This window comes from Ceratotherium simum, chromosome 21 (assembly GCF_057802395.1).
Source record: "Ceratotherium simum simum isolate JZ-2026a chromosome 21, ASM5780239v1, whole genome shotgun sequence".
Lineage (NCBI taxonomy): Eukaryota > Metazoa > Chordata > Mammalia > Perissodactyla > Rhinocerotidae > Ceratotherium > Ceratotherium simum.
In genome coordinates this window covers 44,782,233-45,070,590 of record NC_141920.1, presented here as the reverse complement: position 1 = coordinate 45,070,590, position 288,358 = coordinate 44,782,233, and the positions used below count along the sequence as shown (strand labels likewise).

The 288,358-nt window shown below is 44.2% G+C and overlaps 3 protein-coding genes and 1 long non-coding RNA gene across 4 annotated transcripts; all 4 read right to left on the bottom strand.

The window, feature by feature from the left end:
• Positions 1 to 48,220: 48,220 nt before the first annotated feature.
• SCP2D1 (SCP2 sterol binding domain containing 1) lies at positions 48,221 to 48,691 on the bottom strand. The gene has a single exon (XM_004433711.2). It carries the CDS (start codon positions 48,689 to 48,691, stop codon positions 48,221 to 48,223), a length of 471 nt encoding a protein of 156 aa, XP_004433768.1.
• Positions 48,692 to 57,855: 9,164 nt separating this feature from the next.
• Positions 57,856 to 63,203, bottom strand: LOC147914303 (uncharacterized). Its single transcript, XR_015555528.1, has 3 exons — positions 63,073 to 63,203; positions 61,804 to 61,885; positions 57,856 to 57,918 (listed from the first exon to the last, which is right to left on the bottom strand). It is a non-coding gene; the product is annotated as an uncharacterized LOC147914303 (long non-coding RNA).
• A 28,019-nt stretch (positions 63,204 to 91,222) lies between these two features.
• DTD1 (D-aminoacyl-tRNA deacylase 1) lies at positions 91,223 to 267,057 on the bottom strand. The gene is made up of 6 exons (XM_004433712.3): positions 266,914 to 267,057; positions 261,460 to 261,550; positions 259,279 to 259,514; positions 230,337 to 230,443; positions 104,375 to 104,547; positions 91,223 to 91,800 (listed from the first exon to the last, which is right to left on the bottom strand). The coding sequence occupies exons 1-5, from the start codon at positions 266,954 to 266,956 to the stop codon at positions 104,395 to 104,397; spliced, it is 630 nt and encodes a 209-aa protein (XP_004433769.1). The 5' UTR covers positions 266,957 to 267,057; the 3' UTR covers positions 91,223 to 91,800; positions 104,375 to 104,394.
• Positions 267,058 to 283,191: 16,134 nt separating this feature from the next.
• On the bottom strand, positions 283,192 to 284,809 carry SMIM26 (small integral membrane protein 26). Its single transcript, XM_087445666.1, has 2 exons — positions 284,623 to 284,809; positions 283,192 to 283,519 (listed from the first exon to the last, which is right to left on the bottom strand). Exons 1-2 carry the CDS (start codon positions 284,738 to 284,740, stop codon positions 283,353 to 283,355), a joined length of 285 nt encoding a protein of 94 aa, XP_087301792.1. The 5' UTR covers positions 284,741 to 284,809; the 3' UTR covers positions 283,192 to 283,352.
• Positions 284,810 to 288,358: the final 3,549 nt, after the last annotated feature.

Below are 288,358 nucleotides of genomic sequence, written 5' to 3'. Positions count from 1 at the left end.
ACCAGATAAGACAGGAAGCGAAGCCAGAGAAATGGTTCTTAAGCTTTAGCGTGCATCGGAATCACCTGGAAAGCTCATTGAAACATACTTTGTTGGGCCCCATCCCCAGAGTTTCTGATTCCATAGGTCTGAGGTTCTAGGGTTTCTAGATTTGCAAATAAAAATACACAACTCCCAGTTAGATTTGAATTTCAGCTGAACAAGAAATAATTTTTTTTAGTACTTAGTCCCAAATATTGCATGAGACGTACTTATACTAAGGAGATCATTGTTGTCTATCTCAAGTTCTAATTTAACTGAGCATTCTACATTTTATCTGGGGTGGGTCCTGAACGTTTGCATGTCTAACAAGTTCCCAGGTGATGCTGTCCTGTGGTCTGGGAACCACACTTTGAGAACTGCTGGACAGACACCCCTTAAGAAATTTCCAATTCAACCCTGAGTACTAAAGGTTGGAGCTTCCCATCCTGGAGGCAAATACACAGATACCTTCACGTGGTTCTTGAGGGCCAGGTAAAGTAAGGGCTTTCAGCAGCTCTTGACTGTCTTGGTGAATGAGAGGTAGGTCTCACAAACTCACTGTTTAACCTGAGTGATTATAATAATTTCAACAAAAGAACTAATCCTCTTGGGACTGTGGAAATCTGAGTTTTCTTGGCGAAGTTTGTGCAGATTACCGTGGAAATTGGTACTGCTGGCTTTAAGAGGAGATACTGACTTCCTGAGAAGAGGAGCTGTTCTTTTGCATTTAGAGATCAATCCTCACCTTGGTTTCCTGTTGCAGTGCCTTTCTGATTGCTCTGCAGCTTCCCCTCCCTCCCTTTGCTCAAGATCACAGGTGCTGAGAGATGCACGTGTGCCTGGTAGGTAATTCTGTATTTCTGCTGGCCAAGTGGTTGTTCGCTTTTTATAATCAAGCCCAGGCTGGTGAGTACGAGTTGCAGCTTGCTGTGGGGATAGTTCTTGTCATTTATCTTCCAAATGAGCGATTGTTTTTTCCCCGTTGGTTGTGTTTTTTGTATGTATGTGTTTTTTGTATGTATGTATGGTTTGTATGCACAAACCATAGATAAAGAGAAAGAGAGAAAAACACTGAATAGAAAGAACCCAAAAGAACACATTCAAGTGAAACCAACAACAACTTATTGAGTGACAGCTGTACATACAGGCTGTGTTCCCGCTGTAATCGCCTTGTCTTCTCTCCTAGTATTTCTATCAGTGACAGTCAGCAAGTCAGCACTGACTGTAGAGTGGGACCACCTGAGGACCTTTAAGACCACTGCCCCTGGGTCCCCTGCCAGACATGCTAATTTAATTGGTCTAGGCGTGGCCTGACCAAGAGGAATTTTAAAAGCGCCCCATGTGGTACAATCACTTTAGCAAACTGTTGGACAGTATTTATTAAAGTTCAATATACAGTCAATTCTCATTATTCATGGTAATTGTGTTCTATAAAGTCATGACAAACACTGAATTAGTGAATACTGAACCGCTGCTCCCGGGGGTAAATAGAGGGTGAGTGTCCCACAAGGCTCTGGTCACATTTTTGTCAGCTGATCAATACATAACCTTGTTTTATGTGTGCTTCTGCTTAAGACACCTTATTTTATTTATATAGTTGATTCATTAGCATTGAACTCATGGCCAACAGCACTGTCACTCATGCCTAAATGAAACTTACCTACACACATTTTTTCCATAAGGCACATTGCAGCCTCTTGAGCTTAGGAACACAGACAGCACTACAGCATTAGGCTTGGGACCATTTTAAACATTGAAATCACCAACAAAAAGCACAAAAATGCAAACACATGACACTAAATGTATAGTGAAAAGGACAGTTGTTTACAGCATGAGAGCTTGTCTGACCTCAGCTGGGAAGGGCAACTCAAATTTTCTGCCACTCTGCATATGCCCACAAGTGACTGTGAAAGTGCATAAATATTGACTTTTGGGGCTACAAATATATTTTAGCAAATAGGTAAATTCGCAACACAGAATCTACGAATAATGAGGATTGACTGTACATCCACCCTCAGACCCAACAATTCACTCCACTCCCAGAGAAATGAGAGCAGGTGTCCACCAAGAGGTAAGTACAGAATGCTCAGAGCAGCTTTCCTCATAATAGCGCAAACCTAGAAAAAACTCAAACATCCATCAACAGGAGACCTGGCTAATGTGTGATATATTCATACAATGGAATGCTCATCGGCAACATCAAGTGCATCAGAATGAGCTACCAACACACTCAACAACGTGGATGAATCTCAAAAATTGGGATGAGCAAAAGAAGCCAGACACAAAACACTATACACTTTATATAAAATTCAAGATCAGGCGAAATTAATCTGTGGTGATAGAAAACAGAAGAGTGGTTACCTCTGGCGTATTAATGGGAAGAGACATGAGGTCTCCTTCTGGGGTGCTATAAAGGTTCTGTCTTGATTAGGATTGTGGTTACACAGATATATATGTATGTGTCAAGCTCCACGCCTAAGATGTGAGCACATTATTGTATTATGATACACCTCTACCTCAATTAAAAAAAAAAAAAAGCTGCCAAGGTGATTCTAATGTGGAGCCACACCTGGGACCCTCTGCTTTAAAGAAATTTCTGAGCCTCATCAATGCCCTGGACATCCCAAGTTATGCTGCCAGTTCCACCTTCAGGAGCTTGCAGGCTCTCCCAACTTTTTAAAACCGGAGAACAAAGAACAGTAGAGCTGGAAGGGAGCTCAGAAACCATCTGGTGCCACGATGCCTAATCGCTTTCATCCTCAGTTCTAATTATAGTTGACTTGTAATGGCTGCCCGGCATTCTGGTTTCACAGAGATTCTGAGACTGCATCCAAACCCAGTGGGTGAGAAGTTGCGCAATCAATTAGCAGTGTCTGGCTTGTGCCTGGGTGAGGAGAGATGCATATACTTGCCTTGTATTTGCCACCAGCCCAGTCCAACTCTCTCTTTTTTCATATGCAGATATTGAAACCCAGAGAAATGACTTACCCAATTGCACATTAGTAGTCAGTGGCAGAGGCAAGATAAACTTAACTGTTTTCTGGGCAGCCAGTTAGGATGTAGGTTTACCACTCCATCAGATGCTGCAGGGTGGATGCTGGAAAGGATGGGCATTAAGAGTGAGGAACCCAGGCACGATCCTAACTGGACTAGCGACGCAGGCGGTCCATGGGCAAAGACCATGAGCTTCTCCTCCTGAATATTCAGGAAGTTTGAAAGGATGCTGGTACAAACATCCAAATTCTGTTTCAAAACTATGTGTTCATTCACTTATTCATCACTCTTCAACAAGTACTTTAATAAAAAGAGAATGGATATGAATATTCTTTGCAAACCATAAGATGCTTTACAAATGTTGGCCGTTTTTGATAAAATGATTTTTAATAATCACAATAAATATCCACCATACGCCCAGTCTTGTACTAGAAGTTGTGGAAAACATCACAAAAGTTGGAGACACAAGTAGCTGAGTAACAAGTTGTAGTGATAGGACTGAGATTTAGGCACGATGCCACTCAGCAACTAATGATGTTGAACTATTCACCACCACCTGAGTCTGCTTTTCCGGTTGCTAAGTGGGCTTTACATGAGTCCCTACCTCATGGGATCATGGGAGGGATTGGATGAAATGTGAAATTACTCTGTGCAGCAGAGCCATGCTTTTATAGACAGAAGATTCCAAAGTCAAGCATAAGGTCAAAGTCATGTAGGGTCAAAACTAGCTAAAGGCTGATAACTGTCAGTTACGGATTTGCAATGCCCTTAAAGGGGTCACCTCACTCCTCTACCATGCTGGTCCCCTGGTGAACCAGACAGTTGGTCGCAGAAAGACCAGAGGGAGCTCCAAGTCCTTGTGGGGTGGATTGCCTCCAGGTCCCCCAGAGCCTTAAAATCCTGGCTTGGAGAAAAATCCAGTTTACAGCAGTGGTCTCGATCTTGATCACTGGGACAGCTTTACAAAGACTCATGTCTGGATTCCACCCAGGGTTTTCATTTGTTTTTGTTTTTATATTTTTTTCCATTTTGACATCTGTGTTTTTGTTTTTTTTTATTGCAGTGACATTCGTTTAAAACATTATATAAATTTCAGGTGTCCAACATTATAATTCCTCTTCTGTATATACTATAGCATGCTCACCACCAAACCTCTAGTTTCCATCCGTCACTGTAAAATTGACCCCTTTCACCCCTTTCTCCCTCCCCCACACTCTTCCCCTCTGGTAACCACCAATTTGTCCTCTGTATCTATGTGTTTGTTTTTGTTTTGTTTTGTCTGTTCATTTGTTTTCATTTGTTTGTTTTATAGTCCACATATGACTGAGATTATATGATACTTGTCTTTCTGCCTCCTTATTTCGTCCAGTGTTTTTAAAGTTCCCCAGGTAATATTCAACTTGCAGCCAAGGCTGAGAACAACTGACACAAGGATCTGTAAGAAATTGTGAAGAAGCTTAACAGTATCAGTTACACAGATGAACTGGGGCTCTGCTCCACCCCAGGGTCAGCAGAATGAGTGGGACAGTTTCAGAGGCGGAGATCTGCGGGCCCAAGGCCCCAGTGGTCTAGCAGCCACGCACTGGGGAATGAGCCTGCAGAGGCAGGATGCCACAGCAGGCAGGTAGCCAGCTACCAAGGGGTCAGGGACCACCAAAGGCATCCCAAGGGTCATTTTGGGGCCAAACTTAGGGAGAATTAGGGCTCAGGGAAGGGACAAGACAGGATTTTCAGTTTTGCTGTGGGGCCTTAGAACCAACAATCATTTCCAGCCCAGTTGGGATAATGTAGCCCCAGCCCCTCCTCATGGATGTACAGCCCAGGCTGATATAGAAGAGGGAATGCTGGGGTCCACTCACATTTACATAATCCCTCACTGGATAAATGGCTTTTACACACAGTAGCTCACTCCATCTTTCCAGCAGTCCCATATGGTAGCCAGGGAAGATTTGAATAGCCTCAGTTTACAGACAAGGAAATCAAGGCTCAGAGGTTAGGAAACTTGCCAAGATGGGTCACAAAGCCAGGAAGAGGTTGAGTTGGGATTCAAATCCAGATTCCCTAACTCCCAGTGCAGGCTTCCTTTTAGTTATTATCATTAGCAATATAGAGAGTATGGAGTATTTATGTGTTCCAGGTGCTTGCTGCAACTTATATCAATAATATCATCTTATCCTCATATTACACTAGAACGTATGTATTAAGATTACCATTTTGCAGATGAAGAAACTGTGAAATCTCAAGGTTTAAGTAACTTGTCCAAACACATGATATTCTGCTAAAGTGGTTGCATCCAACACTGCATTAGAAAACAACAAACTAAGTGACACGGCAGCTGAAATGCCTAGTCTGTAGTCAAAGAAGCTAAAACCTACATGGAGAGGCATGGATCTCACCAGACTTGTAAGCCTGATATGGCTAGACCAGAGCTGGGTGGAACAGACTATGCCTGAGGGACATAGCATTACTGTCTCTACCCCGTCTCCTCATTCCCCTGCTTCCTCTGAGTCCAAGAGGCTGGGGAGGAGAGCAGAATTCTCATCCTACACAATTCCTGAGGATACGGACAGGGTACCTACAGAGTCCACTAGAGCGACACAACCTAACTCCTGCCCTCCATGCAGAGCATCCTCCATCCGGCCATCCAACACCCAAAGGGCTGTCAGGTAACAGAACCCACAAAACACGCATAAGCATGACATTGAATTGATATCCATGTTCTGCTGGAAAACAAAGATGCAGGTGCTGTGGAGTGAAGAACTGAAGAGCCCTGGAGGAACACAGAGGAAGTATTTTCAGTGTGGACTTTCCCAGGCACGGTTTGGGACTTTCCACGTAGGGTAATTGGAGTAAAGGTGTTCCAACTGGAACAAAGGTGTTCTGAAACAAGATACCAGGTCCACTGCTTGAGCCAGGAGCTGGGGTAGGGCTTCCAGGCAGGCCGCCCAAAAGAAAGTAGCCTACTGATGCCTGGAATTATAGCTTTTAGGGCTGACTCCAGCTTGATTCCAGGAGCTGAATCAAGCCACCTGCTCCCTTAAAAGTAGACAGTTCACTAAAGAGTATATACAGATAAAAGCACATGTTGAAAAGCACATGATGAAATATGCTCAGCATCATTAGCCATCAGGGAAATGTAAATCAAAACCACAATGAGATACCACCGCAAACCTATAAGAATGGCTAAAATAAAAAAACAGTGACAACACTAAATGTTGGCAATGATGGTGAGAAATTGGATCACTCATACATTGCTGGTGGGAATGTGAAATGATACATCCATTCTGGAAAACAGTTTGATAGCTTCTTGTAAAATTAAATGTGCAATTACCATACAGTCCAGAAAATGTGCTCTTGGGCATTTATTCCAGAGAAATGAAAATTTATGTTCATACAAAAATCTGTACATAAATGTTCATAGCAGCTTTATTCATGATAGCCAAAAGCTGGAACTAGCCCAGAAGACCTTCAACAGGTGAACAGTTAAACTATGGTCCAACCATACCATGGAATGTACTTGCAATAAAGAAGAATGAACTATTGATACACACATCAACTCGGACAAATCTCCAGGAATTATACTGAGTAAAAAAGTCAGTCCCAAAGGTTACATACTGTTTGATTCCATTATAGAAATGGAGAACAGACAAGTGTTTGCCAAGAGTTAAGTTTGGGGTGGGAGTGGGGGGTGGGCAGGAGGGAGGAATAGGGGGAAAATGAGTATTGCTGTTAAAGGGCACCACAGGGGATCTTTGTGGTGATGGAAGTGCTCTGTATCACAACTGTGGTGGTGAATACACAAATCTACACATGTGTAGAACTAATACACACAAACACACACGAGTACAAGTAAAACCAAGAAAATCTAAACAAGGTGGTGGGGGGGGTCGTATCAATGCCAGTATCCTGATTGTAATATTGCACCATAATTTTGGAAGGCGTTATCACTGAGGGAAACTGGATAAAGGGTACACAGGATCTCTCTGTGTTATTTCTTACAACTGCATACAAATCTACAATTACCTCAAAATTAAAATTTTATTTAAAAAGATATGAAAAAAGAACAGATGCATATAAAAAGACTGATTCAATGTCTTGGAAATAAAAAAATACAGCCATGGAAAAGCACAATGGATGGGACAAACTCTACTGGACAGTCAAGGAAATAAGCAACTTGGAACTGGCAGGGACCGGGAAGATGAGCTGGTCCACGCTGGGCAGACTCAGATGTCCGCAGGAGGAAGTCTCATAAGGGAGAGAAGTGGGATGACCAAGGACTAAAGTGAATGAGAGAGGACACATCCTTTCTACAGAGGCCTCCACTACTCCCCTCCAAGACATTTTTGCCAAGCAAGAAAGCAGGCCCAGTGTTACCAGATTTTCCGGTGTTTCTAGAAAAGGTAAAATCTGAATTTTAATAAGAAATCTTCCCTTTTTTTTTTTTTTAGGAAGATTGGCCCTGCACTAACATCTGTTGCCAATCTTCCTCTTTTTCTTTTTTCTCCCCAAAGCCCCAGTACGTAGTTGTGTATCAGTTGTAGAGCTGTAGCTCTTCTATGTGAGATGCCGCCTCAGCATGGATTGATGAGCAGTGAATAGGTCCACACCCAGGATCCGAACCAGCAAACCCCGGGCCGCCAAAGCAGAATGCGTGAACTTAACTGCTATGCCACTGGATCGGCCTGGAAATCTTCCCATTTTTAAATGTTGGTAACTAATTTAAAAATTCCAAAATGCTGTGCAGGTCAAATAAAATATAACTATGAATCATATTCAAACTTCAAGCAACTGGTTTTTTGTTTTTTGGGGGGTTTTTTGGTTTCTTTTTTCCCCTTTTTCTCGCCAAAGCCCCAGTAGATAATTGTATGTCATAGTTGTACATCCTTCTAGTTGTTGTATGTGGGACGCTGCCTCAGCATGGCTGGACAAGCGGTGCGTCGGTGCACGCCCGGGATCCTAACCCGGGCCACCAGTAGCAGAGCGCATGCACGTAACCGCTAAGACACGGGGCCGGCCCCCAAGCAACTGGTTTTTGATCATTAGTCTGGTCCAGCTCCCCTTCCTTCTACTTCATCTGACTAAGTTCTACTCATCATCCAGACTTTGTAAAGCTTATCTCTTCCTTGACCCTTCTCTGAGTCTCAAACGGGGCTAAGTGCCTTTCTCTGAGCGTATATAGCCCATTTCCCCCTCCTCGCCATTACCTGTTCACACAACTGAACTGAAATTTCTGATTGCCTGCGAGCTCCGCACAGCTATGTATGACCACAATAATGCCACATAACAAAGAGGTCAGCTAGGAAGGGGCTGATCTGGGCTGAGGGGCTCGGCTGCTCTTGGCTTGGCTAACTTAACGTGTCTGTGAGTTAACGGGGCGTCAGCTGATCTAGGTTAGCATCAGCTGGCATGGCTCTGCTCCATGTGTCTCTCCTCATCCTCCTCCCGGAACTAGTGGGCTAGCCTGGGCATGTACTTTTCATGGCAATAGCAGAAGGCAAGAAAGAAACATGCCAAGGCCTTTTAAGGCCTAGGCTCAGAATTGGAACACTGTTATTTCCACCACATTCTGTGATCCCAAGCGAGTCACACGTTCTAGCCCAAAGTCAAGAGTTGGGGAAATAGAATCCACCTCTTTAGTGGCAGGGGCTACAAAATCAAATACAAAGGGGATAAATTAGATACAGAGTGGGACGAAGAACTGAGGCATTAATGCAATCTACCCAAGCTCCTGTGGTGAGAAGCCCTGTCTTATTCATTTTGTATCCCCAGAGTTATCATTGTGCCAGGTACATAGTAAGTGCCTACTAGTTGTTTTTGGGTTCAGGAGAGAAAGAACGAATGAGTAAATAAATAACCCTTTCTTTTGTAGATAAAGAAACACTTCCAGGGAGGTAGAATGACTTGCCCAAAATCACATAGTTCATGGCAGATTCACAAATAGAACCCACATCTTCTGTCTCTTTCCACCATCACTAGATACTTGGTGATGAAACCGTCATGGTGTGGCACTCAGCCCTCTGCATGCTGGGTCTGCCAAGGCTGGTGTCTGGGATGGACACCTACAGAACAGCTTACAGTCCTTACACTGCAGGGTCCTGTGGGTGCAGCTGCCGCGATGTGAATCCGTCCAAGTTGTGGCTCTGGCTAGCCTCCTGCTAACCTCTCGCATAAAATGGGAAGAAGAGACACTTGCTCTGCCAACAGATAGAACACAGAGCCAGATGTCTCCCAAGTCATTGTCATCTTTCCTCCTTACACACTAATCTCCCCAACAGGCGGTTGGAGGAGGCTGCTATTTCTGGGCCGTTTCCTGCAGTTTCTAATCGCTATTGCCACTTGCTAGCAGCCCCTTTGGTGTATTAACAGTTTAATCCGTGTGAATTTCATGCATGCTTGCATACTGAGGCTGCTTAAAGTGAAAGGTGCGATTTTATCTGCCTGGAAAAAACTGAAGTCCCCTTTCTCCCTTCAGAGGATCTAGCAGTAATTGCTTCATCAGTGGAGGGCAAAGTGGGAATCTAAAACTTTACAAAACTCCCCTGGGCAAAGCAGAGGGTGCTCAGCCAAATCTCTCACTGCCCCTACTTGAGCAACAAAGAGGAATGACCGGGGTCCCAGTTTCGTAAAATTTCATTTTTCTTTTCTTTTCTTTTCTTTCTTTTTTTTTTTTTTTTTGGTGAGGAAGATTAGCCCTGAGCTAACATCTGTTGCCAATCCTCCTCTTTTTGTTGAGGAAGATTGGCCCTGAGCTAACATCCATGCCCATCTTCCTCTACTTTATAAGTGAGACGCCTGCCACAGCATGGTTTGATAAGTGGTACGTATGTCTGTGCCTGGGATCCGAACCTGGGAACCCCGGGCCGCCAAAACAGAGTGCACGAACTTAGCTACTACGCCACCAGGCCAGCCCCTAAAATTTCATTTTTCTTGGCTGCCAGTTAAGAAAATAAGATTCTGGTAATTGGCTGTTTCACTAGATAGCTATGTGACCTTAGAAAAGCTACTTGACTTCTCTGCCTAACAAAGCGGGTAATGAGATGTATGCTTCTCAAGAACAGGCTCAAATCCCCCAGCGGCACATCTCAGAGCACCTGGCTGCGGGGAGGAGGAGGAGGGGGCTCTGAGCCTTGGGATAAACTTGTAGCATCTCTAATGGAGCTTCAATACTTTCAACTCTTTTTCTTCTAATTACAGATACACCATGGAGTAGAACTCAAGTTTCCATGAACCTCTAAGATTAACCACAAGACTCACCAGCACTTGGTTGGCTGCTTCAAGCCACACTCTCCTTTCCCACAGCATGATTTTCTCTTCTAGCATTTGAGGTACTCAGTAGAAAAGTGTAACAGACTCCAAGATCACCACCTGTTCTAGTGTTGACAGAGTCTATGAATCAGGGGATAATCAAATGGCCAAACTCTCTCCCTGAGAGATGTAAATAAATACAATCAACGTGGAAAACTGTTCAGCAGTTTCTTATAAAGTTAACCATGCATTTACCTAAGACTCACCAATTTCACTCCTTGTTACCCAAAGAAATGAAAATGCATGTCCACACAAACACTTGTACATGAATGTTTATAATAGGCAAAAGCTAGAAACAACTCAAATGTCCATCAACAGGAAAATAGATAAACTGTAGTACATTCCAACAACAGAATACTCCTCAGCAATAAATATATTTATTTATTTATAAATAAATACTAATAATTTATGCAAAAATATATTATGGAACTAATAATATGTGCAACAACTTGGATGTGTGAACTGAATGTTTGTGTCCTCTAAAAAATCATATGTTGATGTGTTGGAGAGGATGTGGAGAGAAGGGAACTCTCATACACTGCTGGTGGGAGTGCAAACTGGTGCAGCCACTATGGAAAACAGTATGGAGATTCCTCAAAAAATCAAGGATAGAACTACCATATGTTCCAGCTATTCCACTGCTGGGTATTTATCCAAAGAACTTGAAAACACCAATGCATAAAGATACATGCACCCCTGTGTTCATTGCAGCGTTGTTCACAATAGCCAAGACTTGGAAGCAACCCAAGTGCCCATCAAGGGACGAATGGATAAAGAAGATGTGGTATATATACACAATGGAATACTACTCAGCCATAAGAAACGATGAAATCCAGCCATTTGTGACAAGATGGATGGACATTGAGGGTATTATGCAAAGTGAAATAAGTCAGAGGGAGAAGGTCAAATACCGTATGATTTCCTCCATTAAGTAGTAGATAACAACAACAATAAACAAACACATAGAGACAGAGATTGGATTGGTGGTTACCAGAGGGGAAGGGGGGAGGGAGGAGGGCAAAAGGGATAATTCGGGCACGTGTGTGTGGTGATGGGTTGTAATTAGTATTTGGGTGGTGAACATGATGTAATCTATGCAGAAATAGAAGTATAATGATGTACACCTGAAATTTATACAATGTTATAAACCAATGTTACTGCAATAAACAAAAAATTTAAAAAAAGAAAAAAATTCATATGTTGAAATCCTAATCCCCAATATGATGGTATTTGGAGATGGGACATTTGGGAGGTAATTAGGTCATGAGGTGGAGCCCTCATGAATGAGATTAGTGCTCTTATTAGAAGAGACTTGAGAGAGATTGCTTTCTCTCTTGCTCTCTCTCTCTCTGTCTATCTCCATATCGTGTGAGGACACAGCAAGATGATGGCCATCTACAAGCCAGGAAAAGTGCTCTCACCAGAACCCAACCATTCTGGCACCCTGATCTCAGGCTTCCAGCCTTGAGAACTGTGAGAAATAAATTTCTGTTGTTTAAGCTACTCAGCCTATGGTATTTTTATATAGCAGCCTGAACTGACTGAGACATTGGATGAATCTCAAAATCATTATGCTAAGTGAAAGAAACCAGATACAAAAGAGTACCTACCATATGATTCCATTTATGTGAAATCCTAGAAGGGGCCATACAAAGCTGTGGTGATAGAAATCAGAATAGGGGTTGCCCCTGGAGGGAGTGGTGAAGGTATTGACTGGGAAAAAGGCGCAAGGAAAATTTGGGGGAATGAAGGAGATGTTTTCAATCATGATGGGGGTGTTGGTTACATAGGCATAAACATTTGTCAAAACTCACTAAACTGTGTGTTTAAAATCTGTGCATTTTACCGTATATAAGTTATACTTCAATTTAAAAGGAAACAAAAACACTCACCCTGGTCACAGAGCAGAGATGTCACTGGGAAGTGTGAACTGGCACGCTCCCTGAAAACTTAAGAAGAACAGCAGCGTTCTAAACATCGGAGGCTTCTTGGAACTGCCACTAACGAAGGGCTGTTGAACAGAAAACATTGAGCGTAGGACAAACCCAATTCATCAAGACACAACTGAGAGCCTACTCAGCCAAGGGTTGTTATTAACACATAAGGTCATGGATAATGTCACTGCTAATAGGTTGGTTTTCCCAGAAAGCAGACTCTGGGATGAAGATTAGCTTGCAAGAGGCTTTTTAGGGAGAGCTCTTGGGATCAATGCTTGTGGAAGGGAAGGGAAGGAAGCAGGACCGGGCGGAGGGGAAGCTGAGCTGTAATGCAGTCTCAACAGAGGCCTCAGAGGACCCCATGGGAGCTCTGGTGCTCAAGTGGCCTTCAGAGCTGACTCCTGCAGGCTGAAGTGCTGGACCTTCATACCTCACATTGACCAGTCATTGGGTATAGGTGACCCTAGAAGGAGGTCTGACCTTGAACCAGCCAATCCCCAAGTGGGCTGACAGCTGAGGGCTATCTGCCAGCAGCACTCAGAAGCTGGGAGAATTAGGCTTTCATAAAGTAGATCTGGACAGCTCATCACAGAACCCACCAAAGTCTCCAAAATTAATTTATAACAAAAACTCTCTCATTTCTTTAGCATGAACCCACCCCTACTCTCCCGACCTATATCCTTATTATGAATAGTAGTATTCACCCTGGCACTTACTCTGACACTCAAGTGAATGATCAACATATACACACAGTTGAAAAAAAAAATTAAGCCAGTGCAATCATCAGAGACACAAATCAAAACCACAACAAGATATCACCACACACCTCTTAGAATGGCTGTCATCAAAAAGACAAGAGGTAACAAGCATTAGCAAGGATGTGGAGAACAGGAAACCCTTGTGCACTGTGGGTGGGAATGTAAATTGGTGCCGTCGCTATGGAAAACAGCACGGAGGTTCATCAGAAAATTAACTATAGAACTACCATATGATCCAGCAATTCCATTTCTGGGAACATACCCAAAGGAAATGAAATCACTATCTTGAAGAGCTATATGCACCCTCGTGTTCATTGCAGCATTATTCACAATAGCCAAGCCATGGAAATAACCTGGGTCCATTGATGGATGAATGGATGAAGAAAATGTGGTATATACCACATACAATGGAATATTATTGGAATGGAATATTAATGGAATATACATACTGGAATATTATTCAGCCATAAAAAAGAAGGAAATCCTGCCATTAGCAACAACATGAATGGACTTTGAGGACATTATGCTGAGTGAAATAAGACAGAGAAAGACAAATACCGTATGATCTCACTTATATGTGGAATCTAAAGAAGCCGAACTCATAGAAACAGAGAACAGATTGGTTGTTGCCAGAGGTGAGGGGTGGGGGGCAGGGGAAATGGGTGAAGGGGGTCAAAAGGTACAAACTTCTAGTTATAAGTTCTGGGGATGTAACGTACAGCATGGTGACTATAGTTAACAATACTGTATCGTATATTTGAATGTTGCTAAGAGAGTAGATCTTAAAAGTTCTCATCACAAGAAAAAAGAATTTATATGTGAGGTGATATATATTAACTAAACTTATTGTGGTAATCATTTTGTGCTATATACATATAGCAAATCATTATGTTACACATCTTAAACTAACACAATGCCATATGTCAATTATTTCCCAACAAAATGCCAAGGCAGCCCTAACTTTAACAGCTCTTTGGAAATTTCCCTCCTTCATTCAGCATATTAGGTATAGAAGTCACATAAGTGATACCACCAACTCAGGGTCTTTACTGGAAAGGACCCCCGTCAATTTCTATTCTCTGGAGAGAATGTTCTTCTCCCATTACGTAAAGGGGATAGTCAACACATTAGCAATAAAGCCTCAGTCCAAGGTTGTCCCCATGGTCTCAAGGATGACTGGCCATGAGAATGAGGGTCTCTGACTGATCCCTCTTGTAGCCAAAGCACATGATGGCTTCATTTCTCCCGGCAATGGGTGTTGGTTATTTATTAATCAAAAATTTCTTCTCTCAGTTTCTTCCTCCACAAATTTGAGAAACTATCACTTATGTTGTGAATAGCATCAGCTTCTTCCTTCTCTAGCCGTGCTCAGCCAGAGGCACCAATTCCTGATTTAGTCCTGAACAAGGGCATGTATTCAGAGCCAGAGATGAGGACTTAGGTGCAGGCTGCTTATTTGGGAGGACATCCTAGGAAGCCACGGTGAGGGATGGAGAGAGTGGGATGGGCAAGAAGGGAAAACCCATAAAATGCTTTTTATCCAGCTGATTGTCACTGCAGCGATTGAGGCTCCGTCTCGCTGGGACCCCTCTTAGGAGCCATGTAGAACACACCTCAGAATTGTCCCTCTGCTTGTTCAGGGCAGCCCCCAGTGGCGTTAATAGCCCCATACTTGTAGGTGGCACCCAGGAACAGGTTGAGCTACCTCCTGCAACTCCACAGAAAGTCCTGATCTGAGCAAAGTGAGGGTGCACTGCTCAGGTCCCCTTTAAGACAGGACACGCCACGCAGGTGCAAGCAGTATGGCCCGCTAGAGCCAGGGCTGGCTTCAGGGACATGTGGCCCATGCAGTCACACAGGGCCCCAGAATTAGAAAGGCCCCACACTTGGCTTAACGCTCTGCTGTCGCCGTCTTGACATTCTTAGTAACTTTTGAACAAGAGGCCCCCATTTTCATTTTGCACTAGACTCTGCAAGCTACGTCGCTGGTCCTGCTGACAGCCTCCAGCTTTACCTCCTCAGGGTCCACCTTGACTATCAAGCCAAGTTCATGTTCTTCTTGGGGCAGTGCCGGCCAATGACTGAACAAGGCAATGGTAACAATTAAGGGCCTAGACGTTTCCATCCAACGCAACACTCCTCTAATGGGCAGTCTTGGCCGCTACAGACTTTGCCAGGTCTGCATCGGAGTCTGATGACTCCCACTCCTCCCACTCCCGATCCCGCTTCCTCCCTCTTCCTTTCTCAGCTGTTACTTCCCAGCATACCTCTTGCACTCCTAACTCTGACTCAACCTCTGCTTCTTGGAGAACAGAATCTGCCACTGCAGCCGCAGCCAGAAGTGGAGCAAGAGGATGTGATGTGAGGCAACAGGAACACAGCACAGGTCACTTCCAATGCCACTCAGCCTTGTGAAACCCCCACCCCACCACCCAGCATGAGGGGCAGCAATTTGTCATGGAATTGTAAACCTGGGATGTGTCAAAGCAGGAGAGCCCCCCAACATCTCAATGTCCACCAACCTTCACCTAATCTTTACCGCATGGCTTGGATCAGACATCTGGGTGTTTGCTTCAGTTTCCCATTTGGCACTTCAGTTCTGTTGAGACAAGAGCTGTGCCGTGCATGGCAGGTCTCTGGGTTAATGTAACCCCACTCCCTCATCTGAGCTGGGACCCTGCCTAATTCTTGCCAACCTCCCTCCCTGTGCTACAGAGGGAGAATCGATGAAAACCATTAATTGCACAGTCCAGCAGACTTGGACATTTGAAAAAGCCTCAGTCCAACACTTTTGTGACATGCAACACTCCAAATACCTCACAGAGGACACGATTGCCCATCATTTCTCATATAATATTTCTCTTGTTCAGCTGAGAACTTTTATCTTCTCTCCACCTACATGACCAACACTAGCTAATGACTTTTTCTTGAGCCATTTTTCACAGAAAAATAAAATTTATGTCTCTCCACACAAGTTACAGCATGGGTGACAAGGCAAAATCATGTTATTACACACCACGTGACCGGTAAATCCATGCATGTACAAACTCTACACTGATTTAAATAAGCAAGGAGTATAAATATCCCCTCCACATCTAACTAAGCCCTAACCATAAATCTAATGAATATATGTATGCACACACTATATGCACCTGTATTTGCAAATATGTATAGATGCTACTGAATTCTCAGTATGTGTAGCAGACTCTCCTGCTGTCCTGCCCCAGAGCCCCTCAGCTAACCTCTTGAGTTTACCTGCAGCTGTGGTGGAGAGTTCCTGTGCACACTAGTAGCATCCCACCTGAAGCACCTGTGTCTTTCAGCTTCTCTGCCCGAGATCTTTCTCTAGCACCAGGGGACCTTGCTCAGACAGTGCTCAGGGCAACCCAGAGTGTTAAGGGATCCAGAGTGCTAAGGGATCCAGAGTGCTAAGGGATACCAAGCAACTTCAACCAATAAGAGAAGACGGTGGATCATCGCTCCAGCTTCCCCATCCCTCAACCTCTCAATGGGTCAACTCTGTGGTATAATCTATACACTAGTGGTTCCCAAACTTCAGTGAGCATCAGAATCACCTGGAAGACTTCAATAACATGGATTGCTGAGTCCCACCACCAGAGCTTGGGCTCAGTAGGTATGGGGTGGATACTTGAGGATTTGCATTTCTAACAAGCTCCCAGGCAATGCCCGTGCTGTTGGTTCAGAGGTCATTCCTTGAGAAGCAGTTCTTCAGGGGATCTCCAGTAGAAAGGAGCCCCTGTTGCCCACAGAGGCAGCCCTGCTCTGTAGCACACACTTTATTGGCTTCTCTCTCTTTCCAGTCGCATTCCCCACTCCCTCATCTGGGCTCCTTGAAATCACCTCCCAGATAAACTCCCAGAGCTCAAGTCCTTGTCTCCGAGTGTCTGCTTTTGGTGGAACACAAGTAGAACACCATGATTTTACATAGTCTTTCAACTGAAAAGTACAACTACTAGTGTGGGATTCCTGAAGGAGGTCCTGACACCCAAAAATATTGAAGACCACTGATTTAGATAAAGTTTCCATTTTACACATAGTCCATAAACGTTTATGGTCTTAATAACGGAGATTCCGACCAGGATCCAGAACTCCTAGACTTTCACTCTCTCACACTGCCTCCTTAGAAAGTAATGTCTTCCTGATGCCATTTGTCGAATCACGGCCACCTGCATGATCAAAGGATCGTGTGTGTGTGTGTGTGTGTGTGTGTGTGAGAGAGAGAGAGAGAGATTCTGGTGGGGGCACAGAACAAGATAGAGGGAGAGAACACTCATTCAGTCATCCTTTGTCAGTTTTCCCAGGATTTCCTTCTTTTATACCCCAAATGGAGCCTTGATTTTCAAGGTCCTGGGGCCTTATTTTCTGCCTAAACCACATTTCCTTTTGCTTTCTATTGAGGTATAATTGACATATAACATTATATTAGTTTCAGGTGCACAACAAAATAATTTGATATGTGTGTATATTGCAAAATGATCACTACATTAAGTCTGGTTAATATCTGTCATCATACATAGTTACAAAAATTTATTTTTCTTGTGATTACTTTTAAGATCTACTCTTTTAGCAACTTTTAAATATGCAATACAGTATTATTAACTATATTCACCATGCTGTACATTACATCCCCATGACATTTATTTTATAACTGGAAGTTTGTACTTTTTGACCCCCTTCACCCATTTCACTCACCCCCCTACTCCCACCTGTGGTAATCACCAATCTGTTCTCTCTATTTATGAGTTTGGTTTTTTTCTTTTTTAATTCCGCATATAAGTGAGATCATACAGTATTTGTCTTTCTCTGTGTGACTTGTTTTGCTTAGCATAATGTCTCTAGGGTTCATCCATGTTGCATATATCGTAGTTTCAGTCCTTTTTGTGGCTGACTAGTATTCCATTGTATGTGTATATATATATATATACAGACACACACACACGACATTTTCTTTATCTATACATCAGTCAATGAACACTTAGGTAGTTTCCATGTCTTGGCTATCATGCATAATGCTGCTGTGAACAGGGGGGTGCAGATATCTTTTCAAGACAGTAATTTCATTTCCTTCAGATATATACCTAGAAGTGGAATTGCTGGATCATATGGTAGTTCTATTTTTAATTTTTTGAGGAACTTCCATACTGCTTTCCATAGCGGCTGCACATTTCCCATTTTCATTTTTCTGGGTGGCACCTGGATTCTCTCTGTCTCACCCTGAAATAGCAGGTACTCCGGGTCCTCCCCATCAAGGAAGCGGATCCATGCTGTCCCTCCTTGGCACTAAGCCTATTTCTGTGCATCTGAATGCATCAGTGGGGTAGAAGGACGCAGTCGTGCTGTCCTCCTCCAGTCTGCTGGCTGTAGACTAAGTAAAGACAGCTGTGAAATTCCCTCTGACGCGGCTTACACAGAACCTCCTACACATTTGCAGACAGCGGAGCAAGTAGTAGAATGCAAGAAGAAACAACTTACAAAGGAAGAAATACAAATATCATGTCTAGTTGCTGTAAAGCTGGGAGTGAAAACTGACCAGCCAGGACCTCTGAAATCCCCACCAGCTGCGTTCCGGGCAAAGCAGCGAGTCTCCCCAGTAGCTCTGAGGGCCTCCATCTGGCTGCTTCCCTTGGGCTACCTCTAGGACACTGTGCCCTGTTTTCCACTGCTCTCTCCATGATCTGTAACTCATCTGACATTTGAGAGTTTGTTTTTTGTAAGCGTTCTTCTGGACATGTTATCCTGTGCTGCCATCTGCTTGTGTCCATGGCCTCCACCTCCATCAATATGTCCACTGGCTTTTAAAGTGCTCGTCCTTTTAGGAGCTGCCAAGGAACATTGTTTTGGGGCCTTGCTGCCTCCAATTTTCCCCTCATAAATTAAGAAATATATTGTCAAGTTCAAAGACATCACCATTGTCCCACGAGAAATGGTCTATTTGGAGCCACTGACCTTGACCGAACGTAGAATTTGTTTCCCAGCAGGCCACCCAAGTGACCCTGAGATAGACTGGATAATGACCCCCCAATATGACCACACCCACATCTCTGGAACCTGTGAATGTTACCTTACATGGCAAAAGGTACTTAGCAGATATGATTAGGTTAAGGGCCTTGAAATGGGGAGATTATCCCAGACTATCCACGTGGACCCAGATGTAATCATAATGATCCTTCTAAGAGAGGCAGGAGAGTCAGTCAGAGAAGATGACATGATGACAGAAGCAGAGATAGCAGTGATGCCCTTTGAAAATGGAAGGAGGGGCCACAAGCCAAGAAACACAGGTGGCATCTAGAAGCAGAAAAAGTAAGGAAACAGATTCTTCTCTCAGAGCCTCCAGGAGGAACCAGCACTGCTGACACCTTGACTTGAGCCTGATGAGACTGATTTCAGACTTCTGACGTCCAGAACTATCAGAGAATAAATTTGTGTTGTTTTAAGCCACTATGGTTGTGATGATTTGTCACAGCAGCAATAGGAAACTAATAAAAACCTCTGTAATACCTCTTCATAGGATGCTTACTTTCCAATTATATGCTTGGAAGAAATAAGTAAACTCTGAATAGTGTATCTTGGGGCAGCAGTACTAACTGCTATATGCACTTCCCCTGTCTACTCGAATGACATAAAAAACCTTGTCCTACTCATTCTGATTCAATCAGAAAGGTGTTTTGTTTGTTTGTTTTGTTTTGTTTTGTTTTGTTTTTGTGAGGAAGATCAGCCCTGAGCCAACATCCGTGCTAATCCTCCTCTTTTTGCTGAGGAAGACCGGCCCTGAGCTAACATCTATTGCCAATCTTCCTTTTTTTTTCCCCAAAGCCCCAGTAGATAGTTGTATGTCATAGCTGCACATCCTTCTAGTTGCTGTATGTGGGACGCGGCCTCAGCATGGCCTGAGAAGCGGTGCGTCGGTGCGCGCCCGGGATCTGAACCCGGGCTGCCAGTAGCGGAGCACACGCACTTAACTGCTAAGCCACGGGGCCGACCCAGAAAGGTGTTTTTTAATTGCCCCCTGATGAAGCAGTTGACTTTCAAAGCAGGGACCTGTTCCCAGGGCATGTTTCTGTTTTCATTTATACCCCAATCATGGTGATAAATCATTGCCAACCGCTTCTTCTCCCAATAAAATGAAGCAGCAGAGACACAATGACATACATACGGAGCGATCAGCAGCAACATTTCTGCAGAAAAACCCAAACAGGCATGTTGCCCCTCAAGCCTGCAGAAGCCTATGTATGATATCGTTCAGATTTCCCTCAATAGCCAATCCCATCTCTGCACAAGTGGTCGCTGTGCTCTGGGGCTAAAAAGGGAGAAACTAGAGGCAGGGAAATCTTCATGGCTATCGCCTCTTTTTCAAAAAACAATCAGACCATCCTTTTCCTGAAAAATGAGGCCATTCTTGTCCTAGGAAATTAATGACCATAGTCAGTACCAGCAGGGATCCATAGGTGTGCTAATTGGTTCATCAAAATGCCCATTGATCTCCCACATAACTAACCCCTGGCCAGCATCCCTTCCAAAGGTGATGTCTTCAAGCCTCCTTTCCCACAGGAATAATGTACATCCTACTGAACATATGTTGATTCTTCTCCATTTCTTTCCTACTCCTACTTCCTCTCTGGAAAGAGAGATACTTATTTGTCAGAGTCTGGCCAGTCAACTTTTGCTCACCCAGAAGCTGGGCACCAGTAACATGAGCTGCCAAGATGCCACTGTCACTGCACGGAGAAGACATCAATCCTTGATTGTCAAAGGAGGGGGAGTCAGTACCTGTAGTTAGGGTGACAAAACACTTCAGTTTGCCTGGGAGAATCAGAGTTTGTGCCTGTAGTCCTTGCATAATTACTAATGGTGCCCCCGTCTTTAACTCTCAAAAGTGCTCTGGGTGGATGATAAATTTATGATCATCCTGACTAGAGCTGTTCTCTGAGGTCTTGGTCTGGTGGAATGGTCCAGAAAGGCAACATGCTGTCAATCAATAGCTGAATATTCACCTGGCCCCCACTCCCAGAGGATGCCCTGACTCAGTGCAGCACAGACTTTAATTTGATTCAGCCTCTCAAGATGCCAACAGTGCTTGTGGGCAACTTTTTCCAGATGCCTGCCCAGGAGGTTTGGATTTATGACCCCATCGAAGCATCTAAACACCATTTCCTAAAAACAAAGTGATATCCCTACCTTATAGCAGATTCCCAAATAAATTTCAGAAGAGTTAAATGTAGGAGATAAAACTATAATAGAATTAGTAGAGATCCATATAATTTTGGGTAGAGAAGTTTTATCTATGTACCAAAAGATGAAACTATGAAAGAAAAGATAAATCTGATTACATCAAAGTTAAGTTTTTCTGAATGGTCAAAACACACCCATAAACACAAAGCTAAAAGTCAAATTCAATCCAGGAAAAAAAAGATGAGCAACATAGAGGAGAGACAATTGGTTGATATTTAAAGATAATTCAACTAACAAGATTTTCCTATTAATTGGCACTGCCAATTAGGTGTAGCCTATGTAGGGGAGGAAGAACTATTCCTCTATCCTCTAGGTACTTCTGGCTGGTCTACAAATTAAATTGACATGAGACAGAATAACAAGAGAAAATCAAACAAAGCTTAATAACATGTACACGTGGGAGAAATCCAGGAAAACTGTGTAACTTGCCAAAATAGCTGAAACCGTCACCTTAAATACCATCTTCAGCTAAAGACAAAGGAGGATGTTGGGGGTAGTGGTGTGGGACTTCAAAGAGGAGGAAGGCAATTTACACAGAGATGGAAAAGCAAATGTTTGATAAACAAGTGTTTGCTGGGCCATCTATAGACAATGTGACCCGAGAAACAAAACTTGGATAAAAATGGGTTTAGCAAGGAACCTCTCAGTCTACCAATACCCAGAGTTATCTATGGTGAGGGCCTGTCCTGGGACAAGCCTTCTATCTTAAATTCTTTTAGGCAGTTAGGGGTAAGGTCAAAGTTTATTTTAGAGACTTTTGTTCTTAAAAATAATCAAGTCAAAGAGACACATTTTGGGGTGGCCAATTCTGATCCCCCACACCTATGGTATAAAAATAATAGCTAACACATATTTAGCCTTTAAAAATCAATATTTTTCTGCAGGAGATATTGAATAATGTCTAAATTTTGAAAACTTGCTTGTATAATGGAGAATTACAACTTTGTAGACATTTTGAAATAAAAATTGATCGATGTTTCAAAAAAAAATCAAGTTTTAAAACCCAAAAAGGAAAAAAGGGCAAATAAATAAACAACTTACAAAGGAAGAAATACAAATATCAAATTGAGCATATCCTGTCTCTGGTAATCAAAGAATGCAAACCAATATGACACACCATTTTCCATCTGTCATTTTCACGATGATTCCTAGTGCTGATGAAGAGCTGGGTGAACAAGCTCTCTCTCACACACACTCAGAAGGACCAGATGTTGAGTCAACCTTTCTGGAGAGCAGTATGAGTATATCTCAAAGCCTCGTGTCCTTGCACACCCATTGATTTCTCATTTGAGCCGTTTGTGCATAGTCACATGGTCACCCCAGTGCAAGTCAGGCAGATCTCCAAAAAGCCAGGCCTCACCCCAAAATTACTATGAGCAAACGAACAGTTGCCTCTTGAGGAGTCCAGTTCTAACTTTGAAAAGTCATCAAGTTCAGGACTTCCCAAATACAGAAACTCGCTTAGAAGATAACCCCTCACTGCCTGCCTCCAATGCCACTTCTTTCTGTGGTAACCATGGTTGCAGACTGCCTCATTTCCCCCCTCCCTCCCTCTTGGGGTTGAGGTTAAAAACAAGTTTGCTAGTTCACCAAGCTGACAGACAGTAAAGCACACCAACCTAAGTCATTCCCCTGCTTTGAATTCACACTACAGATATCCTGTAGACACAGGATGTGGGTTCCAGGAGCAGCCACATCATCTGGGAAAGGAGATGTGGGCCAGTGGGGAGTCAGCCCAGATTTGCACCATCCTGGCCTGGGCAGCCCAGAGCTCAGGAGGACTGATGCCCCTGTGAGTTCGCCCAGCCCTGTGGCTGGGAGCAAGGTGCAAGGAAGGCAGAGGCAAGTATTTGATAAACAAATCAGCTTGAAAGCCTGAAGGAGAGGAATCTGTGGGGGAAGGAACAGCGAGCCTGGGCTCTGGGTGCCGCCCAGGGAGTTCTCATTTCCCTCCATTCATCCCCTGCCATTGTTGCTGATTACGGTTTTTGCTCCCGTCCATCTCACATCCTTACGTTAATCCTTCCAATTTGGGGCAATTTTATCATATTGTGTTTGCTAATTTCCCATTTAGAGCAACACGCAGGCAGGTTCCCACTGCTTCCTGGATGGCTCAGAAGCCAGCTGAACAGTCAAGACGTGGGAATTCTTTGCTTCTTCAGTCTGCATTTTGTGAAACCACTATTAGCTTTGAAATATAGACATTCCAGAAGCAGGAGAGCAGCTGCTTCCATAGAAAATGCAACAAAGGAGTCAGGACAGAGGAAGCAGTGTTGAGAGAGGAGTGGTACCAGATAAACTACTAATTTTGGCTCTCAGCTGAGAGATAGACATGAGGGCAGAAGCAACTGTTTTGCTACTTTCTTCTTTCCCTTATTAAGCTCAATAACAAACAAGTCTTTCCTTGTCCCCTCCTACCAAGAAATGAGGTTAGTGATGGGGGCCATGCAGAGCCTGATGTGACCCAAATAGTCACCCACCCACCATGCCCTTGGAAGACATTGCTGGGCTGCCAAAGGTCAGTGTATCGGTTACAAATTTCTCTAAAACAATAACAACTTATTTAGTTCACAATTCTGTAGGTCAGAAACGTAGTCTGGGCCCAGCTGGGCGGTGCTTCTGATCTCAACTGGATGCCCTCATGTGTCTGCAGCCAGTTGCAAGTGGCTTTGCTGATCTCATCTGGGCTCTCTCCTGGGACAACTTGGCTTGGATGCATTAGGTCCCCCATACCCCAGGAGGTCAGCCCTGGCTTATTTATAGGGGGGAGGCAGGGGTCTGAAGAAAGCAAGTAGAAGCATGCATGGCCTCTTGAGGCACGGGCCCAGATCTGGCCCACCATCTGCTCCACTTCACTCTGTTGGTTAAGCAAGTCAAACAGATTCAAGGGGTATGGAAATAGACTCCCCTCTCGATGAGAGGAGCTGTGAAGTCACATTGCAAGAGACATGGATACAGCAAGGAATGAATGAGAGTGGCTCTTTTTACAGTCTTGGCAACCTTCCATAGCTTGCCACAGGGATCCTTTTCCTGGTCCTCATATAGTCCAGTAGCTATGAAAATGGACTTAAGATATCTTTCATAAGGCAGTTTTTGTCAAAGAACACCCCAGGACTGGCCCCTCCACATGGGCTTAAATTCAAGGTGCTCCTCCATCATAATACCCATGGGACAGCTTTTCAATCTCAACACCATCAACTGGGGAAGCAGCAATTTTGCAAGACCCAAGTCTGGGCAGAGAAGGGTCCTAAGGGTCCAGCAAAAATAGGGGACAGAAACTAACTTTGAGTAGTTTAAGAAAGGAGTTTACTAAAGTGGGAAGGATTAAAGGAATAAAGATAGGGCCTGTTGAAGCACCCAGAGACTAGCAGTGGCAGGAAGTCATCGCCACCCTAGGCCTAAACTGGAGCCCTGTAGGAGGGGCCACTGGACAGGAACCACAGCCATGGAAAGACACAGCCGCTTCCAAAAAGTTGGCCCCAGGCAGGCACAAAGGAGGGAAGAAGTACTTGGACCTCTGTCTTCTCTTTTCCTTCTGGTGCCGCCCAGCGACCAAACCCAACTGGAAGCCTGAAGGCAAGAGAGTCCAGTGATGTGGTCCAGCCTCTCAGGAGACTCATCAGGACAGAGAAGGATGAAGAATGGTTGGAGGGTGGCGGGGAATGAATAACACAGCGCCACTGCTGCTGACCACCACTGGACAGTGACATGAGCCAGGGTGGACACTGCTGTTGGAACCACCATCACTGTGGCTTCAGGGAATGGGGTAGCTCTCATCACTGCTGCCTCCACCCTTCCAGGATGGACTCCGCCCAGCTTCTTCTTCTCTCCAGCACTAGCTCCCAGGCCAAGGTCTGAAAACGGAGGTGGTGACTCCGAGCTGGCAGGGTCTAAGGCACACGCCTGCACGCTGGCTGCAAAGAGGGTAGAAACCCTAGCACCGAACATTCTTAGTGACAACATTTGGGGGTTAGGTTCTATATTCTGCCAAGACAAACAAGGTGGAATAGCCTTCAAACCCAGAAAGGAGATGGCGCTAATGCTGAACAGCCAAGGGAATGACCTCTACACGAGCCCCTTGGGCGGCTGGCTGTGCATCTGCTATCTGCTGCAGGCCAGTCGCACACGCTCCCTCCACCCCAGCCTTGAGATTGCACAGGGACAGTGGAGCCTGTGATGGTGGCTTCTCAGTCATAACCCGTCTGCAGATGCCCAGGTCCTTTTGTTGCAGCAGGAGTCTCTTTCATGCCTCCTCACCACCTGGAGGTCCCTCAGGGTTCACTGGTGGGAATGGGGCTGTAGGTGCACCAGGAGGGAGCAGCCGCCCTTCAAAGGAAATGTAAATGGTCTTTTGATAGGAGACCTAAGAAAATAAAAGTAATTATGCAACGCTCTGCTAGAGTGGCACAGCCCCTGGGAAACCAGAACACATTCATCTTTTGCCTGATGAAGAGCTTCCGGAAGCTGTGCCTTCTGTCGACCAAATCCTAACATGGGCACTTGCCTCCCGCTGCCTGCCAACTGCATTCAGTGCTCATTGCAACTTCCCCAAGACAAGCCACATGTCCCCTGTCTCACCCTGACACATCACATCGGCAATGAGGGCTGACTTCGCGGGGTAGGGAGGATTTAGAGTCTGCATTCCATCCCTTTTGTGGACCTGGAATAAATGGTTTTTGGCATTCACCTAACCAGAGTTCCCTAGGAATTTGACCCTGACCTACCCTTCCACTGCAAATGTAATAGCTGGTAAGTATTGAGCGCTAACTCTGTACCCAGACCTGTTTAAGTTTTTACCTACCTAACCATATTTAGCTTTTACAACAACTCTTTTTAATGGACACTACAATTACTTTTCTTTTACAGATGAGAAACTGAGGCTCAGAGGGGTTACGGAACTCCCCAGGGTCACACAGCTGGTAAGTGGCAGAGCCATTATACGAACCCAGCCAGAGCATGAGCTTCTGACCGATAGGTACTACTGCCCATGGCAGATGGTGATCCCAACACTGCCCTGGGGCTCTGCAGGACTCCAGAGTGTCCCCTATGTCACCATATTTGCTTCAATTACATTTACCTGGTGAGAGTCTATTTTGAAAAATGATCATTGGTATGTGGTAGTATGAAAATTTTAGCCAGAATATTTTCCAGAGGAAAATGTTTGTTATTTGTTTTTCAGAGGAGGATTTGTTATTTACTATCTAGATGACTATCTGTGTAGAACTATAACATTAATTAAGCATTTACCACTGCCCCCCATGTGCTGAGGTGAGGACCTTACAGTTATCATCTCAACGAATCCCATGATAACACAAGGAGGTAAAAGATAATAATAATAATCCATTTTATAGATGAGGAAACTGAGGCTCACAAGCACCCTTCAAGTTCATTATTTTGTGCCATACACCAAAGTACATGGGAGCAGCCGCTGAGGCCCACGGAGGCCTTGACCAATCTTTATCAGATGTAGCTTTCTCTCCTCGTTCACGTCTTCCTTCCTGCTCTGCTGGTTTCTCATTGGTTCTCTCTTCTCAGTCTCTCTCTCCATCTTGCTCTCCAGTCCTGCTCTCTCCTTTGTCCCCATCTCAGGCCTCTCAGCAGCTTCCCCCAGGAAGCCTGATGTCCAGGCTCAAATGTCGAAGACCTCATTCCCAAGGGTACAGTCCCTGCTAGGAGCACCCCAAATCTCCTGTGGTGATAAGGAACAAGGAATGCTTCTTCTTGTTACCTTTCAGGAAAATGGCCATCCTGACAATATGACAAATTCAGACATAGAGACACTGAGAAGGTCTGATACTTGTTCCAAGTTATTAATAGAATCAGAAATCATACTTAAGTTAATCTTTAATTATCTAAGCTGATCAAGGTAAAAATCAATATGTACAATAGGTAAGTTACCCTCCTGGATAGGGGCTGTGGCTGGGAGTGATATTCAAAGTGCTATGTTGTATGGATTCTAACAGACACATTTTTTTCACATTTCGTCACCCCTGAAATCAAGGCTATCGTCAGTGGCATCCTCACAATTGCCGTTGGCCAGGCAGCAATGGTGACAAGCCCTTGCCTGGGCTTGTGTGATCTTGGTCATGGTTCCTCACATTGTGATCACTTCCATTGTGCATTGTGGGTTCTATGTTTGGTGGGTTCTATGTTTGGTGGGTTAAGTTTTCCTTTAAAATGTAAACTAAGAGTCACATAATATTGTGCTGTCGAGTTGATTCTGACTCCTAGCGACCCTGTGTACAGCAGAGTGGAACCCTGCCCAGCCTTTTTGTACCAGCCCTGCTGGCCTACTGGTTAAGATTTGGCACTCTCACCACTGTGGCCCGGGTTCATTTCCCAGTCAGGGAACCACATCATCCATCTACTGGTTGTCATGCTGTGGTGGCTGTGTTGCTGGGATGCTGAAAGCTATGCCACTGGTATTTCAAACACCAGCAGGGTCACCCATGGTGGACAGGTTTCACTGGAGCTTCCAGAGTAAGACCGACTAGGAAAAAGGAAGTGGCCACCCACTTCCAAAAAATTGGCCATTAAAACCCTATGAATAGCAGTAGAGCATTGCCTGATACAGCACCAGAAGGTGAGAGGATGGAGCAAAAAGACTGGGCAGGGTTCCGCTCTGCTGTCCACAGGGGCGCTAGGAGTCGGAATCCACCCTATGGCACCAACAACGAGAGGTATCTAAAAGAGCAATTCAGCCTTTTCCTACTTTTCGTTCGGATCTTTCTGGACTAATCTGATTTAGAGGGTGGAGCCTGTAGTGTGCGGTCCAGGAATCTTCTTAATGTGAAACACTTACAAGAAACCTCCTTGGACTGTGGCAATGATAGTTTCCACAGATGAGGCCAAATTTTGACTTTTATGTGTCTTCCTAGAGCTGTTAAAGGGAAAGCAGAAGAAGGAATATCAGAAGGGGCCACTCCATGGTCATGTTACACCATGAGGCCCCCATTCTGCAAGTCGATGCCATTACAGTTTATGTTCCTTGCAAGCGTGCTGCTGGGTCCTGGGGTTACAGAGCAAATAAATCCAACAGTCCTAACCTAGAGTCTTTTCTGGAGACGACTAGGACACCTCTGATCTGATCTCCCTCCTACACTGGACCAAACTTCAGGCAGTCAGTCCATAAACAAGCCCAGGAAGTTGCTTTTAATATTTTGTTCAACAAGAATATTAGCAAACTTTTTGGCAGTAACTACTAAAGCAGAGAATAGACATACTCTATGACACAGCAATTCCAACTCTGGGTGCACACCCAACAGGAGTACATACTCATGTTTACCAAAAGACAGGGGCTAGAATGTTTGGCTGCCCAAAACTAGAAAGAACTAATGCCTGTCAACAGGACAATGAATACATAGATTGTACTGTATCCACACGATCACCTACTATAAAGCAATAAAAACGAATAGTCTGCAACCACATGCAACGACATAGAAGAGTCTCACAGATGTGCGTTGAATGTGAGTGAAGTATTCACACTGAATGATGCCATTTGTATAAGTTATGTTCTAGTTATCTCTTGCTGTGTAACAAATGACCCCCAAAGTTAGTGGCTTTAAAAACAACAGTGTTGGTTTTGCTCATGAATCTGGGGCTTGGTAGGGGACAGCTCATCTCTGCCCCACTCCGAGGCAGTTGGGAGGTCTGGAAAGATGGAGGCTGCATCATCTGAAGCCTCTCGGCTCACATGTGAAATGGTTGATGCTGGCTGTCAGCCGGGACCTCAGCTGGGGCTGTTGTTGGAACACATACACACAGCCTGTGTGTGGCTGGGTTCCAAGGGTGAGCATCCCAAAAGGATCTGGGGGCAGTCAGATTGCCTTTTATAACAGCCCCAGAAGCCACATGGTGTCACTTCCACCATAGTCAGAGGTCCACACATATTCAAAGGGAGGGAACAGAGAGCCCCTCTCAATGGAAGAATGTCAGCATCACATTTTCAGAAGAGGTGGGGTGGGATATATTAGTGCAGTCGTCTTTGGAAAATACACCTGCCACAAAGTACAAAACAGGAAAAACTAATCTGTGGTCTTAGAAGGGGAGGCAGCGGTCACCCTTAGGAAGGGAGTAGTGACTAGAGGGAACGTGAGAAGGGTTTCTGGGGTGCTCATAATGTTCTATTTTTCTGATCCAGAGTGGTTCACTTTGTGAAAAGCCATCAGACTGTACTGATTTGTGGACTTGATGGACGTGTGCTCTAATCCAGTAAAAGATTTTTTTAAGAATGTTAGCAATGATATTTTGCCAAAGCTTGGTGAATTCAATGGGTGCAATCCGAAATCTCCTCGACAATAGTCCCCATCACTTCCCCTGGGATGTGATCGAGAGATGAATAAATGCGCTCTGGTTGGATGCTAGCCCTCTTATTGGGAACTCACAACTCACCAACGTGGGGCAAATGGGGTTCTTTCTCTCAGGGCCAGAGAAAGATTAAAACCTATTGTGATCGTTAACTTTTCACATCAACTTGGCTGGGCCACGGCGGCCAGATATGGGGTCAAACATCCATTATTCTGGACGTTTCTGTGAGTGCTTTTGAATGAGGTTAACATTTAAACATGTGGACTGCAAGCACAGCAGATTACTCTCCATAATGTGGGTGGGCCTCATCTGATCAGTTGAAGGCCTGAATAAAACTAAAGATTGACTCCCCTGAGCAAGAGGAAATTTTGCCAGCAGATTGCTTTTGGACTTGAACTGCAACACTGGCTCTTCCCTGAGTCTCCAGCCTGATGTCCCATCCTGCAGATTTTGGACTTACCAGCCTCCATAATTGCATGAGCCAATTCCTTAAAATAAATCTCTTATTTATACACACACACACACAAATCCTATTGGTTTTACTTCTCTGGAGCACCCTGACTAATATGCTCATATTTGTGGTGCCTGGCTTGTGTCCTTTGTTAATTAAACTGGTGTTAGCTGGGTCATCTGTGCCTCTCAGGGAGCTGGGTTAAACTTTGCCCAGCCCCAGTTTCTATGCCCTTGGGAGGTTCCAAAGCTCTCCTTATGGCCTCTCTTCATCTACCAGCTTTCTTCCAAATGCTTCTTTCTCCCTCAATACTCCCTTGTAATTCAGTCATAAGCGCAACCCCTCACAGGTTTCCATTTTTAAAAATCATTTATCTCAAGCATTTCATGAATTTATTGACTTAGTAAAAGTTTGAGAAGGTTAAAAAAAAAAAAGCATTTCTGTATTAGTCAGCTATTGCCACAATGTGCTGTGTAACAAACAATCCCAAATACAGTAAGATATAACAATAAGAATTTATTCCCTGGTCACGTATCAGTGGATTGGCTGGGATTTGGCTGACCTAATGTAGATTTGGATGGGCTTGGCACAAGCTGTGGGTTGGATCCAGGTCTGCTCCAATGTATTCCTGCACCCTTCGTCCTGCAAATACCCAAGGCACGTTTTTACCATGGTGAAAGTCAGGAGAGCAACAGAGCGAAACCCTTGCCCAAGAGCATTTCAAGCCTCTACCTAAGTCATAGCTGCTAACATCCCACTGGCCAAATCAAGTTAAATGGGCAAACCTAAGCTCAAGAAGTAGGGGTGAACACAGCCACCCCTGGCCCCATCCACGAGGCCCTGGCAAGGGTGTGGGTGCACAATACTAGAGCGGAGGGAAGAAATTACATCAATTATTCAAACTCCCACAGTGGGTCTCCTGCATCCCCCAGCCTCACGCCACCTCCTTCTCCTTCCCTCCTCCACTTCATCTCTCTCCAGAGCTTCAGGAAAAGCCTTCCCTTCATCTCGGCAGAACAGTTTCTCTTTCTTCAGACATGAAGCATTGTTTTCTTCTCCGAAGTTCCAAGCATCTCCTCAATGAAAGTGGATCTCTCCTCACACATCCCCAGGGAGCTTGCTAAGAAACTAAATTTGTCCCAAACCTATATGTAGAGGGAGCAGAGCTCGTCCGTCTGTGGCTCTGATGTGCCGACCCATCCACCACAAGACACTAAAAAGAAAAAGGAGCCATCACCTCTCTACCCTCCAACACTTTCCCAGGCAAGCGCTGAAGCCAGGGAGATGAGTATTGGATCTCCAGCTCCCAAGCCATTAAAAATAAAGAGGACAGTTCCCCTGGGGAATTGCCTGAGCCTTTTTCTGAATGCACCTCTGTCCAAAAAACAAACTTTTTTTATGGGGGTCCCAGGGGCAGTTCTTTAATGGAGCAGCAATGAAGAACAAAGCATCCGTCTGCCAGTGCTAGAGGTTATCCCTGGGCGAACCGGGGACAGTCGAGCAGAAAATGAAGCCTTTGCTCTGTCTCTTCTCCGGGCTCGATTCCCGTTAGGCCAGACCCGGGGCTCACCCTACTGAGAGGGTAGGCGTGACGAAGGCTAGGAGGGGGAGTGGGAGGCAGCCCAGCCCCCGACCCTCCCCAGGGCTGCTTTGATGCTGAATCATTTCATGATAAGGAACACAGCCACAGCTCTCCTGGGTCTGAAGCCTGATATTACTTTTTCATTTTGCTGCAGAAAAATCACTGACTTGTGTTACTAAGTTTACTTTGGAGGCGTGTGGAGAGCAGAGTGATGCAATCAGTTTATGTACAATATTTTCAGAAAGATGAAGAAAAATCAAGTATTCAGACACAGGCTACAGTCCATGACAAGGCAGCAGACTTCCGGAAGGTCATGGTTCGGGGGGACAGCAGAGCCAACCTGCGGACAGCTGTGGGTCATGGTATTGCACTGATTCTAAGACATCAATTAGGATTGTTTTCCCATCCTAACAGCTCTGAAGTTGGGATGCACCCTATTATCAAAGGTTCCTTACCACCACTTCCTCTAGGAAGCAGTCACGCAGGAGCCGTGGCCTGTGTGTGCTCAAATATTAAAAGCACCAGCATCAAAGCTTACAGAGCTGCTGTAGCCAACAGTGGAGCACTGGTTGCAGGGGGGCAAACTATGTGCTCACAGCTCTCCCAAAGCGGGGATCGGAAGCAGGCTGCCTTTCCATAATTGCAAAACCAGCTTAAGAGCCCAGAGCCAATGGCTTTAGTTCTTGTACGGATTAAATTAATAATCGCTACATCAACAAGTCTCTTGATGGCGCTGAGGATGATACCGTTGGGGGAGAGGGGAGGCCACGGGAATCAACAACTTGGAGTCAAAAGTGAATCAGAAAAATAGGACTCCGAATGTTAAGAAATTTAGAACACATTCACCAATTTGTTTTGCTTGTATTTTTTTATGTTCACTCAAGGGGAATATATGATAAAATCTTCATGTAATTAAGTCTAAAAGAGCTCTTTCAATAAGTTGAAGATACATTCTAAATGGCAAGAAAGCAGCCTGCCACAGGTTTAATTGCAATGTGTTTTCTTCCTTAGTGAGACGTCATGTAAAGGAGTGCTTCAGGATGAGGTGGGTTCAAGACAGCGGCCTGTCCGGGGCTTCCACAGCCCGGATCTACTCTCTCACTCCAGCCGCAGTGCCCAAAATGGGCCAGAGACAGGCGGAATCGTCAGCCACACTGAGTTCTTAGTCAAAGTCCCACCCTCGCTTTCAGGCACTTTCCCTCTTCCTTCCTTCTTAAACGAAAAACCTCTTCCCTCAGATATCAAGTGCCACTGGGTCCCTGGTCCAGATCAGTTTCCAGAAAAAGTCTCTCCTTTCTTCTCTTCGGGGGACAAATGAGGTAGAGGCTCAAGAGAACTGCCTTCCAGCTTACTTGTACTTTACCAGTGGGAAAGGCAAGAGCCTCTGTGGGGGGGACTCAGGCGTTGGCAGCCAGAGGGGAGGCTGAGGGGGTGAGGGAACAAGTTCTCACCCAGCACCCTGAAATCTGGCCAAGGGAGGGAGAGGCCGGAATGGCCGACACAGACGCACCGGGCAGTGTGGGCAACCAGAGGGGAATGGATTTGAATTGACTAAAGAAACTTCCTTCTTGACCTCAGGTTCCACGTACATGTTCTAGGTGTTTCAGACAACGTCAAATAATCTAGGGACACAGGTAGATGGGAAGCAAATCTGGAAACTACCCACCAACAGTAGAATGGATAAATAAATGGCAGTATATTCATAAAATGAAATATGGTGCAGCAAAGAGGATGAAGGAGCCGGTGCATGTACAAGAAACTCATGAATCGCACAGTTAGCATGTTGAGCCAAAGAATGCAGACACAATAGCGTGCAGAGTGTATGATTCTGTTTACATAAAAAGCAAAAACAGGGGAAACAACATTGTTTCAAGCTGGGATTGTGGTTTCCCTGGTGAGAACACTGGCTAGGGACTGGGAGGGGGCATGAGGGGCATCCAGGATGCTGGGAGCAGTCTGCTTCAGGATCTGCGTGTTGGTTATACAGGTGTGTTCAGTTATGAAAATTCATGGAGCTGTACATTAGATGTGTACACCTTCTGCATGTATGTGTGCTGTTTGTTGATAGAAAGTTCTTTAAAAAGGAAGATCCCTTTGGCTGCTGAGATTGGAGAGACCCCAAACAGGTTGGCTACACTGATTTATTAGCCTCCACTTTCATCAGCCTGCCTAAACACATCCCCCCAAACAAATTACGTATTGTGTGTCGCTACACCTTAATAAAGTAAAGCTTGCAAACAACAAGGAGTTCCCTTGTGAACCCCAGGAAACAGATTTCACACACATCAATCAAGGCTTCCAAAGTTGTCAGCTTCCTTTTTTTCTCCCAGTGTTATTGAGATATAATTGACATATGATTGTCTAAAGTGTACAACATAATGACTTGACATATGCATATATCATGAAATGATTACTGCAATGAGTTTAGTTAACATCCATCATCTCACATAGTTACAACAATTTTTTTCTTGTGATGAGAACTTTTAAGATCTACTCTCTTATCAGCTTCCTTTTTAAAGGAAGATTTGAAGCACGCACACACACACACAATGCACTCAACCACCTCTGAAAGCCTTGGCTAAACCACAGCTGCGTTGCAGGCCCTCCGTTTGCCCATTGTGTGGCCCCCGGTGTCTCGATCAGCACTGACTGAGCACCTGCCAGCACCCAGGCCTGTGCTGCGTGTTTGATGTAATTTGACAGCAACCGTATGAGGCCGAGATAGAGATCACTTTACAGATGCAGAAGCTGAGGCGCAGGGGGTCACGGGCTCATCGGAGGTCACAGACTGGGCGGCAAAGGGTGGAGCTGGGATTGCCCCCGAGTTCCACCCCTTGTTAGAAATTGTAACCTTGATTGTCCAGTTATCTAATACCACACAATGAGCCACTCCAAAACGACGGCTTCACACAGGAACACTCACTCACTTGGCTCAGAGTCTGGGGTTAACTGGGCTTGGCTGGGCAGTCCTCGCTCGGAGAGATGCAGGGTCTGCGTCCATCTCCAAGGACTGGGAATCTGGGGTCCCACGTGGCGTCTCCCACATGACCTCAGGGTGGCAGGACTCCTCACACAGGGCTGAGTGTGTGTCTACGAGACACAGGCAGAAGCCTAGGAAGCCACGCAGCGTCACTTCTGCCACGTTACATTCATGGAGGCAGTGACAAGGGCCTGCCCGGGTTCCAAGGGAGGGGACCTAGATGCCACCTCTTGATGAGAGGGGTGTCAAAAGACTTGGAGGCAAGTTTTAAAACCACCACACCCCGTAAATTACAACAGTGGATATCGGCAACGACTGTTGTCCCAGCATGTCACCCTCTTCCCTCACTTCTAGCTGTGGAATACACTTCTCTACCTTCTGATTCTGGGTTTGGCCCCGCGACTGGCTCTGGCCAGTGGGATGTTAGCCCAGCTTGGAAGAGGGTGTGCAACCAGGCTGCTCTCCTTGCCATGGCTGTGGGAAAAACACACCCGGCCGGACCAGCTGGCTGGCCTGAGAGGAGGAAGCAGGGATGAGAGACAGAAGGAGCAGAGCCGTCTCCCCCACCACGCCCGGCCTAGATCAGCAGACCCACTGTCAACCTGCAGGTCCACGAGAATCAACCAGCATTGCGTGAAGCTGCCGAGTGTTGAGATAGCTTGTGACGCAGTGTTTTTGTGGCTGTAAGTAAATGGTACGCTGCCACGCAAAAAAGACATTGGACCCAATTTCAGAAAGAATATTTGGGAGATGTGAGAAAACCGTATGACTAATCGCATGTGAGAGAGCTGCTCAAGATGAAGAAAATGCAAATAGGAGGCAAATTAACATGTCAGCCAAGCTGGTCAATGACATTTGAGAGGGTCTTCCAAGGTCCTGTGCCCAGGAACCCCACAGAGTGGATTTCTCCAGACTCCCATTAAAGCCACTGCCTGGGTCCCGCGAAGGACTGGCCACCCTGAACCAGCTCCTGCTGCCAGCTAGCTGTGATGCAGAGTCCTAGGGGGTGTGCAGTGCATAGGCACGTGCAAGTGTGTGTTGTGTTCTGTGTGCTGTGCGGATATGAATATGGGGGGGCATCTCTGAATGCGTCTTTGTAATGAAGAACAACTAAAATTCATCAATTCCTGGTCAGTTGTCTTGAGCTCTGATACTGGCTATTTCTTCAAAAGAAAAGAGAAAGGAAAGGAAAGAAAATTTTATTTGTTCTTTATTAAATAAACTTCTCTTAGAAAAATGATTGCTTCTGCATTTCTCGTTCACTTACACCACCCCATCCCTTACAGGGCCTGCCCCTGCCACTACCACAGTTTCCTCCCCAAGAGTCAATGGGAAGCAGCTCAAGGAGAAGAGGCTGGAATCAGAGTTAGAGAGCTTGAAACCTTAAAGGAATGTGACAGTACACCTAATCCAACTCATCTGACTCCCCGAGAGAGGCGAGACTGGAGCCCAGAGAGGGCAAGTGAGCTCCCGGGGTCACACAGCGAGGCTGGGAACCAGCTTGAAATGGAGCTCAGGTGCACCTTCAGGAGTTCCCCTGGAAAACTGAAGCCCACAGAATCACAGCAACCGTGGCCTTGCGTCCTTCGGTTCTTCTCTGGATTTTGGTTTATTCAGCTCTGAGACGCAAACCCTGGAGTAGGTGAATTCCACAGTCCTGCATAGCTCTTTGATTTATTTTATTTTATTTTATGGGAGGAGGTCAGGGACACTGCATCTCTCTCAATAAGACGTTTGGAGTCAAACAGACCTGTTTTCAGATCCCAGCTCCACCCTGACCTCTTGCCCTTGTGAAGGCACTCTGCATCTCTTCCCCTAGACGACCGAGGAGGCAGAGTGAGGCCCTACCACGGCCGCACGCAACTCAAAGACAGTCAGCTTGGTTTTTCGTTTTTTCAAAATAATTTGCTACCTGGCAGTTGTGTTTATCAGAGAGATGCTTTCCTGAAGACCTCGTGTAAACACCAGCTCACGTCAGTCAAGACCGACTTTCCACAGTGTCCAGAAAGGGGGGCGTTTCCCTTTTACCAGTTGAAAGAGGCCCTCTGCCACGGACGTAGCTTAAACACAACTTACAAACCGTTCCATCTTGATGGCTTTGAAACTGTGCAATTCCCAACTAGCTTTAATTTCTTGGTATTCTATTTTACATTTGGGTCATAAAGTGAGACTTTGTTATTATTTTATATTAAACTATTTCAGAATCACATCATTCAAATTCACATAAAAAATAACCAAAACTATATATAAGAATACTTCAGGGCAAGCCCCAGTGGCCCAGTGGTTAAGTTTGGCGCACTCCGCTTTGGCAGCCTGGGTTCATTTCCCAGGCGGAGACCTACACCACTCGTGTGTCAGTGGCCATGCTGTGACAGCGGCTCACATACAAAAAAAAGGGGAAGATTGGCAGCGGATGTTAGCTCAGGGCAAATCTTCCTCAGCAAAAAAAAATAGAGAGGCCGGCCCCGTGGCTTAGCGGTTAAGTGCGCGTGCTCCGCTACTGGCAGCCCGGGTTCGGATCCCGGGCGCACACCAACACACCGCTTCTCCGGCCACGCTGAGGCCACGTCCCACATACAGCAACTAGAGGGATGTGCAGCTATGACATACAACTATCTACTGGGGCCTTGGGGGATAAAAAAGGAGGAGGATTGGCAATAGATGTTAGCTCAGAGCCAGTCTTCCTCAGCAAAAAGAGGAGGATTAGCACAGATAATAGCTCAGGGCTGATCTCCCTCACAAAAAAAAAAAAAAAAAAGAATATTTCAAAAGACATCAAACTAGTCATTATGGAGAAAAATCCAGAACTTGGTTGGTCTGTCTTGCACTTGATCTATGGTTTAGCATACTTTTTATTTTTAATTACATGTGTTGGAAATGGGGGGAAGCACTGTCATCTTTTTGAGGCCTAGCCTTTGGCAGGTTTTCACTCTCCCAGTAGCAATGGGAATAATTCCTGGTCCCGTCCCAGTGGAGGTGACAAGGAAATAAGTTATTCATGTTAAGCACTTAATGCAGTACCTGGCACATAGACAAATGTGCCCAAAATGCCACCTCTTACTATTGTCACTGAGCTGAACTCCTCTTCCCCAGTTACTTTCCAGATACCCACCATTTTTTTAGAACTATAAATATCCAAGGGAAATGGGGATCAGCTAGGCCCACCCCCTCACATTGTGAGGTTAAAGAAAAAGAGGCCCATTGGGAAGGAAATGATGGTGTCACAGATCTGGTTGGCTGTACAACCAGGCTGCCACCAGCTTCCTCTGACCCGCCAGCATGCTTCCCACTGCCCCATGTCACCAGTCTGCCCACTGCACACCACTGCCTTGCCACATACTCACGGTCTTGAGATTCCTTTAGACTTGGAAGAAAAGATGGTGCCACTGGGAAATGCAGTGAGCGGCTTTCCTTCTTCCCGCAGCTGTTCCTCCTCTTGAGTCTATTGAGTGACCCATTGGGCTGTGGCCTGGACAGACCCTGAAATGAAGCCCTCAGTCTCCTGAGTAGTCTTAAGTTTAGGTCTTTGGTCACTGTCCCTTCAGTGATGTCATAGAGCCACCACCATCATGAGGGTCATGATCAGAGCTTGGAGGAATCTGGGGTCACAGATTTCAAGACAATGGGAAAAAACTAAATCCTTCTGGCAATCCCAGCTTTGCGCCTTTGGACCCAACTTGAAGAGTGTCATCCCCCACCCCCACCTTCTCTTCCAGAATAAGATAGGGCCAGCCAACATAGTATCCAGACTTTAGCAGGCATTTCCCAGCCTCAGATCACATGAAGATGACAAGAACAGTCCTGTCCCCAGACTAGAGGGCCATGCCTTGGCTGGCTCCTGTACCTCTCCAGCCTTCTGCCATTACCACCACTGACTGCCATGCTCCAGTCCCGCTGGCCTAGTCTTTTGTTCCTGGAACTTAACTTACTCTGCCAACCACAGGGCGTTTGCACATGCTATTTCCTCTGCCTGGAATGGTCTCATCTCTGCCCCATCTCATTACCTCCCAATCACTCCTCTAGTCTCATTCCTCAGGAAGCCTGCCCTGACTCCCATCCAGTCTACAAGGACCCCCTCAGCTTTTCCTTCTGAGCCCTAACCACAATGTGTAGCCACACTTCCCTGAAGACAGGAGGGGTCCATTCTGCTCACCGTTGCATTCTCTACACTCGGCACAGGGCCGAGTAGGTACGTTACGTAGTAGGTGCTCAGCAATGATCGCTGAATGAATGAATACTTGCTTGGGGGCTGGCAACATCGTGGGTTGTCCCTTTTCCTCATGCAAAAAGCAGGATGCCAAAGGAAGGGGGTCAAAGGGAGAGGTGCTACCCGGGATTGTCTTCCAAACTCTACATTTCTCCTCAGACTCCCCTAGAGGGCTTCTGAATCCCACCCCTACCAGGCTCATGCTCTGGAGGCACTCTTGAAATGACACCCATGTTTGCATGGAGCCCTTGGACTTTCAGGGGAGTTTCAAAATCACTTCCCATAAGAGGCTACAATCCTGCTTTGCAGGACTCCAGGGACTCGAATAAGAAACTCGCTCAGGGGCCGGCTCCGTGGCTTAGCGGTTAAGTGCGCGCGCTCTGATGCTGGCGGCCCGGGTTCGGATCCCGGGAGCGCCCCGAGGCACCACTTCTCCGTCCAACGTGAGGCCGAGTCCCACGTACAGCAACTAGAAGGATGTGAACCTATGACATACAACTATCTACTGGGGCTTTGGGGGGAAAAAACTGAATAAATAAAATCTTAAAAAAAAAAAAAAAAAAAGAAACTCGCTCAGCTGAAAAGCCATGGGATTCCTTTGTCAAAAAAATGTCTTCAGCCATGCTCTTTTCTTTATTGGTGAGGAGAGAGAGAAAGCACGCAGCTCCCCCCCTTACTGGCCAAAACCCTGATTAATACATGTAATTCCCTGGAAACAAGCATGAACATCTCCAGAAAAATCTACCGTTACCCCACCTAACCCCCCTCAGGCTACAAAACAACAAAAAAAACCACTGAGAGATGAGGCACTTTCTGATTAGTTCTTTAAGGGAAAAGATGTCCTCCGTAGGAAATGTTCCAGAGGCTGCCAGATGGAAACATGGAAATAGCCATCACCCCACTGTCCCAGTGAGCTGTGTAGCCCTCCATCACTGCGCTCTCCTCAGTCCTCCCCCGCACCGTCTCTGCGGCCACTCCAGGTCCCCCCACCCCCGCACCAAAAGCCTGTGGGAACGTCCCCAAGGGCCCCCTTCCCAGTCCGTTTCACGCTGCCTGCAAATCTCCATCTAGGCTTCAGGAGCCTCCAGCTGTTTTCAAGGACTAACTAAACATCAATTTAATTACACTGCTGGGCTATATAAATATTGTGCTCCCCAAAATGGTACAAAGCAGATATTTTTAGGAGGTCGCAGATGTTTCTTGTGATTAGCCAAGTCACAGGTCTGGAAGAATCTTTCTTTTTCCCCAAAGAGAAGTAAAAGAGAGGCTCTTCGCAGCCGCTGGCGGGGCCTCGGAGAGCGGGCAAGGAGGGGCACTGGGCAGAATTCCTCCCGCTGCCTGACTCTGAGACCCAGCGAGCGGGTCCAAAGCCCAGGACCACGGAGCAGGGCAGAGGCCAAGCGCGTCAGACGCCCAGTCCCACACGGGCTGCTTCTCCGCCGCGGCCTTGCCCTGCCTCTTGAGTCCTGTCACAAACAGTCACGAAGCACCCCCTGCTCGCGGGACGCCGCGCCATGGCTGTCACTCAACTTGGACAAGACACAAACAAATACCAAGTGACAGAAAGGGACTTCCCATCACGCAGACACGCAAGAAGGCTCACGCGGCATTGTTTGAGACGGCGCCCAACTGGAAGCCATCCAAATACAAGGGAGCACCCCTCGGCAGTGAGGTGAGCCACCCGGAGCGACACACAGCAGCGGGCACGAGTCTCTGACACGGGAGGCCGAGGGGAAGGAGCCGTTTATATAAAGTACAAAAGTACCTAAAACCCACGGGGTTAGAAGGCAGAAGAGTGGGTACTCTCGAGGAGGGGTAACTGGGAGGGGGCCTGAGAGGGTCTCCAGTGTGCTGGTCATGTCTTATTTCTCAAGCCAGGTGCTGGTTACGGGGGTTTGTTCCAATTGGGAAAGTTTGTCCGAGCTGCACACTTAGGATTTGTTAGACTTTTCTCTAAAAGACTGTATTGAAAAAATAAATAAATAAAAGCAGCATGCCCGAGGTCCCGCTGCTAGGACGTGGCCGGGCGACACCCGGCCTCAGGCGGTCTGGTCCCAAAGGCCATGCTTCTACCCCTGTCCTGCTGCCCCCTCAGGTAGAGCCCTGCTGGGCGGCCAGCTCTCAGCCCCCGCTCTGGTCCGTCCTGGGGTCCGTCCCTCACCCTCTACTCCAGCCGCCTCCCACTGCCCGGGAGCTTTCTCAGGTGCCCAGAGCCCACCCTGCCTGGCGTCAGCAGCCCGTCCAGGAGCAGCTGTCCACCCGAGACCGACCGGAGACAGTTTAAGCATTCTGCAGCTCCCTCTCCTTGGTGAGATGACTCGAGGTGTGTCCTACAGCATCTCCCTGAACACCCCCATGGGACTGACTGGGCCCAACTGCCCATGGCAGTGACCCGCTCAGTGATCAACGCTAAATCTCCTGCCTTTTCTGCCAGGTCTCACGTCCCCACTCCCTGACAGATGGGTGTTTCCTGGGACCACCTCCCAGGTAGACTGCTACCACTGGACTCTTCGCCACGGGTCCACCGCTGGAGCATCAAATTCAGGCAGCCGCTTCTCAGAGAGGCCCTCCCTGGCCACCCAGTCCCCCTGGGCCACGTTCCCCGGGTCCTTCCCTTTGTCAGTACTCACTTTCTGAAATCATCTTGTTTGGGTATTTCTTTACTGTTTATTGTTTGTCTCCCCACCATCCACATGCACCTCCTGTCTGAAAATAAAAGCTCCAAGAGAGGAGGAACCTCAGCTTGCTTGCCACAGTTCCCCCAGCACCTAGAACCAGCAATGATTTCAAGAACGTTTAATAATGAATATGGTAAAGCAGAAACCCATCAGAGCAGGTCAACCAGTAGGGAGGAATCCCGGCCTCATAAATCACTGGTGCATGGCTGCTTGATAGCATTCATGCCTGACACATAAGAGATGCTCAATAAATATTTGTTAGATGAACGGATCAATCAATCAGTCAATGAACAAATGAAATCTGGCAGTTCACTGCTAAAAATCCAAAATCTGCCCTAACTTAAACCCTCCAGAATAGGAACCTTGCCCCCACGGCTGGTGCTCTCCTGGATCTTGTGCCTAAACATATGTGAAAGGATACGCTCGTGGGAGCTGATACTGCCCTGTTTCCCATTTGAGGAACGGAGAATCAGCTGCATGACAGTGGGGTCCCTGACAGTTGCCCCCGGCTCCAGAACCTCAGTCTGGTCTATGTCCAGGCGTGAGCACTTCAGAGAACCCTCCACAGGCCAGGAGCATTTTCTCCCACCCTTCCAGGGCCCAGTGCACGTCTAAGCCCTTTCCAAGCTGAAGGAGGTGGTACCCCAGGGGAGCTCTTTCAGCCCACGCCCAGCCCTCACTCCTTCCACTAGCCTAGCCTAGGCGTGCCATTAGCCTCTATCAGCCCCGGATTCCTGCCGTAAGTGTTGTCTTCCAAGGGGGTGTCGTCTCCTGGGTCCAGAGGAAGTGCTTCATTCACCATCGCATTTCAATGCTTAGCACAGAGCCTGCTAGTAGAAGACGCTCAATAGATGTTCGCTAAATGAATGAGCTGTTCAGTTGATGAACTGGTAACATTTCAATACTAGATTCTATTAAGTTCTTATGGCACACAGGCCTTGCCCTCAACACTTCCTGTGCACTGTCGGCCAAATCACTATTGGGACTTCAAGGGAAGTCCCTTGAAAGGTGTAAAGCAGGCTACAAATAGGAGATGAAGAGCTATTTTCCATGGATGCCCAGCATATGAGCTGGCACCCACACTTCTGAGCTGTTCCCTGGAAGGAGCCCCTCACTTCAGCACCTGATGTAGAAAACAGAAAAACTGGCAAGTGTGGGTTTCATTAACACCCACATAAGTCAGGGTCGGGGGGGGCCATCACCCAGGAGAGTTTCCTGTGCCTCTAACAAAAAAGTGATAAAATCCCTCATCAGAATATACTTTCTGTCTCCTTTTGTGCTCAGGCAAATGAATGGAATATTCCTGGCTATGAGGAAACTCAGGATTCCTGTTAGTGGACCTAGAACCCTCCAGAGTGCCTCACTCTCTCCCACTCCAATGTGCACCTGTTGCAGAAGTACCTGATTCTGCAGCTCTGTCTGTTGATTCCTACTTTAGAGCTAGGGCTCCCTCTCAGATGTCAGACAATCCTTAGGGTCCCAAGAGAAAGGGCCTAGTGCCTGGCAGGGTCTTTCCAGCATCCTCCATCTGGGCCCATCACACCAGGCACTCTCTGCTGGGCCTTGGGCAGAGGGGAGCCCAGAAGGAGGAGAATCCATGGGCACAGACCTCCCCCAGCTCCTGGGATTGGCAGGACCGCTTGTGCAATGAGGGAAAATAAATCCCACCCCCAAGGAAAGGGGGTTCATTTTGCACCCTTCACTTGTAAAGCAACCCATTGTGAGATTTTCCCTAAAGGACACAGGCAAATGTGAGAAAAGTTTCAGTTGGGTAAGTCAAGTCAAACCTTTGACCCTTCAGGAGGGCATTCCTTGAAGAAGAGGTCTATGTGTAACCTTTTGGAATAGGCCACAATGCAAGGTGGAGAATAGCACCTGTGGTCAGCTACCATTCCTGTAAAAGCAAAAAGTGAGAGGTGGGATATGTACGTTGGGGCTTGTGTGTACATATCTGGAGGGACACACAAGAAGCTGGTAACTGTGGGTGCCTTTTGGTATAAAAATAGGAGAATGGGGTCAGGAGAAGTATGAAGAACTGAATTTTCTCTGTACACCCCTTTGTACTATTTGGATTTTTTCCTGTGTGCATGTTTTCAAAAAATTTTAGGAGTCCATTTATTCATTCAACAAACTTTATAAAGTGTACAGTGGGTGTTAGGCATCAAAAGAATGAGACAAAGTTAAACCAGGCAGGGCCCTCACTGATCCCTGCTCTCAGGAGCATATCAGCACTGGGAGGTGTGCAGGTCAGCCATGCAACCTGTCATCCAAACTGAGAAGATTCTACACACCAGTCCCCAGGACTGTGGATATGATGATATATCACACCCGTGAATACGTTACCTGTCTTAGCTCTGGCTGCTGTAACGATATACCGAAATACCTAGACTGGGTGCCTTAAACAACAGGCATTTATTTCTCCAGTTCTGGAAGCTGGAAGTCTGAGATCAGGGTGCCAGCATGGTCAGGTTCTGGTGCCAGCTCTCTTCCTGGCTTGAGATGGTGCCTTCTTGTTGTATCCTCACATGGTGGAGAAAGAGAGAGCTCATAAGAATTTGGGTGGGAGGTGGGCATAATCATTCAGTCCATAGCATTACCTTACGTGGCAAAAGGGACTTTGCAGATGTGATTAAGGTTACTAATCAGTTGACATTAAAATAGGGAGATTATCTAATCATGGCAAAAGGGACTTTGCAGATATAATTAAGATAACTAAATAAAATAGGGAGATTATCTTGGACTATCTGGGTGAGTCCAATGTAATCACTCAAGTCCTTTAAAGTAGAGGCAGAAGATGAAGGCAGAAGAGTTCAGAGACATTTGAAGCCTGAGAAGGACCTGATGTGCCATTGCTGGCTTTGCAGACGGAGGACCCACATGACCAGGAATGTGGGCAGCCTTCAGGACCTGAGAGAGCAGCCTTGGCTGTCAACCAGTGAGAACACAGAGACCTCAGTCCCACAGCCACAAGGAACTGAATTAGGCCACAACCCGAACGAGCTTAGAGCAGATTCTTCCTCCACCCCCCAGATGAGAGCCCAGCCTGGCCAACACCTTGATTTCAGCCTGAGATGAGGGTGAAGCAGAGAACCCAGCTGAGCCCCCCAGACTTCTGACCTGCAGAAACTGTGAGACGAGGAACAGGTGCTGTTTTAGGTCGCTAAGTTTGTGGTAGTTTGTTACACAGCAATAGAAAACTAACCCGGGGCGTTTCAGTTTTAGGTCGCTAAGTTCGTGGTAGTTTGTTACACAGCAATAGAAAACTAACCCGGGGCGTTCTTACTTCAGGAAGAGTAAGAACACGTATCACGGGGAGCTGCAGCCACAAATGCAAATACCTGGGGGGCCGGCAAAGCAGGCCCCGCTGGAGGAAACAGGAGTGTAAGCTCAATGACACAGGGCCGCCAACACCCAGCCTGGAGTCTACGAGGCAGCTCAGAGGGTGGGGCTCTGGCCTGTCTGGAGAGCCCACCCCACTCCTCATCCCCCACGCCATTTCTAGGCAGGAATATGAGCTCAGTGTGAAAAATAATCCAATTTTTCAGGAGAATTCAGAAATCCAATTCCTATATAAAATGTCCTCATTCAAACTTTAAAAACACCGTGCTGGCCAACCTGTGTGGCCAAGCAACACAGAGATGTGTGTTTTGAGCCAGATGTGAACTTCTAGGGCACCAACTGAGGGAGACGAGGCAGATGTCCCTGGGACAGAACATGAAAGCCAGAGTGTGGACATTTTTAGGAGGCAATAGGGAGCCAGGGAAAGTTCCCCCTTTCCTCTCATCCAGAATAGAAAGGGAACTCACCTGCATGGAAAACCCGCCTGAGCCGGATACTACGCTGGGCGTGACCTATTCAGGGCTCCCCAGTAACCCGATGTCATAAGGGCTGCTGGCCCCATTTCTGGATGAGGCAGCTGAGGTGCAGAGCAGCCCAACAATTGCCTGTGATTACAAGGATGTGAATTGGTCACGCTGGGCGCAAAACTACGTTTCTGATTCTGTAATCTGAGTCCTTCTAGCAGCTCCACATGGCACCCCAGCATTGAGAGATTTTGTTTCTTTTGATTGAAAAGGGGTTTGCTGTCATGTTTCCCGAAGCCTGGACTCCTCTCTTCAGTTGTTACCGGCTCTTGCTCCGTATTCAAGGCTTCTGCTCTCCCCCCTCCAGCTCCGCCCGTAGCAGCTGCCAATCCCCCACAATGCCTCCTTTGCCTCTTCTCCGTCCCAGCCTTTCATATTCCATCCCCACTGCTCACTTATAGCTCAGCCTTTTGGCTTCCTGGTTCCAACTCCCTGAGAAAGGAATCTAATTGGTTCAGGTCATGTTTTTGTTCCAAGTCATAATAGGTCATAGGTCACTGGCCAGCCTGTGGGGTGGGCCTCCCTTTGGTCAGATGCCAGCACATGCATGACTGTCTGTAACCCCTCCCTGCCTCCCACTCTTCTCCACCCCGTACCCCATCTCTAAGCCCATCTCAGGGCCAATCCCTGAGGCTACGACCGACTCAGGGTGTGAGTAGGACCACTCAGGGAACGGACTTGGACAAGCCATTTCCCTGAAACAGCGTCTCAAACACCTGCCCAGCCGTGCCTGATACTCATAAATACAAATTGAATGGAGGTGCCTGGAGCAGGCAAGGTAAGCGCTCACGACAGTGCTCACAATCAGTCTGAAGCCTCTGAGACGCCCACTGCTGCCCTGGGCAGGGGCATTGGCAGGAGCACCACACAGATCATCCACCAAAAGACCCAGGTGAGCAAAGAAACCAGGAAGCGCCCCATGGCCTCACTCACAAACCCTCAGCAATTCCTTACCACAGAGGTAAGCGTCGACTGAACAAATGTCTCTATTTCCCACTGAGAGAATGAGATTTTTGTCAACAGCAAGCCCTCTCTCTGCCTTTTTCTGACTTGGAGAACTTAGGAAGGCCTTCCTGATTTAAGGGGTTGGAAAAGTGGACAGGTGATAAGGTCAGAGGACGAGTTGTGCCAAGGAAGAGTAGAGTTTTAAATTCTCCTTATAAAGCCTTCATTTTGAACAGAGGGTGGCAGGTTTTCAAAGCATTACTGAGCTTATATTGACACATGATAAACTGCATATGTGTATATGAAGGGTACAGTTTAATGCCTGACCTATACATACACCTGTGAAACCATCACCACAGTCTTCAAGATGATGAATCTATCCATCAGCCCTGTTTCCTCAGGGTCATTTGTAATAGCCCCCACCCATCCCTACTCCCCATGCCCATCTCTTGGCAACCACTGATCTTTTTTTCTGTCACTACAGTTTGCGTTTTCTAGTATGTTACACAAATAGCATCATATAGTGTGTACTTGGTTTTCTCTGGCCTCTTTCACTCAGCATGATTGTTCTGACATTCATCCATGTCGTTGTATGTACATCAATAACTCCTTCTTTTTTATTGCTGAGTAGTATTCCAGGGTACAACATACCACAATTTGTTCATCCATTCACCTATTGATGGACATTTGGCTTATATACAACTTGGGACGATCACAAATACAGCTGCCATGAACATTCACATACAAATTTTTGCATTTGTACATATGCTTTCTTTCCTGTTGGCAAAATCCCTAAGAATGGAATAGCTGGATCATCTGATAGGTGTGTGTTTGAGCATGGCCATTTTAATGAAACTTCCATGTGAGTTTGAGAGTGTCCACACTGTGTATATTTAACCTACAAGATAAAGGTACACACAGATCCCATGGGAACAAATGACCCTCACACTCACCCAAAAGGTCACATCAGGTTGCAGCTGGCTTCATTCCAGTCCTCCCAATGTGTGGAGAGGGCTCCCAGGAGGGAAACTCTCCCAGGATGACCTTTGATTTTGTAAAATGCTCAGTGCAGAAGCTCCTGAGACTTCAAAAATGGCCCACAAGAGAGCTACGTAACTTGTCTCCAGGAGATCCTTTAAATAATGGCAACATCTCATTGGTCTAGACTAGAACAGTTATGATCAATACTGAAAGCTGTGGCATGAACCAGAGCAGGGGTTCTCCAAGGGTGGCCCCCTCAGCATCACCTGGGAACTTGTTAAGAACTGCACACTCTCCCCAGCCCAGACCTATAGAGTTGAAACCCTGAGGGGGGCCCAGCAGTCGGAGCTTTCACCAGCCTTCTAGGGGATCTGATGTATGGTCCAGTTAAGAACCAGTGGCCTAGAATGTCTTTCAAGCCCTTCAACTCTCCTGGAATTAATTCCATCAGAAGTCATGATACGCCAAGAGCTCTCCCCCTTGTTCCACCCACATAGCTGTGGAGCCCACCCTCTTAGAACCCTGCAACCCTGTGTTAAAGTCTCCTCAAAGAACCAAGCTCTGGAATGCAGATCTGCACAGTAATGATTATCACTTCTTTCCCCAAAGCACCAACTAGGAAAAAAAAAAATTCTCAGGAACTCAAGCATCGGAGCATTTACATACAACTGTCAAAACCACTGCCCTGCATCAGGCTTTCACCCTCGCAGATTACAGCATAAATGAATCTAAGACAAGAGAAAGACAAAGATTTTAGGTGATATACTCCAACACTCTTTACTGCCCTAGAACCCTCACTGCAAATTTACAAATCAGCAGGAAAATTAATCAAACTTGAATATGAAGAATTTCAGTAAAAATATTGGATACTTTTTGTTTTAATCTTCAGTTTAAGTATGATTTCCGCTCAACCTTATAATCGGAGAGAAGTTCTGATCATTTCCTCGGTGTTTTTGCATGCTTAAAATTTAGCCCAGTCTTTGAAAACCCTCTCCAGCTTCTGGCCAAGCAGAACTTTGCCACTCACTTTGAACTTGCCAGCAAGGAAAGCCTTCTGAGGGTTCATTTTGCCCAAAACCAACTCCATAAAGACAGACTCTGGGATTGTGAAGACAGTGTCTGCTGGGAGCCTGGCGGATCCTGGATACATGTCCCCAGAGCCACTCTTCAGGTCAATGGTCCACTGCAGAATGGTCTTCCCATCTTTGGTGATGTCCAGCTGGAAGATGGCATTGACTTTCTTTACCAGTTGGGGCCCCGCTTCTTTGATGTGGTGGCTAATGTCCTCGAACACCGGGAAGCTCTGGTATTCTGACAGCTCTAGAGGGTGTGACACGGCAGGTTCCTGAGCTGAACCCAGTTCCTTGTACTGGCCTGCCTGAGGCCCATGCCCTGCTCTGATCTTGGGCTGATGGTCGATCCTCTTCCACATCTTACTGTGCTGGTCCTCTTGACCTGCTGTCTGGTTTATGAGAAGCCGTGGCCAGATTAATATCTGCAGGTCAGATTGTGACATCAGAGGGAAGGCCCAAGCGGGGAATGAAGCTGGTGTGTGTGCTTCAGTCTTATTGGCCAGGCAGATGCTACAATGTGACATGGGGTGAGGCTCAGACAGGTAATTGTGAGGCAGACCCACACTGCCACCCCTCAAACCAATCAGGGATGTTGGTCTCACAAGCACAGAAAGGTCTGGACCCCATGTGGGAATAAGGCCCCAGAAGGCTCTCTGGTGACACGAGCTCTGTCTTTCCAATGCAGGCATCACTCAGAAGCAACCTTAACTGAGAGAGCAGTTATTCTGATGCCTTTAAAAGTGGATAATCCTTAAGGCAAAGATCTTGGTGCTGGATTTGGCTTTACCTGGCTGCTGCTGGAGGGGGAAATGCTTTTAGAGCAAAATAGCTGGTTGGAGAAGGAATCAGCACCAGGGCCTGCATCAGAAAGCTTCCAGAAGCACAGTGAATGGGAAAAAAAAAAAAAAAAGAAAGGAATATCCCTAAGATCAGCAGAAGATGCTGCTCATCTCATATGATAATTTCATATGATAATATAGCCCTTACTTGAGCCAAGACACTGTTCTAGGCTCTATACATGTATTTACACATTCAATCCTCATTACAGCCCTCTGAGATAGGTACAATTTTTATTCCCGTTTTACAGATGAGCAAACTATGGCAAGGAGAAATGAAGTGACCTGCCCAAAGTCACACAGATAGAAAGTAGGGCAGCTGGGTTTGAACAGAGGTAAAATGACTCTAGAACCCACTTTTAGTCTGTCTGATGTTTCCTCACAATTAGGTTGAGGTTTTTTGGCAGGAACACCGCAAGAGTGATCTCGTGCTCTTCTCAGGGCGTCATATCATGGGGATGTAGCGTCAATATGTCCCATTACTGGTGAGTTGACATTGATTGCTTGATTAAGGTGGTATCACCAGGTTTCTCCACTGCAAAGACACTGTTTTTCCCTTCGTAATGAATAAGTATCTTGAGGGAACTTTGAGACTTTGCAAATATCCTGTTTCATACCATATTTCAGCCCACTCCTTTTTGCATCCATCCGTGGTCCATCAGAGTGATGTGTGCTAAATGGTCATTTTCTATTCCCATCACTCCCTTTAGATTTAACAATTAGAATTCTGCTGCAAGGAAGAGCTGTCCCTTCTCCCCAGACTGGGCCACTGAGATCTCTGTCAAGTTGGTGCCTGTGTCCTTTTCTCTCGTGTCCCTGCAGGAGCCCTGCAGGCCACCTGGTCTTACGCTCCTCTCCTGAGCGATCCTTTAGCTTCCCACCTCTAGGTTTTTGCCTCCTGTCTTCTACTTCTTGTCAAATTCTGTCCTTCCTTCAAACCTCAGTTTAAACTGTGTCAGCCTCTATCAAGCCCCACCACGCAGTAGAATCCACACGAACGTCTGGCTGGATACGCTTCTGACTTTGAGGGTCATACACACACCAAACTGGGACAGGTGCACAAAAGCAGCCCAAAGCACACACGGGGCAGCCTCAGAAAACACTTCACCAAGACTATGGGGTCTGTGGGGACATCTGATAAACAGCATTTCTCTTCCCCGTCTGAATTCTAAAGAAACTAAGAAATAAGACAAGGAAAGGCAGGTGGAAACCAAAATTTTGCCTTTATCACTGATAGAAGCATGGTTGAGGGAAAGGATTTGATATGAGGCCCCAGTGGGCCTGCCCTCTAAACCCTACAATGTAAGGCCAGAGTTACCCACCTACCTATCAGCCACCCTCCTGGGAGGCCTCTGCATGTGAGGCCGGTAGTGAGGGTCCCACCCCCGGCAAGTTCTGGACATGGAGGAGCTCAGTTCATACTGCCCAGATTCACCACTCAAAAAAGTCACTTCATCCAAGTGAGCAAAGGGGTGCAGAGAGGCCAGGAGTGATCTGGAGAGAAACTGCTTTGGGAGGAAATCACTCCTTGAGGAAACCAGAGATCGGAGGCAGTCCTGTCCTCTGGTCAATGCTAGTTCAAGCTGGGGTGGGAGCAGGAGGGTAAGTTCAGGGGAGCCTGGCGTTGAAGCGTGATTTTGCCCAATATTCTCTTTTTGTGCTTCATTTTCTTCTTTTATTCCCCTCAGGTTTTGTTGGGATTTTACAACTCAAACTAGGGATTCTCTCAGCTGCCCTCACTCCCTCCCAAGCCTCACTCTGCCCTGGCAGAGTGGATACTCCCTCTGTCAGTACATGTAAATAAATAAAGACTCCACTTTAATGGTTAGCTTTGTAACCTGTAAAAAAAGAGAATATTTAACATTGTCGGTGTCAAAACAGGTGAGCTTGAGTTTTATAAAATAACCTAGACGATAATAACTCATTTTTCCCAGAGGGTACAGAGTAAGGGGCTGTCAGAATCAAGTGGTCAGCAGAGACGAGAGGTTTAAACAGAAAAGATTCTATGAATAAGATTTGAACATAAGCATGGAGACCAGCAGTGCCCAACAGAATTTTCTGAGATAATGAAAATGTTCTGTATCTACACTGTCCAAAGCAGTAGCCACTAGCCATCTGTGGCTGTTGAGCACTTGACATGTGGCTGGTATGAGTGAGGAGCTGAATTAATTTCATTTAGTTACAATTAATTTAAATCTAGACAGTCACACATGATTTCCCCTCAGCATCGTGGGAAACAATGCCAGTATCATCCCAACCACCACAAGGAAGTGACGTGGGCATCTAGTGGATCCTGCCCTGTCTTTAATCACTCAACTACACCAAACATACAAAATTCCATTCCTAAAACCCCCAATAACTCACTTGAGACTATCACACATGTGGGACAGAGACTAGCTCCCATTGGTGGTCTCTGGTCCATATGAGGGCACTCCATTTTTGGACAAAACTAAAGGCCTAAAGATACACATATATACTTAAAATGGCACTGGTACATTTATCTCTAAATTGGACATAAGCATGCCCAAGTGGATGATCATTGGATAACTGCCGAGTTAAATTGTGTAAGGTGTGACTGCCTGTAAAGCCAGCAGATTTAACTCCTTCTTACAGCCCATCCAAATTGTCCCTGATGGGTAAAAGTTGCCTTAGTTATCAATTGCTGCAATAATGCTGCATAACAAACCACCCCCAAACTCACAGGCTTAAAACAATAAGCATTTATTTAGCTTATGAGTTAATGGACCAGCATTTTAGGCTGGGCTCAGCTGGGTGACTCTTCTGGTCTCATCTGGGCTCTCTCACGTGTCTGGCAGTTATCTGATTATCAGCTGGGGTGCCTGGGCCACGTGACACTCATGTTCCCATGGGGTAACCTGGGCACATTGTCAAGGTGGAGGCAGAGCATGAGCAAACACTCCCAACTATATGAGTGCTTTTCCAGCCTCTGCTTGCACCTCTTGGCCAAGGAACATCATGTGGGCAATCCCAGAGTCATAGTGGGAGGGCAGCACCAGGCTACACGACAAAGGGTGTTATTATTGACTGAATGTTTGTGTCCCCACAAAATTCATATGGTGAAACTCTACCACTCCCTCAACGTGATGGTATTAGGAAGTGGGGCCCTTGGGAGGTAACTAGGATTAGAAGAGGTTGTGAAGGTGGAGCCCCTATGAATGGGAGTAGTGCCCTTATAAGAGTTACAAGAGAGATTGTTTACCCTCTCTGCTCTGCACCAGGTGAGGATACAATGAGAAGTTGGCCATCTGCAACCCAGAAGAGGGCTCTCACCAGAACCCAACGAGGCTGGCACCCTGATCTGGGACTTCCAGTCTCCAGAACTGTGAAAAATACATTTCCGTTGTTTATAAGCCACTCAGTCTACGGTGTTTTTGTTATAGCAGCCCAAGCTAAGAAAATTGGTACTGAGATGTTGGGGTGCTGCTATATAAATACCTAAAAATGTGGCAGCACCTTTGGAACAGAGTAACGGGTAGAGGCTGGAAGAGCTTGAGGTGTACGCTAGAAAAAGCCTACATCACTATGAACAGACCTTTAAAGGTGATATGGAAAGAAGAGAGCTGTAGAGAAAGCCTCAACCTTCTTAGAGAATACCTAAGTCATCGTGAACAGGGTGTTAGTAGAAATATGGACAGCAAAGGCCATTGCACTGAGGTCTCGGACAGAATTTAGGAACACGTTATTGGAAACCGGAGAAAGGGTAATGCTTGTTATAAAGCAGCAAAAAACATGGCTGAATCATGTTCATGTTCTAGTGTTTTGTGGAAGGTAGAACTCGCAAGTGATGAAATTGGATATTTAGCTGAAGTGATCGCTAAGGAAAATGTTAAAGGTGCGACTTGACTCCTCCTGACTGGTTAGAGTAAAATACGAGAAGACAGAAAGGACTTAGAGACAGAATTATTAAGCAAAAATGAAGCAGAACTTAAGGATTTGGAAAATTCTCAGCCTATCCATATTGCAAAATATGAGAACACTAAGGATGTGGCCAAGTGACCGTCTGATAGGGAAATTTGTATGAGTGTGAAGCACGGACCTAATCAGCCACCCCAGAAGGAAAACCACCAGTTGGAACTGAAAGAAAAGGAGATGGGAAGGAATGAAGGAAGGCTCTCAAATTGCTTGGATTTTATAGGACGGAACTATAGAGCTATTTGTCTGAGAAAATGTGCTATTCTTAAAGACAAGGCAAGAATGATCTTGCAGGCAATTCAGAGATCAAGGCTGCCTCCTTGGTTTCAGAAGGAGGATCATTGCATTGCTTTCAACAAGCCAGATGGCATCTGCCCAAAGCTGTGGGGGTGGCACCGCCCAGCAGAGCCCAGGGGGTGACACCCCTGCCAGTGAGAGCCATTGGGGGCAGCACCTCCACCCTAGAAGGTCTAGAAGGTGGACTGCCACCCTAGTGGGCCGAGCGTGGAGCCAAAGAGCATTACGTTCAAGCCTTAAGATCTCACAGAGTTTGCCTTGCTAGGTTTTGGATACCCTTAGGACCAATCTCCCTTGTCTTCTTCCCTATTTCTCCCTTTTGCAATGAAAGTGTCTATCCTATGGCTGTCTCATCATTGTATTTTGGAAGCACATAACTTTGTTTGGTTTCACAAGTTCACAGCTGGAGAGGATTTCTGCCTCAGGATGAATCATACCTTGAGTCTCACCCATATCTGATTTAGACAATATTTATTTATTTATTTATTTATTTATTTATTTATTTATTTATTTATTTATTTATTATTTTTGTGTGTGCGTGAGGAAGATTAGCCCTGAGCCAACATCTGTTACCAATCCTCTTCTTTTTGCTGAGGAAGATTGGCCCTGGGCTAACATCTATGCCCATCTTCTTCTACTTTATATGGGATGTTGCCACAGCATGGCTGGACAGGCGGTGTGTAGGTCTGTGCCCAGGACCCAAACCTGCAAACCCCAGGCCACCAAAGAAGCCGAGTGTGTGAAGTTAACCATTATACCACTGGGCCAGCCCCCAGATGAAATTTAAATGAGACTTTGGACTTCAGACTTGAGAGTTGATGCTAGAACAAATTAAGATTTTTAGGGGTTTAGGAGTGGAATGAATGTATTTTTCATGTGAGAAGGACATGAATTTTGGGAGGCCAGAGGCAGAATGTTATGGATTGAATGTTTGTATAACCCTCAAATTCATATGTTGAAACCCTACCCACTTCCTCATGTGATGGTATTAGGAAATGGGGCCTTTGGGAGGTAATTAGGATTGGATGAGGTTACGAGGGTGGAGCCCCCATGAATGTCCTTATAAGAGTCACAAGAGGGCTTACTTCCCCTCTCTACTCTCCATTAGGTAAAGATACTATGAGAAGTTGACAGCCTGCAACTCGAAATAGGGCTCTCACCAGAACCCAACCATGCTGGCACCCTGATCTTGGACGTCCAATGCCAGAACTGTGAGAAATAAATTTCTGTTGTTTATGAGCCATCCAGTCCGTGGTATTTTTGTTATAGCAGCCCAAGCTAACACATGTGTAGATACAGGAAAGGGCAAAGATCAATAACGTAACTAATCTACTACACCCACAGGAAGACAGTGTCAAGCCCTGGAAGCCTTTCTTTCTGGAAAAATCACTGAACTACACTAAACTCATGTATAAATATATTCTTAAAGTCCCAGTAACTTAACTGAGAATTTTAAACATGTAGAACAGAGATCAACCCTTCCCTCCCCTCCCAAAAGGCATAAGTAGCCCATGTAAGGGCACTCCTATTTTAAGACAAAGCTAAAGAAAGGCCCAAAGACAGGCAAATACCTAAACTAGAACAGTTATCTTTCCACATATTGTATGCATGCCCAAGTGGTAACTTTTTAAAAATTAGGTAGAACGTATACGTTATGCTTGTCCATAAATTAATGAAACTGATTTTGAACAAACAAAATTGACACACAGATAAAGTTTCTAAGATAAGCAATGCACTTTTCCCATGACATTGACTTTACTCAGAACATTTTTTAGAATACCTCTTTTATAACTGCCGTCATAAACAAAAGGTGCATTCTTCTATTGCCCCATACCATTCAGAATGTACTCAGCTATGAGCACTAAAAACAGCCACAACTCAAGTGGCTTAAACAGTAAAGGGAATTATCTCCCATTAAGGCAGGGCTAGAGTGACCAACATCCAGCATACTCAGGACTGAGGGGTTGCCCAGGACACTGGACCTTCAGTGCTAAAACCAGGAAAGTCCCAGGCAAAGAGGGATGAGTTGGCTATTCCAAGGTTGGTTCCTTGAGCAGCTCAATGAGTCTTCAAGGTCCCTCTTTCCGTCTTCCTGCTGCATGTTCTTCGAAGGCCCACATCCTTTGTGGCAGCAATAGTTTGAGGCAACATCCAGCAGAACACCAACAACAAGGAGCCATTTTCTCCCATACTTATCTCTTTATCCGAAGGGTCTATTCTCCAGAAGTCCTTCAGTGACTAGGCCTGGATCCAGTACCCTTCCCAGAATTCGCTTAGGTTCTTCAAGTCACCTTTGAGGCTGAGCTCAGCTGGCTTTCCCTGAATCTCCTGGCTGCATGGTGAAGTGTGGATCCTGGTACCAAATGGGGGTGTTAGGGAGGAAAAGAGAGAGGAAACAACAGTGAATGTTGCACAGCCTGTGTGGTGGAAAATGTTCATCACTGAGTATCTGCTCAGGATTCAGAGAGAGACAGAAGCATCAACAGTGACGCAGAACATGGGATCTGTCATAGGGATGTGACCTCATATATCCGTGGGAGGGAGCTGGTTACACAGCTTGTATATGGCTGTTGCTTCTGCGTCTGGTGCTGGGCCCGGGGTGCAGTGGGCTGTTCGCCTGGCCCAGCAGTCTGGGAAGCTGAGGGTGGAGCTGATGGTGCTGCAGGCCCGCCAGGCCGCCCAGGAGTCAGGAGGGCTGGGGGAGGCATTGCGACCGCCTGCTGCCCCAGGCCCAGAGGTGAGCCAGCGGGTCAGGGACATCCCAGGAGCTGCATCAGAACCTCGGCACCCACACCGACTTTTCAAGGGTAGGAAGACTACAGTGTGGCGTCACTTCTGCCTTCGCAGGCTCGTGCGAGTTCAGTGGTGCATGCGAATCCCGGGAGTCTGGAGGGAAGGGGATTCTGGGAAACGCAATTCCAACTTAGGAAAATTGACACAGATCAAAGCCAGGGGCAACGCTGACTGTGGCTTTGATTTTTAGAAACCACCTAGTTAATACCTCAAGACCTCAAGCTGAATGTAAGGGATAAAGTGGCTGAATAGGCTGAGCACTGGCATATTGTGGAGGAAAATGTCACTTTACTCTTATTTTCTTTGATTTTTTTTCCACTCACTGCTATGGACTCTTGTTGCCCAGCCAGAGGAAAGTAAGGACACCTTGCCAAGTCTTTCAGTCTTTCCCACTAACCCACAGTTTGGACACACTGTTGTGAGGCCTGCAAAGGATTAACTGCTGACGACCCCTTGGGGAAAAGTCAGATGCAATTAATTCTAAGAGCTCGGTCAGCCCCTACATTTTACTGAACTCAGTAAATCAAAAGCGCTGTGCCCATGGGACAAATCTGATAAATTCCCTCAGCAGTTTTCAAAGATTTATCAACCCTCAGTGCAGGGGAGGGAGAGTGAAAACCAAAGGAGAAGATCTCTGACAGATGCCTGTTTCAGAAGGATGTTTGGTTCAAGTGTATTATTTAACACTGTAACTGTACACTGTAACTGTAACTGTATACACATCATAGAAGCCCAAACTTTTAAGGTAATAGAGTCTGCAAAGATCTTGTCTAATTATTTATTTAAAAATGTAGGCCCTTACTGATAGATACAACAACATGGGTGAATATCAAAAATATTATGCCAAATAGAAGAAGCTGGAAACAAAAGACTACATAGTGTATAATTCCATTTATATGAAGTTCTCAAACTGGCAAAACTAATCTATAAAGGAAAAAAAATCAAAGTAGGGTGTGTGGATGAGATTACTGGCAAGGGGCATGAAGAAACTTTCAGGGGTGATGGGTATATGCATTTGTCAAAATTCATCATAGGGGTGAAGTGTACTGATGTCTACAATTTATTTTGAAATGCATCAAAAAATAAGATAGATTATGCACTCCTATGTTCATTGCAGCATTATTCACAACAGCCAAGACATGGAAGCAACCCAAGTGCCCATCAACAGATGAATGGATAAAGAAGTTGTGGTATACATATACTATGGAATGCTACTCAGCCATAAAAAAAGACAAAATTGTGCCATTTGCAACAAAATGGATGGAACTTGAGGGTATTATGCTCAGCGAAATATGTCAGACAGAGAAAGACAACCATATGATTTCTCTTATATGTGGAAGATAAACAAACACATAGATAAGGAGAACAGATTGGTGGTTACCAGAGGAAAAGGGGGTGGGGAGAGGGTGAAAGGAGTAAAGGGGCACATGTGTACAGTGATGGATAAAAACTAGACTATTGGTGGTGAACACACTGCAATCTATACAGAAACTGAAATATAATAATGTACACCTGAAATTTATACAATGTTAAAAGCAAGATGACCTCAATAAAATTTAAAAAAAGAATTAAAAAAATATATAAAATAAGATAGATTGATGGATGGATAGATAGACATGTAACAAAACAAATACAGCAAAATGTTAATTGTAGAATCTAGGTGGTGGGTATATGGGTGTTCACGGTTCAGTCCAGGATTGAGTTGTAGATAGATGTCAACATACTGACTGGGGAAGAGATGGGAAAGAAACCATTAGAAAGGGATTCATAAAAGTTACAGTTAATTAAGAGAAAAATATCAACAGGCAGGCCAGACATTCAGAACACGAAGTGTGGTTCACTCTCTTCTTTTTTAATATATGAAATACAATCACCCCGTTGAATTCAGTTCCTCTCACTGCTACTTGGTGCTTGCTATGTGACTACCCCAAGCTGAGCACTTTTGCAAATTTGTCTACAGCACACTAAGAATCTCTCTCTCTCTATTCTCCTTTCAATGGCTGTGTATCAGTCAGCTATAACATAATGTGCTGCAGTACAAACCACCACAAAACTCAGTGGCTCGCAACAATGAGCAATTATTTCTTGCAGAGAAATATGTCTGCAGAGTGGCAGGGACTGGCTGATCTAGGCTGGGTTCTTTTGGGCTAGGCTCCAAGCTCTGTGTTTCTTCCATCCTCTTTGACTAGCAGGCCCCTGGGGCATACTCTTCTCATGATGACCGCAACTCAAGAAGGCAAGACCCCCTGCACAAGTACATTTCAAGACTGTGCTCACATCATCTCTGCTAAAATTCCATTAGCCAAAGCAAGAAACACAGTTAATCCAAATAATCACAGGCCCCCATACACTCAGAGCTGGAAATGGAGCATTCACCTCCAGCTCTTTATTTATCACTGCAAGAGATTCTGGGGCTGCTTTGGTCCTAGGGTCTAGCGACGTGAACCAGAAGCCTCTTCCTGAAACCTCTCTGCTTGGATGGGCTCCCATGTCTTCCACCATGCAGTAAAAACAAATCTTGTGTGTAACTACACTAGTTCAAGTGAACTGTTCTATTTTGCCTCTTCAGCCTCCCTCAAGGTAGAATCCCAAGGGGACAATTACAAACATCTGGCCAAGAGAAGGAATAAAGGACATTTGTTTTCCTACTTTAGGAGAAGTCAATTAGAGTTTCAATTTCCACTGTTAAATGTCACCTTTTTACAACATCCTGGAGGGAGAGTTGGCAGCTCTGTCATTAGGGGAAAAAAAAACTCTTTCAAGGAAGACTTATTGTTTAAAAAGGCACGGAAGGATCCAGAGATTAAAGGACCCTCTCAGACTGTCTGAGTTTCCTAGAGCTCTCGGTTTCTATTTTGAGCTGAACATTCAGCTTCCCTTGAAGCCTTGAGTGAGCCCTTTCAGCCTCCCTGCACCACTTTTCTACCGTTTGCAAAAAGTAATAATAAGACTTGCTGCTGGGTGTTGCACACAGAGTGCTCTGAGGAGCTTGGAGGAAAGGGAGGCTTCTCGAGGGGAAAGCTGTCAGCATCTTTTCTTCTGATCTCCAGATATTTTCAGTGTCTGGTACCCCTCATTAGAGCATCTGGTCCTTTCTCAGAGAAGTTAGATGAAAGCCAGAATAAATGGAGCAGAGAAGATCCCTTCTCTTGCCTCTGCTGCAAAGGATACATGTCAAGTTGAGTGATGAATGATTACTATTCTTCAGTTCCTAACACTTTGTACCCTATTTTCAAATTAAGGAGCACATTGTTGGCATGCCTGAAAGGTTAAACCCTCCTACTTCATCTCTGCAGTCACCAATTGGTACTTTATCACAATTTCTGTGGAGGGAACATTTTGTCTGCAAAACCCTTCCTTCCCCAAGCTGGGTGAGACTTTGAGAGCATCTTGAGTTTCTAAAGTTAGATCATGAATCACTCTCCTGATTGTAGGGTGGTGTTGCACCTAAAAAGACCCCATCTGTTAATTGTTTTCAACTTATTTTGAAATGCATCAAAAAATGAGATGGATTAATGCATTAAAAATTTTTATGTGTGTGAGGAAGATCAGCCCTGAGCTAACATCCATGCCAATCTTCCTCTTTTTGCTGAGGAAGACTGGCCCTGAGCTAACATCTGTGCCCATCTTCCTCCATTTTATGTGGGACGCCACCACAGCATGGCCTGACAGGTGGTGCATCGGCACACGCCCGGGATCCAAACCTGGGACACCAGCAGCGGAGTACACACACTTAACTGCTATGCCACGGGGCCAGCCCAAAAAAATTTTTTTTAATTATTTTAAAAATTCTTCCCTTTTCAATTATAGGGGGACTCATTTTCTCCCTCTCCTGGTACTCCACTCTCATCTACAGAACAGGGACTTCTGCATTTCCTAAAGTATTAGGAGGCAAGGAGGTGGGCAGCTGGAACCCTCAGAATGCTGCCAGCGGGACTGCCAAATGGTTCCACTTTGAAAAACAATTTTCAGTATCTAAAATCGCTAGGCATTTTTGTTGGATATATCTCTAGAAGTGGAATCATGGGCCCCAGGGGATATTTCTAGGGATATACGAACCAGAAATACCTGCACACTTTCACAAAAGGTACACATTAGAGTGTTTTTAGTCAGCCAAATCTGGCAACTACACACAAACCCATCAGCAGTAGAATGGATGACTAAATTACAGGGTATTCACAGAGTAGGACACTATGCAGCAAGGAGAATTCATCTACATCTATACACAACATAGTGACCCTCACAATCATAATTTGAGCAAAAGAAGCCAGATGAAAAAAGAGTCCATACAGCTTTTAGGGAGCTGGTAATTTTCTGATTCTTGTCCTGGGTGCTGGTTACTGAGGGGTCTTAATTTGTGACAATGTATTGAACCATATGCTTACGATGTGTGCTCTTCTCTATAAGTATATTATGCTTCAACAAGAAGCTAAAAATATATACGCAAGTAGAAAAATTGCAAAAGAGTCAGACTAGAAAGTATTGGGGGAAAGCTACCACGTAACCTTCTTTCCTCTCCCTCCTCACTCCTCTGCCTGGTGGTGAGAAGGGAGAAGGAGCCACAGCCACACATAGCCTGGGTGGCCCCTTTTCTCCCTCTTCCCGAGCCCTGCCCTGATCCTTCTGTCTTGACTGCCATGACCTGAAAGTGGGAAGCAACAATGCCCCTTTTGTCTGGCCAGGCCAGTGGACCTAATCTGCAGACCCAGGCTCCTCTCCCATGGACATCCCAGTCTGTCCTTAGTGGAAGAAGCAGGAAGCCCTGTCTGGCTACAGCCCCAGCCACATTCTCTGGTCCAGTGCTGCCAGCAACAGAGGTGCTATTTTGATCTCCAATTTCCATTGCTTGCATCTATTTCTCAACTGATTCCAAAGACAGAAGAGGCATGATTATCACCCCTTAAACCTCAACAACGTCTTTCTCAGAAGTTAAGAAATGAAGACAAGAATAAATGTATTGCTTTTCTTTTATGGAGCATTAAGACCAGAGGCTGTGAGTTCCTTATGGTGTCTGAGGAGATGATGACCACCCATTTGGAACAACACCAACTGGGTAATTAGAAAAGAAGAATGAGATTATCTTATCTCCTTCCTATAACACTTTCCTGTACTAACTGAAGAAACTGCTTTCCTGGGTGCCCCCTGGGGTGGGGATTTAGAGTGGTTTAATGTATGTCAGAGATTATTCCTTTGCTGAGTTAGAGATCGCAGTCACCAATTGCTATAGATAGGGAAAATACGGTCACAATATTTTGTAGCTCCTCCCATCAGGAATGGAGTCCATTTCTCTATCTCTTCCATCTGGGCCTGGCCATGTGACTTGCTTTAGACAATGGGATGTACCAAACATGAGATAAGCAGAGATTTGAAACATGCAGCACCATTGGACACGCCCTCTCTTGCTATTGGGCATGTGGAGAAGCCTGGGCTCGCCTGCTGGAGGATGAGAGACCACATGGAGTGAGGCCCCAGCCATCCCAACCAAGGCCCCAGAAACAGAAGTGAGATCATCCTAGACCACCCAGCCCCAGGTGAGCAGCCCATGTGAGAAGAGCCATCTAGCTAACCCAAAGAGTCTTGAGAAACAGAAAATAGATGTTGCCACTACATACCTGTTAGAATGGCCAAAATCCAAAACAATGACAACACCAAATGCTGGCAAGGATGTGTAGCAACAGGAACTCTCATTCATTGCTGTGTGAATGCAAAATGGTACAGCCACCTTAGAAGACAGTTTGGAATTTCTTAGCAAAACTAAACATACTCTTACCATGCAATCCAGCATTTGCACTCCTTGGTATTTACCCAAATGAGTTGAAAACTTAAAGTCCACACAAAAACCTGCACACGAATGTTTATAGCAGCTTTATTCATAATTGCCACAACTTGGAAGCAACCAAGATGTCTTTTAGTAGGTCAATGCATAAACAAACTGTGGTACATCTAAACAATGGAATATTATTCAGCACTAAAAAGAAATGAGTTATCAAGCCATGAAAAGATATGGAGGAACCCTAAAGACACATTACTAAGTGAAAGAAGCCAGTCTGAAAAGGCTACGTACTGTATGAATCCAACTATATGACATTCTGGAAAAGGCAAAACTATGGAGACAGTGAAAAGATCAGTGGTTGTCAGGAGTTAGGGAGATGGGAGGGAGGGATGAATAGGCACTGCACAGAGGATTATTAGGGCAGTGAAACTATTCTGTATGATACAATAATGGTGGGTATATGTCATTAGACATTTGTCAAAATCCATCAGATGTACAACACCAAGAGTGAATCCTAACATAAAGTATGGACTTTGGATGGTAATGAAGTCTCAGGGTAGTTTCATCAACTGTAACCAGTGTACCACTTTGTTGGGGGATATTGGTAGTGGAGGAGGCTGTACATGTGTGGGGGCAGAGCATATATGGGAACTCTCTGGACTTTCCACTCAATTTTGCTGTGAGCCTAAAATGGCTCTGAAAAATAAAGTCTACTAAAAATAATATGTGTTTTTCTAAGCCACTAAGTTTTGGGGTTACATAGCAAAAGCTACCTGATACACGGAGTCAAACATTGGGTGGGGAGGGGAATGAAAGGGAAAACAAATCTGTCACCTCAGAATCCTATAAACAATGAGAGAACACACACTAAAACAGCAGTCATGGAATTCAGGAGCAAGTTATAGCCATACCTATAGTTTGCCATGTTAGTTAAAACCAGGTGACAGGCTGAGTCTGTCATTTTACAAGAAAGACTTGTGTGCTGTTCTAATTTCTTCCTTATTGTTAGGAGAAGGAATTCCCTGCACTGAGGCCTGACAGCAGAATTCCTATTTCTGGAAGCCTCAAAAGTGGAGCACAAGACACGGAATGCAAATCCTATGCCTACCTTTAAAGAGGCAGAGAGTATGAGATGCTTCTACCTGAGTGGCTCAGCATGTACTTGCCCCAATCCGGTCACCAGATCCCACAGAGTCCAGTGGTCAGCAGCAAGGAGGGAGGAAAAGGCAACAGGAAATGTTGAAATGATGGATTGTCCAGCAATAATTTATGTGGTTCTTTGGAATGAATTGAATAAATCAGAACCCCTCTGCCTCCCTCTCCACCCCCCTTGCCTTCTGTCTTCCCTCCCCATCACACACACTGGTGAACACAACACAACATTGGACCCTAGTCTCTTTGTAAAAGACCTTGACACCAATAACCAAGGATTTCTCTGGATGTCAGGAATTGTGCTGAGAACATTGCTTTGGAAGGTGAAACAAGAAAATTCCCTATAGATGAAAAACTGAAGTTGGGGTCCTGAGGTCAGATTGCAGGCCCAGCAAGGTGTGGGTCTTGGCTGGCGTGCAAGTAAGAATCCTCATCTAGCTCTGCAACAGACTTTGGGAGTCTGGGAGGAAGCTTGGGGAAAGGGTGGGGAGAACAGAGCACAGCTTATTAACAGAGGGAGCTGGCAATGGTTTCAAATTAGCGCAGTCTCCTGAATTGATAAGGATTCCATCAAGGCCGTTAATTAGCTGCTAACCATATGCCTCTTGTCTTTGAATGTTCCTCCTGATTCAACATGAAAATGATGACTAAATTACAGATTGGTCCTGGGATTGAACTTCTATACCTGAGCCATTTTATTCATAGTCTCCTCCTCTCTTCGAAGGACAGTTCCTGGACGTGAAGAAACTTGTCCTGAATCGATGAAAGACAGCTCTGTTCACAGTCTATTCACCTACCCGAGAAGAAGACAGGAATGATTAGGAAAGCTACCTCTATAGATTTGGAGAGGTTTTTCTAGTTTAAATCAAACAATACCTTGAAGACTTCCCTAAATTCTTCATCTGTGACAATATAGGTCAACAAAGTGAGGAGTTGGATTCAAAAGACCTAGCCACTGTTAATAAGAAGCATGCTTTTTTTTTTTACTGAAATGCAAGGTTTTAAAATATGTATGTGTGTGTGTTAATATCTTGTCCTCCACCCAAAGTCACATTATGATATATGAACATTTTTAAAAATTATATTGCTTCTTTTACCAACACCAATAAACTGCTGACAAACTAGGTGTGAGCAAGAAGACGAAGCAGTTGGAACTCTCATACCCTGCCGGTGGAAGTGCAAAATGCTGGAGGGCTCTTTTTTGGTGGGAGACAAAGAGCCTATTCGACACTCATGCTACAGAACTGGAGGAGCTAGTGAGTGTTTACATGAGGCAGGGTTCTTAGTTGCAGACAACAGAATCCACTCTAACAAGTTTAAGCAAAAAAGGTTTATTCCATTAGGTATCTCACAAAATTCCCATGGGACCAGGAACCAAGCTTGCGTGCTACATGGCCAGGAGCAAAGCAGCCAGGAGATATGTCCAACCTCCCCAGAGGAATGTTCTAGCAGAAACCCTACTGCTGCCACTACCCACAGCCTGTGACTTTAGAGGACTTGAGAGTAGAAGCTCCAATGCTGCCTCAGAAGAACCAAATGCCTCTGACACAAGATGCAGCATCCACATGGCCATCCACGTGGCTGCCCTAGAGCACCCATCACCTCACATCACTCACTTCTGCCTTCCATGTCTCACGTGGATGGGCCTGCTTGGTGGAAGTCAATCAAGTGTGGCTCCCCAGCTGCACAGGAACTTGAAAAATGTCATTTCTATCTTTCCAGACTCTACAGTGCAGGGAGATATGCATAAGGGGATTGAAGTAGATGCTGAGTGAGCCAATATGTGGTATCTGCCATAGTATATTTTGGGAGGGAGAGCAGGTTGAGTCTAATGGGTTTGGGTGCAGGATTCTCACAGGAAGCTGGAAATGGTCAGTACCAGACTTAGATAGAGGAGCCACCTACAGGGAGGTGAGGACTAATATCACAAAAGTGGTCAAAGTAGCTCAGAGAGGATGCTGAGTACAAAACAGAGTGAATGACAGAAACTTTGGGGACACTTGCATTTAAGAAGTTAGGTCTGATGGGACAAAAGTTGATCTAAGATTACATTTTGCATGAAGGAAGGAGAAAAGATTTTTAATGACTGTTTTCATTCTTAGGGCATGGGGGTGGGGGACTGGAAGCAGAGGCATTGAGATAGAATGATGTTGTTCATAAATAAGTCACTGTCAGGTGCAAAAGGTTCAAATAAGCTCCTACCAGGAGTGTGGGAAGGGATTTTAGAAACCAGTAGACAACTGAAATTTTTGCCTGCCAGCACCTCTCCCACTTTTTACACAGGACCTCACTTTTCCTCCGGGACACTACCCCATCCCCACTCCATGAGGTCCAGTCAATCAAGTTGCCTTGCCCCCTTACCCACCCAAGCAGTGGGAACACGTCCCAAGTCAGCTCCCTAAGGAATCTGAATCTTGAGCCAAATGACATAAAGACCGAAAAAAAAAAATGAGCTGGAACTAAGTCATTCCAGTGGTAGTTCCCCACAAACGCTGTCCATCAATCCCTGCTTCAGAGATCCCCAGAGCTGCCCTCTTCCTATCACATTCCAGGTCACATTGCCAAACTCTTCCATCGGGTCTGCGAGCTCTCTGATGCCCTTCTAATACATGACTGTTCTGTTTAAGTTCACTGGAGTCTGTTTTTGCTGTTTGCCACCAAAGAACACTAGCTGATACGCAAGCGCTGTAGTAGAAACAGGCTTGCCTTTTCCTATTAGGGGCATGTTTTGGCTAATGCTTGTTCACCAGATCATGGTGTATGGTAGATCATTACAATAATGGCCCTCAATTAGTCCACGGCTCTTTGCAATAGGACATTGCTGCCCCTCCCATCAAGACTCCACCCTTGGAGTCTATTTCTCCACGCCTCTTGAATCTGGATTGGCTTTCTGACTTATTTTGACCAATATAATATGGTGGATGTGATGTTGTATGGTGTCATGAATCTAGGCCTTAAGAGGCCTTGCAGCTTCCACCTTCACCTTCTTACAACCCCAAGACCACCATGCTGTGAGGAAGCCCAGGCTACTGAAGGATTAGAGGCTACTGGAGGGGAACTGAGGTGTCCCACCAACATCCTGACAGGAGAGTGAGGGCATCTTGGGCTCTTCAGCCCCAGCCCCATCATCAGATGATCATCGCCATGTGCCTGAGCCCAGAAAAACTGTCCAGACTGCTGACCTATAGAAATGTGAGAAATAACAAATGGTTATTGTTTTAAGTCACTACTGTTTGGAGTGGTTTATTAAACAGCAGTAGGCAACTGATCAATAAGGAAAGAAATAGAGCACAGGACCCTGCAGCCTTTGAAACATTCTGGTAACTGTGACGACAACATCATGTGTGGCCTCAGAATGGTGTTTGTGCACGGACGAAAGGAAGACTGAAGTTGAAACGGACTCTAGCACAAGGAGCAGTCAAACACTTCCTTCTCACTTCTGCCACTGGAAGAGGGGGCCAGCCGGCTGACAGCACAAGCTGGCTCAGCATGGCAGACGGCCGGGTAGAGGCCAGAGGTCCTGGCCATAACAGGAAGCACAAGACTTGGATTCCAGTCCTGGCCCTGCTGCTGCCTGGCTTGGAGAATCCACTTAACCTCTCCAATTCCAGTTTCCTCATCCCCAAAATGGGCATGATAATACCTTCTCTGCCTCCTTCACAAGCTTGTAAGAGTGAATGAGATAATGAATGTAAAAGCCCTAAATAAACTTAAGGGCCAACTTGCTATGGCCAGCTAGGCATGCAACATCCAGAACCACTGGGCCCTAATTTATTCTCAGAATACTGGAAGACATAGGAACAATAGCTGACCACACCATTAGAAGGGCTTCTGTCAACATAAGGGAGGCCAATTCTAGCTCTTGGGGATGCTCCATGGCAAAAACATGACCTTGTTGGTATATATTTATAACCAGCCTCCTCCTTTACAGCACCTGGAAAATATCTAATGTCCATGTTGGTCACACAGCCTTGAAATTTCTTTCTATTTTGCTTCCCCCAAACCAGGAGCAACACCCTAGCCCCATTGTTCATGAGGGCTTACTGATCGTCTCTAAATCCCTTCTTCATTTAATAGCTACCCATGGCCTCCAATACATTCATTCTTTTCCCTTCCCATCCCCAAAACCATAGTTTCCCTCTATGACCTCTTGCTAGCTATTGACAGATCTGATTTTCTCTTCCAATCCATTCCAAGTTCTCTTCAGCCCCCTTTGAATATTGTCTTTTCCTGCTCCTGGCCTCATGGTTCGTTCAGCCTGATGGCAGCCCCATCTCCTTTAGGAACCAGCAAGTGACCACACCTTATTCACAACCTTGTCCTTCCTTCTCAGCTCTTCTTTCTGCCCTACCCCAACAGGATGCAGTTATATGATTTTCTAAGTTTCTCCTCTCAGGGTTGCAATGGATCTCAAATGTTAGGCAGGAGAGAAAGATGGCAGAGAAATGGCCGGCCCATGGTTCTTTAATAACACGCCATCGCACCACCACCATCACTGCCACACATCAATTATTTGGAACTGAAAGCTCTGGCCTCTGCAGTCCAGTCAAAAATTTCACTCAGCCTGGCCTGTGTACATGTATCTGGGTGAGGTTTTTCCAACTTCCAGATGAGAAAACACTACATTTAAGTTTATGTCACTTTCTACCAGGAAAATGAAACTGCACCCCTCCCCACCATTTGCAAGTATGATGGTTTTAAAATATGGTTCTAAAATTCTTTGATACTCCCTTCCTGAAGATTGGGGACTATTTTCCCTTCCTTTGAATCTGGGTGGGCTTGTGATTGCTCAGAGCAATAGACAGCAGAAATGGTGCTGTGTGACTTCCAAGGCTGGATCCCAAAAAAGGCCATGCAGCTTCCACATTGTTCACTGGAACATCAGTACTGGAGCCTGAGCTGCCCTGTAAGAAGTTCCACTACATGGAAGCTGCCATGTCGTAAGAAGGCCCAGCCACATGGAGAAGCCGCGGATGAGTGCTCTGGTTCTAGTCTTCAAGTCTTCCCATCTCAGACACCAGACATGAGAGTGAAGGAGCCTTCACATGATTCCAAACTCCAACTGTTGAGTCACTCCCAGCATTGAAATCTTCCCAGGTAAGACCTTAGAAATTGGAGAACAAAGACAAGTTATCCTTGGCGTGCTCTGCCTGAATTCCTGACCAACTGAATCCATTAAGCATAATAAGATGCTTGTTTTAAGCAGCTAAGTTTTTGGGTAATTTGTTCAACAGTTACTGGAATGGCAATAGTAACTGGAATAGTACAAACAAGCGTGTATACAGCAGGGTGGTCACTCTGAAGCTCCTCTTGCACTGCAGGCAGAGTCCTTGGGGCCCATCCTGGGGGAAGGAATCTGTGGCACCTCTTTTGAAACATCTGAACTGTGATGGGGGTTGGGCTTGGGCCTCAGCACCTAAAAAGGAAGATGGCAGTCCTGCTCTGGCATGTACTTCCCAGTAAGACCATCAATCAATACCCCCAAAATACGAGTCAGCATGACAGTGGTTTCAAATCACCAGGTGAGACCACTTTGATGGTTTGGCTCTGACACTTGGTAGGGCAATGGGAGGAGACTGTCTGGTTCTGTTTTTCAAGGTCTCTTTTATTCTGAACCATCAAATATAAAATTCAAAAATCTCTAGAGAAAAGACTACTTTGTACTTTGCAGAGAGTTTGAACATTCTGGGCTTCTCTTGGGGTGAAAAATGCTACAAGAAGTCTCACTGTCCCCCTTAATTATAGATAATACTTGTGGCTAAAAAAATCTGGTAAAACATGGTTTAGGTATTTACAATAAGATTTAAAAAACCTCATTTGTACATGCAAAATCAACTAAAGAGGCCATACTTGTACAGACAAGTGAGGCCACAAGCTACTTTGCACAATTATTCAGATGGTAGACTTGTAGCAAGAGTGATTCTGGAGGGTGCCTCCTCCAGGTAATTGTTTCAGAACCCAATTTTGCTCTGACATAACTGGTTCAAACTGGATCTGAATTCTTAGAGCAGCTTAAACGGTAATTATCATTTGATCCTAATGTATCAGTGGGGTTCAACAGCACCCGACGGGTTCTGGTAACACCGCTTCCTCCCTTCTCCCCTACAGCTCTGCAGGAGGTGACAGCTTCCCAATGTTGCAGGTGCTCACTAGCTTGTGTTTGCATTCTTGACCCTCCCTCACCTCTGTAAGGAGTCCTTTTGTTAAAGCCTTTTGAATCAGCTAGGATGGATTCCATTTCCTGACTGTTGCTGTTGATGAACAAATCCTTTGGTCAGCACAGAGTTTAGAGAGCCAGACGGTCTTTCTGACAAGATTCTCCATGAGCTTCGACATCATTGAGTCACCTGGTTCCTCAAGAACAAATGTCCTGTGGATTGGACCATTTATCACTTAGGCATTGCACTTAGCTGCAAGTAGGAAAAAAAAAAAAAAAAAGAAAACAATGGCTTAGATAAAGGTTGGCAAACTTTTTTTCAAAGGGCCAAATAAGAGAGTAAATATTTTAGGCTGCGGGCCACACAGGCTCTGTCACACTACTCATCTCCACCACTATAATGTGAAAGCAGCCACAGACAGTACTTAAACAAATGAATGTGGCTGTGTTCCGATAAAACTTTATTTACAAAAAACAGGCAGTCAGCCCATGGGTTATAGTTTGGCAACCCCTCGCTTAGACAAATTAGTGGTTTATTTTTCTCATGTAATAAGAAGGCCTGAGGTATGTGTTTGTGGTGATAGTTCAGCAAGTTGCTAGCTGGTGCTTCAGTCATCCGAAGGCTTAGCTGGGTCTGGAGGATCCATTTCCAAGGTGGTCCATTCACATGACAGGTAAGTTGGCGCTATAGTTGGTTCCTTTCTTTGTGGGGCTCTCCATGGGGCTGCTTGAGTGTCCTCATAACATGGTGCCTGGCCTCCCCCAGAGCAAGCAATCTAAGAAAACGAGGTTAAAGCTGCAATGCCTTTTCTGACCTACCCCTTTATTCCCACATCGTTAATTTTGCTTTGTTCTACTGATCACACAGGTCAGCCCTGATTCAATGAAATGGGACACAAGAGCCCGTATAAGGTGACCATTCTGGGGGGCCATCACAGAGGCTAGCTACCACATCATCTGAAAAGGCTGCACGGCTACAGTACCTGCCTCACACCGTGACGGCAAGAAAAGGAAAAGGCAGGAAGAGACCCAACATCTTTGGAGGGGAGGGCCTACTGTGTGTCAGCTCCCCTCGAGATACTCAAGATTCTCAACCACCACTACTATCCCCAAAGCCTAGTCTCTTGACATCCCTAATGAAACCTGGGAAAGCCCAGAACCAAGGAAGCTCCGTTACCATGTGAAACTGACCAAGGTCAAGAGCTCTTTGAAGGCCCAAGACTACAGTGAAGTAGCAGCTTTCTGAGGCATCTTGGCACAGAGATTGCTAATGTTTGCTTGGCCTCAGGCCTCTGCTGCGAACCAGGCTGAGTCTGGAAGGCCTGGCTCCTCATACTCTCTGCACTTTGATGCTCAGAACCACCTTGACTTCATTTCTGGGACAACTAACAGTTCTCAATCCCACTACCATTCTGAACACCTCGAGAGCTTTTAAGCATTCTCAGTCCCTCATTCAGCCCAGACCTACTGTGTCAGCATCTCTGGGGGTAGGGCTCAGGCGTTTTCAATCATTTTTAAGTGATTCTGATGCAGTGTCCAGCTTGAGAGCCTAGCACAAACACCAGATCCCTTTCAATGAGGCTGGAGACAGAGCCAGATGTTTTGGCAGCTACATCACTCTTGCAACGCATTTGTAGCTTGTGGTTTGCTAAACCCCAAGTTCATTTTTGCAGAAACTCCTCTTCACCTGGGTCCTGCCTAGCCCATATTTTGCAAGTTTTGTTTCACCCAAATAACCTCGTTCAATTTTATTTTATTGAAAGTGGGCTCTAGATTCTGGCATCACTCAAGGCTCTCCTTTCAACTTTCGGATCAGCCCATTTGATGAGGTTAACTTCATCCGAGATGTTGATAAACATGCTATCTGGAGCACAGCCCTGCAGCATTCCCCTAGCAAATTGCTGTGGAGAATTTATCTGCCACAAACCTCCTGGCAGCATTCCTATCGTCTATGATTTCTCGAACATTAATAACAGGTTCCCTAGGGTCATGAGAGCATCTGTAATTCTTGCACACCCTGTGATGGCATCTTAGGCCTCCCCCTTCTATCCTTTACATATTCCTAATGTACATATACTGTTCTAGAAGACCAGTCATTGTTCTTCTGGAGAAGACACAGAACAGGAACCGAGTGGTTCTGCCTCTTCTGGAGCCACACTGTCTCATTCAAATACTGGCTCCTCCCCTTAATAGCTGTGTGCCCTTGGGAACTTACTTAATGGCTCTGTGCCTCAGGGTCTCATCTGTGAAATGGGGATTCTAGTAGTACTTTCCTCATAGAGTTATTGTAAGTATTAAATGTGTGAGTACATGAGAACTACTTAGAACAGCAGCTGGCACATAAAGAGCACAATGGAAGTACTACTCATCATTGTCATTGTCATCATCGTTGTTGATGTCATTATTACTATTATTATCGCAATTATTTCTCCAAGCAGTGGCGCTACCTCTTGTATCTTTTTGGGGGAATATATTTTTAATTTCTTTTCTTCTACTTGTCTTAAGTTTAAGATACTCTTCCTTCTTTAGTTTCCTAAGATGGAAGCTTTAGTTATTAATTTTAGCTCTTTCTTCTGTACTAATATATGCATTTAATGCTATAAATTTCCCTCTAAGCACTGTTTTTGCTTCATCCCACAAATTTTAATAAGCCATATGTTCATTTTCATTTAGCTCAAAATATTTTTAAATTTCTGTCAAGATTTCTTCTTTGGCCCATGAATTATTTAGAAGTGTGTTGTTTAATCTCCAAATATTTGGGGATTTTCCAGATATTTTTCTGTTATTGATTCCTAGTTTAATTCCATTGTGGTCTGAGAACTGACTTTGTATGATTGATAGTCTTTTGAACTTGTTAAGGTGTGCTTCATGACCCAGAATGTGGTCTATCTTGGTGAATGTTCTATGCAAGCTTGAGAAAAATATGTATTCTGCTGTTGGTAGATGGAGTAGTCTACAAATGTCAAATAGATCAAGTCGATTGATAGTGCTGTTCAGGTCAACTCGTTCTTTATTGATTTTCTGCCTGGTTGATCTGTCAATTACTGATAGGGGGATGTTGAAGTCTCCACCTACAATAGGGGATTTGTCTATTTGTCTTTTTAGCTCTATCAATTTTTGCCTCACATATTTTGACAATCTGTTGTTACACACACACATTGTTATCCCTTCTTGGAGAACTGACCCATTCATCATTATGTAGTACTCTTTTTTATCCATAATAATTTTCCTCATTCTGATGTCTGCTGTGTCTGAAACTTATATAGCTTTCTTTTGATTAGTGTTAACATGGTATATCTTTCCCCACCTCTTTACTCTTAACCTATCACAGTCTTTATATTTAAAGTGGGTTTCTTATAGAAAACATATAGAGGGTTTCCCTAGAGTTTAAAATATACATCTGATACTAATCTAAGTCCACCTTCAGATAACACTATACCACTTCTCATGTAGTGCAAGTACATTATAACAGAGTATTCCCAATGCCTCCCTCTCACACCTCGTGACATTGTGTCATTCATCTCTCTTATCGATATGCTACAATCACCAAATACATTGTTACTACTATTACTTTAGACAGTTACCTTTGAGATCTCTTGGAGATCAGGACAGAGTCTTTAGATTTGTTTCCAACACCAGCAGCCCTGTTTTAGAGAGGAAGGTGAGACACAAGCTTCCTCAAATAGAAAGCTAGTCCCAATCCCTCTAGAAACCTGGACTTCAATTAAACATCTAAAAAACACCTAGCATGTAAAGCACTGTGCTGGGCATCCCAGGCCATCAGATAATCACGGAACTCGGATGTCAGCTACTCTGACCCCCACATCTTACAGATGAGGAAACCATGGCCCATGGCAGGGAAGCAACCTGCTCATGGGCTAGTCTGGAGGAAAAATAAGCTACAGAAAAGCAGCCTGAACCTGGACTGATTCCTGTACTGAAGGTTAAAAAGTAGCAACAAAGGACATTATTGGCTGTGATATTGTGATTTATAATAAGAAATATATATTTGGTCTTCAACACAGGGCTCCCAAAACCCTTGGAATTTCCTAAGTGATGAGAGCAACAAAGCTGTCTTTTGTTATCTTAATAAAGTGGCTTTTGGATCCCACCTAAAGATGGGGGCTATTAGCCAGGGGAACCAACCATGTGAGTAGAGGGTTGGAACTTTCTCTCCCATCCCACCCCCACTTCTGGGGAGGGGAGAGGGGCTGTAGATTGAATCAGTTACCAACGGCCAATGATTTAATAAACTAGGCCTAAGTAATGAAGCCTCCATAAAAACCTAAAAGGACAGGGTTCAGAATCTTCCAGGTTGATGAACACACAGAGATTTGGGGAGAGCGGTGCACTAGGAGAGGGCATGGAAGCTCCATACCCTCTCCTCATACCTTCCCCTGTGCATCTCTTCCACATGGATGTTCCTGAGTTATATCCTTTTGCGATAAACCAGTAATCAAGTAGGTAAAATGTTTCTCTGAGTTCTGTGAGCTGCTTTAGCAAATTAAACAAACCCAAGGAGAGGGTTGTTGAAACCTCCAGTCTATAGCCAGTCAGTCAGAAGCACAGGTGACAACCTAGACTTGCAATTAGCATCTGAAGTTGTGGGGGGTGGGTGAAGTCTTGTGGGACTAAGCCCCTAACCTGTGAAATCTGATGCTATTGAAGCTGGGTACCTGATGGTTACTGTAGATATTCAATAAGAACATGATTACCCTTCGACTTTGTTCCCAACACAGACACAGATGAACAGAAGTTAATCTTGTTAATTGTCCGTTTTCTTGTTTAACCTGAGGGGTGACTCAAGGGTCACAAGGATTTATGAGCTTATTTTGCAGAAGAAAAAGAATGCCTTCAGGGAAGTTATGATCACCAGATAACCAGCCTTCAGCTGCAGTTGATGCCCAGAAGTCTGATTGCCCAAGGGCTTACCTGGAGTGAAAGAAATACAGATTTCCCCTTTGTTTCTCTGAAGCTCCTCCTCCCAAGCCCCTTAACTCTATCAACACTCGCTGCTTTCTTCTTTTGTTACGGCAGATTTGAGAGAACTTATCCTCCTGCCTTCTCATGTTTGGCCAATTTGAATAAACCTTTCTCCATCTCTAAGCACTGCTGTCTCAGTGTTTGGCTTATTGCACATCGGGCATGAACCTGAGATGAAGAGGTTCAGTATCACTGTCTCTGGGTAAATAGTGTCAGAATTGAGTTAAATTGTAGGACATCCAGCTGGCATCTGAGAACTGCTTGTTGGTGTGGGGACACCCCACCCCCATGAATCAGAATTGGTGATCAGAATCTTTATTGGGTTAATCAACAAAATTAGAATAAGGACAATAAATTAGAGGAAAGAGCACTGAAGTTACTGAGGTTGACAACTGTGCAGTGGTTATGTAAGAGGAGGTCCCCATTCTAGGGAATACACACTGAAGTACTTAGGGGTGAAGGGCCATGAGGTGTGTAACTTACCCTCAAATGTGAACGCAATTTATCCTGGAATTCAGGAAAAAATATGCACATACATAAAGGGGCAGGGAGGAACGATACAGCCAAGAGGCAAAATGTCAGCAAGAGGCAAACCTGGATAAAGGATATAGGGTATTTTTTGCACTATTTTTGCAACTTTTCTGTAAATTTGAAATTATTTCCAAATAAAAGGTTTAAAAAGTAATCTTTTAACCTCTTTATTGTAATAGATTATAATCCTACATTTCTGGAAATCCAGGGATCTTTCTCCATATTTCTAGTGGCTTCATATCACTGGCCCCATAAATGCCAAAATATAGTTTATTTTTTGTTAATAAACAGACAGCTTTTCAGAGAGGTGAGTTTACTAAAATGGGTTATCATCACCTTGGGGAGGGAGAAGGGTCTGGAATATTGTGTAGGGGAAATGACCCCACTCTATTCAGAGGCAAACAGTTGCTGGACTTGGGGGGATCATAATTATGCCCCGAGGCCTTTCTCTCAAAGCACAGCTTGGTTTGGCTCTCTCTGGGATTCCCCCCGGGCAGGGAGCACCTCCTCTTTCCCTATCCTTATTTAGAAGCATGCCGTCCTCAGGAAATAGTGAGAAATGTGGGGAGAATGTCCTCTGCTGTCAGTTATCCACACAGCATTGCTGTTTTCCTAATGAGCAGCAACACTTGCAACAACATGTGCCAGAGAGCAACCTGAAAACTGAAGTGAGCCGCACGCCTCCGGAGGCCCAGCAGGCCTCTCTCATGCCCTCTTGCTGCCTGATCTGATCCCAGCCCACAACTTTGGAACCCAAGTCTGGGGCCAGGGGTTTGCAGGGGAAGCAGGCACAAGGCTCAGTGCTCCACTTCAACCCCTTCCTCCCCTCCCCTGCAGACGCAGCATTGGCTGGGCAGTTCCGTCTTGCTGTACCTGTCCTTGGTCATTAGCACTCTGAGTCTCACAGCAACCCAGCGTGAGGCACAGCCACCGTACAGACAAGAAAGAGACTCAGAGGTCAGAAGGCTCGACCAGGGTCGGACCTCTAAGAACTTGCAGAGGACGGGAAGCCAGACCAGACATGCACTGCTCCTTCTGCTCCTCTTTCTGCAGACACCAAACTCTGCGCCCCCATCAGCCTTTCCGCCTCCTGCACTGAGGCCCCTCAGGAGGGCGCCCATTCATTACACCACAAAGAGGCAAAGCCTACCTCTGTGCTTGGCCCAGTGACAGACAAGACCCTGAGACCAAAGCCCATTTCCTCTGAATCCCACCCAAAATGGTCCAGAACTTGATGTGCTGGTGTTGCCCTCAGGATACTGCCCTGATTTTACTGAATAACCTGCTAAGGGACAACAAGACGACTCAGATGGAAAAGACTTGCAAGGTCTTGACTGGGGCATTAAATCTCCCTTGAGGTTCCCAGAATGCTCCACGTTTCTCCAGGTTTGTTCTCTAGGTACACCTCTGTATAAGCTGTCTACTGTAGCCTGAGCATCCCCTACATCCCAGACCACCAACCAAGCTGCCCTGGAAATTCCCCTCAAATGTCACTTCCCCCAAATGCTCTGGAGTGCTTGGCTTGGCCATCTTCTGAGGACCTTGTTGCTACCTGTACTGAAGCACTCGCCACTCCACTCTGGTTACCTGTCTGCCTGTCTGTCTATCGTCTCAGCAGACTGTGCATCCTGGGGTCAGGGCTCAGTTACATTCATCTGTGTGTGCCCAGCAACTAGCACAGTAGCTGACATAGACTGCTGAGTGCATGAATGAATGAATGAATGAACGAATGAGGCCCAAGAGTGGGGAGATTTAGGTCCAAGCCATGGCTCAGTCTCTATTTCTTTGATCTGGAGCAAGTCAGGTTCCTTCTTGGTGGTCTCATCTACATGATGGTAATGATTCATCTCTGGTTATAGCACAGAATTATTCCAGCACAGGGGTCATGTCTGCAAAAGCATTTTTAAGTGTAAGATACTATCCCCAAGTACATTATCTTTATAGTTTAAGGGAAGAAGGGCATGGTTAAGGAGCACTGTAAGATATACTACACTGGCAGTTCTCAGCCTCAGCTGCTCACTAGAATCACCTGGGGAACTTCACTGGCTTGTGATGCAGCCTGGTCACTGGGATTTTTAAAAACTCCCCGGGTGACTCTACTATGCAGCTTAGGCTAAGGACCTCTGGTAGACCCAGAGATGTGATGCTTGTCGCTCTGATGCACGCCACTCGGGTCTCCTATTTGGAACGGGTGAGGGCAGTGATGCTCAAAGCTTAGCTGCATCAGCATCAGCTGGAGGCTGGTTAAAACCCAGACTATCAGGCCACACCCCCAGTTTCTGATTCAGTGGGTCAGGGATGGAGCCCGAGAATCTGCATTTCTAACAAGTTCCAAGTGGTACTGATTCTGCTAGTCTGGGGATCCTACTTTGAGAACTTTTGGTTAGAGAAGCAATTCCCAAATCAGAATCACCTGTGGAACTTTTTGGACACATCAAGCACCAGCTCGGGCCCACTGAACTGCACTTTCTGGAATCTGTTTTTAACAAACTCTCCAAGTGACCATGACCACCAGGTGGATTTGAGAATCTCTCTAGTGGGTGACTCTATGACCATGTCTGTGCTGCTCCAAGGCTGCAGGGAACACTTTGCCCTGCCTTACAGAAGGAAGAGGCCGAGAAGACAGGCGGTTCTGTTTTCATCTATTTAATAAAAAGGAGAAGGCAGCCCTGTAAGCCTCAAATGCAAACCATTCATACATTCATTTGAAGGGATGCATTTGGGTGTGCCGCGCACCTGCCCAGGAGAAGTGTCTGAGCACCCCGAAGGAAGAACACACAGCACTCGACTCAGGGACCTGGAATGCAACCTTGGAAACAGGTCACCTTTGTGCCAGCTCAACACAACACCCTCCACCACAGAGCAAAGGCCTGTGAGATCATTTTGTCAGGAAAATATGCTAGCATTATCTTCCACTCTATTAGGAATCTAAGTTAACTGGAAGGATGACAGAGCAAATAGAAATATGCCCTGAATTATTCACAGATCTGGGGAAATCCTAATGGAATATCGTAATAAAAAACTTTCATTTTTTAAAAAATAGTTTGAATAATAGAAAATCACCTGTTTTTTCCTTGAGGAAACTAAAAGTACTAGGTTAGGACGGAAACTGACTTTCTCAGTAGGTCATCTCCATGGACATTTATTCATTTACTCAACAGAAATGTGAGCCCTCACCAAGTGCTGGGCCCTGTGCCGGGGGCTGGGGCTTCACAGTTAACAAGACAGATGGACCTGCCCTCGAGGAGCCTGCAGTTCAGTAAGAGAGCCCAACAGCAACCAAGCCAACCTACCAGGGAGTGGGACTGTCCAACTGCCCTAGGTGTCAGCAAGGAAAAGAACTGAGTAATCTAAAAAAAGAGCATGGGTGGGAGGGGTGGGGGTCCTGCTGGACACCGGGTGCTCACAAAGGCCTCTGAGAACAATTACAACCAAGCAGAGGCCTGAAACGTGAGAGGAGCTAGCCAGAGACAGAACAGGGAGTTGAATTCCAGCAGGGAAACAGCACGTGGAACGGCCTTGAGGTAGAAGGGAGCTAGGATCAACTGTGGAAAACAAAGGTCAAAGAGGCTAAGAGCACAGAGAACAAAGGGGATAGAGGTGGGAGGTGAGGTCGAGAGCAGTGGGAGGTGATACAGGCTGACCAGCCATCTCTGTTTCCTGGGACATTGGACTTTCAGTGGTAAGACCAAGAAAAACCCGGACAAAGAAGAACAAACCGGTCACACTGGCAGTGAGGTCAGAAAGGATGAACGGGAGGGGTGGGAGGTAGGACCAGAAAGCCCGGTGGGCACAAAGCACTGAGAACTTTACAGACCTCAGACAGGAACCTGGCGCCGGGAAGTCACTGAAGGTTTCAAGTCAGGAAGTGGCATGGTCCAGTTCATGTTGTTCAGTGTCTACAGAATGGAATGGAGGGAGCAGGAAGGGACAGGAGGAAACCTGTTGAAAGTGGCTGTGGTCATCCAGTGAGAGCAACTTGGACCAGGGTGGCAGTGGAGACAGAGAGAAGTAGGCGCATAGGGCAGAGGCACAGCTGTATGGCCATCTGGGCACCTCCCTCAACCCAAAGGTCCCGGGGAAAGCAAGGAGTAGAGAGCACATAGTGTGTGTTCCTGGAGCGAGGAGGACAAGCATAAGCCAAGTGCCTGTCTCCTGTGTCCTGCAGGAACAATGACAACTCATGAGTGACTCGCGCCATGCAGCTGGCAGGTGAGCGCCTAAGGGCAGGCGACACAGCAGGTGTGAGAGCAGCTCTTTGGAGGAGGGTCTCTACCCAGAAGGAGGATGACAAGGTGATTACAGGGAAGTTTCTGGAGCCACATCTCAGTGAGAGCCCAAAGGCCGTTACCCCAGGTGCAGGCACTGTCCCGATGACCTTCAGAGTTTGTGTTTTGTGTATCTTCCTCCTTAAGGTGGCGTGCCTGTGCCTGAGCATAGAAGCTGGTCTGTTTGTTAGGAGAAAAGGTGGAAAGACATGAGGGAAAACACCGTTACCATCTGACTGAATAAGAAAGAAGATGGAAGGGAAAGTGACGTCATCAAGTATGTGGAATAGGAGTTTTCTGTCATTCTCCCAAAGAACATCAATTTTGACAACCACCCACGGACAAGAGTACCTTTGTGGAAGTGCAGAAGTCTCCTGGAGAAGTTCCAGCACACTGTTGGAGCAAAAGAAAACTCTGAGATTGGACACATTGAAGAAGGTAAGAGGAACAGCTTCACTTTACCTGCATCACTGACCGCCTGAGGCGGCACAGCTCAGTGCCGAGAGGGACCCTCTCAGCGCACAATTTCTCCCACAGCAGAAAGTGAGAGGGTGTGAGTGAGCACCTGGCTTCCCCAGCTGTGGGACACTGCCAAAGGGGCTCCTGTTTGCTCACACCACCCAGATTACTGAGGTGCTGCATGAGTGGGGGTGGGAAGGGGCTAGGAGGACAGCAGCCAGGGCTCTTGGAGGGCATCAAAGGGATGTGGGTCCCACCAGCTGCTTTGCCCATTAACCACTAGGGATGCTTCACCTGCAGATCCCCCAATCTGGCCGACGGACACCCTCAATGCTCCCGCACCTCACTCACATACCCCCTCACCCCATGGCCAGCTCCTTGTGTGCGTTACTGAGGGCAACAAGTGCAAGCCTTTGCAGGCAGCTAGTGATCATCACAGAAAGCCAACTCAACTCTGTAGAATTGGGAGAAATCACACAGTTTTGACATTCAGCACTGCCTTAGCGAAAGCAAAAAGGAGGCTGTCAGCACCTGGCGTGGCTTTGCAGGATTGACAGAAGGCATATAATCTTAAGAATTCCCCCCCAAGAGGGAATAAGAAGTGTGGAACAGGTATATGCACAGAAAAGGTCTAAGAAAGCCTCAGAATCTCCAGCAGGGCAGAAAGAAGATATTTCTTTCCCAAAACCAATCAATAAGGACTGGAACAGGTGACTGCTTCTTCAAACGTGAAGACAGCAACACAAGACTTCACGGAACATGGAAAATCAAGGAAACATTTCACCACCAAACCAACACAATAATTTTCCAGTAACTGACACCAAAGAAATGGAGATCTGTAATTTGTTTAATAAAGAATTCAAGGGCCGGCCCCGTGGCTTAGCAGTTAAGTGCGCGTGCTCCGCTGCTGGCGGCCCGGGTTCGGATCCTGGGCGCGCACCGACGCACCGCTTCTCTGGCCATGCTGAGGCTGCGTCCCACATGCAGCAACTAGAAGGATGTGCAACTATGACATACAACTATCTGCTGGGGCTTTGGGGAAAAAAAGGGAGGAGGATTGGCAATAGATGTTAGCCGGTCTTCCTCAGCAAAAAGAGGAGGATTAGCATGGATGTTAGCTCAGGGATGATCTTCCTCAAAAAAAAAAAAAAAAAGAATTCAAAATAGTCGTTTTAAGGAAGATCAGTGAGCTATAAGACAATACAGAAAGATAATTCAATGAAATCAGGAAAACAATACATGGACAAAATGAGAATTTTAACAGAGAGATAGAAATCATTTTAAAAAAAAGAACCAGGGACCGGCCCTGTGGTTTGGTGGTTAAGTGCGCGCGCTGCGATGCTGGCGGCCCGGGTTCGGATCCCAGGTGCGCATCGAGGCACCACTTCTCTGTCCATCCTGAGGCCGAGTCCCACATACAGCAACTAGAAGGGTGTGCAGCTATGGCATACAACTATCTACTGGGGCTTTGGGGACAAAAAATAAAATAAATAAAAATCTTTAAAAAAAGAACCAAAGAGAACTTCTGGAGCTGAAGAATTAAATGAATGAAATAAAAAATGCAATGAAAAGCATCAACAGCAGACTTGATCAAGTGAAAAGAAAAAAATCTATGAACTGAGAGATAACTGAAATTATTCAGTCAGAGGAAAACAAAGAAAAAGGAATGAAAAGAAGTGAAGAAAGCCTATGTGTACTATGGGCTACCATTAAGCAAAATAATTTATGCATTCTTGAAATCCCAGAAGGAGAAAAGAGAGAGAAACAGGCAGAAAGCTTATTTAAAGAATTAATGGCTGAGAACTTCAAACACCTGAGGAGAGATCTGGACATCCAAGTTGATGAAGCTCATAGGTCTTGAAACAAATTCAACCCAAAGAGATCTTCTCCAAATGCATTATAATAAAACTGTCTAAAATCAAAGACAAAGAATTTTAAAAGAAGAAGGAGAAAAAAAATTTGTCACATACAAGGGAACCTCCATAGGCTATCAGCAGATTTCTTAGCAGAAACCTTTCAGGCCAGGAGAGACTGCAATGATATATTCAAAGTGATGAAAGAAAAAACCTGCCAACTACAAATGCTTTACCAGTAAAACTGTTCTTCAGAAATGAAGGGGAGATAAAGACTTTCTCAGACAAACAAAAGCTGAGGGAGTTCATCATCACTAGACCTTGAAGGAGTTCTTCAAGTAGAAATGAAAGAATGCTAATTAGTAACATGAAAAATGAAAATATAAAACACATTGGTAAAGGTAAGTACATAGTAATATTCAGAATAGTCTAATGCTGTAATATAGTAGTATGATAATCACTTAATTCTAGTACAAAGGTTAAAGAACAAAAGTATTAGAAAGAACTATGGCTATAATAATTTGTTAATGAATACATAATATCAAAAGATGTAAACTATGACATCAAAAACATAAAATGTTGTGGGGGAAATAAAAGGGTAGAGATTTTGTGTGCAATTGAAGTGAAGTTGTTATCAGCTTAAAACAGACTGTTATATCTGTAAGATGCTTTATATAAGCCTCAGGGCAACCACAAAACACAAATCTACAGTAGATATGCACAAGATAAAGAGTTTTTATGCACAAGATAAAGACTTTCTTTTCCATAAATATCTTTTTTTTACTATAACATTCAACTTTTTTTTCACATAAAGCCTTCAATGGTCTTACTTATTACATCAAGTTTTTCTTTATAACTTTAAAAAAAGTACCTTTTAGATTTACAGCTTGTGCTTCTAAAGCAAAAGTTAGAACATCATGCCCAAAACGAAAACAAGGTAAAAAAGACGCTGCCACATAAGCTCTTAAAAATTGTATGTTACAAAGTTCTAAAATCTCTCCAGCACTGGTTGGTTGGTTGGTAGATACATCAGAGTTTGCCACTATGGACAATCATCATCAAATCACAAAGAAGACAGCCAGAGAGGAAGAAAGGAAGAGAAGAACTACAAAACAGCCAGAAAACAATTAATAAGATAGCACTAGTAAATCCTTACCTATCAATAATTACTTTAAATGTAAATTAATTAAATTCTCCTATCAAAAGGCATAGAATGGCTGAATGGATGAAAAAAAAAAAAGGCTCAACTATATGCTGCCTACAAGAGACTCACCTCAGCTTTAAGGACACACATAGGCTCAAAGTGAGGGGATGGAAAAAGATATTCCATGCAAATGGAAACCAAAGGAAAGCAAGGGCAGCAATACTTATATCAGACAAAATTGACTTTAAGTCAAAAACTATAACAAGAGGCAAAGAAGGTCATTATATAATGAAAAAGGGAGCAATTAATCAAGAAGATACAACAATTATAAATATATATGCACCCAACATCAGAGCACCTAAATACATTAAGAAAATACTAACAGATCTGAAGGGAGAAACAGACAGCAATAAAGTAATGGTAGGAAACTTCAATACTCCCGCTTTCAATAATGGATACCTCATCCAGACAGAAATATTTCCAATAAGGAAATATTGGACTTGAACTATAGTTTAGGCCATATGGACCTAACAGACAGAACATTCCATTTAATGGTCTCAAATTATATTCCATCTAATGGTCTCAAATTATAGGCCAATATCCCTGATGAGTATATATGTAAAAATTCTCAACAAAATACTAGCAGAGTTCATCAACACATTAAAAGGATCATATACCAGGATCAAGTTGGCTTTATCCCCGGGGTGCAAGGATGGTTCAACATACGCAAATCAATAAATGCGATACATTAACAGAATGAAGGATGAAAATCACACAATTATCTCAATAGATGCAGAAAAAACACTTCATAAAATTCAACATCCTTTCATAATAAAAACTCTCAACAAATTATGTAAAGAAGGAATGTACCTAAACATAATAAAGGCAAAATATGACAAGCTAAAATCATACTCAACAATCAAGAATGATCAGGAACAAGACAAGGGTGCCCATTCTTGCCACTTCTATTCAACACAGTACTGGAAGTCCTAACCAGAGAAATTAGGCAAGAAAAATAAACAAAAGGTATCCAAATTGGAAAGGAATAAGTAAAACTGTCTCTGTTTATAGATGACATGATCTTATATATAGAAACTAGTAAACACATTCAGTAAAGTTGTGCAGGATACAAAATAAATATACAAAAATCATTTGTGTTTCTATACATTAATACCAAACTATTGGAAAGAAAAAATAAGAAAACAATCCCATTTACAACAGCATCAAAAACAACAAAATACTCAGGAATAAGTTAAACCAAGGAGGTGACAGACCTGTACATGAAAATCTATAAGACATCATGGAAGCAATTGAGGAAGACACAAATAAATAGATAGATAGCCCATGTTCATGGATTGGAAGAACTAATATTGTTAAAATGTCCATACTACTCAAAGTGATCTACAGATGTAATGCAATCTCTATCAAAATTCAATTGGCATTTTTCACAGAAATAGAAAAAACAATCCTAAGGTTTGTAAAGAACCACAAAAGACCCCAAAGAGCCAAAGCAATCTTGAGAAAGAACAAAGCGGAGGCATCCCACTCCCTGATTTCAAACTATATCACAGAGCTATAGTAATCAAAACAGTATGGTACTGGCATAAAAATAGACATATAGATCAATAGAACACAATAGAGATATCAACCTACACATATACAGTCAACTAATCTTTGACAAATGTGTCAAGAACACACACACAATGGGAAAAGGATAGTCTCTTCAAGAAACAGTGCTGGGAAAACTGGACAGCTACATGCAAAAGAATGAAACTGGACCACTTACACCACTCACAAAAATAACTCAAAATGGATTAAAGACTTAAGTGTAAGACAACCATAACACTCCTAGAAGAAAACAGGGAAAAAGTTTCTTGACATTGGCCTTGGCAATGATTTCTTGGATTTGACACCAAAAGCACAGGCAACAGAAGCAAAAATAAACAAGCAGGACTAACTCAAACTAAAAAGCTTCTGCACAGCAAAAGAGACAATCAATAGAATGAAAAGGCAAACTATGGAATAGAAAAAAATATTTGCAAACCATATATGTGATGAGTGGTTAATATCCAAAATATATAAGGAACTTATGCAATTCAAAAAAACAATAGCAAAAAAACAAAATAACCCAATTAAAAAATAAGCAAAGGACCTGAATAGACATTATTGCAACGAAAACATACAGATGGCCAACAGGTACATGAATAGCTGCTCCACAACAGTAATCTGCAGGGAAATGTAAATCAAAACCACAAAGAGGTATCACCTCACATGTGTTAGGGATGGCTATCATCAAAAAGACAAGAGAGGAGTGTTGGCAAGGATGTGGAGAAAGGGAATCCTGTGCACTGTTGTTGGGAATATAAATTGGTGCAGCCACTATGGAAAACAGTATGGAGGTTCCTCAAGAAATAAAAAATAGAAATACCTTATGATCCAGCAATCCGCCTTCTGTGTATATATCCAAAGGAAACAAAATCAGTATCTGAAAGAGATACCAGCACTCCCATATTTATTCCAGCATTATTGACAATAGCCAACATACGGAGACAAGCTAAGTGTCTGTTGAGGGAAGAATGGATAAAGAAGATGTAGTATTTTAAATTTTATTTAATTTTAATTAATTTAGTCACATGTGGCTACGTAGCTACTATATTGGACAGTATAATTCTAAAAGGTCTGACATCCTGGGTAGAAACTAAGAGACTTGGGGATATGTGGGGTGTCGTCATCTCTTCCTTCAATTTAAGGTGAGCTTTATGAGAGGAAGACCCTGGCCTTCTCTGGCCTGCAACCCCAGGATGCTCGAAATGCAGGACTTCAACCGGGCAGTTGAAAGTAAAAGGCAGGCAGGTACTCAGCTAAAACTGTTGATCAATATATGTGACACAGGAAGGACTACAAAGGAGAAAAGTTCCCATAATTTTCCAAAGAAATTAACTGTGAGCTGGCGACAGCCCTCACAACTTCAATCTCAACGAGCAAGAGCACTAAATGGGCCTGCACACCTCACTAGGAAGGAAACTCTGGGACAGGCAGCCAGGCCACCACAGCAGGCTGTGACGGGCCACCGAGTCCAGGAAACAGGTGACCTGCTCTAAGGAGGTGACTGGGAATAGTTGACGAAGAGACAGGGTTGAGGGGCTGGAGAAGCACCCTGGAGCTGGCAACAATAGGATGCTGTTACCCCGCCAGGCCTGAAGAGGTAGGGGGAGGGAGGGTTACTGGAAAAACTTAGAAATAGCTGTAGGAGAGGGCTGCCTGACAGGGGCTGTGGGCTTCGCCTTCACAGAAGCAAGGAGCCAGGGGAACCCTGCCCTGGTTCTTTCAGCCCTCACATCGCCTGCAGGGGCCTCCCGTTATCCGAGCCTAACAAAAAGCAGGAAGCAAGTGCACACAGGTCAGCCTCCTTCAGGGCAGAGAAAGGTGGAGAGGAGATCTGGACAGGCTAATGGGATGGAATGAGTGAGTGGTAAGAAAAAGGGGGATTAGAACAAGAATGGTGTTCAGAGCAGGACTGTGAGTACGAGACCCACTGTGTGAAGAGGGTGCCACAGCTCAGTTCCTCCTTCCTCTGTTGTCATGGCCAGGCAGTCCAGTGGGGGCTATGAATCCTGACTCCACTAACTCCTAACGGAGTGATTTGTGTTACGTTCCTGTTGGGCGACAATCCTCTGTGGTCCCTGGTGTTTCTGCACATCTTGTGAGCAAAAGTGACTGCCTTTGCTCTGGGACTATATTTCCGAGGAAGTTTAAATATCAAACAACTTTGGAAGAGAGAGAGAGTGTCTCTCTCCAGAGCAAAGGTCAGGCATGATAAAAGATTTGCCTTCTCAGGATTCTTCTGTAGCACGACCTGCTGTGTGTGAAGTGTCACCTGCCCTCTGTGTCACCTGTAGAAATTGGGGTTCAGGGAGTTGACACCAGCTTCACTATTGCTGTAATAACACTCAGTCCTGTCTCTGAACCCCGGCTCTCCTGTGTTCTGCCGGCGTCCAGGAGACTGTGTGGCAGGCTGACCAGTTACTTTGTAGATAACGGTGAGATCTCATACCCTTTGCAGCTCTGGGCAGTTACCTCTTCTCTATAAGTCTCAAGTTCCTCAGCTGTAAAATGGGAATAACAAGAGGGCTGTGTGATTACAAGAGTTGACACACATAAAGGGCTTAGAGTAGCTTTTGGACATGGTTAGGTGCTCAAATTAAGTCAGTTATTTTATCTACTCCTATAAGGCAAATGTTTCAAATTCAAAAAAAAGGCAAAAGAAACATTGTAAAAGGGGACTTGAAGCCCACGTTAGGTGAAGGGTTCTCTGATCATGAACTGAAGTTTCAAAGTCCTGAAATAACTTAAAGATGTGATTGCAGAATAGATTTACCATTGATAACTTTGAAAAATATTCTGAAAAGAAGAGATAGGACAGAAAACCAAACATGTCAAAAATCCCAGGTTCAAAAAGATGGATTGCAGACACCTCAGACAGGCCAGTTAGATGTGGATTCCTGAAAACTTTCTAGAATAGACGTTCGAACAGATGCCTCGTGAGCCTGTGGAAAAGAACACAGCGATCACTGGAAGCAGCATGAGTTCACAAGTAACGCATTGTGCCGTACTAATATTTTTTCTGACAGCATCACTGGATTAATCACCAAAATCCTGTGAAAACAGTATAGCATGATTTTAGCAAGAATGGGAATGTGGGAAGGAGGGATGTGGGTTGAAAGAGACATAACTGATGCATCTGTGACCTGATGGAAGATTTCCAATGGAGTGCCAGCTTCACCCTGTGCAGCATGTCTAGCCAAGACTTGGAATAAAGACATAGAAAACATGTCTGAAGATGTCACAGAGCTGGGAGGAACAGCCAGCATGACATTTGAGATATTTCAATAGACCAGACCACAGGCTGAGCCCAACAGGAACACAGTTAAGCTCTTCATTTGGGTTCTTCACTGGCCACACAGTGATGATATGGAATAAACCTGGGATTTCAGCTATCTGCAGGCTCAACGTGAGCCAAAGACATGATGCGAATGCGAATACTGAAAGAGAGTTTCGGTCACATTTTGCTGCATGACCTCAGTAACACGGCCTGGCGCCCTGAGTGTGCGCTCAGCGCCTTGTGTACAGCTCTCGTTTAACCCTTACAACCACGCTCCAGGATTGCACAGATGGGGACAGAGGTTTGGAGAGCTGAAGGAACAAATAAACTGTGCTGAGGTCACACAGCAAGTCAACAGCACAGCCAGGATCCAACCCCAAGTCTGTGCAACCCCCCTTAGCCTGCTGAGACCACTACACCACTGTCCAAATCCAGGGGCCTTGGTCACACCACACTGGCAGAGCTGCATTCAGTTCTCGAGGTCACTTTCGAGGCCATGTCACATGAGAAACTACTGAGAAACAACAAATCAGCTTAGAGAAGATGGAGGGGGGAGACATCGTGGACCCTAAACACACTATCACGATGTACAGACCTCCGAGGGTCTGGCCCCTGCTCGCCTCTCAGTCTTGCCTTTGTCAACGTTCCTACATGGGCCCCTGGTCTTCCCAAACCCGGTCCTACTGATCCGCGGGCAGTTGTCTGGACCTCCCCTGCTCTCACACCCGAGGCCCTGCACTTATCTCACCCTCCTCAGGGCGCACCGCTTTACCTGGTCAACTCAACCTCGTCCTACAGATCTCAGCTGCCCCTGAAGGCCGCCTCCTCGGACCCACGCTCGGGCCCAGGCCATCTTCCTGCTGCAGGGGGGCTGTCAGCTGAAGCCCCTTCAACAGACACCCCAGTACATTTCCTGCTTGATGACAGAGGCTCTAACTCACCAACCCTCAGGGAAGAGTCAAAACAAGAAAAGTTATTTTAAGGCCCCCTAGAAATATGAAATATATTATCAAAATTAATTTAACAAATCTAAAATATCATCATAAATACTTTCACAATGGAAATTTAAGGTGTGTCTTCCAGAACGTCTAAAAATTTAATGCACTGGTGACTGTACCCCAGGAGAGAACAAAAACATTAGCAGCAACTGCGGGAGGCAGACCCCCCCTCAAAACAGTGATTTTTCTATCTCTAATATGATCGATGGGAGGCTCTACCTTTGATATTATTCCATGTTTTCTGAGATGGGGTTCTTTACCCTTATTTTTAAAAGACCCAAACCAGTAATGACTTGCAAATTAAGAATGCTGAAAGTGCCTGGCTGAAAAAGGGCAGGAACCTGACAAATGAGTTCAGAAAAGATCACCTGTCTGGATTTGGAGTTACTAAAATGACACCACGTCAGAGCAAACGGTGAGTTTGTGGAACATTCATTCCTTACGATCAAATCAATGAAATACCACCTTCTCTGCTCGTCAGCGCCCACCTCCATCCAGGATGCGGCTTGGAGAGAAGATGCCTCTCCAAGGACCACCAACTGAGAGGCGATGCTCCAGTGGCCCGCCCCAGAAGGTGCCTTTATTTGGTCTATGTTTTGTGTCACCAGAAGAGCTTGGTCTCCTATAAAGTAAACCACGAAAGGCAAGATTAAATGACCCTGCTACCCAGTGTTATTGGACGGTGCTCTGTTTAAAGTACTGGCCTGCAGTCTGCCGAGGCTTCTCAGAATAGCCATACATGGTACGATTCTCCTTTCCCATCCTCATTCAAATGATGTTTTAACTGACAATAAACAGCAAGCTTTATAAATAAGCAGAAAGTAGGAGTTGCAGATGTTAGGATGGGTGTAAAGACTGAGAGTTTTATACTCTGTAAGTAGAACTACACCCAAAATATAATTTTAGCCATTAGTCCCACTAAGAGTTAGAAATGACCTTCAGAAGGAGAGTGAAGGGGCGTGGGGGAAGCAGAAATCAACTACCTTTTGGATGTAGCTGTGGATGTCATGGGGTTTCTTCTTGAGCTTTCACTCTTTTCTTTATAGCCTTGCCCTGTGGGTAGGTCTGACCCTCTTGAGCTAGTCTTGTAGTGTACACACTGCTGCTTCTCTCTTCCTGGAATCGAAAGTAACCTTAAGGATGATGGAAAAGGTTCCTTCAATCCAATGCTACAAAAGTAGCAAACATTTTCTGATATTGACCATGTTCCCTGCATACTGTGAGGGAGGAAGATTTTAAATTAACTAAAATAAATAAAATTCTTCCCACATATAAGTAGGCTCAGAACTTCTACTCAAACACTAACAACTCCCAGCACGTCTAATCGTTGTTAGAAAGGTTTACCTCGTATCAAGCCAGCATCTATGTTAATGCATCTTATACCCACTGCTCCTAGTTTGTTGCTGACCCAGTGTCTCGTCATTGTCTTTCAAATATTTATAGTTTTGTTTTTTTTCTCCTTCAGCTCTTCTTCCTTTATGGTTTTCAGACCCTTCAGCAAATTGACCACATGACACTGCTCACACTCCAATTTGTCTAAGTCCCTTTAAAACGGGATCCAGGAACTGGACTGTGGGCTACAAGGGTCTTTATCATTTTACCACCATCCAAACATCAAGCACATTAGTTCTTCTCTAGATGCCATCCTTGTTACCCATGACCACAAGGACAGGCTGCAGCTGTTCAGTAGGCATTAACTGGTGGTGATAAAGTGTTGTGGCAGGCAAATATCTGACACATCTGTTCAGCAAGTCTACAACCCTACAGCTGAGTTCACAAAACTGTAGATTCAAGTAACTCTCAAGTGAATTTGAATTCACCCTGTAAAAGCCAACTTAGATATCTCAAACAGGAGAGCTTCTTGGAACTTGCTGCCCATAGAGCTGGGGGAGCTGACCAGCGATTTGCATCTGGGATATCATGATTTCAAATCTAGAGGTTTAAACCATCATGGATTACACTAGACCATCTGTATGGTTCAGAATAAAGCCATCTGGCAAACCTCTTTCCAACTCCATATTCCAAGTACTTGAATATACACTGGAGATGTGATTTGAGCTTTCTCCTCCCGGCCCCACATTTTCTAACTATCTTTTTATTTGCAGTAGACAACTGGGTCAGAATAGAGGGACTCAGGATTTATTATAAAGGTCACAGATAGAGTTTCAGCATCACAAAAATGCCAAATAAGGATGTCTCTTCTATAGCTAGGCAAGAAGTAGTTTAAGAGAAGATAACTCTGTTTAAATAAGAATTAGTATATTAGAGATGTTATATAAATATATATTACATAGTAATATAATATATACTATATAATTATACATATATATATTAATATTGACATCATATAATGCCTAAAAATGATCACTATAGCTGTGCCACTAGTAGATTAAAATTAACTGAGAAACTCTTTGGCAGAATATGGTTCTTTCTTCACATAACTGTGGGGACACCTGCTTGGATATATGGACAACCATGCAGTTCCTGGAAAAAGGGCATCTGTATGATCTAACAAGCTGAGGCCTTTCTCCCACCTCCCAAAGGTGGATAAACCAGATGTGGCAGCTACACTTGGTCTGTCATCTGGCCATTCTGAAACTGGGCTCCCTCACGTACACTCCCCTTTCCCGCCATCTCACATCCAAGTAAAATGTCATCAATTGCAAATTACCATAGATAGGCTCTCACTGTGGAATCAGGGGCCTGTGTGGGCCACTCAGGGAAGGCCTCTTGCAAGACAGTTATTTGAAAAGAAGTGTAGATATAGAGAGACAGAGTTCCGACACATGGTATTTCTATAAACAAAACTATTAAGCAGAAACACAGCAGGATTAGTTTAATAATAAAGTGGCTTGTTGAGGTTTGGAGTTTTATTATTTCTTTTTAGAAAAAAGAGAAAATTTACAAGATGCAAAGGTCTCACACAATACATTATCATTGATGATTGTTCTCTTTACACCTTAACACGGACCCTGGCTTGGCCAGTGTTGGGAAGAACACGGACAGCATGGATGTATTTGAGACCCATCATGGACACGCAGAAATACACCACAGTGTGAAAGGAGGACTTGATGACAAATGATGTTGGGCCAGCCTGTTCTAAAAGCAAGCCAAGACATCGTAGGAACCCACAAAGCCTTCCTGTGGGGGAGGCACGGGCGGTGCCCTGCTGCCATGTGCATGGGGCACACTCCCCTGTGCTGGCAGCACCCACTTCTTCTATTAGACCACAGCAACAACACAGAAAATGGTAACGCTCCTTTGGTGTTTTTTTGCAGGGCTATTCAGGTTCCCAATTTCTTATTTCCTTCTTCCTTTTCACGATTCAGTTCCAAATTCTTAAAACAGAGTAGGTGCTTGGCATCTTTCATGAATTTTTCAGGATCCAGTTCTGCCCAATGATAATGCACTGAAAAGAACAAAGATAAGACACATAACTCAGAAAAGTCCCCAAATTTGCCTCAAATCCTATTAAAAAATATGACCACTATAACAAAATAGCTGAAGATATCCTTTTTCAAGTTCATACAATGACAATGGCATGACAGTGTTTCACTTTACTGTGAAAAATCTGCCATGTTGTCATGTATAAATCCAAATATCTTCCCACCAAAGAGTTTCCAATTTATTAGAACTTCATTCTCAGAGCTCAAAAAGACACCAAACCAAATATCTGGGAATTAAACAACACACTTCTAAATGGCCTCTACATCCAAGAGAAGTCACGAGGCAAATTAGAAAACATTTTAAAGTGAATGAATATGAAAATACAACATATCAAAATTTGTGATATTCACCTAAGGCACTGCTTAGAGGAAAACTGATAGCATTAAATGCTTATATTATAAAATAAGTCAATAATCTGAGTTTCCACCTTAAGGAACTAAAAGAATAAAAGCAAAGCAAACCCAAAACAAGCAGGAGCAGAATAATAAAGACAAGGACAGAAAGTAATGAAATTTCTAACAGAAAAACTAAAGAGAAAATAAATGAAAAGACCAGTAAAATTTATAACCCTCTTGCCAAACTTACCAAGAAAAAAGAGAAAAGACACAAGTTACAAATATCAGACATCAAGAGGCAACATCAGTACAGATTTCATAGACATTAAAAGGATAAAAAGAGTATATCACAAACAACTTTATGCCCACAAATTAAGACAACATAGATGAAATGAACAAATTATTTGAAAAAAAAATACAAAAGCCTAATTTCCAAATCCTTTCAACAGTGAGGGAGTAGGAGGGGTGGGAGCCTACAGAATGCATAGGGACAGGGAATAAACTAAACACTTGTTCTTGGGACATTTTTAATACTGCTCCAAAGATAGTAGGTTCTTTGGTACAAAATGTCCAAGTGTCTCAAATTTTTCTTTGAAATTCTGAGACTACAACAAAACCTAGCTGGTCTTGCTAAGATTTGGAGGCAGGAATTTATCATCCAAGAGTTTAAACCCCAACCTTAACAGAGCAGTTTCTATTCCCTCAGATCTAAATTCTAATTGAATAAACTTCAGTAAAAGCAAAAGATTCTGAAACAAGAGTTACACAAGGTGATGCCACATCTCTGAAGACGCTGCTGGATGCAATCACATAGGTCACCTTCTTAAGAAAGGGTCACATTATGAGCAGATGCCTGGATGGAATTAACAGCCTTCCATTCCTGAGCCCAGCTTGATAACAAGGTCCATGGGCCCACACGAGAAAGGCTACCCAGACCTGCAGCTAGTCCACATTCTTTGTTCTATCTGGACCTACACAAAGTATCGAAATCTCCCCAGAGGCCTCCCCTCATGCTGTGAAACCCACCTGGTACAGTCTTGCACTACTTCCTAAGAGATATCCGAAAGACCACCAGGGGGTAGAGCATACACAATATAATTCCTGGGGACCATATTACTTCCATTTTTAAGTCAAGAAAAGCAACCCATTTGCTCCTATATTTTAATCAAGAGGTTAACTCAAACCTAAGAACCTGGGGCCTATTAATACCTCTCTCCTTACTTGCAAGACTGATAACTGGAATCCTGAAATTGGTTCTCACATTGACCTTTGGAGAACTCCATCTTCTTAGCAAAGATTAAAACCTTTGTTTTTGAACTTAAAATGAGCTTTGGGATCCTGCTTGAATACATTATCCTTTTACATTTACTCCAATTAAATATTGTACATGTTTTAATGCTTTTGGATAATAAATGTATGCTTCAAACGTTTGATGTGCAGATAGAAATGATAAGGTTTACCTCAGAAGAATAAATGACCTAGAAAATGTTCATGATATTCTGTTAGATGATAAAGCAGGTAACATTATATATACAGTATATCTCTAACTTCGTAAATTAGAGAGATACAGAATTATCTGCTTAGAGAAATGTTATAAAAGCATTATGTTAATAATGATTATCTTAGAATAATGAGATGCAAGATGCCTTTTATTTTCTTCTTGGAGCATTCTGGCATTTTTGAAATTTTCTTTTTTTTTTTCCTGGGGATTTGATTTGCGTTGTCATTCGGCCATCCACAGGATTAGACTTTGGGTTTAGTTTTCAGAAATCTCAGCCCAGCAGCCAAGGGAGATAGGATTTCTTTTTTTTTTTTGTGAGGAAGATTAGCCCTGAGCTAACATCCATGCTAATCCTCCTCTTTTCGCTGAGGAAGGCCGGCTCTGAGCTAACATCTATTGCCAATCCTCCTCTTTTTCCCCCAAAGCCCCAGTACACAGTTGTATGTCATAGTTGCACATCCTTCTAGTTGCTGTATGTGGGACGTGGCCTCAGCATGGCCAGAGAAGCGGTGCGTCGGTGCGCACCAGGGATCCGAACCCAGGCTGCCAGTAGCGGAGCGCGTGCACTTAACAGCTAAGCCACGGGGCCGGCCCTGAAATTTTCTATAATGAATGAGCATTAATTTTGTAATAAAAATGACTTTCAAAAGAAATTTTATAAGAGAAAGATGATTTAGGAATTCCAGTTCCCTCCTAGAGAATCACAGAACTGGAAGGGATCCTGGGAGGTTTCAGCCCAGGGGTTCTCAAAGTTTTTAGGTAAATCACTCAGGCATAGGGACTTTATAAAGCATTTAACCTGAAAGGTTCACAATACGGATGCTCTCAGAATTAACTGTGCTACTACCGGGAGCCCTAATGGACAGACCTAATCATACTATCAACATTAGTATTATGAATGATTAGTTCACAAACTGCATGCAAGAGCCTATTGGCCAGCAGTAGGCACTGGCCACCTGAACGCCACTGCCCCATCATGATACATGGATTGCTCAGTAGATGCTTTTTTACCTCCAATCTCACTTTTAACAAAGGTTCCTTCTCATTTTCTTGAACATAACCATAGAAAAACCGAGGGACCAGACTGCTGGCTATCAACTGGAAGTAGGTGGAGATCATGAAGCTCACACAGCTGGGAGCCTGAACAGAGAGGTGGGAGAGTGCTATCTGTGAGGTCCATTCGCCAGATTAGAAGTGCTGAGTGGAAGTCCTGTTCAAGTGATAAACACATGATTCTCTAAAAAAGGGTGGACCACTGAGGCTTGAAATTTAAACCTGGAGGAGGGGTAATGTGCCTCCCCTGGAGAGCTGTTGAGAGGATGATTTCTATTTCCAATGCATTTTTTGATGTCCCTGTGAGCCAGATGAGCTATCTGAGGGCAGACACGAGCTGCAGGCGGAGGGCACCTGACAGGCAGTATGAAGAAGTGCCTGATAACTTAGCACTACAATTTCACAGCCTTATGAAAGAAGCTGCTTCTCTTTTACTGCCTGCAAATGTCAGAGGCAATAGGGAACAATCCAGAACCAGGAGCAAGGAATCCCTCAACAGTCTGTTTAAACACTGAGTCTCTCAACGATGCTGACTTCCAGCTGATCTGCTTCTGGCTTCAGGTCATTCGAGCAACCACAAGATGTAAGTGCTCGAGTTAGGATATACACATACCACAGACCTGTGCTCCAAACTACTGTCAGATGAACGGAGGTCATGGCTGGACTCTAATTAGAATTCATTTACCTAGAAACAGAAGGCAGTTCTATGAAAGTTGCTAGAAAGTCAATGTTATCAGTGAAGGATTCACTCGGACCTTCTAGCATTGTTTGAGATTCCAGTGAGCCCTCCACTCAACTGTCAAAATAGAGAATCTCTTCTTTTGCTCGAGTGCTGATGGTCCTGACTTGGTGATGAGAACATGGGAACAGTGATTCAATTTCCTAATTATGAAAGGAAAGCTTGGTGTGATGTAATAAAGCAAATAAAGGAAAAAAAAAAACTGATGTTACCTGATAGTGGAAAGAACAAACTCTGGTAGCAATTACTTTTTATTCTTTCGCTTAAATTTTACCCCATCTATTTCTCACATATATTTGTATATATTTAACCATGTCAGTCTTACAGAACTTACAGTGGTTCAGATGATGGTCTTAAAATCTTAACTCGACCCCTCTAGGTCAGTGCTATCCAACTGAACTTTCTGCAATGATAGAATTGTTCTATATCAGCACTGTCCAATATGGCAGCCACTACCCATATGTGGCTACTAAGCACTTGAAATACGACTACTATGACTGAGGAAACGAATTTTAAATTTTATTTAATTTTAATTAATTTACATTTAGATATCCACACGCAGGCAGCACCTACTGTATTAGACAGCACACTCTAGGTTATCTGTACGCTTAGCTCTGCACTTCAGCAACAGACAGAATCACTAATTATAGCCAGATTCTTGCCAATTTCTTTTTTTTTTTTTTTTTGGTTTTTTTTTTTTTTTTTTTTTTTGTGAGGAGGACCAGCCCTGAGCTAACATGCAATGCCAATCCTCCTCTTTTTTTGCTGAGGAAGACTGGCCCTGGGCTAACATCCGTGCCCATCTTCCTCTACTTTATATGGGACGCCGCCACAGCGTGGCTTGACAAGCGGTGCGTTGGTGCGCGCCCAGGATCCGAACCGGCGAACCCCGGGCCGCCACAGCGGAACGCGCGCACTTAACCGCTTGCGCCACCGGGCTGGCCCCGCCAATTTCTTTTTTTAAAATAAAATTCAATTTATTTACACTGAAAAGCAAAAAGGGGCCGGCCCAGTGATGTAGTGGTTAAGTTTGCATGCTCCACTTCAGCAGCCCGGGTTTTGCGGGTTCAGATCCTGGGCACGGATCTATACAACAGTCATCAAGCCATGCTGTGGAGGTGTCACAAATACAAAATAGAGGAAGACTGGCACAGATCTTAGCTCATGGCCAATCTTCCTCACCACAAAAAAACTGAAAAACAAAAAACAGTTCACCCATTTCTCCCACTCCCTGTTATCTCCTGCCTCTGGCAACCACTAATCTGTTCTCTGTATCTATGAGCTTGGGTTTTTAAAATCTTTTTTATTTCACTTAGCATAATACCCTCAAAGTCCATCTATATTGTCACAAATGGCAAGATTTCATTCATTTTCATGGCTGAATAATATTCCATTGTATATATATACCACAATTTCTTTATCCATTCATCCATCAATAGACACTTAGGTTGTCTCCACATCTTAGCTATTGTAATCCACACCCACTGCTGGTAAAGTAACATAATGTGCCTACTCTGTATCAGTGAGGAAGCAGATAAACCTTATGTAGAACAGCCATAACAACACCTAAGATTTGGGAACAGTAACCTCGTCCAGGTAAGAAGAGGGAGAATGGGGCAGAGAATAATATCCGAAAAAATACTGCTTAAAATTTCCCAAGTGTATTGAAAGACATACATTTACAGATTCCAGAAGCTCAGAAAACCCAAAGCAATCAAAATGAGACTTAGATATGATACAGATGCTGGAATTATCAGATAAAGAAAAATAACTATGATTACTATGTTAAGGGCTCTAATGGAAAAAGTAGACAATATGCAAGAACAGATGGGTAATGTAAGCAGAGAGATGGAAAAGCCAAGAAAGAATCAAAAGGAAATGCCAGAAATAAAAAAGCACTGTAACGGAAATGAAGAATGCTTTCAATGGGCTCATCAGTAGACTGGACACGGCCAAGGGATGAATCAGTGGGCTTGAAGATAGGTCAATACAAACTTCCCAAACTGATATGCAAAGAGAGAAAAGAATGGGGGGAAAAAGGCACAGACCATCCAAGACCTGTGGGGCAACTGCAAAAGGTTAACACACACATAACTGGAATACCAGAAGGAGAAAGGAGAGAGAGCAGAGAAGACATATTTGAAGTAATGATGGCCAAGAACGTTTCAAACTTAATGACAGACACCAAATCATAGAACCAGGAGGTTCAGAGAACACCAAGCAGGAACTGCACCCAGGCAAATCATATTCAAACTGCAAAAAGCGAAGAGAAAATCTTCAAAGAAGCCAGTGGGTGGAGGAGAGAGAGGAATGGGGGTAGGCTGTGAACCCACCTTACCTAAAGAGGAACAAGGATGAGAATTATGAGGACTTCTCAGAAGAAATTATGCAAGCAAGAAGAGAGTGGAATAAAACATCTAAAGTATTAACAGAAAACCCCCACCAATCTAGAATTCTATACCACTGAAATTATCCTTTAAAAGTGAAGGAGAAATAAAGACTTTCTCAGAGATGCACTGCAAGAAACGGTAAAAAGCTCTTCAGGCAGAAGAACATGATATAGGTCAGAAGCTTGGATTCACATAATGAAAGGAAGACCATTAAGAAGAAACGAAGGTAAAATAAGATCTTTTCTTTTTCTCATTCTTAATTCATCTAAAAAATAACTATTTATAAAATAGTAATAGTAACAGTGTACTGGGTTGTACAGTATATGGAAAATGAAATGAATGACAGCCGTGTCACAAGTGATGGAAGGGAGGAACTGGGAAATGCTGTTATAAGGTACCTGAAATACATGTGAAGTGGTATGGTGTTATTTGAAGGTGGACTTAGATTAGTTAAAAATGTATATTGCAAACTCTAGGGCAACCACTAAAAAAAAAAATTATTTTAAGTTAAAAAAATGAAACACCACCTCAGAGGCACAGCTAGTTTCATACCACGAAGTACCAGCACACGAGGAAAGCAGTGTGAATGCTGACACAGGGAGGCAAAGCAAAGCTCTGGGAACGAAAGAGATCCTACCTTCTACAGGGAAAAAAACAGTGAAAAGTGATGGAATACCCTTTTAATAGGATATACACACACACACACATGCACGCTGCTCTAGCTCATTAGGAAGAAATGTGCTCAGCCAGGACACATCTTACTATTCAGACAACGGTCAAGTTGAAAAAGCAAACAGATGGCATCTTCCAGAACACTTTCCTTGTCTGGTTTCGAGTGCATTGACATTTGAGAACAGAAATGTGGGGCACTGGTCAGGAGCCGGCTCCTCTCACACCTTAATGATGGCAGTTAAGTAAACACCCAAACGAGGTGACACTTGAACCTGCAGTCAGAGGCGGAAACCACACTCTCTCAGTGAGAAGTCGCCCTGGCGCCTGTAGCTGTGCGCCAGAAAGGGGGAAACAACCACAGCCCCACTGAAAACCCTGAATTCTCCCCGCAAGGTGAGGAGCCTGAAGGAGTGAGACGGACGGCAAACACAGAAGCTAATTTTAGCAGTTTCATGTCAACTTGATAAAATAAGAACCAACGTTTGCAATGTGATAAAGAAATGCTGACACTCTGGGAACGTCCTCCGAACCATGAAGGTTTTTAACTCATTTTCAAAGAAAAATATGCCCAAGATCATGCAGTTTCTCATTCCCTGTTCTTTTGCCTTCTTTCTCTCTCACGCCTTGGAAACTCAAAGCTGCTTCCCTTAGGGCCTGTGAGGCTCCCTAGGGCTCTGTTTTCAAAGAAAAGCAAATGAAAACTGCAGCTCCCCTCATGGGGGGCAGGCGGGGGCTGCTGTTTTCCTGTGGAGCAAAGCTAATGCCAAGGTCACCTTCTGTCTTTCACTACTAATTCAGCCCTTCCAGATACCTGAATATTTGGTGGTGATTTTGGGGGTCTACTGGGATGACACATTTCAGGAGAAAGGCAACAAAAGCCCACGGGCAAGAAAAACCCAAATATATCATTGGAGTGCCAGCTGTCGTTTAGTCCTGGCCCCTTTAGAGTCTTCAGTTCCCAGAACATGGCTAAAATCTCTGACGTGGGGGTACCCTGGTCCTTGGCTGGCTAGGGGTGTCTCAGAGGCAGCTAGCATGCCAGTTCAGAGGATCTCTCACTTACATCCATTCACGCCGAGACGTCGGCACAGCCACCAGGCCTCTGCCGCTATCTCTGGTTTGAATGATTGCAGCTAGACGCCTACCTTAAACTGTGAATAAACCAATGGTTTTCCTTGTGTGCTTAGACAAAAACCCAGATGGTACTACATAAATGTGCAAAGAGAATGTGGCTTCTGCATTTCCATGGCCCATCCAAACTTCCTCACAAGCCTCTATCTGCTGAGCAGGGGAAATCCTGAAGGCACAGTAACTCTGTCCCGCTTTGGTGTCAAAACAGCTCAGTCCTTGGTGGCCTCTGTGGCTCAGCACTAGGTCCTGGTGCACATTACTGAGGGGCACTCGATTGCTCAGGGGCCAGAGGTCCTCCCTGGCTGACTTGGCCACACCTCAAGTCTCACCCAGGAGGCCAGATGGAGGTCATGTTAAGAGCTGAGGCCATGAGCCCTCTGCCCTCCTCAATGAAGCTGCCCCTCCCAGCCTCTGCGGCAGGCTCCCTTCACCCAGGACCCACAGTCGGCCCAAGAGACCCCCACACAGCTCTCTTCTGAGCCCCTCACAGGGCACGTGAGACCTTCTGTTAACTCCTGCCTCCTGAATGCCTAACCATGTCCTGCCGCCCCTTCCACTCCGCTGCAGCAGCCTCGTGGAGACCTGGAGCCATTCTGTACAGCAGTCTCCTTCCAGAACTCCCACCAGGGACCAGAGCACAGACTCCCATGGCTTCCAGCTTTCCCACCACCTAACTCCACCCCAAGGATTCCAGCCTGGAGCGGGGAGCCAGAACACCAGGTGTGGCCTCTGGCATCCCGTCTGTGTGTCCCTCTTGTCTCTCCCACTCTCTTGTCTCCCTTCCCTCCTGCCAGGCAGGGGCTTCCCCTATATCATCTCTCTTCCCTCACCCTCTCCCCTCCTCTCTCCTAGGGCCATAATGATGCTATGGCTACAATGAACTTGACTTACAGCAAGAGAGAAGGAAAACACATCTGTCTACTCTTTTCAAACCGCTGTGCCCCTTGGGTTTGCTTCCCCCGCTGCTGTGTCTCCTCTCTGGCTAGCTCTTTTTGGGTGGTTGACGGAACAACAGTACAATTTACCCGAAGTTCTATGCTACCCAATCTGCACTACCCTGAGAATAAATACAACAAGTTTAAAAAAATTTCATCAATTTTAGAGAAGCAAAAAATAGATACCTACAAGTCTATGAGAAATTTCACCTCTTAAACTTGGGAGATGCTGGAGAGAGATGCTCACTCTCACCTCTGGCCCTTCTTTCTGTGTGCTCAGTTTTCTTTCTGCAAACATGTCTTCCTGGACGTTCGATGATACAGTTACTGTCTCTTCCTTTACACCTGGGGCCCTCAGGTGTTTTTCTTGCCCACAGAAATGGGAAAATCACCCCCAGGCTGCCCAGTGGCTACAGGATACTGATGCCCATGGTACACTCTCTACTGGAATTATTCTGAGGCCAAAATCTAATGCAAATGAAGGTCTTCAAGTTGTTATGTTTTGCAGTGATTTAAAAAGTAATAGAGTTCAATACCCCTCAATAAATTAAACAAACATTTTCAAAGTAGTGATCTGACATAGTTAAACCAAAAATCAAGACATTAAATTTATAAAATATATTAGCAGGTTGATAATGCAATCAAGAAAGGAATCAACTAGGTAGCATTAGAATTCCTAAAGCCATTTTGAAAATACAAAGCTCCAAGGCACATTTGAGAGTGTGTGAGTGTGTGAGAGTGTGGGGGTGTGTGTGTGTGTTTGTGTGTATTTAGGTTGATAAGCTGGGTTTTGTTACTGGGGGTGCTTATATTTTTTTCCTTTACCATTCATTGAGTTCATCATGGGAGTCTGAAAATTTGAAACTTTTTTAACTTGTTGTAAGGTCCCAATTCCCTAGGGAAAGGCTATTATTTATAGTTTTAAAACTGAAGGGACAGGCACAGTGCCATGCCCGATGGGGCCAAAAGAGTGAAAAAGCATGAAGGCTAGGCAGCTGCCCTCAGCCCAAGGAGTGAAAATAGGAAGTATCCACTCTGGATTTTGCTTCTGGATCAAGGAACTACCCACTCTGAAAACCTGGCCTAACAAATGTTGGTCCCTGGTCATCAGATTAATTTGTCCTTCATCCTTCCTTCAGGGGCAGGTGCAGGTGCTGGGCTAGTCTCTCCAACACGTCCCTGGGGCCAGGGGAAGCTTGAGAACTCCACAGAAACATGGGAGAGGACCCCCTTCAGCTTGTTCCTCACGCCCTAGCCTGCTAGGACGGTCACCAGGCACTATAGCTTCTACCTGCCTGCTTTTCCCAATATCGCCAACAAAGGGAATAAGTTTTATTCATGTAGTTAACAGAAGAAAAACCAAGGAAGCAGAAATTATATAACTGACTTAACATCACACAGAAATTGGTTGGATGGAAGTAAGAACTCAATGAGTTTCTGAGTTACTGCTGGACCCACTTTACCATAATTATAAAACTAACCTGAAGAGCTGCCCTGTGCACTGTCTTTATGTGGCACATTGCACCCCTTCAGATTTAGGATTTCCAGACAGATTGTAAATCAGAAGCACTAGCAATATCTGTGATGACAAACCTGACCACTACTATGTGCAAATCATCACGAAGTTCTGGAGGGGTGGGAACGGAAGTTTTATGTGATATAAATACCACATAAAATGCTATTGTATACTCATGAATATTTAACATTACCTAGACACCAAATACCACATTTCAGAAGACTCCCTAACTCACACCAACTGTTTCAGTTCATGAATACGAATCAATGGCTTTAGGCCAGAGCAGCAGGATCAAGAAAAAGGCGGGGCTGCGACTGTGACAGATGAGGCCAAGTGGGAAGGAACTTCCCTCTGCTCCCCACTTCACTGTCATGTGAGTATGTGAGACAAATAAGCCAAGACCAGTGACCACAGCTCTGTCATGTCCTGAAGTTACACTGGAAGAAAATATAGTGAGTAGGGGAAAAGTCAACAGGACAATAGGATTTATTATCCAGAGCCTCCACCGCTTAAAACTATCAATGAATCAACAACCCATCCTTTCTGAGCTGTCTGTTCTGCTTCTTTCGTCTGCTTATGTTTGTGAGCTGGTACCACTGCACCCAACTATTACTATGGCTTTGTAATGTATCTCAATATCTGGTGGTGTGCATCCTAAAGGACATTGCGTATATACACTTCTGACCCCTACTCCCTTTCAGAAGGCAGAAAACCATCTTACTAATGTTCTCCTCTCGCGCAATTTGGCATCTCCAGGGCAAACCCGTCTGCCAACTTGGTTTGAACCACACAGTCTATTAGCTGAAGACTCCAAAATGTATGCCTGGACCTTGCTCCTTAGCTCTGGATCCACAGACTCAACAGACCACTGACATCTCCCTGGCTGCCAGCAGGTACCTTCAACGTAGCATGTCCAAACTAGGTCTCATCAGCAACCCCCACCTTCTGTGTTTACCCCGTCATTCAAACCAGGAGCCCAAGTCATTCTAGATGCTTCCTGTCCCACATCTAACTAGTCACCAAGTTGAAATGATTCTGTTTTCTTTACACCTTTCAATCCCCCTCTCCCTCTCTAGTGCCACTATAATATCTTCTCTTAATTTCTGCAACTGCCTCCTAACTGGCCTATCTACTTCCAGCCTCACTCCCCAAGGCTGCTGGAGTGATCTTTTAAAATTTTGTATCTGATTATGTCACTTGTACACTTAAAACCTTTCAGAGGTTTCCATCACCCCAGGATGAAATCCAAATTTCTCAGAGTTGCATACCAGACCCTTTATGATCCAGAACCCTCCTGCTTCTCTAACTTTGGAGAAACTCCCTAGACAACGCCCTCAATTGTACCCAAGGCTTCAGCCATTCCTCACAGCCTATCTCTGTTTCAAAACTCATCTGCCTTTGTCCCTCCCGCAACATTTGCACCTGTTCCTCTCTTGGCTTAGGCGGCTCCCTACCCTCTCCTCTCATCTCCCAGTCCTTCGAGGTCAGTTCCAGCATGCTCCCCTCTGTGGAGCCTCCCCGACTTCCCTCTCAACCCACTCATGTTCCCATCATCACCACAATGCACGATGCTGCAGCATAATTATTTCTATGCTTTTTCCTGAACTTGTGAACTCCTGACAAGTAAGAGGCTCTCAATAACTGAGGGAACAAACTCGAGCCAAGGGCCATCAGATGGCTGGATCAAGTTTTAGAGGCCTCTGATCTTCAGGCAGGGAGGTGGACTTAATGCAATAGTGAACTGCAATGCATTCCTGGGCATGGAAGAGATGAGAATAAAATCCTGTTTTAAGAAGAGTAAACTGGCAATGCCATGCCAGATAAAGTGAAGGATGGCAGAACATGAAGCAGGAAATTAGGAGAAGAGGCTGCTGCAGAGGACCACGGCCTCCACTGGAGCTGCTGAGAGCAAGCATGGAGAAGAGGGAGCAACGGCGAGAGCTCACGTGAAGCTCCTGGACTGGATTAAGGATCTGCAAACACTCTAGAAACGCTAATAGCAGTAGCAGTTGTCAACTGACACAGGCAACCAAGGAAGGTGGCACCAGCAGAACCTCCTTCTAGGTGAATGCCCCAGGCCCATGGGTACCTGACGCTCCTGCATCTCAACTTTTCTCTCCATCTTAGAGGGCAGCAGATTTAAGGAAGTTACAGATAAATGTCCATAAAATGGATTCCGTCTCAAAAGCTACTCTGTCCTCTATTCATTACTGCTTGCCCAAAATGTGAGAAGACAAAGTTATGCAGGGAGGGGAAGCTCCTACCTGAGTTTCATCCCCCAGGCCTACGGTTCCCGTTCAGAGGACACGTCACCCTCGGCCCCGCTGCTGGCGCTGCGGTCTTCTTTCCGAGGAGCGTTTCTTTCTTTGCTTGATTCAGAAGGCCCTTTGGCTCTGGTCTTTTCTTTCCTCTGCTGCTGTTTTTCAAGCTTTGACAGCTGATTGTAAAAAATAGAAAGAATTATTTTACAAATGTAAACGTGCCTGTATATCCAAAACACCAATTACTTCACAGGCAGCCACCACTGAAAAAGCTTCCATCTGATAACTTGGTGTATGTTCCACAGTGGTTCAGAGGGGCCGGATCATACACAAATGTTGACCAGGCAGGCACCTGAATCACTAACACAGATCAGTCATCGGTGTGCTCTCCCTCAGACTTTCCCACCCGTAACTCAACTTGTCATGCAATATTTGGGAATGGTCAACTAATAGGCTTCTTGGACAGATTAAGAAGAGCCCTGTAAATGAAAAGCCTTTTTAGTCTGTTATTTTTTTCTCTGATGTCTCTATAGCTTTTTCTCACCAAATTGTCTTCCTACTTCCTGTTTTCTAAAGACTATCAAAATGCTCCATTGCTTGCTGAAGATAACAGAGAAGGCTGTGAAGAGAGCCATCAAGCACATTTAGCCATCGTCTCAGTTCTCGGTTTGGTCTTTGAGACTGAAGCCTGACTCATCCGTAGCCAAAATCCTGAGGGCTCCTAGCAGGCTACATGGTGGCTGCACAGGGACACTGGCCATGGGAGGCCTCCCAGACTTCCTCCAAGCCAGCTGGGGACATGCCTCTGATGTCCAATGGATCCTGGGTCCACTTCCCTCCTGGATATCTCCCCAAATTGTTCAAAGAAACCATAGACTAGACGGTTGAAAGAAACTCAGATCAGCTGACACTCTGAGCAACAGCACAGCCATCCAGAAGGGCCTGTGGAGAAACTTGTCAGAGGAGACTGGTCAAGTTTTGGCCCAGGGGATTTTCTTAGACCAAAAAAGCCATCTGTAACAAAGCCCAAGAGACAGCAACACTCAGTTTCATCCGCCTCCCAGACCGAGTCTGCTAACATTTTACAGTTCACATGGAAAGGGGGAAACTTAATGAAAGGCTGGCTTCTCCCTGCTGGTCCCTGCCCCATATCCAAAGACACAAAGAAAAGTCACTGTAACCAACCAACCAGATCATCTCTATTATAGACACTCTGAGCTAAGCCTTCAAGTACAGCAATTGGCAGCTCTCAACTTGGTCCAGAAAACCAAATTTATTAATGGTTGACTTATTATCTTTCCAACTCCCCATTCACCTGAAAAGCTGTAGTAAACACTAGGTTGGTTAAGACGCTAATTAGATTTTGTGAATGAAGACATCACTTCACCTTTGACCCATGACTCTCCTCCCAGATAACTCCCCTGGATACATTCTCATTTGGGTGCACAGGACAGGCTCACAGGATTGTGTACTGTAGTGTTGTTTGTATTAGCAAAACCTACAAATAAATGTCCATTGACAGGAGACAAGATAAATATAATGTGGTATAGTCATAGAAAGCAATACTATAACTTAGATCTAAATGTATCAAAATGGTAAGTCTTTAAACTCATGTTATGGGAACCAAATTCAGTTTCAGAAGGCTATATATAGCAGTATTCCATTTACATAAAACAACATTATTAATGGGTTCATGCAGATGTAGTACAGACTGGGAGAATACAAACCAACTTCAGTACACTAGTTAACTTTGAGGAGAAAGAGAAGAGAATGGGATCATAGTGGAATGACTATATATGGGCTTCAACTGTGACTGTCAACTTCTACTTCTATAAAAACAAAATCAGATCTAGAACAGAGCTACTGACCAGTGCCAGCATGTAAACTACCTGCGATAGGCACTTGGACCACTGACAAAAAGATGCTCATGCCAGGATGTAAACCAACACAACGCTTCCTTAGTCAACAAAGTCTTGCTGTGAAGAAGTTATCAGCTACTGAACTGTGTGCTTAGTGGTGTTGCTGATTTCATCCTGGTACAAGCTCTTTATCTCGCCATGGCCTGGTAACAGACAGTTCACGCACAGGTACTTTGAGAAGGAACGACTGGGAGCAAAGATGACAAAAGGTTAGCATTTTCAAAATCTGAGTAATGGCTACACAGAGCTCCTTGCTATATTTTTCTCTGTACTATTATTTTTCCTTGGACCATTACTTTTCTCTATACTATTTTACCACAGATTAGTGAGGAATTTCTTAGATCTAAGATGACAGCCTTCCCAGTTTTCCTTTTGGTGTTAAAATGCTCTTTCTTTTATGAAATGATGAGCATAGTAGGTGGGGGTCCTTCTGTCTCACTCCTTTACAAAATGATCTTGGATTGCATGATGCAAATGTACATAACTTATTGAATCGTACACTTAAAAAATGGTTAGGATGGTAAATTTTATGTTATGTGTATTTTACCACAATTAAAAAATTTTTTATTGATATATAATTGACATATAACATTATATTAGTTTTAGGTGTACAACATAATGATTTGATATTTGTATAATATTGCGAAATGATCACCACAATAAGTTAACATCCATCACCAAAAAAATTTTTTTTAATGATCTTGGAAAATATGAAGTTGACAAGCCATGCCGGACCTGCCAATTTCTTTTTTATTTTTTTATATTCCTAGTTCATGAAATTCAAACATCTGGAAATCAATGTTCTGCAGTAAACTGTGATAACTTGCCTTCTGCTGCCAGCAGTTTATGTTTACAGCAGTGTCTATGTGTTTATACATGTGTATATTACATGTATATGTGTGTATATATCTACAGACAGATAGATACACACACACTATATATATAAATAATCATGAACATATTCCAAGTTAGGCACTGAGAAAGCATGATTATTATTTTAAAAAGAGGCCCTCTCTGTTTTTTTCCCCCTCTTTAGAGGTAAATACAGAAAATATGAATATCACCAGTGACATAACCAACCCAAGCCTGTCCCCACTGCTAAGATTCAATCTCATGCAAAGGCCTATTTATGATCCAACCTGTTATTCACTTGCTACTCTAATGCTACTGAGAAGCCAGATCCTGGGAGGGTGATGGGGAATAATTCCCAGTTACAGCAGGCTTCCCGGAGGCTCCTCTGGTCCCTGCAGCGCCTATCTGATTCTGCCCTGACTCAGAGGCGCCATCAACACAGAGTACAAAACACGGAAACGTCAATTTGACCTTCCACCGCAACCCTCTCCTCTTCCACCATGGACCACACTTGTAAATCACGTGCGATAATTATTTAAGCGACAGGCATAGCCTGAGTTTCTGTAAACGATGTAATGCTGATTCTCTTACATTATTTATCTTAAAACAACCCCAACCACATATGGCTCCATGCCTCTAAGAAAAGTTCTCTGTGAGAACATTGTGAACTAACCTAATAAATTTAAGCCTTTTCTCAGAAAACTTGGAATCCAATGCAGCCAAAATGTGGAATTTACATCTCAAGGCAAGAAAGCAGTTAGATTTTTTTTTTTTTTTTTTATTGAAGAAACAAACGAGAAAGAAAAATAAGAAGAAAAGAAATTGGTACTGGGGCCAGCCCGGTGGCATAGCAGTTAAGTTGGTGCGCTCTGCTTCCGCGGCCAGGGGTTCGCCGGTTCAGATCCTGGGGCAGACCTACTCACTGCTCATCAAGCCATGCTGAGGCAGCGTCCCATATAGAAGAGCTACAACTCTACAAGTATGATACACAAGTATGTACCGGGACTTTGGGGGAAAAAAGATTAAAAAAAAAAAAGAGGAAGATTGGCAACAGATGTTAGCGCAGGACCAATCTTTCTCAAAAAAAAAAGAAGAAAGAAAGAAATTGGTACTGCATATGGACTCACGTAGAACGTCAATAGCTTTCAAATTAACAGAGAGATGCATGTCAGGGAGAATACAAACCACTACAGGCCCTGTGAACACGTGATCTACAAACACTGAAATGGAGTGCTTTTGGTTTTTTGCTTGTTTGCTTGTTTTTTAATCAACTGATGAGCGTGTCCATATTGCAAAGGAGACACTGTCCAAACCATCCTGGCTCTGGTGCCTTAGAGAGAAAGCCAACCTTCCAAAGGCAGCTCTGGGCACACAGACACTGCCAGGGACCAGGAAACCGTCCTATGGCCAGCCTGTACCTCTCATGGCGGATCTTGGAGAAGGGGGGGCAAGGCCAGGGAAGACTGGAATATCTAGATCCAAACCTCCCCAACTCATGATTAAATCTAATGAGAAAATAAAGGATTTTCTTTTTAATTAAAGCTGTTCACACTCTAATTGCATAGTCTAAGAATAAACTAGCTGAACATGGATATTACAATGCTCTACCACAGGGCCTGCGAACTTAAATGCCTTGAGGGACCAGGCAGGTAGCAAAATGAGTGAAGTAACTACGTATAAGACAACAGGGGATGGTGGAGACTGCGGCCACAATGGAGAGGACAAGCCCCACCTAAGGGCAATCACATTTTCTTTTTAAACATGTATCTGGACAAATGTAATATCAATAGGATAGATATGGGCCACCTGTTAGGGACCTCCACTTTGCACTTCCACCTATGTGATCCCGTTTGCTCCTAACAACCCCATAACAGTTGTATTATCATCAACGTCCCATGGAGAAGCCACTGTCAGCTGCCTGCCCCATAGACATAGTCATCTTCCCAGCTCCTCCCTCCCTTCCTGCTGCCACAAGCAGCCTTCCATTTCACAAGTGGCAATGTCTGACCCTGCTACCACATGGGCATGTGACAGAAATCACAGCCAACAGGACCTGAGGTGGCTGCAGGGGGGCTTCAGAGAAAAGCTTCCTTCCCAAATAAACACAGGTGCAGGAGACATGGGGGAGGAAATGGAGCTTTGGAATGGGGGCAGCTCGTAGAATGAGGAGGGGGCATCTAGAGGCACACAGAGGCCTCTGGAGAGCCCTGGCAGGGCCGAGTTGGAGGAATCAGCCATCCTGTAGGGGAGGTCATCAAGCTCCTTACTGTTACACTCAGGAAGGTATGTAGTACTTTCAGCTGAAAACAAAATATCTCATAACCTGTCCATTGAAATATATGACAAAATGGGTGTTCAGTAGGTTACAGGACTTGCTTAAAGTTTTGCAGCATGTGAGTGGCTCAGATGGGTCCAGACCTCTAGACACCAAACTCCACATTCCTTCCAGGGAGCCGCACACCCTCTTTTGCCTAATCTATGAACTTGATGTAACAGATGTTTCTTGAGCACCAGCTATAAGTCATGCTCTATTCCAGGTGCCAGGGAGACAGAGGAGAACCAAGCAGAGCCCCTGGCTTCCGGGGGCTGACTGTCCCCCAGATAAGTAACTGGCGATCCCCGCGTATGATGAGCCAGGCCGTGTTCTAAGCACGTGGCATGTGGGAAGGGCACTATTATAACTCCCACTTTAAAGCAGAGGAAGCCGAGGATGCTGGCAACCCCACCATTCTGCCTGCAGCACACAGCAGGCTGAGCTGTCACCCTTCTTTGTGCCTGTCTTCATTGGTAGAAAACATGCAGGGACCTCAGGGCCATCTCCGTTTGTGACATTAAAGAGAAACTGGTCCTAACACAGATCCAGCTCCTTGGCGGTTTAGCAACAAGCTGCTGCAGGACCCCAGTTTGCCTGTACGTTTCTGCCCTGACGGCTAAAGAAGTCAGAAGGATTAGGAACAACTACTATTCAACTTTAATCAGCTGAGAACAAGGCTGGCTAAGGAAGCAGGGTGGGGAGGCCCCCAAAACAATAAAGGCCTCGAGTTTGCCCTCTAACGTCCCTGACACTTGTCCAGGAAAAGGCCCTGTGTGGCCTGTCAGTGGCAGTGGGAGAGGCAGACCGGGGTTAGGGAGATGACTCTGGCCCCAGGCCCACCCACTGATGGGGGCAGGCACGAAGCAGGGATGGCCCAACTGCCAGCATCAGGAGAACGTGCAGTCCAGCAGACAGGACAGTGACTCTCAAGGCCCAGCCACAGAGCAGGCAGCCTCAGAGCATCGCAGCAAGGAACGCAGGGTGGCCAGCGGGTGGTGGGCCTGGTGTGGGGGAGGCAGGTCCCCAAGTTCAGGGAGGTCGAGTAGGAGCTGGTAGAGGCAGGTGGGGAGGGCTGATAGAAGCCAGGGCTGAAGGTGGGGTGGGAGCTCAGGTCCTGGTGGAGGGATGAGAAGGTATGCGAATTCCAGGGACCAGCACTGTCCTCTGTGTGTTCACTCTTCACTGCCAGGCACACCAAGGCAGAGAGCACAAAGCAGTGCAGAGCATCTGAGCAGAAAACAACAGGCAGAGATGACTGAAGACCAGAAAGTCAAGGGCTGCACAGAGGAGGCTGAACAGCAAGAGGCCAAGTGAGGGCGGGGACAACCCAGGAAAAGACGGGAGAGTGAGGGTGAATTATGGCTGAGATGCTCCACTGGCAGTAATGGAAGTGTCCCCGTCTGGGAGGGACAGGTGAGTCAACACACTGCTGGTGGTAACCATCACCAAGACTTATGAAGACAAGTACGGGCCAGACGCGGCAAAGCAGCATGGCAGGTCTGGGGTGCTGGCGGTATGTGGAAGACCTGTGAACAAATTTTTCCCAAGTTCCCCATTAATTAAGACAACCATAGTGATGTGACTTGCACAGCGTGGCTCACACAAAACATCAGATGAATGTGTGCAGAAATTAATGAATAGGACCTGTTTTGTTTGGAACAGTGACCGAGCGATAGCCTCAGAGGAAAGGGAGGCTCAAGCTTTGCTTAGGTCAGCTGTGTGACTAAACAGCTCTTCACCAGCATTCAAGAGGAGGACACGGTGTGGGACCCACACAGCAGCATGCGCTGAGTGTCAGCACTGCGGGTGAGACACTTGCCTCTGGGGTAGAAATATCTGTCTCCTAAGTGGGCAGCAGTTCACTGGAAAGAGAGAAACAGAGACTCTCAGGCAGGCCGCTGAATCCTCCATGCCTCTGTTTGCTTTCCTGTAAACGACATGCCGCCCCTTGCCCAGTCTGCCTGCCCAGGGCACTGTGAGGACAGAGTGCGGCATTTGCACATGCTCTGAGACGTGTGAAGCACCAAACCAACAGGGAATCATTCTTACCAGCCCTGTTCTTTCACACACAAAATAGCGCTTCTGAAGCATCTTTAAAAACTGATCCCTTCAGGGCCGGCCCTGTGGCCTAGTGGTTAAGTTCGGCGTGCTCTGCTTCGGCGGCCCAAGTTCAGCTCCTGGGCATGGACCTACACCACTCGTCATGGTCACTTGCCATGCCGTGGCGGTGACCCACATACAAAATAGAGGAAGATTGGCACTGACATTAGCTCAGCGTGAATCTTCCTCAGCAAAAAACAAACAAAAACTGATCCCTTCACACTGTGGAATGACCCAGTGTGACAATGACACAGAACACGAAATGAGTGAGTAATGTAAGGCTTCCATGGACACTAATGAGCTGTGAAGAACACCTTGATGAATAAATCTGAGGGCTCAGTGCTCCACGTGCCGTCAGACTCTAGACGTCCCGAAGACCCCACTCGCTCCAGGAGAAGATCAGACAAAGTTTGCTGCCCCTTGACTGATAATACCCATCTAGCCTGGAAGGGTTTAAAAGGAGCTGACAGGGGTGATCTGTGTCTGCTGTTGCCATCACCCCTGCCTGCCTCTCTTTGGGACATCCAACCTACCAGGCTATGAGGCACTAGACACAGTTTTGAAGGGGTTCTAGAAAACTGATTTCTTTGTGAGTCGTTTCAAAACAAAACAAGTGTCCAGGAATTCCTGATGGAAGGAACACTCATAGAGTGAGACAAGGTCTTAAACCTGCTTCCAACATGATTTGGGGGAATAATGGTGAAAAATTATAGCTTCTTGTAGATGTTTTCACATGTTCTCATAAGTCGCACAAAAATCAGGTCTTTCTCTTTCTCTTTTTTTAGACTACAGTTGACTAAAAAGAGCATCTCCTTCCTCAAACGGCCCATGAACATAACCTGAAATTTAATTTCAGCTCTTTAAAGTCTGTCTTTACATTCAAGAAATAAATGACTCCTTACATTCTGACAACCAATTTGTCACCTTTAGCATTCCGAGAAGTCAAGGGCAGATATTATTACTCCCGGATTGCTTCTGAGGGCAGTGGAGATGAGGTCAGTTGAGAGAGAGCACGCCCAAGGCCACGTCCAGGAGCAGCCAGGCTGAGAAGAGCGCCAGGTCTCCGGACCCATGGCCAAGCCTCCAGGTGACCTGGCCTCCTTTCGGAGCAAATGCTCACCTGGACAGGGGCTTCTGGGGTTAGCCACAGGTCCAGGGCAGCAAACCCTGTCTCTATTCTTGCTAGGGCAATGCCAGGTACAGCCCTATCTTTGAGTTATTTTAATGCTGGTTCTTTCCTGCCAGACTCTTCTGTCCCGCATATGAGCAAAATCTAATTAGAGAGTGAAGAAAATAACAAAAGAAAAACTCAAGCCCCATGAAGTCAGTTACGATTATTTTTATAGACCATGGTGTAGATGGAAAAGTTCTGTTCCAACCAACTTCTTGCAAAGATTCCAAGAAAGTCTTATGGTGAAAGTCATAAAGATCAAATGTCTCTTCTGCAATTACTTTTTAAAATACCACAAGGTATTATTACCCTGAGGGCGCTGGCCCACACCTGTGGCCTGGATGATGTCAGAAGGCACAACCGGACAATCACAGGATGCGCAAAGCAAGGTCATGCCCAGCCAGGATCCCCTAGACATGAGTTAAAGGACAAAATGCCCCAAACCAATCAGCCCGTTAACTCATTTCAATAGCTTTAGAACTTTCCACAATCTTCATTGTCTTTCCTAAGTGTCCACCAACTCCCATCACCAGTAAAAGATGCTCTGACTCTGTCAAGCCATTTAAACTGCCCTGTGTGGTCATTCCCTCTCTTTGCAGATAAAACGAGCTGACACTGGATACTTGTTTTGTTGAATAACTAATAATTTCAAGGTGTTGTATAAGTGAAGCATGCTGAAGAATATAGAAATATTCAATCAGCAGTGAACCTCCGCAGGGTTAGGCTAAATACTGGACTTCCCTGTGCCTCAGTGCGCTCTGCTAGACCACACAAAGCGGGAGGCAACTTTCCAGCACTACTGTGGAGGTGCAGGAAAGCCCAGAGGGGCCAGCACAGTGACAGGAGCAGCCGCTGCCCTTCCACAACAGGCTGGGACACCTGCAGGAGTGGATTCTTTAGGAAATGGCAGAGACCTGCATTCAGACTCTGGGCAGACACACCACCACCTGGCAGTCCAATGCCCACATGTCAACTTCGTACAGACTCATTCTGCATTCCGAATTAGGACATCACTGAGCTACTGGAAACCCCTGGGTCCATGATCTTTTGTTCTCCTTCCTTCTTCCTGCTACTTATAGCCCAGAGCTGTGGAGGTGGGAAAAGGAAAGAAGAGAAGGCACATTCTAATCAGTAAGTGATATTGGGAAAATTTGAGAAGACAGAGTGTGAATCTACTGCAGAATTTTAAACAATTTAAATTTAAAAGTAGAAACCTACTTCCATAGATTATCTCTAGTTGACTAAGCCATTTTTTAAAAAGCAATTGGAATTTGTATTTGGGCAATTTGTTTTATCAAATTATAACTTGATATAATTTCATATTATGTAATAATTCTGAAAGCTTTTTTTAAAAAATGTCCTAGTATAATGGAAAACCTAACAGAACATCCAAAGAGGATGTTTCCATACACACCGTGGCATCCACCATTATGTCAATTGTTGTGTAGTGTTATTTTTACATCAACTGACTGCTTAATAAAAACATTACAAAGAGAAGTGCACACATGGTACCTAATTTTCATACATTATTAACTCTGCTTGAGGTTTTTGGGGGAATTAAAAAAAAAATCAAGCAAGCAGGCATCTGTTCCCATCTGAAATCGTGCAAGCTAATTTTATTTTCTAATTCTCCATTGTTTACAAAACTCCTCTTAGGCATGCAAAAACAACGGGGGTGGGGATGAGGGCGTTCAGTTGTCTTTCATATCATTCTTACTTAGCTAAGTCTCCGTTGGTCTACTCCTTCAGGAACATGGGCACACGCTGGAATGACACCAGCCTTCAGGCCCCAGTGGTGGCTTGCTTTAGACAGCTATAGGGTGTGCCAAGGGTTCGAGGTCAGCCCAGGTGTGTGTTTCTCTCTCAGTACAGCTGCCCTCAAATCCTCCCAGTTAGCCCCCTGCAGCAGACCCTGTCAGGGCCCACGTGTCCCCTGACCCAGAGGTCACCTGCAACATCAGTGGACAACCACCTGCAAGCCAATGATTTCTCTTCTGACCTAGAGTACGTGCATCTCTCTGCCTAAGGACACCACCTGGCCAGGAGAGGGTGCTAGGCCTGAGTGCAGGGCAGGCCAAAAGTATCAGGAAATTAACATCTCTAAAAGTGATCTCAGTCACTGAGAAATGAGAGTTGAGGGGTTCAGAACCCCAGCTTCCTTACCCTTCACTGCACCAACTCTGAGATATGTTCTACACAGTCCCCCAGGGGTACCCAGGGAGCATCAACACACCCTTTGCAGGCTTTCCTCCTCCCTGTTTCACTTTCACCCCTCACTGTACTTCCTGGAAGACCTCCTAAATTAACTACCTGTACCTAAATCCTTTTAATTTGGGGGGACCCAAACCAGAAGCATTTTAAATGCTTTGAAGTCAGCCACATTTTAATGTGATAATTCATTAGGCATAACTTGTTTGTTACCTATTTGTACCTTGTTTGTTGCCCTCTGTTAACCAGAATTCCACACTGGTCTACACTCCTGGACACTAGAGGGCAAGCGCAGATGTTTAGGATTACCCCACTCAAGGCACTGAAAGCTGCAATGTGGGGGGACCACCGCAAGTTTGAGTGTAATCCTGTGACATTTTGAAAACTGGTCACCCATAAACATGGCAAACTATATATTCTAGCAGCCAGGACTTTGACTGTGTTGCACTCCATTCCCTAACCCACCAAGAACAAGGTACCAACTGCATTTCTACACTTCCCAACTCGTCATCACATCTGTGGCCTGGGCTTTGCCCTTGATGGGAGCTAACTGCAAAGTTTCAAGAGTTGTGGGAGAGAAGTAACCATCTCCCCTCCACTGAAAAAGCAGCAACGGCCTGTGGCATTTGGGAGGGCAGAGGCTGGCCTTCTTCCACTCCACGTGCTGAGTGCAGCTTCGCCTCTCCTCCTCCCCACCTGTGCTCACTTATTGCTTTTTAGGTCACAAGCTACTTGAAGGCAGAAATAACAGGCAACTATTTAGTCAACATCTTTTAGACTTAAGTCAACATCTATCCCGCGGTTGGCACACGTCTGGGTAATCATCGTGAACTGTAGCAAAGTTTAAGGAGACAACTAAAACAATTTCAGTTTTGGTATTCCAATGCATAATTGGTAACAGAAAACTGTTCATGAGCATTTTAAACTAATAGTGTTCTTTAAATGATTCAAAATGTTTCTTCAATTTGCAAGAGTCTTAAAAAAAGAGGGGGTGGGACCCTTCCTCTGCCCCACTTGGTCTACACGTTGTACAAATGCCAACAGAGCAGATTTGGAACAATGAAGGATTATTGTGCAAAACAACAATAATCCAGAGAAGAGAAAGACATGGGATGCAGAAACACAGTGGATACCACCTGGGAGAGAAATCAAGGCCAGGCTTGGGCAAGATGAGCGCTCGGCAGCCAGGGAAACAACCCATGCGCAGGGGAGCAGGGCAAGGGCTCCAGAGGACGGGCTCCCACAGAAAGGGCCTCTGGGGAGAACGCCTGGGAAACAGAGGTTTGGGAGCAGGAGGAGTAAATACAGAAGGAAAGAAAGACAAGTAAGTACATACTCCCAGAAAAGCGAAAGGCTGAACAAGAAAAGAAAAAATCATAGGATACAACCTGGCTCTGTGGTGACTGACAGTTACAGAGTCATGACAATGTAAATACTATTTATTGATTCAATTAAAAATAATGATATCATAACGCTGGAAAGATGCAGAGGGTGGAGAGTGAACAGTGCTAAGTCCTTATCTATAGTAGCATGAAATAAATAATGCCAGAATTTAATACATCAAGAAAGAGTAAAGTTCATTATTTAGGAATAAAGAAGAAAGTATCCAAAGAAATAGCTTAAAATATGTGAAACGTGCTTGCTTGTGGGGAAGAGGATAGGAATAGAGAAAAACAGGCAGAGGGGGTTTTCATTACAATCCTTTAGGTATTATATGATTTTTAATTATGCATGTAATTACTTTAATAAACAATTTAAAATTTGTTTAAGAAGAAAATTCATACAGTGGATGTAGTTAACAACAGATTCAGTACTATAGAAACAATTAATGATTTAGAAAAACCAGTTCATGTAAGTCTTCCAATACTCAGAGGAAACGACAATAAGAAAAAAGAGCAGAAACTTGGAAGTCATCTATAGGACAGGCATTGCAAAAGGAGAGATCAGAGCAGCTACAGAAAATTCAATAAGCAAAGACATTACAGGACATCCAAGAGCTACCGAAAGGCTCAGGTATATCCTGGAAGGACCAATCATCAGGGAAATTTAAGAAAAGAAACCCACACGGAAGGCACTCATCTTCTCTCCCACGCCAGTAATGTCAGCAGAGAGCCATGATACAGTAGAACACTAACGAACTGTGTGCTGGATGAATGAAAGAATGACTGAACTATGACAGACAGATGGGTGGACAGAGGGGAGGAAGGAAGAAAGCCAACCGACCATCAGGACAATACTTGCAGATAAAAGACGGCGACCCAAATATTCTATAACAACCAGGACATTCTCAAACATGGAAGTATTCAGAAAGTATTACAGCCATTCCCATCTCTAAAAAATAAATGCATAAGTAAATTACTCATAAAAGAACTCCAGCCTCTTGAGAGAGTAATAAAGGAAATTGTGTTAAGTAATGTAACCAGTAAAATGAGTTATACAAGTTCCAAAACTAATTGGTGAATAAGAAAAGATAAAATGCAAACAAGAAATTAATCAAACTTATCAGGATCTAAAATCCAGATTCACAAGCAATTTTTAAAAATGTGAAGAAATGCAAATGCCTAATACGCTTATGAAAAAAAGGTTCAACTTCACTAGCAATTAAATTGATGCAAATAAAAACAATGAGATATAATTTATGATTCATCAAGTTGACAAGGATTAAACAAAGATGAGACTCAGCCTTCGTAAGGGTTTGAGGAAAGGAAAAGTAAACGTTCGTGATGGAGAATGTAAATTTGGACCCTGGGGGGCGCAATTTGGCAATGCCCATTTCAAAGCACTAAGTATGTACACATGGTAACCCAAATTTCACCTCTTGGGATTTATCTTGTGGAAAATAATCTTAGTGCACAAAGATACATGCAAAAGGATGTTCCCTGCATTGGTTTTTACAATAGTAAAAACTGTGGCGCAATCTAAATGTCCACAAACAGAGGATTCTTTAAATAAATTATGAGACATTCTGTACAGATGGATTTACCATTTGAGGTGTTGCTAGGGAAAATTTATGGTAGCAGTAATTTCCACCTCTTCATCACTAAAAAGAGATAAATTCAGCCCCGAGGGCCTGTCTGATGGTGGAGGGTGCTGAAACATGAGAACACACGACAAGGCTGAGCCTGAGAAAAAAACGAGGTGCAGAAGACAACGTGCAAAAGGACACCATTTGAGAAGGCCCTCAAGAAGAGAACCTGACACTCTGCTTATAGACACACGTATGTGCTAGAACCCACTTTAGAGGAACAGGGACGATGACAAAATGCAGGACAGTGGTCGTCTCCTCTGGCGGGCGAGGCGGGAACGGTGGTGAAGGGAGGAAACGGGAAGGCCCCTGGGTGCCGCTGGTGCTCTAGTCTTGAGTTGGAAGGCAGATCCTTGGGCGTTCATCTTATCATTATGCATTCTACATTTATGTGTGTTACACACCTTCTTTTACAGCTATCAAATGTCATGCAATAAATTTTTTTAAACACATGAGTGACAACACTTCATTTTCTGTCATTGCTCTGCCCAAATGATTCCAACAATCTGACTTGTCTCCAAACAGAATATCTAAAGAGAAGAAAAATCTATTGATCACAAACTGACATTATGCAGCCTGTCAGAGAAAGTGAAGTGCTCATCAATAGTGTTATCATGACACTTCTGTGAATTTAACTGAAACTTCAGCTCTGAACACCCCTGTGAGATGGGTGAGCTTGCTCAGCCTCAGGATCCACACATGGACACCCTGCTAGGAGCCAGCAACACGGCAGCAAACTTTCTTTGAAATCGAATGTTTGTTATCACTACCATTTACTTCTAAAAAGAAATGTTAGCAAACCACCATGAAACTCTCATGAATGCCATTCGCGTGGGAAAAAAATGTATTTATAAAGCATCAGCTATAGTTTGGGTACAAACAGAAGCTGCTCCACTCCACTCCAAGATATCTTTGTCATTAGCCACAACTCATTTTTCAGGATGCTATCAGGAAGCAGCACCTCCCAAGAAGAAGTTTGCTAACAATGAAATCACAGAATAGATGCCAGGCTCAGAGCCATCTTACTATTTTGATTCTGCTGCCTCAAAATACACGTTACTAGACAGACCCAGCGAACAGTACAGGTGCTTTTCCTAACACATCAGCACCACTCTGCACTATGAGAAAGACCTGTGGCATCCTAAATGGGCGCTGTTGTCAAGTTTCTTAGGTCTGTAAGGTCCTAAATAGACTTGACAACATTAGGGCCAAATCACTTTGGTTATTCTGCTTCCCTCTACTTTCCAGACTCCCATATCTAGACACCACAACAGAGGGGCTGAGCAGCAACAACCTGTTTGGAAACGGGGCTGGTTCCTCACTGCTCCAAGATGCTCCCAGCAATTCCTGGGAGCTGCTTGGAAAGGCAGACTCTCAGGCTTCACCCAGACCTGCAGGATCAGAGTCTGCATTGTAACAGACCCCAAGGGGTTCACGTGCACCTTAAACTTTGAGAAGCGCTCGGCTAGAGGGCTTATCTTAAACCGAGGATGCATAAGGAGTGCCATTTTCAACCAGATTGCAGGGAGCAGCTGTGGAGAGGAGCTGATGGGGGTTGCTGGGAGAGGAACTAACTCCCATCCCCCAGCCATGCCTTGCTGCTGCCACTAACCAAGAAGCCAACCCACGGTGACAGACTTTCATCTTTCCGCACTCCAGTGGAACCTTTTAGGAAGCTCCTTCCACCAGCCTTGCAGCTGAGGAGTTCCTATGTCCAGCAAGTGGTCTAAGCCAGACAGGGAGGCAGAGGGGCCAGGAGGCAGTCATCAAACTCTGGGTCAATGGAAGGGCCAAATCTGAACTCCTCCATGCCTCTACCCACCCTCCCCCTCTCCACACGCACAAAGACACACTAAGTTCCAAGCTCCCGCTTCTTTCCTGCAGCTCCTTTCTCTCATCCCGGCTCCCAGGAATCCTCTTTCCACGGTAAACAAATCCTCCTTCTACATTAGCTTCCCCTCTGCCTTACTTCAGGCCACCTCTCCTACGTGGACGCTGCTCCCCGAAAAGCCCCCCAGTGCAGAATTTTCACTCTACCGTACCCTCCTGCCCACCACCCAAAATGAGGCCTGCCTCCTCCTGTGTCCCTCCCTCCTCACGTCCCTCCCTCCCCCTGCGTCCCTACTTCCTTGTGCTGTGCCAAGCCACAGGCCCTCCATCCCAGGAAGGTCTTTTCTGGAGTTCACAAGCTGGGGCCACACTACCTTCTATCCCCCTTCCCTGACCTCCACAGAGCCCCTTGTCACAGTCTCTGGCCCAGGCCTCGCTGTCACCCTGGGTGACACTATTTCTAACCAAGGTCCCATTCAGGCCCTCACCTCACACTTCTCGGGTCTCTTCACCCCAGCACCATTGCCCACCACCCAGAACGGCTCACCTTCAGAAAAGTTAAAACCCGATATGGCACTCTCTTAGCCATCAGCTCTATGCTTGGGTTCTCTCAAACTCTCCATTTCATCTCTTGCCCACTCCTGACCTCCTCCTCCATCTGGCCAGCCACACTACCCAAGGGAAACCCCTTTTTGACAAATATGACCAACTTTTGGCCATTTTCAAAAAGCAAAACCCCCACCAGCACCGTGGGAGGGGGCTGGGAGGTAAGCGATTCCAGGTCCTCCATACCACTGTCTAGGGTAGCTCTGTTCTGTGGTTTTTTTTTTTTTTATGAGCAAGATTAGTCCTGAGCTAACATCCGTTGCTAATCCTCCTCTTTTTGCTGAGGAAGATTGGCCCTGGGCTAACATCCGTGCCCATCGTCCTCTACTTTATATGGGATGCTGCCACAGCATGGCTTGACAAGCAGTGCATTAGTCCGCGCCCAGGATCCGAACCTTGGAACCCCAGGCCGCCAAAGCGGAGCACACGCACTTAACCGCTACACCACCGGGCTGGCCCCTATTCTGTTTTATACACTTGGGTTCTACACGGGATTTTAGCTAAAACATAAGATTCCACACCTAAAGAAGTTTGAAAAACACTTACAGAGATTACTGTAACTACCTAATGATGCTCCTTGCCTCATCTGTCCCCTTCGAATCCACCCCGTACTCAGCCAGAGAGATGTCGTCAAAAGGCCAGTTCTACGGCTTGTAAACATCACTCCCCAGCAGCATTATTCACAATAACCAAAAGGAGGGAGCAACACAAATGTCCATCAACTGATGAGTGGATAGATAAAATGTGGTACAGCCATATGATGGAATATTATTTAGAAATAAAAAGGAATGAAGTACTGATACATCCTACAATGTGGATGAACACTGAAAACACTATGCTAAGAGAAAAAAGCCAGACACAAAAGGCCATATATAGCATGATTCCATTTATATGAAATGTCCAGAATAGGCAAATCTATAGAGACAGAAAATAGATTAGCTGTTGCCTGAGGCTGGGGAAGATGGGGGAATGGGGAGCGACAGCTAAAGGGTGCAGGGCTTCTTTTTGTGGTGATGGAAATGTTCTAAAATCAACTGTGGTGATGGTTGGTCAACTCTGAAAATATTAAAAGTTACTGAACTGTATACTTCAAGTGGGCGAATCGTATGGTATGTGAATGATAACTCAATAAAACTGTTTAAAAAATAAAGTCACTCCCATTTAGAACACCCCATGGGTTCCCCATTTCTGACAGGTCCAAGTCAACGCTCCTTAGCATGTTACAGCAAGTTCTCCATGAATTGGCCTCAAACTGCTTCGCCAGTTTCATTTCCCACCTCCCTCACCCAGCCTTTTATGCTCTAAGATTTCCAAACTCTCCCCACCCCACCCCATCATCTTGTTTCCTTCCCAGGCCTACATTCAAGCCTGGACTCTAGAGTCACCCCACTCTTAGTCACCTTCAAAGTCTCAGCTTCAGCATTGTGGTCTTCTCTCAGAGCTGGACTGAGGGCCCCTCCTCCAGGTTCCCAGTGCACAGTCTCGCCCCAACAGCCCGGAGTTCAGGGAGCATACACAGTCTGGCATGTGGCTCTGGAGCTCACAATCAGGAGCCTCTGTTTCCGCTCATGGGCTCTGACCAGGCCTACACGCGTGCAGCCAGGTCCTGGGCCCTATACCACCACCTTACCACAGCACACCTGTGAAGGGCCATGCCACTGCTCTGCTGAGTCCCCACTGCCACAGGCCCCAGCACATAGGAGCCCACACACCATCCTCACAGGCTCTTCGCTGGCCAAGGCCAACATGCCCCTGGAATGCAAAGATAGTAACTCTTCAGCCTCAGTCTCCAACCTTCCATTTCCCTTCTCTGGGAAAAATAAAGTCAATTCCAAGTCCCTTCTAGCTCCCCACTGGCAACTAACATCTTAGGAAAACACTGCATCCCCATCTCCTTTGTCTGGACTGAGAGCAAAAGTGTGACAAATGGCATTAAATCATATCAGAGCCCCAGGACTAAATCTGGATCTTCCTCGGGGGCCAAAGGAATGACTCTCTCTACTGAGACCAACTTCTTGACAACAGAAGCAGAATCCTCAGTCATCCAACGGGGCTTCCCTCAGAAACATCTCTAAGATCTTAGTCTCTTCATGTCCACGCACAAAGCATCTAAATTTTGGTGAGAGCAGCTGACATTTACACTGATGATTAACTGGCTGAGTGACATCAGCAACCTAGTAAGAAAAAAAACCCTGGATTGGCAGTCCCCTCCCCACCATCATCACTGCATTTATGGTGATAGATTACTTGTACAATGCAATTTCAGGAGGAGAATTAATGTAAATGTGGGGCTCAGAGGCTAACAAACAACTTGCGTGATTTTCAATTATTAAATCAAGATCAGAACATTTCTGGACAAATAGATGAAGAATGAGTTTGACAAAGCATGAAAAGAAAAGGCCTCCACTGTCAATAGGAAGGTCAGACTGGCAAGATAAATGTCTAAATTTCAGGTTCAACCCATTATTCACACACTGTCTATGCCAAAGGCCTTCCCGCTCCACAGCTGTAAATTCAGAAATGTCTCTGAACCTGTGAGGACCTCGAACAAGTAACTTGAGGACAATCCAGTGTTTTGGCACAAACTGACCTCCTCTGCTAAAACTAAACAATCCAGATGGAGGGAGCAGCACATAAAGACGCCAGTTCTCTAGAACTGACCACAGTGCCCACCTGCCTGGAGAAAGCCAGAGAACAGAGCAGAGCGGGGAGGCTTCCAGCGCTGCTCGGCATCTGCCGCAGACCACCTCAGAAGGTCTGTCTGAATTCTAAGGGAGGAAATGCCACAGCAGACACAGACCAAGATGTGGGAATGAAAGAAAATGCTGACAGTGTCTTGGAGGTTTCCTGCTAGACATCTGCTGAAGCACAGTTAAAACTGGGAGGCCGAGTCTGAGGAAAGGCTGGTGTATTGTGACGACACTGACCACTGTCACCCAGAGAGAGATGTGAGTCATCTGAAAACACTGTGACGGGATTGGTCTCTAAGGGAGAGCCACCCAGGCAGCACCTTGGAGAGTTCAAAGTGAGGCTGCCATGGCATCTTACTCAAACACAACTGGAACATCTTACAGAGACAGTGTCATCAGAAAGTGGCTCCTGCCAAGGCATGATGCAATGGTCAGATTAGAGAACTGGATCTGACAGAACTGGACCTCACAGAACTAGACCCGACAGAAACAAATTATTTTAAACCTTTGATTTCAGGACAGACGGCTGAGAATAGCTTTATAACTATTTTCTGATGAACTACAAATAAAAATATAAATCCATTTATCGCCCACTCCACCAGTGAAAACACAAACGAGGGGGCGTGCCAGTCAAATTCCGATTAGCTAAGGACCAGCTTGCTCTAGGAGAGCCTACAACAGGTCGCTGACAGCTTCCAGTTTCCTGCCTTGGAAATCTTACACAAAAATGAAATAGATCCCCATTTATCTGAAACTAAAATAATATTTTCAAATACTTTAAATCTTGCCAGAGGAAGAGAGGGCTCTTCTTTTTAGGATAATTTGGAGAAAAATGAAAAAATATATACTATTTGGTGCCCATTACAGATCTCAAATCACATTCCAGGTTAGAAACATAATACATAAACCACAGCCGAGCTGTAGGTGATGTTCACACGTTATAGTTTGTTTTGATGATAATTAAATACTTACTGATGGCGTTTTGAACTTTTTGTTATAAAAAGTTAAATTCTGGAAATCTAATATCACAGTATGAGCCAATTTATTAAAAACAATCAGCAATTATGGTAGAAGAACTGAGGTTTTTGGCCACGGTATTCTCAAGTAAGGCTGAGGACAAATCATAGACAAAACACAAAAACTCAGGGAATTCAAGGGAATGCACCCCTCACCCCACCCTGAACTCTGCTTACTAGCTTTTCCTTTTCTGAGCGCTCACAAGCCCACATACCTGCTCCCTTCAAGGGCCTGAATTTCTGAACACTGAGAGGCTGCCGGACAGGACAGGGTTTGCTACCTGGCACTTGAATTTTTATCTTCCTAATGTAGACCTATCTTATCACATAGCCCCAGCAGGTGCGGACCTGAAGCTAGCAAGAGGCAGTAGGAGTCAGATGACAAAAGAGGAACATCTCATCCTAAACACTCATCATTTTTTAAATTCACATGACATCTTCCCCCAAATTTCCCAACTTGAGGACTTCCTGGAGAAAAGAGAGGAGGCTATGTTTCTCACCTACTCCACGTTCACATACCTAAGCTAGAACTATCTGGATGAAGTAAGGATACTCAAAGCTGGACCATCCTCTCCATGCATCTTGCATAGGCTAAAAGTGAGCATAGGGAAGTGAAAGTGTTCACCTGTCTGCCTGCCTCTCTCTCTTCCTCCTTACCTTGCTTCTCCCCAAGAGGAAGGACTCTGACTGGCCAAAATTCCAGGCTACTGCTGGTGCCCAATTTACTAGCAGGAAGGGTCACTGGGCATTAAAAAGCCATACACATGCATGGGCCTCTGTCCCTCCCTTGCACTTCCTTTCTCTACATGGTTTGGGTGGGTGCTCAAGACGTGCTCAAGACTGGTCTTCCGAATTACAACAGAAGTCACTTATCAATATAAGTCAACATGTGTAGACTCCGAACCTCAACAGCCTGATGCCTCCCTCCAGGTAGTAAGTGGTCTAACCTGTGCTAACATGGGATATTCTTAACCTCCCATGAACATTTGCAACCACTGTTTTAATTACTCCCCATCTTTGCTACTTGCTGCTGCCATCTTGCCCTTGTTTGTGGGATTCTCTAAGCTGTACCTAAAACAGGCATTTGCACCCTTGTGTAACTTGAGCTCATACAAAAACAGAAAAATTCAAACACTCTGTTTATTAAGGAAGAACATCACTCTTGTGTAGAACAGGAACCCAGCACACCTCGCAGTATTTCTTGAACTAGGACATCACGCTCAGAGGCACCACCGCTGACACACCGCGTTGGGAGGCACTCTCCTTTCCTGCCCACTCACTCCGTCCTCACATTCTTCCTGGCTAACAGGACTCCTACTGAGTGTACCATCCCTCCACTAGCCAGGTCCTTCGAGAAGCCCCACTTGAAACCATCATGGTGAATGAACCCCATATATCTTGCCAGGTATTGGCTGAGACAAACGTATGTGATAGAATTCTGGCCAATGAACATGAGGGCAAGTTTGCTAGAGGCTTTTGGGAAGGTCTCAAAGAGGGACATGAGATAAGGACAGTCCCTCTTCTGCCTTTGGACACTGCTGTCTGTCTGCATGCAATGCCTGGAAACATGGTGGTCACTCTGGGACCACGAGAGAAGCCAATGCACTTAGAAAGGTAAATGGAAAATGGAAGGAACCTGGACCCTGGAGGACATTACCAAGCCACCGTATTAATGAAGCTTGATCTCTAAACATTTTGTTACTGATATAATAAATGTTTCTATCATTTAAGCCACTTTTAATTTTTTTGATACAAATGGCCAAAACATCCAAACTCATAGAGCCATTATGTGTAAAAAGCAATAGTTAAAATGCTTTTACTCTACAATGGAACTGCAGCATACATGCATTTGATGTATGCAAATTCACCTGTAACAATCTCTGATGTTATTAAATAATTTACAGACTCTTTATTATACACTGCACCTTACTCTGTACTTTACACATTTACACATGCATATTACCATGTTGAAGTGTATACGCAAAACCAAGTGTACTGCAATGTGAAACCCAAACCATGCGCTGAATATCAGAGACGATTCAGAAGATAATCTGTTTGGAATACAATTATCATTTGTTCTTGTGATCAGTCTGGCAATAGGCTCTATTCCACAAATTAAAATGTTGGAAACACTGAATCCTTTGGAACACGCCTGCATTTTGAATGCCTTAGACAGGCAGTGTAGGTGAGATTGGCTAAGCTTTCCAAGACATAACTATTACTATCACTAGTCTGTGTCTTACTAGTAAGCAGAAAGTAGCAAGCACAAAATGGCAAAGCGTCCATGGTGAGCACAGTAATAGCAAAGCACCTAAAGCAGTGGTCCTCACCTGGGGGGATTTAGCACTCCTCCCACCCCGCTCCAGCCCTCCCCCTGGCCAGGACATTTGTCAGTGTCTGGAGACATTTTTGGTTCTAACAACTGGGAGGAAGGATTACTGGCATCTAGTGAGCTGAGGCCGGAGATGCTGCTAAACATCCTGAAATGCACAGGACAGCCCCCAACAATGAAGAATTCTGTCTTAAAATGGCAATATGTTGAAGTTCAGAAGCCCTGGTCAAAAGCAATGTGACTCCTTCCATAAGCCAGACACATAAAAAGTTGATTTCATCAACTTAATAATTAAATCTCCTACATTTATTTTGACGTTGTTTCTGCGTTTCAGGTTCACAGAAAAATAGGACAGTATTTTCAGATTTCAAGGGAACCTGACATACAAATTTTGGGCATGCTTGAAATCTGCTCTATCTGAAGAATGATTTGCAAAGCACCAATCTGCCATTTAGCTGGTATTTCTACCCTTAGACAGCCCATTCCTTGAAAGCATATTTTGCAGACCCAGAAAGTCCTCCTACCTGTGTGCTGTCTCTTATACCACTCTCAACAGTGTAGCCTTCCAAGTGTGCCCATGATGACCGTGCGCACGGTCCCCAATAATACAGCTGGATTGTTCATGTGAGTTACAAAATTCATGCAAATGGCAAATGAGTCATAAAAAATACATTCTATCTAGGCCAGATGAATCCAACATAAACTGTAAATCTCCAATCAGGCATACACTCTAGAAAAGTTATCAAATATGGTGCATTTCCTAATAAATGTAAATGTAAAATCTTTCCCATCCCACCTGCATAACCATCCTAGTCTCCTTTACTTAAAATGCACATTGGGGCCAGCCGGGTGGTGCAAGCGGTTAAGTGTGCGTGCTCCGCTGCGGCAGCCTGGGGTTCACCGGTTCAGATCCCGGGCGCACACCGACCCTCCGCTTGTCAAGCCATGCTGTGGCGGCATCCCATATAGAATAGAGGAAGATGGGCATGGATGTTACCCCAGGGCCAGTCTTCCTCAGCAAAAAAAGAGGAGGATTGGCAGATGTTAGCTCAGGGCCGATCTTCCTCACCAAAAAAAAAAAAAAAAAATGCACACGCCCAATTCCATATGCCATGCTGCACCTGACCCTCACCGTGCCATCTCTGTGCCTTTCCACTGCTGGATTCTAACCAAATGGCCCAGGTATGTTAGGATTCCAGGAATGCAGGGTTATCAGGCACAGCCAGACTGAGCAGGCTGGGTGGGCTCAACTCCAGGGGACCGCATTCTTACAGACTATGGTTCATCTGCTGGAGCTGTAAGAACACACGACTGAGCCACAGGAAAGGGCCTAGGAAGACGAGAGGAGGAAGAGGTCTGAACTTGCACAACGTGTGCATTTAAGGATGGGTGGCCAGAGCAGACTTGTCGACATACAGAGCCTGGCTAACAGGTTTGGATCAGATGCAAACAATGCCAAGATCCTCATGGAGCCCCAGGATGGTTCCACCTTAATTCTAAGGAGCTACCTGAAGAGACTGGTGTCTCCTTGTCTCCCATGATGCACAGATGCTGATGTGACCACCTGTCCCTCTTTTGGGACAGAGCCCAGGGCTGGGGCTGAAAGAGAACCATCGCTGCCCATCTGGCCCCTACTTCCCAATTGTCTCCACACACCCCCCCAAGGACCTTCCTAGCCTGCAGAATGTTTTTAATCTACAAAGGAAACAAGCATGGCTTTGAAAGTGGAAGCAAAAGCACATCCCACAAAAAACCACCAAGCCCAGACAGCTTTACAGACACATCTACCAACATTCAAGGAACAGTTCATTCTAATCAGATACACACTTCCAAAGTAACAGAGAAGAAAGACAGAGAAAGAACAGGCCCAACTCATTAATTCTATGACGATAATATTAACTCAATTGCAAACCAGATAATAATAGAACAAAAAAAGGAAAATGATAAGCCAAGCTTATATATACACAAAAATCCTAAACAAAATATTAACAAACCAAAATCTAGCAAAATAATATATCATAACCAAATCTGGCTTTTGCCAAGAAATGCAAGGATATGTTTAACATTAGAAAATTAGTATAATTCACTACATTAACAGGTTAAGAGCAGGGAGGACCCATGTGGCTGCCTCAATTCATGAATATTATTTGATAAAATTCAACATTCACATATGAGAAATGCTGTTAAGAAACTAGGAACAGAAAAGGACTTCCTTAAACCTGATAAAGAGTATTTTTTAAAACAAAACAACCTGATAGCAGATTTCGAGCATGCCCAAAATTGTATGTCAGATTCCCTTGAAATCTGAAAATATGGTGCTATTTTTCTGTGAGCCTGAAACAATGGTCAAACAACAGAACTATATTCCCTTTAAAATTAGGAACAGATAAGGGAGTTTGCTCTCACCACTTCTGTTCAGCACTGTACTAAAATACCGAGCAGTGCAATAAGACAAAAAAAGGAAATAAAAGGCATAGGGATTGTAATGCCAGAAGCAAAACTGTCGTCATTGTCAGATGGTATGACTATCTACATGGAAAGTCCAAAAAAATCTACAGTCTACAGACTACAAACTGTTAGAAAATTTGTTTAACAAGGTTGTTGGATATAATATCTAAATTAATGTGTCTTTAGAAACAGAATCTGGCCCAGAAAATAATTAAAACATACTCTACATGTTAATAAAGTTTTTAAAATAACCAGTTGGGAGTAGAAATAAGAATCTGCTGATAAAACACTAGAAATGTGACAAAGATGAAGAGAAAAGATTAAAACAGAATAAATATGTCCTGAAAATCTTAGAAAGGTAATCCAGGGGGAAAGGGCTAAGTTTATCTTACTTCTCTCAAGAAAGAGGCCTGCCTTCTTCTTCTTTTTTTTTTTTTTGTGAGGAAGATCAGCCCTGAGCTAACATCCATGCTAATCCTCCTCTTTTTGCTGAGGAAGACCAGCTCTGAGCTAACATCTACTGCCAATCCTCCTCCTTTTTTTCCCCAAAGCCCCAGTAGACAGTTGTATGTCATAGCTGCACATCCTTCTAGTTGCTGTATGTGGCACGCGGCCTCAGCATAGGCCTGCCTTCTTAAAGATTTGCTGCAGGCAGGTGCATATGAGGTTACCTGGTTTTATTATGTCTGATCTGCATTTGTGTTGTTAAGAAATGTCCTTACCAGTCAAAGGTAGAAAACCTATTGGTCATCTTCCTCCCTACTTAAGACATAGAGAAATGATTCCTGATGTAGCCTGAGTTTGGCATGTGATCCATTAGATCTGATGCTTTACAGGCAGGGTCGCCACACAAATCAGAGAAGACTATGACATTATTTACACAGAAGAGGCATATCCAAGCAAGTTCTTCTTTTATATCTGAGGTTGATGTCCAAGCTCTAAAAGAAAATCATCACCTGTTTGTTCTACAAGGAATCTTAAAAGCTGCACTCCTTGCTGCCTCACCTTTGAACTGAGCAAATGTGGCTCTATTTTGATAAACAGTAATAACAATACCATACTCCTCAAGAATCAGAATTCTGGAATGTCAACAGATTTCAATTTCATAAAATGCCTCACTCTCTGACAAAACAAATTATTTTGACAAAATAATTTAAAATGCTTTGCTACATTATTACATAAAAATAAGTGTCTTAAGTCATAGCAACTGCCAGGGGTTGGAAAACCAGCACCTTTGTTATGACAGGAGGGATACTCTCACGGAGAAATGGCAGTTTTCCCTCACATGTCCCTCGGAGGCTTGACTCCCGGTACACCTCTCAGTCGCTGGCAGCTTTTCATCTTGGAAAAACAACTCAATCCATAAGACACTATGCTCTGGTAACCACAAAACACTTGTTTTCACAACTTTCATCCCAATAATTATTAGATATGTCATAATGTGACTTTCTATGACACATCATAATGTGACGTTCTATGACACCCATTTCATGTAGATGTTCCGGGCACTCCAGCTGACGAGAGATTTTAGCAGCAAATTCCTCAGAAACCATATTTTAAGGAATCACCTACAAAACTGGTCTAGGATGTGTCTTTAGATGTACATAGAAAAGAATAACTCTGCCTATTGTGCTTTTAGAAAATAGGTTAGGGCAAGGGGAGATGTGGAGAAATACAGAGGTAATGAAAATATTCATATATGCAGAAAGTTACACAAAAATACAAAACAGGAGACCGCACCCCCCCGCCAAGGAAGGACAAAGGCTTGCAGCTCTCTGCTCACAGCAGAGGGTGAGGCAAGTCATGCATCAGTCCAGCCTCCAGCCAAGGTCGAGAGGACAGAACTACCACCACCATCCTACCTAATCGGTTCCTATGAACGCCACAGGAAACATGCGATAAGTTTTCCTTCACTTGGAGAGGACTAGTTAACAAGCTAGTATCTTCCTTTTTAACTATAAGCCAATCTCTTTTTGAGAATTTTCTGAATTTATACATAACATTATATTAAACTGAACCATTTAAATTGCAGTATTTGTAATAAAAAATGGTCAAACAGAAAGTTCATATGGTTCAACCTAATATTCGTATAGCATATAGTACTGCATATTACACATAATCAAAATTATATATTAGAGGTAATATAAAATAGTATTACCCAGATTATTGTTGCCCTAAAGGTAGCTCTTTGCACCATATTTCTAATTTTGAAAAATTTAAACATTTCTCTCCCAATTATCCTTTAAGCCCTCTCTCTGGAGTCATGGGCTCCATCATTCCACCACAGCTCCACAAAGCATTAACACTTTCGGGGGCTGCTGCCTCTGAGTGCCATACTCGCCCTTGAGGGTCGCTGCTGCCAGATGACAACACCCTATGAACACAGTCTCAGCACTTTTTCCCAGAAATATGAAAAGGATTCTCCAATCAACTTTACTCCACTAACTAATAACCATAGATTTCCAGCTTTCATCCAAAATAAATCTCTTTGCTAAAGTAATGCTACCTGAAACTTCAAAGCTCATCATTCTCTCTGAATATTTTGGTGTGTGTGTGAGAAAGATCAGCCCTGAGCTAACATCCATGCCAATCCTCCTCCTGTGGCTGAGGAAGACTGGCCCTGAGCTAACATCCATGCCCATCTTCCTGTACTTGACATGGGACGCCGCCACAGCATGGCCCACCAAGTGGTGCGTCGGTGCGCGCCTGGGATCCGAACCCAGGCCACCAGCAGCGGAGCGCACACACTTAACCACTACGCCACGTGGCTAGCCCTGTCTCTGAATATTTTTAAAAAATAAACTCAAGATCCAGTTGGATAAACTGGTAAAGACTGGTTAAGAAAAATCTAACTTGAAATCTTAAACTGAACCCCTTGTTGCTTCTTTCCATTTGGTTTTCTTTGGCTATTTCTCAAGAGGCTTACAAACAAGTGTCCTATTGACCCCTAGATCCTATCTTTCTTCTACATTCTCTTTTCTCTTTTCACCTTCTAAAGTTTTAATCCTGGACTATGAAGTACCATATTTTTTTCCAGTTTAAAGGAGAATGCTGCACTAATCTCTCCACTTCTACTAGCACCCCTCTGTAGAGAGAGCTCTGAATAAACACAGAGTAGCTAGTTAATTAAAAGTCCTAAGTGATTACATTTAGCTTAAGTTTTCTAAGAGGATAGTCAGAAATATTAAAGTAACAAGAACTCTTACAATCACAAACCCAAAAGGAGATAAACTGGTTTCATTACAAAAGATGAACTACCCTTTTACCTAAATCGAAATTTATAAAAATTATAGGTTGGCTTGTTACCTTATTTTTAAAAGACTGCAAAATCTCCTTTCTAAACATCTTTCACAATAAAGAAAGCCCCAAATGTCTCAGGCAGGTTAGATCTACTCCTTCTAGGGGTGGAAAGCAGACTCTGGATGAGTCTGTGGGCCTCCTCCTGAGATGCAGGGTTGACCAGGCAGATGTCTAAGTGTGTGTGTCACCGTGAAAGTCGCCTCTGTGTGGAGGAGCCAGGACAATGAGACTGCTGCCCCAATCAGTCAGATCCCACATGTCACAAACCAGAATCTGGACACATTTTAGAGCTCAGGTTTCTTCTCAGTCTTAAAACATTATTTCTCCTTTCTTGGAAGTGAGGAAACATTACAGCCCTTTTTCTTTTAAAGGGAGGACTCCAAAAGCTTCCGGGATATCAAAGGGTTCAGATCCTGAGCCAACATTTAGATGAACTCAGTGAAAAGAACCACATGGATTATGTTTGCTCAAAAAAACACATGGTTTTGAAAATAGATGAAGGTACCACTGAAACGTGCTGGGTTTTATGGAATGCCAAATGCCTGAAAAACCGTTTGAAACATCAGTAAACCAAGAGTACAGCAGGGTTGGCCTTTCCTTAACAGAAATTTCCTTAACAGAAATTCTTAAAGTATAGTAGATAGCTCCAACCTCAAATTACTCAATTTGCATTTCAAATATGACATAAACTAGATCAGACAAGAGTCAGTGCCAATGACAGGCTCCAAATACACCTGGAATATCTGTGTACCAGAGATTCAACACCAAAAATCCTCCCAAGTAAAAACCAGTGAGGAAAACAAACCCCTGTTGTTTGCACAGAACATAAAGCCTGTGAATTACAACCTGATACCCTAACCTTTACAACTTTGGGAAATTTTTCAAAGAGTCCAAAGAATTTGTAACTGAAGAAAAAGCAAAAGCAGCTAACTTTTGATTAGTTATCACTTTATAGATGACACCCACAGAAAATCCCCGAGTCTCATTTTAGACAATGGTTTCAACCTCTTCCCCCACCAAAACAGAAGTTCCAGAATGTCTGCTTGACTTGGTGACTTGGTTAGTGTGGCCTTCTCTTCTGACGTTCTCTGCCCACTGATGCTGCAGCCCCACTCAGGGGCAGGCACAGCTGCAGGACAAGCAGCCTGGGCAGAGCCACACCCTGAGATGAAGCAGATGCACAGAGGAGCTCCCCAACTTCTGGAGTGGGTGGGAAGGCCAGCTCAGCATGCCACATGCTGTGGACAGGCAGGAGTCTGGGTAAAGTGAGTAGTCTGGGGGGGCAGGTACTCTTCCACAAAGAGGTTCCCCGTGGGGTTCGAGCTCTGGGGCAGGACTTGCTGTCTTTGGGCTCAGTGCCGGCATGGGGTAGGAGAGAGAAAGGTGTGTGGCAGGACTCAGGTAAGTACCTAGGGCCCAGTGCTGACACCCACTATCAGAGCTGGACCAATGGCAGATATGGTGAAGGCAGAGTTCCAGCTGGCCCATCCTGGGGTCCACAGTCAGGACTAGTCTGCAGGCTGTGAATGAGCATGAAACTGGGGACAAGAAGGATGGCCGAGCCTGGGATCCAGGATGGGCCTGGGTGCTGGAATCAGAGACTTCTTCTTAAAAGCCCTAGACAATAGCTATTGGTTCATCACGTGCAGGGGTTTGGCTGCAGGGGCAGGAGCATCAGCAGTCCAGTCCCTCTTTGAGGCACTGAAGGTAGTGCCTATTGAAACACATCTTCTAGTTGAAATAAGAAACAAGTTCTGCTCTGAGGGAAAATTTTAAAAACTTCTCCAGGACTTAGATGATTAATCCAACCTAATACTCTTAACTGCTCCCAGCAGAGCAGGACACCAAGCGAAGGGGCCTGAGTCCTCCTAAAGAGCAGCTTCCCTGTGCCCAACGTAGAGGATAACCTGTGACCGGGTGGCCTCCACCTTGGTTAGGGCAGCACTGAAGGAAGCAGAACTGATTAAACCCATCACCTAGGATCTGTGCTCGATCAGCCTACATACGCCAGCAATCAGTGAACTGAACAAAGGGGAAAAACCCACTTACCCTAGTTAGTCTACTCTACCTGTGAACAGCAGAGGCAAGGAAAAGTTCTAAAACTAGCTCCAAGCAGAAAAGAACTTGAGGTAAAAATAATTATCCCTGTAGCAAGAAGTCATCGGCACAGAATATGGGTATTCGTGTCACTAAAACTGCTTCAACACAAGTCACGTGGTGATGCATTAGAACATGGAGCCTAATGAAATGGTATCTCAGGTCAAAGGTAAATACATAAACAAACCTAAAGGTGGTTGGAAATGGGAAAATCAAAAAAGTGATCTGGTCCAAAAATACATACCAATTACAACCTTCTGATTTCACAAGTTAGGAAACTGGGGTCTAAGAGGTCAAGTGATCCGACACAAAAACTCTCTATACTCACTGATAGCCCCCCTTTCTCATCCTTTCTTCATTTGAGCCTTACAATGATCTGGGCAGCTGGGTAGGTCTCACAATCATCCCAGATTCACAGATGGGTGAACTGATGCTCAGAGAGCTCCATGCCTTCCTAGGTTCACATTTCCAGAGAATGGTAGAGTGGAGGCTTGAGGTCAGGGTTCCTCAGTCTAGACCAGGGCTCTGGATGAGAACTCAGACCATGCTGGGTTCTTGATGGCTCACTGCATCAAGGCAATGAAAACATCTCATAACGACCCACCCTATCCACAATCATGCCAGGTCCAGAAAGGGATGCAGAATCAAGGAAGACAGAACCTGCCCTTGAGGAGAGAACACGTATGTTGCTGAAGACAAGGATTCCATGGTCTCAGGTGGAGCCTCAAGAACGAGTATAGCCCATATTCACAGGAAGAAATCTCAGTCTAGAGAAAGAGCATGAATGAAGGACCAGAGATAAGTAAAAGTAAAAGAATATCCAGGGATGACCAATGCAGAAGAATCTGCCTAAGGCTCAAACTGGTGAGTAATGAGAGACGTGGTCAGACGATAAAGATGGGGATGTGAACTGAGGCTGAGGATCCCCCAAATCTTTAGTCCCGTACCAAGGGCCTGCTCCAGTCTGTCTGGACCAGAAACACTGGGGCAGCTCTCCCAAACACACTCATGGCCACTGTGATCCATCCTGCATCTCAGAGGGTAATGTTGCCAAAGGAAGTAGGACAGGCTGCTGGGCTGGCTCATCCAAGCAAACTGGAGAGTTGAGTCCTCAACGGTGCATAGGGACCTTGGGAAGATTTTTAACAAGAGGATTTTTCTGAAGGAGCAAAAAGGTTTTGGGAAGAAAATGGCTGTCAAAAATTAAAGCTTTTTTACTTTCATTAAGTACACACTTAGAAAGTCAGACACTACATGAAACAGCTCCTGAAATGCCGAGAGGACATGAGCTAGGAAGAAAGAGCAGCTGGTAGAGGAGCACAAAAAGGCATCTTTCAAAGAGTAACCTCTGCAAAGGATGCCCAGCGGGCCAGCCTCAGCAGGAGGCCACCAGAGGGGCAGCAGAGGCTATAGCAAGCCCTGAGAGCAGCTCTCCAGCAGCCCCTTCCAACCAAGGCAGAAGGAACATAGAGAATGCTGGGGAAATGGAAATCCTGGGGCAAGGGAAGGAAAGAGAACACATTAAAACGGTAATCCCATTACAGGGAGATCTAGTGACAGTCAAACCACGAGAACTTTGCCAGACCCCTCTGCTGAAATTGGTACCTTATGTGGTGTGGTGAGCAGGGAGGTCTGGACACAAAAAGCTTTTGGTGGACTGAAGAAAGAAAAGACTCCAGCATCAGCACAGCTATTGGTAAAATAGGTTCCATGTGAGTCGGTGTAAGATTCTGACCATTTTAAGCTGAGATAGAGAGAGCCACAGTACACAAGTATGCAGTAAGCTTGCAGATCTCAAAGGTGTGCATTTGGGAGCTTTATTTCCATTGGGGACCTATGAAGATGCAGTGAGCCCACCGCTGCTTTATTAAACAGCCTATGAAAGGGAAATGACCTAATTTTATGGCATTTGTCTCAATTGTGAAGGTTTAGTTTTCATATGGTATCTCAGGTCAAGTTCCATGCTGACTTGCGATCTAACAATCTCATGGTAAATAAAAGGCTCTGAAACAGACTGAGGGAGACAACTATGGCAGCAAGGACAGTCTTACTGACATCTGACCACAGGATGAGAGCCCCTACTTCATCCTCACTCCACCCCAAACACATACACACACACTCACGTGCACACACACACACCAACATATATACAATAGTTCTCAAAATTACATCCTCTGTGCATCCTTTGGTGAGTATTCCCACCAACAAGTATCTGCTGGCGTTTTATGGGCTTAATTGCGTGCTAATCACTATGAAAGGCATGAGAAAGCATACACAAGGACCCGTGGCTCAAGAAGTTTGGAAAGGTAAGACTTAATCACTGCAAAACAAAGATGAAATACTGCCCGACAGCCCACATTGACTGCTCAAATCTCTAAGTACGTGAAGAAAGGAAAACCCCAGGCAAACTGGAGTTGGTGAGGAAAGATTTGTGGAGGAACTTGGATTTGACCTGGTTCTTAAGAGTCTAACCTAAAGAAGCAGAATGGAGAAGGAAGGACTTCAAGGCAACCCAGATGCCACCCTTGACCTAGAGAGAGGACTGTGAACCAGAACAGCTCATAAGAAAAAAAAAAGTTACTAAATCAAGATTTAAAAAAAAACTGTCCTGAGACTTCTGCTTCTGTCGAAGATGGAGCAACAGGAACCAGATTTACCCTCCCACCCGAACCAAAAGGAAAAAAAAGACAAATATAAGAACAGTTTTCAAGACACTGGACATAAGACAACAAAGGCCAATGATCCCTGAGACAGGAAACAAACAAGGCGAGCCCTTCGCAGCCCCCGCTGACTGCCCCGAGAGAGTTTCCAGCCGCAGTACAGACAGGGGAACTGAGGCAGAACCTAGAGGACTCCTTGAGTAGAGAAGATGGAACTGAGAGTCCTGCAGGCCAAGGCAGCTCAAGTGCTCAGCACAGAGTCCTGGAGAGGAGAGCACGGCATACAGCACCTGCAGGAGGAAACCACTCAAGGCCAGGAAAGAACCTCTTGAAAAGATTAGAGGTTACAGTGCCCAACGCTCACACAGAGCTGGGAATAGTGCCTGCTCCCACCAGGCAGACCACAGAACCTCATAACCCACGGGGCAGTGGGTAGGGTGCTCAGAAAGGTCTTGCTCAGTAGTGGGAAACAACTAGCCATAGACTGAACAATGTTCTGGACTTGATAAATCATAAAAGCAAGACCCAAGAAAATCAAACTGATTCCAAGTAACTTAACTAAAAGCTCAAGAATACCTACAGGAATACAAAAATATCCAGCACCCAACTAGGTAAAAACTGTCTGACACCTACCCAATCTTCTTAACCTACAAATGGTCAAAGGAGAGAATGCAGAGAAACACACGCTCTCAACTGAAATCCCAACTTGTGGAGCCCCTTCCTGACTCTGTACGGGGAGGCATGTGGCTTCAGCGACACTGTCGTCTATAGCTGAAGGCACGACCCTGTCCAGTCACATGGGCAACATCTGCCAGTGTCAGCCTCCTCCGTGTAGGGCTGTTGTCTGACAAGTGCAGGGAATCCTTTCCTACAGGACTCTAAGCTATGGGTAAGGCTTAACTGTTCAGTTGTTTCTTTTTTTTTTTTTTTATTTTTTTTTTATTGCAGTAACATTGGTTTATAACATTGCAAAAATTTCAGGTGTACATCATTGTACTTCTATTTCTGCATGGACTACATCATGTTCACCACCAAAATACTAATTACAACCCATCACCACACACATGCACCGAATTATCCCTTTCACCCTCCCCCCTCCCCCCTTCCCCTCTGGTAACCACCAATCCAATCTCTGTCCCTATGTGTTTGTTTATTGTTGTTATTATCTACTACTTAATGAAGGAAATCATACGGTATTTGGCCTTCTCCCTCTGACTTATTTCACTTTGCATTATACCCTCAATGTCCATCCATGTTGTCACAAATGGCTGGATTTCGTCATTTCTTATGGCTGAGTAGTATTCCATTGTGTATATATACCACAGCTTCTTTATCCATTCGTCCCTTGATGGGCACTTAGGTTGCTTCCAAGTCTTGGCTATTGTGAATAAGGCTGCAATGAACACAGGGGTGCATGTACCTTTGCAAATTGTGTTCAGTTGTTTCTAAGGCTGAAACAATTTAAAATAACTGAGGTGCTGATTTTATCTTTCACATTTTATATAGCTTATCTTATTGTACAAAATTCTGTGTCATGGAATATAATTTTATTAGAAATGCCAATCTTTTATACAAATAAACTGATTATTAAAGATATGAGTGAGATTTGTGAATCTTTGAGGTAATTTTAAACAAGTAGCTTGTTTTATATGTGAATCCTTAACAAAATAAACACTGTCACTATTTACCTTCAAATACCGTCCATGAAAAAATTTCTCAGGATAGATTTTGGAAGATGGCAGCACATGAGGATCTGGAACTTGCCTCTTCCTATGGACACAACAAAACTATAACTACCTGTGGAACAATTTCCTCTGAGAGAGATCTGGAAACTGGATAAAAAGAATCTCCCCAACAAAGGACCACACAGATAGGGGTGGAAGAAGCAGAGAAACAGCCCCACTGAGGAAAAACCCACACCCTAGCCACAGTGCTTCACAGCCAGGAGCAATCTCAAAGGTACGGAGCTTTTCCAAGAGAAGCATGGGTTTTGAGCTCCATATTAGGTACCCTAGCCCTTAGATCCAGCACGAGAGAGACAAGATCCCATAATACCTGGCTTTGCTAGCTTTGAAAACCAACAGGGAATATACCCAGGAAAACTACAGAACTTCAGGGAAAGAAAAATCTGCTCTTAAAGGGCCCCCACACAGACTCACTCGACCCAGAAACCAGCACAAAAACACCAGATAGACAAGTGCATAGTTCATTGGTAAAAGAGACTCACTAAGCTCAAACCGCATCCTGGAGAGGCAGGAGATGGCTGGGCCCACCCCCCAGGGACTGCGACACAAGAGGCCACCAATATTGTGACTTGATTTGGTCGAGCTGACACAGAGGCTGGCAGGCGCCATTGGAATCCTCCCTCTAACTGACAGAGCAGGGGTCTACCTCATCCACTAGAGCACCTGAAGCAACTGAGCACAGCCAGGCAGAAGGCAGCCCACCATGGACCAGCACCACCCACCAGCAAGTCCACAGCAGCCACGTGGACCTGTGGTGACCATGTGGACCCGCAGCAGCCTTGTAGGCCTGTGGCAGACTTGTGCTGCTGGCCATGGCAAACAGCCACACAGAGCATCTGCCCCATTTTCCAATGCCTGAAATGGCTGTGCGCTGCTACTGCATCTGGGGCCTGCCCCGCCATCAGCCAGTTCTTGCTAGAGGCCTGCCCCACCCAAAAGCTGGCTGACAACTGTATGCATGCACTACACAGCAAGCCTCACCTGAAGCATGCCCTACCCCTCACCCACCAAAATAGAGACAGCCAAGCGCTACAGGGAGCTGCACCAGGGGCCTAGAGCATTTGTGTGCCCCAGGGCCTAGCAACCAGCCACATTGGGGGCCTGACTCACTTACCAGCAAAATTGCAGTAGTTGTGTGTTACCAAAATCACAGCAAGCTGTGCCAGGGGTTTGCCCCACCCAAAAAAGTGCTTGTAGCAGCGGCACGCAGCCAAGCCTCACAACCAGCCAGCTCAGGGGCCAGCCTAGCCTACTCATGCACCTGCAGCAACAGCAACCCCATCACAAAAGAAGGACACAGGCAGCCCACACAGGGGACACCCCTGGAGCATCTGGCATGGGTGACAAGAGCAGGGCAAGCTGCTGGGCCCCATACAGTAAGGCATCTCTTACATTAGGCCACATTTCCAAGATTGGGAGATGCAGCTGATCTATCTAACACATAGAAATAGAGAAACAGTCAAAATGAGGAGACAAAAGAATATGTTCCAAATAAGGGAATAGGACAAATCCTCAGAAAAAGAACTAAACAAACAGAGAAAAACAATCTACTGGATAAAGCGTACAAACTAATAGTCATAAGGATGCTCACTGATCTAGGGAGAAGAATAGATGAACACAGTGAGAACTTCAACAAAGAATTAGAAAATATAAAAAAGACCCCATCAGAGCTGAAGAATACAATAATGGAAGTGAAAAATTCACTAAAAGGAATCAACAGCAGAGTAGATGACACAGAAGAACAGATCAGCAAGCTGGATGAAAGAGTAGAGGAAATCACCAAAGCCGAACAGAAAAAAAGAATTAAAAAGAACAAGGAGAGTCTAAGGGACCTAGGGGACAACATCAAGTGTACTAACATCTGCGTTACAGGTGTCCCAGAGGGCGAAGAGAGAGACAAAGGGGCAGAGAACTTATTTGAAGAAATAATAAGTGAAAACTTCCCTAACCTGGGGAAGGAAAAAGACATCCAGACATACAGGAAGCATAGAGAGTACCAAACAAGATGATCCAAAGAGGCCCCCACTATGACACATTATAATTAAAATGTCAAGAATTAAAGATAGGGGCTGGCCCCATGGTGTAGTGGTTAAGTTAGGTGCATTCCACTTCGGTGGCCCAGGTTCACAGGTTCGGATCCCAGTCGCGGACCTACACCACTCATCAGCCATGCTGTGGCAGCGACCCACATATAAAAAATAGAGGAAGACTAGCACAGATGTTAGCTGAGAGCTAATCTTCCTCAAGCGAAGAAAAGAGGAGGACTGGAACAGATGTTAGTTCAGGGCCAATCTTCCTCAGCAAAACAACAACAACAACAAAAAAGAATTAAAGATAAAGAGAGAATCCTAAAAGCTGCAAGGGAAAAGCAACAAGTTACATACAAAAGAAAGCCAGCTAACTTTTCAACAGAAACCTTACAGGCTAGAAGGGAGTGGCACAATATACTCAAAGTACGGAAAGGGTAAAATCTACAACCAAGAATACTCTACCTAGCAAGGTTATCATTCAGAATGGAGGGAAAGATAAAGAGCTTCCAAAAAAGCAAAAACTAAAGGAGCTCATCACCACTAAACTGGCCTTACAAGAAATGTTAAACGGACTTATTTAGGTGGAAAGGAAAAGACCACAAATAGGAATAAGAAAATTATCAAAGAAAAAATATCTCTGGTAAAGGCAAATATACAGGTAAGGTAGTGGATCAACAATCTATAAAGCTAGTACAAAGGTCAAAAGACAAAAGTAGTAAAATCATCTACATCTATGATAAGAGGTTAAGGGATACACAAAAGTAAAACAGGCAAAATATATTAAAAACATAAAGCATGGGGGTGGGGGAGAGTAAAAGTGCAGAGCTTTTAGTAAGAGGTCAGACTTAACAGACTATCAACTTAATACAGATTTACATAAGTTATTATATACAAACCCCATGGTAACCACAAACCAAAAACCTATAATAAATACATGAAAAATAAAGAGAAAAGAACCCAAACATAACACTAAAGATAGGAACCAAATCACAAGGGAAGAGAGCAAGAGAAGAAAGGAACAGAGAAGAACTACAAAAACATCCAGAAAAAAATAACAAAATGGCAATAAGTACACACTTATCAATAGTTTACTTTAAATGTAAATGGACTAAATGCTCCAACCAAAAGACACAGGGTGGCCGAATGGATAAAAAAACAAGACTCATATATATGCTGCATACAAGAGATACATTTCAGACCTAGACACAAACTGAAAGTGAAGGGATAGAAAAAGATATTCCATGCAAATGGAAATGAAAAGAAAGCTGGTGTAGCAATACTTATATTAGACAAAATAGACTTTAAAACAAAAACTGTACCAAGAGACAAAGAAGGACATTACATAATGATATACAGAACAATCCAACAAGAGGACACAACACTTGTAAATATCCATGCACCCAACACAGGAGCACCTAAATACATAACGCAAATATTAACAGACATAAAAGGAGAAACTGACAGTAACACAATAATAGTAGGGGACTTGAACACTCCACTTACATCAATGGATAGATCATCCAGACAGAAGATCAACAAGGAAACATTGGCCTTAAATGACACACTAAACCAGATGGACTTAGTAGATATATACAGAACATTTCATCCAAAAACTGCATAATACACATTCTTTTTGAACACATATGGAACATTCTCCAGGATACATTACATATTATGCCACAAAACAAGTCTCAATAAATTTAAAGAGACTGAAATAATACCAAGTATCTTTTCTGACCACAATGATATGAAAATGGAAATCAACTACAAGAAAAAAACTGGAAAAGTCACAAATATGTGGAAATTAAACAAAATGCTACTGAACAACTATTGGGTCAATGAAAAATTCAAAGGAGAAATCAAAAAATACCTGGAGACAAATGAAAATGAAAATACAACATACCAAAATTTATGAGATACAGCAAAAGCGGTACTAAGACAGAAGTTTATAGCAATACAGGTCTACCTCAACAAAGAAGAAAAATCTCAAATAATCTAACAGTACACCGAAAGGGACTAGAAAAAGAAGAAAAAATGAAGCCCAAAAGCAGTAGAAGGAAGGAAATAATAAAAATCAGAGCAGACATAAATGAAGCAGAGACTAAAAAGACAATAGAAAAGATCAATGAAACTAAGAGCTGGTTCTTTGAAAGATAAACAAAATTGACAAACCTTTAGTTAGGCTCACCAAGAAAAAAACAGAAAGCTCAAATGAATAAAATCAGAAATGAAAGAGGAGAAATTACAACAGACACCACAGAAATACAAAGGATTATAAGAGAATACTACAAAAAGCTATACCCCAACCAATTGAATAATCTAGAAGAAATGGATAAATTCTTAGAATCATACAATCTTCCAAAACTTAACCAAGAAGAAATAGAGAATCTGAATAGTCTGATCACTAGTAAGGAGATCAAAACAGTAATCAAAAACCTCCCTCCTCCCCCAAAAAAGCCCAGGACCAGATGATTTCTCTGGTGAATCCCACCAAACATTCAAAGACTTAATACCTATCCTTCTCAAACTTTTCCAAAAAACTGAAGAAGAGGGGATGCAACACAAAAAAAGAAAATTACAGGTCAGCATCACTGATGAACATAGATGCAAGAATCCTCAACAAAATACTAGCAAATCAAATACAATAATATATTAAAAAGATCATCCACCATAATCAACTGGGATGTATTCCAGGGTACAAGGACGATTCAACATCCATTAATCAATTAACATGATACACCACATTAACAAAATGAAAATCACATGATCATCTCAATAGATGCAGAGAAAGCATTTGACAAGATATGGCATCCATTTATGATATAAACTCTGAATAAAATGGGTATAGAAGGAAAGTACCTCAACATAATAAAGGCCATATATGACAAACCCACAGATAACATCATACTCAACAGTGAAAAACTGAAAGCTATCCCTCTAAGAACAGGAACAAGACAAAGATACCCACTTTCACCACTTTTATTTAACATAGTATTGGAAGTCCTAGCTAGGGCAATGAGGCAAGAAAAAGAAATAAAAGGGATCCAAATGGGAAAGGAAGAAGTAAAACTGTCACTATTTGCGGGTGACATGATTTTATATATAGAAAACCCTAAAGAACCCACCAAAAAACTATTAGAAATAATAAACAAATACAGTGAAGTTGCAGAGTATAAAATCAACATGCAAAAATAAATTGCATTTCTATACAATAACAACAAAATACCAAAAAGAGAAATCAAGACTACGATCCCATTTACAATCACAACAAAAAGAATAAAATACCAGGAATAAATTTAGCCAAAGAGGTGAAAGACCTGTACACCGAAAACTATAAAACACTGTTAAAAGAAATCAAGGAAGACACAAAGAAATGGAAAGATACTCCATGCTCACAGACTGGAAGAATTAACATAGTTAAAAATGGCCATACTTCCTAAAACAATCTACAATTTCAATGCAATCTCTATCAAAGTCCCAACAACATTTTTCACAGAACTAGAACAAAGAATCCTAAAATTTATATGGAACAACAAAAGACTCCAAATAGCCAAAGGAATCCTGAGAAAAAAGAACAAAGCTGAAGGTATCACACTCCCTGATTTCAAAATATACTACAAAGCCATAGTAATCGAAACAGCATGGTCCTGGCACAAAAACAGACACATAGATCAATGGAACAGAATCAAGAGCCCAAACATAAACCCACACATCAATGGGCAGCTAATCTTCGACAAAGGAGCCAAGAACATACAATGGAGAAAGGAAGTGTCTTCAATAAATGGTGCTGGGAAAACTGGACAACCACATGCAAAAGAATGAAAGTAGACCGTTATCTTACACCATACACAAAAATTAACTCAAGATGGATTAAAGATTTGAATAAGACCTGAAACCATAAAACTCCTAGAAGAAAACAGGGGCAGTATCCTCTCTGACATTGGTCTTAGCAGTATCTTTTTGAATATCATGTCTCTTCAGGCAAGAGAAACAAAAGAAAAAATAAACAAATGGGACTACATCAAACTAAAAAGCTTCTGTGCAGCAAAGGAAACCATCAACAAAATGAAAAGACAACCTAACAGTTGGGAGATGATATTTGCAAATCATATATCCAATAAGGGATTAATAGCCAAAATATATAAAGAACTCATACAACTCAACAACAAAAAAAACAAATAACTGAATTAAAAAATGGGCAGAGGATCTAAACAGACATTTTTCCAAAGAAGATATACAGATCACCAATGGGCAGATGAAAAGATGTTCAACATCACTAATTATTAGGGAAATGCAAATCAAAACTACAATGAGATATCATATCATGCCCGTCAGAATGGCTATAATTAACAAGACAAGAAATAACAAGTGTTGGAAAGATGTGGAGAAAAGGAAACTCTCGTACATTTCTGGTGGGAATGTAAACTGGTGCAGCCACTATGGAAAACAGCATGGAGATTCCTCAAAAAATTAAGAATATAACTACCATACAATCCAGCTATACCACTTCTGGGTATTTATCCAAAGAACATGAAAACCCTAATTCAAAAAGATATATGTACCCCTCTGTTCACTGCAGCATTATTCACAATAGCCAAGACTTGGAAACAATCTAAGTGCCCATCAATGGATGAGTAGATAAAGATGTGGTATATATATACACACTGGAATACTACTCAGCCATAAAAAAGAAGAAATCCTGCCATTTGCGACAGCATGGATGGACCTTGACGGCATTATGCTAAGTGAAATAAGTCAGACAGAGAAAGCCAACAACTGTATGATTTCACTCATATGTGGAAGATAAAAACAACAACAACAAAAAACAAACACAGAGATACAGAGATTAGATTGGTGGTCATCAGAGGGGAAGGGGATAAGGAAGGGGGAGGGGGGAGGGCAAAAGGGGTAAAGGGCACATGTGTACGGTAACAGACAGTAATCAGACTTTGGATAGTGAACATGAGGTAGTCTTCACAGAAATGGAAATATAATGATGTACACCTGAAATTTACATAATGTTATAAACCAATGTTACCTCAACAAAAATAATTTCTCAGAATATTTTAATAAAACTCTGAAAGTATGTCATTTTTTATTTTGTCAAAGGCTCCATTTTTTGTGAAATGATCTCAGTATAGATTTATTTCATAAGACAATTTACATAGTTTTAACAAAAATTTTTCTATTAAATTATTTCTATAATATACTTTTATGATTATTTTATATTATATATGTTTATATTATAAATTTATATTATATTATTATTTTCTATTATGGAGAGAATATAAGACATGGTTCTATCAAAATTGTTCTCAATTAAAAAAGAAAATTGCTAATTTTAGGATGAATAACCCAAATTGATCTGCATAATTAGGATGATATATGTTGTGGTTTGCCCAGGACAACCAGTGTACACCTGTTGTCCCCTTCACTCTCAGAAGTGCCCCAAGTTTGGACAATATACTACAGAGTTGCCCTATTCATAACAGAAGTGAGCATTCTGGACTTTCAAAAGTGCTCTAATCCTCAAATACAAGCATAATAAGTGATTTACTCTATACATCCCAGAATCAAAAATGAGATTAGGATTAAGGCCCAAAGTTTCTAGACTGCCCATTTCTATATGGTTTTATTGAAACCAAGCATAAAAAAATGAAAAAACACTCACAAAGAAAATGTCCCACCCCTCCCTAGCCCCTAACTCCTGGATATAAGGTGGCTTAGTCCTTACTAGCTGCTTCCACTTCCTTTGTTCAACTGTAAGGTTTCCCAGGGAAACTTTTAAGATTTTCATACCAAGTCTATCCCAGTATTACCAACTGCATCACGGGTACATTTAATTTACAAGAATCCAACACCCGGCACTCAGAAAAAAAGAAAGAAATGACAATTCCCATAGGCCTGGAGATTCTGCCCATCATCACCCTGGATGAGCGTCTGCCCACCAGCGATGGCAATGGGGGGCCACTTGACTGTCTGGGGAGACCTGGGGATAAAACTTGCAGGTCTCAGGTGCAGTTATGACCTCAGCCTTCAGGGGTCAGGTAGGTGGGAGGTAAGGCTCATTCAATATAAACTTACAGGAAGAAACAGAAGAAGGGATGAAGAGTCAGAGAGAAACAAAGACCACAGGAGAGTGAAGGGAATGATAACCTTGTTTACCCAAACACGACAATGACAAAGAAGAAGGGCAGCCCACTAGAGTCACCATCAATGACCTTTATGGATTTCATCATGAACACTGGTGCATACCACACAGATTTATATAAATACGCACCTTACTGTGGAGGGCTGTCTACACAAAACCATGGGCTCCACAAGGGATTTTCTAGGGTCATTTGGACCATACCAACTTCCACCTTACATGATGACGTTAGAAACTGACCTATGCTCAGGCAAGAGTTCACTACCAATCTGCATCCCCACACTTACCAGCAAGGGTGTGAAATCAGGAGACCAAAACCAACGCCTGTATGGAGATCAGGAAGGTATAGTCACTTGCAAAGATGGCAAGCGTGAAAGAGCTAGTGCTTCCTGTAAAGGGGGGAGCTGCAACTCCGGGGCTGACACCTGCTGCCATCAGGCTATCTATGTAGGCCCACGGTGGCCAGATTCCTGGATTTGGGGAGAAAAGCTGAAAATCTGAACTTTTTATAACAATGGCAACCAGTTTTTTTAAAGGTGTCAATACTGAACCAGCCAAACACATGTGTGTGGGCTCTGGGTTTGCAAGTTTTAGTCTCTAATATTCAGGTCTCCATGTTTACTCTCTTAATGTCTGTATTGCCCATGGTCTATGAGTGGCCTGGGCATTCACTCTGCCTAATCAAATACCCCCAAATAAAACTATAACCAGTCTTCAAAATACTGCCTTCAAACAGTATCTCTTCCGTGCGCAGCAGACCTTGGGTAAGCAGTAAGCTAGGTGGGTACTGCACAAACTGCAGAGAGTTGTGGAGGTAAAAATAAATGCCACACCCAGACCTCCACAGACCCGATGTAATCACAAAGTAAATGAGTCCACTTCCAAGGAGACGTGAGCTCTCCCCTCACCAGAGAAATACAACAGTCAAAGGGCAAAGGGAAGACCACATTCAACCACCAAGTACAAAAACACCCAGTGCTATCAAAGAACGTAGGTCCAGAGCCCCGTTCTGTGGACAATGGCTCTAACTGGGCAGAATCCGTGGAGGAGTTATGTTCTCCTTGACAGTGCCTCCTAGTTTCATCAAGTCTGGACAGGAACTGGCACATGCTGGCTCCAGGAGAACAACCTGCCCACCCCACAGACCTGAGCAGGGATCAAGCGACAAGAGCAGAGCTGGGTCACATCAATTACAGAAGCTCTCCAGAACATGAGGCTAAAGGAAATGGAAACAAGCTAGGAAGGAAATGTCTTTCCAAACTTACAGGATAGCAGGGGTTTCTTTGCTGTGTTTTTTAAGTAACTTTTAAATATGAGTCCATTCTTATGTAATGATTGAGGAAGGTTTGATGATGCCCTTTGAAAGGAAAGCTAGCCTCTTCCAAAAGACCAAAAATATCCCAGAGCAAATGGAGACCTAATTTATTGTGTACATTTCTTTTCAAAGTGTCTTATTCTGTACGAGAGGCTAGGAAATAACATACTCTGTACATTCCTAAGTCTTCCTTTCAAAGCGTGTGAAGACCAAGAGTCTGAAGCAGCGGTCTAACAGAAAGCACTTTTTTCCTGGAGGCAGCAAGCAGGGATGGCTCCAGAATTTCTATATAGAAGGGGCGTGGCAGCGGCAATTCAGAGAGGGAAGGGGGGGGTGAGCTTGTCTTAAATATATAGTTGCACTGCAAACTCGTCACTCTGACTTACATTGTACATGTATTTTAAGCAGCTTACAGGATTGATGGAGACCCAGGAGGTGGGGGGCTAAATATCCTGCAGCCACTCCTAGTGCGACTGCTGGGGCAGGTGACAGGGGACTGCATCTTTACCCCGAGAGTAGTGTTAGAAAAGACTGCCCTCTAAGCCAATGCTACTCTGCTACTCAAGGTAAGGGCAACAGACCACTGCCTGCCCCAAACTATGCAGGTCTGTGAAGAAGTAAGAATAGACAGTGAAAGTGTTTAGAAATTTTTGCAGCAATTTGACATTGCTGTGCATTTTTATTGTATTGGTCCCCAATAGATTGGACATTAAAAACAAAAAAACTAACAGAAAACATCTACAAAAAACCTGCCCTTTGCCACAGAGAAGCACGGCTCTAAGTGATCCATCGCCTCCACTTAGCTCGTCTCCACATTTCAGGCGCGGTCAGTAAGATTTAGTGGGCTGAGGAGTGGGGAACGGGGCAGGGAGAGAGGACAGGGAGGATGGGAAAGCGTAACTGTGACCTCATGTGATCCTAAAATATCCTAATGTCCTCTTAGAGTTTACAAGAGTGGGAAAGGCCCTGGGGAATCATCAACACTGGAAAAGACTGAATGAGCCTGTTCTACTGGGAAATAGAAAAAATTAGCCAGAACTTGGAAATGGAACCAAAAGTTGTCTCGGTCCTCTTTCAACGCTGTCCTGGAGCACGGTCTGGCAAGCCCAACCTGATTCTCAGAAATGTAACCGTGTGTGACTTTAGTACTGACTGGGGCCCAAACGCTGTGAAGTTAGATATTAGAAGACTAAGAACCTGCAACTGACTTCTGCAGAAACAAGAGAAATCCCAAAGATGATGGTTTGATGGCCATTAACCGATTCGTATTTACCTCAGCGACCTTTATCTAACATTCTGTAGCCGACTACTCATTCCCATCAGTCTCTCACAGCTTCCCTGATCCCACTGCCATCCAGCTGGCTCCCTCACTGATAAGTTAAATAAACCTTTGATACCTGCCCACTACACGTTTGTATGAGAATTAGGTTTTAACTTTTTAAAAATTATAATTCGACCATGAATATGAAAAACTCTGTTTTTCCCTCTGACCTCTCTCCCTCTAGGTAGCAAGGGATACATAATTTTATGAACAACAGCATAAAATTATCAATTGGAACAAAGAGGAGACACAAAGAATCACTTTTGTGTGTGTGTGTGTGTGTGTGTGTGTGTGTGTGTGTGTGAGGAAGATCAGCCCTGAGCTAACATCCATGCTAATGCTCCTCTTTTTGCTGAGGAAGACCGGCTCTGAGCTAACATCTATTGCCAATCCTCCTCCTTTTTTTTTTTTCCCCAAAGCCCCAGTAGATAGTTGTATGTCATAGTTGCACATCCTTCTAGTTGCTGTATGTGGGACGCGGCCTCAGCATGGCCGGAGAAGCAGTGTGTCGGTGCGCGCCCGGGATCCGAACCCAGGCTGCCAGTAGCAGAGCACGTGCACTTAACCGCTAAGCCACGGGGCCGGCCCAACAATCACTTTTAAATGAACAAATAATTTCATTTGAGGAAAAACCTTGAACCACATTCTTGTTTTTAAAATGAGTACCCAACAAGCCGGTCAACAGTAAAATCACTTCCCTGTATATAAAAACATTTTTTATTTAAACAAAATTTCAACAGTAAATGCACTTTCTTGCTTTCTTGAGATCAAAACATTTTACTACGTAAGTCTTATACAGTTTTCCCATAATACACCCTAATGAGATGTGGAGAAAGAATTCTAGAGAGAAGAAATTTCACAGTGTACAATTAAGATTTTAGTCATTTTAATCTCAAAGTCCTAGGCAACGTACACGTAACTGTATAAGAATATATCTACATGCATGCACGTGCGCGCACACACATATTCACTACTTCCCAGCTTTTATCTTAACTGTCTTGTTAAGAGTCCCTAAAGAAAATACTCTTTGTTGAGGACTAGAGGCCAGCAAATACCACTTTGTGTCAAGATGTACTTTTTTTTTTTATGAAGAACTTCCTGTTAGGTAGACACATGTAACTTTCTTTTTCTTTTTTTTCTCCCCAAAGCCCTCAGTACATAACTGTATAGCCTAGTTGTAGCTCCTTCTAGTTCTTCTATGTCGGACGCCACCTCAGCATGGCTTGATAAGAGGTGAGTAGGTCCATGCCCAGGATCTGAACTGGCAAACCCCAGGCCGCTGAAGTGGAACGTGCGAACTTAACTACTACACCACCAGGCCAGCCCCAAGATGTACTTTCTTTGTTCATCAAACTGTCCCTGATAGCAGTTAAAGCCTATAGGCCTTAGATCAGTGCTGTCCAACAGAAATATAACACAAGCCACAAATAAGAGGCACATACGTAATTTTAAATTTTCTAGTAAGCACATTAAGAAAATAAAAAGGTGATATTAATTACAATACATTATATTATGCAATCAACATAAGAATTCTTAAAGCGATATTTTACCTTCTTTTTATGCTAACTCCTTGAAATCCAGTGTGTACTTTATACCCCACAGCACATCTCCATTGGGACTAGCCACATTTCAAGAAGTACAGAGAATGCTCCATCTTCCCCAAGCCCCTGACCACCCTCAATGTGCATGGCCCACAAGCCCCCAAGCCCTGCCCACTCACAGTAAGAGTCAGCCACATGGCTGGGTCTGTAAAGGTGTCCATTGCACCACAATTCTCACACAGACACACACGACCTCTGCCCTGGGGGGCCTGCAGGCCAGTGGGCCAGGTGCTGGGGCTGGAGCCTGGGCCTGCGGCACCTGGGGAATTCTATCCCGCCTCCAGCTGGGCTGGGCTGGACACCAGGTTCCTGAAGACTAGCAGGCCATGAGAAGGGCCATCAGGCTGGAGCTCCGAGAACCTGTAACCCTTCACTCTCTCTTTGGCCAGGTCCCCTCTACTCTTCTCCTTGGCTGGAAAGAAGGCAGCATTAAGACGTGTGTGTGTGTGCGCGTACGAATGCACACAAATATGTGATATATATTATATGATATTATAAGTTTTTCTGTGGCAAAGTCCACTTGTCCAGAGAGAAAAGAACCAGCTTCAATAGTGCAAGAGTCTCCAATAGGACTAACATGTGATGCCTTAGAAGGCCTCTTGTGAACAGAGGGCCACCAGTTCACCTTGAAGAGAGCCCGTCGGGCAACCAGGCTCCATTTTGACTCCTGGTGCTGCTACACTGCACCGTACCCTATGGCCAAAGGAGTTGGCATGTCCCCAAGACAATGACCCCCAAGGCTTGGTATATTTGGTAAGACCAGATGCAAATATGAGACAGCAAGCAAGATTAGTCCAAGACATAGAGTATTCAAGAAATAATCTAATGCATTCAGAGGTATTTTACTTAGTCAACAACCCTAAAGTCAACAACTTTAGCTGTTTTATACAGCTAAAGAAATTTAAACTGAAGAACTGAGCTGAGACCAAGCAGGTCTGTGGTTTCCCCTATCAATTACCAAGTGCTTTACCCAACAGAACTCTGTCTTCCTGAATATAACCGAAATCCAGATAATGTCTGAGGGAGCTGGAGTCATCTGAACTCTGCGTCTCTCTCATAAAGATATTAACTGCTTAAAGGTGATGAACATCAGGGGAACAATGGCAAGCCACACAGTAACAACAAACCGTGTGGGAGGCCACCCAAGAGCAGGCACTTTCTACTCACACTACCCTCAGGCCTGGGCTCTCGCTGCTGTTTAGCCCCTTCAGTACCCTGGCTCTCCATGGGGCACACCTGATAGGTTTGATGCCAACATTCAAAAATGCTTCAGCGCCGAATGCTGAAACATTCAGTCACAATATGTAAATGTACCACTAAAGGGATTAAAAAGAACTCAATTACAAAGACAGCCCTTCCTTTCAGAGGCTTAAACACCAGGACAGGGCTAATTACAGGGCACAAGTCACACTGCTCCTTGGGTATAATTCACACAAAATGTTTTTCTGCCTAGAAATGTACTCCACTTGGTCTCTGCCTCAGAGAACGTAAGTAAAAGGTCATTTTCTGTGTTACTTTTTTCAAGAAAATAGCTATTAATCTAGCTCCTTGGAGGCAACTTCCTACATCATTGTCAAAGCACCAAATCTCATTTTTTAAAGGTAGTGGGTCCTCCGCCCATAAAGAAGGCCCAATACTCCTTTTCCAAAGTCAGCCATGACACCCTGAATTGCCCAAACCCAAGTGCAATCTCATCCACTTGACAGATTACCTGTTCGATGGAAATCAAAGAAGAATCTGTTCCAAAAGACATTACCACAAGGAGAAAACCTAAAGCAGTAGCAAAGATATTTTATCTTTTAATTCTTTTGCCTTCCAATTGCAATGATGCTCTTCACAAAGAGATCTTTCCAGGTACTAAAGAAGAGTAATGCCCAGGGCTGGCCCCGTGGTGTGGCGGTTAAGTGTGCGCACTCCGCTACTGGCGGCCCTGGTTCGGATCCCGGGTGCGCACCGATGCACCACTTGTCAGGCCATGCTGTGGCGGCGTCCCATATAAAGTGGAGGAAGATGGGCACGGATGTTAGCTCAGGGCTGATCTTCCTCACAAAGAAAAAAAAGAAGAAGAAGAGCAATGCCCCAAATAAACCTCCATGCAGGAAGGCAAATCTGCCCCCATGAGCACAGGGTGTGGCTGGCAATGGCTGCCTCCAGAAGCACAATTGCCTTGGTTTTGCCCCTGACATAGGGAAAGAGTTCCAAACTCCCTGCCTGGTAATGACCCCATTATTTCCCTACTCAGAGTCAACAACTGTTAAATCTCTAGCACCAAACCACAACTGCTGATAGCAGCTCACTTAGCTTTTATCCTCTTTATCCAAATCTAAAGAAAAAGAGAACTGAAGAAAACCACACACATTAAGTCAGTCTCCTTTTCCAATACAGTCTTAGCTCAAGGCTTGATCAGCCATGGCTCCACCAGCACAGACAGCCAAAGAGAAAACAGAGTGTACGAGAAGGGTTCAAATGGCTGAGCATTCAGAAAGACACAGGCTCAAACACCAGCAGATGACGTAGAATACTCTGGGCTACAGGCGCAAACTCTTCCATTTTTAGAACATATTTAAGATTTCAGTGATGCTTCTGTCCTTTGGCATTTTGTCTCTAACATCTCCACACCCTATTCTTTTAAGTTCCTTTAAAGTCTGTAAAGGAGCACAGTGTCACTGTCTTCTCCAGGAAGGGAAAGTACACCTGTGGCAGATGTATGTCTCTTTATACAGGTGAAGGGAGGTGGGGGCTCTTCAAGTCCCCCTGCCTTTGATTCAGTCATTCTCACACAAAGCAGATCTCCTAACTCAAGGTGACCACCATGACAGAGCTAAATCACTTCCGGCCACCTCCTCCTTTCCACCGAGACATCTGCGTTTGAGCTCATTATCATGTTATGAAAAGTGCTCAGATTCTTTAGATCCTTTTGGGAAGACAATGGAACTCTCACCCTCCACTACAAGCTATCATGGTCCTGGCTCACCTACTCTTATGTGTGTTCCCCAGCGAAGTAGCACTTGTGAAATAAATGTATTATTTCCAGTGAATGTTAATTTTCTCATTGATTAGTTACTGTGGTTTGACAAGGCCTTGAGTTCACTTCCTTTGTCTGGGTTGCTAACTCTGACCCCAAATCTCACATTCTACTGGCCCTGAATGCATCTTGTGACCTGTTATAGAGGGCCAGCACTACCTCACGATGTCCACAGCCTAGTAAAAGACATCTGAATGTGACATCAGACCCCCAGAAGAACATCCAATCCAACAAGACATCATGGACTCAAATAAGGGTGAGATTCTAAACTCAAACAGCACCCTTGGACTCAGTGTGGAACATTTTTAACCTGGACCTTTCTAGAAAACTTCTTGAACAACACCTAAAGCTGCTCTCACTTTCCACCTACTTGAGTTCCATCCCTCTTCATATACTAACTATGAACCAACTGTGAAGAAAGGGTATGGGCTGAGGGCATGGGCTACTGCGGTGTGCAAGTGGGTTTCTGTGTTGGGGATGCATTACGGATATATATCTATGTGTTAGGATACTGATGAAATCTGATTAATCAATCTGTTAAAATTCAGAATTTGTGCCAATTGGTAATCTGTTTCAAACTCTCCTTATCCCCTGATACCTTGAAATACAAAACTTAATTTTTTAACAAAACAGCACTCCTAATCTTCAAATTCCTTAAAACATCACCAACACAGTCTAGACCAGCTCTGTCAAAAAGAATTATCTGTGATGATGGAAAGGTTCTCTCTCAGTACTGGCTAATACAGTAGCCACAAGTGGCAGATGAGCATTAGAAATGTGGCTAGTGCAACTCAATTAAATTTTTAATTTTAGTTCATTTAAATAGCCACTTGTGGCTAGTAACACTGTACCTAAGCAATCTCTCTTACAAATTCTCTGGGATAGAAATTGATTTACTTACCCAAGTCTCTCCCCTTGGCACAGTGGACAAGCCAAATAGGAACTGACATCCTTCGGGACATGGTCCCTGACATCCTTTGCCCTGGCCAGACTGCCCTGAGCAAGAGGTCTACACGCTCCTTGATCATCTTCCTCTACAGCAGTGTTTCTCAACCTCAGCACTACTGGCATTTGGAGCCAGATAATTCTTTGTTGTGAGGGCCGTCCTGTGGATTTGGGGATATTTAGTAGCATCCCTGGCCTCTACTCACTAGAAGCCCGTAGCACTTCCTCCTCCCCCAGCTGTGACAACCAAAAATGTCTCCAGACAATGCCAAATGTTTTTGGGGTGCAAAATGGTTGAGAACCATTGCACTAGAAATAACTTTAAAAAACAAACACAAACAACAACAAAAACGCTGTTCTTAGAATTTCTGCAAGTCTCAGTTTATTTACAAGACTAGGCTACTCTCTCATATTTGCCCGTGGTTAAGTGCCCTTTTTCCCACCCTTAGCACATAACCCTTCAAAACCTGAGTCAATCAGGCTCCTGCACTGTTTTTCTGAGTTCCTGCCCACATATGCACATAGGCTGACTGCCCAGCTGTCCTCCGTTCAGGGAACAAGCCCACTGGAGACCAAAAAGACCTACTTGTAAAACTACCCACCCACTGCCTGTGTTAATCTACTCCGGTTAGTAATCTTAAGTATGGATAGATAACCAAAAATATCCAGATATTTGAGGGAGCATCCATAGCTCAAAAGAGAAGAATCGAGTAGAATAAACAGAACTGACTCTGAGCAAACAGCGATAAGTCAGCAAACAGAAATGAACATTTAAAAAATACAATTAGTATCTTCAAAGAGCATCAAGAAGATATAATACCCCTAACAACAAAATAAGCAAACAAAACAAAAACAAAAAACTGGATGCTATAAAAAAGCAACAATTAGAACAACAAACAAGGAGTTTATGAATACTTAAAATATGATTGCCAAAATTAAAAATTGAGTAGAAGGACCGGTAAATTTCAATAATTGTCCCAGGGAGAAAAAAAATAGAAAAAGACATAGAAAACATTGAGAAAGTTTAAGACAGAGGATGAACCTAGGAGGACTGTCAACTGACCTCCAGGCTTTCCAGAAAGAGAGAACAGAAAAATAAATGGAAGTGAGAAAATAGTGAAAATTAATAATAATAGTAATAATAATAATAGAAGAAGAAGAAGAAAATTTCCCAGAGCTAAAGAAAGACAAGAGAAGTTAGATTTAGGAAACCCAAGTTTACTATTAAACAAGATGATAACTGGACATATCTTCATGAAATTTCAGGACACTAAAGAAAAAGACAGGTCCCCACAGGACCCCAGAAAGAAAAAAGAAAGACTACCAAGCAGCCAGGGGATGAGAATGTGATCAGCAAACACCATCGCAGAAACACCACATGCAGAACCAAATCCTTGGGAATTCTGAAGAAAACGATTTTGAACCTAGAGTTCTATATCCATCCAAACTAACAATCAAGTGTAAGGACAATATAGCCAGTGCAGATTTCTAAAAAAGTCACAAAGTTTCTTTTCCAAACAGTCTTCTTAGAAAAAAGTTACTTGAAGATGGACTTCAGCCCAAATGAAAAAGAAACCCAAGAACGATGAAGTCAGGGAGGGGATCCGGTAAGAGCAGGCCTCCGGGCTAACGCCGGGCAGCAGCAGGCCCAGAGGGCTGCTCCAGGCTGGGGCCAAGTCAGGGGCTCCGGGAAGGAAAGTGGCCCCATGGGACAGGAAGCATGACTGACAGGGAAAACCTTAGGAATACGGCAAAGGCGTGGACTAAGAAAGACATTAGTTTGCCAATTCTTTTAAAATTTTGTATAGACAATACCCATTTTTGCCTTATTCCAGATGTGGTTTGTCTTCCAACAGAAGTAGTGATAGCTTTGCGGTCTGATCCCCATCCTTCACAACAAGCATCGTTCCCTTTAGTAGCCCTGCCTCAAGTACTGACACAGAGACATCTAAGACAGTGCCACTCCTGGTCACCAGTGCCAGCGGACCCCTGAAGAGCTCCACCTGACCTGCAGTGGATCAGGTCCCTATGACTGCTAGGATTTACTCCAGTGTGGCTCCTCCAGCCTGCCTTCGACTCAGATCTTGATTCTATACCATTTGCTCAATTCGCCAGCTTCCCCAATTCCTTCCGGACTCAACAACTGCCCAGTCTGGGAAGTGGGAAAACGGAAATTTAAAACAGAGAGCTAGCTAATGGCACCCAACTAAAGGGTTCAATCGACAAGAAAATTAAAATAAAGGAAGGAGAGCTTGTTACAGAGAGGGAGGGAAGGAGAAGGGAAGGTGCATCATACATAGTCAGGGAGACTTAGAGGCTTTGGAATGGAAACCAAAACCTTTCCTGCTTTGAAAAGATTATTAGCCCTTCCCTCTGTCTTGGCTCAAGGGATCAACGAAAGGGTCTCTCCTTTTAGGGTTTCTGCTTCACCTCTTTGGTCTGTTTGGAAGGACATACAAATAGATGCTTATTCTGAAACCCTCTGGCATCGAAGTGAATAAGAGGCTCTCTAAACATTTATTATGCAGCAGATTAAAGTGATTGTAGACAAATTTCTCCCATCAACAATGATAAGGTTACATAACCAGACTTTAAAATGGACCTTAGGCATTGTACTACATTAGCTCTATGCAAAATGAGCAACTCTAAATGATATTTTAAATCAACCAGAAATGAGTTCTGTTCCTACTCAGAATCATCGATTTACTTTATGCATTTTATCTGACAAATGGACAAATCAGCAATCTGAAAGAGTTACAAATTATTATTTAAAAGCAGAAGCCAAAGCAAGCACATAGAATACCACTCACTCAGTAAATATTCACTAAAAGCCAGCCTACTACATGTCAGGCACTGGGGCAAGCCAAACGTTAATTCCTAAGAGACTCGTGTGGGACACCTGTGTTGTGTGTTGTTCCATCCTAACTGTTCCCCTGGACACTCTAAGGCCAGAGGGACTCCTTGAGTGCTTTCAGCTCTCACAGGCCCCAGAACCAAGGGCCCTGAAGATGTGTCCTCCACTCTATTGCTCCAACCTGTCTGCCGACTGCACAGGATGAAGGAAAGGTACAAAGTCTAAGGGCAAAAACTATCATTGAAAAGACCTAAAAAGTTCAAAGAGTATTTAGCCAGGATCTAGCAAATGACACAATGAATTATTAGGAACTAACCTATTTTAAAATAGGTTTTTTTACACAGATAAAGAGAACAGATTAGTGGTTACCAGAGGGGAAAGGGGTGGAGAGTGGGCAAAAGGGGTAAAGGGGCACGCACAGGTGTACAGTGATGGATAAAAAGTAGACTATTGGTGGTGAGCACGATGCAGTCTACACAGAAATTGATATATAATAATGTATACCAGAAATTGCACAATGTTATAACTAATATGGCCTCAATGAAATAATTTTTTAAAAAAAGTTTTCTTTAAAACCTATTTGCATTGTTTTTAAAGACATTTGCTGTATGCTCCCTTATCAGGGTACTTGTTAGTACGTCTCATTTATCAGGAATTCATTAAGCCAACTTTGTTAGGCGACATATTCTCTCTCTGGCCCAGAGTGCCCACACATAGACAAGGCTGTGTTCTTGTGCAAGGCACCAGGCAGGGGATGGAATCCCTGCCAGGAGCCCCCACGACAGTGACTGTCTGGGGCTCATAATCCCTGATGAGAAAACTCGGCACCCCGCGAGTCATTTTGTAATGAATGAAAAAACCAATCAAGTAACTTGTGCTTTCCTGATGTACTGACTTTTGTTAGGAATGTCCTAGAAAACACTATGGGAAAACACAAGTAGCTTTTTCTCCTCACAGCATTAGACACTACTTCAATGCCACCTCTTATCCATACAGTGCTTTGTACCAAAAGTGACTTTACAGCGAGTCTCCACACAAGCTGTCTTGTAAAAGCCTTCCTCCCTCCCTGCGTCCCTCTTTGCTCCAAGCCTTCTTTTCTCCATCAAGCTTCCTGGACTCTCCATTCACATTGCAGGCCACTGCAGCCCTGACTTCTACCTGCACCACTCTACTTAAACTGGGTCAAAAAAAGGTCACCACTATGTGTACAGGACAATTTTCTGGAGGGATACACGAGGAAAATTTTATTTTTTTACAATTCTGTACTGTTTGAATTCTCTAACCAAGTACATGTTAACTTTTATTTTTTTAAAATGTTATCAGCAGAAATTATTGGCGATGGTCAAATGATGAGCCATTTTTAAAAGCATCTGTGTTTTTAAAAATACACCTAAGAAATGTGCTTTTCAAATATAAACAAACGAACAGTAACTCTACAATGGAGAAATCTAGAAGACACCACCCTGACCAAGTGAGTGCTCAGGGTCAACATTACCAGCTGCCCCGACATGACGCACTGAGAGGGCAAAACGTAACTTCTGTTGTGTCCCGCCAAAACACATAAGCTGAATCACAAGGAAACAGCAAAGAAGTCCCAAGCTGAGGGACATTTTACAAAGTAACTGGCCAGTGCTCTCCAGAAGTGTCAAGATCATGAAAGACAAAGACTGAGGAACTGTCCCAGATGAGGAGACTGAGGAGACCCGAGACCTGAATGCAAAGTGGAATGCTGGATTGGATCCTGGACCAGAAAAAGGACTCTAGTGAGACAACTGACAACTGAAAAAGGTCTGCAGGTTTGTTCACAGTATGAGGTACCTTGCTGGGTTTGATCACTACTACAGATATATAAGATGCTAACATTTGGGAAGCTGGGAAAAGGGCATATGGGAACTCTGTTCTATTTTTGCAACTTTATTCTAAGTCTAAAATTATTTCAAAATTAAAAGTTTAAAAATATATGTGTGTAGGGCCGGCTCCGTGGCTTAGCGGTTAAGTGCGCACGCTCTGATGCTGGCGGCCCGGGTTCGGATCCCGGGCGCGCCCCCGAGGCACCACTTCTCCGTCCAACGTGAGGCCGAGTCCCACGTACAGCAACTAGAAGGATGTGAACCTATGGCATACAACTATCTACTGGGGCTTTGGGGGGAAAAAAAAATGAATAAATAAAATCTTTAAAAAAAAAAATATATATATATGTGTGTGTGTGCACGCCATAAGTATATAAATGATCACTCCTGACTGCTGGCTGGTGAGTCCAATGGCACTTCCCACATGTTTACTTCAGCATCTTCACAGCAAGACACTGTGACACTACCCTTCTGGAACTGTCTTCCACGGGGCTTCCACACCATGGCATGGTTCCCCTTCTACTCTACCCCTGTCCACCCACAACCTGGGCTCCTTCCTCTCCCACTCAGACTGTCTCAAGGGCCACCTCTACAGGAATGCTCAGGAGCCGCTACCCCAACCCCACCACCTGCAGTCCTTCCTCACTTGCCCAAGAGGTAAGACAAGCTTGGAGAACTCGCCCCCGTCCCACAGACTGGACAGGAGCCCGAGGCATGACTCGGCCCCAGGGTCAGACCTCCACTTCCTGCCAAGCGGTACCCATGGCTGTCCTGCTGGCATCATGCAACCCCCTAAAGCTGAATCTCATCATATTGCCATCAGCCTACTTCTCCCCATCCTGAGCCTCTGCGTCACCTTGGAGGCCCTCTTCCACCCGTCCCACCTCCCCTGCCTTCTGTGTTCCTACTGTTTGGCTCATTTCCAGGCCTCTGTTACCTCTGCCCTGGCCTCCTGCACAGATGCTCAGGGTGACATAGACGAAAAGAGCACTAAACTCAGGTCAGAAGACCTGGATTTGAGGCCCAGCTCTGCCACACCCTACCTGTGACTTTGGAGAAAGCTCTTCTACACTTGGTCTTTTCCATGTGTAAAATGATTATTAAATAAGAGCCCCCTATGGCTGGCTCTCTTGACCTAATATCGTTCCTTCCTTCGCTGCAGCCCTCCTCCAGAGGGTGAAAACACCAGAAATTCACTCTCCCAAACTCTTTGGCAACTTCCTGGACAGTGACCCAACTCTGCAAAGAGGACCTGAGAGAGAGAACGCTGAGGCATTGCTGAGCAAGACTCCCCTTCCTGATTAAAAAAAAAGGAAAATAAGAGGAAACGCCAACCCTCCTACCTGGCTTGGACACAGGCATGGAGGGTGTAACGGCACTCCTGTGGCAGCCATTTTGCAACCATGAGAAGGCCCAAGAGAATGACAGAAGCAGCCAGAACCCCGGCACCACTGAGCTGCTAAAATTGACCAACCCTGGAGTTAACCTTCCTTGGGACCTTTATTATGAGAGAAAATTAAATGTTCTTATTGCTTAAGGAACTTTTAATCAAGAATTCTATGTGGCTGTCACTTTCAGCCAGAGAGGGCTCAATCACCAACACTATCGGTTTTGGCATGTTGGGGGGGGGCGGGTAGAGAATATGAACTGTAAAGCAGTAGCATCACGACTGGAGGGGCAGATGCAGGCGGCCGTCTCCTCACTCCCAGATTTTTCCACCTTAAGCATCCTGCCGAGAGCTACAAATTCATTCCACACAGTACAGTTCTTACCACTTTATCCCTCCTCTGCTCAAAAAAAGTCAATGGTACCCCACTGCCCACAGGGGATATATGTGCAGGTTATGCAGCTAGAAAGGCAAGGTAAGGAGTTCAGATGTAAATCTAGATATGTTAAAAATCACTGAATATGTATAGATGAAGTGATTAATGCTGAGATTTGCTTCAAAATAATACTGGGGGTCAGAGGGTTGATTAAATCAGAGCTGTCATAACTGGGTGACTGCTGACACTGGATGCTAGGTACACGGGGGTTGTAAATACTATCTGTCTACTTGTGTATGTGTTTAAATTTTTCCATAATAAAAACTTAAGGTCATTTCAAGTTAACAATACAGAACTGAACCATGTAATTATTGTTAAAAACATATATATGAGCACATCCTAGAAAAGCTTATCAGAACAGTAAAACTCTATACATGACTTGATCAAGTTTTATTGACTTGCTTATACATACAATGAGCCATAAATGTGTTCACACCCATTTCATGGAATTTCTCTTCAATCAAACAAAAACATTATCAGGATAAAGATGCTCACTTTGATATTACTTACACTTGTGAAAGGATGAAAAATAATCTAGATGTCCAACAGTAAAAGAAAATAAGTTATGGTAGACTGATTTAATAAATAATATACAAACATAAAAATGATAACTAAAAATCAGTCATCCTCACTGAAGATATCTAAGAAAAGCGTTAAGTGGAAGAACTGCATGATGATTACACCAACATGAAGGTTATGTGAATATGTGGAAAAGACTATAATGAAAGAAGAAATTTTAAAAGTTGCATTATGAGGAGTAAATTGGTTTTCTGTATTCAATGTTTTTTGTGATGCTGTTTTAATCATTTTTAAAAGATCTGCCCAATCTTGAGTACAAGATTTTCTCTAGTTTCTCAGGTTTTTTTTAAATGGAAAGCAATAAAAAAGACTAGTTTACCTAAAAGCACAGTAACTCTTTTCCAGACTGCTGGAACATGCTATTCACTCCAATTTCCTCACTAAAGTGCATTTCAATTACCACACACGACCCCCAAATCTTGGGGGGGCACTTCAGCAGACCTGAAGAGGTAGGAGAGACTAAACAAGCCCTGAGGAGAACGACGTGGGAACCACAGACATCATCTTGTCATCCTTCCTCGTCTTGGCAAGACCCTGTTGTCCCATTTTCACCCATGATGAGGCTGGCCTAGACAGGTGGCCTGACCTGCTCAAAAACATGCAGCTCTAAGCAGTGGGGAAATGCACTGGGGCTGGAAGTGATGCCCACATTCTTCTCACTCCTGCAGAACTCTAAGAAAGATTCATGAGTGCAGATGTGCTCTCTACACAGAGGACAAGGAACCTGGGTATAAACATCAAAACAAGATCCATAAAAACATAGTCAGAACAGGAGTCTGCAAAGTGCCCCATCTACAACAGGGATTTCACGGGGGGTGTCCTCACTGGGCCACGCAGTCATTTCTCATAGATGGTGCAAGGCCAGCTGTGCCCAACCCCGCTGTTCCTCTTCCTGGAAAAGGCCCCCCCTCCCCCCGCCTCTAGCTAAAGTTGCTTTTTAAGCTTCTAAACCATTTTTATGATAGAAAAGGTCAGAGTAATAATAGTCTCATTTTATTTAATGCTGAGTGCTGAGCACTGGGTTTTACAATATCTTTTTTCTTTGAACCCTCACCACGGCTCTGTAAGGCAGGTACTAAAAGTCCCACCATTAAAATGGAAGAAAATGAGCCTCAGAGAGGTTAAGGGACTAACCACAAGATATGCACTGGGCAAAATTCCTTTGCATGAATCATTCTCCTCTTTCGTAAAACACGCTGCTTAATTAGCTTTCTTCCCTGCTGAGGAGGGAGAGGGACAGCGTCCCCAGCACCGTCCCTGTGTCCCAGGGAGTGGTGGGCACAGAGGCACTGACATTTTCTAAGGAGGAATTTCCAGTTGAGCTTCCTGGACCTTGTTCCTTACAGAGACCATGGCTCCGTGAGTGGCAGGTCTTGCCTTTCTCATTCTCCCAGCGTCTCTGTGGACAGAGCTGGGCCTGACAAAGATACTCAGCAATATCTGCTGACGGGCTAAACAAAGCTCATTTCAAAAATGTCTACGACAGCACTGTCCAATAGAACCTTCTGTGTGATGGAAATATCCTGCAGCTGCACTGTCTGATGGCTACTAGACACATGTGCCCACTGAGCACTTGAAACGTGGCTAGTGGGACCAAGAAAAATTTTTAATTTTATTTAATTTTCATGAATTTAAATTTCCAAGGCTACACGTAGCTGGTGACTACCCTGTTGGTCAGCGCAGGTCCAACCTATTCTAATTTCTAAGACAACAGCATGCCTTCGCTGACGATGCTTCAGATCTCTGCCCTGGGCATTACTCCGGCACAAGTCTGCTTCTATGTGAACACCATGCTGGCGCTGAATACACAGTGGGCGTTAAGGTCGCTAGCTTCAAGGTGCTTAGTTAAGGAGCAAGAGGAGAAACACTAAATGAATCAAATAAGCATGATTCATGCTGAAGATGCAATTTTTGGATGACAACAAAAGCTGGTGGAAAACAACAGTGTTATTCACTGATCACTTTCTCTTCATTGATATAAATGAGTCATGAGAACAAATGTCCCCTCCCTTCCTACTTGCCACCAACCACCATAAGAAAGAGTAATGAAAGGTCAAAAAGAAAAGCAAAGAATAATTTTGTTACCAAATTTATCAGTTATCAAAAAATTTGAGTCATGGTTACTCAGTTGCCAATTAAAACCAAAAAAGATGAATCAATATCCATGTCACATTTCCAGAAAATCTTCAAATGTACAAGTAGCATATGTCAAATTAAAAGAATTCAAAGTATGAGATATTTTAAGAGAAAGAGTGTTGATTAATTCAAGTGCAGCTCTATTCTGCTTGGCAGGAAGACTGGCAGGAGTGATTTTATAAAAGTAACATAACTTCTAGGCCTATGGTGCCAATTGCTAAGAGCCCAGGTTCAGAGCCACAGCTCTCTCTTCCTGGCATGTGGTGGGGCTCCTCCTGACTCCAACCTGGCTGACCCCACCTCTAGCATATCCCTTTGAGCTACTGACCTCAGAGATGACCAAATCAGTGGGCAGCAGAGCATCTGTCCTCCTATCTACCTCTCTTCTTCTATCCCATCCACAAATGGGGGCTTGTTCCAGCCCTGGTGAAACAGTTGACTTTGTGATAAAGGCAGGGGAGATGACCTCTTCTTCCACTAGTCTGCCCCAAATGAAAGGCATTCCCACTGTGAAATGGCCAAAGGAAGCAAAGATACAGAGAGTTTGTAGCTGATAAGAATATCAACATGTCACACACCAGAGACTTTGCTCTAAGAAGTTAGAAACCATTCCATTACCTCCATCACTTGACAAAGATCCAACCTGCAAACATCAAACTCCTTGTCTTAGATATCCTGCTAATAGCTAATTACACATGAAACAGGGAACTCTCCATTCAGTCCTTGCATTGGCCAATATGTATACTAACTGAAGAATGAACTATGGAGGAGAGCACAGTTTGGGTATGGCTCACATATCTTTGGTATACAATAAGCACTCAGTAGAGGTATGCTCTTTTATACATACATCACTGCATCTTAAGTTGCAAGCAAGCTGGTAATTTCTGACATGGGCACAACCTCTTTTGTCTGCCTCTATTCACGGCACTGACACCAAAAGGTGAGTGGCAGCCTAAAAGCCAGAGTGATGTTTTACCAGGGGTGAGATTCTCCAAGCAGTGGAGGCCAAGGTGGGGTAGAAGTAACCCACCCCAGGTGCAGGCAACAAGCTGGGGCATGTCCAGCCCTGCCCTGTCCAATATGGTAACCACTGGCCACATGTGGCTATTTAAATTTAATAAAGTTAAATTAAGTTCCATAATTGCGCTAGCCACATTTAAAGTGCTCATTAGTCACAAGTGGCTAACGGACTGGACAGTGCAAAACATAGAATACTTCCAACAACGTGGAAAATTCTATTGGACAGCACTGGTCTAGATAGTTTTAACACAATAATTAACCAACTAAAAGTCATTCTGGGTTTATTGTCAGCATGCACCAGTAATTCTAAACAATATTAGTGATAAGACACTCCTCCCCACCCCGCTCGACCCTCCCCATACGCCACTGTCCAAACAAACCTGCCTAAGTGACAGAGGACAATGCTAACCCACGAGCAAACTAAAATCTCAGAAGCATCACTGCTCGGAAGAACGCTACAAATGAAAAAAAAGAAAAGACTAATGTGTACTTCACTCCCTTTTTCTGTCCCTACCAGAATTACCCTAAAGAAAGTCTACAGCTGATTCCATGAAAATCTGGAGAGAAAACTGGCAAAAGAATTTATAATTACCAAACTGTGCATAACCCCTGAAAATTACACATAACCTATATACAAAAGGGGTTGGGGGCAGATAGCACAGAGCAAACCATTTTTCTTCTATCAAATGCACCTGTTCATAGAGGAGAGAAAAGACAACTCAGACCTCAGGGCTCTCATTCTGTGATAGGATCCAGTTCCCAATATACGCCTAAAATAGAACCCAACTTCCTTCTTCTGGAGAGGGTGGAACAAACGGGGCCATGGAGAGCTGTTCAGATCTCTATTATGGTCCATGCATTAAACATTAATGTGGCTACAGTCTTTTTCCTAGCAGAATATTAAAAATGCACACAATGTTTCTAATTTCAATTCCCATAATGGTCTATAATGCTTTCAGAGGGTTCTGAATTTTTTATTGCTCATTCAGTCATCCCCCCCTGGCCGCTGCTGGCTCCAACTGCTACATGTCATATCTCCCTTCCCCACCCTCAGTTGACGGCGAACAAAGGCCAGGACTTCCAAGCTCTCCAGCACAATGGTCTGCTGGCTTTTCCTCCCAGGTACACATGTTACTCAACTAAGCACCACTTTCCTGAGAAAGAAATCTTTGCTCAAGGGCCGGCCCCGTGGCTTGGTGGTTAAGTGCGCGCGCTCCGATGCTGGCGGCCCGGGGTTCGGATCCCGGGCGCGCACCGAGGCACCGCTTCTCCGTTCATCCTGGGGCCGAGTCCCACATACAGCAACTAGAAGGATGTGCAGCTACGACATACAACTATCCACTGGGGCTTTGGGGGGAAAAAAATAAAATAAATAAAATCTTTAAAAAAAAAAAAAGAAATCTTTGCTCAGGTAATTTCTGTAAATGCATCATAGCTAAAAGAGCAAACACTAGAAAATAAAATCAGACTGGACAACAAAAATAACACTCAGCTACCTACTATAGTAAGGTAGATTGTTCTGGATAGCAGACCCTCCAGATGCTCAAAGAGTAACTGTGTATGCCCCAAAGAATATTTAACTATGTCAAAAGACTATAAGACATTTCCCTGCCATTATATAAGGATACCCCAGAGTTACCCTGTTCTCTCTTTTCTCAGGGCCTTTGCACATGCTGCTACTTCTCCCTAGAATGCTCTTCCCATCCCACTTCACCTCATTAATGCTCCTCAATCTTGAGCTCAACTTCATCTCCTCAGGGAAGCTTTCCTGACACCCAGATGAATCCAGGTTCCCCAGGTCCACGATCTCTTGACACCTTGTATTTACACTTCATGGCACTTATCATAGTTTATAATTACATAGTATTTGTAGGATTATTTGGGGAATGTCTACCCCACCTCCACAAGTCTCAACAGTTTTATCCATCATTATAATTTGCAATGCCCAGTACCATGTGTGGTACAGCAGGTAATCAATAAATATTCAACTGATAAATACCAATTACTGAATGAACGAACATCTTTTGAGAACGAGGGAAATAGGTTCCTGTCCTGAGATGTAACTTTAGCTTCAAACATAGATGGCTGGGTGTATAGGTTTTACTAAGTCAAAGAGATGAAGAGATATTCCTTTTTTTTTAAAGGCTGTGAAAGTGTAGTAGGCAGAATTTTTTTTTTTTTTGAGGAAGATTGGCCCTGCGCTAACATCTGTTGCCAATCTTCCTCTTTTTCTTTTTTCCCCCCAAAGCCCCAGTACATAGTTGTGCATCACAGTTGTAGAGTTGTAGTTCTTCTATGCGGGACACTGTCTCAGCATGGCTTGACGAGCGGTGCGTAGGTCCACGCCCAGGATCCGAACCAGCGAACCCCAGGCCACTGAAGGCGAGAACTTAACCGCTATGCCACCGGGCCGGCCCCCTGAAGAGATCTTCTGTTTTGCTCTCTTTGAAACCAGCCCCTGGCATCAGATTGCTCTTTTGGTAAATGGCCTTCTGCCTATAGGTAGAAATGACTAATTGAACAACCTCAGAAATGGGATGAGACGTGATGACACCTTGCTTAAAGATTAAGGAGGCAGAAGTCCAAACAGCCTTCCACAAACAAGTTTTCTCAAATTCTAGAAAACTGTCTTCTTCATTACTGTCAAAAGACTAAGAATCCGTCATTCAAAACACTACATTTATGAGTTACAAACGTAATGTACCTCCTTTTTCTACTCTCTTTCACTAAGTCTGACCTGGACTACCACAGTTGGGAAGCACTTGCTCCTTTATCAGAAGATTCTACTGCAATCCACATTCTTAGTGTTTCTAAAGCAGTTCAGATTTGGGGCCTTATGTCCCCTGACCCTGCTGCTCCCTCACCTCCTTCCCACCAGCTTCACCATCCTCCCATCCCGCATGCCAGCCACACTTTTCTTTGGCTATTTCTCAAACTGTCCTTCTCTGGGACCCAGACTGCCCATTCCCTCCACCTAGGCTGCCTTTCCCAAGTCCTCCGCGTGGCTGCTCCCTCCCTCCCTCGGGTCTTCAAACAGACGGCTTCCCTAAAAACACAGCCCACCAAGAACTCCCTGTCCTTCCCTGCCTTCCCTTCCTCCACCACATGCATCACCCTCTGACACACTTGTCTATTTCTGTACCGTTTCCCAGCGCTCCACACACCCCAACACACCAGAATACACACTCCGTGCATCTTTTTTTGTTCATTGCTGTATTCCAAGTGTCTAGAAAGTGCCTGGCACAAAGTAGGTGCTGAATAAATAATTCAAGAAGGACTGAGTGAGTCTGCATTGTGGTGGCTCAACTGCTCATGAAATCGTTTCAACAAGACTTTCTGCTCTACCCTGGTCTATGAGTAGGCCCAAGGTGCCATCCACTGCAAGGAAGAAAGTGCTAGAGAAAAGACAAGACATAAATCGGTAAGAAAAAGAACACCTTGATTGAAAAAAAAATCAGCAAAGAACAGGAACAGGCAATTCATACACACACAAAGTACAGATCCTAATAAATGTATTTCAAAAGATTCACGGGGATGTAACGTACAGCATGATGACTATAGTTAATAATACTGTATTGCATGCCTGAATGGTACTGAGAGTAGATCCTAAAAGTTTTCATCACAAGAAAAAGAAATGCTTTTGTAACTATGTGTGGTGACAGATGTTAACTAGACTTATTGTGATGATCACTTCACAATGCATACAAATGTTGAATCATTATGGGGTACACCTGAAACTAATAAAATGTTATATATTAAATATACCTAAATAAAAAATTAATTAATTAAAACAGATTACTTGCAAAAAAAAGATTCAATCTCACATATAAGAAAAGATACGTACGTTACACTTAGGTCACTTATCATCTACTAAATTGACAAAGATTTTACAAACATAACAACATTGGCAAGAATGCATGCTGTTAGGAATGTAAATTATAAACTTTCTGGAGGGCTAATTGGCAATATCTAACAATATATGTAAGAATACATAACAGGAATTCTACTTCTAGAAATTTATCCTACAGAAATCACCAGAGGTATACACAAAAATAAATGTGCAAAGACATAAACTACAGCATTTGCAAAAAAAAAATGGAAACAACTTAAATACTCAACAATAGGAGAAGGAAAAAAAAGTATATTTATATCATAGAATACTCTGCAGCCATTTACAATTATGATCAAGAAGAATAACTAAAATGGGGAAAATGTTTAGAAAATAACTGTTAAGTGAAAACAGAACATAAACTATGGTGTACTCTGTTACCTCAATTAAGGTAAACACATATGTAATGTATATATGTAAGCATGTGTCTCGGCCCGGGCCCCAGGAAATAGAGCCAGAGGCACACACTGGAGAGCCAACACTTAGTGGGAGGCACAGACCCAAGGAAGGGAAGTGAGAAGGACTGGAAGCAACGCGAGGCCAAAGAGGTGCCCGTCTTACAAGGAGCCTGCAAATGACACAGGCGTTTGCCCAGGAGGCGTGTTTGCTCAGCACATGGGACTTCTGCTTTACCTGTCATTTGGAGTTGAGCATGCAGCAACAACAAAAACCCAAATGCACCTACGAGAGAGAGAAATTGTTACCCAAGTGTCTGAGGATGGTGCCACTGATACTGGATCATCTGTCCCTCCCAGGACCTCCAAAGCATCTTCTCCCTTCCCCTGGCACTCTGCCCTCTGCACGTTCACAGGCCCCCACGGCCACAGACAAACAGCAGAAGCTTCTCTTTCTCACACACTCCCCTCCTGTGGGCCCAGGTGACACCTCTTTATGAGGAGAAAAAAAGATTGGGTTTTATACACATCTAAGAAGAAAGTCCTCCACGTGGGGCTGATTCCCTCAGCTTCCAGCATCCTTTTACACGCCTCTCTTCAACACGCTGTAAGGAGGTGACTGACTCCTGTTCTCAGCTGATCTCTGTCTAGCCTCCCTCCTTCCAGAAGCCTCTTGTCAAAACCGGCTATGATTCTGTGAGGACCAGCTCCCAGGCACTGTCACTTAAGGGATTTGAGAGACTTCCAGCTTTAGCTCCAACATGTAAAGATCTTGGGAGTCATTACTTCCATCCTTCCAACAAGAAAAAGCTGAACAAACTAAAGACCAACAACTTTTCTTGGACCCATCAGAGAATTAAGATCACAGGGCAAACCACCACCCAAAATACAGAGAGACGGGCACATTGAGAGAGACACAGCCAAGGTCTGCTTAGCTGGAGCAGAAGCTGCTGGAGCCATACACTAGCAGGAACATCTAAATGGTAATTTTGATGAACTTCTGGAGACTGAGTGTGAGAGGGAGAAACTCCCGGGGGCCACAGTATCTGGTGGACCCCCACCCTTGTGCAGGCCTTTGTGCCAGGAACTGAACCAGATTCTGCCAGTGAAGGACTTCTCCATAGCAAAGGCCTACTCTCCAGGAAGGTGGCCTTTGAAGAGCCTTAACTCCGCTCTCAAGGGGGAATTCCTCCCACTCTAGCCTCTCCAGGCTTCCTAAGTAGGGGAAAAAACATAGTGAAAAGGGGTCAGGGCTTCAAGGAAATAGATTAGGAATGCTGCAGGCAGAGAAGGGAGCAGGGGATGGAGGGAAAAACTACACCACAGCCCCAAGACACAGGCTCACCAAAGGGCTAAAATTTAATGGGAAGGTTATAGAATGCTCTGCCCCCCACACCTGACCACCACGGCAACTGGGCTCAGTGTAATAACAGTGAATTCTAGCTCCAAGAGCTGGAAGACACAGGCTTTCTTTCAGGAGGAGTACTCAGAGAAACCCAAAGTCAAGAAGAGAGACAAAAATAAGGACACTAGGGGCACTGAAGCCTCTGGCACCTCTAGCTATAGCAACTGTTCAAGCCCAACTCCAACCACACTGACGTAAATCTTCACATCAAAGATTATCTACTCAGTTCCTAGGCCCTAATCAAAATGTCTGGTTTCCAACGAAAAATTACAAAGTCATAATTGAGTCAGAGCGCAGAAAAGGGTCAGCTCCGCAGGCCTGGGCTGCTCAAACCCTGCACACGCCCAAGGGAAGCTGCTTCCATGACTGGCCTTGGAGTCTTCTGTACGATAAAAGCGTTTCTGCACGCCTGCGGTCACGCCGTTAAGTGTATCTGGGTAGTTTATGCTAACAATGTGGTCTGTGGGGAACACCTACTTTCGCTCTGGGGCCTGGAGGTTCAGTAACTGAGGTCAGTCACGCAGGTACTGTGTGCCTACTGACCCCCAATAAATTCACTGACGCTCAGGATGGAGCAAACCTCCCTGGGTGGCAGCACTTTGCACACAGTGTCACACCTCACTGCGGGCGGATGAAGCCCTTGGGAGACACCTGAAGCATGCACCTGGTCTCCTCCAGACCTCACTGCACGTACTTTCTCCCTTTCCTGATTTTACTCCATATCCTTTCACTGTAATAAGCCATAACCTTGAGGTATAATCTGAATCCTGTGAGTCTTTCTAGCAAATCTCGAGCCTCAGGGTGGTCTTGGAGACCCCAGCTCAGAAGTGACAACTGTCAGAAGTGGGATTTGCTAGAACGACTCTGACTCAATTATGACAAAAGTACTGTTTGGGAAATGGATGAAGGAGCAGGGAGGACAAACCTTTGACACACATCCACGGTACAGACAACAGCTGCACTGTGATCATTGCTGAAGGTAAGTTACCCATGAAATTTAGGAATGACGGACCTAACTCCCAAGGATCACTGGATACATAATGAAATGCAAAACAACAAGAAACAGGCTACAGGCACAATCCCGTGGTTACTGTTAGACATGATAACTAAAACAACAGTAAAGGGCAAGTGTGGGGACAGAGCCTGACACTGCACCAAGCTTGTGTTTCAGGCAGTCCGAGCTATGGCCACTACCAAACGGAAAAATTGTGCTGGAACAAGAGATAGCACCTCTATGACCTCTGGTCACCAAGAAAGTATTCCAGGTGGGGTGTGGTGGGGCAAAACCAAAAAACTACTGCAATTGAAACCAAGGGGTACACAGTGAAGGAGCTGTCTCATTTTGTGGGTCCATACTGCTGGCTCTCTGAAGAACCATAACTAAAATCAGTTGCGAGCAGGCTCCTTGGTTTTGAACATCACAGAATGGAGGAGTATGTCTGGGCTGATGCTGGACCCACAGCTTACTACTGAACAATCACAGATGGTCTGACACGATGCAAACACACAGCGCCTGCTCCCAAGGGGACAGCTGGCCTGGTAGACTGGACACAGGCTGCTACAAAGTTTGTTTACACTAAGAAGGAGAGTTATCCTACCCTTCCTTTAAATGCCAAATAGAACACCCCAGATGAAGCAGCCAATATGCTGCATACACAAGCCATTCTAGATTGGCTCTATGACGACTGGGATGTTCATCCACTTGATGTGCCCCTTACCCAGGTCATGAAAAATGCTGTGATTATGGGGCCCCTTTACACAGGCCCCATGTAACCTCACTGCTGCAAAATCAGGAATACTTTGGTAAGCCATATCAGATTTGCTGTCTCAGCTTTCCCTTATGGATCTTAAGGATGCTAAAAAAATGAGAGTGATTCACAAGAGAATGAGGAAAGACAAAGGGGATGGCCACAGGGCTCTCCCAACAGGGTGAAAGTCTTTAAAGGATTATTAAGGAATGGGTGAATAAACTGGACATTGATGGCGTTGACACAAAGGTCTTAATGTAATATTACTGAAGGTTGGACTGACTGATGGAAGCCCCCACTGGTCCTCCAACATTGAAGGGCCCTAAACAAATCTGCTCTAATATTGTATGTCAACTATACTTCAATTAAAAAAAATTACAATAAAATAACATAAATCTGCTCTATTTACTACAGTTTGGAGAAATTTTAAAAGCCAGAAGGCAAAGATGACACTGAGAAGCCTAATCCCCAATAGTGGGGGTGATTGTATGACTGATTAATCAGGAAAAAAACTGATGTAGGAGCCATAGTCTCTTGGCCTGACCCTTGGCTGCGGACCCAAAGTCATATGCACATGTGTGGGTAAAATAGCCAGGGAGTGAAGAAGAAACGTTTCTGGGGCTCCTTAGCATGGAAGCCCAATGCTCTGTGCTTCCAAAATCTGCTGGTGAGGTCCTGAAAAGGGCTAAATTAGATTGAGAGGATATGGAGATACAATGATTGATGGGATTAAGATAAAAGTTTGGATGAGAATTGGAATGTCTGCACAGACTATGTGAACAAGCTGCATCTCCCTTACCTGAAGGTATTATTGGGATGGAAATTATGTCTGACAGGGAAACACATTCCCTACCTAATTCTGTTACTTTGAAACAACACACAGGGCCGGCCCCGTGGCTTAGCGGTGAAGTGCGTGCGCTCTGCTACTGGCGGCCCCGGTTCGGATCCCGGGCGCGCACCGACGCACCGCTTGTCCGGCCATGCTGAGGCCACATCCCACATACAGCAACTAGAAAGATGTGCAACTATGACGTACAACTATCTACTGGGGTTTTGGGGAGAAAGAAAAGGAGGATTGGCAATAGTTGTTAGCTCAGAGCTGGTCTTCCTCAGCAAAAAGAGGAGGATTAGCATGGATGTTAGCTCAGGGCTGATCTTCCTCACAAAAAAAAAAAAAAAGAAACAACACAGAATACCTGAGAGACAAAAAGAAATTACCACCTTAATTAATGACATGTTAAAAGTAGCAGCAAATGCTCTGTGTAATAGCCCTGAGCAGCCTGTGAAAAAGGCAGATGGCTCACAGAGACTAACAGTAGATTATCAAGGCTTGAAGAAAATAGTACCACCTACAGCGTCAGCAGTCCTGGATATGGTTTTGACAGTGCAAAAAATACCAACTACAGGAGACTGGTATTCAGTGATTGATCCTGCAAATGCATGTTTCTTAATACCGACCTCAAGAGAGTCAACTGCAGTTTGCCTTCACATGGAAAGGATCCCAATTTCCATTTACTGTGTTGCCACAGAGTTATTTGAATTTACCAGCTTACTACTATGATCTGATTAGGCAGGATTTGTACTTAATGCAGGTCCTGAGTGTGATAACACTCTACATTGATGATATTATAATATCAGAAACTGAAGAGAAAGCTAGGACTGAATTAAATGCATTGGTGACACATATGACTAATGGAGGCTGGCTGATAAACCCAGCAAACATTCAAGGGCTCAACCAAACAGCAAAATTCTTAGGAATAACTTGAGCAGGAGCCACCTGTGATATTCCACAGGCAACTAGAAGTAAACTGCTGTCTTTGCCTACCCTTGGAACTAAGCAAGAAGCCAGTACCTGGTCAGACTACTCAGACTTGGAGGACACATATCCCACATCTGGGAATATTGCTACCTCCTAACCATAAAACTACTCCCAAAAGGGTTATATTTACATGGGAGCCTGAAAAACATCAGGCTATGTCTGAATTGCACAAAGCAGCAGCTCATTTAAAGCCACTGGGCTCTGGAATCCACACTCAACTATGACTTTGCACTTACACAGACTAGAGCTTGTGGCAAAAGCCTGTGTGCCACCAAGCAGCAATCTCAGGAATTTTGGAGCAGAAAATTTCCAGACATGGTGGTATGGTATATGCCATTTGAGAGACAATTATTGGCTTGCTACTGGGTATTAATGAAAATTGCCCCCATGACTGAAGGACATAATCTTGAAATCTGAAATACCCATAATGTCTTGGGTAACATCAGAAAAACACTCTAATAAGGAGGCAGTTCCCAGAAGAGTGCCATACTAAAATGGAAATAGTTTATATAGGAACATGCCACCGAAGGAATGCAAGGAGTTACTTATTGTATTCACGAACAGGTAGCCTGTTCTCCCCCAGGGCCAACTTTGGGACCACCTGAAGAGCTGCCAGATCCTTTTAGTACACAGGCAATGTCCTATAAAAACTCGCAACTGACCAAGAGCTGCTTGGTTTACAGATGGTATTCCAAGATGGATGGCCAGCATTCTGTTTGGAAGGCTGTCACACTACAAGCAACTGATAGAAAAACTCTGATTAAAGAAGTTTAAGAATAAATCAGTTCAGTGGCCTAAACTGCATACCATTTTCCTTACCATGATAGAAGAATTAGACAACAACGAGAGCACTGAAGTTTGGATGTATACAGACTCATGGGCAGAAGCCAATGGCTTGCCATATGGTCAAGCAGATGGGCAATGGAACACCAAGTTATTAAAGGGATGCCCGTATAGGGCGTGAAACTGTGGAAGCCACTATGGGAATTTAAGGGCCTTAATGGACATGTTAATGCCCATAAGAAGAACCCTCTTCCAGGATCAGAAGGTGAGTGAAATTAACAAGTGGATATTCTGGTGTACTCACTTGGGATAGCCATCTGGCTCCATGAAATGAATGGGGCAGCGACAGCCATACAGAGATGGGTTGATTGTCAACATATTCCTCTTGCATTCTCTGAGGCACAAAATGCCAACCAAGACTGTCCTATCAACAAGAAAGACTACAGACATCTATGGAGCAGATTCCCCAAGGGAAGGTCCTGCATGCAGCTGGCAAATGGACAACACCGACTGCGGCCTCTAGATCCAGGAGGCTATAAATAGGTCCTGACATGAATAGACACTTACTCTGGACTGGGTTTTGCATACTGGCTGGTAAATGCTAATACTCAAGACACTATTGAAGGACTAAAACAAAAGATATTGTATCCATTTAGAACGTCAGGTTACATTTCTTCAAACCAAGAAACATACTTATAACACATAGTATCCAATAATGGGCAAAGAAATATCACACCAAATGGGCACATAACCATGCCACATAGCACCCTCAGAGTAGCAGACTGATCAAGAATTGGAACAGGCAACTGAAACATTTCTTATCTAAAATAGAAGGAGATAAACACATGTTTTCACAAATCCACTCTCTCAGTGGATCAATTATACTCATTTTTAAAAAACTCTTAGTGATTGCCCTAGAGCTTGAAATATGCATTTTTAACTAATATAAATCCACCTTCAAATAACACTACAGTATTAACACCTTTAGTGCAGGCCCCATATTACAGCATTCCCAAATCCTCTCTCCCATATCTTGTGACACTGCTGTCATTCATTTCACTTATCATATGCTATCATCACCCAGTACATCATTACTATTATTGGTTTAAACAAACAGTTAACTTTTGCATCAATTAAAAAGAAGAAAAATAAAAAATTTTATTTCATCTTAATTTATTCCTTCTCTGACACTCTTCTTTATGGAGGTCTAGTTTCTGACCTATATCATTTTCCTTCTGCCTGAAAAACTTCTTTTAACATTTCTTGCAAGACAGGTCTGCTAGCAATGAATTCTCTCAATTTTTCCTTGTCTGAGAAAATCTTTATTTCTCCTTCACGTTTGAAGGGTAACTTCACTTAATGTAGAATTCTAAATTGGTGGATTTCTCTTTCAATACTTGAAATATTTTCTTCTACCCTCTTCTTGCTTGCATGGCTTCTGACAAGAAGCCCACTCTAATTCCTACCCTTCTTCCTCTCTAGGTAACGATGTTTCATTTCCACACTAAAAACTTTCAGTAAAACACCTTCCTCCAAAAACAGACACTCTCTTTATGGATCCCATAAAATTTCCAGTGAGGTAAACCTGAACGATATGTACAATCCAGGCAATTAACGTGGCTCAAGCAGATGACATCTTGTCATAAAAGTGTCTGTGAAGGGCCTCACCTGATTTTCGCATTGTAATGCTTAAAATAATTCTACACTTTGTCAGCAAACCAGACTGTAAATGAATCTGACTGCTTATGAGATGCCCCAAATGCTGACAGACAGCTCAGTGTGCCTAGTTGATGTCTGACCCAGAGATAACAGACTCCCATCCCCATCAGGAGGCTCCTGCATGAGGATGTGTGGCTCAGTACTCAGGACCACTTCACTCTTGGTTAACTCAAGCAAATAACTACCAATCACTCGCCAGGCCTAAAAAAACCACTGGGATAAAGAGTAGAGAATGCTGGGGCCAGCCCCGTGGCTTAGCGGTTAAGTGCGCGTGCTCTGCTACTGGCGGCCCGGGTTTGGATCCTGGGCGTGCACCAACCCACCGCTTGTCCAAGGGCCATGCTGAGGCAGCGTCCCACATACAGCAACTAAAAGGATGTGCAACTATAATATACAACTATCTGCTGGGGATTTGGGGAGGAAAGAAAAAGGGAAAAAATAAAAGGATGAGGATTGGCAATAGATGTTAGTTCAGGGCCGGTCTTCCTCAGCAAAAAGAGGAGGATTGGCATGCATGTTAGCCCAGGGCTGATCTTCCTCACAAAAAAAAAAAAAAAAGAGTAGAGAACGCTTACTTCTTGCAGCTGGTTATTTGTCAACTTTATGGAAAGACTGGTTAAAAACTATTATGAGCTCAATAAACCATTGATATACATTCAAAACAGAAGCCTGTCAATCATGGCTTTATGGATAAGGAACCACTGAGAAGACTTTTATGGTATAGAAAATTGTCTTTGTGATAAGATAAACTCACTAATGCAGTGAGCCATTTTAAGACGACATTGCCAAAGTTTAAGTCATCATCCACTCTGAACTCAATTCACTTTCTACTTTGACCTCCTGAAGCACAGGCTCCCCACTTGCTCAAGGTGCTCTTGTGAAAGACCGTTGTCTCTGCCATAGAAAGTAGCTGCCTGGTTGCTTTGCTATTTCCCCTTGGGCAGAGACACTGAGGCCTTGGTTACATGGCATGTCAGAAATTGACACTGCAGGAGTGGGCAGCCGGTGTTCTACTCAGGACCCATATGCCAGAGGCAGCAACGCCAGGGGCTTCATTACCCACACCTTGGCAACAGGCCACGCTATAGCAAAATGAATGGCAGAAGTGGGTGTTCAGTAGCAAATTAGTTATTTGTTAATCTGCATAACAGGTATTAGAAATGGATTCTCACCGATGAAATTAATCGTAGTCGATGAAATGTGAATTTGCTACAATATTTGAGGCAAACTCCCCAACCCTGCATAAACGGAGTATAAAAATCTACCTAGGTCTGTAGCCCCTATGCCTGGGAAAGGTGCCCGAGGTTTAATTCCTGAACAATAATATGTACACTGATCCTGGATCAGAATCCTAATGCAGACCCTACAGGTAATAGTTCCTGCCTCTAAGTCTAGAAGATGGAGCATCTAGCTTGAGCACTGGGGCTTTAGCAAGCTAACAGAATAGGCTGTAGGAACTGTTTTGTGCCTACTTGTTAATGCATGTCTCTTTAATAAATCCTGTAGAGCAGAATCTGGTCTGATACTTGTTTCCATCACGTCTGGCAGGGAGGTTGGGGCAGGGGGGAATAACTAACCCTCACCCAGCTCAAACATTCTGGTGGTGATTACTATCTACCAAAAAGAATCTAAGAGTTGTCATGGCCAGGTTGATTAGGTCAGTTCTCAACAGCAGTTTATGTATTCTTCCGCCTGTCAATCAGACTGGTCAGTGTTGCACATAAATCATACCAGAGAGGGTAATTATTTGAAATCTCATTGTTAATATCTGTTCTTCAAAAAAAGTACCTCAAGTTCCAAATGCCTTCAAAAATTAAAGACAGCAGTGGCCAAAATAATCACTACCTCGGTCGGGATCTACGTCATGTAGACCCCAGATTATAATCAGACAGGAGAGAACAAGGTTAGGGTGAGGCACTTTCAGGTGCTTTATAACAGAACCTCATTCCACACCGTGAATCAAGAGGCACCTGATGCTTTCCACACTGGTGACTGCCCAACAGCACTACCCACAAGTATCATCACCATAGCAACCGTTGTTAGGCCAACAGGCCTTCTCAGATGCAATCAAAGAAAATGTAAATCAAGAAACGCTTTCACAACTCAAAAGTATGGTCTCAGGAAAACTAGAAATAAGGCCCAAGTTCACTCAGGAACTTGGATACGGATGTGGCTCATTATGGGTCTAACTCTGATAGCAAATTTGACATTTCTTTAGTATTCAAAGAGTACCCGTGACATAAAGCCGGGGTTCTCGCTAGCTTTTCCTTCCACTCCTCATAAGCCATCTCATGGATGATAAGGTGAAATACGGAGAAAAGACCTCTCCCGAAAGCCAGGGGACAGGACAGTGAGGAGAAGACCTGTGTCTGGAAGAGCTGACTGATTCAAAGCCCAAAATATACTGAAAAGAAATGAAATCCATTCTCTATGGGAACCTGGGGTGAGCAGGGGAGAAACAGAATGGTGACATGGGACAGGCATGGGGAGGTTGAGACAGAAAACGAATTGGGACCAAAGAGGTAAAATGCTATCTTCTCGGATAAGATAAACAGTTCACTGGGACAACTTCATCTCAACATCAAGCATTCAGATAATATGCATTTTAAATCCTAAAAGTTTATTTCTAAAATACTTTTCAGATCTCTCCTTTCAGAATAGATCACAGTTACAATATGGCCTCACCTGTAATCAAGTTTCAAAATATAAATTCCTTGAAATGTATTATAATGAGTTTCTAGAAAATGGCAAGTGTCAGAACTCAAGAGATACTACATCTCCAGTGAGATGGGGGAAAAGTAGGCAGTGGGTCAACCTAGAAAGACTCAAGTTACAAAGAAAGAACAATTTCTAGACAGTAAAGCTGAATTACCAGTGGAGGTGTTAGCAGCCCATCCCTTACCTGGAAACCTCTTAAAATCAACTCTATTTCCTCCCATCGGGTGACTGGGCGTGGCGTATCTGCAGATGGCCCTGAGAGGTGGCTGGCTCCAGGCCCTCTCAAGGTCCCCTTGGACCCGAGGCTGCCCGCGTCAGATTCCTCCAGCACACAAGCAGTTGTCACTTCCTTCTCTCATCTGCTGTCCTATCTGGCCCTACCGCGATTTAGAGCACCTCTCGGTTTCAAACTCTTTTCTAAGCCTTTCTTTCATATTTCCACTCATAAGGCTCTCATAGCACCTCAAAAATCTCAGGAAAACCTGCATTTATAATTTATTCCACAAGAGACCAGAACATCAAAGAATGTAGTGTTGTAGAAGCAAACCCTTCTCTTTCTTCTTACCAAGCACATTTTAAGAAGATCACACTCGGGCCGGCTCCGTGGCTTAGCGGTTAAGTGCGCGCGCTCTGATGCTGGCGGCCCGGGTTCGAATCCCGGGCGCGCCCCAAGGCACCACTTCTCCGTCCAGCGCGAGGCCGAGTCCCACATACAGCAACTAGAAGGATGTGAACCTATGACATACAACTATCTGCTGGGGCTTTGGGGGGAAAAAAATGAATAAATAAAATCTTTAAAAAAAAAAAAAAAAAAAGAAGATCACACTCATGTGTCCAGTAAGGAGAGTAAAAAAAAAAAGCAATTCCATTTCTCAAATTACTGCTTAAGACTTTGGTGAGTAGATGCTCCTGAATTTTGCCTTTGTTTGTAGATGTATTTAGATAACAGTTTGATAAAGTCAAGGAAACAGAGGAAAATAAGAGGGAGTTTTGGGTCTAGTTCTCATCTGACTCAGCATCCCAGCTCTCTGCCCTCTCCATCAGTAAAATCAAAGCAGGTTTCCTTTGAGATGTGGGGAGAATTGGACAAAACAGAACCTGTGGAAGGTTCTGAATGCTTTGGAAAGTAAAACGTCTTCATTAAGCAGTATGTGCTGAACACTGAGCTAAACACGGGCCTTCTGAAAAGCATTCCCTGGAGGCAGATTTCCACCACAGGTGATGACAGAGCACTAGGTGGACATCTGAGGCACGTTAGCCAGTCTCAACCACTCTCCCCCAAGCCCCTGTGTCCAGTATTCTTAAATGATAGAAAACAGCTCCAAGAAGAAAAACAAAACAAAACAGTAACATAAACTAAGCACAACTCTTCACTGAAATGTTCCCTAAGTAATTCAGAGCTACAGGAGACAACCCAGATTCTTCAGCAACAGGTTCAAAAGTCAGGGCTCCAGTTCACAAAAAATGGGACGCATTATCATCTCCTCAATGGAAAAAGCTGAGTGTATTTTCTTTAGGTTTACAGAAACAGCATACTGAAACCTCAAACCATTTAAATGCACTTGGGCTAAGAGCTGTAAAGCTCTGGAACCCAGGCAAAGAAAATAAAAGCCCCAAATAAGAAAATACTTACTTGCTCATAAAGTTCACATGTGAGAGAAATTGTTAGGTTGTACATTATTTATGGCTGTGATTAACTACTTTGTCACCTGAATAAAATAATGTATACAAAATGCCTGTTTCTCTTCCTTGTTTGGAGAGAGGAGGGGTAGTTAGTAAGAATAAAACGAGAAATGTCTGGAAAGTAGGAGCGAGGAGTTGAGTAAATGGTAGTTCCCTTCTCCTTCCCATCTCTGCCCTTTTGGGGCCTGAGAGGGAATTAATTATTCAAAGAGCCAGTGAGTATTTGTTCAGTACACACAAGCATCAGACACTAAGCTGGGATCCAGAGGTCTGCCAATCACTGAGCCCCAAGTGAACCAGCAGCAGAAGCCAAGAACAGATAGGACCAAAATGCCATCCTAATAACCAGCGACAGTCAGCAAAGGCACACAGGACACCGTAGCCCTCAACGCTCTGAGGATCACACCATGCTGGGGAGGAGCAGCCTGTGCTTTTGCTCTCTGCTCCTGCCTGTTTTGCAGCTCAGCAGAACCTTCAGATCTGGGGTGGGCAGAGAGAAATGAGAGATGAAACATAAAACAGTCAATTTTCCAATTTATTGGCTATGGCACAGGTGGAGAAAACAGCTTCTTGCAGGGGAGGCTGCTGGGGTTTCTGCTTGAATTGCTTGGCAGTTCATTCCATGTGGCCAGGCTATTCCCTACCTCCTCCCCACAACCTCCATGCAATTTCTTTGGGCAATTAGGAATCAACTGACTTTTTTTTAAGTGAGGTATACTCCGGATAAATAAAATTTCTTTTTCCATTTTTTAATCTATCAAATTGGCAAAGATTCACATTGATGTGCTGAGCCCAATGCTTGGGAAGAGGCACCTGTGAACTCTGCCAGTTAAAGGTTACCTCTAAAGACATCATGGAGGGGGCTCTAGATAAAAAGCATCAAAACCTTGAACATGTCCATGTTCTTTGCCCCAGCAGTTACAGGTCTGAGAATTCATGCCAAGGATCAACCTGGGCTACAGAGCAAGATTTAGGACACAATGCATGTCAATGCAGCACTGCTCCTAAGAGGAAAAGCTAGGACGTAATATAAATGTCCAACAACAGCGAGTTAGCTAAATACACTATGATACCTCTTATGGCAGAATAGTAGGCTCCCATTAAAACTGAGGTTGAAAAAGATTATTTGAAGATATGCAAAAATGTCCATGATATTAAAAGCAGAAAAATTAGGTTATAAAACAGTACGGTGTGATCCCACTTTGGAAATACATACATAGGTATAGAGGGGTGGATATGCTATACTTGGGCATAGGAAAAAAGTACTACATAGAAAAAAGACTAAAAGTATTTTGGTACTATGGAGGGTAGAATTGAAGGTGATTTCACTTTCTTTTTTGTAAAAACAAGATGAAGTGTTATCACTGATTTAAAAAGAAGAGGGTTCAAATAAAATGCCTCCACCACGCACTCAGCGAGGAGGAAGCTTTCGTCTATTACGTCTAGGCAGCCACCTCTGCAAGCTCCCCAGAACAGGATTCACTCTATAGTGCCCGCACTCAGTGAGTGCTGTGTTCATCTTTAAGCTCAGGGTGGGACAACAGGATGGATTTTACCAACTGGAAAGGATGTTTGGGATGGTGTGGCAGCCAGCCCCAAAGATTCCCCAGTGAGTGATTCCTGCCTCCTGGTGTCTGTGACCTTTTGTAGTCACGATGAACAGGGCTGACGTGTACAACCAACCAGACACTGCAGAAATGACATTGTGTGCCTTCATAGACTAGGAGGAACTAGTCTCTGGGGGAAACCAGTTATCATGCTGTGAGGACATTTAAGCAGACCTGTGGCAAAGTCCACGTAGCAAGAAACTGAGGCCTCCTGCCAACAGTCAGCGCCAGCTTGCCAGCCTCCTGAGGGCCACGTAGAAAGCAGCCCATCCTGCCAACATTGTGCCTGTAACTTCACAAGAGACTACAGACAGAACTACTCAGCTAAATGGTCCAAATTCCTGACCCAGAAAAACTACCGGAAAAATGTTTACTGTTGCATTGAGCCACTAAGTTTGGGGGTAATTTGCTACACAGCACTAGGTAACCAACAGAGATGGTCTGACTTAAAAGTACCCACGTGACCCACGCAGAAATCATTTTGCACGGGCTGGGACGGGGGTCTTCAACAGCTAGGCTGTAGGCAGGGACTGCAAGGTCTCTGCACAGGCAGGCACACTCTGCTCTGCCAGGAGATCCAGTGGGAGTAGAGGCAGAGACACATTTCCATCATCAAGGTCTAGGGCTCCTCCAAACACCTGGGAAGCCAGCTAACTTCCAATACTGCTTGGTGAACACTCTGACTGGGGCAGTGAAGGAGGGGCACCAACTCCCCCAGAGGAGACAGCATCTGACCTTGTCAACACAAAGCACTCTGCATCAAACTTGGGGTCACAAGATCGCACATGTGGCCTCAAATTGCAGGCAAGCCCACAGAATGATAACCTTCCACAAAGTACCACTTGAAATTGTGCATGCTGCCCAACAATTCCTCTGATGCACTTTTAAACTCATCTGGACTTTTTGATATTTGCTCCTGAAGTCCTCTCCAAGTAAAATTATTATTATTATTTTTTTGTGAGGAAGGTTAGCCTTGACCCAACATCTGTTGCCAACTATCCTCTTTTTGCTGAGAAAGATTGGCCCTGAGCTAACATCTGTGCCCATTTTCCTCTATTTTATATGTGGGATGCTGCCACAGCATGGCTTGATAAGGGGTGCATAGGTCCACACCCAGGATCCAAACCCACGAACCCCAGGCCACCGCAGAGAGGCAGGTGAACTTAACCGCTATGCCATGGGGGCAGCCCAGTAAAATTATTTTTAATTCTCAATATGATGACCATATTTTAAGTGACTTGGGTTAACTGCCTTCCCAATGTAACTTCTACAAGCAGTTTGTAATTTAAACAGCATTTTTTCCATTCCTCACCCTACCTTTCCTCTTTTTTTTTTAATCATAAACTTCTGGTAATGATCTCAGAGTTGTCAGTTACTTTAAACACTGCAAACAACCACTAGAAATCAAGACAACCCAGGCTTCCAAGTCAATAAAATTATTATTGCTCAGAACATTTCAATTGCAACACTTTCTGTGTATATTTATATCACCAAATCAAGTCAGTAAACTGGAAAAAAAATCACCAAAATAGGACAGAAGTACCTATGATATAAATCTACATGGAAAAAATAGAAATTTAGTAATGCAAATACAGGAAAAAATGTAAACCTGAGAAATTTAATTTGGTAATTTAAGAAATCAGGTATCTTCTCCCTTTTATTACCAATATTTTTGAAAAAGTGATTCTGAAATGGTTGGTATCAGAATAGAATAAAATTTTTAAATTGTGAATTCTAAACAGAAAAATACCGCAATGTAGGTTTTATGTCATTTTAGATACATTTTTTATGGAGAAAAAATAATCAGATAAATGTTACTGGAGTAGTTCAGCAAGACACTTGGCTGAAAAATATTCCAGTCCCACTTAGCCATCAAACTAGTCCTATAATCACTGGTAGAAAGACTTCTGTGCTTGTTTCCTCAGGCATAAACTAGAAACAGCACTTCTCCCAGCCTGTAAAAGTGAGGCTTTTAGTGTCATTTTAGATGTGACACAGACTTTAAAGAGTTAAAGCTCTTTTGAAGACGATGAGTGATGGTATTTCAAAGAAACTACACTTTTATTTTTCTAATCAACTAGGACAGACATCACTCTATAAAGGTCAAGAATCATAAACCTGACAAAAATAATTTTCATCACACTAGACCTTTCCCTTTATAAAAGTAGAAACCTGCTAAGAATTAAGTCCCTCCTACCCCTCCTCCAATAACATGTAAAAATGAGTAACGATCACAAAAGAAAATATGATTCATGGATACGTTCTACCATGTGCTTTGATTTGTAGCATTTTTCACATCACAAAACGTTGCACATTTTATTAACTGTATAGTGCTTAGGTGGGTACAAAATAACAACAAAAAAAGATTTCAAATGGTTTAAAACATCACATAAAAACAAAAAGTCACACTAAGAAAATCTCGGAATGTCAACCTAGGACTTGAATATGCTGGATAGATGAAACGGCCTGGCTGTCAATTAACATGCATAGATAATAATAACACCATGGAAACCAGGTGGCACTTCATCAATAAGCTACTTGCTATGTACAAATGACATCTCGTCACTTATAAACTCTTGGCAATTCATTAATTAGACAAACAGTTACTGAGTGCTTGTTACGTACAAAACAAGGAGCAGGCTGAGTGCTTGCAGCAGCACGAAGGATAAGGCAGAACCCAGCCGGACAACAGAACATATTCACGTTTTGGCTCAGAAGCAAGACTTCTACACCTAGGAAGTCTGATTACGTCTGGGTTACTGTAACAAACATTTTCTGTACAATCATAATGGTGCAGCATCAAATCACCTAATGTATCAATTAACTATAAGGAAATTTACTAGGCTACAGGATTCATCATGACCACTTCCACTGGTGATATGATGACTTATCAGGTGTCTGGTTTAGGTCTAACCAATGGAGTTCCCCCATCTATCCAAATCTTTAAAAAGGCAGAGAAGATGATTCAAATAGCATAAAAAAATAAAGAACCCTTAAAACAATCCTTTCATCCTTAGAGACTTTTTGCGAATCTAAAATTCTTCAAAATATTGAGTTACAATATTAATTATTATACATTTTTACGAAATAGCAATTTAGGAAGTATATTTTGGCCCAAACATGGAAACAAATCTTTTTTTTGAAAGTTAGTACTGATAAACTTTTCTATGAATGCCCAAATTCAAAGAACCAAAAATAATCGCTGGATTATTTAGCCATGGCATATGAACCAAGCTCACGTGCAAGTCTGAAGACAGTGCAGTGCTTTACAAAGGTGTCAAAGTTGCAAAGGCCTTCATTGGTTCATAAGCTCTCTTTAAACAGGCTGACAATTTCCTTTTTAATTTTGCTTACCTTAAAAAAATGGCAACTCGGCTTTTGCATTCTTAAAAGCCATCTTACAAGGTGGTTTGACATTGGGATTGCTATTAAACATTCCACTGACTGTAAATGGAGAGGTTTCTGCATGCTGGCCCTCGCTTTTCAAGTTTATGTTTCCTTCCTTCAAACCTCTTTCCCAGCAAAGCTCATCACAGCAACCTTATTATCTCTCTCCAGGATTAGGTCTGGAAAAGGCCAATGGGTTGCTCTGCTCCCATGGCCCACAGCTCTTTTTTAAAAAAATGTAGATATAAATGTCCTGCAAGTCATCGGACATTAAATAAGCAAATACAGTCATGACAAAATATTCCTTTTAAAACATCTGTTCTAACAACAACCAATTAAAGTGATGACAGAGCCTATAAAAAGTAAAACAGATGACCATGTTAGTGCTGTTTTTAATGCCTCGTGCAATGACTAGCACAGGAATAAGTTATCCAGCTTACTCTGGCTTCAGCCTCTCAGTTATGAAGTCAAAGGTTTACAAGTAGCAAAACTCAGAATGAATCAGCCAAAAACATGAAGTTGTTCCACGTTGATCGAGATGGGATAGAGGCCCTGAGAAATAATGAAAAGGAGGCCCCTCACCGGGGAGTTATAGTCACTTGTTCATCATGGGGATCAATTAAAACTTCTGCATGACCCCAGATTCTTTACAACTGCAATGTTTTAAACATTTTTTCATTGAAATGTTCTCAATTAAATAAGCCGTGAAAGTAAGAGAACAAAATTTAAACTGTAATGAGACCAAGGTCTCAGAATAAAATAAACACGAGAGAATGAGAAAGGAGCCCCTCAGTCTTAGAATGTCATTGAAGGGGCAGCCTCTCCCTTTCCACCTTCCTTTATTCTAGGAAGCAACAGAGGCGCATCTACTTCGCAGATTTAAGAGCATTTACACAGTGGACACTGTTTCAAAGAATGCTAACTAAAGGAAGGACAAAGCAACTCTCAGTCCCATTTGCATGAGGTTGTCAACCACAGCTACCCTAGAATCCACATAGTTGGTCCGCATCATAAACATTAGACGAAATGATGCAAAATAATTAATTATGAATGCCACCAGAACTCCAGACTTACATTTTTCTATTAGTAGATAATACTGACCACGATGATGCCAGTGTTTTCACTGACCCGAGGTACAGAAACCCAAGGAAGTTTCACTCCACCGGCTTCTTTGTTCTTCTGCTTGCCTCACTCTGAGGGACCCTCTTGTGAACCAATGAAGAACAATGAGATTGGAGAAACAGGAATACCATGTTCTCATGCAGCAACACCAAGTTTCTTTATCCTGAGTAATGACTTTCTTTAGAAATGCAATCAAAAGCAAATATTTGACGACTGCCTACTCTGTGCACTGTGACGGGTGCTGTGGGGGGATTTTAAAATTCCAGTTCTCTCCTAAAAAAGAGTTCATAATTTAATTGCAGAACAAGGGATGAGCTCTTGAGCAGTCAAATGGAAATGACAATTACATTTCAAGGCAATGAAAGTGCTAACAAATAGCTGTACACATCAGCAGTAGGCACAGACACGCCAGGCCTGCGGTTCAAACGCAAAAGCGGGAGACACATTCCTGCTGGGAAGGGGAGAGCAGGAAGAAGGTGCACTAGTGGGAGACAGGCTTACAGACCCGTGCAGGGCTGAAGTTTGATCTTTACCCTAAGGGAAGGGCAGCCAGCAAAGACTTTTGGAGGGAACTGCTGTGTTCAAAGCCTTTGAGAAATTCTGAGCACACCCTGGTATGCAAGACACAGTACAGAAACCCTTGGCATGCAGACCTGTTGGGGACAATTAGAATAATTCCAGTTTGAGGTTCGAGAAGGCCCCCAGTTCAGCAGTGATACAAGAAATGGAAGGATGAGTCATCTGCACCTGACGTGAAGAAGCGGGGGTGGGAGGTGAACGCCATAACCCAGTAAAGCACGGACAGCCCCAAACAGCGAGCGCTCAGTCAACGCTGGCCACTGATGATGTTTTCACTATCACCAAGATGTTGATGAACAGGCCCTGGTTATAGATGGGAAATAGGAGGCCAAGGAAGAGCGGCAGGTCCCAAGAGTCCGAGCCAACAGCTGATCCTGAACATTTCAGGGAAAAGGGGAACACAGCAGAGGAAATGCCAAGACCGACTGAGTTTCAAGCAGAATTATCTGGCCTCCAGTGAAATGCAGGTCCAAAGTGCAGAGGGAGTCACTGGCCTGAGAGAGGTGCGCAGCACCAAGGACAGACCCTCGACCAGCGTGAGACGACCCTGCCCACAACTGTCTGACTCCAGAGCTGTGGCTTCCACGCTGTGTGACCGAGGGCTCACCAGAAGTGCTCTCAGAGACACCCCTTCCCAGATGCAGCTCTGAGCCCTCTATCACCTCACTATCGCCCAGTCCTCGTGTCACACAGCAGCTCATTTTGGTGTTATACTGGTGTTTGGGATATAATCATATGTCTACAAAGGGGACCCCTGCAAATAAAGTTTGAAAACAACTGCTCTGTGGAGTGTCTTGCCCTAACTGCTCAAGAGGAAGCCGAGCCCCGCCCCAGGTGAGCTGCGCCTCTTACAGACACTCCTGTTCTAGAGGTGGACTCTGTGCCTCCAAGGTGCTCCTGAGCCAGAAGTAAGGGAAACAAATACCTGAAAACAAAGACCCACAGCTGCAAAAACGTTCAATTCAATAACATTAAAACTGAAAAGAAAACTTTCTGATGACCTCACATTCAGCTATAAAAAGGAGAAGCAGAAAAATCTGGAAAAGGGCAAAAAGGAGAAGCAGAAAAATCTGGAAAAGGGCAACTAGAGCTATTTAAGTCTCCTCATAAAAGAACAGTGAGCAGTTCAGAAGAGACTGTGGTCAGTATAAAAACAAGAACTCTCTAGCTCATTTCACTCAGCGATTCCATTGTGGCTCCAGACACAGAAGGGCACCAATCCAGAGAGTCACACCTCATAACAACAATTGGAGGGCTCAATTTCTATGCCACTGACGACTGACAGTCAGAGTGGTGGCTGCCGTGAGCTCTCTGTTGGGCCACAGTCAGGATGGGGCTTTGCCAACAGGTGTGGGTCACGTTGACTTTACCTGACAATAGGGAACTACAAATGATGCCACTGTCCCAGTGCCCAGTCCCTGGCTTCCTCATCCCTAAACAATGTAGAATTCAGCTGTCACTCTTCAGGGCTTACCTTTTCACTCCAAAATCCTCACCGAAAATATAACTGCCTGCTCTTTTTCAAGCTGTTAGGAACTAACCTCACTATTTACAATTTGTATATTTAATACACTGGCATCCCGTAAACAGAAATTCAAGAAAATTAGAAATTCAGAACAGCTTGCCCAAACGTATCCTACAATCAGGTAGCACTCAGCACTCATTTCTATAGCAATATCCCAAAATGCGTTTTTAAGTTTCAAAACATAATTCAAAAGTAGATAATAAAAATTTGTACTACAGACATCTGGTATCTTAAAAAATATAAACACATGGACAAACAAATGTTGTTCTGTTCAACAGGATTACAAGAACCAAACACAGACATTTGTAACACCTTCAGGAAGCTATGTTAACAGTGAAGCTTCTTGTTTTCTTATGAAAAAAGAATTGCCAGTCTCAGACTAAATTTATTAACTGTACACATGCATAGACATTTTAATCAGTTGCCCTGGGCATCTCTGTACCTGTAAGCTTGGGATATACAAATAACTCCGGCCTGAGGTAGGTATTTATTCACTCTCCACATGTCTGACGAAGGTCTTCTGCAGGTTGAGGCCTGTGCCAGGTGCTGGGGATGAGGCAGCAAAGAAAGACCCCTCCAGAAGCAGAGGCATGGGCAGCCCCATCCTCGCGGGGAAAAAGGACAGGGCCCTAGGATCAAAGGACACAGACCCCAGGGAGTGCTGTAAGCTTTCTGTGGAGACCTAGCAGGAGTCGGACCCCACAGTTCAGGAAAATTGATTTAGGTAAGCAATGACAAGTGACTGGCTTTGTTAACACAGAAGTGTTCAGTTTAGGTAAGGTAGATAGATCCATGTCACAATTGCTGAGGATTACCTGAACACGTGGCAGGGCAAAGAATGAATGCTCTCATTCGATGGACAAATGTTTAATAAAACACCTACTATATGCCAGGCAGGATCTCACCTTCAAGTGACACGTACACTCTCAAGTGCCATCCTTTCAAATGAACTGATAAGAAGGCATCTGTCAGCAGGGCAGAGCCACATTCCATTCACCAAACCTCCTCTCACTCCATTCTGAAACCTCCTCTTTGCCTGGCCCGTCAGAGATCCTCCAGCTATGGCAAGACTCGTCAGGGTCCCTGGGACAGCAGCTGGCAGTCTCTTGTCCAGGAGGAGCTGAACCATCTTTGAACTCTGCAATCCCGTGCCGCTTCCTGGAACACCTGCTGCTGAGGAGAAGCAGGCCCTGATCTGATGGGTACCAGCTGCTGAGAACAAAACACCCGAGGTAAGTGTGCTGCAGAATTGCAGCCCCAATGAAACGCAACCTCATCTGATGGGCTAGGTGCACTTCAAGGAAACAAGAGGTCTGGTTTTCCTTTAAAAGCAAAACTGCACAGATCTCTTGGGCATCCTCACCACCCCAGCCCTCCTTCATTTCCACATCCTCTTAGTTAGCATTCTCTCACACCTGCTAGAAGTCGGGGAGCTTAAGCAACCACAAGTGCCTCACACTGCCAAGTTCAGCCGGAATCCATGTGCTTGTTGCTGCTTTAGCCACCTGGGGCTGCTTAAAGGCACATCAGCAAAAAAAATAAAAATTAAAATTAAAGAAAAAAAGGAACATCAGCATCCTTCCCTGCCTCTCCCATGATCCAGACTTGGAAATTCAGCACAAATTTCTTGTTTCCTTCAACTCTGGGTTTCATTTTTAGGGGTTGGAAACTAATGTGCTTTTTGGCTCATGTAATGACAAAAATCCTCTGATTAAATACACACACTAATTCACTTTTTGAGGCAAACAAAACTATTTTCCATGTTGTTTTAAAAGAAAATTAAGTAGACAAAGCGCAATCACTAAAGTATATCAAACTCTGCTAAAGGGTGACAGAAAATGGGAAGAAAACTGTATCAAGAAGAAGGTGGAATCAAACTAAAAATAAAATGTAAGGGGGAGGAGACCAATTTTTCTTAAAGAAGAATTCCAAATAATTACAGTTGCCAGATTTAACAAAATACAGGACACCCAGTTAAATCTGAACTTCAGATATTGCAAGGGATGTACTTAAATTAAAAAAGTATTCATTATTTATCTGAAAATCAAAGACATCTGGGTCTACAAATAATACATGTAGATATTTCCACCTCCAGGAGGTGGAGCTTAATCTTCCCCAAACCCCTTCGAGGTGGATTGTGCTTAGAGATTCACTTCCAAGAACAGAGTTGGGAAAGGGAAAAACAGCAACTCTACAGTGGAGACCCGGCCAACACTACCTTAACCAGGTGATGAAGGTTCACATCACCAGGGATGTCACATACCCCCTGATGTGATGAGACGAGAAGGGCACTTCACCTCTGTGGTGCTCTTCCCAAAACCCAGAGCCCCAGTCTAATCACAAAACACATCAGACAAACCCAGATTTGGGGGCATTCTACAGAGTACCTGGCCAATACTCCTCAAGACTGTCAAGGTCATGAAAAATAAGGAAAGACTGACAAATTGTCACAGACAACGAAATGCAATGTGCTGCCCTAGACCGGATGCTGGAACAGAAAGAGGACACGAATGGAAAAACTGGTGAAATCCAAATAAATTCTGGAGTTTAGTTAACAGTAATATACTAATGTCAGTTTCTAATTTCGACAAACGTGCCATGGAAATGTAAGATGGGAACAACGGATATGCTGGATGGGGGTGGTATTCGGGAACTCTCTGCACTCCTGGCAACATTTCCATAAATCTAAAATTACTCCAAAATAAAAGTCTACTTTAAAAAAATCAAATGTAAAGGAATGAAAGGATATCAGAGAATTGCTTCAAAATTCTCCAGCAAAATGTAGGGAAGGAGGTGATAAAACAAGAATAATAAAGTGTTGGTAAACATAATTTTAAAAGTTTTTTAAATAAGGATTTCTTTAAAAAAGGACATAAGCAAATGGCAGAAAACGATGACTAGAATCTCACAGTGAGAATCTTTCAGGTCTCACCAACCACATTATTTTCTGTCCAGGCAGGTCCTTCACAGGGTGACTAACCACCCCAGTTTGCTAGGACTATCCCGGTTTTAGCACTGCAAGTCCCACATCCCAGAGAACCCCTCAGTCCTGGGCAAACCCGGTCCTCTCAATCTGTCTCTCCGTCTGTGTACAGCTGTCTCATAAGCACATGTGTGCACGTGCGCGCGCACACACACACACACACACACACTGGGATTTTTGAGTTAAATACACAGCAAGTTGAGTACAACCCCAGAGTCCAGGTAACTAATTCACTTTTACAGAAAACTCTAGAATAAAACATCCTCCCTCCTCTCTGCCATCCACCTACCACCACTATGTATTTATGCCCAACATCAAGCCCAGAAAGAAAGGAGTTCTTTGCCATAGTCTACAAACACAAAGTGCCCCTTTTGCACATATCCTTCCACAGCCTCGGATACGTTTCTAGAACACCCCAAGAGTTTTGGGAAAGGCCATCCTATGAACAGTCAGGCTACCCAGAGGAAGTGTGGTTTACTGTGCACAAACCTGAACAGTGAGCTCTGGGCTCCTTCAGGCTTGGCATGAATCAGAATGAGCAGGAAGCATCTGTAATAGAGAACAGCAGCCCAGCCCCCACGACGGCACCGGACGTCCTGAGACTGAAAACAGATGCTCGTGACGTAGAGTCTGCAGCACTTTCCCATCTCACACCTGCATCTGGAAACCTGAATTTGAGTTACCTGAAAGCATTTACGCACAGGTGCCATGTAAGGAGTCCAGTGATGAGCTCCTCCGTAAGTATGCAAAGAATACTGGTGGCATAGCAATGGCCATGCCTCATTTATAATCAAAACAACAGCAGCACCATTTACTGAGCAATTATTATGTGCCAGGCACACAATCAACTGTGACCCAGCAGAAGAGGCCAGGTCATAGCTGGGGACACAGGGACTTGGAGAAGAAAACAAAATTATGTTCAAAGGATTTCTATAAACTCAGATTTACACATTTTCAAAAATATAACATGAAGACTGAGGCACTGTCCCAGAACGTAGGAGACCAAAGAGACATGACAAATACAATGTGGGATCCTGGACTGGATCCTGGAACAGAAAAGGACATCAATGGGAAAACTGGAGAAATTCAAATAAGGGTTGAAGATGGTTAATGGTATTGTACCAATGCTAATTTCTCACTTTTGATAATTGTGTTATGTTCACGTAAATGTTAACATTAGGGGAAGCCAGATGAAGAGCGCACGGAAACTTCTTATTACTACTTTTACAACTTTTCTGTAAGTCTAAAATTATTTCAAAATAAAATAGTTTAAAAAGACACATTTTGCAAGTAATATACAAGAGATTATAAAAACAAACCCTGTAGACCAGAGACATTCTTTTGTAAAGATATTTCAAAGGTATTGAAAAGACTATGAAAATTGAATTTTATTTCATTTTTTAAATTTCAGACCACAAAGTAACCTTTGCAAACAAAGGCTGCAAAGGATGGGTACTTCATCAAACACTCAAGACTGCTGCTCTTTGGAAACAGAAGTCCCAAATGCTAAGGACCTTGCACCTTGTTAGAGCTCCTGGTTACTTTTTTATCTCAGGGGCACCATTCAAACGGAATGTGTGTAATGAAGTTCGGTAAACCAAGATCTCCCTGGCACTCAATTTGTTACGGGGGGCCCAGAGCCTAAATGAGGGGATAGCAGTAGCCTCCTGGAATCCTGGCTTTGGACCCAGTCAGGAAGGAGTCTTCAATCTGTATTGGCCCGTTGTGTGTAATGTAGGGTAGGGGAAGGCAGAAGGATACTACGTGCCAGGCACTAAGTGAGGCCCTTCTACTGAGGCACTCTGCACAGAAGGACCATCTTTCTGTTTTACAAACCAAGAGGGGTCACCAGAAAAGCTAAATGGCAGAACCACCGATACTTTCTGAGCCTGGGGTGAATGCAGGTCTGACCCTGCTGCCAGGAATCCGGCTCACAACAGGGGATGCCTGAGGATGGCTTCCTGAATGTGACCTGGGTCACCACAGTGGTGGCAGCAGGCTTGTGGAGCGTGCCAGCCATCACCAGAGGGCTAAGCGGGTGCCCTGGCAACACAGGTCTTCTGAGGACGGTGCTTAGGTGATGCCAGGGCCTCTATTAAAGCCACGGAAGTCATGAAAGGAGACACTGGGCATGACTGCCGATGCCCCCCCCCCACCAGGACCAGCCTCCCTCTTATCAGTGGTCTCCAAACTCAGTGATCATCCAGCCCATTGGTAAAAAGACATGGGGCATTACCCCCAATAATGCATATTCACATACTTATAAATTACATACATCTTCCGTGGTACTCACAAGCTAAGGGCATTATAAAATAGCCCTAAAAACAGACATTTTAAAAATGAGATACATATAAATAAGAGTGGTAATATTTACTTCTCATACTCCCAATGTCTTTTTTTTTGCCCACAGCCCACTCTGGAGGCCACTGGTTTACTAAGTCTCTAGCCCCTCCAGCCTGTGTGCCCGAGTCTCCCTTATGGAGGAGGAGGTAGGGGCAGGTGGGATTTGAGGCAACTGGGGACTCTCATCCAGCTCCAGATGCCCTGGGGAGGGCGAGGCCTGCAGGGCCTCTAAACAAACCACCACCAGTAGCCTTTGGATCACAGACCTGCCTCCCACCCCAACGCACTCCACATCTTTACCAGAGTTCTAGTTTGAAAATGCAAACTGAGCATGTCATTTCCCTGCTTAAAATCTTTCCGGGGCTCCCCAAGACTTTGAAGTTAAAATACAAAGTGCTTAAAACAGTGTCCAGAGCCTGTACCAAAATCCTTAGCCAAATCAACTCCCCCCAATCACAGCTGCCCCCAGGCATGCAGACGAGCTTGCAGATTCAGGACCATGCTGTGGCAGCAGCCTCCAAGAGGGCCCCAATAATCCTTGCCTCCTGGTATCCATGTCTTTATGTAGTCCCCACCCCCCCTCACAACGGATGGGACTGGCCTGTGCAGCCAATAGGGCACTATGAAATGACAGCACGGGGTTTCTGAGGCTAGGTCACAGAAGACATTGCAGCTTCCACCCTGCCCCCTCTTGGATCACTTGCTCTGGGGAACCCGGCAGCTTGTTGTGAGGACATTCAAGTGGACCCAGGAAAAGGCATCAGGAGGAGGGGAACTGAGATCTCCTGCCAAGAGCTGGTGTTGACATGCCAGCCACGTGAGTGAGCTACTTTGGAAGCAGACCCTCTAGCCCCAGTTGAGCCTCCAGATGCCTGTGCCCCTGGGCTGACATCTTGAGTGCAACCCCACGACAGACCCTGAGCCAGAACCACCCAGCTAAACTGCTCCTGAATTCCTGATGCTCAGCAACAATATGAGATAATAAATATAGTTAAGCCACTAAGTTTTGAGGTATTTTGTTACCCAGCAATAAATAACTAATACGCTATGCTCTCCCTCCCTCCATGTCTTTGCAAAAGCTTGTCCCTCAATGTCCTATGTCCTTCTCACTTACCCATACATATATCCTTTCTCTCTCTCTCTCCATATCTCTCTCTCATACACACACACACACACACACACACACACACACACACACACATATACACTAGTGCACGCTGCCATAGCACTGTGGACATTCCTCTCAGAGAAACTCTTAAAATAGGCTAGAATTACCTGTTTCTCTCTCGGGACACTGGGAGCAACTTGTCGGCAGAGGTGGTCTGCAAGGACACCTTCAGCCAGACCAAGTTGCTGGAGAAACATGTGCTCACCCGCCACCCCCAGCTCTCCAAGAAGGCCGACCTACAGTGCATCCACTGCCCGGAGGTCTTTGACAACAAGAATGCGCTGCTCACCCACATCCACCACGGCCACACCAACCAGAAACACAAGTGCCCCTTCTGCCCCGAGCAGTTCTCCTCAGTAGAGGGCATCTACTGCCACCTGGACAGCCACCAGCAGCCTGACTCCAACAACCACAGTGTCAGTCTTGACCCCATGCTGGGCAATGTGGCCTCCGTGAGCAGTGCCACACCAGACTCCAGCAGCTCTGTGGAGCATGGCTCCACCCCAGACTCCACCTTGAAGCCACGGCAGGGCCAGAAGAAGATGCAGAATGATGGGCAGGGCTGGTCTAAGGTAGTCTACAGCTGCCCCTATCACTCTAAGCAGGACTTCAACAGCCTGGCCATGCCAGGCACAGAGACTTAACACAGCAGATGCTCAAAGAATACTGAATGAACGAAAGGTCACAGGGGACACTACAAGAAATAGCATGGAGCTGAGCCCCAGATGTCAATATTCAATCAGAAAGCACTAGCACGAGGGGCATTAAAACAGCCAGTCCTCCCTTCACAGGAACACCTTCAAGAATCTACAAGTAAAAAGAACACTTTCTTATGCTGGGAGGTGGATACCCCAGTGTTCACTGTCTTATTCCTCCTTGTCTTAAATAATTCACAATAAACTATTTTTAATTGGAAAAGAAGATACAGAAAATGAGCTCCGCTCACAGAAGCAACTCTGTTCTGAAGTTTTTTTGAAAAAATAAATATTTTGATTTACTAAATTAAATGTAATCCATTTTGATAGGAGTATAGATCAAAGGTACTTAGTCAACTATTGATTAGATACTTTTCATGAACCTTTTCTCCCAAACTGGATCATGAAAACAAGACATCTTCAAGAGGTCAGCCCTATGAAGACCTTGTTAAAGGAAAAGCCGTTCCTCAGAGGGGTTAGCAATGCCCCTCTGACCTGAGTAGGATGACAAAGGGCCAGGGAACTGAAAGGACAAGACCGCTGGGCACAGCCAGACACGGCGTTCCCGCCTGAGGCTCAGCCCCTCCCTTGCCCTGGACCTTTACCCCCATTCCCAGTACACAAGGACAGCAATAAAAATGACTTCAACATAGTCATAAAAGGAAAGTTAATTTTTCATTAATTTAGCCTCCCTGAGCCACAACAGAATTATCTGAAGCAGCTGTATCAGTTCAACAATGTGACAAGAAAGTCAGAATTGACCAAATGGCTGTTTTATATCTGTTTGAAAGAAAAAGAAAACCAAAAAAGGAGGGAGGGTCAGTGGTAATCTGACTTCTCTTCTATTCTTATCTAATTTGAAATGTCAGTTCGTATAGGTCATCCTCATTCTTTTTAACTGGTGCACAGTATTCCCCATTATGGATAAGATATATTTGTCTAACCTTTCCTCTACTGATCAGCACTTTGGCTGTTTCCATAACACTGTAAGGAGCACCCTTGTACCAATATCTTCATGCACATGTGCACAGACATCTGAAGGCGAGGTTCAGAGAAGTGAGATTGCTCAATCAAGTTATGTCTGGTTCTAATTTTGATCAATATTGCTAAATGCCTTCTCAAAAGGCTTCACCAGCTTGCTCCCACCAACGGTGTATCACAGTGCCCATTTTCTTGTACTCTCATCAACTGATATTATCAATTTTTAATTTTTACCAAACTAAACAGACAAAACAATGGGATCTTATAATTTGCATTTCCTGCATCATCAGTGAGACTGAGCATCTTTTCAAACCTTAGTCACCATTTGTATTTCTTCTGGGAATTGCCCGATAATAGCCTCTTCCCAGTTTCCTATAGGTTTTTGGCCTTCTTTTTTTTATTTATTTGTAGGTGCTCTTTATAGATTCCAAGTATTAGTTCTTCATTTATAAAAATAAAAAAAATGTTTCCTAAACGGAGATACATGTCATGTTTGTGGATTGGAGGATTCAACATAGTAAAAAAGTTAATTCTCTGAAAATTAATGTAGAGTTTTTATGCAATTCCTATCAAAATCCCAGCATACTTTTTGGAGATGCAGACAAGCTTATTCCAAAATTTATATGGAAAGGCACAGGCCCTAGAATAGCTAAAACAAGTCTGATAAAGGAGAATAAAGTGGAAGGAATCACTGTACCCAAAACTAAGGCTTACTACCTAGCTACAGTCATCAAGACAGTGTTGTAATGGTGGAGGGAGAGGCACAAAGGTCAATGGACAAAACAGAGAATCCAGAAATAGACCCCCACAAATAAGTCCAACTGATTTCGACACAGCGTACAAATGGGGGAAATAAAATGATACTGGACCAACTGGATATCTGTAGGCAAAAAAAAAAAAGAACCTCAACCTAAAGATGGGTAGATTTTATCAGTCTCAATGTCCTAGCTGTAATATTGCACTATACTTTTCCAAGATGCTGCCATTAGGGGAAACTGGGTGAAGGGTACACAGTATCTCTCTTTATTATTTCGTACCATTGCATGTGAACCTATAATTACCTCCTTTAAAAATTCAATTTAAGGGGCCGGCCTGGTGGTGTAGGGGTTAAGCGCGTGCTCGGCTTCGGCGGCCTGGGGTTCACAGGTTCAGATCCAGGGTGCACACCGACGCACCACTTGTCAAGCCATGCTGTGGTGGCGTCCTATATAAAGCAGAGGAAGATGGGCAAAGACGTTAGCCCAGGGCCAATCTTCCTCGGCAAAAAGAGGAGGATTGGCATCGGATGTTAGCTCAGGGCTAACGTTCCTCACAAAAAAAAAAAAATTCAAATGAAAAATGTTAAAAATATTTTCTCCTATTATCTTCTGAATTTCTTTATGGTGTAGGAGCGTTAATTTTTATCTGGTCAAATTTACTTTTCTCTTTATGTCTCCTGGATTTATTGAATTTTTTTATAGTTTGCAATTTTTCTTAAAATTGCTAAAATAAGCAAGTAGTACATCTACTTAAAAGTCTTTTTATATTACACAAATGTCTCTTTATAATAAAAAGTATTTTTTCAATTAGCCATAAGAAACCCCCATGAAACATAAGAAAATTAAATAAACCTGGGCATAATCTTAAAAGAATGATGTTTAAGTGATCTCAATTTCAGGTTTAGTTGATATGACAAGAAAAGAGAAATTAAACATCATGAATGGAATGGAAAAAGCACATGTAGATGCAGGTGCTCATGAAGGGAGGGAGGAAACATTCTGCTAAGCCAGGTAAACATTAGAGCATCCCCATTCCACCCACCTCCATGTCAGTCTGGGCAGTCACAGTGGGGGCAACAAGGCCAAAGGTGCAAGCCTGGCAACAAAGTCAGGCGCAGCTTTGGGTCAAGTTCTTTGGCACCTGACTCAGGATCTGACCCATCAGACTATATCCCAGAAAGGTGTATGTTCCACTTTTCTAAAACTTTCTTGCTGGGTATACCAAAAGACTTTATTTTAAACTTATAAATTCTTCTTAAGAAAGCAGTCATAAACATTTGTGTTGTCTGTACTTACCTCTTTTTTTAAAGAAAGTATTCATTCAGACATCTTAAACAGAACTACAAATAATAAAGTTCCATTTTCAGTGCCTAAAATGTACCAGGTGCTAGTCCCGGCGCTTGACCTACTTTCTACACAAAGAGGTGAGTAACCTGTCCAAAGCCAAACAGCAAGACAGTGTTGAGTCTGATCCCACACCAACGCCTGGGGCTCAGAGAGCTGCTTCTCAAAGTGCAGGCTCATGGTGCATTACACAGTCATATCTTCAACTGCTAACCAGAGTCCCAGCCTTCAATAAGTGGGTTAGCTGTCTACACCAAAACTTCCCCTGTTGATACTAACATGGGACTTATTAATAAATATTATCTCAGAGAAATAGAAACATAAATACTTTTAACTCAATCATGTTTAATCAGTGGGATATGAAAAACAAATAGTACCAACAAAATGAAAAGGCAACCCATGGAATGGAAGAAAATATTTGCAAACCATATATCAGAAAAAGGTTAATATCCAAAATATGTAAGGAACTCACACAATTCAACAGTAAAATACTAATAATAATCCAATATTTAAAATGGATAGAGGACCTGAATAGACATTTTCACAAAGAAGACATATAAATGGCCAAGAGGTACATGAAAAGATGCTCAATATCACTAATCATCAAGGAAATGCAAAGCAAAACCGCAATGAGATATCACCTCACACCTGTTAGAATAGCTGTCATCAAAAAGACAAGAGATAACAAATGCTGGTGAGGATGTGGAGAAAAGGGAACCCTTGTGCATTGTTGGTAGGAACGTGAACAGGTGCAGCCACTATGGAAAACAGTATAGAGGTTACTCAAAAAATTAAAAATAGAACTACCATATGATCCAGCAATCCCATTTCTGGGTATATACCCAAAGGAGATGAAATCACTATCTCAAAGAGATATCTGCACCCCATGTTATTGTAGCATTATTTGCAATAGCCAAGACATGGAAACAACCTAAGTGTCCATCAACAGATGAATGGATAAAGAAAACATGATATATATATATGTAATGGAATAAAAGAAAAATAAATCTTGCCATTTGAGACAACATGGATGGACTCTGAGGGCGTTACGCTAAGTGAAATAAATCAGACAGAGAAAGACAAATACTGTATGATCTCACATATGTGGAATCTAAAAAAGCTGAACTCATAGAAACAGAGAGTAGAATGGCGGTTGCCAGGGGCAGGAGAATGGGGGATGCGGGTGGTATTGATCAAAGGGTACAAACTTCTAGTTTTAAGATAAATAAGTTCTGGGGATCTAATACACAGCACGGTGACTACAGTTAACAATACTGTATTATATACTTAAAAGTTGCTAAGAAAGTAGATCTTAAAAGTTCTCACCACAAAAAAACACAAAACTCATAATTACGTGAGATGATGGCAGTGTTAACTAACCTTATTGTGGTAATCATTTTGCAATCTATAACTGTATCAAATCATCATGTTGTATATCTTAGACTTACACAATGTAATATGTCAATTATATCTCAATAAAGCTGGAAGAAAAAATTCAAAAGAAAAACAAATAGTAAAATCATGAATCTTCCTCTTCTTATATTCTTACTAATAAAATTACCTGTGTGTCTGGAGTCGAGCCCAAATTACAAATCATTAGTGGCCACCAAGAAACGAAACTGGATGGCCCAATTCCTTCATTTCAGAGAAGAAAGTCAAATTTCGTCAACACTTTCATCTACTAATATTTATTGCAAAGACATAAAGCATGACAAGCATTTAATTATCAGAAATTAAGTATAAATAGAAGAAAGACTGGCTACAGTTTAATATTTAGACTACAATTAAATCTTTAAGAAAATACACACACACCTCAGGCCTTTATGCTCTCTCCCTGGAATCTTCTTCCCCCAGATATCCACGGAAAGGGGCTTAATAAATAATATCTTTGTGTAGACAGACAGAACACTAAAGAGCATACCTTATTTTAAAACCCTGGGCACCAAATACTTATGATAATTCAAGATTTCCCACCTATAATGTGGATTTTCAGAAATCTTTGCCTGATGTTAAACTCACTTTCTAGCCATTACTCCAAGTTCTGTCGCTTAGAACTCAGAGATCATAGCCCCAAACATTCAGCCACAGACCTCAAACCACCATTAGGGTGAGGCTCCTGAGTGCAGTCTCACCTCCCCACAATGAAAGAGCCAGAAGGGAATCTTTAGATCTGACATACTGATCCATGAAAAGAAGTCAGAGGCAAAAATTCAGGACTGGCCAAGTGGAGATGGCAAATCAGGTGGAAGGCCCAAATCTAGATTGGAAAGGCTTTGAGGAAAAGTCCAACGGAGGTGTCGCCTGGATTTAAACTCCTTACAGAACTGTGAAGGCTCCTCCCGCCAACCTCATGGCTTTGAAGTTAGCTCCTCGTAATAAAGGCACTCATAGTGACCAGTATTTTTATCCAGCACAAAAAAAATAAACCTCAATCCTAAAATATTTGGTCTTAAAAATATACTCAGGGGCCAGCCCCGTGGTGCAAGCGGTTAAGTGCGTGCACTCCGCTGCAGTGGCCCAGGCTTCGCCGGTTCGGATCCCGGGCACGCACCAACGTACTGCTTGGCAAGCCATGCTGTGGCGGCGTCCCATATAAAGTGGAGGAAGATGGGCACAGATGTTAGCCCAGGGCCAGTCTTCCTCAGCAGAAAAAAAAAAGAGGAGGATTGGCAGATGTTAGCACAGGGCTGATCTCTTCACAAAAATAAAATATATATATATATATACACACTCAGTTGCTTCCAGGTTTAAGTACTGAACAAATCTCACTGCATTTTTTTTTTCAGTGAGGAAGATTAGCCCTGAGCTAACATCTGTTGCCAATCCTCCTATTTTGCTGAGGAAGACTGGCCCTGGGCTAACATCCATGTCCATCTTCCTCTACTTTATATGTGGGACACCTGCCACAGCATGGCTTGATAAGCAGTGCGTAGGTGCGTGCCCGGGATCCGAACATGCGAACCCCAGGCCACCAAAGTGGAGCACACGAACTTAACCACTATGCCACTGGGCTGGCCCCTCACTGCATTTTTTAAATCTTCCTCATTATCATAATTAATATTCCCATAACACATTGCACAACTCATGCATCCCCTCCCACACGACTTCATCCTTCACAACAGCCTGTGGGGTCCACAGGGCAGGGATCATCATCCCCTTTGTCTGAGGAGACACAGAGTATCCCACAACCACCCTGCAGGAAGCAGAGGTCAGTACTGGAATCCAAGTCCTCTGATTCAAAAATCTCTACTTCCGCCAATCAAACCTCAACACAGAAGAGGACCACCTTCTTTTTATGGTTCTTGGTTTTGTTTTGTTTTTATTAAAATCCCAAACACCTCCATGGCCACAAGAACCAAACCTGTACTAACATGTAATTCTAATTAATGCTATCTTTTCAATAAATGACAAATTCAGTGTCACAGAGCCTTGTCACTTCTTTTCTATCTCCCATGGTGGTAGTCAGCCTCTAAGACAGCCCCACGGATCCTCACCTCCTGGTATTCAGGCCTGTGTACTCCTCTGCCACACTGACCTGTGTAACCAACAGGATATTTTGGAAATGATGGTGTGTAACTTTTGAGGCCAGGTCCTAAAGGAGGTTGTGGCCTCTGCCTTGCTCTCTCTTGAACTGCTCAATCTAGAGGAAGCCAGATGCCATGTCATAAGTCATGTCAAGCAGCCCTATGGGGAGGCCCACATGGAGAGGAACTGAGCCTCCTGCCAATGCCAACTCCAAATTGCCAGTCACATGAACCATCTTGAAAGCAGATCCTCCAGTCCCAATCAAGCCTTCAGATGACTGCAGCCCCAGCTGATACCTTAACTGCAACCTCACAAGAGACCCTGAGCCAGAAGCACCCAGCTAAGCCACTCCTGAATTCCTGACTTACAGAAACTGTACAAGATAATACATGTTTATTGTTGTCTTAAGCCACTAAGTTTTGGGTATTTTATTACACAGTAGTAGATGTCTAATATACCCTATTTCTTTACAAGATTCCAGGCACTCATTAGACTTGAATTAAGGCAGCAGTGAGAATGATTTCCTGTTAATTCATCTAGATTCCCTCACTCTGACCCTTTTGTGTCCAAGCCCATATTTGGATAACCCAATTAATTAAGGTTAAAGGTACTACCTGTGGCCAGAGAGAAAATTATGGAAAACTAATGATCAAAGTAGAGTTTTAGATCATATTTATCTTAAAAGTCTTCAAAACTATTGGAGGGTCTTAGTCTATTGTCTAATAAATAAGAAAGGCTTTCCTTCCCCTTATTTCTTTGGCATATTTTCAATAGAGTAGTAATTCATAAACTACAATGTTAGGTTACATGTTACTCAGCAGTGTGGGGCCCAGACTGGGGTTGTTTGGGAGGACTCTCAGTTCATCCTGCTCATTTGTAAAGTAAGGGGTACCCGTGAGCAAAAAGAGACCACCCATCGGTGATGGGGATGTGCAAACAGGAACCTGAGAACTCTAGCTTTCGTTATAAGAGTACTGCCTTTGACAAAATTCAAATAAAATCTATAGATTAGTATTGTATCCATTTCAGGTTCCTGGTTAGATCATTATACTATGGATATGAAAGATGCTAACATTAGAGGAAGCTGGGTGAAGATATACAGGTATCCTGTGTACTACTTTTGCAACTTTTTTATATGTCTAAAATTATTTCAAAATAAAAAAGATTAAAAATAAAATACATTTAAAGGAGCAACAAAAAGAATATTTTCATTAAAATTTAAATAACACTAAATCTATTCCTTGAAAGGCTCTGATGCCAGTTTTCCAGAACATACTTGGAAAAGTTGAAAAATGACTATATTTAAAAAGAGAACCTGGGCCGGCCACGTGGCTTAGCGGTTGAGTGCGCAGGCTCCGATGCTGGCGACCCGGGTTCGGATCCCGGGTGCGCACTGACGCACAGCTTCTCTGGCCATGCTGAGGCCACGTCCCACGTACAGCAACTAGAAGGATGTGCAGCTATGACATACAACTATCTACTGGGGCTTTGGGGGAAAAAATAAATAAATAAATAAAAAAGACATAAGAAGAGAACTGAGATACAAGGAGTGTCTCAGCTTAATTTCAAACCTCTTATTCTCAGGTGGGCAAACACTTCTAGTGTTTGGGTGCGTGCTACCTGGGGCCAGGGAAGTCAAATATACAATGGCCCCTTCCTTGACAAGTGTAGGACGGGAGCAGACACAGTGCTCACCCAGCATCTAAGTGCTCCCCAACGTTCTCAGCATCCCATGCAGTGAGTGATTCAGATGGGAACATGAACAGAGGTGATGCACCAGAGTTGGTAAGGTGCCTCCATCCTTCTCTTCCCCTCCCAGGGAGGCCAGTGTTACCACCTGGAGGGAACCTGGATCCCTGAGTCAGCAAACGAAGTAGACTCCCACCTACCCATGTTGTACTTTGGTGAAATTAACTTGTATCATGTTAAGCCACAGACATTTCTGAGGGTCTGCTGTGGCAGCTAGCATTTCTTAAGATAATCCCAATAAAGATATTTCCATTGAGAATAATTAACCTAGAACTTCCAAGAAAAAAAAAGTGCTAAAATTTATCGGGTTATAATGACATCTTCATAGTGGAAAATGAAAATATCCAAGCTTCCTTTGTATTTAGATGTTTTCTCCATTATCCTACAGAAATATTCACACAAGTAGGCAAAGATTTATGTACAAACGTTTACTGCCACACTGCCAGTTTGTGTTAGAAAAAAAATGAAAACAAACTAAATGCCCATCAAATGGGAAAGAACATAGCCATTCAATGAACTATCCTCTGTGGTTCCCACACATTGCATCTGATGTGTGCTCTGCCCACACTTCTCTCCAACTGGACTCTCAATCAGAAGTGCCCTCAGCTGTGCCATGCACAGGGATACCCAATAAATGTGCATTTTCTGTGATGGTTACTGACACATGATGATGGGTACCTGGGAGTTTCTTAAACTATTCTCTCCATGTGAGTTTGACATTTTCTATAATACAAAGTTTTAAAAATGTCTGTTTCAGAAAAACTGCTGTAATTAAAACTGCAATAAACAGAAATTATTACGCTCACTAAAAGAGGCAAGAAAACTAACCCAGACAGATAAAGCAACTGGTATAGTACATCAGTGGTTAGAATGGGCTGCCCACTGATTAACTCATTAGTCTTCTATAATCACTCACATAAATCCAGTGGGAATTGAAGCTATTTGTACGTAGATTAATTTAAGAGAGTTCGTGACCTTGTTTGAAAAACAAAGACATTGAATAGGAAGCATTCCCAACGGACTCTCATTTTCCAGACTATATTGTAGACCCCTAAAACTCAGGATTCTTGTTTTGTTTTTACTGAAATTAAATTTAAATGGAAAATCATAACATAGCTAAACATTCTAATAATCAAAAACACTCTTTGAAATAACTTTATATTTTAAATTACTTATATTTTAAAATAAGATATAGAAGCATGATCCATAAACATTTATTCATTTTCCAAGTCATGATTACTTTTTAAAATAATAAAGTGATCTTACTGTTAATATTGATTACTTCTCAAAAAAGGAGGTTCTTTTAACACTGTAAGACATTTTTACTTACATATGTATAAAACTGAAGCTTTCCTTATTAACCCAACCTTTTACCCAAAAAAATTTTTTTCTAGCCTGTCAAACACAGACAATGTTTCTAACTGTGAGATACACAGGTTCTGGAGATGGGCCAGTGTGATTCCCAGAGCTTTGGCATGGAGAAATAGAACAGAATGGGTAAGCTCTGAAGAATAGCTTTGCAAGCAGGCCGTAATTAAAATTGACTAACCTTTGCAATAAACAGAATCAATACCATCCAACCTTTGGGGAGAAAAGGAACACACAGACCTGTAAACCTCAGTGCAATTACACAGTGAACTGAAGGGACGCTTCTAAGGTCAAATGGCACGGACATGAATATGTTTCTAGAACAGCTGACTTCTGGAGGACCAAGTGCCACCCACAGATCTGAGAAACTGTGAGGCTTTCTTTGTTTAAACAGACCGTATTATAAATCAGAAAGATGGTAGTTAAGGAAGTTCAGTCAGAAGAAATCTGAGGCAGTGTGATCTGAAAGACCATCTTCTGTTGGATTCCAGCTCCCGTACTTCATGGCCAGGCCATGTGACCGTGAACAAGCCATTTAGGGAGAGAACTGAGCTTCTCCCCTCTCAGGTGGCTGTAAGGGTCACACGCATGATGTGAAACTTAGAAACCATTAGTTCTCAAATTTGTTTCTATTAACAGTGATAGTCTGCTATTTATTGTAATCCTCCTTCATGTATAATAATTTCATTTTTCAAAACCAAGGTGTACTCAAAGTCATACAGTGCCGAAAAACAGTTTCTCAACATTTCACTTAAAAAAGAAAAGAAACTTTTGAAAAGAACGCCAGAGCCACTATCCAAAGAGAGAAGGCAGATCAGAAGTTTATGAATTAGCACCTGTCTAACTTATACACAAGCAGGCTATTTGTCTGTTTAGCTGATTTACCTCTCACATTAATTACAAGTCATTAATAAGTAAAATCATTTATATTTCATAAGCTGCTTTAATTTTTTTAGAGTATTTTTATTTCACACTCAAAAACCAAACAATTACTACTTTCATATATGCGTATACTTTAGATCAATATTTAAGTTCAAACAGAGATAATTTATGAATCTGGTCATTGCTCTTTAATTAATGTTAGGTAACATGGTATTCAGCCACAATACACTTGTTAGTAGCCACATTCACAGCTGTATCACCCCTTTTTGCTTCAGGAAGCCTCAGACACACTAGCAAAAAAATTTTTTTTTTTTATAATTTTATCTATTTATTTATTTTTTCCCCCAAAGCCCCAGTAGATAGTTGTACATCATAGTTTCACATCCTTCTAGTTGCTGTACGTGGGACGCGGCCTCAGCATGGCTGGAGAAGTTGTGCATCGGTGCGCGTCTCGGATCCGAACTCTGCCCGGGATCCGAACTCGGGCCGCCAGCAGCAGAGCGCACGCACTTAACCGCTAAGCCATGGGGCCGGCCAAAAATTATATTTCTAAAGTGAGTCAGCCAACACCTGCCCCCAAGCGCCTCTCCTCTGATCCTCACTGCCATTCATGCCCTCCCATCTGAGGCCTGCCCACAACTTGAAGGTGAGAGTGCTCTTTCAGAAGTGAGACCCAAGTGCCCAAGCGGGTTGGCAGGGCCCCTTTACGTGGGCATCCCTGACCCCATGTCCAGGAATACACTTCATGAAACTGGAACCAGAGGGGTTACCGCACATGTCCCTGGAAGGGTGCTCATCCCCACCCCTCACCCCTCACCCTTCACCACCTGCTGAGGCCTCCAGGCCACACCTGGCTTGGTCCAAAAGCTGGATGGGCCCCTCCAGGCTCAGCGTGGCGGCTCCCAAACAGGAGCCAAGCAGGAACCACAAGGGAAAAGCATTGCCTGAGGATGTGATTGACTTTTAATCTTCCTAGGAGCTACTCCACCAGACTGAAAACAGAAAACAGAAATGGGACTTTTCTCTCACCGCTTTTGGGAATATTTTATTCTTACAACTATTATTTTCCAGGTAATATTTATTGGCAATCCCCCAAAATGCCTAGAAGTGCACTTAACTTTAAGGATGGGGTGCATAAGGATATGCGAAGACAAATGCAGACCCTTTTGAGTACCCTCATGCTGTCCCCTCGGCCCACTTCTGACGTCAGCCCCAAGCTGCTGCAGACAGTACCATGCAAGTTCAACTCAACTAACAGAGGACTCCTCAAACAAGCACTGGGGGTCTTTTCGCCTCAGGGCCTTCTCAGAAGTCATGGGAGCCTGCTTGCCTGCTTGGACAGCCAATGGGGGCAGGAACCAGTGGCTAAAGGCCCCACCTCCCACCCTCTGGACAGATAACCCTGGAAGGCATTCTGTACACTTGAACAAGTGGGTTGGTTAGAAATACTGCAGATGCACCTCCATCCCTATATAACTATAAGAATCTGGTGAGCCCTACGCCCTAACCCTTTGGAGCAGTATTCTTGGCCTAGATCTCGTGTTATGCTCCAAAAGGAAGAATTCTTACCAGATGCAACTAGAACAGTGGTTCTCAGCATTAGCTGCTTGTTGGAATCACCTGGGGAGCTTTGAGAAGTCTTGATGCTCAGATCACTCTCAGGAAAAATTACATTGACCTGTCTCAGGGTGGGGCAGGCTGCCCAGGGCTCACTCTTATACTGGGACCCAGGACTTCCAACACTGGCCAGGAGTGCAGTCAGCCAAACCCTGCAGAAAGGGCCGACAGATGCAGTGAGGCAACTCTCAAGGGGAGATAAGATAAATCCTTTAAGATAAATCCTCTCTTTACCAGAATGTACTAGAGGCAGGGGATCCATGAAGGTGGGAAGCAGATAAACGGATTACATACCAACAGATAGTCTTCGTTTTTATACAACTGGAATCAGACTACATGTATTCTTTGGAGAAGCGCTTATTTCCTATAATAACATAGCTACTATGTTTTCCCACGTTAAGTGCATATATCTCTATTGCATTCAATTTTTAAAACTAACTAGCCAGTTGTCATAACACCTTTGTTGAAAATGTACCTCTTGCCCACTGATCTGAAATGCTCTCTTTATTATATACCAAACCTCCTAAATAATCAGATTCTCTCTCAGGTCTCTCATCTAGTCCGCTAATAGGTTTCTCTCTTGCTCTGCCAGCACCATCTATTTTCATTACCGTAGTGTTGTAATATATTTTGATATCTAGGAAAGCCAGTACCCTCTGCATGATTTTTTTTAAATTACGTTTATCTCTTTAATTCCACTGGAATTTATTTTAAGGTATGGTATAAAGTAAGGATCTAAAATGATTAATTTTCCATAATTGCCAACCAGTTGCCCAATTACTGCTTACTGAGAATCTTTCCATCTGTCATTAATTTGTAGTGCCTACTTTATAACATATGATACCCTTACACAGTAAATATCACACAGTCAATTCTGAACTGCCCATTGCCCTCCCTTAATTGGTCTAAGATCCCTGCCCTTGGGGAACTTACATTCTAGCAGGGAAAAAAGCCAATAAATTTTAAAAAGTAAATAACCAATAGATAGAGTTACAATATTTTAGAAGGTGATAAGTCTTACAAAAGCAGTAAGAAGTAGAGCAGGGTGGGAGGCACGGGAAGGACAGAGCAGGGATGGGGGTCAGGGGTAGGCTGCAGTATGAAGTAGGGTGATCAGCGTAGCGGGACAGGAGTACAAGGAGGGAGGGCAGGCTCCATTACAAGGAAGGGTGGCCAGGATAGGGGACTGGGAATGTGAGGTGTTGGGGGGTGAGGGGAGGAGGAGCAGGCTGCAGTATGACAGAGGGTGGCAGGGCTGACTTCACGGGTGGGTGACCCAAGCAGGCACATAGGACCTCGAACTCAAAACAGCCTGTACTTGATTTAATGCTCTATCACCATTTTGAAATTCTTAGTAATTTTATTTTTGGCTTTGTGTTTTGTAGATGAAGTCCAATGGGACAATGGAGCGTGTGCATGAGCAGAATGGATATGCACAACATGTGTGTCCAGTTGCCGTTCCTTGCTGCCCCATTCACGTTCAGCATTCTGTGAGCACAGAATCCCAGTGCACCTATTGTGTGGGAGTTTAGGCCACTCAAAGCAAGTGTGAGACAAGCGTGTTATGTCTATAACTGAGCAAGCAGGGGTGCTGACAGCCCCAAGAGGTCACGCTTTCCATTGAACCAGAACTTGTTTTGAATGCAGAAAGAGGGCAATAGTGTTTAAGAAACATGAACGACCAAGGAACCCCATCATAACCTTTCTTACTCACATTACTTTCCTATGTTAGCCACTACTCACCCTGAACATAACAACACAGGAGAAGGAGAAACAAGGCAACCCACATTTCCCCTTTCTGTCAGTCCTTCCTTACACATTAGTTAACTGAAGTAGAGAGTGTTGGCAGAACATACTGCTATCAAGAAGCGAAACAAGGGGCCCGGTGGCGCAAGCGGTTAAGTGCGCGCGCTCCTCTGCAGTGGCCCGAGGTTCGCCGGTTCGGATCCCGGGCGCGCACCGATGCACCGGCTTGTCAAGCCATGCTGTGGCAGCGTCCCATATAAAGTGGAGGAAGATGGGCACGGATGTCAGCCCAGGGCCAGTCTTCCTCAAGCAAAAAGAGGAAGACTGGCAGATGTTAGCTCAGGGCTGATCTTCCTCACAAAAAAAAAAAGTGAAACAAAAACAGGTAAGTTAGTTTTGCACAGCGTTCCACTGCTCTGGTAAGAACGAAACACTTATGCGTGTACACACTACAAAATACAAATTGTGTAATTTCGGTGATTTCACACACAAGTTAAATTTGTGTTTAAAAATGGCACTGGTCAACATAGAGATAAACAATAAAATTCATGTTAATAATCTAAATTTTTAATTTGTCTTTGTTTAGAACGATATTAAATAACAAATAAAAAGCACCATGACAAGTCCAGAAACCACAGATAAAAGGAAAAAGCTTTACATTGCGATACCTTTATAATTTTATTTATTTTTTCCCCCAAAGCCCCAGTAGATAGTTGTATGCCATAGCTGCACATCCTTCTAGTGGCTGTATGTGGGACGCGGCCTCAGCATGGCCGGAGAAGTGGTGCGTCGGTGCACGCCCGGGATCCGAACCCGGGCCGCCAACAGCGGAGCGCGCACACTTAACCGCTAAGCCACGGGGCCGGCCCGCGATACCTTTAAAAGTACATTTTTCCTGGGGGCCAGCCTGGTGGCGTAGTGGTTAAGTTCACGCACTTCGCTTCGGTGGCCCAGGGTTCACAGGTTCGGATCCCAGGCGCAGACTTAGGCACTGCTTATCAAGCCATGCTGTGGCAGGCATCCCACATATAAAGTAGAGGAAGATGGGCACAGATGTTAGCTCAGGGCCAATCTTCCTCAGCAAAAAGAGGAGGATTGGCAACAGATGTTAACTCAGGGCTAACCTTCCTACCAAAGAAAAAAAGTACATTTTTCCTGCTTTTTGAATAAGGAGTCCAGCGTTTTCATTTTGCACTGAGCCCTGCAAATGATCTAGCCGTCCCTGCAGATGCCCTAGGAAAAAGACCCTCACCAAGGCACGGGCCAGGGCAACGGCCTGTCCTCCTGGTCCCTCCCTCTACAGCCCAGAGCCGTGGTCCCAATCTTGGCTGCAGACTAGAACCACTTCTAGTCCCACTCTCAGAGAATCTAGCGTCATTGGTCTGGGGTGCTGCCTGGGCAGTGGAAATTTTTACAGGAGATTCTAATGCAAATCCAAGGTTGAGAACCAGCAGTCTAGACTGAGGCTACCAGGCACCAGGCACACTCGCCCCTCAAAAGCCATGGATCCTGCAGTTGGCACCGCCAGCAAGACCTGCTGTGGTATCAGATGAGAAAACTGCACCAGCTTCCTACAGTAAGTGATCTGGTCCTTTATTCATAAATATGAACCAACAACCAAGAGTCACTGGGCACTTGGGGAAAATTAACAGCACCAGAGAGAAGAGATAAGATGTACAAATACAACAACCAGCTCTGTAGGACCCTCAGTAACTCAGAGAACAGAAGAGACCTTTTAAAAGCACTGCTCCTGATGTGGGCCCCGTCTAGGATGATGCTACCACCATCCTTTAGTCACCTCCACCAGAAATCCAAGCCACGTCCTTGACAGCCCCCATCCTCCACAATCAATCAGTCCCCTCCTCTCTGGCTCGTCACCCCCTGTGCATCTGGTTCATGCTCTGCTCCTCTCTAGCATGGCCCGGTGCCGTGTTCACCTCTCAGATCCCCCTGCCTCTCTTGTCTTGCCCAGCCCAATCTATCTGCCGTCCTGCTACAAGTGAGTCATAGATAAAGAGCAAATCTGACCTTCCCATCCTGCTGAACTCTCTACAGTGGCTGCCCACTGCCAAAGGACCAAGCCCTAAGGTCCTTACCAGGACACTGAACACCATCATCATCTGCCTGCCTCTCCAGGCTGTCTTCCTTCCCACCTGCAGCTTTCTTGCCCCACCAGACTCAACTGCTTGTTATCCCATGGGGCAGGTTCAAGCCTCCCCGCCTTGTTCATGCTCTTACAAGAATGTACCAGCTCCTGCCCCAAGCTTTCAGACCCAGCTAACCCTTCCTCATCCCTCAAGACTCAACTCAGATGTTTGATTCTGCTCATGGACACCTGTCCTGATGACCATTCCCCCACCCGAGGCTCTGTGTATTCCACTCGCTCCCTCAGCACCAGGCAAATGATGCCCTCTTAGAACTGTCCCAATGTGCTTTCCATCTCATTAAAGTACAAGCCTCTCAAAGAAAGAAACCATGCCTTATTTCTCTTTCTTGTAACCATGACTAACACAGAATCTGGCACATGAAAAGTGGTCAACAAATATTTGTGAAAAGGAAACAAAGGGCAGTAACTGGCCCAATTTTTACATATATGGTTATGGGTAAAGTATAGAAATTAGCATCCTACTCAAAGCCACTGAAAGCACCAATACATTTTGGAAGATATATATTTGTAATGCAAATGTTAAGTTATTTGCATTTGTTATTTCTGAAATACTTGGCCTTTGAGACTTTCAAGTCAATCAATTAGAGGAGCAGAGAAAGATGAAATTCCTTTTCCCCACTGTCAAGACTTTACTTTGTTCTGCTGAGCTGAAGTTAAAGCCAAATGTAAGTGGTTCGTCTCAGAAGGCCAGGGCTGAAGAGCCCGAAATGCAATCGGCCCACTTGGCTCATTAACATGCACGTCCTCTGCTGGCATCTGATTTCCATCAAGGCACACAGAGACCGACGCCTGCACAATTCCTAATAGTCTCCAGTGGAGACTGCAAAACCATTGTGGGTTGTGGGTTTCATCTGGAGAATAAAGGCCTAAGGAAAAACAGTGTCAACGGAGAGAGCCAATGAGGGCAGACGAGAAGGAGGTCCAACAAATGGCCAACTATCAACACTACAGAATCACAGATTTCCAGAGCCAGAAAGGCCCCATAGGACCACCTGGCCCAACCCTCTAACTTGACACATAAACACCCAAATCTGAGGGGTTCTTCGATGTGGCCAAGGTCACGAGTAGCAGTCAAGCTAGAATTCTCAGGCACCCAACTCTGAGCCCTGCTCTGGACTACTCCTCTCTTCCTTCCTTCAAACTCTTCAAGGGCCTTCAAGAGGGAAAATGAAGGAGGGAAAAGCTATACTCTGCATTTTGTGTAACCCCAGCCTTTCAGAACGTGGCAGATGAGGTGAACGGGAGACTCAGGGCTACAAGAAGGCCTGGAGACCCTTCCACCCTCCACACCAATACGCTGAGCATGGCTCACCAGTGTGCACCTGCAGCCCAAACTCATAATGACATTCTTCTTCCACAATGGACACTTAGCCTCTTACAGAAAAAATGCCAGACCAAAGCCAGTGGCCAGCTTACCACTGGCCTTGTAGCCACAAAGACACGGTACACAGGGAAGGTCTGATGTGGCTGCCCTGCTCTCACCCTTGTCCACAGAGGGCTCACTTCTGCCTTGGTCTCTCTCAGAGCCTTGGGGACAAATGTGATTTGGCACTCATTACACTGGCCCCTACAGGCCTCCAAGACCCACAGCAGCAGTCTGAGCCCCAAACGGCATCACTTCCAATGCCAAATATTCTGCATCCCTAGAAAGGATGCAGAAATAAATCCCTCGCAGGGCCAGCCCAGTGGCGTGGTGGGTAAGTTCACACACTCTGCTTTGGCGGCCCGGGATTCGCGGGTTTGGATCCTGGGCACAGACCGACACACCGCTTATCAAGCCATGCTGTGGCAGGCATCCCACGTATAAAGCAGAGGAAGATGGGCACGGATGTTAGTCCAGGGCAAATCTTCCTCAGCAAAAAGAGGAGGATTGGCAACAGATGTTACCTCGGGGCTAATTTTCCTCAAAAAAAAAAAAAAGTCCCTCAGAATTACTATCTATGCCGGAATCCTAAAGTGATGACTGAAATAAGTTATGTCTACTCTGCTGTATGCTAAAATACTGATGTTTCATTTTTATAGCCTTAAAATATATAGAACTTCAAACACTATGGACAATGAATCCATGAAAGCCCCAAACCAGCTCCTGGTTGTGGTTACCATTGTTGTCTTTCAGGCTGGAGACCAAGGGCCTTTCCTCCTTACCCACAATCCAGGCATCATAATTTAAAAAGTGATGCCTGGATTAAAAAGTGATGCACATCGCCACTAAACACTACTTCAGCCAGGAATAGGATCCCAATGCAGTATAAATGTTAAGAAACCTCTGCGGTTCCTTTTATTCCACTATTAACAGACAAGCCAGGAGGAATTCTCCCAAGGATGTTATTTAGCATTAAAAACGAAACCCATGAAACACCCACCAACAGGAACATGGAGATTTCATTTCTAGGTATTGAGACCACATCTCCAAAGCTTGTAGGAGCTGGTGTTTAAGTGGATCACATTTTCCCAGTACTGGTGGGAAGACACAACTGGCCACACACCTTTGCCTCTGGCAGAGGGCCGTAAGCAGGCCGCAATCCAGAGGAACACGCAGATCTCTCCCTGCAGGTGTGTGAATCAGGGTCCTCCTCCTCTGCGTTTCCACTTCCTCAGGTGAAAAATGAGACACTTCAATAAAACTCTTGTTTTATTCTTCTAAGTCCTGAATTTATGTATTGATTTATCTTTAGAGAATTCCATTTCCTGTGGCTTGGTGAAGTAAGCTGGGCTCTGACCTGATTCCTTTCCTGCTTCTTCCCTTGATTTGCCTAACGTCACGCATGAGTATGGAACTGATTCATCACAAATCTATCCTGGGAACTGAAATAGGCCTGGAATGAATTCCTGAATGCACTTCCATCTCACCCAACATCGGAGCCAACGAAGGGATCCAAGATGAGAAATGAGTCTACATGGGTTCCAAGCAAGTCTTTCAGGTCTATTATTCTCAACCTTTGGTAATTCCTCCTCCTGTTTCATTTTATTAAATTCTATTAAGACATGAAGGAAGCCTAAAAGAAAAGTTGGCTGAGCCTACCTGGTATTTTATTCACAGTACACATCTGGGTGGTAGGCCTACATTTTCTTTTTTTTTTAATTTATTTTTTTTTAATTTTTTGTTTATTGCAGTAACATTGGTTTATAACATTGTATAAATTTCAGGTGTACATCATTATACTTCTATTTCTGCATAGATTACATCATGTTCACCACCCAAATACTAATTACAACCCATCACCACACACATGTGCCGAGTTATCCCTTTTGCCCTCCTCCCTCCCCTCTTTCCCTCTGGTAACCACCAATCCAATCTCTGTCTCTATGTGTTTGTTTGTTGTTGTTATTATCTACTACTTAATGAGTGAGGTCATACGGTATTTGACCTTCTCCCTCTGACTTATCTCACTTTGCATCATACCCTCAATGCCCATTCTTTTTTTTTAAAAGCTGACTGGCTTTCCCAAAATCTCTCTCTCTTGAATAAAGCTACACCCCTTGAGGCAACTTCATCACTAACAATAATTCTCATTCAGTGAGACACTAACTTTGAAGAAGTCCCAGCAAAACTTTCATTTATTGAATGGGATAACAACTTTACCAACTCAAAGATTCTACAGCCAATATTAACATTTGCTAAAGTTGGATGTTGTTATATTATTCTCTGTACTTTTAGTATGTTTGAAATATTTCAAATTTTAAAAATAATAATAAAAGTCTACTGCCTAGAAAATCTACAAAAAGTCTATCGCCTAGAAAATCCACAAACGGACATGTAAACAAGCATGATTTTTGCATCACCGTTAGTAACAGCAAAAAACTGCCAACAACCTGTAAGTCCATCAAGAGAAGAATAGCTAAACAAAACGCAGTATATTCCTATGACAGAATCCTACCTTACAGTTAAAATGAATGAACTAGCTGTTAGATGTAACAACACAAATGACTTTGCTGGGTGGGAAAAGAAGCATGTTTCAGGACAGTATATGTATGTAGTACAGTACCATTTAGGTCTATGACATGTGCACACATGCATGCACATACACATGTGTATATATGTACAGATACATACACACAGACACACACACACAGACACACACACATCCTGAATCTAATGCTAAGGAAACCCAAATTGAGGGACATTTATCAAAATAACTGGCCTGTACTATTCCAAAGAGTCAACGTCATGAAAGTCAAGGAAAGACTGAGGAACTGATCTAGAATGAAGAAAACTAAAGACATGATAATTAAATGCAACACATGATTCTGAACCACTATAAAAGACCCATTAATGACATAACTGCTCATATGTGAATGGGGTCTGAGGACTGGTTGGTACTAAAATTCCAATGGTAATTTTATGATTTTAATGGATGTTTTGGGGTTCTGTAAGAGAATGTCTTTGTTTGCAGGAAATACACACTAATGTTTTCAGGGGTGATGGGGCACCAGGTCAGCAACTTATTCTCAAATGGTTCAAGAAAAAACTTCTTGGTATTGTTCTTCCAACTTGTCTACAACTAAAACCTGACATTTACTTTACAATAATTTACAAAACTTAAGTCAAAATAAACATTAAGAGCTAAATTATAAAACTCTTAGAAGAAAACATAGGGGAAAACCTTCATGACACTGGATTTGGCAATGATTTCTTGGATATGACACCAACAGCGCAGGCAACAAAAGAAAAAATAGATAAACTGGACTTCATCAAAATGTAAAACGTTTGTGCATCAAAGGACACTATCAACAGAGTCAAAAGGCAACCCACAGAATGGAAAATACTTGCAATCCATATACCTGATAAAGGGTTAATATCCAGAATAGATAAAGAACTCCTACAACTCAACAACAACAAAAAAAACCAATTCAAAAATGATCAAAACACTTGAATAGATATTTCCCTAAAGAAGATACACAAATGGCCAATAAGCACATTAAAAGATGCTCAGTATCACTAGGTATTAGGGAAATGCAAATCAAAACTCTACTGAGATATCACCTCACACCCATTAGGATGGCTATTATAAAAAAAAAAAAGAAATTAACAAGTGTTGGCAAGGATGTAGAGAAATCAGAACCTCATGCATTGCTGGTGGGAATGTAAAATGGTGCAGCCACAGTGGAAAATGATAAGGCAAATCCTCAAAAATTAAACAAAGAATTATGAATATGACCCAGCAACTCTACTTCTATGTATATACCCAAAAGAACTGAAAGGAGGGACTCGAACAGGTATTTGTACACCCACGTTCACAGCCACATTACTCACAATAGCCAAAAAGTGGAAACAACCCAAATGTCTATGGATGGACAAACGGATACACAAAATGTGGTATATACATACAATGCAATATTATTGAGCCCTAAAAAGGAATGAAATTATGATACATGCTACAACAGAGATGAACTCTGAAGAAATTATGCCAAGTGAAATAAGCCAGACATAAAAGGACAAATACTGTATGATTCTACTTATGTAAGGTACCTAGAGCAGTCAAATTCATAGAGACAGAAAGTAGAACAGTGGTTACCTGGGGCTGGGGAGAAGGGGAATGGGGAGTTAGTTGTTTAACGGGTAGAGTATCAGTTTAAGAAGATGAAGAAGTTCTGGAGATGGATGGTTGCACAACAATGTTAATGTCCTTAACAGCACTGAACTATACACTCAAAAATGGTAAAATGATTAAAATGCTAAGTTTTATGTTATTTTATTTCACCGCAATTAAAAAAGAAAACCTAATGACATACACACACCCAGAGATACCATGTATTTTCTATGAGTATGTGTAAACGTGGGTAAATATATTTTTATTAAGTCTGGAAGAAAACATCGAACGTATTAATGGTGTTACTTCTGGGAATGAGAGATTATAGTCTAAAGCATCTTTGGTGTATCTTAAACTTCTAATTTTTTTAAAGTATATTTATTTTATGTATTATAGGTAACAAAAATTGATATAAAAATGTTATTTTATGGGCTCATGAGAAAAATAAAAGACAGGAGAAGAACTGCTTCTATAAAGATAGCTTTCTACCCATGAATCCTATAAAAACTTACTAATAAAAAATAATATTTCTAACCTGGTAATTTCTAGTTAATACACATCTTGTATGAAATTTTAAAAATAATAATAAGAGACTCTTCCTAGGAGAAAATGAAGGGGGCAAAGGGACAACACAAAACGAAGGGAAAAAAAAGAATCCACAGAGCATAAGGCCAGATCTAGTGTGGATTTTGAAATGAAATTTTATAGAAATTGTACTTATCCCCTGAAGGTTCCATGACCCAACAATGACACCAACTGTTAATAACAGCCTCAGCCCTCCCTCTGCAGTCCAACAGCGCTGCAATTCCTGAACAGCGCCACTGCTCGGGGGATATTCTGTAGGCATCGTGTTCCGACTGAGCAGGAGGAGTAGAAAATGGAAACGAGGCCACAAACTTAGATCTTTCCGTTACACAGAAATTGACACTTCCGAGCTTCACTTTCATGATTAAAAATAGAAAAAGAAATTGACTTCACATTTTATGGAAAGTAGTCAAAGGAATACATTTTAGGTGAAGAATCTTCATAGAAGTGCTATTCTTTTGCATTTCATAATGACAAAAATGACTCAGATGGTGGAACAGGCAGATAGAAATGCCTGTTGTGAGGCTCCTGACCTGCCCCCAGCAAGGGGTAACTGGCGTCCCCCACAACAACTGCCTCCAGCCCTAGATTTCCGCTCCGCCTCTGGGGCTGCTGCTACCCTTCTGACAATTACTTCCCATAATTTCCAAGATCAGTGAATTCCAGGAAACATACTTTTCCAAAAATAAATCCTTTTTTCCCCTCTAACAAGCTCTGAACACTTAGATTTAGAAACTGTCCTAACAATATAAGTTAAAATGGAACATATAAGTCAAAGTCAATATAAATGTTGTTTCTTGGGCTTTTAATAATTTCTTTTTACAATTAAAGTTTTTGCATTTTGGAGAAAGCTGGGCACTGATGAAACATCTGGCTTCATGCTGACCTGAAGAAGGGAGCCTGAATCCTTGAAATTTCCTTATTTTCCACCCCCAACAAAGGTGCTGGCTTTGCATCCAGACAATGCCCAAGCATCACTCAGCACCAGGGGTGAGTATCACACCCCTTGATGTCTAAATGTCTGATCTCTTCTTAGAAACTCATGCCATGGAATCCCTTCACCATCCTGCGTTGGAGGCAGGAACAGGGTCTTTCTTGTAGTGAACTGTGGGAGGTGAGACTCTGCAGTATGTGCTCATGCTCAAACAATGGCATAAAAGAATTCAAACAGGAGTCATTTACAGAAAAGCTCTATTGTGGGAGGCAGAACACCAGAGTGGCTGAGAGCCTCCAATGTATACCCAGACTCTCCACATCTCTCATCCACCTGTTGCAGGAGCTCCTAACTGTTGTCCCTGTCGTCCCTTCCCTGGCCTACACTACAATCCAGTCTCAGCCATCTCTGCAAACACACACACATGCTCTCTGTTCTAGTAACTCTCCAGCTTACTACCAATAAAATCCGAATTCCTTACCCAAGCCTCCCGCCGTCAGGCCCAGGTCACGCTTCTGCCTTCATGTCCTACCCTCTCCCCGCCACCCTCCAAGCACCAGCTGCACTGGCCTTCCTTCCACCAGGTGCCCAGGGCTCTGCACTTGCTGACCCCTCCATCTCACACATTCTTCCCTTAGTCTTCACATAGCTGGCTCCCTCTCAGCTCAGGTCCTTCCCCAGCCCTTGTACCTAAGGTCGCCCCGTAAGCTAGCATCCTTTACATAGACCTCTCCCTGTTTTGATTTCTTTATATTATCACAATTTTAAATTCTACTTGTTTTTGCATGTTTCCCACTAGAATGCAAGCTCTACGAGGGCACAACCCTGGTTCCATGCTGTACCTATGTGCAAGGCCAGCACAGAGTAGGCACCCCATTAGTACCCATCGGATGGAGAGAGGAGTGGGTGGTGGGTAGGTGAGTGCACAGATGGATGCACACACGGGTGAAAGGATGGGTGTATAAATGAACGAGCAAACAAATTACCAAATGAATGAGCATGGGCTATTATAAAGTGCACTGACCACTATGAAATCAGTGCCACACCATGCAGTAAGGATTCAAAGGCAAGAAGACCTCCCCCAGATGGGCACTGAGGTAAGCATCATGAATGAAGCACTGTCTGAAAGGGACCTTAAAAGTTGGGGAAGAAGGCAACAAGTAGAGACAGGGCAGGAGTTCATTTCAGGAGGATGAACAGAAACACGAAGGAGGAAAAAAATGACACATTCAAGAAACAGTAAATAATCTGCAGGAAACTAGTCCTACAACTCAATGTGAAAAGCTTTTACCATGAACTCATATAATACACCGTAAAATAGGAACCCTTAACAATGGCCCATGCGTGTCTAAATGTAATTGATTAGCCAACTGCCCACGAAGCCTCAACATTCATGCATTTCACTAAATAGCAATTCTCCAAGCAAAGACTTAGGTGTTGATCATCCTGGGTTTTTGTTCTAGTCCCATCAGTAAGTCAACTGATGAGTAAAGCACTCCATGTCTGGTATGAGAACTATACCAGAGTTCTATAAGAGAACTATAAATCGTTTTTCAACTAAAAATGTAAGGAGGCTACATCACTGCAACCTGGCCTAGCCATGGCAATCCACACACTGGGCTCACCTCTCTTGAGAAAGAAGTTATTTCACTAGCACATGCTTCAATGCCACTCGGCAGAGGGGCCTATCACCAGTCACCAACATATTGAGTGGTTATGCTCTATCAGCTCTTCCCTGACACATCTGTAATTGTGTCGAGAAGGCACCATGCTCTGGGAATACTTTCATCACCGCTGTGTGTATGGCAGGGTGGTGGCTGAGGGGCATTGATGAATGAGAACAGCCTCATATGCGACCTCAATAATCAAGCCCAGCCATCTTGATTCCCAGCAACTGCAGTAACACAGGTTATATAGTGTTTTTAGACATTTCTGCTGGGTGGAGAGGGGGAGGGCAGGGTGGTCCAGAAGAGACCAACACCTGGAGCAGATAAAAATGGCAATGTCTGATTTCTTCTGGTCCAGTAGTTCTCAAATGTCAGTGTACATAAATCTACTACTCTTCTGCCTTTCACATCCAGACATGCCAGGAACTCTAGTTCAGGAAACCTGGGGTGGGGGTGGGGGTGGCCAAGACTCTGTATTTTAATATGCACCCTTGGTGGCTTGAAGCCAGTGGTCCTCAGACAGCCCTCTGAGGAACACAACTACCAGCCCAAGTGACTTCGGTACAGAGAGAATATGTAATCCCTGCACACAATAGCCCACAGCTCGCCAGTATCTTCACGTCTTTCGGGACGTGAAGATTCCAAGAATCTGATGAAAGCCCTGGACCTTCCCAGCAAAAGACAGATGCATACATAGATACACAAAAAACTTGCAGGACAAACCCAGGGCAGTTCATGAACCCCTCCCTACAAGCCCACTTGATCCAATTCGCACCCCACTCACCCATCCTTACCTTCTGTTAGAGACTAACCAGATTAAAAAAGATAACGCCTTGTCAGTCAGACAGCACCTAAACTATGGTATGTTGGCAAAACACCTCTGTGTAGTTATGTGTTTTATCTATGGGGCAATCCTTTTTAAAAAAATAGAAGAAGAGCTTCATTTTTTATTTCTATCACTTCTAGATCATTCTTCCCCCTCCATTAGTAATACAAATGTTTGAACAAGGCTTTCTACAAAACACCACTGAATGGCTGAACATTTTTCTACAATTACCCGGGACTGTGAAGCTCCTAATAAATTAGCCAGAAAGCTAAGAATTCCCAATTAAAATCTTGAGTCTGTATAATTAAATTACTGCTGTGCTCAATGTATAAATCCATGGAAGGATAAACTTTACCTCCCTTGGGAATTAAAAAAAGATGCTAGTAATCTTTGGCAGGTCAAGTCAGTAAGGTAAGGAGTTTGTTTTTTTAACACATCTACAAATGAGATTAGAAGATTAAAATAACTAAGAATCTGCCCAAAACACATACACAGGAACAAACAAATAAAGCCTTAAACCTTGAATGTACTAACCCATTAATGCCCTGAGAGAGTTGTTTAAAGCAAAACAGATGTTTTTCTCTAGTAGGAAATTAGAAATGTTTTATGTGTCAAAGACAAAAAAGGAGAAGATCATAGTTTTTAATTTACCAGCCATATTCCAATAGCAGGGAACAAATTCTCTAACTTTTACAATTTCAGTAACACATGCTACGGATTTAAGAAGGTAAGATGAAGAGGTCAGGGCCGGCCCCGTGGCTTAGCGGTTAAGTGCGTGCTCTCCGCTGCCGGCGGCCCGGGTTTGGATCCCGGGTGCGCACCGAGGCACCACTCCTCCAGCCATGCTGAGGCCGCATCCCACATACAGCAACTAGAAGGATGTGCAGCTATGACAGACAACTATGTACTGGGGCTTTGGGAGAAAAATAAATAAATAAAATCTTAAAAAAAAAAAAAAAAAAAAAAGATGAAGAGGTCAATCGATCGATCAATCAATCAGTGGGTGCCCAGGCAGAGAGACAGCCATGTATCTCTTGGAAAGGCTCCTTTTTAATTCTACAGTGCACCAACTTAGGACAACCGTCTATACGGAAACAAATTAAAACACTAAAACAAAAGCGATCCCTTGCCGCGCCCCAACTAGGAGGAAGCCAGCCTGCTTGGAAACATCTACGAGGCTCCCAATCTTTCCCACCAGCCAGATATGCATGCCTGGGGCAGGGCACCCCCTACACTGACAGGACTCAGAGAGATTCTAGCTGCTGGTGAGCAGACGGCAGGGCTTAGGGAGACCAGGAGCTCAGCCACCTCCACACCCAAGCCTCTCCCCAGAGGGCTACACTGCTTTCCGAACTCAGGAAAGTGGATGTCCGCACTGAAGGGATCAGAAAACCAGGGGTGATTCCTGTAGCCCAAAAGGTTCGGCCAGGTGCCAGCCCACCCTCTTGGGAAGCCTTCTGTACAACAAGCAAGGTGACTGGCACACCCACCATGACACTGTGACAAAGATGAACAATAGCAACAACAAAAACTCTGTAATGAAGCAGCTCTTGCTAAGTTCCCACTTTTGTTTTAGTAACACTTCAGTATAAACAAAGCAAGACTCTTAGTCAACATTTGTTCAATAAACCAATGTGACAAAATGAACTAATGATTGGAATAAATGACAGGATCTCGGTACCATTTTGGCAACCAGACTTGGAAGCACACTCTTGAGGCAAGTCAACTTAAGCCTGGCTCAGGCTATGCAAAAACTGAAGTTGAAACCAACAGAGACCGGGGAGCTAGCATATGGAGTTCAAGACTTAAAAAAGAATGAAAAAGGGAATATATACATTTAAACAAATGTTCTTCTATGAAGAAATGCAAACTTACGGGCATAAACATAATTTTCCTTATATTCAAAATACTTCCCATTAGATTTGTCCCTCAAACTGAAATGTGCAGTAACTGAGAGCCTATCTCTGTGCGCCTGCAATGGGGTTGCCACCTGTGTCCTCATCTGTCCTCCATTTCACCTTCTTTTTTTTTTTTTTTCAAAGATTTTATTTATTTTATTTTTCCCCCCAAAGCCCCAGTGGATAGTTGTATGTCGTAGCTGCGCATCCTTCTAGTTGCTGTATGCGGGACTCGGCCTCAGGATGAACGGAGAAGTGGTGCCTCGATGCGCACCCGGGATCCGAACCCGGGCCACCAGCATCGCAGCGCGCGCACTTAACCACCAAGCCACAGGGCCGGCCCTACATTTCACCTTCTGGCTTCCACAGCACATATTACTGAAAAGGCTGCTCTGTCACTGAAAGTACAAATAAATGAAACTGAATGGAGCTCTTTTCCCCACCCCCTCTCTACCCTGCATATTTCTTTCCAATCCTACAGAAGCCATGAATGTCTCAATCTAGGCATTCCAAGGTTTCCAGGCAAAGGGATGGAGACTTGCTGACAAGAAAAGCGTATGCAGAAAATTATAGGTGAAGTGATGATGATATCGAGAGAAGCATAAAATTAAAGGTTCTGGCATCATTTTTCACTGGTCAACTTATTCCAGTGATTTGTCAATCAACACGTGCGTTAATTCAAAGATGTATATTTGAAAGTCCATTTTTTCAGCTCTTTCCAGCATTTCAATTTAGTAAGGTTTTCAATCGCACTAAATAAATGAGAATATAAATAATTAAAGGGAAACACTATGAACTAGGTGGGCTCAGGGAAGAGCCCCTCAATTACAAAATGCCCCTCCCCATCAGAGAAACCCCCATCTGCTCTCACACACGTGCAACCCCATCCACTTGAGACTCAGGAAAACACCTCCACTAAGGGGAAAGCATTTAAGATGAAAAGAAGAGAAAGAATAAGTTTCTACCATCAGGAATGGCTGACTAGGGTGTCGAAATCTCCGAGTATCTAGCCACCCACGGAAGAACTCACGCACCAGCAATCTTTTCTAGGTAATAATCAGGATGCTCCTCCCAGAATCGTGTTCTTCCACAAAAATGCAACAGGGGAAACAGCCTCTGTCTGGGGGTTCTGCTACTGCCTCCACGCCCTGCTCCCTTTGGAAGCACATCCTTCAGAGCAAGAACTAACACTCTTCTTCCAACTTCCTCTCACTGTCAGAACATATCACGGCTTAGCGGTTAAGTGCATGTGCTCTGCTACTGGTGGCCTGGGTTCGGATCCCGGGCGCGCACCGACGCACAGCTTCTCCCACCATGCGGAGGTGGTGTCCCACATACAGCAACTGGAAGGATGTGCAACTATGACATAGAACTATCTACTGGGGCTTTGGGGGGAAAGAAAATAAAAAAGGAGGAGGACTGGCAATAGATGTTAGCTCAGAGCCGGTCTTCCTCAGCAAAAAGAGAAGGATTAGCATGGATGCTAGCTCAGGGCTGATCTTCCTCACAAAAAAAAAAAAAAAAGAACATATCACGGGGCCCACCCAGCAGCCTATAAACGCACTGGCATGGTGCTGATGCAGCCAGGGGAAAACATGCAGAGGCTGCAGTGGCCTGTTCCAAAAACAAGCAGATCTGGTTAAGGCAGGCAAACAACTAGTTGCCTTCACCAGCCCAGTCTTCACCAGCAGTAGCTGCATCACCCATAAATACAGCTCTGGGACTCTTAAAAATCAGAATCCACCCCTATTTGAAGTACAAGTTTGGAAACAACCAAGAGTGCCTCCTCCCCTCCATATCCTCCAAAGCTCAGGTGAAACCTCCAGGCCCCTGGGAGGCCTGTCCAGCTTAGCGGCAACGGCAGTGGCAATGGCCTTCTCCAAACTCAGGACATTCATAGACAGCACAGCTCACGGGCCCAGGACACGATTCCAAAACAAACTACACACCCGGGCTCACCTCCCGGGGCATGGCAGTGAATAAGACTTGGAAGCCTGAGTTTCAGGAGTGGTGTGGATAGATGAAGAACAAGGCAACAAGCAGACAGTAACAGATGGCACTAAGTACTGTGAAACAAATCATCAGAGCAACGTGACAGAGTAGCTGGCAGGGCCTTACTTGGGATTGAGGGGGTCAGAGCACTTCCTCTGAGGAGGAGACACTGACATTGAGACCAGAGCCCAGAGGTAGGAAAGAGCTGGACCTGTTCTCAGAAGGGAGAGGAGGCAAGAACTGGTGAAGCATGAGGACTAAAGGAAAAATGGGTGCAGAGCAGGCCGGAGAGAGAGCACCACAGAAGCCTGGGTACTCAGGCCCCGGAGATGAAAGGAGGGAACTTAGACTGTAGTCTCAATGCATTTGGAGGGCACCGAAGGGTTTTAAGGAGGAGATGAAATGATGGCCTTGTGACGTTTCTTGAGTTGTCATAAACCGTTCTCCCCCTCTTTCACTGTTATCAACCTCCCACGTTTATGCTGCCCTAAATCCATCCCTGGGAGCAGGGACTGGGGCACGGCACTTCCTTTTCATCCTCACAGTGCCCAGCACACTATCATATACTAAAATGACACTTGATGCATAAATACATACACACACACACACACACACACACACACACAAGCACACAGACACATACACTGCTCGTTTATTCAGATGGTTTAAAGAACATATATTTAAAAATTTTCCAAAAGAACCACTCCTCTATAATATATGCAGTTTGCACTACTAATTGGATTATAATTGGAAAATAAAACACTTAGAACTAAAAGCTTAGTTGATGGAAATGCATATTTATCTATCAGTAAAAAGAATTTGGCTACAGTCTTCCCACCAACACAAAAGAAAATAGATTAGCTATTTGCCGGAAAAGGAACCCCCTTCTTACTGAGAATGGAAAGGCCACAGGCAAAGGCCAGCTCCCACCATCACATTGTCGCCACCTACTGGAGAGCTAGAGGACAGAGATCTGCGCAGTTTTCTAGGGTCTGAGACTTCTGGTGTCAATTAACTAGTACAAATAATTGAAATTGACACAGGACAATTCATGGACTTCAAGAGAAAGATCCTAAAAGATTCATAAATAACTGATATAAAAGATTTTCTTATCCTAATAAGTTAGCATGGCTTGTTAGAGGCTAAAAATATAATGCCTATTTGTTTTTATGCTGTAAAGAAAGATCGGGTACTGGCTGAAAGAAAGATGTAATATATTAATTACTCTAGCACTTCTAGAAAAACATTTATTTTTATTTTGTGAGGAAGATCAGCCCTGAGCTAACATCCATGGTAATCCTCTTTTTTTTTTTTTTGCTGAGGAAGACCGGCTCTGAGCTAACATCTATTGCCAATCCTCCTCCTTTTTTTTCCCCAAAGCCCCAGTAGATAGTTGTATGTCATAGTTGCACAGCCTTCTAGTTGCTGTATGTGGGACGCGGCCTCAGCATGGCCGGAGAAGCGGTGTGTCGATGCACACCCGGGATCCGAACCCGGGCCACCAGTAGCGGAGCGCGCACACTTAACCGCTAAGCCACGGGGCCAGCCCTAGAATGACATTTAGAATGAAAAAAACTTGACTAAAATTTTTCTCCACATAGAGTTAAAGCAGAATAATAAATCAAAACTACAAAATAATGATAAACTAAAACCAGAGGGAGTCGACAGAGGTAAGAGGAAAATGGGGGGAGAAGGGTATCCTGGAAAACAAGGTTCAGGACAGTTGGTTTCCAGGGATGAGTGGGCAACAGGGGCAAGACCTATTGAGTGGTCGAGTAAAGTGGGCCTGAGAAACGGTCAGGAAATCAAGCAGTGAGGTCACTGGGCACCTCAAGGAGAGCCTGTGCAGATGAGGAGGTAGTTCTCAGCTAGAGATCCTTGGGAATATTTAAAAGCCAATGGGAATAAGATGGATGAGTGAGAGAGACAGACTGACTCGACAAGAGGACACAAGGCTCAGTGGAGGCTGACGAGAAGGCAGAAGGGGAGGGCTCCACAGTCTACCGCGGTCTGGCTCCACAGGCACGCAACCTGTGCAGTAGCAGAGGGCACCCACACAGAAGGCCCTACCCTTGGTTTAATGCTCTGTTGTCACCATCTTGAAATTCTTAATAATTTTTTAACAAGGGACCCCTTGTTTTCATTTTGCGCTGGGCCTCACAAATTATGGAGCCAGTCTTGGCCCAAGGGGAGGTGCTGGCCTCAGCACTGGACAGGACAGCTCTGCCGCCACAGTGGGAAGAGGAGGTAGAGAAGCAGGGGCAATGCCATCTGCTGTCTTCTTTCTCTGTGAAGCAGAAAGAGTCATCTGCTATGAACAAGCAAGAGGACAGACAGAGGGAGGGAGGTTAAAACTTCATATAGGGAGGAGAAATCTGGTAGACTCCACCTTCATCAAGTGATCAAGGTTAACATCCCCTGTAATAAGATAAATCAATATCATGTACTTCCTCATATGATGCCCTAAGAAGGGCACAAGATCACTTTTGAGCTATTTGCTATTCCTGTCAAATGCATAACCACAATGTAATCATAGAAAACCCAAACTGAGGAACATTCTACAAAACAGCAGACCAGACACTTGACAGAAAAGTGTCAAGGTCATGAAAGACAAGGAAAGGCAGAGAAACTGTCACAGATTGGAGAAGACTAAGGAGAAATGACAACCAATGCCATGGAGGATAATCTTGAAACAGAGAAAGGCATTGGAAAAAGAACATACAATTTAAATAAGGTTTGTAGCATAGTTAACAGTATTGTATCAATATTAATTTCAACGTTTTGATCAGTGTACTATGATTTTATAAGAACGTAAAATTAGGGGAATGTGGGTAAAGACTGTGTGGAAACTCTGACTCTTTTCAACTTTTCTATAAGTCTCAAACTATTTCAAAACAAAAAGTTTAAATTCTCATGTGGATTTATCATTTACAATCTTCTTTAATGTTATCAGTAATTCCAGGAACCTCAATTATCACCTTAGAAGCCTAGCACTACTGCATCAGACATGTTCCTGCTTCTCTATCAATCCAAAGAATCAGTAACAAAAAAGAAGGTTATGTTCCACTTAAAAATGATGACTTTGAACAGGTCATACAGCTGTAAGTTTATATAACGCTTCCCCCACACCTATTGCATCATTCCACTTCACAGCATCCCAGCGAGGGAGGGGCAGAGGGAGGGATGGAAGAACAGGAACGTCCCTCAGTTCTCACTCCTCTGCCTGCCGCACTCTTGCGTCTTGAAGGCTATTGAGTGAGTGCATTAATTAAAGCCTTTAGAAGTGTTAAGCATCTATGAGAACCACACAGGTTGCAAGGACTATCACAGATTTCTGTCTCTACTTTAATTAAAATTTTTTGTCAAAGCTTACAGAGTCGGCAGCAAATCCAGGTCAGACATTGCTTCAGAAAAATGAGGATTTACAAAGAACCTCGGGTGGTACATCTACCCACACCTGGGACAAAACCCACTCCAGGTAACCGTTCTGAGCTGGTGAACAGCCAGTCCAGGGCTGAGTGGGGTTGTGCCACTACTCTGCTGCCACCCAGCGGTGTGTGGACACCAAGGCACCTCGCCAGGGAACAGGAGCCCAGAGGAAGAAATGGGCTCTGTGAAGGACATTTTCTCTGGGTCCAAAGTCAGGAGGAGGCAAGGGAGAAGCGCTGTCCAGCCTGCCACAGCACTGAGGAGACACAGTGTAAACAGATGCATCCCTGGGAAGGAACGGATTAAAATAAACACTAGGTTGCTGCGATGAATTGGTTGCTCCACCTCAGAATGAAACCTGCTCCAGGAACAAAATCAAAGCCAAAATATATTACAAGCATCCAGGAGGCAGACCCCGAAATCTGACTCCAGGCTTACCTGCTTCGGGTCGGAGGCAGCAGCGCCAGGAGCCGGGGACTCCAGTTCTATGGTCACAGGCCCATCGTTCTGGATGTGGACTTGCATGTAGGCACCAAACTTGCCATCTGAAAGAGCAATTCCAAGTTACAAGAGATGCAGATCCCAGATCACCCCATCTAAAAAGCACACCTAGGTCAACGTCACCAGAAGCCTGGGGGAGCAGGACTGGCCCAGCCCACGAGTAGTGAGGGGAACGCAAAATTATACAACCCAGACCCCACTGCTCGCCCCACAGCCTTGGCAAGAAGGAAAGACCTGGTAACACCAAGAGTCAGGGAAAACGTGGGTTAACAAGACTGTAAGAAGGTGGGAAGGTGAATTGGTATAACCACTTTGGAGGGCATTTTGGTGCTGTAGCAAGTAAAGTTCAAGTCAAACAAACCCTACAACTCTGGATTCCACTTTGGGGAGTCTACTCTAGAAACTCTGGCACAAGAAGAAATGTTCAAGAGCGTTCACTCTGGCAGTGCTCATAAAAGAAAAAAGTGGACACAATCTGATTATCCTCAGTGGAGGAATGAAAGCATAAACACTGCCTTAATTCCTCAGTGGAATACTATATGACAGCCTCATCCATCAACACGGCAAATCTCAAAAATACAATGTGATCTTTAAAAAGTAACTTGCAACAAAGACCCATCATTATGATAGCATTTATATGATATTTTTAAATACCCAAAACAAACATGGGCAGGAAAGATAAATGCCAAGCGCAGGATAGCAGCAACACTCTTACTGAAGAGAAGGCAGGGGTGGTGGGATTTGAGAGAGAGACCTGAAGTAAAGGTTACCAACTGGGTAATGAGTACGCTGGTATCTATTTTCCGTACATTTCATAATTTAAATTTTTAAACAAATCAAATATAAAAGGAAAAGAAACTTAGAATGCTCCTCCCAAGTAATCTCATACACTGCCCTGTAACTGGCCCACAGGCCTGCACGGTGTAAGAAGAGGTCCTGCTTCCTCACTGTAAGGTCAAAAGGTAGGTCAAACTACTGAAGGCACCAAGGCCAGAGAACTGAGACACCTTGCTCCTCACGGGACGGGACTGCCCAAAACTGGGGGCCATTCCTCTCCCCCTGCCGCACACTCCTCCCTTGCCCCAGCAAGGCAGCAGAACCAAACTGTTCCCCAGGATGTGCTGTCAAACTGGCCACAGGCTGCCCCAGAAAAGAGCGCCTCTCTATGTCCTATTCCAAGTCCTCTGTTTAACACCCAAACCCACTCAACTGCATCTGATCAAGTCCCAAACGCTGAATTACATTTATAAAGAAACCCAAGCATATGCTTTGAGAGATGATGTCATGGAATAACCAGAATGTCAACTCCATCCATCCAAGCACCTCTGTTAAGTGCTGGGCATAAACGATGCTGATGACACATACAGACACTTACTCAAGGGAACACACTGTTCTTGACAAGTAGGGAGGGTTGCTTGCACACCATCTCTGATAAATCCAGAACTAAGAAAAGAGTTGGGTCCACAGAATTAAAACAGTATGAGTCCTCAGAAAGTGAGAAACATGCGTATGAGATGCAGTCCCCATTTGAAAATCACTCACAGCAACTACGTGCCAGGCACAGTGCTAGAGATCGAAGACCCAGCTCAAAGGCACAGACAGCCTTGGCGCTCATGAACCCTGAGGTCTAGTGTGGGGGACAGACGGGCACACCGTGGTGATGATACAGCACAGTAAGACCATGAGGGATTCTGGCTCTGGAGGCCAGGAAGGGTCAGAGTCCCTACCTTGGGGGATGGGGAGGGAGTCAGAAAGGCTTCATGAGTGAGCCTACACAGGGTCCAGGACTTGAAGGGCAACCAGGACTCAGGCTAGAAGAGAGGACAGTCTCAGCCTCTAACTAGCTCTGAGAACTTGGTGAGTTTCTTAACCTCCCAATGGCTCAGTTTCTCACCTGCACCACAGGTATACTAACAAGAGGACCTCAGTCCTGGTGAAACTTCAATGAAACCGAGCATGGAAGTGCCTGGGACACTGGCTAGCACATGGTGTGCTCAAAATCAGTGTTTGCTCTTACTATCATAAAAAGCCATGTTCAAGGGGCTCCACAAAACCAGAACAGAGCTTTCCAACTGTGTCCTTCCAGGTATTCCTTGCATAAAGAATGCCACAATCATATACTTTTGGAAAATCACACATGTTTGAACTCTCTCCCTTGAAGAATCACGATGTACAGCCGCACATAACAAGTTCTCAAGACATCCTGGAGTAAAGAAACCTATTATTTTCTTTACTCTGGTGGTCCCCAAACTCCCCTGGGCAGGGGGCCCTTATTTCACACAGAATATCCTTTATTGTACAGATGACCCTCTGGGAGAGGCCGAGGCAAACAAAAATGCAGCCCAGGTGGGCCACCCTGGGGCTGGAGCCCCTCTGGCTTCCCACCTGGAGCACAGATCTGCTCTCAGGTCCTGGGGTCCTCAGACACCAGACCCAGACCCACCACCACGTGAGGGTGACCGCTGTGAGCCTCTGCTCCTGCCACCACAACCACACAATTTCCACCTCTGATTCCTCCCCACCTGGTACTACCCCCTCCAATGATCCTTAACCTCATGGAGGATCTTAGCAAAATAGGCACACGAACTGTTGGTTTCCTTCAGAGCACAGACAGTAGCACTGGAAACTGTATTAGCAGCACCCAAGATGTTCGCCATTTTTATAGGCAAGATTAATCCAGTCCCCTAAATGTGCTCAAATAATGGTGACTTTCCGTGACCTCCTATCAGATTAAAGCGGCCATTCAAATCTGTGGAGCTTTTGTTTTATCCATGTCGGGCTAGCTAAAAAGACATCAGCTGTGAAGGAAATCATGTGTTTAATTGCATGCTAAAATTATGGCTACAATTAGTAGCAAATTTCAGCCGCTGCACTCCTCAGGGAAGCTGAAGGCAGACTCAGGAGGAAAGGAATTATTTCCGACCTTGAATTTCTGTTGCCAGGATATACGACATATGCTTCGCTCTGTTTATCATTCCAAGTAGCAAGAAATTTATTTTCTTTTCCTGTTTTTCTTCAGTTAAGAACAGAACTATTATCTGAATTTCCATTTGTACAGACAATAAATCCAAAGACATATTTTAAGAGGTCTTAAAATGGTAACATTTTTTCCAGTCCAGATCAAAGAGTAAAGCCCCCAAGAAAAATTATATTGGCCAAGGAAAATAAAAACATTTTTTAAAATAATCTTAAAAGACAGAAACATATCTATAAAACATCTGGGCTCCAATGGTGATATAATCAAGTCGTTCTTAGATATAAGCCCCAGGGTTCTACCCAAAGCTAGAGGAGAAGCACATGTCAGACACGGCTGTGCCACGTTTCCAGCAGGAAAACTCCCCGTGGAAGCCAAACTCGCCATGACCTGGTCTCCAGCAGCAGCTGTCCGGGGCCCCTCCCAGCCCCGAACCAGAGCACAGCATTTACCTGCAAGGGCTGACGTCCCCACCCCTTTGAACAATGCTCAATGGAAAAAATGTTACCATTTTAAGCTGCCTGTCACCACCCACCAAGAAGCCACGCCCTGCCTCTCTGTGCCCTGGTTCGTTCCAGGATGGTAGCAGGACAGTCCCCACAAGGAGGGTGCATGTGAGTTAGCAGGCACTGGGCCCAGAGCCTGGCAGTCAGTGCAAAGGAAATCTCAGTCACTGTTACTATTGTCACTCCCGCCATTGTTCATGGTAGTATACAGACAAAATGGGGGCAGAGGGGCATAAAACCACACCGAAAAAGCACACTACTGAAGAAAAATGGAAAGAATAGAAGGCCCAAGCTCTCTGCTCTTCAGAGCCAGCCCTGCAGGGCCATGACTAGGCTGGGGCTCAGCCTACCTCCAGGCACCGGTCCTGGACCCTGGTACTGGACACTGAGCCTCAGGCCAGCCCACCTAAGCACATCCTCAAAGGCAGCTCCCTCTGCCGTCGAGGCAGCATCCTCACCACCCAGGCTTCCTCTTTGTTACTTTCAACGTGTTCAAAGCCTGGGCAGGGAAGAGGGTGCTACTGATGGAGACCCCAACATCAGTGCACAGGCTAAGAACCAAATCTAGCAAATGCGTGGACCTGGAGGGCTCAAAATAAGTACGTGGTGAGGCTAGGCTCTTGTGGCTGGAGGAGTCTGGTCTAGATGCAGAGGCTTGCATCATGCCTGGAGCCTGAGGGAGTGTGACCTTGGCGGGCCGCGGGCACTATGGCAGCTGTCCGAGAGCATGGAGCTGCTTCTATAGAGCTGCTTCCGGGCCCCCACCTCCCCAGAGGGCTCAGCTGAGCCAGAGCACCATCACTGGTGCAAGGATTCCAAGACAGCAGCCAACCAAGCTCAAGGGGGCCTGGAAAGCAGAGGCAAGGGCTCTGGGAGCCTTTGGCAGACACCAGCAGCTCCGGGAATGGTGTTTCCTAAGTGACTCGGCTGGAGAAAATACTCAGTTGTCAGAGAAAGGGTACATTAGAGGCCCTAGCAGCTGAGTTTCTCAGAGAGCGAGGGCCAGGCCTAGGTGGGCAGCATTAGAACCACTGTGAGATTCCATCCACATTCAGGGCCAAGGGGGGAACTGGATCAGCGATCCCGGGAATCTTATGGCTTCTCCCCACGCTCAAGTCCCCCCTTATCAGTAGTCCCTGCTTGGCTCTTCGGTGGTTCAATCCACTAGAGGGAGACACCTCCTCTGGGCAGCAGATGTCTCAGGCCTGGGACTCAGTGGCAAAAGACACTAGGGACAGGCCCTGTGGCCCAGCATGGAAAGTGCCTACTCACAGGAGAGTGAGGGCACCTGTCACCAAAGGGGGGCCATTCCAATTCCAAACCAAAGAGCTAAAAACAGGGGCTTCCAGGGGAAACAGACATTACGATGGGAAATGTCTAGAACCAAAATCAACCTCTTGCTGGGAGGTGAAATTCTCATCTGAGCTGAAGTTCTGATGTCATGGACTCGAGACAACTAATGTAGCCCTTGCTGCGCAACAGGGAGGCTCAAGGTAAGGTTTTCTCTGACCATCAGGCTTTGCTCATCTTTGGGCTTTGCTGGGGCCCTTAACATCATTCTGCCTGAGATAACTACGTCCAAGGCTGCCTAGTCTCCTCACCGAGGCGCAAGTGAGCCTGTGCGGGACAACGCAGTGTTTGAGATCCTGAAAGACCTACATGGACCCCTGTGAAACGGCTCGGACACAGCTGCTGCGAGAACCTGGACTCCACTGGGCACAGACACCCCTCCACTGAAAGCAGCAGAGTAAGAAACCAGGGAGGGCAGTTTCTGAACTCATCAGGCCATAGGATTTGATTTCAGACTTTAATTCCTTTGGACTTGAAAGCCTTTGGTCTTGAATACAATATAGAATTTAAACATGACCTGTGATTTTTCCCTAGGACTGTAATAATGGGAGAGGGTTTACACTCAAACTCAGTGCATCTCTATGTTGTTGGCATTTTATCATGAGATTCTTATGTATTTTATCATTGGAGTATACTAATAGCATCACTTAACCTTAATGCAGTGAGGCAGAGTAAGTCTTCATACCTAGCGAGGAGAAGGGCCTTGAAGGGGCTTCAGAGCAATGTTCTGACCCAGATTAGGGCCTCTGGGGACAAAAGACACACAGCAGGAACAGCCTCAAAGAGATTCAAAGGTGGACTCAAAGGACTGAGCCTGTAAACTCTGACCCTCCCCTGAGGGGGGAGCCCCCAAAGCCAGAGTGAGCCTCTGTTCAGAACCACCACCATCATCCCCCATTACCCCAAAGGGTAGAGCCACAGTCCTCAGAATGGTGTGCATACCTCTCTCTCTCCTTCTGTATGTGTGTGTGTGTGTGCGCGCACGCATAACTATTCTTGTAATTATCGTTGAGAAGAAAGAGTGATCCTAAAAAGCTTCCCAAATCTGAAAGCATGTTATTACCTTAGGATACACATCTATGCGGGAAATGGGTCACTCGGCTGCTGTGTTGGGAACGGCCTGAAGGGAGGCCCAGGTCGAGGCAGGAAACCCACTGAGAGGCTGTCATGATAATTCAGATGAGAGATGACCAGGACCTGGCCAGGGTGGGGATAGCAAAAGTGGTGTGTAGTTGCTGGATTCTGCATGTGTGTCAAACGTAAAGCTAACAGGATTTGTTGATGGACCAGATGTGGGGCAAAGAGGAGTCAAGAAAACTCTGAAGTTTTGGACCTTAAGTGCGTTTATTAGAAAGTAAACTGAAAGTAAATGAAATACAGTAACAGGAAAAGAAACCAAATAAACTACACAGAGAAAGTATGTAAAATGAAAAAAGTGAAGATTAAAGGAAAATAATGAAATATCAAACAAAAAAATAACTAGACGACAGATTAACTTAAGCACTAGTTTTCTGAAAAAATACTAAAAACTCTGAGAAAAAAAGGAGTAAATACAACTAAACCACAATGAGAAGAGGGATATGACCCTAGATATAGAGATCCTTCTAAATCACAGAAAAATCTGTAAACTTTCTTCCAATATATCTGAAACTCCAGATGGAAAGGAGATGCATGGGGCCAGCCCCATGGCTTAGCAGTTAAGTGCGTGCACTCCGCTGCTGGCGACCCGGGTTCGGATCCCGGGCGTGCACTGACGCACCGCTTCTCCGGCCACGCTGAGGCCACGTCCCACATACAGCAACTAGAAAGATGTGCAGCTATGACATACAACTATCTACTGGGGCTTTGGGGAAAAAAAATAAATAAATAAAATTATTAAAAAAAAAAAAAAGAAAGAAAGAAAGGAGATGCAGGTGAAATGAACTGCCTACAGGGCCCAAGGGTGCTGGGAAACTGGACCAGGGCCATGATCAGGGAAGGCTGCCCAAAGGGCTGGACTGACATGTTCTACTAAAACAGGTAATTCCTGTTATTTAAATTGGTCCAGACCACAAAAAGTGATTAAAAGCTATCCAATTTATTCTGCAAGGCTAGTATTACCCTAATACTAAAATTGAACATGAGTGTTTAAAAAAAAGGCAGAGGCCAATTTCACCTTTGACTACAGATGCCAAAATTCTACAGGAACACTTGGGAAATCTCTCACAGGCATACATTAGAAGAATACTACGCAGTGAGCAGAGAAGCTTTAATCAGCTCAGCTCATGACTAGGAAACGCGTTCACGGGCATTAACACTTAGAGAAAAAGACATTGGAGAAAATCAGCTTCCTTTCCTGTTTAAAAATGAAACACTTGGGCCGGCCCCATGGCTCAGTGGTTAAGTGGGCGCGCTCCGCTGCTGGCGGCCCGGGTTCGATCCCGGGCGCGCACCGACGCACCGCTTCTCCGGCCATGCTGAGGCCGCGTCCCACATACAGCAACTAGAAGCATGTGCAGCTATGACATACAACTATCTACTGGGGCTTCGGGGGGCGGGGGGGGGAGAAGAGGAGGAGGATTGGCAATAGATGTTAGCTCGGAGCCGGTCTTCCTCAGCAAAAAGAGGAGGATTAGCACGGATGTTAGCTCAGGGCTGATCTCCCTCACCAAAAAAAAAAAAAAAAAAAAAAAAATGAAACGCTTACTTGGCTAGCAAGGAAGCTCACTTCTCTTAACTCTGAAAAGACTGTGTAGTTGTGCTGAGGAAGAGAACCGACTTAGTATAGCGGAGGGCATGGAGCCCTCGCCAGGAGCACTTATGGTGGAGGGGTGGGGGCAAAAGGCTGACTGGAGTGGGTTTATGAGAGAATGAGAGGAGAGGAATTAGAGACAGACAGTGAGTACAGACAGCTCTTTCAGAGAGTCTGCAGTCAAGTGGAACAGAGAAATGGGGAAGTAGCTGGAAGGGGGGCCAAGAGAGGCTGTCTCTGAGATGGGAGAACTAACAGCACATTTGCAATCCAGTAGGAATGATCCAGGAGAGAAGGAGCAATGACTGACTGGGGAGACAGAGGAGGACGGTAGGAAGAATGTCCCTGAACAGGCCAGGACAGGGATTTGGAGGGCAGCAGAGGGGTCAGCCGCTGCGACAGGAAGGAAAGCGGTTCCTGGTGCAGATGCTGGCAGGCTGGCAGGTGGAGTGAGGGGAACTTCTGGAAGTTCTCTTCTGAGGGCTTCAATTTCTCAGGGAAAGGTGACCTAAGGTCAACAGCCAAGGTGAGGATGAAGGTTTGAGTAGAGAAAGCAGTCACATAGGAGAAGAGCAGAGTGAATTAACAGGTCAATGTATCACAATTGCTGGGCCCACTTGCAGGTCAAGGTCATGAATGTGACACTGGTCAACATGATGGATGTTTTCTCCAGCCATATTCAGCTGCACAGGCACACGGCAGGCCAAGGGCTGGTGTTAACCAGGGCTGGAGTTTTGCCAAGCAAGGTCAACACTCCAAAAAACGGTCAAGGGAGGTGAGGGAATATGCTAGAGGGTATTATCATCATGGACCACAGGATTTATGAATTTACAAATTTAATGCAATCCAAATAAAAATAACACAGATTATTTTCTGGAACTAGACAACCTTATTTTAAAATTCATATAGAAAAATAACAAATAAGAATAGCTAGGAAAACTCCAGAAAGCAACATGGGCAAGACTCACCCAATATGAAAGCACAGTGAAAATCTTCAATAACTAACACAGTTTGTCTTCAGCCTATAGACAGACAAAAGGAACAGAATTTTTGTTTCCATACGATTTTAAAAGTCATAAATACATACAGGAATTTAATATGAGATAAACCCAGAATCTCAAACTAGTGGAGGTAAAGATGGTTTTTTTTAAATAAATGGTTTTGGGAAACCATTTAGTAACCACCTGGAATAAGATAAATTTTGGATCCATGCTTTACATCATATACAGGATAAATTCCAAATGGATCAAAGATTTCAAAGTAAAAAATGAAAGCACAAAAGCCCTAGGGGGAAAAATAGCCAGATGTCTTTGTAACTTTGGAGTAGGAAATGTCATAGAAATCATAAGAAACTATGATTCAAAATGCAGCAGACATTTTGAAAAACTGATAATCAACTATTTAAGGATCAAAAATGTCTAGGGCCAGCCCTGTGGCATAGTGGTTAAGTTCAGCATGCTCCACTTGAGCGGCCCAGGTTCGTGGGTTCAGATCCCAGGCATGGACCTATACCACTCATCAGCCATGCTATGGCAGCGACCCACATACAAAATAGAAGAAGATTAGCTCAGGGCTAGTCTTTCTCAGTGAAAAAAAAAAAAACTGTCCAGCAAACAATCCCTTAAGCAAGATCAAAGGACAAATGAAAAAATGGATGAAAAATATCTGCAACTCACAGCATATATAAAAAGCTTACAGAAACAAAGAACCTGACAAACCACATGCACAGTTCACAGAAAAGGAAATACAAATCACTTAAACATCTGAAAAAAAGTTCACCACACTCTGCACATTAAAACTATAATAAGATGTCATTTTCTCCTATAGGATAGGCAAAATTCTAGATCAAAATACACTCTGTTGACAAAGCTATAAGGAATATGGCAGTCTCACACACTGCAAAAAGGTGCAATGCCTACAGAGGGCCATCTGGCATTATCTATCTATCAATCCCACTTCTGGGAATTTATCCCACGGTATATCCGCTTGCATATGATGCGGCATGTGTACAAATTTATTCATTGTACCACTGTTGTTTCATAAGCTGAAAATCAGAAACAACCCAAGAGTCCAACAACACAACATGTATTAAATAAGCCAGGCTATGTTCTCACCATAGACACTAAACAGCTGTTAAAAAAGAAGAGATGTGAGAAAGTTCTCTATGAACTAATGTGGAAAGAATCTCTAGGAAACACTGTAAAATATTTTAAAAAGCAACATGTTAAACACGCTACCTTTGTATAAAAAGGGAGATATAGTTTGCCTAAAGAAACACTAGAAAGATAGAAAAAAATTAATAAACGCGATCACCTATAGAGAGCAAGGGAAACAGATTGGACAGAAACAAGAGTGAGAGCAAGACTTCCCAAGGTAGATCTTTTCATATCATTTTGATGTCTGAACTACCTGATCATATTATGTATTCAAAGATTAATTAGAACAAAGTTGGAAGACTTATACTTCCCAATTTCAAAACCTACTGCAGGGCCAGCCCCGTGGCTTAGTGGTTAAGTCACGCACTCTGCTGCTGGCAGCCCGGGTTCGAATCCCGGGCACGCACCAACGCACCGCTTCTCCGGCCATGCTGAGGCCACGTCCCATATACAGCAACTAGAAGGATGTGCAGCTATGACATACAACTATCTACTAGGGCTTTGGGGGAAAAAATAAATAAATAAAATTAAAAAAAAAAACTTACTACAAAGCTACAGTAATCAAAACAGCGTTGGGGCCAGCCCGGTGGTGTAGCGGTTAAGTGCGTGCACTCCACTGCAGCAGCCCAGGATTTGCAGGTTCGGATCCTGGGCGTACATCAATGCACCGCTTATCAAGTCATGCTGTGGCAGCATCCCATATAAAGTAGAGGAAGATGCGCACGGATGTTAGCCCAGGGCCAATCTTCCTTGGCAAAAAGAGGAGGATTGGCTTCGGAGGTTAGCTCAGGGCTGATCTTCCTCTCACACGCACAAAAAACACTGTAGTACTGCCATAAGGATAAACACACAGAACAATGAAATGGAATTGAGAGTTCATAAATAAACTCATACATAAATGACCAACAACAAGAGTGCAAAGACCAGTCAATGAGGAGAGAATAGTCTTTTCAACAAATAGTAATGGGACAACTGAATATTCACAGGCCAAAGAATGAAGCTGGGCCCTTACCTCACACCATATACAAAAATCAACTCAAAATGGATCAAAGACCTAAATGTAAGGGTTAAAACTATAAAACTCTGAGAAGAAAACATAAGGTTAATCTTTACGACAGTGGACTTTGGCAATGGTTTCTCAGATATAACACCAAAAACACAAGCAACAAAAGAAAAAAACAGACAAAATTTGACTTCATCAAAATTTAAAACCTCTGTGCATCAAAGGACACTATCAAGAAAGTAAAAGGACAATCCACAGAATGGGAGAAAATGCTTGCAAATCATACGTCTAATAAGGGTCTAATATCCAGAATTTATAAATTACATACAATTCAACAGCAAAAAGACAAACAACTCAATTTTAAAATGATAAAAGAACTTTAAAAATCATTTCTCCAAAGAAGATATACAAGTGGCCAACAAGCACATGAAAAGATGCTCAATATCATTAGTTATTAGGAAAATGCAAATCAAAACCACAATGACGTACCCTTCACACCCACTAGGATGGCTATAATCAAAAAAATGGAAAATAACAAGTGTTGACAAGGATGCAGAGAAATTGGAACCCTCATACCTTGCTGGTGAGAATGTAAAAAGGTTAGGTTGCTGTGGAAAAGAATTTGGCAGTGCCTCAGTAAGTTAAACATAGAATTACCATATAATCCAGCAATCCACTCCTGAGTACATAACCAAAAGAAATGAAAACAGGTGTTCAAATAAAAACTTGTATATGCATGTTCATGGCAGCCCTATTCACAATAGCCAAAAGGTTGGGAAAAAACCAAATGTCCATCAATGGATGAATGGATAAACAAAATGTGTTATATTCATGCAATGAAATATTATTTATAAAAAGGAATAAAGTACTGATACATGCTACGACATGGATGAACCTTGAACACATTATGCTAAGTGAAAGAAGCCAGATACAAAAGGCTGCATATTGTATAATTCCATTTATACAAAATATCAAGAATAGACAAATCCATCGAGACCAAAAGCAGATTAGTGGTTGCCAGGAGCTGGAGAGAGGAGGGAACGAGGAGTGACTGCTAAATGGGCACAGGGTTTCCTTTTGGGATGATGAAAATGTTTTGGGACTAGATAGGGTGATGGGTGCACAGTAATATACTAATGTCACTGAATTCTACACTTTAAAATGGTTAATTTTATGTTATGTGTACTTACCACAATAAAAAATAAATTAATTTTTGAAAGAACAAATAAATACCAAAAACGAAAAATAAATGACTGACTTAAAACTCAAATGACAGGCTAAACTCCAGACTGGACAAAGTCATGGAAAGAATTAGAAAACTGGAAGATTCACTCAGGACACAGCAAAGAGAAAGAAAGCGATTAAGACACTATACCACTTACACTAGTCCTTTGCTTAATAAACCATTTGTCTGAAGAAAATTAAAAGACAGCCAACTAATTTTTCAATATTTCTGAATTTGTACACCCTGATTCACTAAGGTTTTGAACTCTTCCTATTTCCCCTGGTAAGAGATTCAGACTTGTCTTTTCATCCTGAGTCATTTCATGTCCTTGGATAGTGACAACAATGAAAGGAGCTTCATTCCACCTATGCCTGTATCTTCTTTTTTAAAATGGCCTTTATTTATTCAAATTGAATTGCCATAACAGACTCTGCTGGGCAAGAAGAAAGAGCTGAGTCTGTAACTCATGATCAGAAGCATGGAGGAAGTTCAGGTGATAGAAAAGTGACTAAGGAAAATAAGGACAGGAGGTAGAAGGAGTCCAGGGAGAAAGAGGATGGACAGGACAGCAAATCCACCAAAACAAGGCTATCCTCATCTCCCTGGATCCGGAGGCATTCATCATACAAAATAACTGAACACCTATGATGCGATGCATAAGGCACTCTGCCATTATTACCTCAGGGCACTGAACCATCACCACATCACTGACATTGTTTTTAAGGTACCCACAGACACGTATTTAGGTGGGGAAAGGGGAAGTGGTAAAATTAGGTTGTTGTTCACCTTGGATAATCTACTAAGCAAATCAAGGAAATCATGAAAAGCTAGGACTTAAAAACAAAAATGAACAGAGTTTGCCATTCGGGTAGAGAGAAGGTAAACTGTAGCCACAGAGATGACATAATATAAGTGTAAACCAAAAAGAGACAAGCAGAAACAAATAAGGAAGTTGGTAAGCCAATTACTGAAGAGAATAAAATAAAAGGAAGGAAGGATAGAAAATATTAACTGATTTGGCCAAAATCAGTCACACATCTGTATCAACTTCTGCATGACAGCATCAGCCTGTGCCACAGTCTGCCAGCCTTGCCATTTATCAACAACGTAGATGTGACCCCACACTGTGATTCCCTGAATTTACGTTAATAATAATACCTTTGGCATCACTGCCCTTGCCCAAGTATATAAAACAGGCTTCCACAGAAAGCTCACTCATGCTGCTAAAATGTTTTAAGTAGCAAAAAAGAGTAGAAAATTAAATAAATCCATAAAAATTAAACACTAACCACAAAGCAAAAACTAGATGTGGTCTTCCTCCCCCTGGCGCCTTCTCTTTGCATTATGAACCTGTAGGAGACCTTGACGTAACGGATGTCCCAGGGAGAGAACAGAGCCGAGGCAATCAGAAAGCTTCTGCACTCCTTAAACGTCTTTCCACATTTCTTCTTTGCCACCCACGACAGATCAGACCCCACAGAGAATTCACAGGTAGCTCTTTTTAATACTGCAGCAGCTTCTGATTTGCTGAACAAAGCTGACAGGTGAATGCTTTTCTGGGCCCATTACAAATGGCTCAGACTTGGAACAAGGAGCTTGAGAGCAGAGATCCTTCTTTTCAACCATTCCATTTTGGTATAACATTTATTTTTTTCCTAACTATAAAAGCAATGCATGCTCAACAGTCAACTTTGAGAGTGTTTAATGCCTCCCACTGAACAGTACTTTCAGCAATCACCTGAAGGATGGAGATTCCTGGGGGACTGCAGAAGGCCACATCCGAACCCAGTTTCTTCGGCCCACTCAGTTAGTCAGGGGGTCCAATAAAGCACCCTTAACCTCCGGCTCACTCTACAGTAGAGGGGGAAAACTGATGAATTTGTGCACTAGGTTTTTTCCCCCTAAAGCAATTATTTGAAGAAGAGCCAGAGAATGAGAAAAACCCTTTGAGAGCACCAGAGTTATGAGCCATGGAGGATTAAAGATGGCCACAAACTCCCTGACATTCCTTCCTTTGCAAGGTGGGTCTACATCTCTCCCCTTGAATCTAGGCAGGCTGTGAGACTGCTTTGACCAATAGCATATGGCAGAGATGATGCTGCACCATTTTCTAGGTCTGGCATCAAGGGGCTGGCACTTCCACTGCCTGTCTCTTGGAATGCTCACTGTGGGGGAAGCCAGCCATCATGTTAGAAATCCAACTACCCTGAGACCGCCAGGCTTTGAGAAGCCCAAGCAATATGGGGGCCCTGGAGGATAAGATGGCTGGGGGGGGGAGATGCGCAGAGACCATCTTAAATGCAGATCCCCCAGCCCCTAGCCAACACCACATGGATCAGAGACAAGCGCTCAGCCAAGCCCCTCCTAGATTCTTGACCCACAAATTGTGAGGGAGACACAATGGTTATTTTTAAGCCACTAAGTTTAGGGGTAGTATGTTATGCAGCAATAGACAAGGGGAGCATAAGGCAAGGTAGGCAAGTTCTTGCAAAGGGGAGATGCCCCGACACAGCCATAGGGTCAGGGGGCCAGCAGAACCAAACTAGAGTGCGGAGGAGCGCAAGGGCAGACGCAAACGCAGGGGGTTCCCAACACACTGCCCCGAACAGGGCAAGGGTGCTGAGGTTTCTGGTCATGTGGGTGTGGTGGCCAGCTTAGTTTAAAGCACCAAGTCAAGGCCAAGTGGAGCAGAAGAGGCCCCAACGTGCCATTCAGGGTAACTACGCCACTCACCCCTCACCTCCAGCTGCTGAAAGAAGAGACACAGGTGCGAGTGACCCTCACTAACTGCACACACGTCTGTGACAGGCCCCTCCCCATCCCCGCCCCCAGGAAGGCAGAGTACTGCTAGGACAACCCACTCCCCTTGCCCACACTCCTATTTATCCCACCTCCCAGTGGCCCACCAATAAAGCAAGTCAAGGACACGGAAGGGCTTTTTCAGGTAGTTTTTCCAGCATGCATTTATCCCTCCTCCTTCCCAACAGCCCCAGATTTCCACTGTGGCTCCAAGTAGTCCCCAGGAGGCTGACTCTATACTCCCTGAAACACGTGACCTAAGCTGAGCCACACAGTCCATCCCACATTGGTTCAAGGGTGGACATGTGAGCCAAGCTGGTCCAACCAAAGCGAACTTGAGGACATCTGCTTGACATGCAGAGACAAAGGCTTGTTCTCTTACTTCAGATGGTGAATTGTGAAGACTGCAACCATCGTTGCCATCCTGCAGAAGGCCAGGCTGAGAACAAGGCTGATACACACAGAGGAAAGCAGGGCTCCGAGAATCCCAGAGAAACAGTCACAGCAGTGAGGACAGAGGGAATCTCTGGCTCCAGCTGAACCTGAACTCACCGTACCTCTGCATGTTTCAATTGTAAAGCAATAAATCCTCTATTATTTAGGACAGTTGGGCACAGCTGTCTGTTTCTTGCACCCAGAAGCATTCTACCCATTGCAGAAGCTTCAGTTACTTCTGCAGTAATCACCTGGGACCTCCCTCACTTCCAGTCCACCCCAATTCTGACCCCTTAACCCTGTGGCCCAGCGCAGGCCCCACGGTTACTCTGAACACTCCACATACAGAGACAATGCTCCCCACTTTGACGCTCACTGCTCCATCGGGGACCAGCTCACACACACCCCTGACTTGTTCTGCTCCTGACTGCCTAAATGCCCTAGCCAAGTGCCCTCCTCCCCCAGAACAGTTTGGGATCACTCCCTTCCAGCTGCATGCTGATCTCAGGTAACTTTGCCCAGTATCAGGAATGTTCATTTTTAACCCATTTTCACCTACATAAAATTGTTGGTGGATGGGCACTCAAGGGAATCTGCCATGCAGTTTATCCTCCAGGAGGGTGACTGACCAGCCTGAAAATCCCAGCTCTACCCTTCATCAAAGAGTGTGCAGCAAATTATAGAAACACAAAAGAGATGAGGGGCTGGCGACGGGTGAAGGGGCCACCTACAAAGGGGCAGCACAAGGGCATCTGGGGGATGTTAGGACTGGTCTGTGTCCTGATTGTGGTAGTAGTTATATAACAACAGGCATCTGCCAAAACTCACAGAACTCAACTCTAAAAAGAGTGAATTTTACTGTATGCAAAAAAAAGAAGAAGAAGTAAATAGAAAGAGAAAGGAAGGAAGAAAAGAAAGAAAGTGTGCAGCCCTACAGAGTTTGCTGGGACACAGGAAGAGCCTCGGAACGGGCCACACTGCAGACACTTCCCGATACTACAGTTTGCATCTTCTCGCTCCCTTTGGGTTCCAGTTTAAACATCTCTTCCTCTTTGTCCTTGCAGCTAACAAAGAGAGAAGCAGGCCAAGCCACCAGACGACCAAGTCATCAGATTGTCAATGTTTCTCAGTGTTTTGGTCTCTCTTCCACTCTTCCATCCTTGTTTGTCCCTGAACCTCCTGGACCCTGTCAGACCAGTCCAAACCTGCCTAGAGCTGGACAGGAATATGCACCTTTCCTGGGGACTTGTTCATGAGCTCTGTCGTTCCTCCAGCTACGACAGACAGCCTGATGGTCATCCTGACCTCTACCTCGTTTCCTGTGCCTACAGGGGTGCGTTTTTGCACACCGCACTGAGGATATCATCTGGCCTAAGCAACACTGAGAACTGCCCTGCCGCAGGCTGCTTCCTAGGGTGACCAGTCATCCCAGTTTTCCCAGAGCTGAAGGGTTTCTGGGGATGCAGGATTTTCAGTGCTAAAACCAGGAAAGCCCTGGGTAAACCTGACCTCTGCTCTGAGGTTCACCTGTCTGGTGCCCTGGGTCATTACAACAGAAGGAGAAGAGGCCCTCAGAGTTTGGGGAAGAGAAACAAGTAAGGGATTTTCCACTGTAAGTAACATGCTATTGACTAGCCCCAGTTTCTACATAACCAGGGGTAAGAGTACACACCCAAGTACATGCATAAATATTAACAACCTTCCATCTGGCTACTAGTTTTGAAGGAAGTAAATTATATTAAAAATTTAAAAGTTAATACCTTAGAGACAGGCACCTCCACACCCTAAGGATTCCTGGTATAAGGGGGAACGTTTATCGATCCTGACTGACTCTATTCATAGAAGACTCGCCCTAAACTGTTCGGGGAAAATTGAGAACAAGAGAGTGCTCCAGAGGGATAAGTTTGGGAGGGTCGGGGTGGAGGGGGTCCAGATGGGGACGCGTGTGTGTAACCTGATAATTGCTTCGCGCCATAGCAATTCGCGCCATAAAATGTAACTGTTTAAATGTTTTAAATTAGCCAATCATGTAAGACCGCGCCAACCTTTCCCGCTTTATGCTTCCGAATCCTATAAAAGAGCTTGCCCCTTAAGGTTCGGGTCGACCCTCTGTCTCCTGCGAGAGATACGTGTCGACCCGGAGCTCCGCTTAATTAAAACCTCGTGCATTTGCATCAAGCTCGGTCTCCTGTGTCTGTGGGTCCGCGCCTTCCCGAGACTGGAGTTGGATTTCCTTTTTGGAATCCTACATTTGGGGGCTCGTCCGGGATCTGCGCGGTCACCCCAGACTCCGAAGACCCCTTGGAGGTAAGCCTGAGTGACTGGGTGTGCGAGTGTGTGCGGCGCCGCGAAGCATTGCTTTGGTCTCGGTATCTGGGCAGCCGCCGCTTCGGGCCGAGAGGGCCCAGCGGCTGCAGTGGCAGACGTGCTGGGAACTGCAGGCTGCAACCCTGGGGGACGCCCCAAGGGACAAGGGGAGTCAGGAAAGCCTGACTACCCCCTTTCAGGTAGAAAAAGAAACGGCACTCTTTTTCCCAGGGAGGACACGAAAACCCCTCCCGTCTGAAACCGCCTTCGGTTGGCTTGTACAGACACCAACCGGGCAAAGTTGTTTTTGTCTTGCTGTGTTTTTGATGTTCATTGTTCTGTTTTTGTTCGTTACGTGGACCTCATTTGACGGGATGGGACAGACTATGACGACCCCCCTCTCTTTGACCTTAGACCACTGGACTGAAGTGAGAGCGAGAGCGCACGATTTGTCGGTAGAAATAAAAAAAGGGCGTTGGCAGACTTTTGCGCCTCTGAGTGGCCCTCCTCAATGTGGGTTGGCCCCCTGAGGGACGTTTAATCTAACTGTTATCCTCGCGGTGAGGGCTATTGTTTTCCAGGAGAAACCGGGTCCCATCCTGACCAACGACCATATATTACAGTGTGGCAGGATCTGCTGCAGAACCCACTCCCCTGGGTTAAGCCATGGGTAAAAGCAGAAAAACTAAGGCCCCGAGTCCTGGCACTGCAGGATGCGGAGACACGGCAAAAATCGAAATCAACTCGAACAGCGGAGTCGGAGACCCCTTCGGCCCCCCCCGCGGACTACCCTGAGAGTGAGCCTCCTCCCGAATGGCCCCCTTTCGCCTCCCCTTACCCCTCCCCGCTCCAGGAGCGCAATCAGGACGGAGGGCGACTGGCTCGGGTCCCTCCGCTGGAACCCGAAGCCGCCCCGGAGCCACTCCGGACGGGCCTGATACCACGGTGGCGCTCCCGCTAAGAGAGTATGGAGCTCCTGCGGGGCCCAACCAGCTGTCACCCCTCCAGTACTGGCCTTTCTCTTCCTCAGACCTGTATAACTGGAAAAATAACCATCCCCCCTTTTCAGAAAACCCCGCCGGATTAACCGCCCTGATAGAGTCCCTAATGTTTTCCCATCAGCCCACTTGGGATGACTGTCAACAGCTCTTACAGGCACTCTTCACCACGGAGGAGAGAGAAAGAATCACACAGGAAGCAAGAAAGAATATCCGAGGCACCAACGGGCAGCCGGCAACGATAGCTGAGGCGGAAGAAGGGTTTCCGCACAACCGACCCAACTGGGACTATAACACGGCTGAAGGTAGGGGGTCGCTGTCCGCTTACCGCCGGGCTCTAGTGGCGGGTCTCCGGGGAGCCGCAAGGCGGCCCACCAATTTGGCTAAGGTAAGAGAGGTTCAGCAAGGACCCACTGAACCCCCTCCGTTTTCTAGAATGATTGATGGAGGCTTCCCGCAGGTACACGCCCTTTGATCCGTCCTCGGAAGGGCAGAAGGCCTCTGTCATTATGGCCTTTATTGGACAGTCAGCCCCAGATATAAAGAGGAGATTACAAAGGCTAGAGGGGCTGCAAGACTACGACCTGCGGGACGTAATAAAGGAGGCTGAAAAGGTGTATCATAAAAGGGAGAGTGAAGAGGAAAAGCGAGAGAGAGAGAGAAGGGAGGCTGAGGAGAGGGAAGACAGGAGAGACAGGAGACGAGAAAAAACTAACTAAAATACTGGCCGCAGTGATAAAAGCGACAGGGCCAGATCACAGACAGTCAGGGAACCTGGGCAACGCCCACGACCAGGCTCACGCAGACGGCAACCCTTGGACAAGGACCAATGTGCCTATTGTAAGGAGAGAGGACACTGGGCAAGGGAATGCCCCAAGAAAAGGGCCACACCCAAGGTGTTGTCTTTAGGGGAGGTCGAAGAAGAGCGGGGGCGGGGCTCGGGCCCCCTCCCGAGCCTAGGGTAACCCTAACTGTTGAGGGACCCCTATGAGTTTTCTGATTGATACTGGGGCTGAATATTCAGTACTGAAGCAACCTTTGGGGAAATTAAAAACTAACAAGACTCTGGTTGTTGGAGCCACTGGGCAGAAACAATACTCATGGACTTCTTCCCGGACAGTGGACTTGGGGAAAGGAAGGGTGTCCCATTCCTTCCTAGTGATTCCTGAATGCCCGACCCGTTGCTAGGTCGAGACCTTTTAACCAAACTGAAAGCTCAAATAGATTTTGCTCAACCTCGGCCTACAGTATCCTGGTCCGCACCTACCACCATGATATTGGCCCTGGAGCTAGAGGAAGAATATCGGCTCCATCAGCAGCCTAAGCCTAGAGCTCGGCTCAATACCGATAAGTGGCTGATCGAATTTCCAACGGCATGGGCTGAAACCGGGGACTAGGGACGGCTACGAGAATTCCCCAGTCGTGATAGATCTTAAGGCCGGAGCCCTCCCGATAAGGGTGCGTCAATACCCAATAAGCAAAGAGGCCAGAGAAGGAATCCGCCCCCATATCCAGAGGCTGCTCCAACAAGGAATCCTGGTTCCTTGCCAGTCTCCTTGGAACACCCCCCTCCTGCCTGTAAAAAAGCCTGGAACTAATGATTATAGGCCGGTCCAGGATTTGAGAGAAGTAAATAAGAGAGTGCAGGATTTACACCCTACCGTGCCAAACCCATATAACCTACTCAGCTCCCTCCCCCCATCACGAAAATGGTACACTGTCTTGGACCTGAAAGATGCATTCTTCTGTCTACGGCTTCACCCAAAAAGCCAATTACTTTTTGCTTTCGAGTGGCGCGACCCTGATATGGGGATCGTTGGACAACTGACTTGGACGAGACTACCTCAAGGTTTTAAAAACTCCCCTACCCTGTTTGATGAAGCCCTCCTGCCCTTTGCCCTGTTCCGCGCCCGGAACACCCCACAGGGACCCTTAAAACTTACACCCTTTGAAATCCTCTATGGAACCCCTCCCCCTTTGGCACAAATAGGGATACATGACCCTGACATTATACCTTCTATACCTTTGTCAGCCCGCTTGAAAGCACTCGAGGCCGTCAGGCGCGACATCTGGAACCAGCTAAAAGAGGCCTACCAGCCTGGTGATCTGCTCATCCCGCACCAATTCCAGGTTGGGGACTCTGTCCTTGTGAGACGACATCGGACGGGGTCATTAGAGCCACGTTGGAAGGGGCCCTACGTGGTGCTCCTCACTACGCCCACAGCAGTCAAGGTGGACGGTATAACCTCTTGGGTTCACGCCACACACGTAAAGAAGGCACCCCAGAATGCAGCAGATCTCTGGAAGGTGGAAAAGACTGATAACCCTCTTAAGCTGCGTTTGCGTCATGGGAACGGGCGAGCAAGTCGTCAATCCTAATCCCCACGCTCCTCAACTGCTCACGTGGCAAGTCGTCTCCCAGGTAGGAGATATAACCTGGTCAATCCAAAAACTGCTTCCCCTTGGACATGGTGGCCAGACTTACACCCTGACCTTTGTAAACTGGCTATAGGAACCCCGACTGGGATTTCATGGGTCGACGAAGGGGGCAAAACAAGCCGGAGGATGCCACTCCCCCATCGCAAGGGTAAACTAAAGGCATACCCCTTTACGTGTGCCCCGGTCACCACAGACCTCGTTCAATTGACTCCTGGTGCGGGGCAAAGAAGACTTCTACTGTAAAAACTGGGGATGTGAAACCAGTGGGACTACTTATTGGGAACCCTCCTCTTCTTGGGATTTAATCAGGGTTAGAGCAAATTATAGCCACCAGATGAGTCGGGCTCAGAATGCAATACCTGGTGCCACCCCTTAACCATTCAGTTCACAGGGAAGGGAAAAACAATTAAAACCTGGATCGGGAATGGTCATTCATGGGGAATAAGATTGTACAAAGAACGGTACGATGATGGCCTGACCTTCTCTATTAGATTAAAAATAGAACCCCCCGCCAGCAGACCAATAGGGCCAAACGGGATCCTAGCCGATCAGAGGCCCCCTCTGTCCCACAAATCCCCCGCCAGCAGACCGATAGGGTTAAATAGCCCCAAACCCCCCCAGGTAAAATCCATAACCCTAAATGGGGCCGTAGATATGGTCACCAGATCTGCTCTGCGACCACCATCTACGCCACCTCCCGCAGTACCTACTGAGCAAAGATGGCACAGACTGTTTAACTTAGTATGGGGAGCTTACTACGCCTTGAATGATTCCAACCCTGAAATGACTGAATCATGCTGGCTATGCCTAGCGGTCAGCCCCCCTTATTATGAAGGAATTGCCACCATGGGGGTCTATAATAACACCCCAGACCACACGACTTGTCTTTGGGGCAAAGAAGGGCGGCTAACCCTAACGGATGTGTCGGGACCGGTTCAGGACTATGCTTAGGAAAAATTCCCCAGGCTACCAAGCTCTATGTAATAAGATTGAAGTCAGCCTTCCGACTACTCCTGGTCATTTTTGGTACCAGGACCCAATAGGTGGTGGGCCTGCACCACGGCCTAACCACTGCACCTCAACTAGCGTATTCAATTCGTCACAAGATTTTTGCGTGCTTGTGCAGTTGGTGCCTAGAATTTATTATCATACTGCCAATAGTTTCGAGGATGAATTTGACCAGAGATCCAGATTATGGAAAAGAGAACCAGTATCCCTCACCCTGGCTGTACTCCTGGGACTGGGAGGTGCCGGCGTGAGGACTGGCACTACGGCCTTAGTCACAGGAGAAAGGGGATTAACTGCCTTGAGCAATGCTATAGATGAAGACCTCAGGACTTTAGAACAGTCCATCTCTAAATTAGAAGAGTCCCTCACCTCCCTGTCTGAAGTAGTGCTCCAGAATAGAAGAGGATTAGATCTGCTGTTTTTAAGAGAGGGAGGACTTTGTGCGGCCCTTAAAGAAGACTGCTGTTTCTATGCAGATCACACAGGGGTAGTCCGAGATTCAATGCAAAGATTAAAGAAAAGATTAGACATGAGGCGGCAAAGCAGGGAGGCTCAACAGAGCTGGTTTGAATCCTGGTTCACTAAGTCCCCCTGGATGACGACCTTACTATCCTCCCTAGCAGGACCCTTGCTGATTCTTTGTCTACTTTTGGTCTTCGGACCGTGTGTTTTCAATAGAATTACTGCTTTCATAAGAAAAAGAGTCAATGCAGTGCATGCTATGATGCTCCAACGCCATTACCAAGCTCTCCCACACAATGAGCCACTGATAGTAGACACCGAAAACTAAGTTCTAAGATTAGAACTAGGGACAAAAGAAGAAGTGGGGAATGAAGGAAGTAAATTATATTAAAAATTTAAAAGTTAATACCTTAGAGACAGGCACCTCCACACCCTAAGGATTCCTGGTATAAGGGGAACGTTTATCGATCCTGACTGACTCTATTCATAGAAGACTCGCCTAAACTGTTCGGGAAAATTGAGAACAAGAGAGTGCTCCAGAGGGATAAGTTTGGGAGGGTCGGGGTGGAGGGGGTCCAGATGGGGACGCGTGTGTGTAACCTGATAATTGCTTCGCGCCATAGCAATTCGCGCCATAAAATGTAACTGTTTAAATGTTTTAAATTAGCCAATCATGTAAGACCGCGCCAACCTTTTCCCGCTTTATGCTTCCGAATCCTATAAAAGAGCTTGCCCCTTAAGGTTCGGGGTCGACCCCTCTGTCTCCTGCGAGAGATACGTGTCGACCCGGAGCTCCGCTTAATTAAAACCTCGTGCATTTGCATCAAGCTCGGTCTCCTGTGTCTGTGGGTCCGCGCCTTCCCGAGACTGGAGTTGGATTTCCTTTTTGGAATCCTACAGTTTGATGAGTCAAGAAGGTCCAACACAGGCCCACCCAAACACAGAACAGACATAAACGAGCCCAACCACATGAGCCACCACTACTTTACAACCAACCTCTGTTATTCATCCCCAAACACTCCCTCAGGCATAAATCATACTGGTAATGACAGAAAGTTCTGGTCCAACACATGTTTCTGTAATGAGAATTTGCTCACACACAACTGGTAATAAAGGACTGTGCACATACCACAGAGGCTACATGGGGTCAGAGATGGGTTTTCTTAAGCAAGGACAGCCAGAACAGTGGGAGTAAAATGACTACCTTCAGCAGAAAAGGGACAAGCCCCCAGCACTGGCAGAAGAAGCCCTTCTGACTATATTTTATGAAAGTGAGAAACAAGTACCCACTCCCTTCTGGCCCAGCCATGGGTCTCTAGCGGTTTTCCCATGAGCCCTGATAGTTTTAATGCAGAATGTGAGTTTCTTCAGAAACATGTATCTTGCTATAGCAGAAACAGCCCTGCGTGTTCACTCTCTCTCTTCCCCACTAGACGCAAGCTCCTTTAGAGCAAGAACAGCATCTCTCCTGCTCAGCACCATATACTCAAAGCCTAGTATGACAGCTAGCAGATAAACAGTGTCTTATCAATAGAGAAGGCACAAAAGCATGACTTGAGTGGAACCAATAAAATCTCCCCCAACAGAAACAGGACTAAAATTCTGGATTAACATCACTGCTCTGAGATGAAGAACCACCTGCCATCAGGCTGTACTGCTCTCCTCTTACTAGACCTACTTGAGGTCCAAAAACCCCTCCACCAATTTCCCTAAGCACAGCAGAGAAGGCAGGAAAGTCCTCATAGACATGATGAAGTCAGAAGGATAATGAAAAGGCCAACAAGTCAAGAGGATGTGAATTCTACAGTGAAGCCTTTCAAAGATGTCAGTGAAGCTCAGGCTCTAGAGGTGCCTGCTGGCTCCATTCCAGGCTCTGTCACCTACACATTGAGTGACCTTCCACAGGTTACCCTGCTGCAGAATGGGGGTAATCCTAGCGCCCACCTGGTGGGGTTGTAGTCAGGATTCAATGAGACAAAGAATAGAGAGTATTTACTCTTGCACAGGGCCTGGCACATAATAAGCCCTTGACAGATATATTTTAGCATGCCTTACACTAATAATAATAATATTAATAGTAGTAATAATAATAACAAAAGTGTGTGAGGGCCAAACCATAAGTAGCTCGTGCTCCAGGGCTCCCATTCCCCATGGAACCCAGGGAAGCAGCCTGGGGCCCCGTCACCAAGCAGGCGGGGAGGCAACATCAGTAGACTGTGCAGTCTAGCTCGTGAGCCGGGGCTGGGCCTGTGCAGGAGAGCTGCGCTGGCGAGGAAATGCCCCAAGGGGCATGGGCGCTGGTTGAAGCAGTGAAAAAACAGAGGGAAGGCACAGAGGAGACCACAGTCTTTCATTCAGTCTTTAACAGGTAAGAGAGACAAATTAAATATAAATTTAAAATAAAGTTTCAGTCATTAAAGAAGAAAGAAGTAAAAATAAATGTTAAATCTCATTAAACCAAGGGCTGAGATACTGAAAAGAACCTGAGAGTCCATCAACACTATATACATAAGATGGACTATTATTCAGCCATAAAAAAGAATGAAATCTTGCCATTTGCAACAACACAGATAGACCCTGAGGGCTTTATACTAAGTGACATGAACCAGACAAAGACAAATACTGTAGGATCTAACTTATATGTGGAATCTAAAAAAAAAAAAAACCAAACTCATAGATACAGAGAATAGACTAGTGGTTGCCAGAGGCAGGGGGTGAGGGGCAGGGGAAATGGGTGAAGGAGGTCAAAAGGTACAAATTTCCAGTTATAAGATAAATAAGTTCTGGGGATGTAACGTACAACATGGTGAATGAAGTTAACAATACTGTATCATATATTAAAAATTGCCAGGGGAGGGCCGGCCCCGTGGCTTGGTGGTTAAGTGTGCGCGCTCCGATGCTGGCGGCCCGGGTTCGGATCCCGGGCGCGCACCGAGGCACCACTTCTCCGTCCATCCTGAGGCTGAGTCCCACATACAGCAACTAGAAGGATGTGCAGCTATGACATACGACTATCTACTGGGGCTTTGGGAGAAAAAATAAATAAACAAAATCTTTAAAAAAAAAAAAAAAAAAAAAAAAAAATTGCCAGGGGAGCAGATCTTAATAGTTCTCATCACAAGAAAAAAATGTGTAACTATGTGAGGTGATAGATGTTAACTGAACTTACTGTGGTGATCATTTCACAGTATATGCATATATCAAATCATCATGTGTACAACTAAAACTAATACGGTGTTATATTCAATTATATCTCAGTAAAATGGGGGGAAATTTAAATTTTTTAAATGCAATTAAAGTATTTTAAGTCTTTTTTTTGTGTGTGTGTGAGGAAGATCAGCCCTGAGCTAACATCTGCCAATCCTCCTCTTTTTGCTGAGGAAGACTGGCCCTGGGCTAACATCCGTGCCCATCTTCCTCCACTTTATATGGGACGCCGCCACAGCATGGCTTGACAAGTGGTGCGTCGGTGCACGCCCAGGATCCGAACCCCGGGCCACTGCAGCAGAGCGCACGCACTTAACCGCTACGCCACCAGGCCGGCCCAAAGTATTTTAAGTCTTAAAGTTGCTAATGTGGTCCTGAAAATCCTAAAATAAGGAAAATGTATTTAGCAGTTTGTTTGTGTTCTAACATCCCTTCAGCTCACATAGGGCTTTCTATATTAGAGCTGGAAGCCAAATTCTCAAAATTAAACAAAAGACAGTAAACATGTAAACAATGCTCTATGCATTTTTTCCACTGAAGACCATAGAAGAGATAAAAGCTGAAAGAGTAAGTAATGCTATCACTGCAGTGCTTCCGAAAGTCCAAAGGATTTGGAAATAAATTTTGATTAAAACGCTTAGCATAATTCATGTCTATTTATCATCAAAATGATCAGATGTATCATATCCCATGAGCTTAAATTCTGATCCATTATAAAATTAAACTGTTTACAGTACATTGCTTCAGGCACTTCATATAATTACCTGGATAAAATACATATCATTTCAAAAAGTAAAAGGCGTTTTTAGGAACACAAAGCACTGGATAAGACACAAAACACTCCTCTTTAAGGACTTAGATGAAAGCTGTTTTGTTTTCACTTGAGCATTCCTCAACAATGATCAATGTTCTCCCATTTGAAGTGCCTTCACTTACGCTTTTATGATATTCCTTGTACTCATCCTTTCAAGGGACCTCAGTGCATTCTAAAGCACATCTGAGATTACTCAGAAACGGGATGATTCTATAAACAGCAAGCAGAGAAGACAACACTGGCAGCATTTAATCCTTGGCTCAGCAAAGAAAAATTATTATTAAGAGGACTTGACTTAATTACTAATTCTGGGAAGAAACATGTTTGTAGCAAAGCCAGGTCGGAGGATCCCAGTGGACACAGGTGGGAAAAAATACTGGAGACATCCATGACCAGACTCGTAAACGGAGTTCTAAACTTAGATATTTCCATAAGAGGCAAATATATTCTGCTCTACCAGGACCCAAGTAAAAGCAAGATTTGATCTAAGGCCTGAGCATCCTGATCACACAGAATCCACGTGTCCTTATGGCAAACGGACACTTTCTACAAGTAAGACGAGAACTAAGATAAAAGGAAATGGCAAAGAGGGAAAGGAATTGCCCCGGTCTCAACATGAGCAAATCTGATGAGCTGATAATCCTCAATGTGGGGCTCTGCCACAGAACTTCAAACTCATGGAATAACTTTTATTACTTATGGTTGAAAATAGGTCCAATAAAAAAGGGATCTGGGTTACTAGTCATCAGGGAAACGCAAATCAAAACCACACTAAGATATCACCTTACACCCATTAGAATGGCTATAATCACCAAGACAAATAGCACCAAATGCTGGAGAGGCTGTGGAGAAACGGGAACCCTAATCCACTGCTGGTGGGAATGCAAACTGGTGCAGCCTCTATGGAAAACAGTATGGAGATTCCTCAAAAAATTAAAAATAGAAATACCTTATGATCCAGCTATCCCACTACTGGGATCTACCCAACGAACCTGAAATCAACAATCCAAAGAGGCTTATGCACCCCTGTGTTCATCGCAGCATTATTCACTATAACCAAGAAATGGAAGCAACCCAAGTGTCCCTCGACTGATGACTGGATAAAGAAGATGTGGTATATATATACCGTGGAATACTACTCAGCCATAAAGAAAGACAAAATCGTCCCATTTGCAACAACATGGATGGACCTGGAGGGTGTTATGTTAAGTGAAATAAGCCAGACAGAGAAAGACAAACAGGGCATGATTTCACTCATATGTGGAAGATAAACCAACACACGCACAGACAAGAACGGTACGGTGGTTACCAGGGGCCGGGGGGTGGGGGGTGGGCACAAGGGGTGGAGGGATGCACTTATATGGTGACTGATAAACAATAATGTACAACAAAAATTTCACAATAAAAAAACAACAACAACAAAGGGATCTGGGTTTGTTTAATCCAGAGAGAGAAAGTTAAAGTACAGGAAACACTACAGAGTTAACTATTAACAACCATTAGATGTCTACCAAAGGGTATGATGGCAGCAAAAGAAACTGTGGTTAGATACTGAAAGAGACACTCTATTTAGAAAGGTCTTACCCTGAGGTGCATTACCAGAGGAGGCTAAATTTCTTTTTCTAATAACTTTGAAGGAAAGGGCAAAACATGATGGTATTAAATGCAACTTAACCCCATAAACACAAAAACAGACTAGAAATGAATGGTTCTCTCAAAAAGATTCATAATTTCAGATTCATAATTCTCCCACAAACCAGGACCACTATTCTGAGGCATTTTCTACATTTAATCTTGGTTAGTCAAACAAGGTTGGTATTCCTGACAATAAGCAATTAAGCAAAGACCTAAACCCACACTGTCGAACATGACAGCCATTAGCCACACAGCTATCGGGCACTCGAAGTGTGGCTGGTACAAACTGAGGTGTGCTGTCAATATAAACTACACACCAGATTTAGAAGACTTTAGTTCAAGAAAATGAAAGTAAAGTATCTCATTAATAACCCTTTATATTGATTACATGATGAAATCATAATATTTGGGATATACCGGGCTAAATAAAATATACTTGTAAAACCAATTTCACTTGTTTCTTTTTAATGTTTTTTAATATGGCTCCTCGAAATTTACATGTGGCTCACATTTGTGGCTTGCATGGTATTTCTCTGTCGGATGGGATAAGCCACCAAAATAAAACACCACTATATCAGACACACTTCTGGGTTGCTAAACATTTTCAAATGTGAACAGAAGAATGAAGAAGGAAAAAAGGTATCAGAGGCATTCATAGGACACGTACAACAGCAGCGGTAGCAGCAAGCCATTATGTTGTTTTAAGTAAGTAATAAACATAAACAACGAACTTTCTGGAAAAGGAGATGTTGCAATTGCAGATTCTCTTTTCCCCCGCCTGGAAGTGTCCCAGAGACTTCCCTCCGGGGCGAGCTCACTCTCCTGCCTACCTTTGATGAGCTCCGGCCTGTACGTCTTGCGCAGCTGCTCCAGGAAGCTGTTGTAGAAGCCCTCTGCCTGCTCCGTGGGCATTGCCAAGTGGAAGTCAGGCTTGTTCCCCTTGAGGACGCACTGCAGGGTGAACTGGCTGATGCACAGCACCTCGTACTGTTTGTCCATCACACTCTTTGACCAGTGTTTCCCACTTTCATCCTCAAACACACGCAGGTTTAAAATCTTCCGGACCCTAAGCGGAAAAATAACAGTGAGAGTTAACTGAAGAATCACAAGCCCCCTCAAGACACTCTATATCCCCAAATTGTCACCAGCACCCTGCCAAATAAGAACATAATGCTGCTGGGCCAGCCCCGTGGCTTAGCAGTTAAGTGCGCGCACTCCGCTGCTGGCGGCCCGGGTTCGGATCCCAGGCGTGCACCGATGCACTGCTTGTCCGGCCATGCTGAGGCCGCGTCTCACATACAGCAACTAGAAGGACGTGCAGCTATGACGTACAACTATCTACTGGGGCTTTGGGGGGAAAATAAAATAAAATAAAATAAAGAACATAATGCTGCCGGCATCACTTACAGGAGGTGTGACCTTAGGCATGTTACTTCTCTACTCTATACCTCAGTTTCCTCATCTGTAACACGGGGTAATAATAGTCCTACCTCATAGGATTGGGGATTTCCTTTTTTTGGCCAGTCTCTTCAATTCACAGCAGCTGCCAGTGGGAACTGGAGCTAAGATGACAACCACCCATTATCTGCTCCTTCAAGTTAGAGGATATGTCAAATCATGGGTCTAATTCTAATTTTTTATAGAAGAATTCAATCTTTAGACTGGGATAAATGACACCCCATTTTTGCACCCTTTCTTGGAGCTACTCAAAATGAACAATTCAGCAAATACCCTGGAGAAAACTCATCATTACTGCAAATATGCAAAAAGATCTGAGGAAAGACACCTTTGACAACCATGTCATATGTTCCTTAAGCCCTAGAGGAGCTTTCTCTATACATTTGGATGACAAAGGACAGCCACCTTGGCAAGGAAGAGGACCAGGTAACATTTAAGAGATCAGATTTGAGAAGCATGGCAAAGAACTACCTGCATGAAAAGTTGAAATTCCATCATTTGAAAGCCACCTTTCTGGATGATGTTGAAGACATGTTCAAGGGTTCTACAAATACTAATTCACTGATGCTTTATATAGGTACCCTCTGTGGTGGGCGCTATTCATTACCCCCTCTCCATAGCAGAGGTTTTTGCCTTATGCATGTCACGTATGTCATATCCAAAAAGAGCCATAAAGAGATTCAGACCTAGAGTCCCAGCTTTTGACCACGACACCACTCTACTGCCTCTCTGAGTACCCAGAGGACAGCTATTAAAATACCAACATCCTTGAAGTGGTAGTGAACTGTCCTTATCAGTCATCAACACCTTAGTGAGAATTAGGTTTCAAGTCTGATTTTCAACCTATTACAAACAGGACAATTACGCAGGGTTATACCCAGGCTCTGGGCACCAAGGGGCAGAATAAATGGACCCAAGTATCTGAAGTAAATGTGCCAAGTGGTGCTGCCGGGGAGAGTGGACATGGGGAGTGGGGAAGCTGCCTGTACTAAGAGAGCCAGTCAGGCGACAGCAATGACAAACTCCCCTATCCTAATAAAAAAAGAACTGGCTTCCAGGTCAGCCAGCTTAGATTCTACCTCGGAGCCAAGCTTTTTGCTAAGTGTATGTGCGTGACCTGGGGCAAGTAATTTAACCTCTCTGAGTTCCAGATCCTATACGTACAATGAACAACTGGGCATTTTTTAAATGCATAAATAGTGCCCAGATCATATTGCTCAACTTAAAAAACGGAAATCATCCTTAAGAAAAGAGGCTTGGTCTTTGCATTAAGAGAATGGTTCGCAAATGTAGCAGCAAATAGGGACAGCAGCTAAGTTGTACTCCCACTCTGCTGCAGACTTAGTGGGTGATGTTTGACAATTACCCTTCCTCGGTCTCCTCATCTGAAACACAGTGATAACCACACTACATCAAATGGGACATGGATAAAGGTAACAGAGGCTCACTTTATAGGAGCAAAATATTACAGAAGTGCCCAGTATACATACATATATTGATACAATGACCACTATCCTATTCAAACAGCAGTGACTTAGAAATCCGCATCTTACATGTGCTCCAGTTCCTTCTGTGTGTCTTCCAGAGAAATACCCAGCAACACACAGATGCCCCGTCCAATGGTGCTTATCTGCTCTCCTCCAACTAGAAAGGAAACAGAACGGAAACAAGACTCAGAACCAAACAGGTGCTATGGAGCACTTTTAAGCAATCGTAGGAATGTTTAAACATCACACATCCTTCTTATAACTTCTTTGGCAAAGTCAGTAAGTATTCAAAAAGGAAAAGAGTTACATAAATCCAGTAAGACGATCATAATTCATCTCCATTCTGACTTTATATCTGGAATGAATGAGTTGTGAAGCGAACAACCATTAAGCAGGATTTTAGGGCCACATTTTCATCTGTGCTACCTTGGGTAAGACACCTGAAGCTTTCTATGATGGAGTTCGCCCATCTGTAAAAATAGAACAGAGTTTTCCTCCCCAGACAATCCAGCTCAGCTATGTTAATTCTCAGAAAGGAGACATCTGCTTTTCTCGGAAATCAGCAAATCTGGTAATACAGTACACAGGTAGCACAAAACAGAAAACACTTATGTTATAAAAACAAAGAAATGAATTTTCTACTTACTACAGAGAAGATAAATATATTATACATAAAAACCACAATGTATACGTTAAGCTTCAAGTCAGCAAACTTCTATTATTTCCCAGTTTAGTACTAAAGTTGCAGTATAAGCGAATGATCTCCAAATCTCTTTGAATCATGCACCTCATCCATAAAAAAAAAAAACTCTGAACATATATTCCTATTCCAAACATTCGTGTATGTATTTGTAGTCAAATGGAAGCTCTACTCCCAAATGTAAGCTGTACTCCCATTAGAGAGTATCTCGGTGCTGGCCAGGATGCATCACTATGATGGTGAACCTAAACCCATATTTCAAATGTTGATCTTCATAATTTTCAATTTTTTTGGCCAACTTTTCACCAAATCTCATTAGATTATTGATGTTTTGTTATTTTATCATGTACTGACCTAATGTTCCAATGAGTAGAAAGATCAACTCCGCCATTTTCTTGTTGTTTGCTTCTGCTGGATAATAATATCTAAATATTCTAAATATACCTGACAAGGCAACACAGACTGGACCACGTTGCAATATTCTGTTAGCTAAGGAAAAAGTGAGAAACTCCCCTCTTCTGTCAGGTGTCTGACAAGGGACCACCTGAAATTCAGACCCCAAAGGAGCACCAGCATCGACCCACTCCTGAACCATCAGCAAAGCTTAATTTCTCTTATTTTTATGCTAAAAAAACACAAATATTTTAATACTTTCTTGTGCCGCCTGTCTTGTAAAGGACTATGAGTGATTTACTGCCCTTTGAGCCACTGACTCAAAAGCTGCAACAAAAATAACCCATCCTGACATAAGCAGTAAACAACTGGAGTTGTTTGCTTGTTTGTGTGGCTTTAGAAAAAGTCTTTGGTTCTATTTGCTGTTTAAATAGATCAACATTATTTTCTTATAATGTCAATATATTTTCTAAATTTTCCCCAAAATACATTTTATTTATTTATTTATTGGTGAGGAAGATGGGCCCTGAGCTAACATCTGGCTTTAGAAAAAGTCTTTGGTTCTATTTGTTCTTTAAATAAATCAATATTATTTTCTTATAATGTCAATATATTTTCTAAATTTTCCCCAAAGTATGTTTTATTTATTTATTTATTTTTTGCTTGAGGAAGATTGGCCCTGAGCTAACATCTGTGCCAATCTTGCCTCTATTTTCTGTATGTGGGTTGCCACCACAGCATGGCACAATGAGTGGTGTAGTTCCGAGCCTGGGTCTGAACCTGGGAACCAAGGCCGCCGAAGCAGACTGCGCGAACTTAACCACTACGCCACCGGGCCGGCCCCAAAGTATGTTTTAAAAACTTAAAAAATAATGATTACTGGGGCCGGCCCAGTGGCGTAGTGGTTAAGTTCGTGCACTCTGCTTTAGCGGCCTAGGGTTCACAGGTTTGGATCGCGGGCACGGACCTACGGACCTACACACTGCTCATCAAGCCATGTCGTGGTTGCATCGCACATACAAAGTAGAAGAGGATGGGCACAGATGTTAGCTCAGGGCTAATCTTCCTCAGCAAAAAGAGGAAGATTGGCAACAGATGTTAGCTGAGGGTCAAGCTTCCTCAGCAAAAAAATAAAATAAAATAATTTTAAAAATGATTATTTAGCTATAGCCACCATTAAAGTAATGCATATATATTATAGAAAATTCGGAAAACATAAGAAACAGGAAGGAAAAAAGAACACCCAAAGACAAGCACTTTAATAATTTAATGAGGGCCGGCCCCGTGGCTTAGCGGTTAAGTGCGTGCTCTCCGCTGCCGGCGGCCCGGGTTCGGATCCCGGGTGCGCACCGAGGCACCCCTCCTCCAGCCATGCTGAGGCCGCGTCCCACATGCAGCAACTAGAAGGATGTGCAGCTATGACAGACAACTATCTACTGGGGCTTTGGGGGAAAAATAAATAAATAAAATCTTTAAAAAAAAAAAAAATAATAATAATTTAATGATTTCCTTCTGATATTTTCTCTATTCATAGATGTTACTTCATATTTGTTTTCAAGTACTATAATAATATTATATATAAATTTTTCTGTCTCATGTTTTGTTTAACATTGCATAAGCATTTTTCCATGTTATAAGCTTTTCCTAAACATCTTTTAATAGCTGCATCCCACCAAGTGGAATCATTGCATTCCATGTGAAGGACTGACTAGCCATCCCATTTGGCTGGATATATGGCTTGTTTCAAATTTTTCATTCAATAAATAACACTATGATGAAAATCTTTGTACACTAAAGCTTTTTTTTTAACAGATTTTACTTTTTAGAGCGGTTTTAGGTTCATAGCAAAATTGAGCAGAAGGTAGAGATTTCCCACATACCCCCTGCCCCCACACATGCACAGCCTCCCCCATTATCAACATCCCCCACTACAGGGGTACACTTGTTCTAACTGATGAGGCTATACCCAGAGTCCGTAGTTTACATTAGGGTTCACTCTTGGTGTTGTACATTCTATGGGTTTGGACAAATGTATAATGACATGTATCCACCATTATAGTATCACACAGAGTAGTTTCACTGCCCGAAAAATCCTCTGTGCTATGCCTATTCATTCCTCCAAAGCTTTTTCTATAGTTAGGATTATCTTCTTAGAGTAGATTCTCAAAAGCAGAATCACTATTTGAAGAGTTTCAGCATTTTTACAATGTATTATTGTCTTAATAAGAAATAAATTATGCCCCAAAACCTATATATGACACAGTTTGCTCTCTTATTTTGGAGCAGTTTTATCCCTCCTCCAGGGACAAGCGGAAGAATTAGGAAGTTCAAAGAGATCTTTTATTATAGACAAATTTCTATAATTTCCAAGGGAAAAAATTTGAGAATCACCATTTTAGACAAAAGATCACAGGGCTAGACAAGACCTGAGATATCTGGTCAACTTCTCCATGGATGCATAGCATCACCCAAGACCTCTTCTTCGAGAATTCACAACCTCCCAAATTAATGCGTTCAAACCCAACCATTTTAGATCCTCTTCCCAACAGTCTGTAATTCCATTCAGATTTTAGCTGCTGAAGCTGAGTGATAGGACATGGAGGTCACTGTCCTACTCCATCTGTGTAACCAAATGATTATGTTTGAAATGTTCCATAACAAAGCTTTTAAAATTCGATTATCACAATAACCATGCTAAGGCATCAAAATGTGCCTGACCAACCTGATAAAGTGAATCTGCCACATAATACAATGTGACTCCTAATATTCTACTCTGTCCCAACCATAAAATAGGACGTAACATTTTAGAACCCCTGAAATAAAATGCCATTCACGTACAGTTACATTTCAGTGAAGCCAGCCACATTTTAAAGGAATCAGAAAATCTTTCCATCGCAATTCAACTAGAAGGCCTGGCTAACTCAAAGGTCTCTCCAGTGCTGAGGGAGAATTCCATTATCAACACCCAAATTATTAACCTTCCCACAATTAACACTCATCTTTTTTAATATACAGGTTGGTTTACTTGTTTGTTTGTAACTAAAAGCATGCAATTTCAATAGTAAACTAAAATCACTCAAACTATTCAGCAAATCTCACAGAATACATGTTTTCAATATTCCATATCAGCAGGATGGAGAGTTCAAGAGAGAGAAGATCAAAACTTAAATTCTCTAAAGTTTACTCATTTGTTGGTGATGACCAGATACAGCAGACTACCAGATTATTCTCAAAAAAGCAAAAAATCTTTTCATCTATGAGTTTTCCCAGTTTTAGCGAACTTAAATACTAACTGAAATGTTAAAAAAAAAAACTCTTTTAAAATTCTATAACTCACAGTGCTATTCTAATCTCTGTTACTCCAGGACCATATCCAAAACCAGTTACCAGAACAGCTTAGAAATCATTGAAAAGTAGAATCTCAGATCTCAATATATGGTTTTGCTGGGTTTGGTTGTTTCTTTAGGGGATTTTGTCGTTTTGTTTTTAGATTTATACTTTTGTGGACACAAGAACACATATTTGGTGTAGACTGGCTTGAACGAAAGGATTTCTGGAATTACTTGAACAGGAACAATATTATAATTCTGCCAATAAAAATAGAAAAGACTAGCAGACAATCTAAAATTTGTCATTCAAATTTTTTTAAATATCATTATCTTGGTTTGAGTTTTTAAAACGACTACATTATCTACATGAATCCCCTGGACCCCTGATGTTCAAACCAGACTGGAGGGATGAAGTGACGACCAATGGTTGGGTGGCTAGGTCCACAAGAAATTGGTGAAAAAGAGAAATATCTCATCTTGAATTCTTTAGATTCTGACCCCATCCCTGCAAGGCTCGGCGTGGGGAAGAGAGGTGTCCCTGGGCTGGGAACGTCCTGGGTCTAGCCTGGGCGCTGGTCACGTGGGTGGGCACAACTGTCAGAACTCATCCAAGCGAGCCACTCTTCACATCTGTGCATTTTACTGGAAGTCAAGCTCCACAGAGACTGGGACATGTGGGAAATGGGCACAATTTAAAACAGAACGTTGGAAAGGGGGAGGTCTTGCTCCGGAAACGTTCCCTACATGTTGTTCGTGCAACATTCCATGGAAGAACGGGCCACGGGGATGCTCGCGGGTTCTGCCACCCTGTACTACGGACAATACAATGACGATAATCATAATAAGACGCCATTATCAGGAATCCAAAGAGGAAGTCCTGAGGCCGGGGGCGCGCCGGGGCCGGCCAGGCACGTGGACGGCGCTCTCCGGCCTCGGCGGCGCCCGGAGCCGGCCGGGGACTCGGGGCCGCGGGGGCCGAACTCGCGCAGGAGCCGCAGCGGCCGGAGCGGCCCCGGGACGGCGCGGGAGGACCCTCCGGGGAAGGCCTAGCGCGGGGTCAGGGGCGGCTCCTCCCGGGCCCGGCCCCGCCCGACTGACCTGTGACGCTGGCCCGGGTGACGCGCTGCACCACAGCCTTCATGGCGGCGGCTGGGGCGAGTTGGGCGGCGCCGCGCTCCTTCCGGCCTCGCGACTCTGCGGGCGGCTCTGCGGCCGGCGCCCTCTGGGGGTGACACCAAGAAGCGCGCCCAGCGTCCCGTCGGCCCCGCTCCGCGGCGGCCCGCCCACGTCGGCCACGCCCACCCAAGGGTTGGCCCCGCCCACATCGGTCAAGCCCACCTGCTGCCGTAACCTCGCCCACCCAGTGATAGGCCCCGCCCCCACCCGTGGTCCCACCCACAGCTGGGCCCCGCCCCAGCCCTCGGATCCAGCAACCCCCCGCGCAGCCCCCAATCGCCGCCCAGATGGCAGTTTTTTGGTCACATTCCCGGTTTAAGAGCCAATCATCCCTAAATCCCAGCCTTGTCCTGAATCCTATTCCTGTGTTCCCCTTCGTTTTTTCCACTCCTCAGCAGACAGACCCTCCCAAATTCTTACTCTCTTTTATCTTGCCTCAGTGGCTTCTCAGAAACCACATGGAACAGGATCTGCTGCATAAAATAGCCATTTCACTGTTAATTTGACTTAGCTATGTCATGGTGGTATAGCGATATATGATGCTATAATTCTAATTCCTCCTTTATTACAAATACTAATACTTAGTCCCCCCGCAGTGTTGTTAGGAGATTGAAAGAAAAGACTATGTAAAAGTGCTTAGAAAGCTGCAAAGGATTGTACCAGTATTACCTAACAAATTATTATCACTGATAAAATAAGTCCCTCTAGGTGTGTCTTCTTCTTAGAGTCCTCTAATAGCATTGGTGGGTGTAGAGTGATGGGGTTCAGGACACACTACCCCAAAATCTGGCACCTTGGCATCTTGAATATTTTAGGCTGAAGGAGTTTGAGAAAACAGCAGAAGTAGGAAAATCACTCTGACCTTCTCCCCACCCTTCTCGCCTGCAACAGGCTCCTCACGTGAGAGGAGCCCTCCCCACACCTGGAGGAAAGGAGCATCCTCGTCTCCCAAGACGAAGGGATGAAGGGATGCCGGGACGCCAAGAAGAGTCTGAACAAACGGGCCTTGCTAAGTGTCCCAGCTTACCACACTTACCCTACCCCTTGACCTATCGCATTCCTCCACGACTGCCCTCTCTTCGTCAGACCCAGCATAAAAGTACACAGGCCTATGTTTCCTTGGGTCTTCCTTTCCTTATGAAGGCTTGTGTGTCATGTAAAACTTAAAAAAACTTGTATGCTTTCCTCCTGTTAATCTTTGTCAGTTTAATTTTCAGACCCAGTCAGGGACCCTAAGTTAGTTGAGGAAAACTTTTTCCTCCCCCACAAGAGAAAGCATTCAAATGGAGAGCAAGTTACTTGGCTAGAAAAGACTACAAACTAGTATGCTTGAATGTTAAATACTGCATACTAAATTACCTTAATGAAGCGGCCAAAGTTAACTTCACCAGTAATGAGACAAACGAACATCATATACTTCCTAATATTGTGCTGAGAGGGACGCAATGTCAGTTTTGTGATATTTCTCCCAAAAATATATAACTTCGATCCAATCATGAAGGAACATCAGATTAACCTAAATTGAGGAACTTTCTGCAAAATAACCAGCCAGGATTCTTCAAAATGTCAAGGAAAAGAAAGTCTGAGGAACTGATGCAGATAAAATGGGGCTTTTAAAGAAATAGGAAAACTAAAAGTGATGTATGAACCTGGGTTGTATCCTGGCCCCCAAAAAAGAAAAGGAAAAACCTTATTATTAGGACAGTTGGTTAAATTTGAAAATTTTTTACATTAAATCAACATATCTCAAATATTTTGATCTCAAGACCCCTTTACTTTCCTAAAAATTATTAAGCACCCAAATAGCTTTTGTTTATATAGGTTATATCTAAAGGTATTTACTGTATTACAATTTACAACTAAGAAAAATTGTTAAACATTGATTTATTAATACATTTAAAAATAGCAATAAAAAATCCATTCTATATCAGCATTAGAGCCATGAGGTCATTATGCACCATGGAGCCTCTGGGAAACCCCATTGTACACTCCTGAAAGAATAAGAATGAGAAAGGCAAATATTGTCTTTACATTATATAAAAATAGTTGGAAATCACAGATCCTCTAAAGGGGATCCCAGAGAACAGTTTGAGAACTACTGGATTTGATAATGGCATCAAATCAACGTTGATTTCCTGATTTTTATGTAAGGGAACAGCTTTTCTTTTAGAAAATATACGCTGAAGTATTTACATGTAAAGGGACATGACATTTGCAATTTACCTTCAAGTGGTTTGGAGAAAAATAACAGATACAGAGAAAATAAAGAGAGTGATAAAGCAAATAAGGTAAAAGGCTGACAACTGGAGGATTAGGTGAAAAGCACTTACTTTTTTGTAAGTTTGAAATTATTTCAAAATAAAAAGTTTTAAAAATATGCCAAAACACCAGGTCCTCTTTTATATTTATTAAACTGAAAAAGGTCAACATCAGGAGGCAAACTCCCATGGCAGCTCCTCTTCCTGTGGCCTTCTCCCCTCGGCACACGCTCTCTTTTGACTTCTAAATCGCTGTTCTCTCCTGGATTCCCTCCTTCCCCTGCTCATCTTCGTCCACTCCACTTCTGAGCCCGAGGATCCTTCAGGGCTTGGTCACGGACCCTTTGCTTTCTAGCTTTACCCTCTGTTCTCTTTTTGAATTCCACCTTCATGCTGTTGATGCTCCCTTTTCATTTCCACTCCAGACATCCCTGAGCCTGTGCTTCCAAACACCTTCTTGACATCTCCACTTCCATGAATCACAGATGTCACAAAGTCAACAGATTTGAAATGGAATTCAGGATTTCCACACCTGTTGTATAGTAAAGGATTTGTCTGGTTTTTGTTCTGGGTTTTTGGCATGGAGCTTCAAAAATCCTTCGAATTTTCCAAGTGATAGGAGTGTCTTTGTTAGTCACAAGACCCTTGATCATATCTGAGTTTATGCTAATGAGACAATTCAGAATGGGAGCTCGTTACCAGAAAGATCAATCGTGTGATTAGAGGGTTGGGGCTTTGAGCCAGCCCAAGCTGTGGCAGAGGAGGAGGGCTGGAGATTGAGTTGAGTCACGTGGCCAGTGATACAATCATGCTTATGAGATGAAACTCCAATAAAAACTCTGGACACTGAAGCTTAGTAGTGTGTCCTGGTTGACAAACACATTGATGTGCTGGGAGGAGGATGTACCCTGATTCCAGAGGGAAAGAACACAGAAGCTCTGCATTTGGGACCCTCACAGACCTTGCCTGATGTGTCTCTTCATTTGGCTGGTCCTGACTTAAATCCTTTGTAATAAAACTGCAATTGTGAGTATAGTGCTTTCCTGAGTTTAGTGAGTCATTGTAGTGAATTATCAAACCTGAGGGGGTCATGGAAACTCCCAAATTGGTAGCCAGTTGGTCAGAAGTACAGGTGGCTTGGGGATCCTCGAAGTGCAGCTGGCATCTGAAGTAGGGGCAGTCTTTTTGGAGACATGCCCTTAAACTTGCAGAGTCTATGCTAACTCTGAGTGGTTAGTGCCAGAACTGGACCGCAGGACACCAATGGGTGTTAGACTAACCCTCCAAATCCTCCATACTCCACTACCTGGGCCATCACCACTTAAATAAATGGCTCTACTGTTTACTCCAGCCAGAAGTGCCCCATAATTGCTCTCTTTCCCACTCCTCAAGTATCTAGTCCATCAATAAATCTTCTCAGTCTCCAAAACATACCTCCTCTCCAACCCCCTGCATTATCCACTCCAGGCCCCCCATCATCTCTCACCTGGATTTCTACCACAGCTTTCTCACTGGTCTCCCTACTGCCACCTTTGTCCTCCTCCAATTGGTTCTACATACAGAGATAAAAGTGATGTTCTTAGAATAGAAAGTCTCCACATTCGATTCTGGTATTCAAATTTCTCAAATAATCCATTTGTTCCTACTCAGGACTTCAGCATTTGCTGGTCCCCCAAGTGGAATGCTCTCCCCCCCATTCTTTGTACACCTAGCTCCTCTTTTTCCTTTGGGCTTTCAGCTCAAATGCCTCCTTGTTAGAGAGCCCTTCTCTGACGACACAGACAGAAGTATTGTCCCTGCTCCCTGTAATTCTCCATCATCGTCCTGTGATTTTTCCCCTCATAATCTTCTGAAAATTTCCATTACTCTAGTGCCTGTTAAGCTGTGTTCTATTTGTGTCTCTGTGCTTGTCATTGTATCCTAAGCATCTAATTCAGTGCCTGGAGCTCAGTTAATAACGCTGAGTGAATAAATGTTGTGTGAACTTGAATTTTTGGTTAACAGTGTATCATAGATTTACAGTATCTATTAATAGATGTGCAGATGTTAATGGCTACGTGGGATGACAATATACATGTTATAATTTACCTAACCTGCCTTCTGTTGAGGGATATTTAGGTCTACATCAGTTGGATGTTTTTTGGTTCCGTATAACAGAAAATAACTCAAAATGGCTCAAACTTGAAACAAATGTATTATTTCACCTAACAAGACAGCTCCAAAGTTGACTAAGTTCTGGGGCCCAGATCTTTCCCTGCTTCTGCTCTGTCACCGCAACATGCTGGCTTTTTTCAGGCAGCCCACAAGGCTGTGAGAAGGCTGTGGCTGTTCTAGGCATTCTATCCAGACACAATGTCCAGAGGTATGGGAGACCATCTCTTCCTGGTGCATCCTCTGAAGTTAGGACTTCTTGCCTAGAAGCCCCTCCCACTTGACTAGCCAGAACGAGATCACAATAGCAGGCTTAACCCAATCACTAGCAAGGGAGATGGAACATCCACCCACCCCCACCATGATAGGCTCAGACAAGAGGTTCTCACCTGGGGGGTATACAGCTCTCCAGGGGGGCATTGGAGATGTGTGTGGAGAGAGAGGGGGCTCTGGAGCCATCACAATGTCTGGAGGCTGTTACTGGCATTTAATATCCAGGGAATTTGAAATGCTGAAGCTCTTGCAACACCTGGGTCAGCCTACAAAATAGATTGCCTTGTCCACAATGCCAGTAGTGCCCCCTTTCAGAAACACTGACTTGGACTAACCAGAACCTGCCCTCTGGGACTGGACCAATCCCACAAAGCCCTTGGTAGGGTGGATTCAGGGGTCTGTTATAAAGCAGGAATGGGGGCAGTGGATGTTGGGAAGGGAATCAGCAATGTCTACCAGAAGGTTGTTTTCAGTTTGACACCATGTTGAACAAGTTACTTTGAAGAGGCTTCTGCTTACATCTTTCCAGTTATCTCCTTAAATTCTAGAAAGTGGGGTTGCTAGATCAAAGGATATGCCCATTTTCCATTTTGATACACACTGCTAACCTGCCCTGCTGAAGAAGTATGTTAATACCAATGTAAACCCTACATTCAGAGGACAGGCAAGTTTTGATGAGAGAAGCAACTCCCTGGGATACCACAGTGAAGAAAGCAAAGCAACTGGAGGACTACAAAAGGGGCCTATTTATAAGGATGATATTTACATCTGAATTTCAGAAATATCTAAGACATATTTTACTCCTGATAATAACACCACGTGCATAAAGCACTTTCTCTTTCAAAAGTCATAACCCTCTAAAACTCTTCTTCAAAAGAAACCAAGGCTCAGAACATAGAGGGGATTTTTCTGTCATAGAAAGTTAAGTTCAATTTTTAAAAACAAATTAATGGGGATATGGAATTTGCTTAGAGTTACATCAACTGTAACAGAGACCCAAGTAAGAATGGCTTAAACTTTGTAGAAGTTGATTCTTTCTCTCATAAAATCCTGGCCTGGTATGGTACTCCACAGGGCCAGACAACTGCATTCCTCTTGTTTTGTTGCTCTACCATCCCTCAGGAGTCGTCTTCATCTGAATAGTCCAAGATGGCTCACTGCCTCATCCTTGTTCCTCCAGTGGGAGGGGGCATCAGGAAGGGGCGCACATGCCCAGGAGATGGCTCACCGCTCTGGCTCACACCCCATTAGAGACATGGTCCTACCTTCTGTTAAAAGAGGCCATAGAGTTTGGCAAACACTTCTGTGGCAGAAAAAGACAACAGTCTCTGCAACAAATTCCAAATAGGAGTACTTTTCTGAAGACATATGTGTTAATGAACCAACCATTTCCAACCATTTTAAACAGAAAATATTATTGACCTGACATAAACCTGAGACAAAGAAATAACTGTTCCCCCCAACCCCCAGGGATTGTGAATTTAATAATTACCTTCATATTCCCTACAGGGTGGTGACTATAGTCAGTACTCTACAGATGTAACATGAAGGGTGAATGAATAAACGAAGGAAGAACAAGTGAAAAAATGAACTGGCTAGCTTCTGCTTCTGAGTTAGTTGTACTATGGGAGACATCTTCTGTTTAATACTTCTACTAAGACAATTTCTGGATATAATATTTTTTTAGCACCAGAATAAAATAAAACACATTTAATACTAAAAATTCCCTTTGTGTATTCAGCCTTTCTGTGATGATACAGGATGCTGCTGTGTCCAAATTATCAACCATCATTCTATTAGATAGCAAATAAACATAGCCGATGGGTAGAATATGTGGCCAAACTGCTAATTATCCTAAATCCACTGGACTTTTGTTTTTCATAGGTCTCTGATGGTAGTTTTTGACTTATCAGGTTTTCACAAAAGCATGAAACACTGGTAACTTGAGCTTCCTAGCATTTGGATTCTAGAAAAGTGAAAAGCTTTCAATTCAATGTTTTTTTTTCCCCGAGATTATAGTCAATAGCCCCCTCTGTTTGCTTTATAGGAGGAAGTTGGTATGATGCCAAAAGCTTAGGCTTTGGCACCAGAAAAACCTTGATTTCTGTCCTAGCTCTGCCACTCTCTCTGTGACCTTAGGAAACATGCTTAAACCTCATTACCCTCAGTCTTCTTATCTGTAAAGTGGGGATAATATCTTCTCCTCAGGATTGTGGTGAGGTGTCAATATAATACAGGCGCTCTCAGAAGTGATCTAAACAAACACCCTAAGCGTATTTTCACAACTCCCTAAACATTGGGCTATATCTGTTCTTTTGGAAGTGATGATACATCATATAACTGAGAGAGAATAGGGATGGGACTCTGCCCCTCACCCTTAACCACCAGATCCAGCACCTCCCAGCCCAAATATTTCTGAAGTCAAGATAAGATGAGCAACCTTCCCACCGCAAAACTTCCCCCAAGCGGTTGAGGCGCCCACAGGCGCCCAAAGCCTCGAGATGACCACTACACGACCTTCCTGGGGTGGCCGCAGTGAGCAACGCCGCCATGTTGGACCTACTGGGCAGGCGCAGGGCCCACAGCCCCGACGGGGCGTGCAAAGATGACACCGCCGCGAGGAGGGGAGCAGAACGCTTCCGGAGGAGGAGGAGGAGCATGACTCCTGTCGGCTCCCTGCACCGCATAGACTCAGGACGACTCCTTTCGGAGAGCCAGCCAGAGAGCCACTTCTCCTGTGCTGTCTCCCTTGTGCTTGGGTCTAAGCCCCAATAAAACCTGTCTGAGCCTTTGGTTGGGCCTCTTGTCAGTTTCTATTCCACAGAGAGCCTAAGAACCTAGGGTCGGTATCACAATTAATCTTAAAAGTCTAGTTCCAGCACTTAAAGCAGGGTTGTGTAGAATGTTTCAAGGCCAGCGCTCTGCATGCTACAGCACGATGGAGCACAGTGCCCTAAAACAGCATGTTTTTCCACTGCATTAGGTGAATTCTGTTGCTAGGAGAACCTTAACTCCAGGGCTTCTTTCACATCAGCCATTTAGGCATTTTTCTCTGATTCCATCAGTACACAATTGGGTAGTGATTTTCTCCTCTGAAAATAGACTTAGTCCAGGAGAGTTCCGCGTTCATTTTGACGTATGCTGAATCTGAGATGGAAGAATACAAAAACATGGCAAGATAGCCCTCTGACATATGCCAGAAAGACACCTCCGAGCCCCCCATGCTTGGTCCCTTTCAGGAAATCCACTCAAAATACATCTTTCCTTGGATGTGACCCTCGACTCACCTGTGGTGTTTGTTGAGACAGCAATCACTGGGCAGAGCTGGCAACTGAGAGGCTGAGTCCTGGCACCAAGTTCCGTCAGGATGCTGCCAAGGAAAATTATCCAAAACTGGGAATGTAAGGCAAAAGGAAGGTAGCAAGTCCTTTCAATGTCATCTTGGAGCACTATGTTGAACAGGCTGTGATATTGTGATTTATAATAAGAAATATATATATTTGGTCTTCGTTTCTGGCACAGAACTTCTAACATCTTTGGAATTTCCTAAGTGTTGAGAACAATTGAGGTGTCTCTTGTTAGGTTAATGAGCTAACTTTTGGACCCAACCTAAGGATGGGGGCTGGTAGCCAGGGGAACAAACCTTAACTAGAAGATCGGAACTTTCAGTCCAACCCACTAGACCTCCAGGGAGGGGAGAGGGGCTGGAGATTGAGTTCAATCACCAACGGCCAATGATTTAATCAATCATGCTTACATAACAAAGCCCCCATAAAAACCCAAAAGGAGGGGATTTGGAGAGCTTCTGGGTTGGTAAACAAGTGGACATTGGGGAGAGTGGCTTGCTCAGAGAGGGTATGGAAGCTCCGCACCCTTTCCCCATACTTGCCCTATGCATCTCTTCCATTTGTCTGTTCCTGAGTTATATCTTTTTATAATAAATTGGTAATTTAGTAAGTAAAATGTTTCTCTGAGTTCTGTGAGCTGCTCTAGCAAATTAATTTAACCCTAGGAGGAGGTCGTTAGAACCTCCCATCTGTTGGTTCAGGCAGCACAGGTGACATCCTGGACTTGCAACTGGCATCTGAAGTGGAGGGAGAGGCTGTCTTGTAGGACTGAGCCCTTAACCTGTGAAATCTGATACTGCCTCTGCATAAACAGTGTCACAATTGAGTTGAATTGTAGAACACCCAGGGGGTGTCTGAGAATTGCTTGTTGGTGTGGGGAAAACCTCTCTCCACACATTGGAATTGGGTCTCAGAGCTCTTTTACAGGCCCACTCAAGATTCTTTAATTATCTGGGGAAATGTACCTTTGTTTCTCCTATCATCTGCTTATGATTAAAAGCCTGGATTTTGTGAAGTTACATGTTAACTTGTAGATTTTTATCCTTTGAAGATAAGTCTTTTCTGTCTAGTAAGCAAACAAACAAAATCACAGAGTATAGGCATTTACCCCCCTGTAGGACACTAACCGGAAATCTCTTTCTAACATTTCTTTCTCCAATGCCTAAATAATTCCTGTTTCTCTATCCTCCTTGAACTAGCTTCATCATCCTACTGGGTTTTTTATTAATGAATCGAACAAGTCTCTGGTATTTGTTCACTCTATATTTGTATTAGATTCATGTTTTTAACTTTTTGAAAAGTATGTTTTGACAGTCCTCAGCCTCTGTGCTTCACATACGCAGAGCAGCACTATAATAGCCATCCTTCCACACCCAGATAGACTTTGCATATGTAGTGTGTCCAGGGTCCCCAAGGCCGCCCCTAGGTTCGGCGATTCGCTGAGGACTCCAAGGATTCAGCATACAGTCACACGCACAGCTATGATCTATTACAGTGAAAGAATACAAAGCAGAATCAGCAAAGGGAAAAGGCACAGGGAGCAAAGTCTGGAGGGACAGGTTTCCAAGAGTCCTTCCAGTGCAGTCACACAGGATGCACTTGATTCCTGCAGCATCAAATTGTGCCAACATTTCTAAAGTGTCATCTACCAGGAAGCTCATTAGAGACTCAGTGCCCAAGGTTTTTATTGGGGACTGTTTATGTAGGCACACTCTGCCTAGCATGTACCAAAATCCCAGACTCCCAGGTGGAAAGCAGGTATTCAGCATGAACCACATTGTTTGTACAGTTTAGCCACAGGGAGCCACTCTTAGTTTGAGAATGGTGGAAACCAGAGGAAATCCAAGTTCCCAGAGGCCAGCTAAGAACTTACCTCACCTGCAGGCCTTTTTAAGGATAGCCGTCTCAGGCCTGCTCTCTTAACTCTTCTCTGCACAGGTAGGTTACAATAATACCAAGGACACAGAGGAAAGCCCTCCTTTGGTGTACTCCAAGGCAGATTGCAAATTTGATACCCCAAATCCATTCTGCCTTTCTTCCTTAGTAACAGAGGAACAACGTGCCCAGTTAAACAAGTGTCCTGCCCGACTCCCCTGCAACTCAAGTGGCCAAAGAGAAGTTAGTGGAAGTTGTCAGATGGGACTCAAGGAATGCTCATTTAGGAGAGAGCAGACAGCTAATGTGTGTCTCTTTGCATTACTCCATTTCCTCCTTCTGCCCAGGAATGTGGAGGCTTCAGCAGCCATCCTGTGACCTAGAGGATGGAAACCACTTTCTAAGAATGCAGAACAGAGGAACAGAAGGACCTTGGCCCCTGATGACTCCATGAATCCTCTATACCAGCCCTGGACCACCTACTGCCAGACTCTTTTATATGAGCACAAACCCTTATGAATTTAAGCTGCTGCAGCTGAATCTCTGTTACTAGTAGCAAAAAGCAATCCCCAATTTATACAAAACCTATCCAAAACAAACAAGCAAACAAACCTATTCACTCTAAATACTGCCAGACCTCTGAATTTAAGGAAACTTGTTTTCAATCCTATGAACTTTTCTTCAACAGACAGTTCCCAACTTCATAACAGACTGTATTTAAACTGCATTTACAAGGTGGATGTTTGGAATTCTGAAAATCTTTTCCCAGAGAAACACTATAAATTATATTTAGGTTGTTAGATTAGTCCACAAAGGCCTGTTTAGGTCATGATTTAGCTCAACTTTAGGAATCACTGTAGCGCCAGGCTGTTTTGGACCACAAATTGTTCTGTTTTACTGGTCAGTTAGAAATAAGTGTTGTGGAGAAAGAGCATGTTCTTCTCAAAAGCAGTAGAGTTTGAAGTGTTTTAAACAAGAGGGAAACATAAGCAGATATATTTAAATATATATATATAAATATTTTAAAGATCTTTTTTATGCACAAACACAAACTTCCACTTCAATGAACTAGGAGCCATCTGTCTCCCCAAAGCACGATCTATAACGAAGAAATCACATGGAGGAGTGGTGACTGACCTAACAGAGGGGAAGAAGCAGAAACCTAAGGGCTGTTAAGAAAAATATTCCATGACCTTGTTAAAGCACAGTAAGGCAGACTTGATACAGGATGGGGAGTATAGTGATAGGTGTAGGGACCACTGTAATGGGATTTTGCAGAGGGGAGAGTGCACTCAACTCAGAACACAGCATGGGCAAGTAGGAATTTATAGCCAAGGAGCGGAGTGGAGTGAGTGGGTGCAAAATTACTAAGAGGAAACATCAGGGTAAGGGGGTTCTGGCTAAACCAACCTAACAGGATTCTCGCTGAATACAGCCCACGGGGATCAGATATCACTGGGGAATCGTGGAGAACAAGGAGCCTGATCAGATATTGAGGGTGATCAGATATCAATGGTGGTTCTGGTTCAATTGACTTAGCAGAGTTTTTACCAAAACAGGATTTTACAAGAAGTGCACAGATGGGCCTTGGAGAAGGTTCAGAAGCCTGACTAAGGTTTGGTCAAGCAAAAAATCTGTGCCAGGGCCTGCAAAGGGGACACCAATGAAAGGCCAGCTATTTAGCCCCACAAAAACTTCAAAGGGCTCAGTAACTGGAAGCAACGGGTACTGGAGGAAGGGGTGGAGAGGGGGCTGAAAACACAGGGACATTAGAGCTTATATAAGAAGCAGTTAGACCCCAGGGGCTTACCCCCACCCCAGAGCCAGTAACCTTCCTGCACTCTACTCAGGAGACCTGAGGTTTCTGCTTGGAGATACTCATGGGTGGCAGGCAGAGGATGAGGATGCGGCACTGGACTACTCGGAAATTTTATTCTGAACAAGCACCCCAAGCCTCCCCCCAATCCGGCGCCCAGAACTCCTACAGCCAGGCATCCACCCTCTAGGTGGAAGACCGGAAGAACCTTCTCTGGGAAAGATGACCTACAGATGCTGGCATTTCGGTATCTCACAATAAAATTCTGGTTTGCTGGCTGAAGCGGACATTTGTCATGGCATTTGCCTGCCCAGCATTTTGTGAACATCCTTCTTATATCTGGGGAACTTCCCACCTTAAAAGTCCAAACATGCCTAACACAGAAGCCAGAAACTCACTTTCGCAGCCTCCTATGCAGCTAGGGCCCAGGCATGTGGCCAAGACACCATCAGTTGTGTATCACTGCACCAAACAGACTCAGAGGTGAGTGACGAGAAGCAGGCTGCTCTGGGAAGCCATTCCGGTGTGGGGTCTTCAGAAACTCCCTGTTCTCAGAGGTCCCAGAGGCAGGGGCCTGGCAGGAGCGGCCTGCCCCCAGCGTCACGTTGTTCCCACAGCGCCTGTAGGCAGTTCTCCGATGTCCTTCCCAGAGATCCTTTCCATGGGCCGGTTCCAGTTCTCTGCTGCGCTAAGAACCCCGACTGCCACACTGGCCACCAGCAAAAAGCTGGTCGTAACCTGACACACAGTTCTTAAATCCAGGCCTGTCCAGTAAGAAGGGACATTAGATAAACACTCCATTTTAGAGACAGGGAGCAAAACAAGAGCAGGAAGGAACTTGCAGCACAGTGCAGGAAAAAAGTAAAACAGATTAGAATATCTTCAGTAATGAGAAAATAACATTCATCAGTGAATAGAACACCATAAAAAAAAAACTGAGGGGCCAGCCCAGTGGCGCAAGTGGTTAAGTGCGCACGCTCCACTGCAGTGGCCCGGGGTTTGCCGGTTCGGATCCCGGGCGTACACCGGCACACCGCTTGTCAAGCCATGCTGTGGCAGCGTCCCATATAAAGTGGAGGAAGATGGGCATGGATGTTAGCCCAGGGCCGGTCTTCCTCAGCAAAAAGAGGAGGATTGGCAGATGTTAGCTCAGGGCCGATCTTCCTCACACACACACAAAAAAAACTGAGAGCAAGAGTTCTTAAAAGTTAAAAATGGCAGCCAAACTAAAAAATTCAATTAAAAAGTTGGATTATAGAAGACATATATTTGCTATTTTATTGTCTGTCTCCCCAGCTAGAAGGTAGCTGTCCCCAAGGCACTGTTTACATAGTGCCCAGCACACAGAGCAGTAGCTGGCAAGGTAGGGGCTCAGGACATATTTGTTGACTGTATAAATGAGTCTCCCCCAAAAAAGTAAAACAAAACAAAGAGACGAAGAGTAGTTAAGAAAAATGATAAAATAATGAAAAATAGTCTGGAATGTCTATTAGGAATTCCAGACAAAGAGAACAACAACAAAAAAAGGCAGGGAAGAAATTACTAAAGAATGAGAAAATTCCCCAGATCTGAACAAGAGTCTGCAGAAATTCAGATGCCACTGAGTGATCAGCCAAACAAATAAAAAGGAGCCACACTAGGTGAAACACTGTGAAATTTCAGAACTCTAGAGATAAGGAGAGGGTCCCAAGACTCCAGACAGAAAGGATTGGGGCTTCTCACCTACAAGATTGGGATTGCTAGATACAGTGGATTGATGCTATCAAAATTCTGAGGGAAAAATCATTATCAAATCTGGAATTCTATACCCAGGCCAACTAGTAATCAAGTGTGAGAATAGAATAAACACATTTTCAGACAGGAAAAATCTCCAAAAAATTATATACCTTTTCTCAAAATTATGGAGACATGGGACCAAGAAAAGAGGGGATTCAGCATACGATGGCAAAGGAAATGACAAAGAAAAAATGTGTGAAGCAGAACTAGAGAGCCGTCAGTCCAGACTGTAGCAGGAGGACAAAGAGCTCCAAGATTTAAAAAAAGAAGAACCAGTAAAGTATTGGAATGGTTGTGGAAATTAGATCAAGAGGTTAGTGGGTGTGGAAAGATTGGAGAAAAGCATAAAGGGAACTAAGCAAATGAGAAAAAGGATGCAGTTAACTCCAGAAAGAAAAGTTCTATAAGAAACTTAATTATAGCTTATTACTTGGCTTAGCAACAAACTGTATTTGCATAGTTAAAACGAGGTAAATAATGATTCAAATAAAAAATGCAATTAGTTTTACTGGGAAGACAGCTGGAAAGGAAGTGTTGGGGAGGGTTAAATTCTCATTAATAAATCCCACATATGACTGATAAATCAAAGATATTAGGAAAAGCTTATTATTTAGAAATATGGAGGTAAACACCAGAAAAAATGGCTAATAGTTGAAAGTGGTTACTTTAAAGGAATAAGATGGGAGTTGGAGGGGCAAAGCAGGGGACTTCGTTTTTGTTGGAAGCTTTTGAGCACTATTTGATTTTTAAAAATTATAAGCATTTGTTGCTTAGATAAAAATTTTAAAATTAATTTCAAGCAAGTCATGCTGGCTAACAGTGTGGACACCAACTGGAGGGACTAAAGGTAGAGATTAGGAGAGAGTAAGGAGTTGCAGCTACGTGAGCAGTGAGGATGGAGCGTTTAAGAAGGCTAGTGGCAAAGGGAATGGAGAGAAGGGGATGGAGCAGAGTATTTAAAAGGTAGAAATGACAGGACATGGTGATTTGAAGAGTGAGCAGGCAAAGGAAAAGGGCAAGTCTAAAGTGACAGGTTTCTGATGTGAAGGCTGAGCGGGTGTTCTCTGAGTCAGAGCAGGAAGAGCAGGCTGGGTGACGGCAGCAGTTTCAGTTTTGGATGAGTTTCAGGTAGCTAAAGGACCTCCAAGTGGCAATGCTAGATGGGTATGGATCTCGAGTTCAGGAGAGTTCTGGGCTGAACTGAGAGAGGGATATGAGGTTAGATCTATCAAATAAGCCCAGACACATCTCAAGGAAAGCTAACCCAAACGACTCCTTGGGCACCACTAGTTTATGGATCCCGGGTAAATTGACTACCAGGTGAGAGTAGAAGTCCAACTGGTTATCCTGGGTGTCATCTCTCAGTAGCTCTCACGTGCCAAGTGCCACAAGTCCCTCAGTCCTTCCCCTTTCTTGCGTTTCTCTGGAAGTCCCTAAAGTTGGAAAATGTCTTCCATGAGGTTCATGCTACTGTCCCCATCTCTTCCACGCTTCTGACTGACTTGCTTCTCACCTCCCCTGTCCATCCTTGTATGCTGCTTCTGGCACCTCCTGGATGCCAGTACCAGTGGTCCCCTGGGGCACCCACCCAATTGGCACTGATCAATTCTTCACCTCTGATATCCCTTGGGAAGGAGTCTCTGCTGCTGGCATCTGAAGCTGTTACTTGCTATCCTGGAATCTGTCACTTAAGTTGACTGCACCAAAGCACTGCTCAGGCCACCCACATGGTAGAACTGACACCAATAAAAAATCAAGGCAAAGGTTTGGAGGTCATAGTTCTGTAGCAGGTACCCAGAAATGCCAGATTCATGTCCTACCAGGCATCTCTATTCCTCACACGGTCCCCAACAGCTGTGAACAAGAAACGCTACCCAAATGGGAAATGAAGGCCACTTTCTTAATAACTGAGGCAGTACTCCATAATCCACAGGGCAGGGATCTGATAAAAAGTGACCTGAGTCTCTCACAAGGGTGGAAGCCAAACATTGGGCTGGGAAGAGGCTGATCAGACTGTTGCATATAGCTGGGAAGTGACGCCTTCTACAGCTAGCTCTATTACTACAGAAAGAACAGAGGGGAAAAAAAGCTGGTGTGCAGCAAGAAAGGCAACAAGGCAGACGAGAGCCCAGGCAGGCTCAGTGAGTGGCTGCTGCATTTCAGTTCCCAGTGCCAGGCCCTCCTGAGACCTCAACATACTCTGCTTTAATTCTACCCATACACATTTCTGATAAAGAATCCCTTCCAATTTATGCCCCCTTACATGGGTATGTTACTTGCAACCAAAAGAGACCAGTGCAGCACTCTAGGGCAGGAACCATGCTGTCCTGACTGCGGATCCCCCGTGTCTAGAACACTGGTAGCCACACTTGGGATTTAGTCCACGTCTGCTGAAGGAATGGGGGGTATCTGTACTGGTCCTGAAGAACAGGCCAAGTGTATTTAATTCAGGAGTTATAATCTAGTTCGTAACATACTCACCAAATACCAATAGCACCCAAAGGGCTGCTATAAATCCCAAACGGACCATGGAGATGTGAATCTAACCTTAAAGGGACCCCTAAAGCCATGTCTGACAGCAACATGAAAGAAATACAAAGTTACATGATCTAGCTTCAGAAAACCATGCTTATGGAAGCTCAGTGTGAAATTTCACTTTAATCTTTCACTCATCTAAGTATAAAGGGACATTCAAATATGCAAGTTTACTTTTCCTCAAGGAAATATTTATTGCATATTATTAGTGATTATATTTTACAGCAAAATTAAATGAAATTTATACACTTTTCATAAACATAAAATGGAAATCAAGGCATTATCAAATTTATATGCTGAACCAAAGTCCTGGTTTTCAGAATTCAGCAATCATGATTCTGGTCCAGGGCCACCAGTCCATGATTTTAAATAGTTGAGGATCCTGTCAGTCACTGGAACAAAATCTTCTCTGTATGTGACAATCGTTTCCACATAAAACCCTTTCGGAGGCTCAAGCATTTCATTTGTTGAGACATCCTTCTGCTCTACTTCACCACCTTTAAAAAAAAATGGAACACCTGAATTATTAACTTTTAACTTAGACAGCAGTCATCAAAATTATCAGTAAAGTCTTGTAAATAAAATAAACTAAGGCAACAGCCCCACCCACATCAGACTCCTGACACCATTCTCTTTTTGTAAAAAAATAAATATGACCTCTACAGACACTGAAATGTTTTTAAATGCTCAACACTGGACATGGGTACCTTCGGCCCACTGATCATCTTCATCACCAAATGTAATCTTTAGCACACTTTTTACACAAATAACTTTATTGAGATACATATCAGACAGTTAACTTGTTTAAAATGTACGGTTTTTAGTATTTTGAGATCTGTGCAACCAGCATCAAAATCAATTTTAGAATATTTTCATCCACAAAAAGAAACCCCATTCCCTCTAGCAGTCACTCCCCATCAACTCTGCCCCTTCAGCCCCAGGCAACCACTAATCTACTAGAAGTATCTATAGATCTCCAGCACATTTTTTTTTTTTTTTTGTGAGGAAGACCAGCCCTGAGCTAACATCCGTGCCCATCTTCCTCCACTTTATCTGGGACGCCGCCACAGCATGGTTTGACAAGCGGTGCGTCGCTGTGCACCCGGATTTGAACCCGTGGCCGCCAGGCGCGGAGCCTGCGCACTTAACCGCTATGCCACGAGGCCAGCCCCTCCAGCACATTTCTGAAGGCTGAGGGATTTCCTTTTCCGCCCAGTCACTGGGAATGTTTTAAACGCCTTGGCTGGTAAAAGTCCTGAAACTGTGTTTGCCAAACGCGACGAGGGCTAATGTTACAGAAGATCACCTCTTCAAATCCCCGTCCGGGGCCTTTGAAATTCCACCTGGAACCTTACAGAGATTCTTCAAATTCTGAGTACAGGGACGGGCTCATTCAATAAATAAACAAGATTTAGGTAAGAAGATTTAAAAGGCAGTTCCTGGCAGATTCCATTATAACGAGTGGCTCTAAGCATCCGTTCCCACTAGTTTTGCAGAATAAACCTGGGGCTTGCGGCACGGCGGCCCGCTTCGACGACCCCCTGGGTACGCCCCGCGGAAGGCTGCGCGTCCAGCGGAGGGTCCTGCCGGAGAGCCGTACCTGGCTGCCTGCTCTTTTTCCGGCCGAAGAAAAACAAGGAGCCCAACAGGCTCCAGGCGCCCAACGCATAGACTGCGGACATCCGCCGGTACCAGGCGGTGGCCTGGTCCGGACGCATGGCGCCGCCCGGGAAGGCCCAGCTCCTCGCAGACCCAGGGCGGAGACAGGCCTTCCGGTCGGCCCGTCGCCGCCGCCGCCGCCGCCTCCAACGGGGCGCCGGCCCCCGGGGCCGCTTCCTGCGCTGGCCCCGATGCATCCTGGGGCGTGTAGTCCCGAAAGTCGCGCCCGGGCTGGGACTCGGAGGTGTGGAGCTTGGGGTCTGGCGGCTTCCGTGCTGCGCTGCAAACGGAGGACCTTGCATACCACACGATGAGGACCAAATGACAATTTCTCTGAGAACACGTCTCACTTGCAAAATTGCAACGCCTGCCTTACACAGGCTTCAGATGGTATTTGTGAAGGTTAATTCCACTCCTCCTCCACTTCTCAAGTTTGAAGTATAAAGTTACAGGCTCTAGCTTCAGTACACCCCCTGTCTCACCGCGCAACTCATCTTCCTCGTGTTGCTTTTTGGAACCCTGTCTGGGTTAGCCTTGGGTCCCTCCACGTCAAAACTAATCCTTCCGCTGTGCTCCGGCTCCATTCTTTACTGCCTCCTCAGGGGCCTTTCCCATCAATTGAACTCCAACGCTCACTCCCCCACCTCCCACACATTTTCATTCCACTGATTTTTACTCTTCATCATACAAACGTGCCCATATCTCAAAAACAAAAAATATCCTTCGACTCTGTCTACCTTCCGCTTTTCTCTTATCCATACGTTTCTGCAAAGCATAAACCACCCCCACTCCAACAGACCGGACAAGAGAGCAAAAGTGGTGTGTGTGGACACTCAGTAAATCGCCATATCCAGTAACTGTTTTTCAGCGATGATCAAACTTGATTTCTTTTTTTTTTTTTTAAAGATTTTATTTATTCATTTTTTCCCCCCAAAGCCCCAGTAGATAGTTGTATGTCATAGGTTCACATCCTTCTAGTTGCTGCACGTGGGACTCGGCCTAGCGCTGGACGGAGAAGTGGTGCCTTGGGGCGCGCCCGGGATCCGAACCCGGGCCGCCAGCATCAGAGCGCGCGCACTTAACCGCCAAGCCACGGAGCCGGCCCCAAACTTGATTTCTAAAGCATTTGGCACACTGACCCCAGCTACTCCTTTTTTGGCTTCAAAAACATTTTCTTCCCTATCTCCGTATCTTTCAGGGCTCTTTCTACTTTGCCCTCCATCTAGAAATTGGTGTTTTGCCATATGCAAAAATTAATTCTGAATGGATCACAGGCTTAAATGTAAAACTTAAAACTACAAACCTAGAAGAAAACATAGGAGAAGAGGCTTTGTCACCTTGTGATAAGCAAAGAATTCTTAGAATACAAAAAGCATGAACCATAAAACAAATATTGGTAAATTGTGCTTTTTTCAAAATTAAAACTTTTGCTCTTCAAAAGTCACAGTTAAGAAAAGGAAACCATTCACAGAATAAAATATTCAAAATATATATATTTGACAAAGAACTTGTATGCAGAATATATAAGGATTCCTTACAATTCAATTATATAGAGACAACCCGACTAAAAAATAGGCAACAAATTTGAACACTTAACAAATAAGCACAGGGACATCATTAGTCAACGCAGAAATGCAAATTAAAACCACAATGAGACACCATTACACACCTATTAGAATGACTAAAAATTAGATTGAGAATACCAAGAGTTGTAAGGATTTGGAGCAATCAGAACTCTCACTGGTGGGAACATAAAATGTCACAACCTCTTTGCAATACTGGCAGTTTCTTAAAGAGTCGATCATACACCTACCATAGGACTCAGACATTCCATTCATATTTACCCCAAAGAAATGAAAACATTACGTCCACACAAAGACATGTACATGGATGTTCACAGAGCTTTATTTTATAAGAGCCCAAAAACGGAAACAACCCAAATGTCCATCAACTAGTGAATGGGTAAACGAAATGTACCATACCACTTGGCACTGAAGAGGAACTACTGATACACGCAACAACAGGTGACTCTCAAATGGATTATGCTAAGTGAAAGAAGCCAGACACAAAAGAAACCAGACACAAAATTCTAGAAGCAAACTAACCTATAGTGAGAGAAAGCTGATCAGCAATTGCCCACAGCCGGGGTGTGAAGAAAGGGAAGGGCTAAAAGGGGCCTGAGGAAACTCTGGGGGGCGATAGATATGTTCAGTATGTTGACAGTGGTGGCGGTATCATCTGTCAAAACTCATCGAATTGTACAGTTTAAATGGGTGCAGTTTGTTGTATGTAAATTAAATCTCAATAAAGTTGTTAAAAACAAAACAGAAAAATTGGTATTATTCCAAGCTTGCTTCTCTTCTCAACTTTACTCATGTTATTTACTTTATATGTTAATGACGCTCAAACCTACTCCACATTCTCCTGAAAGCAAATCCATATTAATTACTGCCAACCTGCTGGGCATTTCCAGTTACATCCTACAAACTGCATAAACTCAAAATGTACAGGATTTCATTTATCAATGCCATCCCCCAACAGGAAAGAAACCTTTCCTTCCTTTTCTCTAATTCAGAGGATGATGGAGACATCACCCAAGCCAAACACCTGGACTCATCTTCTCACCTAACATCCCATCTGTCACCTCTGTCTAAACACCTGCCTTTATTCAGGCCTCATTTGGATTCTGGCCTCCTCGCATCCATCCTGCCACTCTCCTAGAGTGCTTTTAAAATCCATAACTGAGCATTTCACCTCCTGCTTAAGATAACTCAGAGGTTTTCCTTGCCTTCCAGATGGAGTTCACAGTCCTCGTTAGGCACACCAGGCTCAGTGCTCCCCTCAGGATGGCTGCTGTCCACACAACACTACCTCCCACCTCCATGTTCTCTCTGGAAATAGCCACCAGTACCCAGAAGTGGGACCTGCATGGCCATGTCTCCTACATTAGGTCACCCAGTGGTGCCCCCCCAGCACCTTAACTCACTGTCATTGGAGAGAACACCAGAGTGAGCTGGGTCTCTCACTTTCTTTCTTCTGTTAATTTGAAACAGAAAGGCCCAAGGAGGAACAGTTTTGACCTTAATCGGTACACACCATTTTATACACTCTTCTATATGATGTATCTCAATTAAAAATTATATCCAAAAAATATTCCACGGAAAACGTACAGTGGGGCCAGCCCCATGGCGTAGTGGTTAAGTGCGCATGCTCCGCTGCTGGCGGCCTGGATTAGGATCCCAGGCGCGCACCAATGCACCGCTTGTCAGGCCATGCTGTGGCGGTGTCCCACATAAAGTGGAGGAAGATGGGCACAGATGTTATCCCAGGGTCAGTCTTCCTCAGCAAAAACAAAAGAGGAGGATTGGCATGGATGTTAGCTCAGGGCTGATCTTCCTCACAAAAAAAAAAAAAAGAAAGAAAACGTACAGAAAATAAAAGCCCTTGGCATTTAAAATGTAACTGTTAGGGGCCGGCCTGGTGGCGTAGCAGTTAAGTGCGTGCGCTCTGCTTCGGCGGCCTGGGGTTCGCAGGTTTGGATCCCAGGCACGCACCGATGTACTGCTTGTCAAGCCATGCTGTGGCGGTGTCCCATATAAAGTGGCGGAATATGCGCACAGATGTTAGCCCAGGGCCAGTGTTCCTCAGCAAAAAGAGGAGGATTGGCAACAGATGTT

Excerpts from the sequence above, each read along its gene's own strand:
- SCP2D1 (XM_004433711.2), bottom strand. The coding sequence starts at position 48,691 with ATGTGGAAGAGGATCGACCATCAGCCCAAGATCAGAGCAGGGCATGGG.
- SMIM26 (XM_087445666.1), bottom strand. The coding sequence starts at position 284,740 with ATGCGTCCGGACCAGGCCACCGCCTGGTACCGGCGGATGTCCGCAGTC. Across the intron at positions 283,520-284,622 it reads GAAAAAGAGCAGGCAGCCAG|GTGGTGAAGTAGAGCAGAAG; the intron begins GTACGGCTCTCC and ends TTTTTTTTAAAG.
- DTD1 (XM_004433712.3), bottom strand. The coding sequence starts at position 266,956 with ATGAAGGCTGTGGTGCAGCGCGTCACCCGGGCCAGCGTCACAG. Across the intron at positions 261,551-266,913 it reads CACCCGGGCCAGCGTCACAG|TTGGAGGAGAGCAGATAAGC; the intron begins GTCAGTCGGGCG and ends TTTCCTTTCTAG. Across the intron at positions 259,515-261,459 it reads CAGAAGGAACTGGAGCACAT|GGTCCGGAAGATTTTAAACC; the intron begins GTAAGATGCGGA and ends TTTTCCGCTTAG.